This window comes from Eubalaena glacialis, chromosome 13, assembly GCF_028564815.1.
Source record: "Eubalaena glacialis isolate mEubGla1 chromosome 13, mEubGla1.1.hap2.+ XY, whole genome shotgun sequence".
NCBI classification, from domain to species: domain Eukaryota; kingdom Metazoa; phylum Chordata; class Mammalia; order Artiodactyla; family Balaenidae; genus Eubalaena; species Eubalaena glacialis.
In genome coordinates, this window is record NC_083728.1 from 88,020,368 (window position 1) to 88,262,830 (window position 242,463).

The window sequence follows — 242,463 nt, forward strand, 5'->3', positions numbered from 1 at the left end:
TGAGGGTGGGCGCAGCTTCCCACCTACCCAGAGGGTGGGCCTTCTGGAGGCCACGCCTCCACCCACAGAGGCAAGACTGGATCTGCAGGGCCCTCTGTCCTCACACTGTACAAGGAGGACACCGGGGCTCCGACACGCCCTGCCCCACGTCCAGGACTCTGAGGTGGCGGGTCCAGGACTTGAACTCCAGTCTTGCTGAGCCCACAGGGTCTTCTGCTCCTTCTGGACGCTTCCTCCTGGCTGCACCACAGAATCTCTGGGCCTCACCCTGTGAGTGCAGAGCTCTGGGGGTGAGCCCGGAGGCTGTATTTAATAATGCTTCTCAGGGGGTTCCATCTGCAGCTGTGCGACCCTGGCTCATCCAGAGCCTTCCCTGGACAGAGGGATGAAGGTCAGAGCAGTCATGAGCCATCCTGGTGACAGTCCCTGGGACCCTCTCTGATGGAGGCCCTGCCCGCCTGTGACTGGTGGTGGGTGGGGTGAGAGATTGGGGGCTGGGAACTTTGGTGACCCCCCAGGGCTGGCTGGGATGGAGGCTCTGCTCACCCCCTCCCCAGCATGACGTTGGCATTGGTACTGGGTAGAAGGAGGGCAGGGGAAGACATGATTTCATTAGGAAGTGGCATTAGTTCTCTGGAGGTGGAAAAAAACAGACCAGCTTCCTTTCTCCTTTTCTTAGTTTTCCCCCAATTCTAATAGTTTTTTTCCATAATTTTCCCATAGCCAGCCAAGCAGCCTCCACCCTCCCTTTGCATCTATTTTTCTTACCTCTCCTCCCAGGCCCGAGAAGAGTGATTCTGCACTTTCATGGAACCCTCTTATCTGAGTCAGGCCTTGAACATCCATTTTCTCTTTTTCAGCTTTACAACATTCTGTGATGAATGTATTCCTATCTCCATTTTACCCAGGGGGAAAATGAGGCACAGAGTCTAAATATCATGGAGTCCTCTGGGCTGTGAAAGATGCTTGGGCTGAATTGGTAACAGCTGGAAAGGGGGGCAGAAGAGAGGAAAAGGGACCCACTGGCTTTTTGGCAGTGCCTTCAGAGGGTACCTGCCCTGTGTGTGGGGAGACATCTGGGTTCTATTCCTGCCTCACTCCACTAGCTTGGGACCTGGAATGTCTCCTCCTTGCCTGGCCTCCGGAGGAGGGGGCTGGACCCCGCCAGGGGGCGCCACTGCCCATTCTCTTAGGCAGCACAGAACTTTTACAAAACAGGCTCTGGGTAACCTTTGCAAGCACCTACTGTCCAGGTGCCCTCAGGCCCCGCTGCTTCCACAGAAGTTCTCCCTAGATGCAAGTTGCACATTTCACATCATGTTCAGGCCCCTGGACCCAGTTGGAGCCCCATGAGGGTGGGATTTGTGAGGTGTGGTTTCTGCTCAGGGATGGCACGTGGTCTCTAGGTTTGTTCATCTTCCCTTCCCCAGTAGGCATGGGAGGGCCTGGGATTCAGCCTGGTGCTGTGGCTCTACTCACAGAGGAGGCTTGTGGGAGGAGGAGGGCCTGGAGTTTTGTGATTCAAAGATGGGCAGAGCCTAAATGCAGCCCTTTAGCTCAGGTAGACATGAGGGAGACATGAGGGAGAGGTCAGAAACTGTGTGATAGCAGCAGGGACAGGTGAGGGCTATGAGCCATGGACCACATGAGAGAGAGAACCACTGCCTTAGATCTTCCCCACTTTCTCCCAAGTTTCCAACCTCCCTTCCTCATTGGCCACGTCCATCACTGCCCCAGCCTCTTCCCCTTCCATGGCACCTCACTCTACTCTTGCTTTCCCCCCAAGATTAGTGATAAGGCAAAGATGTGCATTCTCACTATCTCCATTCGTTGTGCTGGAAGGTTCTAGCCCATGTAATAAGGCAAGAAACAGAAATAAAAATTTTCTAGCTGTATTTTCTTAGATTCTGTTTTTATCTGTTTGGCATCCATTTATGACAGGGCTAATTGTACTAACTCTGTTTTCTTACTTTCTGTATTCTTGATGCTCTGACATCTGGGAGACCAGGAGTTACTGCTCACGGACCAGGGAGTTACTGCTCCTTCCAGATCTAGCTAATTCTTAGAGATAGATAGCAAAGGGCTTTCTTGGGAACACGCCTTTCATATACAAGCTATCCACTCCTGGCCCCATACTCTAAACCACCTCCTTTATCTAACTCTCACACAGCAACCCAATATTTCCCCTGCCCTAAATCAACCCAGGGCCAGGTGCCAGACAACTAAGGAAAGCACCTATAGCCCAACACCCACCAGAATTATTCAAACTAGCCAATCTTAAACTGTTTTTTGTCCTGCCTTGTTTTTCCTGCAGAAAACATAATAAAGACTGTTTTCTTTATCCTCATTCTTTTTTTAAAAAAATATTTATTTGGTTGCAGTGGGTCTTAATTGCTGCAGGTGGGCTCCTTAGTTTGGGCATTCGAACTCTTAGTTGCGGCATGCATATGGGTGGGATCTAGTTCCCGGACCGGGGATTGAACCCGGGCCCCCTGCATTGGGAGCACAGAGTCTTAACCACTGCATCACCAGGGAAGTCCCTATCCTCAATCCTTTTTCTGCCTCCTGAATGACTCTGGTGCTTCCCCACCTATAAGGAGGTGGTGTATACCCTCCCCTTGGGAAATATAAGTAATAAAAATCTTCTTTCGGGACTTCCCTGGGGGTCCAGTGGTAAAGAATCCACCTTACAAAGCACGGGATGCAGGTTCGATCCTTGGTCAGGGAAATAAGATCCCACATGCCGTGGGGCAACTAAGCCCACACGCCACAACTACTAGCTCCTGCGCCTCAACTAGAGAGCCTGCGTGCCACAAACTACAGAGCCCACGCACTCTGGAGCCTGCGCGCCACAACTAGAGAGAGAAAACACGCATGCCACAACTAGAGAGAAGCCTGCGCGCCACAATGAAAGATCCCACATGCCTCAGTGAAGATCCCGTGTGCTGCAACTACGACCCGATGCAGCCAAAAATAAATAAAATAAATAAAATAAATAAATAAATAATAAATAAATCTTAAAAAAAAATCTTCTTTCAATGACCTCTCTGAGTTGTCAGTCAGTCACCTCTATAAATTAAAATCCTGCAGGTATAGTAATTGAGACAAAAGCCATCCAGATTGAAAAGGAAGAAGTAAAACTGTCTTTATTCACAGATGACTTGGTTATTTATGTAGAAGATCCAATGGAATCTACAAAAAAACTACTAGAACCATTAGTGAGTTAAACAGGTTTACAAGATCAATATACGGAAATCAATTTTATTTATATATACTAACAACAAAGAATTGGAAATTGAGATGAAAACGATGCTATATACAATATTATCAACAATGCCAGATACTTAGGAATAAATATGATGGAAGATGTGCAAAATCTGAACAGTGAAAACTACAAAGTATCGCTGAGAGAAATTAAAGAAGACAAATAAATGGAGATTTCACACATAAGAGGACTAAATACTGTTATACGTCAATTCTCCCCAGATAATATGTAGATTTAACACAATCTCAGTCAAAATCCCAGTAGGTTTGGGGTTTTTTTGTAGAAATTGACAAGCCAATTCTAAAATTCCTGTAGAAAATGAACTACCTAGAACAGCCAAAAAAACTTTGCAATTGAAGAACAAATTTGGAGGATTTATACTACCTGACTTCAAGACTTATTATTACAAAGCTACTGTAATCAAGATGTATTGGCATCAAGGAAGACAAATAGATTACTGGAACAGAACAGAGGGTACATAAATAGACACACACATTTATGATCAATTAATTTCCAACAAAGATGCAAAGGCAATTCAGTGAAGAAATGATAGTCTTTTAAACAAATTGTACTGGAACAATTTGATACTTATATACAAAAAAAAAACCAACACAAAAAACAACAGAACTTACACTATATTCAAAAATGAACTAAAAATGAATTGTAGGCCTAAATATAAGTCCTAAAATTATATAACTGAAGAAAAAAACATAGGAGAGAATCTTTGTGACCTTGGGTTAGGCAAAGATTTCTTAGATTCAGCACCAAAAGCATGACCCATAAAAGAAAATATTGAAAAATTGGAGTTCATCAAAATTAACAACTTCTGTTCTTCAAAAGAAACTGTCAAGGAGGTGAAAGACAAGATACAGATAGGGAGAAAATATTTGCAAATCATGTAACTAACAACGGACTTGTATCCAGAATATATAACGAACTCTCAAAGATTAATAAGAAAACAAAATTCCAATTAAAAACATGAGCTAGGGCTTCCCTGGTGGCGCAGGGTTAAGAATCCGCCTGCCAATGCAGGGGACATGGGTTCGAGCCCTGGTCCGGGAAGATCCCACGTGCCACGGAGCAACTAAGCTTGTGTGCCACAACTACTGAGCCTGAGCTCTAGAGCCCGTGAGCCACAATTTCTGAGCCTGTGTGCCACAACTACTGAAGCCCACGTGCCTAGAGCCTGTGCTCTGCAACAAGAGAAGCCACCGCAATGAGAAGCCTGCACACCGTAACGAAGAGTAGCCCCGCTCGCCGCAACTAGAGAAAGCCCGCACGCAGCAATGAAGATGCAACACAGCCAAAAATAAAAATAAATAAATTTATTTAAAAAAAAACATGAGCTAAAGATGTGAATAGATACTTCATCAAAGAAGATACATAGGTAACAAATAAGCACATGAAAAGATGTGTAACATCATAAGTCATTAGGGAAATGCAAATGAAAACCACAATGAGATACCACCATACATCTATTAAATGGCTAAAATTAATAGACCAACCATACGAACTGTTGGCAAGGACGTGGAGCAACCAGAGCTCTCATCCACAGCAGGTGGGAATGTGAAATGGTACAACTACTTTGGCCATTCCTTAAAAAGTTGAACATACATCTACCATTTGACATAGTCATACCATTCACAGGTATCACAGTGTTGACCAGCAGCATCAACCTGGGACTTGTGGGAAATGCCAATTCTCAGGCCCCAGCCTGACCTGCTGAAGTTTGAGAACCACTGCCCTGGGGCAAGGACTGATGCTGGGAACCTGCTTTGTGTGTTACATTTACTTTTCACAGCAATCCTGTGAGATAAAGGAATTTGATTCCCATCTGACGGAGGAAGACACTGAGGCTCAGAGAGGTGACCTCACTTACTCTGGTTCCCTCTGGTCTGGATCTGGACCACACTCGGGTCTGTCTGCCTCGTGAGCTTGGCGCTTACCCAAAATTGCCCCGATTGCCCCTCCCCCACCAACCACCCCCGTTAACCTCCCTCACTTCCCCTTCCTTCCACAGCCCATCCTGGGGGGTCATTCATTGTGCTTCATTCAGCTGGCCACTTCTCAGGGTCTGGGGAAACAAAGGCAGGAGGGATGTGAGTGTGGCCCCTGAGGTGAGGCAGGACACACGAGGCAAAGAAAGAGCACAGGGAAGGGGGAGGGACGAAGGGCAAGGTCTTGGTCTCTGCTCTTTCCCATGGGCTGTCCACGGGCCTCTGCTGACATCAGCACTCTGTTTACTTCCTCTTGTTTTGCAGGCAGGGAGGGGCCCAGAGAAGGCTTCTCCTGCCCTGGTTGGGTGCAGGTGTGCAGTGAGCCCTCCAGGAACTAGAGTCCAGCTGGGAAGGGAAGACTCTCAGCTTGCTTCACTATGTGAAGCAAGTAGAGGGAGACCCAGGCCCCACAAAGTTGAAACAGGCAGGGATGACATCTCCCACTTCCTGTGTGTCGGGTGCTTTGCACTCATGTTGGCTATGTTCCCTTATTTGCTGTATTCTTTTTTTTTTTATTTTTATAAATTTATTTATTTATTTATATTTATTTTTGGCTGTGTTGGGTCTTCGTTTCTGTGCGAGGGCTTTCTCTAGTTGCGGCAAGCGGGGGCCACTCTTCATCGCGGTGCGCGGGCCTCTCACTGTCGCGGCCTCTCCCGTTGCGGAGCACAGGCTCCAGACGCGCAGGCTCAGTAGTTGTGGCTCACGGGCCCAGCTGCTCCGCGGCATGTGGGGTCCTCCCAGACCAGGGCCCGAACCCGTGTCCCCTGCATTGGCAGGCAGATTCTTAACCACTGCGCCACAAGGGAAGCCCGAGAAGTTTGCAGCCATCGTTTGTTCAAATATTGTTTTCCGCATTGATCTCTATCGCCTCTTCTTCCAGAATTCCGATGACACATATGTTAGACCTTCTTATTTTGTCCCCTGGGTTTCTAAGGCTCTGTTCATTTTTTTTTTTTTTTTAATTATTTATTTATTTATTTATGGCTGTGTTGGGTCTTCATTTCTGTGCGAGGGCTTTCTCTAGTTGCGGCAAGTGGGGGCCACTCTTCATCGTGGTGCGCGGGCCTCTCACCATCGTGGCCTCTCATTGCGGAGCACAGGCTCCAGACGCGCAGGCTCAGTAATTGTGGCTCACGGGCCCAGCTGCTCCGCGGCATGTGGGATCCTCCCAGACCAGGGCCCGAACCCGTGTCCCCTGCACTGGCAGGCAGATTCTCAACCACTGCGCCACCAGGAAAGCCCTCTGTTCATTTTTATAAATCTTATTTTTCCTGGCTGTTCAAGTTGGATAGTTTCTTTTGATCTGTTTTTAAGTTTACTGACTCTTTCCTCTGTCATCTCAATTCTGCTACTGAACTCTTCCAATTAGCTTTTTGTTTCAGCAAGATCATGTTTGTCAGCTTTAAAGTTTTCATTTGGCTCTTTCTTATGGGTTATATTTTCTGCTAAGATGTTTGTCTTTCCATCCATTTCAAGACTGTTCACCTTTATTTCGTGGAGCAAGGTTGTCATCGCTGTGTTAAAGTCTTTGTCTAACAATTCCAACATTTGTGTCATCTCGAGGTGTGCGTCTTTTGCCTTGTGGGTTGTTGAGATTTTCCTGTTTCTTTCTATCTCAAGTAATTTTGGATTACATCCTGGACATTTTAACTATTGCTCTATGAGATGCTGGGTCCTGTTACAATCTTTGGAGAGTGTTGATTTCTCTGTTTTGGCAGCAAGTTGAGCTGACTAACTTCAGCCCAAAGTCCCAACATGCCTTCTGTAGGCTGTGATTCCAAAGCCATTTCCATTTTCAAAAACTTGGCTGTGGAGTTTGTATCTGTCCTGTGTGTGCATCGCACACCCCCCTTCCTCTCCTTCTCCCCCTGCCCCTCCACTGCTCATGGGCCACCCTGGGACTAAGTGGGGATCTACAGCACAGTTTAGTTCTCGAAGCCTTTAGTATGTTTTTAGGATCAGTTCCATGTATGTGTATCTTGGACATGGGCTCCATATGCAGCTGATGGAATTCCTCTTTCAAGCTTCCTCCTCTTAAATATAGAAAGCCGAGGTTTTAGCTTCCTCATCACTTCTTGCATGCCCTTCCTGTAACTGCATCTGCCTTTAGCAGAAGCAGTGAGAGGGAGGGGAGAGAGAAAAGCAAGGGCGGTGCCTCCCAGGCTCTTTCAACAACAAGGGCTCTCTTTCCTAGTTTCTGTGGTCAGGGAGAAGGATTTTTTTCTCTCTCATAGTTTCTGTCAGTGTGAGCATGGCTGCCTCTGCAGCTGGGTTGCCACTACTGCCGTGAGAGTGCATCTTTGGGTCTTACCTCAGGGCAGAGCTGGGTTGGATTACAAAATAAAACCAAGGTTCTCCTCCTTGTCTCTCTGTAGTAGTCCTCTGATCGGAGAAGGAGGGTTTTTGTTGGAGCTTTTTCTTCCTGTGCATGCTATGCAGTTCTGTGATTCAGGATGCTCTGAGTCTGAGCTGAGAGATATGGGAGGAAATCAAACCAAACCAAACCATAAACTCACTGCCATACCTTTCCATGAGTTTTGTTTTCTCTCTCCAATCTGTCTGCTATTCCTTACTTTTCAGGGTCCTCCAATTGTTGCTTCATGTATTCGTCCAGGGTTTTAGTTGTAATCAGTGTGGGAGATATAGGGTGGAGTGTATTTACTCATCTTAACTAGACCTGGGACTCCTACCTTGATATTTTCTTTTTTTTTTTTTAACATCTTTATTGGAGTATAATTGCTTTACTACCTTGATATTTTCAATCCCACAAATTAGACATCGTTGTTACTGTCTTATAAGCTCAGTATTACTCTTTTTTTTTGAATTTTATTTTATATTTTTAAAATTTAATTTATTTTTTTTTATACAGGTATTTTTTTTATATTGCCACCACTCCCCCCACCCCCACACACCGTTTTCCCCCCTTGGTGTCCGTACATTTGTTCTCTACATCTGTGCATCTATTTCTGCCTTGCAAACCAGTTCATCTGTACCATTTTTCTAGATTCCACATATATGCATTAATATACGATATTTGTTTTTCCCTTTCTGACTTACTTCACTCTGTATGACAGTCTCTAGGTCCATCCTCGTCTGTACAAATGACCCAATTTCGTTCCTTTTTATGGCTGAGTAATGTTCCATTGTATATGTGTACCACATCTTCTTTATCCATTCTTCTGTCGATGGGCATTTAGGTTGTTGCCATGTCCTGGCTATTGTAAATAGTGCTGCAATGAACATTGGGGTGCATGTGTCTTTTTGAATTATGGTTTTGTCTGGGTATATGCCCAGTAGTGGGATTGCTGGGTCATATGGTAATTCTATTTTTAGTTTTTTAAGGAACCTCCATACTGTTCTCCATAGTGGCTGTATCTATTTACATTCCCACCAACAGTGCAAGAGGATTCCCTTTTCTCCACACCCTCTCCAGCATTTGTTGTTTGTAGATTTTCTGATGATGCCCATTCTAACTGGTGTGAGGTGATACCTCATGGTAGTTTTGATTTGCATTCCTCTAATGATTAGTGATGTTGAGCAGCTCTTCTTGTGCCTCTTGGCCATCAATGGAACAGGATAGAAAGCCCAGAGATAAACCCACACACCTATGGTCAATTAATCTATGACAAAGGAGGCAAGGATATACAAAGGAGAAAAGACAGTCTCTTCAATAAGTGGTGCTGGGAAAACTGGACAGCTGCATGTAAAAGAATGAAATTAGAACACTCCCTAACACCATACACAAAAATAAACTAAAAATGGATTAAAGACATAAAAATGTAAGACTGGACACTATAAAACTCTTAGAGGAAAACATAGGAAGAACACTCTTTGACATAAATCACAGCAAGATCTTTTTTGACCCACCTCCTAGAGTAATGGAAATAAAAACAAAAATAAACAAATGGGACCAAATGAAACTTAAAAGTTTTTGCACAGCAAAGGAAACTATAAACAAGATGAAAAGACAACCCTCAGAATGGGAGAAAATATTTGCAAATGAATCACCAGAAAAAGGATTAATCTCCAAAATATATAAACAGCTCATGCAGCTCAATATTAAAAAAACAAACAACCCAATCAAAAAATGGGCAGAAGACCTAAATAGACAGTTCTCCAAAGCTCTGTATTACTTCTGATTTACCTACATCCTTGCTTCTTCTGTCTCACCATTCCCTTTTGCACCTCAGACCTTACTTCTTTCTGTTATTTTTATTTTGTCTGGAAACGTGTTTATTTTGCTAGTGTTCTTGAAAATAATTTGTCTGTGTAAATAATTCTAGGTTGACTTATTTTTCTTAACAGTTGAGAGATAACACTGCACTGTCTTTTGGGTTCCAGTGAGGAGGTAGCTGGCTCCTTCTGTCGATACTGATTTTTCATTTTGCCTGCTATTAACATCTCCTCTTTGTCATTGGTGTTTTACAGTTAGACTAGAATGTTTATAGTTGTGGACTTCTTTTTATGTATTATGCTTGCTTGGTGAATTTATTGGGCTTCCTGAAAATTCATTGTCTTGTCAAATAGTGCTTATTTCCTATTTTCTCTAATCTCTCTTTCTGAAGTCGTATTATTAGACACAGCAGAATTAAAAAAAAAATTTTATTGGAGTATAGTTGATTTACAATGTTGTGTTAGTTTCAGGCATACAGGAAAGTGAATCAGTTATACATATACATATATCCACTCTTCTTTAGATTCTTTTCCCATATAGGCCATTACAGAGTATTGACTAGTGTTCCCTGTGCTATACAGTAGTTAGACACATCAGACTTTTTTACTCTTTTATGTTTGACTTTTTTTTCCTTCATATTTTCCCTCCCTGTGCATCCATGCTGCATTCTGACAGTGTCTTAGGACCTATCTTAAGCCAACCCACAAATTTTATCTCCAGCTGCATTTAATTTGCTGTTTAATGTACCCATTTACTCTTTTATTTCAATTTTTATATTTTACATTTGTAGAGTTTCTATTTGTGTTTTTTTCCCCCAAATCTGCCTGGTCAGTTTTACATTCTCTTGTTTCATCATACTTCCAATATCTTCTTTTATTTCTTTAAACCTATTGATTTATGAACGATGCCATCTAATACTAATATCAGCAGTCTTTGAAGACCTAACTTTGCAGTTGTTTCTGTAGTTCTTTTGCTCATGATCACTTGTTTTGTTGTGTTTGATGGTTTTTAAATTGATATTTCATCTTACTTGGAACTTAATCTGTGGGAATTCTTTGAGACCTAGATGTAAGTGCCTTCCTCCAGAGGGGATCTGTGTTTACATCTGCTGGGTGCAGGTATACTACCTATCGAGGGTCACTTTAAATGAAAATTTCAGCTTTGTATTTTTTAAGGCTCACAGGCATTGTGAATTCTGGCCTAAACCCTTGAGAGTGTGGGTGAAGGTTAGGGACGCTCTGGAAGATATTTTTCATGCTTTTCTCTAAAGCTATGGCTAAAGAATCAATCTCCACTACCTCCCCCTTCATGGCAGTTCTTTTTCTTCTGGCTCACTGTCAGAGGGTCAGTGATTTAGGGGTCCTGGCTTTATGCAGAGGTCTCATCTGATCTCCATCCTGCTCTGGCCCAGGCTTTGTCTCTTGTCACCAGAGATTTGGAGGCTGGCTAAAGCCCAGGCTTTACCTTTGGGCCCCCGGGGACTGGATGATTGATGCAAGGTATCTTCCAGGATACATTCATTTGCAACTTGCCTCTTATTCTTGTGATATTGTGATTGATAAGAAATATATATATTTGGTCATTTGGATGACCAAAACATATTTCTCATATATATGTGGTTTTCCTCCACAGTTCCTGACTCACAGCTCCCAAAACCCTTGGAAATTCCTGAGCCATAAGAGCAATAGGAGCATTTTTTTTTAATAATATTTGGTCTCCTATCCTCCGTTCTTGAAATTGTTTCAGAGCCATAAAGGTGAGATGGGCATCTTGTTATTCATAACAAGCCTCTTTTCACCACAGCTGGGTTTATATTAATGAGGTGACTTTTAGAAAGCACCTCAGGATGGGGGCTGGTTGCCAGGGGAACGAATCATGACCTCACCCCCTGATTTCTGTGGCCAGCAAAGGGGTTGGAGTTTGAATTAATCACCAATAACCAAAATTTACTCAATCATACCTATGTAATGAATGCTCCATAAAACCCCAAAAGGATGGGGTTTGTAGGGCTTCTGGGTTGGTGAACATGTGGAGGTGGATGGGAGAGTGCTCCAAGAGAGCATGGGAGATACCTGCCCTTTCCCCTACCTTGCCCTAGCATCTTCTCTATCTGGCCATTCCTGAGTTATATATCCTTTTGTAATAAACTGGTGATCTAGGAAGCAAAATGTTTCTCTGAGTTCTGTGAGCCGATCTAGCAAATTAATCAAACCTGAGGATGTTGGCGCCTCTGATCTATAGCTGATGGGTCAGGAGCCCCGGTGACAACCTGAACTTGTGATTGGCGTCTGAAGTGGTGGTATGGTGGGAGGAGTAGTCTTGCAGGACTGAGTCCTTACCCTGTGGAATCTGACCCTGTCTCGAAGTAGATAGTGTCAGAATTGAGTTATTCTCAGCTGGTGTCTGAGCATTGCTTGGTGTGTGGGGAAAACCCTCACACCACACTCATTGGAATTGGGGTCAGAACCGTTTTTAACTTTACACCATGATTTTGAGAGGTTTATCCAGTGTTGATAGATGAACTGGAGTTCATTCATTTTAAATGCTGTTAAATATTTCAATGTGAATATTTACCATGATCCACTTATTCATTCTCCTATTGATGGACATTTACGTTATTCTCAGTCTTTGACTATTGTAAATAATGCTGTAATAAACATTTTTTTCCATGTTTCTTTGGGTACATGTGCAAGAGTTTCTCTAGTGTATATACCTAAAAGTGGAATTTCTGGGTCACAGAGTATGTGCACTTCGAAATTTTGGAGATTATATTTAATTGTTCTCCAAGCAGTACCAAGACATGCTCCCACCACTGTTCACTTTGCCTCCAACATTTAAATTTTTACCAATCTGATGTGTGTGAAAATGACTATTTTCATTGGCATGTCCTTGATTGCTAGAGAGAAGAGCATGTCTCATGTTTCGCCCATTTTGGTTTTCTCTTCTGTGAACTGCCTCTTTGTATTTATCTTGTGAATATTGGAAACCAAGGGTAATCATTAGTTAGATCCATTACACCTGTAACCTGCGCTCACTGATCAAGCTCACTTTAACTGTTGCTGCAGAAGGTTTGCATGTCTTGCAAGCTTCATGCAGCCTAAATAATAAAGATATTTGCCCAAGTTGTTTTTTTGGTAACTTGGAGTCAGCTGTGTCCAGTTCGAGCTTGAGCCAGATGAGACTAAGACTACTGACCCTCCAACTGGGCATGCGTGAGTGTCCACTTAGGGACCTTTAGATGCCAGAGGGCCCAAAACTCCACCATCAGAGCATGGTAACACCATCATTTTCTGAACATGTGTCCCATGAAGAAGCCACAGCTTAGTTGCACCTGTGCAGAAGGACAATTGCCTCACTTTTTCTTTTCTCCGATCACCTTATCACCTTTCCCCGTGCCCTCCATGCCTCAGCTTTATCCCATCAATATCCTGTGCCCCTCCCCTTCCGGGAGACAGATTTGAGATCCATTCTCCCCTCTTCTGGCTTGGCCGCCTCGTGAATATAGTTTTTCTCTGCTGCAAACGTCAGCGTCTCAGTGTTTGGCCTGTTCCCTGCCCAGCGAATGAACCAGGTTTGGTAACATAGTTTCCTATTTCTAAATTGGTTTGCCATTCATTAGATATTTGAAATTCGAATTCTTTGTCAATCATATATGTTACAAATGTCCTCTTTCTGTCAGTGGCTTATTTCCCTTTACTTTTTTTTTTTGTTTGTTTTTGTTTTTTTTTTGTTTTTTTGCTGGCTGCTTGGAGTTTATTTTCTACTTGGTGCAAGGCACAGGTTAGGGGGTGCCGGGAAGGCTCTCATGTGGCTTGGATAGTAAAGAGTGGAGTTCTCTCAACTTCCTTTTTGGTGTTTTGCTGTTTTGATATTAAAAACCCAACTGCTTCTGTTGGCTGCAGCCTGCTCACTCTCAGGGAGGGGAAGGAGGGGGTGCTCTGATGAGCCTAGCGCCTTGGGAGGAAGCCCGGCAGCTGGTGGTGGCCACTCAGGACGGGGGCCTGTAGTTGGTTTGGCCAGGCTGGCCGCCAGGCTGCTGCTTCCCCACGGCTTTCCGGGCCAGGTCACAGGTGATCATGCCGGTGGAGGCCTGGGCTGGTTTGCTCTGGGGACTCCAACACTGTGGCCATGAATGGGAGAGTGGACTTCCCGAAAAAGAAGCTAGCCCACCAGCGTCCCGGGTCAGCTCTGGGGAGACCGGGGTGGCGGGGGATGCCTTCCCCAGGGTACTCGGCACTTCCGCAGGAGCTGTGACTGGAAGTGGAGCCCAGGCGGCGCCAGTAGTAGTCGTGGGTGGCCACGAGCGAGCCGCTCGTGGAGGGGATGGCTGCCATGCTCTTGCTTGTGGGCTGGTGGAAACCTCGGCGGCGACCCCTCGCGGGCCTCGGCGCTCGATCACTGACGGCGGGGACCGGGGCGCTAGGCCACTGAGCCCATCTGCGCAGGAGACCGCAGCCGACGGCTCCACGACCCAGACGCGCGGGACGCGCACGCGCGGACGCGCCCCCTTCTCCCTTTACTTTTTTTTTTTTTTTTCAGTTCAACCTGGTATTTATTTGCTTTGTCAAAACATTGTGCTCAAAACAAGGTACATTGATGATTTTCTGATCATCAAAACATTATATTCTATCTTCCCCCCCACACACACACACTGTATTTTATTTTTACAAGAGATAAATAGACTGACACCAAGCATTGTACATGGATGACCACAACAAAAGCAACAGTGATTGCAATTACCAAACATGAAACACACTCATACTATGTCATAATATTGACATTCAGTCCAGTAATCCTCCACTGTAACAGCTCCTTTACTTTGCAGTGAAAATTGATTTGTATATTCTTTGCCTCTGAGTCCTTGTGGGATTTTTTCTTTTTTTAAATTCAAACAGAAAGTCACAAAAATTATACTCATCCTCATCAGTTCACTCAGTCCCATGTAATTAATTTTTTTTTTTCATCTTGATCTTTTGTTAGCACTTTTATGAGCTCATCAGTTTTTCATTAGAGTTCTGAAAATGCTTATTCATTCAGTTCAGCAGTACAGTCAGGTACCAGAAACCTGTACTTGTCAGAGTCTTTTCCATGAATTTCCTGAAGATGAAACCCTTTTATAGGAACATATTTACAAAAGAATCAGAGTACACCCAGAACTGTCTGTAAATGACAAAAGACTTAAAAATGACCACGGTTAAAGATTTGATGAAAGTTCATAATAATGCAGTTGACAAGAAAATTAGTTATTTCTGAGATATACATTTTAAAGTAATAACTAGGATTATGACTTATAACATTATACCAGAACATATAAGATTTTTAGAAATTTCATGTAATGTCTGAAACATTTATATTAACATATTTCCATACAAATAACCCAATGAAAGTTTAGTATTAGTTGTTTTGTTTGTTTGTTTATACTGCAGGTTCTTATTAGTCATCAATTTTATACACATCAATGTATAAATGTCAATCCCAATCGCCCAATTCAGCACACCACCATCCCCACCCCACCGCAGTTTTCCCCCCTTGGTGTCCATATGTCTGTTCTCTACATCTGTGCCTCAACTTCTGCCCTGCAAACCGGCTCATCTGTACCATTTTTCTAGGATCCACATACATGCGTTAATATACGATATTTGTTTTTCTCTTTCTGACTTACTTCACTCTGTACGACAGTCTCTAGATCCACCCACGTCTCAACAAATGACTCAATTTCGTTCCTTTTTATGGCTGAGTAATATTCCATTGTATATATGTACCACAACTTCTTTATCCATTTGTCTGTCGATGGGCATTTAGGTTGCTTCCATGACCTGGCTATTGTAAATAGTGCTGCAATGAACATTCGGGTGCATGTGTCTTTTTGAATTATGGTTTTCTCTGGGTATATGCCCAGTAGTGGGATGGCTGGGTCATATGGTAATTCTATTTTTAGTTTTTTAAGGAACCTCCATATTGTTCTCCATAGTGGCTGTATCAATTTACATTCCTACCAACAGTGCAAGAGGGTTCCCTTTTCTCCACACCCTCTCCAGCATTTGTTGTTTGTAGATTTTCTGATGATGCCCATTCTAACTGGTGTGAGGTGATACCTCATTGTAGTTTTGATTTGCATTTCTCTAATAATTAGTGATGCTGAGCATCTTTTCATGTGCTTCGTGGCCGTCTGTATGTCTTCTTTGGAGAAATGTCTATTTAGGTCTTCTGCCCATTTTTGGATTGGGGTGTTTGTTTCTTTAATATTGAGCTGAATGAGCTGTTTATATATTTTGGAGATTAATCCTTTGTCCGTTGATTCGTTTGCAAATATTTTCTCCCATTCTGAGGGTTGTCTTTTCGTCTTGTTTATGGTTTCCTTTGCTGTGCAAAAGTTTGAAGTTTCATTAGGTCCCATTTGTTTATTTTTGTTTTTATTTCCATTACTCTAGGAGGTGGATCAAAAAAGATCTTGCTGTGATTTATGTCAAAGAGTGTTCTTCCTATGTTTTCCTCTAAGAGTTTTATAGTGTCCAGTCTTACATTTAGGTCTCTAATCCATTTTGAGTTTATTTTTGTGTATGGTGTTAGGGAGTATTCTAATTTCATTCTTTTACATGTAGCTGTCCAGTTTTCCCAGCACCACTTATTGAAGAGACTGTCTTTTCTCCATTGTATATCTTTGCCTCCTTTGTCATAGATTAGTTGACCATAGGTGCGTGGGTTTATCTCTGGGCTTTCTATCTTGTTCCATTGATCTATGTTTCTGTTTTTGTGCCAGTACCATATTGTCTTGATTACTGTAGCTTTGTAGTATAGTCTGAAGTCAGGGAGCCTGATTCCTCCAGCTCCGTTTTTGTCCCTCAAGACTGCTTTGGCTATTCGGGGTCTTTTGTGTCTCCATACAAATTTTAAGATAATTTGTTCTAGCTCCGTAAAAAATGCCATTGGTAATTTGATAGGGATTGCATTGAATCTGTAGATTGCTTTGGGTAGTATAGTCATTTTCACAATGTTGATTCTTCCAATCCAAGAACATGGTATATCTCTCCATCTGTTGGTATCATCTTTAATTTCTTTCATCAGTGTCTTATAGTTTTCTGCATACAGGTCTTTTGTCTCCCTAGGTAGGTTTATTCCTAGGTATTTTATTCTTTTTGTTGCAATGGTAAATGGGAGTGTTTCCATAATTTCTCTTTCAGATTTTTCATCATTAGTGTATAGGAATGCAAGAGATTTCTGTGCATTAATTTTGTATCCTGCAACTTTACCAAATTCATTGATTAGCTCTAGCAGTTTTCTGGTGGCAGTTTTAGGATTCTCTATGTATAGTATCATGTCATCTGCAAACAGTGACAGTTTTACTTCTTCTTTTCCAATTTGGATTCCTTTTATTTCTTTTTCTTCTCTGATTGCCATGGCTAGGACTTCCAGAACTATGTTGAATAATAGTGGTGAGAGAGCGGGCTTCCCTGGTGGTGCAGTGGTTGAGAATCTGCCTGCCAATGCAGAGGACACGGGTTCGAGCCCTAGTCTGGGAGGATCCCACATGCCGTGGAGCAACTGGGCCCGTGGGCCACAACTACTGAGCCTGCGCGTCTGGAGCCTGTGCTCCGCAACAAGAGAGGCTGTGACAGTGAGAGGCCCGCGCACCGCGATGAAGAGTGGCCCCCGCTCGCCGCAACTAGAGAAAGCCCTTGCACAGAAATGAAGACCCAACACAGCCAAAAATAAATAAATAAATTAATTAAAAAAAAAAAAAAAATAGTGGTGAGAGTGGACATCCTTGTCTCGTTCCTGATCTTACAGGAAATGCTTTCAGTTTTTCACCGTTGAGAATGACGTTTGCTGTGGGTTTGTCATATATGGCCTTTATTATGTTGAGGTAGGTTCCCTCTATGCCCACTTTCTGGAGAGTTTTTATCATAAATGGGTGTTGAATTTTGTCAAAAGCTTTTTCTGCATCTATTGAGATGATCATATGGTTTTTATTCTTCAATTTGTTAATATGGTGTATCCCATTGATTGATATGCGTATATTGAAGAATCCTTACATCCCTGGGATAAATCCCACTTGATCGTGGTGTATGATCCTTTTAATGTGTTGTTGGATTCTGTTTGCTAGTATTTTGTTGAGGATTTTTGCATCTATATTCATCAGTGATATTGGTCTGTAATTCTCTTTTTTTGTAGTGTCTTTGTCTGGTTTTGGTATCAGGGTGATGGTGGCCTCATAGAATGAGTTTGGGAGTGTTCCTTCCTCTGCAATTTTTTGGAAGAGTTTGAGAAGGATGGGTGTTAGCTCTTCTCTAAATGTTTGATAGAATTCACCTGTGAAGCCATCTGGTCCTGGACTTTTGTTTGTTGGAAGATTTTTAATCACAGTTTCAATTTCATTACTTGTGATTGGTCTGTTCATATTTTCTGCTTCTTCCTGGTTCAGTCTTGGAAGGTTATACCTTTCTAAGAATTTGTCCATTTCTTCCAGGTTGTCCATTTTATCGGCATAAAGTTGCTTGTAGTAGTCTCTTAGGATGCTTTGTATTTCTGCGGTGTCTGTTGTAACTTCTCCTTTTTCATTTCTGATTTTATTGATTTGAGTCCTCTCCCTCTTTTTCTTGATGAGTCTGGCTAATGGCTTATCAATTTTGTTTATCTTCTCAAAGAACCAGCTTTTAGTTTTATTGATCTTTGCTATTGTTTTCTTTGTTTCTATTTCATTTATTTCTGCTCTGATCTTTATGATTTCTTTCCTTCTGCTAACTTTGGGTTTTGTTTGTTCTTCTTTCTCTAGTTCCTTTAGGTGTCAGGTTAGATTGTTTACTTGAGATTTTTCTTGTTTCTTTAGGTAGGCTTGTATAGCTATAAACTTCCCTCTTAGAACTGCTTTTGCTGCATCCCATAGGTTTTGGGTCGTCGTGTTTTCATTGTCATTTGTCTCTAGGTATTTTTTGGTTTCCTCTTTGATTTCTTCAGTGATCTCTTGGTTATTTAGTAACGTATTGTTTAGCCTCCATGTGTTTGTGTTTTTTATATTTTTTCCCCTGTAATTCATTTCTAATCTCATAGCGTTGTGGTCAGAAAAGATGCTTGATATGATTTCAATTTTCTTAAATTTACTGAGGCTTGATTTGTGACCCAAGATGTGATCTATCCTGGAGAGTGTTCCGTGCGCACTTGAGAAGAACGTGTAATCTGCTGTTTTTGGATGGAATGTCCTATAAATATCAATTAAATCTATCTGGTCTATTGTGTCATTTAAAGCTTCTGTTTCCTTATTTATTTTCATTTTGGATGATCTGTCCATTGGTGTAAGTGAGGTGTTAAAGTCCCCCACTATTATTGTGTTACTGTCAATTTCCTCTTTTATAGCTGTTAGCAGTTGCCTTATGTATTGAGGTGCTCCTATGTTGGGTGCATATATATTTATAATTGTTATATCTTCTTCTTGGATTGATCCCTTGATCATTATGTAGTGTCCTTCCTTGTCTCTTGTAACATTCTTTATTTTAAAGTCTATTTTATCTGATATGAGTATAGCTACTCCAGCTTTCTTTTGATTTCCATTTGCATGGAATATCTTTTTCCATCCCCTCACTTTCAGTCTGCATGTGTCCGTAGATCTGAAGTGGGTCTCTTGTAGACAGCATATATATGGGTCTTGTTTTTGTATCCATTCAGCAAGCCTGTGTCTTTTGGCTGGAGCATTTAATCCATTCACGTTTAAGGTAATTATTGATATGTATGTTCCTATGACCACTTTCTTAATTGTTTTGGGTTTGTTTTTGTAGGTCCTTTTCTTCTCTTGTGTTTCCCACTTAGAGAAGTTCCTTTAACATTTGTTGTAGAGCTGGTTTGGTGGTGCTGAATTCTCTTAGCTTTTGCTTGTCTGTAAAGCTTTTGATTTCTCCATGAAATCTAAATGAGATTCTTGCTGGGTAGAGTAATCTTGGTTGTAGGTTCTTCCCTTTCATCACTTTAAGTATATCATGCCACTCCCTTCTGGCTTGTAGAGTTTCTGCTGAGAAATCAGCTGTTAACCTTATGGGAGTTCCCTTGTATGTTATTTGTCGTTTTTCCCTTGCTGCTTTCAATAATTTTTCTTTGTCTTTAATTTTTGCCACTTTGATTACTATGTGTCTCGGCGTGCTTCTCCTTGGGTTTATCCTGTATGGGACTCTCTGCGCTTCCTGGACTTGGGTGGCTGTTTCCTTTCCCATGTTAGGGAAGTTTTCGACTATAATCTCTTCAAATATTTTCTCTGGTCCTTTCTCTCTCTCTTCTCCTTCTGGGACCCCTATAATGCGAATGTTTTTGCGTTTAATGTTGTCGCAGAGGTCTCTTAAGCTGTCTTCATTTCTTTTCATTCTTTTTTCTTTAGTCTGTTCTGCAGCAGTGAATTCCACCATTCTGTCTTCCAGGTCACTTATCCGTTCTTCTGCCTCAGTTATTCTGCTATTGATTCCTTCTAGTGTAGTTTTCATTTCAGTTATTGTATTGTTCATCTCTGTTTGTTTGTTCTTTAATTCTTCTAGGTCTTTGTTAATCATTTCTTGCATCTTCTCAATCTTTGCCTCCATTCTTATTCCAAGGTCCTGGATCATCTTCACTATCATTATTCTGAATTCTTTTTCTGGAAGGTTGCCTATCTCCACTTCATTTAGTTGTTTTTCTGGGGTTTTTTCTTGTTCCTTCATCTGGTATATAGCCCTCTGCCTTTTCATCTTGTCTATCTTTCTGTAAATGTGGTTTCTGTTCCACAGGCTGCAGGACTGTAGTTTTTCTTGCTTCTGCTGTCTGCCCTCTGGTGGTTGAGGCTATCTAAGAGGCTTGATGGGAGGCTCTGGAGGTGGGTAGAGCTGACTGTTGCTGTGGCGGTCAGAGCTCCGTAAAACTTTAATCCACTTGACTGTTGATGGGTGGGGCTGGGTTCCCTCCCTGTTGGTTGTTTTGCCTGAGGCAACCCAACACTGGAGCCTACCCGGGCTCTTTGGTGGGGCTAATGGCAGACTCTGGGAGGGCTCACGCCAAGGAGTACTTCCCAGAACCTCCGCTGCCAGTGTCCTTGTCCCCACGGTGAAACAGAGCCAGCCCCCGCCTCTGCAGGAGACCCCCCAACACCAGCAGGTATGTCTGGTTCAGTCTCCCCCAGGGTCCCTGCTCCTTCCCCTGGGTCCCGATGCACACACTATTTTGTGTGCGCCCTCCAAGAGTGGGGTCTCTGTTTCCCCCAGTCCTGTCGAAGTCCTGCAATCAATTCCCACTAGTCTTCAAAGTGTGATTCTCTATGAATTCCTCCTCCCATTGCCGGACCCCCAGGTTGGGAAGCCTGACGTGGGGCTCAGAACGTTCACTCCAGTGGGTGGACTTCTGTGGTATAAGTGCTCGCCAGTCTGTGAGTCACCCACCCGGCAGTTATGGGATTTGATTTTACTCTGATTGCGCCCCTCCTACCGTCTCACTGTGGCTTCTCCTCTGTCCTTGGACGTGGGGTATCCTCCTTGGTGAAGTCCAGTGTCTTCCTGTCGATGATTGTCCAGCAGCCAGTTGTGATTCTGGTGCTCTCGCAAGAGGGAGTGAGAGCACGTCCTTCTACTCCGCCATCTTGGTTAATCTCTCCCTTTACTTTTGAACTATAGAAATTTAAATCTGATCTCAGATTCATCAAACTCTTTGTGTCTTTTTAAGAAATCCTGTCCTACTCTTAAGGTCATAAAGACAGCCTCCTGTATTTTGTGTTAAAAACTAAAAGTTGGCTTTTCATATTTGTTTTTCATCCAGTTAGAACTGGTTTTTGTGTAAGGTGTAAAGTTGGAATTTAACTTTTTCCAGATGGATAGCCACTTGTCCTTGCCATCCTTCCCCACTGAATTATAATGCCATCTCTCTAATATATAAAGTTTCCTTTCCTAGGCTCTCTTCTCATTGCTCTATTTGTGCCAAAGCCACATTTTCTTAATTTCAATAACTTTTTACTTAGTATCAATATGTGAGACCTGGTATGTGAAACCCTCATCTAATTTTGGTTCTTCAAAATCTCATTTAGTCTCAGAATCTCATTGCATTTTAGAATCTGCTTGCTGATTTCCATGACAAAACCTGTTGGGATTTTTATTGGAATGGTATGCATTCATGGACTAATTTGAGGAGAGTTGGCATATTTATGATATTAAGTCTCTATCCATGACCATGATGTAAAGTTAAATAAATTTCAATAGTTATATAAATTTTTCAAGAAGGTCTTACATATCTTTTGTTAGATTTATTCATTTTATTCCTATTAGCATATTGCTTGTTTTGTTAGATAATTGTACTTTAATTAATTCAGGTCTATTGCGGTATGATTTACATACAGTAGAATTTATCTTTTTAGGTATTACAGTTCAACGAGCTTTTAAAAGGTATAAGGTTCTGTAGCCACCGTCACAATCAAGACACAATATTCCACTACGCCCAGTTCCTTCATGTCCCTTTATAGTCAATCCTCTCCTCCCATTTCTAGCCTTTGGCAATCACTGCTCTGAATTCTGTCCCTATACTTTTGCTTTTTCCAGAACGTCATATAAATGGAATCATACAGTATGTAGCCTTAGTTTGGCTTCTTTCACTTAGCAAAATACTTTCGAGGTTTGTCCACATCATTATGTGTATTGGTAGTTGATTCCTTTTTACTGTTGAGTCGTATTCATTGTATGGATGTACCATGACTTGTTGACCCACGCACCAGTTGATCAGTTGATGGACAATTTCTTCCCTCCGTTTTGGATGATTATGAACAAAGTTGCTATGAACACTGGCGTACAGATTTGCATGAGAACATGTTTTCATTTCCTGGGGTAAATACCTAGCAGTGGGATTGTTGGGTCATATGGTAATATGTATTTACATTTATAAGAAATTATCAAAATGTTTTTCAAACTGGTTATGCCATTTTTCATCCCCATCAGCGAAGTGTGAGAGTTTTACTTCCTCTGCATCCTCACTTCTTGGTATTGTAGTGGTATCTCACTGTGGTTTTATTCTGCATTTTCCTAATGAATAATAATTTTGAACTTCGTTTCATGTGATTATTTGTCATCTGTGTCTCTTCTTTGATGAAATATCTGTTCAAATCTTTTTCCAATTTTTAAAACTTGGGATTTTTGTTACTGAGTATTGAGAAGTCTTTACATGTTGTGTTGCAAGTTCTTTATCAGATGTGTGTTTTCAAGTGTTTTCTCCAGTCAGTAGGTGATTTTTTTATTTTCTTAATAATATCTTTTGAAAAGCAGAAGTTGTTAATTTTGATAAAGTCCTGTTTGTCAATATTTTTCTTTTATGGATCATGGTTTTGGTGTTGAATCTAAGAAATCTTTGCTTAATTCAAGGTCACAAAGATTTTCTATTTTTCCCTCTAAAAGTTTAATAGTCTAAGTTTTTACATTGTCTATAATCTATCTTAAGTTTTAAAAATATATAATGGAAACTATGGGTCAAGGTTCGTTTTTTATTTTTTTTGCACATGGATACCCAATTGTTTTAGCACCACTTGTTAAAAAGATTATTTTTAACTTATTTAATTACCTTGGCTCCTTTGTGGAAAATCAACTGAACATACAGTCCCTTGGTATCTGTGAAGGGGACTGGTTCCAGGACCCTCTGTGAATACAAAAATCCCAGGATACTCAAGTCCCTTATATAAAATGGCATAGTATTTGCATATAAGCTACACAACCTTCTCATACAATTTAATTTTTAATTATTTATCTTTTATTGAAATATAACTGACATACAATATTAGTTTCAGGTGTACTGCATAATGGTTTGACATTTGCATACATTATGAAATGATCACCATATGTCTAGTAACCATTTATCTCCATGCAAAATTATTACAATATTATTGACATATTCCTTATGCTGTATATTACATGCCCATGACTTATTTATTTTATAAGTGGAGGTTTGTACCTCTTAATCCCCTTCACCTATTTTGCCCCCACTCCAACCTTCTCTTCTCTGGTAACCACCAATTTGTTTTTTGTTTTTGTTTTTTTTTAAATTTTATTTATTTATTTATTTATTTATGGCTGTGTTGGGTCTTCGTTTCTGTGCGAGGGCTTTCTCTAGTTGCGGCAAGTGGGGGCCACTCTTCATCGCGGTGCACGGGCCTCTCACTATTGCAGCCTCTCTTGTTGCGGAGCACAGGCTCCAGATGCGCAGGCTCAGCAATTGTGGCTCACGGGCCTAGTCGCTCCGCGGCATGTGGGATCTTCCCAGACCAGGGCTCGAACCCATGTCCCCTGCATTGGCAGGCAGATTCTCAACCACTGCACCACCAGGGAAGCCCCCACCAATTTGTTTTTTGTATCAATGAGTCTTTCATTTTGTTGTTTTTTAGATTCCACATATAAGTGAGTTCGTATGATATTAGTCTTTCTCTGTCTGACATATTTCACTTAGCATAATACCCTCTTCATACACCCGTATTGCCAAAAATGGCAAGATTTCATTTTGTTATGGCAGAGTAACATCCATTGTTTAAATATACCACATCTTCTTTATTCATTCATCTATTGATGGGCACTTAGGTTGCTTCCATATCTTGGCTACTGTAAATAATGCTGCAGAGAATATGGGGTTGCAGATATCGTTTCCAATTAGTGTTTTTGTTTTCCTCAGATAAATACCCAGAAGTGAAATTGCTGTGTCATATCCAGTTCTATTTTTAATATTTTGAGGAACCTCCACACTGTTTCTCACAGTGGCTGCACCAATTTACATTCTCACCAACAGTGCACGAGTGTTCCCTTTTCTCCATGTCCTCCTCAACACTTTTTTTTTTTTTTTTGTCTTCTTGATGACAGCCATTCTGGCAGATGTGACATGTTATTTCATTGTGGTTTTGATTTGCATTTCCCTGATTATTAGTGATGGTAAGCATTTTTTCATGTGTCTGGAGGCCATCTGTAGGTCTTTTTTGGAAAAATGTTTATTCAGGTCTCCTGCCGATTAAAAAATTTTTTTAATTGGGTTGTTTGATTTTTGATGTTGAGTTGCATGAGTTCTTTGTGTATTTGGATATTAACCCCTTATCAGATGTATCATTTGCAATTATTTTCTCCCCATTCAGTAGGATATCTTTTTGTTTTATTGATAGTTTCCTTCACTGTGAAAGTTTCCTTCCTTTGAGTTTTGAACTAAAAGCTTTTTAGTTCAATGTAGTCCCATTTGTTTGTTTTCGCTTTTGTTTCCTTTGCCTGAGGAGACAGATCCAAAAAAAAAAAAAAATATATTGCTAAGACTGATGTCAAAGAGTCTAATGTCTATGTTTTCTTCTAGAAGTTTTATGGTTTCAGGTCTTTCATTTAAGTCTCGAATCCACTTTGTGTTTATTTTTGTATATGGTGTGAGAAAGTAGTCCAGTTTGATTCTTTAGCATGTTGCTGACCAGTTTTCCCATTACCATTTATTGAAAAGGCTGTCTTTTCCCCATTATAGTCTTGCCTCCTTTGTTATAGATTTACTGCCCATATAAGCGTGGGTTCATTTTGTGATCTCTGTTCTCTTCCATTGATCTAGGTATCTGTTTTTGTGCCAGTACCATACTGTTTTGGTTACTGTAGCTTTGTATTACAGTTTGAAATCAGGAAGTGTGATACCTCCAGGTTTGTTCTTACTCAAAATTGCTTTGGCTATTCGAGGGGTGTTGTGTTTCCATACAAATTTTAAAGTTATTTGTTCTAGTTCTGTGAAAAGTGTCCTGGGTATTTTAATAGGGATTGCACTGAATCTGTAGATTGCCTTGGGTAGTATGGTCATTTTAACAATATTAATTCTTCCATTCTGTGAGCACAGTATGTCTTTATATTTGTTTGTGTCATCTTAAATTTCTTTCATCAGTGTCTTAGAGCTTTCAGAGTACAAGTCTTTTACCTCTTTAGTTAAATTTATTCCTAAGTACTTTATTCTTTTTAATGCAATTGTAAATGGGATTGTTTTAATGTATTTTTCTGTTAGTTCATTTTTAGTATGTAGAAATGCTATATTTCTTTATATTAATTTGGTATACTACACTTCACTGAATTCATTTATTCTAGTAGGTTTTTTTGCTATCATCTTTGGGATTTTCTATATATAGTTTCATATCATCTGAAAACAGTGACAGTTTTACTATTTTCTTTCCAATTTGGATTTTTTGTTTTTCTCTACTGGCTCCTGTGGCCAGGATTTCCAATATATTGGGTTGGCCAAAAAGTCTGCTCGGGTTTTTGTAACATCTAATGGAAAAATCTGAACGAACTTTTTGGCCAACCCAATACTATGTTGAAAAAAAGTGGTAAGAGTGGGCATACTTGTCGTTTCTGATCTTAGAGGAAATGCTTTTAGCTTTTCACCACTAAGTGAAAAAATTGGCTGTGGGTTTGTCATATATGGCTTTTATTATGCTGAGGTATATTCCCTCTGTAACTCACTCTGGAGACTTTTTATCATAAATGAATGTTGAATTTTGTCAAAAGATTTTCCTGCATCTATTGAGGTAAGCATATGATTTTTATTCTTCAATTTGTTAATGTGGTATAACACATTGATTTGCTGGTATTGAATCATCCTTACATCCCTGGAATAAATCCCACTTGATTTTTGTGTATGATCCTTTTAATGTATCATTGTGTTTGGTTTGCTAATATTTTGAGGACTTTGCATTTATGTTCATCAGGGATATTGCTCTGGAATTTTCTTTTTTGTGGTTCATTTGTCTGGTTTTGGTATCAGGGTGATGCTGGGCTTCTAGAATGAGTTCAGAAGCATTTCTTCCTCTTCAGTTTTTGGGAATAATTTGAGAAAGATAGGTTTAACTCTTCCTAAATGTTTGGCAGAATCCACTTATGAAGCCATCTAGTCCTGGACTTGTGTTTGTTGGGAGGGTTTTTTTGCTTTTATTACTTATTCAATTTCACTACTGGTAATCTATTCATGTTTTCTATTTCTTCCTGATTTACTTTCTAGGAATTTATCCATTTCCTCTAGGTAGTCCATTTTATTGACATAAGTTGTTCATAGTAATCTCTTTTTGATCCTTTTTACTTTGTGGTGTCAGTTGTAACTTCTCTTTTATTTATGATTTTATTTATTTGGGCCCTCTTTTTTCCTTAATGAGACTGGCTAATGGCTTATCAATTTTTTATCTTTTCAAAAAACTAGCTCTTTTTGGTTCTTTTTTATTTTTTTAAAGTCTCAATTTCATTTACTTCTGCTCTGATCTTTATTTCTTTTATTCTACTAACTTTGAGTTTTGATGTTCTTCTTTTTTTAGTTCCTTTAGGTGTAAGGTTAAATTGTTTATTTGAGCTTTTTCTTGTTTTCTGAGGTAGGCTTGTATTGCTATGAACTTCCCTCTTAGAAGTGCTTTTGCTGTGTCCTGCGTATTTTGGATTGCTCTGTTTCCATTTTTATTTGTCTCCAGGTATTTTGTGATTACTCTTTGATATCATCAGTGACCTACTGTTTCGTAGCCTATTGTTTACCCTCCATGTGTTTGTTTTCTGTAGTTTTTTTTCTTATAGTTGATTTCTAGTTTCATACCCTTGTGTTCAGAAAAGATGCTTGATATGATTTCAATCTTCTTAAATTTATTGAGACTTCTTTTGTGGCCTGTATATCCTGGAGAATGTTCCATGTGCACTTTAAAAAAATGTGTATTCTGCTGCTTCGGATGAAATGTTCTGTATGTATTAATTCCATCTAAAATCTACTGTGTTCTTTAAGGCCAGTGTTGCCTTCTTGATTTTCTGTTTGGATGATACGTCCATTGATGTAAGTGTAATGTTAAAGTCCCCTACTATTTTTATGTTACTGTCTCCCTTTATGTTTGTTTATATAGAATTTTTTTTGTTTTTTTATTTTTATTTTTTAAATTTTTGGCGGCACCATGCAGCATGTGGGATCTTAGTTCCCCCACCAGGTATCGAACCTGTGCCCCCTGCAGTGGAAGCGTGGAGTCTTAACCACTGGACCACCAGGGAAGTACCATATGTTTGTTTATATTTTTATTAAAATTTTAAAATTGAAGTTGATTTATAAAGTTATATTAGTTTCAGTCATATAACAGTGATTCAGTATTTTTATAGATTATACTGCATTTAAGGTTATTACAAAATAATGGATATACTTCCCTGTGCTGTATAATATCCTTTTTGCTCATTTATTTTATACATAGTAGTTTATATCTTTTAATCCCTTAGCCCTATCTTGCACTCCCCTTCCCCCTCCCCACTGGTAACCACTAGTTTGTTCTCTATATCTGTGAGTCTATTTCTGTTTTGTTATATTTATTCGTTTTATTTTTTTAGATTCCTCATATAAATGCTAACATACAGTATTTGTCTTTCTCTGTCTGACTTATTTCACTAAGCATAATACCCTCTATTTCCATCCACGTTGTTGCAAATTGCAGAATTTCATTCCTTTTTATGGATGAGTAATATTCTGTGGTATATATATACCACATCTTTATTCATTCATCAGTTGATGGACACTTAAGTTGCTTCCATATCTTGGCTATTGTAAATAATGCTGCTATCAACATTGGGATGCATGTATCTCTTCAAACTAGTATTTTCATTTTCTATGGATATATACCCAGGAGTGGAATTGCTGGATCATATGACAGTTCTATTTTTGTTTTTTGAGGAATTTCCATACTGTTTTCCATAGTGGCTGCACCAATTTACATTCCCACTAGCAGTGTAGGAGGGTTTTCTTTTCTCCACGTCCTCTCCAACGTTTGTTATATGTAGACTTTTTGATGATAGCCGTTTTGACAGGTGTGAGGTGATATCTCATTGTGGTTTTTATTGCATTTCTCTGATTAGCTATGTTGAGCATCTTTTCATGTTCCTATGGGCCAGTGTATGTCTTCTTTGGAAATATGTCTGTTCAGGTCTTCTGCCCATTATTTAACAAACAACCTTCTGGCCAGGTTGCTTGTTTTTTTGATACTGAGTTGTATGAGCTGTTGATATATTTTAGATATTAACCCCTTATCAGTCATGCCATTTGCAAATATTTTCTCCCATTCAGTAAGCTGTCTTTTTTTGTTGATGGTGGTTTCCTTTAGTGTGCAAAAGCTTTTAAATTTAATTAGTCCCATTTGTTTATTTTTGTTTTTATTTCCTTTGCCTCAGGAGACTGATCCAAAAAATATTGCTAAAATTTATGTCAGAAAGTGTCCTACCTATGTTTTCTTCTAGGAGTTTTATAGTTTCAGGTCTTACATATAGGTCTTTAGTCCATTTTGAGTTTATTTTTGTAAATGGTATGATAAATTGTTCTAGTTTTATTGTTTTGCGTGCAGCTGTCCAGTTTTTCCAGTACAACTTATTGAACAGACTGTCTTTTCTCCATTGTATATTCTTGCCTCCTTTGTCATAGATTAGTTGACCATAACTGCATGGGTTTACTTATGGGCTCTCTATTCTGTTCCATTGATCAATGTTTATGTTTTGGGGCCAGTACCATGCTGTTTTGACTACTTTAGCTTTGAAGTATAGTCTGAAGTCAGAGGGTGTGATACATCCAGCTTTCTTCTTTTTCTTCAAGATTGCTTTAGCAATTTGGGGTCTTTTGTGGTTCCATATAAATTTTAGGATTCTTTTTTCTAGTTCTGTGGAAAATGTCATGGGTATTTTGATAGGGATTGCATTAAATCTGTAGATTGCCTTGCTAGTATGGACATATTAACAATATTCTTCCAGTATATGAACATGGGATATCTTCCCATTTCTTTGTATCACCCTCTATATCCTTTATCAGTGTTTTATAGTTTTCAGAGTATAGGTCTTTCACCTCCTTGGTTAATTTTATTCCACCTATTCTTTTTGATGTGATTTTAAACAGACTTGTTTTCTTGCTTTCTCTTTCTGATAGTTCATTATCAGTGTATAGGAAAGCAACAGATTTCTGAATATTAATATTGTGTTCCACAACCTTATTGAATTTATTTATTAGTTCTAATAGTTTTTTGGAGACTTTAGGATTTTCTATATATAGTATCATGTCATATGCAAATAAGTGACAGTTTTATTTTTCCCCTTGCAATTTGGATGCCTTTAAAAAAATTTTTATTAAAGTATAGTTGAATTGCAGTGTTGTGTTAATTACTGCTGTATAGCAAAGTGACTCAGTTATACATATATATACATTCTTTTTCATGTTTTTTCCATTATGTTTTATCAGAGGATAGTGAATATAGTTCCCTGTGCTATACAGTAGGACCTTGTTTACCCATTCTATATATACCAGTTTGCATCTGCTAATTCCACTGCCAATCCAACCCTTTCCTACCCCTTGGCAACCACCAGTCTATTCTCTATGTCCCTGATTCTATTTCTGTTTCATAAATAGGTTCATTTGTGTCATATTTTAGATTCCACATATAAGTGATATCATATGGTATTTGTCTTTCTCTTTTTGACTTACTTCACTTAGTATGATAATCTCTAGTTGTAGATGCCTTTTCTTTTTCTTGTCTGATTACTATGGCTAGGATTTCCAACATTATGTTAAATATAAGTGGCAAATGTGGGCATCCTCCTCTTTTCTTAATTTTGAAAGAAAAGCTTTCAGCTTTTTACCACTGAGTAGGATGTTAGCTGTCGTTTTCTCATAAATGGCCTTTATTATGTTGAGATATGTTCCCTCTATACCAACTTTGAGAGATTTTATATGAATGGATGTTGAATTTTGTCAAAATGTTTTTCTTCATCTATTGAGATGATCATGTAATTTTTATCCTTCCCTTTTAAAAAAAAATAATGTAATGTATCACACTGATTTTTTTGTAGGTATTGAGCCACCCTTGCATCCCTGGCATAAATCCCACTTGATCATGGTGTATCCTTTTTATATATTGTTGAATTTGGTTTGCTATTTTGTTGAGGATTTTTGCACCTATATCAATCAGAGATATTGTCCTGTAATTTTCTTTTGTAGTGTCTTTTTCTGATTTTGGTATCAGGGAAATAGTGGCCTCATAGAATGAATTTGGGAGTGTTCCCTCCTCTTCAATTTTTGGGAATAGTTTGAGAAGGATAAGAATTAGCTCTTCTTTATATGTCTGGTAGAATTTCCCTGTGAAGCCGTCTGGTCCTGGACTTTTGTTTGATGGGATTTTTTTTTTTTTAATTACAAACTCAATTTCACTACAAACTCAGTTTCATTACTAGTGATTGTTCTGTTCAGATTGTCTATTTCTTCCTGATTCAGTCTTGGGAGGTTGTATGTTTCTAGAAATTTGTCCATTTCTTCTAGGTTGTCCAATTTGTGGGCATATAACTGTTCATAGTATTCACTTATGATTTTTTTTGTATCTCTGTGATATTGGTTGTTATTTCTCCTCTTTCATTTCTTATTTTGTTTATTAGGTCCTCTCTTTTTCTTGATGAGCCTGAGTAAAGGCTTATCAATTTTGTTTGTCTTTCAAAAAAAAACAGCTCTTGGTTTCATCTTTTCTTTTTTTCTTTTGGTCTCTATTTCCTCTCTGGTCTTTATTTCCTTCTTTCTGCTGACTTTGGGCTATGTTTGTTCTTATAATTCCTTTAGATGGTAAGTTAGGTTGTTTGAGAGTTTGCTTGTTTCTTGAGGTAGGCCTGCAGAGCTATAAACTTCCCTTTTAGAACTGCTTTTGCTGCAACCCATAGATTATGGAAAGTTGTGTTTCCCTTTTCATTTGTCTGGAGGTATTTTCTGATTTCCCCTTTGATTTCTTCATCAACCCATTTTTTTGTTTTGTTTTTTTTGTGGCATGTTGTTTAGTCTCCATGTGTTTGTGCTCTTCCCATTTTTCTTCCTGTAGTTGTTTTCTAGTTTCATACCTTTGTGGTTGGAAAAAATGCTTGATGTAATTTCTATCCTCTTAAATTTGTTGACACTTTTTTGTGGCCTAGAGTGTGATTTACCCTGGAGAATGTTTCATGTGCACTTGAAAAGAATGTGTATTCTGCTGTTTGGGGATGGAATGTCCTATAGATATCTATGAAGTCTAACTGGTGTAAGGTGTCATTTAAGACCATTGTTTCCTTATTGATTTTTCTGTGTGGACACAGTGTCCATTGATGTGAGGTGTTAAAGTCTCCTACTATTATTGTATTTTCAATTTCTCCCCTTATGTTTATTAATATTTGCATTATATAATTAGGTGCTCTTGTATTATGTGGATATATGTTAATGAGTGTTATATTCTCTTGTATTGATCCCTTTATCACTATATAATACCCTTCTTTGTCTTTTGTTATAGACTTTGTTTTAAAATTTATTTTGTCTGAGGTGAGTATTGCTACCCTACTTTCATGTCATTTCCATTTGCTTGAAATATACTTTTTCCATTCCCTCACTCTCAGTCTGTGTGTTTTCAGCTCTGAAGTGTGTCTCTTGTAAAGAGCATATAGATGAGTCTTCTTTAATCTAATCAGCCACTCTGTCTTTTGATTGGAGCATTTAGTCCATTGATATTTAAAGTGATTTTTGATATGTATGTACTTATTGCCATTTGTTACTTGTTTTCTGGTTGTTTTTGTAGTTCTTCTCTGTTATTCTTTTCGTTTCTTCCCCCTTTGGTTTGGTTTTCTTTAGCGGTGTGGTTGTGTTACTTTCTCTCTAGTTTTATATATCTATTGTAGATTTTTGACTTGTGGTTACTGCAGGGTTCATATATGTTGACCTATAACTATATTTACTTGTTTTAAACTGGTAGTCATTTAAGTTCAAATGAATTCTAAAAGATCTACATTTTAAAAATCCCCCCCCACATTTTGTTTTTGGTGTCATATTTTATATCTTCATGTTTAACCCTTTACTGTTTATTGTACTTATAGTTGATTTTACAATGTTTTTTCCTTTAATCTTTGTACTAGCTTATGTAAGTGATTGATCCTCAGTCTTTACTGTATATTTGCCTTTACTAGCTAGATTTTTCCATTTCTATAGACACTTCTTGTTATAGCCTTTTCTTTTCCACTTAGAGAAGATCCTTTAACATTTCTTCTAGGGTAGGTTTACTATCAATGAACTCTTTTAGTTTTTTGCTGTCTGAGATGTTTTTTAAAATCTCTCCTTCAATTCTAAATGATAATTTTTCTGTATAGAGTATCCTAGTTAGCAGGTTTTTTCCTTTCAGCACTTTAAATGTATCATGCTACTTCCTTCTAGCCTGCAAAATGTCTGCAGAAAAATTAGCGGAGAGCCTTATAGGGATTCCTTGTATTTTAGTCTTTGTTTTTCCTCTTGCTGCCTTTAGAGTTCTCTCTTTAATTTTGCCATTTTAATTATGATATATCTTGGTATGGGTCTGTTTAGGTTCATCTTGTTTGGGACCATTTGTTCTTCCTGTACCTTGTTCTCTATTTCCTTCTTCAAGTTTGGGAAGTTTTCAGCCATAATTTCATCAAATATATTTTTGACCTCTTTCTCTCTTCTCCTTCTGGGACCCCTATAATGTGAATGTTGGTACACTTGTTGTTGTCCCATAGGTCCTTTAACTGTTCTCATTTTTAAATTTTGTTTTCCTTTTTGCTGTTCTGATTGGGTGGTTTCCATTATTCTATCTTCCAGGTCACGTATGCGTTCTTCTGTATCACCTAATATGTGTTAATTCCTTCTCGTGTGTTTTTCATTTCAATTATTCCTCAATTCTGACTGGTTCTTTTTTATATTTTCTAGTCCCTTGTTAAAATTCTCACTGTTTTCATCTATTCTTTTCCCTAATTCAGTTAGCATTCGTATTAATAATGCTTTGAACTCTTTATCTGGTAAATTGTTTCATTAGTTGTCTTTTCAGGGTTTCTCTCTCTCTCTTTTTTATTTGAAACAAATTCCTCTGTCTTATTTTGCTTAACTTTCTCTGTCTCTATGAACTTGCTTGAAACAGTTATCTATTGCAATCTTGAAGGAGTGTCCTTGTGTTGGAATATTCCTATACAGTCTGCATGTACCCAGTGGCTTTGGTGGGAGAGCTGCATCTGACATGAGCACGAGTCACATTTTCACCAGGGTGTGCTTGCAACTATCACCTTGGTAGAAAGTGGGGCTGAAGATAGAGGGGCTAGAGCCTGATCCAGATGTGAGCCAGGGCTTCTTTTTTGCTCATTGTCTAACACCACCCTATTAGGGGCAGGAGCGTGCCCCAAGTTGATGGAGCAGAAGCCCTGAGGGTTGGTACGAGCTGGCCCTGTTCCCTCTAAGTGTGTGCTCTCTCTCCTCCCAGCACTAGCACCCTTGCCCAGAGTGTGGCAGTACTGGAGCAAGAGGGCCTGGAGCAGGTGCTCAGAATGGATCTGGGCATGAGCTGTGGCAACCCTGGCCCCAGTCATAGTCCCAGTCTGATTCTGATGTGCTGCCTCTGTAAGCCCCAGTAATGGCTGCCCTTGACCCGTGTCAGATGCTGTCCTGGTTCTGGGTTGGCTCTGCCTCTCACAACTGAGCACTCCCCTCGGCCACTGCAGCCTTCACTCTAGTGTGGAGCTGCACCATGTTGCAAACAGGACTGGTGCAGACATTCACCTCAGGCTGGAGCCCACTCTGGGGTGGCCATGGGAGACTGGCTAGAGTCCCATGTATTGATAGTCTCAATGTGCTTTCTCTGCCTTGTTTAGGGAGCAAGCAAGTGTGTATGCATTCTTCACAAGAGGAGTCTAAGTTTCTTACAGCCCTCCTGTAGTCACACTGATTTTCTAAGTAGCTAAGAAGACTTGTTTTCCCAGTGTTGGTCCCCAGGGCTGGGGTGCCCAATATGTGGCTTGAACCATTCACTCCCCTGCGTGGATCCCCCTCCTCTTTTGTGTCCCCTCCCAGGGACACAGGTCCTGACCTGATAGCTTCTCTTCCCTTCCTACCCAATTCTGTGTGGATGTTTCTTACAGCTTTGGTTATATAAGGGTCTTTCTGCCTGTCTCCAGTTAGTTTTTGGTGAGAATTTCTCCCCATGTAGATGTAGTTTTGACGTGTTTGTGGAAGGTGAGTTCCGCATCCTACTCCACCATCTTGATCTTAGTCTTCCCTTTTATGTTTACTAATGTTTGCTTTATGTATTTAGATGCTTCTGTGTTGGGTGCATATGTATGTACAACTGTTACATATTCTTGTTGGATTGATCCCTTTATCATGATGTAATATTATCTCTTGTTACAGTTTTTGTTTTAAAGTTTATTTTGCCTGATACAAGTATTGCTACCCTAGCTTTCTTTTTGTTTCCATTTGCATGGAATACCTTTTTCCATCCCCTTACTTTCAATCTGTTTGTGTCTTTAGATCTGAAGCGCGTCTCTTGTAGGTGACATATATATGGGTCTTGGCTTTTATCCATTCAGCCACTCTTGATTAGAGCATTTAGTACATTGACATTTAAAGTAAATGTTGATAGGTATGCACTTATTGCCATTTTGTTAATTGTTTTCTGGTTATTTTTGTAGTTCTTTTTTGTTCCTTTCTTCTTTTGCTCTCTTCCTTTGTGATTTTATGACTCTCTTTAGTGTTTATGTTTGGATTCCTTTATCTTTTTGTGTGTGTTATCTATTATTGATTTTTGGTTTGTGGTTACCTTGAGGTTCATATATAACAACATATGTATGTATGATTTATTTTAATTTGATCTCTTAAGTTTGAGTGTATTCTAACAATCCTGCATTTTTTACTCCCCCCCTCAATGTTTAATATTGTCGACATCATATCTTACACTTTTTGTATATCCCTTAACTACTTATTGTGGCTATAAATGATTTTACTACTTCTGTTTTTAACCTTCCTTCTAGCTTTGTAAGTGGTTTACCTACTTCCTTTACTGTATGTTTGCCTTTACCAGTAAGATATTATAATTTTCATCTTTCTAATTGTGATTTTTTTTCTTTTTTTTTTCTTTTTTTTTTGCTTAGAGAAGTCCCTTTTAACATTGGTAAAGTTGGTTTCATGGCTCTGAACTCTTTTATCAATAGCTTTTGCTTGTCTGTAAGACTCTTATCTCTCCTTCAAATCTGAATGATAACCTTGCTGGGTAGAGTATTCTTGGTTGTAGAATTTTTCCTTTCATCCTTTTGAATGTATCATGCCACTCCCTTCTGGCCTGCAAAGTTTCTGCTGAAAAGTCAGCTGATAGCCTTATGAGAGTTCCCTTGTATGTAACTAGCTGCTTTTCTCTTGCCATTCTTTTTTTTTTTTAAATAAATTTATTTATTTTACTTACTTATTTTTGGCTGCTTGGGTCTTCATTCCTGCATGCGGGCTTCCTCTAGTTGCGGCGAGCGGGGGCTACTCTTCATTGCGGTGTGCGGGCTTCTCATTGCGGTGGCTTCTCTTGTTGCAGAGCACGGGCTCTAGGTGCATGGGCTTCAGCAGTTGTGGCTTGCGGGCTCTAGAGCGCAGGCTCAGTAGTTGTGGTGCACAGGCTTAGTTGCTCCGCGGCATGTGGGATCTTCCCAGACCAGGGCTCGGACCCATGTCCCCTGCACTGGCAGGCGGATTCTTAACCACTGCGCCACCAGGGAAGCCCTATCTCTTGCCATTCTTAAGATCCTCTCTTTAATTTTTGCCATTTTCATCATAATGTGTCTCGGTGTGGACCTCTTTGGTCTTGTTTGGGACTCTGTGCTTCCTGGGCCTGGATGTCTGTTTCCTTTACCAGATTATGAAAGTTTTCAGCTATCATGTCTTCAAATAAGTTCTCTGCCCTGATCTCTCTCTCTCTTCTCCTGGGACCCCCTATAATGGGAATGTTAGTGTACTTGACATTGTCCTAGATGTCTCTTAAACTGTCTTCATTTAAAATGTTTTTTTCTGGGGATTCCCTGGCAGTCCAGTGTTAGGATTCCACACTTCCACTGCAGGGGGGCATGGGTTCCATCCCTGGTCAGAGAACTAAGATCCTGCAAGCCTCACAGTGAGAGAGAGAGAAAGAAAGAGAGAGAGAGAGAGAGAGAGGAAAAGAAAGAGAGGAAAAGGAAGAGAGGAAAAGGAAGAAAGGAAAAGGAAGAGAGGAAAAGAAAAGTTTTTTCTTCCTTTTCTTTTTTGTTCATCTTGGGTGATTTCCACTACTCTGTCTTCTAGATTGCTGACTCATTCCTCTGTATCATAAAATCTATTGATTCCTTCTAGTGTATTCTTTATTTCAGTTATTGTATTCTTCAGCTCTGTTTGGTTCTTTTTTTTTAATGTATTTTATTTTTTTTTTGGCTGCATTGGGTCTTCATTGTTGCATGTGGGCTTTCTCTAGTTGCGGCGAATGGGGGCTACTCTTCCTTGTGATGCGTGGGGTTTTCATTGTGGTGGCTTCTCTTGTTGCGGAGCAGGGGCTCTAGGCGCTCGGGCTTCAGTAGTTGTGGCTTGCAGCCTCAGTCGTTGTGGCTCGCGGGCTCTAGAGCGCAGGCTCAGTAGTTGTGGCGCACGGGCTTAGTTGCTCCGCAGCATGTGAGATCTTCCCACACCAGGGATCGAACCTGTGTCCCCCACATTGGCAGGCAGATTCTTAACCGCTGTGCCACCAGGGAAGCCCTGTTTGGTTCTTTATATTTTCTAACTCTTGTTGAAATTCTCATGGTGTTCATCCATTCTTCTCCCAAGTTCAGTAAACATCTTTATGATCATTACCATGAATGCTTTCAGGTAGATTGCTTATCTCCACTTCATTTAGTTCTTTTTCTGAGGTTAAGTCTTGTTCCTTCATTTGTAACACTTTATCTCCTCATTTTGCCCAATTCTCTGTGTTTATTTCTGTGTATTAGGTAGGTCAGTTACCATTCCCAATCTTGGAGAAGTGGCCCTATGTAGGAGATGTTCTATGGGGCCCAGCAGCATGCTCCCCTCTGGTCACCAGAGCTGTATGCTCTAGGGGTGCCTCCTATGTGTGCTGCATGGGCACTCCCACTACAGCAGGACTGACTACTATGGGTGTGCCGGTAGGTGGGGTTGGCCCCTGGCCCAGTTGGCTACAAGGCCATGCCCTGTGTGGTGGCTGTGGGCCCACTGGAGGGTGGGGTAGACTTCCAAGCTGGTTGGCTGTGCAGCCTGGGGTGGGGCATGAGGCTGCTGCTGGCCTATTCCCATCGGCGGGCAGGGCCTTGTCCCCAGTGCTGCTAGGCTAGAGAGAGGGCTCCAAAATGGTGCTTGCCAGTGCAGGTGTTATCATGGTAGAATGAGCTCCAAAAATGGCTGTTGCCAGCGTCTCTGTCCCCAGGGGGAGTCCCAGTTGCCTTCTGCCTCTCTAGGCTGCTCTCCAATATCAGCAAGTGAGACCGACCCAGGTTCCTCTCAAGCTACTGCCTCTCTGCTGGGATGCAGAGTGTGTGAGGTTTTGCATTTGCCCTCTAATAGTGGAGCCTGTTTCCTCTAGCCCTCTTGCCCTCCTGAACATAAGCCCCACTGGTTTTCAAAGCCAGATGTTCTGGGGTCTTGTCTTCCCAGTGCAGGACCTCTGGGATTGGGAAGCTTGATGTGGGGCTTGGACCTCTTACTCCTTGGAGAGAATCTCTAGGATTGTGATATTCCTCCCGTTTGTGGGTTGCCAACCTGGGGGAGTGGGTCCTGACTATACTGCGTTTCTGCCCCTCCTATCCATCTCATTGTGGTTCCTTCTTTGTCTTTAGTTGTGGGAAATCTTTTCTGCTAGTCTTCGGGTCATTCTCATAGATAGTGGCTCGGTAGGTACTTTTAATGTTGGTGTATTTGTGGGAAGAGGTGAGTTCAGCGTTTTCCTTCTCCACTGTCTTGGCCACCTCCCCCCATATACATTTTTTTTTAACATCTTTATTGGAGTATAATTGCTTTACAATGGTATGTTAGTTTCTGCTTTATAACAAAGTGAATCAGCTATACATATACATATATCCCCGTATATCTTCCCTCTTGTATCTCCCTCCCTCCCACCCTCCCTATCCCACCCCTCTAGGTGGTCACAAAGCACTGAGCTGATCTCCCTGTGCTATGCAGCTGCTTCCCACTAGCTATCGGTTTTACATTTGGTAGTGTATATATGTCCATGCCACTCTCTCACTTTGTCCCAGCTTACCCTTCCCCCTCCCCGTGTCCTCAAGTCCATTCTCTAGTAGGTCTGTATCTTTATTCCCGTCCTGCCCCTAGGTTCCTCATGACCTTTTTTTTTTTTTTTTTTTTCAGATTCCATATATATGTGTTAGCATACGTTATTTGTTTTTCTCTTTCTGACTTACTTCACTCTGTATGACAGACTCTAGGTCCATCCACCTCACTACAAATAACTCAATTTTGTTTCTTTTTATGGCTGAGTAATATTCCATTGTATATATGTGCCACATCTTTATCCATTCATCTGTTGACGGACACTTAGGTTGCTTCCATGTCCTGGCCATTGTAAATAGAGCTGCAATGAACATTGTGGTACATGACTCTTTTTGAATTATGGTTTTCTCAGGGTATATGCCCAGTAGTGGGCTTGCTGGGTCGTATGGTAGTTCTATTTTTAGTTTTTTAAGGAACAACATTAAATGCACCAACATTCTAATTTTAGGGGGTCCCAGAAGAAGAAGAGAAAAAGAAAGGGACTGAGAAAATATTTGAAGAGATTATAGTCGAAAACTTCCCTAATATGGGAAAGGAAATTGTTAATCAAGTTCAGGAAGTGCAGAGAGTCCCATACAGAAAAATCCAAGGAGAAACACACCAAGACACATATTAATCAAGCTATCAAAAATTAAATACAAAGAAAAAATATTAAAAGCAGCAAGGGAAAAATAACAAATAACATACAAGGGAATCCCCATAAGGTTAACAGCTGATCTTTCAGCAGAAACTCTGCAAGCCAGAAGGGAGTGGCAGGACATATTTAAAGTGATGAAAGGGAAAAACCTACAACCAAGATTACTCTACCCAGCAAGGATCTCATTCAGATTCAATGGAGAAATTAAAACCTTTACAGACAAGCAAAAGCTAAGAGAATTCAGCACCACCAAACCAGCTTTACAACAAATGCTAAAGGAACTTCTCTAGGCAGGAAACACAAGAGAAGGAAAAGACCTACAATAACAAACCCTCCTGTATACTTTAAATCATCTCTAGATTACTTATAATACCTCATACAATGTAAATGCTATATAAATTGTTGCCAGCATGTAGCTAATTCAACTTTTGCTTTTTGGAATTTTCTGAAAATTTTTTTCCAAGTATCTTTCATCCACGGTTAGTTGAACCTGCAGATGCAGAGGGCCAACTGTATATATATGTGTGTGTGTGTGTGTGTGTGTGTGTGTGTGTATACACACACATGTGTGGGGCTCTATTTCCAGACTCTATTCTTTTCCATTGATCTACATCTATTCTTCACCCCTATACCTCACTGGCTTGATTACTTTAGCTTTATATAAGTTCTGAATTCAATAGTATGAGTCTCCAACTTTGTTCTTTTTCAAAATTGTTTTGGCTTTTCCAAGTACTTTTGTTTTTCCATATAAGTTTTTCCATATAAGTTTAAAAACTGCTGGGCAGTTTCTACAATGCAGCCTGCTGGCATATCAATTAAGAATGCTTTGATTCTTTTGATCCATTTGGTAGAATTAATCTCTCAACAATGAGCCTTCTGATCTATAAACATGGTATATCTCTCCATTTACTTAGAACTTTGATTTCTCTTTTCAATGTTTTGCATATAGCTCCTGTCCCTTTCTAAGGTGCTGCCTGGGCTCTAAGGAGGCACTGACATGCCTGCACCTCGTTTGTTCTCAGGCATCTCAACTTAAGCTTTTATTGGCCCCTTGTCACCCCTTCCTTGGAACATGCTGCTGTCAATCTTCCATCTCAGTGAATGGCATCTCCCCCTACTTAGCTGTTCAAGCTGGATAACTGGGCTTCACCACTGAGACCATCCTGATCCCATCTCCCCACAGCCAGAAACAACTCTGCCTCCAAAACACATTTTGAATCCATCCGCTTCTTTCCATCTACATTTTACCATCCTTGACTCAGACATCCCATCTCCCGCCTGGATTATGCAGTAGCTCCCTAATTGTTCTTACTTCTACTCTTACTCCCTTCCTCTCATGCAAGTGTTCTCTACCCAGAACCAGACTGATGTTTTTATAATGTAAATCTGATCATCTTACTGCTCTGCTTAAAACCCAACAAGGGTGACTACTACCCTTACAATAAAACCCAAATCCCTTTTTATGGGCTTTGCCTACTGCTCTCACTCAACTTGTTTCATGACCTTCCTTGGGCCTTGCCAACACCAAGCTCTTTTTAACGTTGGGGGCTTTGTACATATCTTTTCCTGCCTGGAATGGTCTCCCCACAATCTTTGCCTAGAGAACTCCCACTCATGTTCGGGTTTTATTTTAAATGTCATCTTGCAAATCAAAACCATGATGAGATACCACCTTACGCCTGTCCAAATGACTGTCACCAAAAAGACAACAAATAACAAGTGTTGTTAAAGATGTGGGGAAAAGGGAACACTTGTGCACTGTTGGTAGAAATGTAAATTGGTGCAGCCACTGTGGAAACATTATGGAGGGTCCTCAAAAAATTAAAAATATAACTGCCATATGATATAGGAATTTTTTACTTCTCGGTATTTACCCAAAGAAAATAAAAACATTAATTTGAAAAAATATACCCACCCCAATGTTCACTGCAGCATTATTTACAGTAGCCAAGATCTGGAAGCAACCTAAATGCTCATCAATAGATGAATGGATAAGGAAGATATGATATATATATATATATACAATGGAATATTACTCAGCCATTTCAAAAAAAATGAAAATTTTCTATTTGTGACAAAATGGGTGGATCTAGATGGTATTATGCTAAATGAAATAAGTCAGAAAAAGTCAAATACTGTATGATCCCCTTTATATGGGGAATCTTAAAAAAAAAAAAAGAAAACAGATTCATAGACAGAGAACAAATGGGTGATTACCAGAAGGGGATGGTGGGGGCAAAATAGGTGACGGGGATTAAGAGGTACAAACCTACAGTTATAAAATAAGTCATGGGATGTAATACACAGCATAAGGAATAGGGTCAATAATATTGTAATAACTTTGGAGACAGATGGTTACTAGACTTAATCATGGTGATCATTTCATAATGTATGCAAATGTCAAATCACTATGCAGTACACCTGGAATTACCATAATATTGTTCCTCAACTGTATTTCAATTTTTGTCCCTTAAAATTTACCACCTTAACCATTCTTATGTGTATTTTGCCACAATAAAAAAAAATTGGGGAAAAAAAGGTCATCTCAGAGAGGCCTACTACTCCTCAGAGCACGCTGATCTTTTTCTTTTAAAGTCTGTAATGTCTGTTTATTTATTTTTATCCAAATAGCTTTCTGACCCACTTCGTGGATGCTGAAATGAAGCTGTTTGAGGGCCCAGTTATGGAAATTCCAGGTGTCACTGCTCCCCCACCCCCACCAGGGTTTGAGTGGAACCTGAGGTCGAGAGCTCCCGCCCATGGCTGGGCCAACAGACCTAGCATCCTGTGCTTTTTTGTGTCCCCGTGTTGGGAAGGGAGGCAAGAGGCTCTCCTGGCTCCTCAACTCTGGCCCCTTCCAGCCCCCAGCTCATCCTGCCCAGCCTTTCCTTCTGCGTCCTGCTGGCGGAGCCCTCAGACACCCCTGGGACCGATTTCTTCTCCCTAGGTCCCAGCCGCCTCCGTTCACTGTTAAGGTCAGCCCCAGCTGGTGGGCGCCCCGACTGGAGGCGAGGCCGTGACGTTGCCCCACCTCTGCAGCCAACCCAGCAAGGGTGTGAGGCTCCCCGGACGCACAGGCGGCCCGAGGTCACACACCCGGCGGGTGGTCGTGATGCCCAGGGCCCCGCACTCCGTGTGGGCGCGCATCACGACTGGGCAGTGGCAGCCGAGAGTCCTAAGCCTAGAAAAGCCGACCGTCGCAGGCTACCGTGGGAGCGGGCGCTGGTCTGCGGAGGCCGGGCGGGGGCGCAGATGGGGAGCTTCAGGCCATGGGGACAGGCGACGGGACCCGGGTGGGGCGGAGGGCTCCGGCGGGCTGCGAATGGGGACTGTGTCAGGGTCGGGCCAGGGGGCGAGCCCGAGGGTGGGTGCGGGCTGGACTGCAGAAGGAGGGCTCCGGGGCCGCAGAGGGGCAGAAGACTGGGGTGGGCGCGTTCTCAGGGACCCCCTGCTGGACCCGCAATGGGGTGGGGAGGGGGAGGAGCAGCTGACCGGGGCTGGGGGGTAGTCACGGGGAGGGAGGGTCCTGAGGGTGGTCTGGGAGCGTCGAGCTCGGGTCCGGGCTCCGGGGTGGGCTCCCGGGCCAGCTGCGGTGGGACCCTTTAGAGGGGGTGGGGGGCGGGTTGGTGGCGCCACGCCTCCCCTCCTCCCCACTAAACATCTCTGCCTCCCAGCTGCGTGACCTTGGGCTCTGTTAAATGGGCTTCTAACACCCCGAAGTGGTAGGTGTTTTCAAAGTAAGTAAATAAGATACTTCGTGCCAAGCTGCTTAGTACTTGGTCCTGGTTTACAATCTCCACACTCCCCTCAGGCCTTACCTCCCCTTATGTGAGGAGCAAAGAGAGCCTCTTAGAGACTAAGTAAACCACTCGGGGTCCCACAGCCGGGGAGTGGCCCCTGGGATTCCAAGCCAGGTCAGCTCAGAGCACAAGCCTTTTGCGGGATTCTGGCTGAGGGCATGTCCTGGATGCCTGGTGGAGGTGCTGGGGCTGGTTCAGTCCTGTCCCCTTGGGCCAGTTCTCTCCCTCTTGGGCCTCGGTTTCCCCATGTGTTGAATGAAGGAACAGCAGAGCATGATCTCCACGACTGGGTTCTGAGGGGGGGGCCTGGATGCTGCTCTTGGGGGCCGTGTGCAGCCACACCTCCAGGTGCAGGGCCACAACTCGGCTCTCTCAGCTGGTCCCTTCACTGCTGCTGGTTCTGGCACTTGGGACTGGGCAGTGGGGGGCAGGCCAGCTGCGGAGACTTCCTGGGTCCCGAGGATTTTGGTTTCATGTAGTGCAGGACCAGGCTGAGCTGTGGCCTCCTGAGCTTGTGGAAGGCGGGCTCAGGCTGGGGTGGGGTGGGGGAGGATGGAGTGGGGCCTCTCCCCTGACTCTCTGATGGGCAAGTGGCCAGGCTGAGGGCCTGGGAGCCCTAGAGCCGCCCCCCCTGTCCCATGAATAGTCTCTTCCTAGGGAAATGAGGCTTCCTCCAAGGCCTCCCCTGAGCCCTGTTGCCCACACACCCCTGTGCTTGGTCTTGACGTGGTCCCAAGGCTGCCTGACCTTGAGCTACCCCCTTCCTTACATCTCTCTACCTTCCTTGGGGACTTCTGCAGCAGTCCCACCTCTCTCCCTTGAACCCCCAGCCCTGCAGGGACCACTGAGCTGCCCAGGCCAGTGCTGAGGGCTCCTCAGAAGATGACGATGACCACGGGCTGAAGAAGGCAGGCCTGATGACCCTTAGCCACCCCCTCGCCTTGTCTGGTTCATCCTCTCCCCTGCGTGGTGTAGAGCTGGTGGCTTGATGGGGATGGGTTCTGGGAGCACCATGTCTGAACAGTGCCTGCAATAGTAAGCTGGGTTTCTGGAAGATTCTGTGGTTGAACATAGCCTCTGGGCAAGCCCTCCCTGAGCCAGGCAGAAGGAATGGTTCCTGGGATAGCAGGTGGTACTGCCTGGGGCTTTCCACATGCAGGACCAAGGAAGGGGCTGAGCGACAGCTGTCTCCCCTGACACCCCCCACCCCCCAGTATTCACCCTGGTTGGGTGCTGCCTTAGCCTGGTTCCAGGCCCAGGCCTCCCCCTGTCACCGGAATCCATCACGTTCTGTGGAGCCTTGCAGCTTACAGAGCTCTCTCACCATGTTGTCTCATGTGGCAAAGGTGCGATGAAGCCCAGGCTGCTGGGCCTGTTTGCAGAAGGAGGGCTGCTCCCGGATGGGAAGATGAGTGGGCGGGGGAGCGTGGGCTCAGTCCCTGTGTCTGAGCGGGCCTCTGCCTCCCCCTGACTGGCCAGCGGGGAGTAGTCCTGGTGCCCTAGTAACAGGAGAGGAGCCGGAGGAAGCCACTGTGGGCAGATCTGAGGTGGGTCCCCTGCCTCTGAATGTCCACTCTGCGGAGGGAGGGCATCAGGGCCCCACCCCCAGGCCATCTCAGGGAGCCCCTGTCCCAGGGACTTTTCTGGGTTGAAGCTCCAGAAGCCCTTGCTGCTGTCCTAGGACACAGTGGGATTTGAATATGGGCCATCCTGTCTGGGGGCCACCAGACCCCCAATCCTGTCTTCCCGCCTGGCATCCCTCAGCAAGTTCTGCAGGGCCAGGAACCCCCCTGTCCCCTGTCAGGCAGAGGAGAGATCCCTACGCTGAGGCCCCCTCCCCCTCCGGGTCTAACCTGGCCCCTGCCTCCCAGGGGGTTGAAACCCCTCTAACCTCTTAACCCCCCACCCCAAAGAAGAAAAGGCCCAGCCAAAGCCCAGGTTAGAGAAACCATTCTTGTTGGTTTAGTTATCAACCTCATCTGCGAGGGTTGGGGACTTGAAAACAGGAAATGACCTGGGATGGGGTTTTGTCACTTCACATATATACACGTGCGCCCACACGTGCACACGTGCTGACCACATCCACAGCAAGTGGGCCCTGGAGGGGTATGTGTGGAGACACTTACTGGAAGCCTGAGAACAAAACAAGCTGTGCAAAGACAGTGGGCCACCAGGACACACACCCAACAGAAGGGGGTCCCAGGGGCCCAGGAGAGGAGAAAGGCAGAGTGGACTTGGGGTCCCTCTCATCGAACTCCTAACGCCCCTCCATGGCTCTGCGCCCCAGACAGTCCGGGAGCGGGATGAGGTCGGTGCCGGCGTGGAGAGGCCCCTTTTCTGCTTGAGCGTAGAGTCGGTTCTCAACAGAGATGAAGCTGCTGCGAGCGGAGGCCGGCAGGGGTGCCCAGGGGACAGGGCTCTGGCTGGGGAGCGGCGCCCACCCGGGCAGGGGCTGGGGTGGGAGGACCCGGTGCAGAGTTGCCGGGCTGAAGTAGCTGGTGTTGATGGTGGCGTAGGGGATGTGGAGAGAGGTCAGGGAGGCTTGGCCGGCTGCCTGCAGGGGAGACGGGGAAGGAGGCTCAAGTGAGGCTCCACCTCGTGGCCCCCCACCTCCAGCCCCTCCATTCCCCTCTCCAAAGCCATCCCCCGATCCTCACACTTGCTCTCCTCTGTGTCTGGGGGCTGCTGTGTCTGGGTGGCTGAAGCTTCATGACAGACCTGGGAGAGAGTTAGGAGGGTCAGAGGCAAAGCATCTGGCTGGCCCAGTGCCGTGGGGATTTGGATCAGCAGGGGCTGGGTCTCACCAGTGCCTTTGCCGACGCAGGAGGTAGAGGAGGTAGACGCAGCCAAAGAGAAGGACCCCTGAGACCCCCAAGATCCCAGCCAGGTCAGCTCGCAGCATGGTGGCTGGAGTAGGAGCAGGGAGCCCTGTGCACAGAGAGAGACATACCGGTTAGGTGCCTGGCACCCCCGAGTCCCTCCCTGTCCTCCCGGGGCCCCCTCTCCTCGTCAGCCCCACCTTGGTCTGGGCTGAGGGAGAGGTTCCCACAGGCCTCCTGGGAGCCCTCGGGGAAGGAAGTAAACTTGCAGCAGAAGGTGGTGCTGGGACTGGAGCTTCTCCCCTCGGACCCTTCCAAGGTGAGGGAGATGCTGGCTCTGGTTTCCCAGTGGGCCCGGCAGGCAGGGTTCCAGTGTTGGGTGCCGAATTTTGGGTGCAACACAGCCAGCGTGGTCCCTCCGGCACCGTCGGGGCCCCCGTAGCTCACAGTCACCAGGGAGATAGAGCCAGATCCCAGGAATCCACAGCGGACGGTGAAGGATGGGGACCCAGTGGCCTCCATCTGAACCTGCACCCACACCTCAGGAGTCCCTGTGGGATACAGGCACAGGAGCTAGGACCCGGGCCTGGGTCTCTGCCCCGTCCCCATGGCCTCTGCATCTCTCTGGCCCCCACTCACCAGCAGTGATGCAGAGAGTCAGCAGCGCCAAGAGCAGGCCCAGGGCCCGGGGCCTGTCCATGGCTCCCCTCTGGCCCAGGCTCTGGGGGCTGCCGTGGTGGGGACAGCACCTGTGTTTCCGGTCTCATCGCAGGAAGTTTTTACGTGTGAGCGGGCCCTAGAAGCGCTGCTTGGTGCTCTCCGCAAACCTGCCCCACTTCCTTCTCTGTCTTCCTCAGGGTGGTGAATCCAGGGTTGAGGACCCCCTCCCTCAGGAGACTTAAAGTGACAGTGACAAGGTTTTCCCTGTCCCCAGGCTGTGCTTTAGTGTGAGCAGGCCGGTGGCTCTGGTTCCCTTCCCAGCCCTGCCTGTGGGTACCAACCCTGGGCAGGCTCTGGGGAAGGGCGGGAGGGGGAAGGGAAGAGACGCCACAGGGGGACCTGAGATGTCCTTTCCATGGGAGGGAGGGCCCCCCCGGTTTCTCCTTAGGAAGAAGGCTCTGACACCCCCCCCTCACCCTCAGCTAAGGGGTAGGGAAGTGGTGGAACTTGGGAAGAGGAAGACCTGTAAGCAGGAGAACCAGTAGGGGAGCAGGCACAGCTTGACCGGTGGCTTGCCTACGGAACTCTGCCCCATCTGCAGCCTTCCTCCCCACAGCTGAGGGCAACTGGTTTCCAGCCGCGAAGGCCAAAGGCGCATAGTCACCTGTGACTCTTCATGCATCTCCAGCCCATCAGGAAATTCTGAAGGCTTCCCATCCTGACCACCTGAACTCTTCTTACCACTCCCACCTCTCGGGACACAAGCCGTCTTTCCCCACAAAGTGTTGCTGTAAATTGCTTTCCTGTGTATGTTCGTTTACAGAATGAAAATTGACCAGCATGCTGCTGTAAACAGTGACAAGTGATCAGAAGGCTTTGTGTCCTGTCTTATCCTGTGCTGAGCTTGCATCTGGAGTGAGAGTAGCTTGGTGAGCTCAAGCTTAGAGCCACGGGTCTGTGTTGAGGACTCCTGTCCAGGGTGTGGTGAGAACTGAGAGGTGGCCCCACCTCAGGGCTGTGGTCCCCTGAGGCCTGCCCTGCACACATGCCCCTGACTCAGCATCTCTTCTAATTCTGTGGTGTTAGCCAGTCAGCCTCTTAAGTAAACTCTACCACCCCATCCACACCTGAGAGGCTGGATAAGCAGGGCCTCCAGGCCAGTCACTTCACTGTTCCCAGCCCAGGGAGCATTCATTCTCTCAACCCTTTGAACTTCTCTCAGGCTCGGTGTGCCAATCTCCAAACCTGACTCTGACCCACTCTCACCACTTCCTCCACTACTGTTCCTGACACAGGGGAGGCCTGTGCAAAACTCACCCACTTCAAGGAGGCCCAGCCCAGCGTGGGTGCCGAGCAGCTGGGCACATGGGGCTGCCGACCTCAGTCTCCCTAGCCTGGAAGACCCTTATCTTCTCCCCAGTTTGCAAGGGCCAGATCAAATCCCACCCACTCCAGGAAGCTGAACTGAGTGAGCTTTTCCTTCTTGGACAACCATTGCACAGATAGCGGGCCCTAGGTGGTGGCTCTTTTATTAACCTCCACACGGTCCAAGTACACATAGAGGAGCTCAATACTGGGTGATCAATGGATGAATGAAAAGCCATGGCATGAAGTTAACTACTCACAAAATTTTCCATTTTTTTCAGTCTTGTAAGCCACGTTGTCCCCAGTAAGTTCTCATTGTATAAGATTCAAAAAACACAGAGTAGAAAACATTACTGTTCTTCACCAGCCTGCCCATTCCCTTTTCCCTCCCCATTTTAATTTTCAATAAGGCTAAAATTATCAATCTTTTATTGTTTCTGGATTTTGTGTATTGCTTAGGAGGGCCAAATTATAAAAATAACTTAATAGTTTTCTTTTTATGCTTAACTCTTATGAGGGTTTATTTTTAGCCCATGAATAATTTTAATTTGAAGGTGGTGTTATTTTACAATTTAGGTGGACAGCCAGATGCCTTCAAACCACTTGTTGAATAGTCACTTGCCATCTTTTTAATTTATTATTATTATTGATGTATAGTTGAGTTACTAGTTTCAGGTGTACAACACAGTGATTCAAATTTTTAAGTAGATTATACTCCACTTAAAATTATAAAATATTGCCTGTATTCCCTGTGCTGTACAATCCTTGTAGGTTTATTCTTTTTTTAAACTGAGGTATAATTAAGGTACAAAATTATACAAGTTTCAGATGTACAACACAGTGATTCACAATTTTACAGGTTATATTCCATTTATAATTATTATAAAATATTGGCTATATTCCCTGTATTACACACTAGATTGTTGTAGCTTATTTATTTTATACATGGTAGTTTGTACCTCTTAATCCCCCACCCCTATCTTGCCCCTTCACACTTCCCTCTCCCACTTGGAACCACTAGTTTGTTCTCTATATCTGTGAGTGCTTCTTTTCTATTATATTCACTAGTTGTATTTTTTAGACTCCACATATAAGTAATAACATAGAGTATTTGTCTTTCTCTTTGTTTGTTTATTTTTGGCTGTGTTGGGTCTTCGTTGCTGCGCACGGGCTTTCTCTAGTTGCGGCGAGCGGGGGCTACTCTTCGTTGGGGTTTGCGGGTTTCTCATTGCGGTGGCTTCCCTTGTTGGGAGCACGGGCTCTAGGCGGGTGGGCTTCAGTAGTTGTGGCGTGTGGGCTCAGTAGTTGTGGCTCGCAGGGTCCAAAGTGCAGGCTCAGTAGTTGTGGCGCACGGGCTTAGTTGCTCCGCAGCATCTGGGATCTTCCCGGACCAGGGCTTGAACCCATGTCCCCTGCACTGGCAGGCGGATTCTTAACCACTGCACCAGCAGGGAAGTCCGTCTGACTTATTTCACTAAACATAATACCCTCTAGGTCCATCCACGCTGTTGCAAATGGCAAAATTTCATTCTTTTTTATGGCTGAGTAGTTTTCCATTGTATATATGTACACCACACTTCTTTATCCATTCATCTGTTGATGGACACTTAGGTTGCTTCCATATCTTGGCTATTGTAAATAATGCTGCTATGAACATTGAGGCGCTTGCATCTTTTCAAATTAGTGTTTCATTTTCTTTGGATATATGCCCAGGAGTGGAATTGCTGGATCATATGGTGGTTTTATTTTCAGTTTTTTGAGGAACCTCCACACTGTTTCCACCAATTGGCTGCACTAATTTACCTTCCCAACAACAGTGTACAATGGTTCCCTTTTCTCCACCTCCTCACCAACATTTGTTATTTGTGGTCTTCTTGATGCTAGCCATTCTGAAAAGTGTGAGGTGACAACTCATCATGGTTTTTATTTGAATTTCTCTGATGATTAGTGATGTTGAGCATCTCTTCATGTGCCTGTTGGCCAATATTTGTCTTCTTTGGAAAAATGTCTATTCAGGTCTTCTGCTCATTTTTTAATTGTTTTTTAAAAAATATTGAGTTGTGGGACTTCCCTAGTGGTCCAGTGGTTAAGCCTCCGTGCTCCCAACGCAGGGGGCCTGGGTTCGATCCCTGGTTAGGGAACTAGATCCCGGATGCCGCAACTGAAAGATCCTGCATGCCACAACGAAGATCTTGCACGTGGCAATGAAGATCCCGCGTGCTGCAACTGAGACCTGGCGCAGCCAAATAAATAAATATATTTTTAAAAAGTATTGAGTTATACAAGCTGTTTATAAATTTTGGATATTAACCCCTTATCAGTCATATCATTTGCAAATATTTTCTGCCATTCAGTAAGTTGTTTTTCTGTTTTGTCAATGGTATTTTTTGCGGTGCAAAAGCTTTTAAATTTAAGTAAGTCCCACTTGTTTATTTTTACTTTTATTTCCTTGGCCCTTGGCAAAAGACTTAAAAAATACATTGCTATGATTTATATCAAAGAGTGTTCTATGTTTCCTTCTAGGAGCTTTATGGTTTCCAGTCTTACGTTTAGATCTTTAATCCATTTTGAGTTTATTTTTGTATGGTGTGAGAAAGTGGTCTAATTTCATTCTTTTACATATAGCTGTCCAGTTTTCCCAGAACCACTTATTGAAGAGACTGTTTTTTCCCCACTGTATATTCTTGCCTCCTTTGTCATAGATTGACTGTAAATGCATGGGTCTATTTCTGAGCTCTCTCTTCTTTTCTATTGATCAATGTGTCTGTTTTTGTGCCAGTACCATACCGTTTTGATTACTGTAGCTTTGTAGTATAGTCTGAAGTCACAGAGCGTGATACGTCCAGCTTTGTTCTTCTTTCTCAAGATTGTTTTGGCTATTTGGGGTCTTTGTGTTTCCACACAGATTTTAGAATTATTTGTTCTAGTTCTGTGAAAAAAATGCCATTAGTATTTTGATTGGGATTGCACTGACCTTATAGATTGCCTTGGGTAGTATGATCATTTTAACAGTATTCTTCTAACCCATGAACACGGTATATCTTTCCATCTGTTTGTGTTGTCTTCAATTTCTTTCAGCAGTGTCTTAGTTTTCCAAGTACAGGTTTTTTATCTCCTTAGATAGATTTATTCCTAGGAATTTTATTCTTTTGATATGACTACAAATGGGATTATTTCCTTAATTTCTCTTTCTGATAGTTTGTTGTTAGTGTAGAGAAATGCAGCAGATTTCTGTATTTTAATTTTGTATCCTGCAACTTTACTGAATTTATTGACGAGTTCTAGTAGTTTTTTGGTGGCATCTGTAGGATTTTCTACATATAGAAAATCATTTATCATGCCATCTGCAAACGGTGACAATTTTACTTCTTCCTTTCCAATTTTGGTGTTTTTATTTATTTTTCTTTTCTGATTATTGTGGCAAGGACTTCCAATACTATTGTTGAATAAAAGTGGTGACAGTGGGCATCCTTGTCTTGTTTCTGATCTTAGAGGAAGTGCTTTCAGCTTTTCACTATTGACTATGATGTTATTTGTGGGCTTATCATATATGGCATTATATCAAAGTATATTCTTATACCCACTGTGGAGAGTTTTTATCATAAATGGATGTTGAATTTTTTCAAAAGCTTTTTCTGCATCTATTAAGATGATTATATGATTTTTATGCTTTAATTTGTTAATGTGGTGTAACACATTGATTTGTAGATACTGACCCATCCTTGCATCCCTGGGATAAACCCCATTTGATCATGGTGTATAATCCTTTTAATGTATTGTTGGATTTGATTTGCTAGTATTTTGTTGAGGATCTTTGCATCTATGTTCATCAGTGATATTGGCCTATAATTTTCTTTCTTTTTTTGTGATATCTTTGCTTTTGGTATCAGGGTGATGCTGGTGGCTTCATAGAATGAGTTCAGAAGCATTGCTTTCTCTGCAATTTTTTTGGAATAGTTTGAGAAGGATAGGTGTTAACTCTTCTCTAAATGTTTGGTAGAAGTAACCTGTGAAGTCACCTGGTCCTGGTCTTTTGTTTGTTGGGAGGTTTTAGAATTACTGATTCAATTTCATTAGTGATCATTGGTCTGTTCATATTTTCTATTTCTTCCTGGTTCAGTCTTGAGAGATTGTACATTTCTAGGAACTTGTCCATTTCTTTTAGGTTGTCCATTTTATTGGCATATAGCTGTCTAGTAACTTTTTATAATCCTTTGTACTTCTGTGGTGTTGGTTGTAACTTTTCCATTTTTGTTTCTGATTTTATTGATTTGAGCCCTCTTTTTTCCTTGATGAGTCAGGCTAAAGGTTTATCAATTTTATCTTTTCAAAGAACCAGGTTTTAACTTCACTGATCTTTTCTATTGATTTTAAAATCTCTATTTATTTCTGCTCTTTATGATTTCTTTCCTTCTACCAACTTTGGGTTTTGTTTATACTTCTTTTTGTAGTTTTAGTTGTTAGGTCAGGTTGTTTGATATTTGTTTCCTGAGGTAGGCTTACACCACTATAAACTTCCCGCTAAGAACTGCTTTTGCCATGTCCCATAGATTTTGGATTGTTGTGTTTTCATTTCCATTTGTCTCCAGGTACTTTTTAATTTTCTCTTTGATTTTTTTTCATTGACCTATTGGTTATTTAGTAGCATTTGTTTAGCCTCCATGTGTTTGTGCTTTTTGCAGGTTTTTTTTCCCCTGTAGTTGATTTCTAGTCTCATAGCATTGTGGTTGGAAAAAATACTTGATATGACTTCAATTTTCAAAAATTTGCTGAGACTTGTCTTGTGGCCTAGCATGTGATCTAACCAGGTGAATGTTCCATGTGCACTTGAAAAGAATGTGTATTCTCCTGCTTTTGGATGGAATGTAATATATATATAAAGTCCATTTGGTCCAGTGATTCCTTGATTTTCTCTCTAGATGATCTGTCCATTGATATAAGTGGAGTGTTAAAGTCCCATACTATTACTGTTACTGTCAATTTTCCCCTTTCTGTCTGTTAATATTTGCTTTATGTATTTAGGTGTTCTATGTTGTGTGCATATATATTTTTATTCATTGTTCTTGGATTGATCCCTTGATCATTATGTAATGTTCTTGTCTCTTGTTCAGCCTCTGTTGTAAAGCCTGTTTTGTCTGATACAAGTATTGCTACCCCAGCTTTCTTCTGATTTTCATTTGCATGGAATACTTTTTTCCATTCCCTCACTTTGTGTGTCTTTAGATCTGAAGTGAGTCTCTTATAGGCAGCATATATACGGGTATTATTTTTTTATCCATTCAGCCACTGTATGTCTTTTGATTAGAGCATTTAGTCCATTTACATTTAAAGTAATTACTGATAGGTATGCACTTATTGCCACTTTCTTAATCGTTTTCTGGTTGTTTTTGTAGTTCTTTTGTCCCTTTCTTCTTCTTTCGTCCTATTCCTTTGTGAATTGATGACTATCTTTAGTGTTACATTTGAATTCCTTTCTATTTTTTCTGTATCTATTATAGATTTTTGGTTTGTTATTACCATGAGGTTTACATATAGCAATTATATATGTGTGATTATTTTAAGTTGCTGATCTCTTGATTTCAAATGCATTTTAATATCTTTTTGTTGTGTACCCTTTACTTATTGTGAGCATAGATGATTGTACTACTTTTGCCTTTTAACCTTCCTAATAGCTTGTATGTGGTTAACTTACTACCTTTCCTGTGTATTTGCCTTTACCAACGAGCTTTTTCTTTTTGTAATTTTCATGTCTCTAGTAGTGGCCTTTATTTTATTTTATTTTATTTTTTGCTTAGTCAAGTCCCTTTAACATTTCTTGTAATGCTGGTTTGGTGGTGCTGAACTCTTTCAGCTTTTGCTTGTCTATAAAACTTTTGATCTCTCCATCAAATCTGAATGAAAACCTTGCCGGGTAGAGTATTCTTAGTTGTAGGTTATTCCCTTTCATCACCATATCATGCCACTCCCTTCTGGCCTGCAAAGTTTCTGCTGAAAAGTCAGCTGATAGCCTTATGGGAGTTCCCTTGTATGTACCTTGTTCCTTTTCCCTTACTGCTTTTAACATTCTCTTATTTTTGCCATTTTAATTACAATGTGTCTGGTGTAATCCTCTTTGGGTTGATCCTGTTTGGGACTCTGTGCTTCCTGGACCTGAATGTCTGTTTTCTTTCCCAGATTATGCAAGTTTTCCACCATTATCTCTTCAAATATGTTTCCTGCCCCTTTCTCTCTCTCTTCTCCTTCTGTTCTGGGACCTCTATACAGTGAGTGTTAGTGTGCTCCAGTTGTACTGTCCCCACTTCTTTTTATTCTTCTGCAGCAATTGCCACTACTGTCTTCCAGCTCACTGATCCATTCCTCTGTATCACTTTAATCTACTGTTCTTTCTGGTGTATTTTTCATTTCAGTTATTAAATTCTTCATCTCTATTGCATTCCTCTTTGTATATGCTTTCTTAAAAACTTCGAACTCCTCACTCTGTTCATCCATTCTTCTCTGAATTTCTTTGATCATCTTTACAATTGTTACCTTCAACTTTTTATTGAATAAATTGCCTATCACCTCCACTTCACTTAGTTCTTCTTCTGGGGCTTTATCTTTTTCCTTCATTTAAAACATGTTCCTCTGTCACCTCATTCTGCCTGATTTGCTGTTTTTATTTCTATGTAACTGCTAGATTGGTTACATTTCCTGACCTTGGAAAAGTGGCGCTTTGTAGGAGACGTCCTATACATCCCAGCAGTGCACTCCCCTCTGGTCACCAGGGCTATATGCTCTAGGGGTGCCCCTTATGTGGGCTGTTGTGGCTAGCTAATTACTATGGGCAGTCTGGTAGGCAGAGCTGGCCCCCAGTCCAGTTGGCTTCTAGACCCTGCCTTGTGCAGAGCCCACCAACTAGTTGGGGCCAGGTCACAAGGCAGCTGCTTGCAGAACCCCAGGGGGCCCCAGGAATCCTGATGTTGGTGTCAGCTGGCTAGCTGGGTGGTGCTAGATCCTGGGTTCTCTGGCTAAGAGGCCCAAGGTGTCCCAGAGCTGAAGTTGACCTGCTTGTGGGCAGGGCCAGGGCCTGGGGGATGCTAGGGCTGGTGCCTACCTGCCTGCTGATGGGTGGCCTAGGTCCTGCCATGGCATGCTGTGGTCTGTGGCTAATATCTACCTGCTGGTGGGTGGGGCTAGTGCCTGCTCACTGGTGTGAGGTTGGTCCTCAGCCTAGTGCCAGCTCACTAGTACGTGGACCCAGGGCCTAGGGTGTCTTGGAACTGGTACTTGCCAACTGGTGGGTGGAGCTGGGTCCTGGGTTTAGTGTGTGAGGTGAAGTCAGGTCCCATGCCCTCCAGTGGACACTGGCTGTGAGCTCAGAAGGTCTTAAGGCAGCCTGCCTGCTGGTGGGTGGGGCTGCCCTGGACCCCAATCCGGCCCACCAGTGGGCAGACACCAACCCCAGGACCACCACAGCCCTGCAGTTTGCTATGTCAGGACCCAGCCAACATACCAGCAGCAGACGGGTACCAGCCCCAGGACCCCCCGAGCCCTGGCTAGTTGCTTGGCCTGAGACATCCCCGAACTGGTGCCTACGGGCTGTTGGGTGTGAGGAGCAGTGGTGGGGCTAGGTCCCAAGGCTAACGAACTGGAGGGAGGATTCCAAAATGGTACTTACCAGCACCAGCGTCCTTGTGGCAGAACAAGCTCCCCAAAATGGCTGCTGCCAGCGTCTATGTCCCCAGGGTGAACTCCAGTTGCATTGCCTCCTGCCTCTCCAGGAGACTCTCCAAGATCGCAGGTGGCTCTGACTCAGGCTCCTTTCAAATTACTGCTTCTGCCCCGAGTCCCTGACCATGTGGATTTTGGGTGTGTCCCTTAAGAGTGGAGTCTCTCTTTTCCACAGCCCTCTGGCTCTCCCCAAAGTAAGCCCCGCCAGCCTTCCAAGCCGTTCTGGGGGGCTCATTTTCCCAATGGCTGGGGAGCCTGATGTGGGCCTCCGAGCCCTTGCTCCTTGGGGACAACCTCTGCAACTGTAATTACTTTCGTGTTTGGGGGTTGCCTGCTCCGGCGGTATGGGTCTTGACTATACCCCAACTCTGCCCCTCTTACCCATCTTGTGGTTCCTTTTAAATATCTTTAGTTGTAGAAGATCTTTTCTGGTAGATTCCAGTCTTTTTCACCAACAATTGTTCTGTAAATAGTTGTAATTTTGGTGTGCCCATGAGAGCATCTTCCTACTCCATCTTGGTCAAATTCCCTCAGTCCCTTGGTGTCTTAATCATAAATTCTCACAAATGGGTCTACTTCTGGATTCTCCTTCCTAATCTATCCATTGATTTATTTGATTATTCCGGTGTCACTATCACATGGTCCTAAGTAGAATGCTTTTACATTTTGATATTGAAGGTACTCATCCTTTCTCAGAATTTTCTTGGCTATTCCTGAACAGTATCCAGAATTTTGAGCTCTGGAGACACAAAAGGTCATTAAATCTAACTACATGAGCCCTGTATTCATCATTGTTGGCCTCTTTCCTCTTTTGCCTGGAGGTACAGGTTAGACAACACAGGTCTGGTTAATGGCCACCTCCTGCTCTAACATTTCTTGGTGAAATCCCTGCAGCCACAGCCCAAGTCCTGCTGCAGAGAAAATGGCCCTTGTGGTCAGTCTCTAGAATTAGGCCCTTGAGGGTTTGAACTGGTGCCAGAATTTCACAGCTCTTCAAGATTAGGTAAAGCAGGAATAGCCCAACAGGGGACCACACTCTGCTTGAGTGTAACAGGATTTCAGCATAGGTGCAGCACTCTGCTCATGACTGGCTCAAGCCCTCTCTCATTGAATCCTGGTGACCATTCTTTTATATGAGACATTCCTCATTTGAGTTTGTAGCATGAGACTCATTTATTTTTACATCTATTTTAAATGTGTGTAATAGGCCACTTAAGTTCCTGCATCAAAACAATATAAATAAGATAATATCTGAGTATACACTACATGCTAAATTTGTAACTATGAAGCTAATATATGTGAATCACTCACAACAATCACCTTAAGAGAAAACACTCTGTCCAGCATCACAAGGCTAGTAGTACACAGTGAACAAAAATTGTAGCTCCAGAACCCACACTATTAACAACCATGCTGAGCTGCTTCTCCCAATGGAAAATTTAAATTGAATTACAAGGTTTTTGTCACAAAAGCAGCAGCCCCTGCCACATCAGCAGAGAACCTGTGCCGAGTTCCCAGCTCGGGATGCCTCCCCCTCCTGATGTGAGCGGCTACAGCACCAACACAAGATGCTTTACTTTTCAGCTTCTACTGCACACTCAGCCCCATCACTGGGTCTAATCTGCTGAATTAAATATATTTTCCTTCAGGTTTCCCCAGGATTCTGGGCTCCTGTTCTCTAGTTTCCTGAGGTTCATAGGTTCATCTTTGGTGAGTTTGCTGGTTTTCTATTTCTCTGTTTCTTCCTGACCACACTCTTCAGTGCCTATTTCTCAGCCATCCCAACTCAACACACAGGGTTTTCAGTGAATCTGTGCTAAAGAGTAACGTTCTGTGGACCCTTTCCAGGATCGCAATGTTCCACCCTATCCCCTGGGAAGGAACTATAGAGCTCAAGACTTCAAAATGTTTTCATGTGAAAATACCTCACCCCCGCAACCTCTCATGTCATCCAAGCACAAATTCTTCTTTCATCCTGTAACCCCCAGAGTCAGTGTTGACTGGAGTTCAAAGGACAAAGTGAAGGCTTTAAGTGTCACTTAGCTGAAGACTTTTCTCAGCAATCTGGAAAAACCCTGTTCACTTTATAATTTAGGAGAGAACAACAACTCACCTTCTGGCAGAGCTCATGGTCACAAGGGAAGAAAAAGTCTTACTGAAAAATATTTTAAATGATTTAAAAGCAATGATTCAACAGTAAGATTAACAGGCCATGCACAGCAATGCCAGTTCCCTGAAAAGCATTCCTTGCTGTCACTTATCAACATGGGGAAAGTTCAGCCCGTGCCGAGGCCTCCACCTCTCCTGCCGGAACTGGCCTCAGCTATGGTTCCATCCTGGCCTGGGCCTGACCAGGTGGAGTTGCTGCTCATGAAGCCCACAGCCCTGCCTCTGCCAGCACAGGGCTTACTGGCACAAAACCCTTCAGAGCTGTAGTTGTCAAGATGGGGCATTTGCACCGCACGTGGTACAAAATATCCACTGGCGTCATGCAGGAAAAATTAATATTTCTAATTTTAAAAGATAACAGTAATAAAAAGTTAACTTCATTGTATTTTTAAGTGACACTGGTACCCTCACTGGGATCCTCATGCCATGGTTCACCTCTAACAAGATCAGTATCCTAAGGTCATAGAGGCAAATTCAAGATTATGACCAACTGCAACTTACGTGCTACAGGATGTAGTGGTTTTGTGGTCCCAAACAGTATGTACCCCCTTTAAGAATGCTGTTATTTGAACTTGGAAATCATTTTCTGACCTGCTGACAAGCCTTCCAAATGAAGAATCTCAGTGGGTTTTGACTCATTTATTTAAAAAGTAATAAATGCAGCCAAAGAAGCACCTATTCCACTTGGATTTACATATGTTTGAGACATGCTCTTTTCAGTTATGACGGTCAGTTTATTTTGATAGTTTTTAATGAACTTTCAACTAGAACTTTAGAAAATGTTAAGCCATGATTTTAAAATTGTTTCTCGAAATAGGCAGAGAAGGACGTGAGCTCACCTCTTCTTACGAAAACACCAAAATCACAACTAACTGCGAAACAACCACTGACAAAACAATGCTGGAACCTACCAAAAAAGATATCCTACATCCAAAGACAAAGAAGAAGCCACAACAAGACGGTAGGAGGGGTGCAATCGCGATAAAAATATTTCTCACTTTGCTCAGTACAACGTTTCTTTTAGAGCAGAAAAGTGTTTTTTGTACTGTTAACCAATAAAATATTTAAAAACATTTATTTCACGATAAATTCATCCATTACATCTTAATGTGTATAATAAATAAGTGGTAAATTTTTATTTAATATATAAATAATTTTTAAACTGATAAATATGTCCAAACTTCTGGCATCTTATGACTCTAAGGTTCTGTTTCAGTTACTAGTGCTACGTAACAAACCATGCAAAACTAGTGGTGTAAACACCATTGTTTGTTTTATCATGCTCATGGATTCTATGGGTCAGGAATCTGGAAAAGCTACAGGAAAGATGGCTTGTCTCTGCTCTCTGATGCCTGGGACCTCAGCTGGAAGACTCAAAGGCTGGGTGTTGGAATCATCTGATTCACATCTGAACCACGTCTTGTGGCTGATGCTCAGCATAGGCTGGGACCTCAGCTAGGTCTGCTGGAGGGACACCTACATGTGGCCTTTCCATGTGGCTGCTTAGGCTTTCTCACAGCATGGCGCCTGGGTGCCAAGAGTGAACATCTCAAGAAACAGGACGTGGAAGCTGCCAGTTTCTTCAAGGTCTGGGCTTGGAAACTGGCCTAGCATCACTCCACCATATTCTGTTAATCTAGCACTCACAGAGCCCATATTCAAGGGGAAAGGACTTAGACCCAAACTCTCAAATAATTAAGAGTGGCAAAGAATTTGGGGAACACGTTATAAAACTTGCACAGATTCTAAGGTTGGGGCTCAATCTACCACGCTGGTCTGTCAGCTGCATAAAGATCTCCACATTTACAGAGCTTCCAACATTCTCTTTTGATCTTGTGAAGTACCAGCTTGGCAGGCATTTAAATAACTTGGGACTCCTCTTCTCCCTCCTGGATCCCTAGTGACCTCTGCCTCTGTATCTTTACCTTAGTTTTCCCACTCTGCTCCCAGATCCCACAGAAAAGCTCTGCTCTCTGGAACTGTTCCACTGGATACAGGCTAAAGATCCCCAGGGCACTGGTAGGCTGCCTTTCTAAAATGAGACTCACAAACCCAACTTCTAGCTTTTATTTGGCAGGGAGGGAGGGGGAAGGAGGAAGAAATGAGCTTGTTTGGCTGAGTGACTAATCACAGGAGATCATGGATCCTCCTGCAGAAACCCCTAGACTAGCTGGATGACTGTGTCCAGCCTGGGACACCACACAGTGAGAACTTGAAATTACAGCAGATGCCCAAGACAGGGAAGAACTCGAAGTCGTATTTAAAAGGAGAGGCTGAAGAGTTCCTTAAACCACAGAAGGAAACAGTGAAAGTAGAAAGAGACGACAGTGTTTTCATGTATTTGATTGCTTGTCAGAGGGAAAGGAGAGAACAGAGGTGCTGTGCTGTTCCAGGAAGCAGAACAAGAACAAGTCAGAGTTTCAAGGAGTCCAGCATCCAGAGGCTATTTTGTGGCAGTCTGGGTGAGAGACGATAGCAAGCACTGAGAGAAGAGAGAGATCAGAGACATTCTGGAGAATAACCTGCCAGGACTTGGTGAGGAACTAGCTAGGGAAGGAAAGGATGAAGGAGATGGTGGTGTTGAGGATTTGGGGCTGGTCATTCAGAATAACTTCTAAGAAGTTTCTTCCCAACTCTCAGATACTGAGATTCTATAAAAGTTCAAACTATGACAGGTGTCTCTGGGATGAGGGCATGAAATTATCCCTGGAAAGAACCCTTGAGTGAAGGCTGCCAAGATATGTGGACTGGCCTGGTCTCAGTGGAGGTGAGACGGGTAGGTCCACCCTTCAGCCGATCAGGATGCTACTCTTACCTTCCCTCTTCAGCCTAAACTGTCTCCACTAGATAAACTACTCAAAGGCAGCCAGTCTCCCACTTACTAAGCAATACATATCCCTAAGAGCCAGTGTACAAAGCACCTAGCAGGTGTGTGTGTGGGGGGGTGGGGGTGGGGTGTGTGTGTGTGTGTGTGTGTGTGTGCAGGGGTGCAATGAACCTGTACATGGGACCACAGGGCTAGGCAGAGCTGCGTTAAGACTCCAGGAAAGAACCTGACCTCCATCAGTTTAACAATCTCTCAAGCCACAACCTGGAATTGACTCAAACATGTTTATTGAGCTAAATCAGCAAGGCACAAAAGAGGCTAGGAAAGACATTCCCAAAATACAGAAAACCTAATGGGCTCCTTCCATTCAACACAGGCAGTGCCCCTCTCCAATACTGAGGCGAAGCTCCCACCCCTCCAAACAGCAGAAAATAGGCACTCTGCTCAAACAGAGGGACAGAGCCATGGTGCACCAGGAAGGACAGGGGGCTTATGACTGCTCTATCCTAGCAGCACCAGAGAAAGGTCAGTCAGAGAAAGGTCAGGTTAGAAAGGCACAGCCCACCTCTCCTTCCCCTCAGAGACCAGGGGTGGGGAAGTAATGATTCCTTTCGCTCCGTTTCCCATTGGCCTTTTCCAAGTGGTCATGTCGTAGAGGTGGGGAGTGGAGATGGGGAGTGGAGATGGGGAGGGACATAGGGTCATGTCAGAAATCCTACAATGAGAAAGATGAAAGTAAGATACAGAGACCTAACAACAAACCAAAGGGCAAAGAGATGACTGCAAGGTCCTCCAGAGGACAACTCTCATTCTCTTCCTGTACCACCCCTCCCCCAGGATACTTCTAAAGCCCCAAGGCAGCTGAGACAGCAGGTCAGGGGCTGTGGCCTTTCTTTCCACCTACTTGACAGGCACATGTGCTACCTGCCAGCATCTCCCAAGGATGCACAACTCCTTTTAACCTGCCTTCCAGTCTGTTTTGGGGACGCTCACCTCAGTGTTCAGCTCTGTAGAATCTAAGAGGTCCAGCCCGTGCTCACTGGGGGAAGAGTGCTAGAGAGAATGGGATCAAAAATCAGAAGGGTCCCTCCCCACTCCCATCACCTGCAAACAACAACAAAAGGTCCCTTTCCAGTCTCTTGCGACAAGCTTGAAGGCTGGAGTAGGTCCCTGAAGCAGCCAGGGAGGGAAGAGGAGCAAAGTCAGCGTGGGCAGCAGCATCAGAGTCATGAGAGAAGTGCTTCCTCTCCTGGCCTGCCAACTGAGACCCTTAAATTTGTTCAGCTTTGGAACGAGAGAATGGGGTTTTTCCTGAGGGGACTTTAGGAAAGACTAATAGAGGCCTTGCTGTCTAGTCTCTGGGTTGAACATGTTATCTGGTTTTCCCTTTGAGCACAAGACCTCCACTTCCCTCTTCTACCGTGTCCTTTCTCCACCTTCAAAGAGCAGAGAAGGGAGCAGAACAGCAGCAGACACACAATCCTTTTCTGTTTATAAGGCGCCTTCACTTCGTATTTTGTGTAAAAGGTCCATTTTAAAGATGAGGGGGTTGAGAGGGGTTAAGGAGCTAACTTGATAAAGTGGTAAAACGGAAGACTTCTAGGTCTCCTCACTCGAATTCCATGCTTTTCCTACTGAACTGGCAGCATATCCTCCTGAGGAAGCAGGCAGGCAAGGGTAGAAAATGGAGTGACTGGAGGAAGAGGGGCGGGGGCAGCCCTGTAAGGAGAGAGGAAGGAAGGAGGGCTCTGCCTGTGTGCATGTGTTATGAAGAGACTTGCTGAACGGGCTGCAAGGTTGGACTGGGTGACCTTCCATCTCTATCTAGCTCTAGGACTCCCTTTAATTCTTAGGAGATTAAGAGGAAAAATACCTATAAGGGGATTGAGAGTGTGGGAGTGCTATTCCAGTCCTTTTTGGTATTTAAAATTTTTTCCCCCTATTTCCTTAAAGTCCAAGCGAAGTCAACAGCAACTTACAAACCCTTCCTCCTTTACTCTATGATTCTTTCAAAACGTCTTGGGCAGCTTCCAAGGACAAGGCATCATCAGGACAGAGGAGAATCACTATAGTTTCTCTCCCTCACATCTGCTTCCAGTTCTAGAGGGAGAAGGGACTGTTGGATCCACTCACCTTGTCTGTACCTTGCCACTCTTCACTTGAGTCATTCTGAATTTCTAATTCTTCTTCATCCTCTTCCATCAGACTGAGCCTGGAAACAGTGGCAAAGAGTAGAGGTTTTCAAGGACCCCTGAGAGTTTCTCAGAGGCACCCCAGGGGAAGAGGGTGGGCAGTAAGCAGACCAGGGCTCCAGAGTCCCACTCCAGCTTCAATCAAAGCAGCTCTACTTATACCTGTTTTACATACTAGGGTTCCACGTTACACTGGAAGGAAGTGTTCTGTGGTTAAAACAAGTCCACAAAGCACCAGCATAGAAGCAATGAGAAGGAAAGAATCCCCTCACAATGGGCGACAACTGAAGTGAAGACAGAAGATGATGAGAAAAGCTCACCGGGTCAGCCGGTTGCCCAGACCAGGACGCAAAGAGTTGAGTGGAGTCTGGAAATGCTGTGGACTCGAGGACCTTAACCTCTGGGCACCTAAAAGGGACTGGCTGTTGGGAATGAAGGTGGATCAGTGACAAGGGTTAAAAATAAAGGTAAAAAGAGGAGGTAAAGTGGCCAGCATGAAAGCCAGTAAAAAGCTCAGAGTGGAGGGAAAAAGAGAAAATGTACAGCTAAAGAAAGGGGAAAGGACCGGAGAAGAACCCGAGAATGAAGGGGTGCTGTGGGAGGGAACAACACAACAGAAATGACGAGACACCAAACCGGGACATCACAGCCGGGCTCTCCTGGGGCCGCACCCTTGGGTAAATGCCAATTCTGAGCCGCCGCCTTCTTCCATCTCTTCCAATCCCCCCAGGGGCTGCCTACTTTTCACAGCCGTTGAGGTGAGGGTGGGTGTGGGTGGGATACTGTTCAGCTGTAGGCTTTCCTCCTGTGATGCAGAGATGTCCTCTCTGTGCCGCCTGGAGGGGCCTGCAAAGCAGCAGAGGCACATGTTAACTGTAGACCAGGTACCACCACAGACACTTTTAGTTTTTCAAGACCAGCTCAGGATTTGGTAAGGAAAAGTTATAAAAGAAGGGAACGGAAAAGCTAGATGGTCTCATTATGACACGACTAAAAACGAGTACAGCCCTATGTACTATAAAAAGTAGGGTTTACAGAATTGTACCAAGGACTTGTCCAAGAAAATCTCACTACACAGCTTAGAAAACAAGAAGGAAAGAGACATACATTCCACAGATAAACAGTAACATACAAACACGAATGTGAGAGAGGGTTGGAGTCCCTAAGATTGAGAGGTCTCAGTTAATCAATGAAGACATCTGAGATCCTATTCATTCAAGATTTCTGTAGTGAGAAAAAGCTTAGAATGGCCTGAAATGAGGGAGGAAACATGAGGGTTAAGGAGAAACAGAAAAATGGGAGACTGGATTTTTTAGAAGCCAGAAAAAAATGAGATAACTGCAATGTCAGCACAGTTCTAATATGAAGGGTAAATGGAAGACCTGGGGCTCAAAATATTAAGGACTCTCTCCTGCAGAGCTCCAGGAAGGCAGAGGAGGAGAAAGAACCCCAAAATGTCTTAGAAAACCTAGGTAATGCTATTTTTAAAACATAAGTCAAATCCATATTAATATCTGTCAACTGTAAATGTTCATACCCCCATTATCCTCCCTCCCCACAGCCTTGTTTGTACACTGAACTGGCAACCGGAGAGTGAGCTGCTTCTGGTTTAAGCAGAGGGCTACTGAAACAGGGAAGAGCCACGTCCGTGAGCTTGTGTTCCCAGAGAATAAACCTTGGGCCCCCACGTTGACTCCTAATCTCTCCAACCTATTATCACTGGCGTAATGTCCACGGATTCAGCCCTGGGACCTCTCCCTATCTCCATCTTCACTGGCTTCCTTAGCCATTCAGGTTCATGACTTTAAGTACCAACTCCCACATCCATCTCAAGCTTCTGCCTGCCCCCCTCACTCCAGATTCCTGTCTGTCCAACATCTCCACCTGCAGTAACATGGCTCATACCAAAGCCCTGGTCTCATTTCTCACTCACAGCCTTCCCCATCTCAGTTGCTATCAACTCCATCCCTCCAATTATTAGGCCAAAATCCTTGGAGTCATCCTCAACTCCTTTCTTTCTTACATCTTACATTCTTTCTTATTATGAGGTCCTATCAGAATCTGGCCGCTTCTCACCACGTCCGCCGCTCCCCTGGCTCACGCACTCTCATCTCCTGTCTGGGCCCCCACAGCAGCCTCCTCACCAGTTCCTTGGCTTCAACCCCTGCCTCTCCTTCGGTCAGTTCTCAACACAGCAGCCAGAAGGAACCCCTTAAAATTTAAGGCAAATCCTGTCACTCCTGTGCTCAAATCCTCCAATGTTTACCCATCTCACTCTGAGTAAAAGCTGGAGTCTTTATTCTGGCTCGTATGCTCTGGACTCCTACGACCTCTTTGGTCTCATATCCTACACAGTCTCCATTCAGCAATACCGGCCTTCTCTGCTGTTCCTTGAACGTGCCAGAGACATTCCCACCATGGCCTCTGGACCGGCTGCACCCTCTAGTCTGCTATTCTGATATACACAAGGCACCCCCTCTCTCACTTCCTTCAGTTTTCTCCCCTGCATTCATGTTCTCTCCAAGGCCTTCCCCTGATCACTCTTTGTAAGACTGCAATCCCCGCCTCACCAGTATTTCCCCATCCTCTTCCACAGCATGCATCACTATCTATCTGACACTGTTCGAAAGAAAGTTCACTGCAGTGTTCCCAGCACAATTGAGCACAAGGTGCTCAGTACGTGTCTGCTGAATGAATGGAACCGATCTTTTCAGTTTTCTCCTACCTTTACGAACTGTTTTAGGCAAACCAATCTATACATCTATGTGCTTTGGCAAACTCTTACCTTTCTATGTTCTGCTTGTGCTCTTCTGCTAGCCCATGATACTCACTCCTCCTCTGTTCAACTTATATAAATTTTACCCATTTTTCAAGATCCAGCTTAAATCCCATCTTCTTGATAAAGCCTTCATAGATCAACTAAACTTAAAATGATACCTTCCTTCCCTGAATTCTATAGCATTCATCTGTCAAATCCCTGGGAATTTATTACTTACTGGTGACTTCATAACTCAGATTTTCTATAAATGTATTTTCTTTCTTTTCTATTAGATGGTAAGCTGCTTGAGAATCCTTCATGGCCTCTAAAACACCTAACACAGTATCTTGTATATAGTACGTCCTTAGGTGGCATACAAAAGACATTAAAAGGAATTCATACCCTACCTCACAACACACACAAAAATTAACTCAAAATGGATCACAGACCTAAATGTATTAGCTGTAACTAGAAAACTCTTAGAAGAAAACACAGGAATAAATCTTTGTGACTTTAGGCAACAGCTTCTTAAGACATCAAAAGCACAAACAACAAAAAAAAATAGATAAGTTAAATTTCACCAAAATTAAGAACTTCTGTATTTCAAAGGACACCATCAAGAAAATTAAAAGACAACCCACAGAATGGAAGAAAATTTTTCTGTACCATACATCTGATAAGAGACTTTCGTCTAGAATATGTAAAGAACTCAACAAGAAAAGGACAACCCAATTTTTCAATGAGCAAAGGATTTGAACAGACATTTCTCTGAAGAAGATATACAAATAGCCAATTAAGCATGTGAAAAGACGCTCAACAGCATTAGTCCTCAGGGAAATAAATGCAAATTTAAACTACAATGAATGAGATACCAATTCACAGCCACTAGGAGATGGATAAAATAAAAAAGACAGTAACAAGTGTTGGCATGAATGTAGAGAAACTGGGGCCCTTGTACATTGCTGTTGGGATTGTAAAATGATGTAGGCACTTTGGAAAACAATTTGGTAGTTCCTCATAAAGTTACACATAGAGTTACTGTATGATCCAGCAATTTCACTTCTTAGGTATATCTCAAGAGAAGTGAAAACCTACATCCACACAAAAACCTACACATGAATGTTCACAGCAGCATTATGCCTAACAGTCAGGAAGTGGAAACAACCTAAATGTCAATTAACTGATGAATGGATAAATAAAATATGGCATATCCACAAATGGAATGTTATTTGGTCATGAAAAGTTATGAGGTACTGATAAATACTAAGCATGGATGAACCTCGAAAACATGATGCTTAGTAAAAGAAGACACACAAGGCCACATACCATATGATTCCATTTATACAAAATGTCTAAGAATAGGCAAACCCAGAGACAGGAAGTAGACTAGTTATACTGCCTAGGCTGAGGGAATGGGGAGAATGGCGAATGATTACTAATATTTTAAAATGTACACTAAAAAGCACAAACTAACACCTCAAACTTATGATTTCTAGGATATTACCACTTAAGATGAGACTATATTAAAAAAAAAAAGATCAGTTTAAAGAAAAAAACAGGTAAATTATAAGATAGGTAGTGATCTGAAGATTAAAAAATCATGAAGGTTATACAAAAATCTTTAAAAATTGGAAAATAACAAGATGTCACAGAGAGGCATCCTAAATGTACAGATTTCTTAGTTCAATCTCTGGTTTTATGATTAGTTTCTATTTAATTTTTCACAGAAGTTCGCTGTTTTTAGTTGGCTAGATAAACCTTGAAGAAAATGAGTACCCTTAATGACAGTAGGTGATCAATGAAATACTTATTTGACCAAACGCAAGAGTTTGAAGGAGGCAAAAGCCAATATGCTGCTTATCTAGGTAGTGGCGATCAAGGAAGTAGCACTGAGCACCCTGATACCTGCATTCACAGCACTTTACCTTCAATGCGCCTCTTCTTGGAGCGGGGGTAGCCCTGAGGGTTGGCCTCTGCTGTACTCTCTACAGGGCTGAGGGACTGGCAGTAGGTGGTGACTGGACCCCAGGGACGGCCAGGTGCCTGGGAGACACGTTGCAGACTCTTTTCCAGGTAGGACAGTCTAAGAAAGGGGTGGGATGGAGAGGCTGAAGTGGTCACAGGCCCTCACCACACCCTTCTTCTCTAACCCCCATCTTTATCCACCCACGCCCTAACTTACAGCAGCTGCTTGTCCTGATGGAAGAGTCGGGGGGAGAACTCTGAAAGGAGCTCCAGGAATGCCAGATTTGGGGGCTGACTGGAGGAGCCAGCTGGAGGAAGCTCAGACAAGGAGAACCTGATGCCTTCCCTTGGTTGAGCAAAATCATTTTAGGAAAATAGTCCCTTCCCACTTCCCTCCCAGGGCTGAGGCATCCTGTCCAAGTGCTTCTTCCCCTGGACCCAGCCTGTCTCCAAAGGATACCCGCTCACCAACTCTACTGCGACTCCTCGGCATGCTTACCCTCCCCCTCTGAGACCTCACTCCCAGCCCCTGTACCCAGCCTCTGGCTCAGCCCTCTTAGGAAGATTCAAGTACCTTGCTTTCCAACCAATACTTCCTTACTTGTGTAGCATGACCACAAGGTCACGGTTCTGTAGCTGCTGGGGTCCAAAGCTCAAGGCAAACCTCCTGGCCAGGTCCCTCATCTCGATGAAGGCTGGAAGCTCATTCAGGCCCTGGGGCCCCTGTTCCTGCAGCAGTTCTGTGTATAACTGTGTCCAGGAGACATGGCACATTTGGGAAAGGGAGGAACAAGATAGAAACAAGGAAGTATAGCATTCCCTTCTCTGCCCAGAAATCCAAAAGGGCTTGGGACACCATCTGCTATTTTTACTCTTTCTTTCCTCCTAGGACACTGACCCTATTCCTGACCCCCTTGCAAGAGAGAGGCTTCACCCTGCTCTGTAACAATAAAAATGTCTGTAGTAACTGAAGGATTTGAGAGAGAACAGACTAGAAAAAGAATGAGGAATTCCCTATCACTTTACTGTTGGTGCTCCCATGTCCTAACTGACATGGAGTTTCTATGGGGTTGGGATGGAAACTGCCCAGTTAAAAAAATACTTTTTATGGCTCTACTAACTGTGAAGGTGACTGTCATGTGGAATAAAAGCCAAAGTAAATCAGAAACTTCCTGCTCTGAAGGCTCTCACGTTCTAGACGGCTGTGGGTGGGCTGCAGGGAGGGCACGTCAGGTCTGAGGCACTGCAGGCGGAAGGGCGTACCTGCTTGAGGCTCAGCAGCAGGATTCGGGAACAGTGACTTCGGTCGATCTGCCTTGCTCTAGTTAACGTTTCCTTGATAATGTCACCATAGTCACTGTAGAACTGATGGAAAGGAAGTGGAGAAGATACTGTTTGACCACAGAAAAAAACTATTTGTTTTGTTTCTTTCTTCACAGCCCTAACCGTATCTCCTTCCAAAACAGTCTTAGGTAGGGAAATGTGAGCCTAAGCATAAAACAACTCATACTAGACCACACCTCTAACCAACAGGTACAAAGCCCCAAAGAAATCAGTTTAGGCAAATAAGGGAAGAAACTCTGCCCTGAGCCCATTTCTTGGAGAAGAAGGGTAGTAAGCGTGCCAGAACCAAGTGTCATCCAGCACCGAAGCCTTTGCTATTTGTCTCTCCCGACTAGAACAGAAGCTCCAGGAAGGAGGAACCACTGACTATTTTGTTCACTGAGGTGTCCTTAGTGCCTGGGATAGTACGTACTCAATGAACAGAAATCAACACAATGGTGGGTTGAGGAAATGAGGTATATATCTAGGTATCTCGTGAGGATTGAACCCTCTTCCATTCTTATTTCCCTTAATTACCCCATTCCATAGACTCAATTCACATTAAAAAAAAAAGTCTGGACAAGAAGAATAAGATACTTTCCCTCCAATGAATTTCTTCCTCCTAACAGTTTTTTCTCCATTAACTATTTACTACTAAGTCTCTTTTCTTTGTCCCTTTATTCTAAACTATTGGCCTTCCCCCCTGCTTCTCCTTTTAAGCCTGATACCATCATCTCCCCAACCCTCCTTTCTGTAGTGCTACAGCATCTGCAGCCACGGCCGTGCTCAGCTTGGCGCCCTGCTGTACCTTGTTGTAGTGTTTGAAAACATCCGAGGCTGCGTCCATCTCCAGCACCCCATAGAGCAACAGCTTGCAGAACCCAGCCAGGAGGCGGCGCCGCTGGTGCAGCTGCTCTATCTGTGAATGATCCTCCTGAGAATGACCTGGTTCACATCAAGTGGAGAATGGAAACATCAGAATCACAGATTCAGACCTCCTGCCCTATATGCCTGAGCCCCAGGTATAGAGCCCCTGTACCACTGCCCAGTTCTCCAGGCTGGATGAAGACGTGGTCCATGAGGAAGCTGGCCAGCTCAGACTGGAGAGTGGCTTCAGGAATAAAGACAAGGGGCTTAAGGAACTCTCGTCCCCCGACAATCATCTGAGGGCTGAAGATGAGCAGCAGATCACTTAACAATACAAAAGCCTGTCAGGGAAAAAAATGAACGCTTAAAAAGGACAGAATACTGACCAAGACAGAAATTACATTGCTAATTTCCCCTCAGAACGGGGTTTCCTCAGACCACAGGGTTGGGGTGGGGGGAATGACTCGCGTCCTGACATACGCTCACTGGAGTAAACGCTCACCTGCTCCTGAATCTCAGGATCCACATCCGAGAGGCAGTTCTGGCAGAGTTCACAGAAGGTCACCATCCTGCCCTTCAAACTCAACAGCTGCTTCTGTGGAGACAATGGCTTCAGCGGGGAGAAATGAAGGAAGACACGGGCTCCTTCATTCCCGTTCCCCCTACTCAGACCCATATTCACCTGGGAAGCATCTGATCCAGAAACGTGGGTTAGTGTCCAGAGAATGGAAAAATAGACAAGAGTCAAGGCTGGTAGGATCACCTGTAACAACCAAATGTTACAAAATGAGGGTCAGGAGTAAGAGGCAGGTGGGGAGAGAGAGACAGACAAGCACATACACACAAAGGAGGAATAAAAGAAAAAAGCAGACAAGAAGAGAGAAAATGAGATTAGGAGAGACCCAATTCCTTTTCTGGTAGAAAAAAACTGATTCTGGAAGTCTTCAGAGGATTCTATCCTGAGTAGGAATGCCACCTCTCCCTAATTTATTTAAAGTCTCCTAGACCCCCTCAATATTATCCTTGACTCCCCAGAAACCAGAGAGAATGGCTGTTTTCAGGTGCTGGAAAGTACATTCACCTTCCAAGATTGGGATGGAAGGAACGACACACATGATCAAGATCTCTCTCTCTCATCCGCTCCACAGCCCTGGGACTCAAACTGCGTGTGAGGTGGCCACCTAGGACATGGCCCTTAAAACTCCTCTCCTGCCTCCACGTCTCCAACTTGTCTACTTGCCTGGTGAGGAACCTCTCCTGTGTCCACAGCCTTCCGGAGGAGTCGGTAGCACGGCTCATAGAGCTCCCAGCGGGTTAGGTCATGGGCACTTTGGGGGGCGGGGAGAGAAAAACGTTACACTGGAAGAGAATGAGAGAAATCAACCCCACAGACAGCGGTAGAAACGGAAGAGGGAGCAGGAGGGGACCTGCTCACTTGTAGAAGGCAGAGAGGCGCTTCAGAGTGGCTGCCAGACTGTACACCTCATCCTCATCTAGGAAGGACGACTGAGGAAGAAAGAAGGTCCACAATGGGATTTTCCCAAGAACTCACAGATCCACACCCCCATCTCGGGGCCTCTCCCACACAAGTCTGGGGTGTCCCGTCATGCAGCCCCACTCCCAACCTGCAGCTGCTCTTCAAGCTCCTGCTGGAAGCGGTCAGTTAGCAGATCCACAAGCTGGCTGCGGGCAAAGTCCACCCGGCTGAAGAACGTGAACTCCGGATTACAGAGCAGATAGAGGGCATGAGCACCAGCCTCAAGCACCGCTGGTTCCGCGTGCTTCACCACCACCTCTTGGAGCTGCTGCAGGAGCAGCTCCAGGTGCTGAGAGAGAAAAAGGTGGGAGAAGACCGTGCTGTGGGGGGGGCGGGGAGGATAACTCCTCCGGAGGGGACTAGAGGTGGGGAGAAAAGAAACAAGGTCGAAAGCTTTACACTTCAAGGATAAAATGCCTCAGAAAGGGAGGGCTTATTGGTTTTTCTAGAATCCAGGTTCTTGAGAAAAACCGGATACTAGCAGTAGAACCTTTGGCCCTAGGACGAAAGTAGCAAAGTATAGGGAACGTGTCCTCCTCTCTCACTTTCTCCAAGCGCCTGGTGCAGTAGATGTTGAGGTCAAAGTAGTTGAGAAGCTGCAGCAGGGGAGCAACCTTCTCCGCATCAGCTGAGAACTGTGGTGATTGAGAGGGAAGCCTACATATTACCTGCTATACTGCTAATCTGGAGGCCACTTCCTTCCACCCGCTCATTCCCAGAGGCTGAGCAGTGGGGCATCTCTACCTTGGCCAGGAGCTGGGGGAGCAGGGGGATGAGGTGCTCAGTCAGCTTCACCTTGTCGTCGGCTTGGATCTTACGTTCTTTGGGGGTTAAGCCCTGGAATTACAATCATTTGGGGGTGGGGGTAAAAGTGTGTGTACATGTATTCCTCTGCCCAACAATCTTATCTTCCCAGGAAGGAAAACTCAGCAGCTCCCTTCAGACTTCTTTCTCTGGAAATGGAATTCTTTGGGGGGCAGAGGAAGGAGCACCCAAACCTAAGACTTGAGGATTAGGACGGACAATACCTGCCTGGATTTAATATTGCTAACCAACCTACCCTGCCCCTCGTGCCATACCTTCCTCCCCGTGACCCGCCCCACAGGCGGGTGACCCTCGGAAGCTTGCCGGACACTGGACACAAGGATTTCTATCAGTGTGCTCTCCTGTACGTCGCCCAGGTCTAAGGTGGCAGGAGGATGGAAAACACAGAATCACAGGGTGGCCACCCTCCATCTCCAAGGACCCCACCGCCCCACCGCCCATGACACCTATGCCTTTCACAAGTCAGGAGAGAAATCTCTCCTGGTTTCCTACTAGGAGATGAGAGGTCCCCTGCCCTGGCTACCAGGTGGCACACACTCTGGTCCTTCTCCAGCAGCAGGCTTGTCAGACTCTCCCAGTCCTTCAGCTGAGGCCCCGCACAGTCCCACAGGCTGTCTACTAAGTATGCAGCGTGGTAATGGAGCTGTGGAAGAAGACAGATGTTAAGTTACTGAAGCCACATGTTAAAACTCTAGGAATTGGCTACTAACGAACCATTTCTCTCCTTCCTGCAGTGCCAGCTCCCATCCTTCTCTACCTGAAGGTCTTACGCATGAGAGCCCAACAGCTCCTTTCCATACGTCACCTCACTCTCCACAAAAAAGGACAGCAGAAGGTGGAAGAAAGTCCTCTGGGAGCGCGGACTTTGGCGTCGCTCTCTCTCACCCACCGTTCTTGTCTCACATTCAGGGTAGAAGAGCCTGGTAGAGGGGACACAGGGAAAGGGCATAGCACGGAAGGAAGTAAGCAGTGCAACAGTTACCATGGAAGGAAGAAACAGTCCAAGGAGAGGATTAAAGGAAAAAGAGGCGCAGAGCTAAGGAAAGCCCCAAGGCGTTGAGAAGAGAAGGAGACACCAAGGGAGACTTCATAGGTATGGGAAGTCCTTAGAAAAAGCAGCAGCAGATGATGGAGAGAAAACAACACATGATGGTGTTGAAGGAACAAGCGAAAAGAGGCCCACTCACTTCCAGTACAGAAACTCCCCTACAGCAGAGGCCAGGGCTCTGTTAGAGGCGTACACAACAGGGTAGATGCTCTCACAGTCTGCCTCTGTCAGCACCCCTTCCATGTTCCTGCCAGGAGAAAAGCAGAAGAAGCAGGTGGACATGGATGTCGTCCTCTAGCACAACTAAGGCTAGAAACAAAAGGGGAAAACCAACAAGGATTAACTCACAAAGAACTTTCAAATGGAAGAGTGGAAAACAGAGGGATATAAAGAGTTAGAGAAGATAGGAAATTTGCCCCCTGGAGATCCTGCAACTCGGGAGTGACCTCTGTCTTTCAACCTGTATATAAACAAGAGTCAACCTACAATCCGTGGAGGGATAGGACTCTGGAAGGGCCTGTCTGATGCTGAAAAGGTAAGTCTGAGATGCTTGCCTCTCCACTTCCCAGGACTCACTTAAGGATAAGTGTTAGTAACCTGACGGCCTCCACTGCCACGTCATACTCTCGGTCCATGACCATGGAAACCAACCGGTCCTGTAAGAAGGAGAACATTGCTCAATAGCTCATTGTATCCATCCCAAAACACGGTTTTCTTAGAATCTGAGGGATTCCTAAAGAGAGGGTGTAGAAGCAGACACTGGGATATCTATGGATATATAAAAGTAACAGACATGGATAAATGAGGTGGGGAAATGGGAACCACAGACAGAGCCAAGCACAGGAGCACTGTCCCGATTTTACCTTAAAGCGGCTGGTAAAGAGCTCCAGGCGTGCAGTCCAGTCTTGGTTGCCGTACAGCCCCTTTAGAGCCTTCAAGCACTTCAGACGGACTTCTCGATGCTACTGAGGAGAAGGGAAATGTGGCTGACTCCTCCTCTACTCACCCCCACTGGGCCTCCATACTTCCCTCTCAGATTACTCATTCTGGGCCTGGGTGTCCTCTGTATCGAGGACTGAAATGTCTCAGAGACAATGAACAGCTGTCTTCTCACTTAAAATCCAAAAGGATCACAGCAGAATTTAGCAATCATGATTAAAAGGATCTTTTGGCTACCACCCTAGCACTTGCATTACCACCCTGTCGTCAATAACTTTCTCGCCTTTCTATAGGGAAAGTCTTTCTCCACTCGACTGTGGTTTTGAAGCATTTAATCGTCGAGATATATCTTTCTCTCTCCTAACTTATACTACCCTCCCAAATAATGGGGGAGTTTCGAGGTTCAGTGTCTTGATGAGTTGATCACTGACCACTAGTGAAACACCTAAGTGGCAGTACCAGGAAAAGCTGAAGCATCCTAGGGCAGGGAAGAGGACTGACTCAACTCTCACCTTATCATGCAGGGTCCAGCCAATATATTTTAAATAGCTGTCAGTGAGAAAAGAGGTACTGTAGCTTTGCATCCAAGACCCAATCTCCTCAATGCAGATAGCACGGATCTCAGGAAGGACATCCCTAGGCACAGAGAGAAACTGACCCTTACTACCTTCTCTCCAAACTCACTTTCCATCCCAGCAGATATCTCTTTGTCACAGGAGAATCTATCTTCTTGACTAAACACTAGGTACTAGGCCTTTCATTTCCTCCTCCCAATGTGAGTATTTTAAAAAGTGAACACTTTCTTTCTGTAACCAACCTATAAAATAGTTGAACTTATCCTCCATGCCCCTTTTAAAAACTGATTTTGGAATTTAATTTAGCTGTTGCCCAAACGGCGTGCGTGTGTGTGTCTGAGGTACAGTTGATGTACAATATTATATAAGTTTCAGGTACAACATAGTGATTCACAATTTTTAAAGGTTATATTTATAGTTATTATAAAATATAAGCTATATTCCCTGTTGTACAATATATCCACGTGTCTGTTTTGCTTCCACTTCAAGAAAAGATTACATCAGCTAAAGGGTTCTGGAAAGGCAGAGGTTGAAATGTAGGTAAGAGTGAGATACAAATACTGAGGAAGAAGTTCTTTACAGTATAAAACTCCCCTGCCTTTAGCACAGTGTAAGGCACAGTGAAGTGGGCTAGGAAAAGGCTTGCCGAGCTGTACACCCTCAGAAAGGCCCTGCCTTTTGGCTCTCTGCTCTTGTCCTCTCAAGGCTCAAGCCCCAGGAAGATGGGGGAGGGGAGGTCTCAGGCAAAGCTGGAGCAGAAGAATACTCAGCAATGCCTTACCCTCTTATCGTCTCTCCCAGAAGAGTTTACACGATCCTTTGTAGGCGGGGATAAACTAAACCTAATTTGGAACATTTGTTGTTAGAGTTTTTGCCCCTGCTGCACTAGCTGTGGGACCAACCAGATAACTCAGGGTTAGGAGACCTTGTCACACTTCTACAGACTCCATAACTGAGGACCAGCTGCTTCAATGAGAGGAGCCCAGTAACTCACCTGTACCGATGTACAAAGACACCCCTGAAGAGGGCATTCATCATTCCCTCAATCTCTTCTTGATGCTCTTGGAGCTGGAGGACAGGGAGTAACAGGTCAATCTCTCATGTCCCCCAATAATATAAGGCCACTAAAATATAAGAAAAGCATGACATCCACCTACTTCCTATTAATAAGAGGACACAGTCTGAACCTCTGGTATCCTTTGTTCCCTTTTAAACCTTCTAATTTTTTTTTTTTAATTTTCAGGACATTTGGCTTTATTTCCCACATGTTCATAATACTTCTATCTCCCCAAATCATTTTTTCCCCCACATGATAAATATACATCTATAGTAAGGTATGAAAGTTACAGGCCTCTAACTTTCTCTTTCTATGGATTAGATACCTTGGAAAAGAATATCACCTACTCATCCACTTGTGACAGTGGATAGGCCGGTGAAATCAGGCAGTCAATAGATACATCTAAAATACAAAGTTGATGAGAAGGGTGGAGTTTGCAAACGAAAGTAATTAAACTCATCAGTCAAAAGCAGCGAAAAAGAAAATGTAGCCAATAAGTTATCAGAATACAAAAAGGTTAAACCTTCTAATTCTGGAAGAAGCCGTATAGTCAACTAATGCCTCAGAGATTTGTGTTTGGAAAAAATAATATCCCTTCTGTGTCTCATTATTTTGACTATCTTTGGCTATTCAGAGGCCCTAGCTGGTAGTTATACATGTTTTTGACTAACAACAATTGGGAAAAAATTTTTAATAAATGCAGTTTGTTTGACAAAAGAAGCAGAACTAACAAAAAAAGAGAAGAGATTATATCAGTGGTTCTCAACTGGTGGCTCCCAGGGGACATTCAGCAATGTCTGTAGACATTTTTGGTTGTCATAACCTGGGAAGGTACTACTGCCATCTAGTGGATAGAGGCCAGAGATGCTGCTAAATATCCTGTAATGCCAGGACAGCTCCCTAAATGCCATTGTTGAGAAACCCTAGATTAGATGAATAACAGATAACAAGGAAGCAGAATTACAAGGGAACATTCTTTAAGACAACTGCCCCAACTCTTCAATAAATCAATATATTGGGGGAAAATGGGGGGTGGGCAGAGGTTCTGTATAAGAGACTTAAGAAACACAACAACCAAATGTAATGCATAGTCCTTAATTAAATCCTGGTTGGAATTAACCAGATATAAAAGGTACTTTGGGGACAAATGGAAAATTTTAAATATGAATTGTGATTACAAAGTATTAGGGAATCATTGTTAATATTTTTGGATATGAAAATGGTATTGGGATTATGTAGTAACATTTTTTTTAGATGACATACTTAAGTCTTTAGGTTGAAATACCAGTATGTCCATAATTTAGTACAAAATAGTAAAAAAAAAAAAAAAAAAAATAGATGAGGCAAATATAGTGAAATATTAGTTAAATCTAGATTTAAATCTAGTTAAATCTAGATTTAAATTAAATAATCTAGTTAAATCTACATTATTTGTATGCAGTGTTCATTCTACCAGTGTTATCTATTTTTCTGAACGTTTGAAAATTTTCTCATTTAAAGGAAAAGGAAAGAGAGGGAGGGAGGGGCTTCCCTGGTGGCGCAGTGGCTGAGAATCTGCCTGCCAATGCAGGGGACACGGGTTCGAGCCCTGGTCTGGGAAGATCCCACATGCCGTGGAGCAACTAGGCCCGTGAGCCACAACTACTGAGCCTGCACATCTGGAACCTGTGCTCCGCAACAAGAGAGGCCACGATAGTGAGAGGCCCGCGCACCGCGATGAAGAGTGGCTCCTGCTTGCCGCATAGAGAAAGCCCTCGCACAGAAACAAAGACCCAACACAGCCAAAAATAAAAATAAATAAATTTTTTTTAAAAATTAAAAAAAAAGAGGGAGGGAAGGAGGAAAAGTGGGTCATCAGTACCAAATTCTATGTAAGTTGAAAAGGGAAACTGAAAAAAGGTCATTGGCTATAGGGATTAAGAAGTCACTGGTTTGGAGGAAATAACTTGAAAGAAAAAAATGGGGATAGAAGCTAGGTAGTGAAAGGATTCAGTTGGATATTAAGGAAGTAAGGAAATACTAAAAGGAAAGATAGAAATGGAGTAGCTTATAGAGGAGAATGAAAGAAGATTCAAGGGCTTATATACATTTATAAGTGGAGAGAGGAAAACAGTGGGGAGAGAGAGATTAAAGACAGAAAGCCGAACGATAACTGATGAAGCAAGAGCGCAGAGAAGTCCAAATAATAGGAGTCACCCTAATGTATATAATTTAAGGTTTGAGACACACCCAGTACACATGAGGTTTAAAACATACTGACAGTGAAAATAGCAAAAAAGAATCAGGAAAGTATAGATTTTTCTCTAATGATTTAGCATGGAAGATATCCTTGGTGAGAGCTAGAAAACAGTCAACTGGCATAGTTAGACATGATGAGTCCTACCAACCTCATGGTGGGGGAGGTCTCAGATACTTAGGGGGAATGAGGGGAAAATTAGTGTTAGTCTCATGACAGACACAGCTGTTTGAAGGTTTAATCAGTGTAAAAGATTTTGCTGGGGTTTATGTCCTCCAGTGGTCTTCTTCAAGTTTAACAGGAAACAAAGCAAGTACCTACTATGTGCCCAGCTAGGCAATTTATTCATCTCATTTAATCTTCACAAAAAGAATTACCCCCTTTTTAAAGGAAAGGAAACTGAAGCTTAGAGATTACATAAGGCCATGGAGCTAGTAGCTAACTGGAACAGAATTTAAACCCAGGAGAGATTGAAAGGCCTGTGTCCTATCCATTCCTTGAAAACTCGGCCTCCCGCATCAGTGGTTGGCCTTCAATACTCCTGTGGTAACCTGCATACTGCACACGTGACAAGAAAGTCAATGCTTAACCCCCTGCACAAGATGCAGGCACAACATTTAAACACCTGTGATAATGAATGCAGACAATGGAAACTGAGCAAAAGTGGAATTATAGAGAACTCTAAAATTTACTCTAAACTAGAAATGCTCTATTGAGCCCACATCCCAGAAACAAAGTGAGTATGCAATAACCTCTGACCGGAGGGGTCTATTAAACTATTGCCAGACTCCATCATTCATGATCTGAAAGCTTGCCTGGGGGACTGTGCCTTAGCAGAGAGAAGCTTGGGGACTGATAAGGTGGGCTGCAGCAGCTGTGATGGAAGCCAGGAGAGGAGGGAAGAGGCAGGGAACACGTCTCACCTCTTTGCGTTTCTCCAACAGGCTCTCCAGCCGCTCAGGTGATCTCTGTCCTGGCCCCTTGTTTCGTTCAGCCTCGTACTGACGTTGATTGTTGTCCTTGTGCAGACTCAGTTGGAGGGCAACTCTTACCAGGGAGGTCATCAGCTTCATGGCTTTGAGTCAGTAAAAACAAGATAAAGAGATCATTACTTAAGTCAGAGGGAGGGAGGGTAGGTTCAAAAAAGAAGGAAAAAAGAGGGCAGTGAAAAAGAAAAGCTAGAGCAGGGTGACCCTAAAATCCTAAGACTCACTGTTCTGGAGTGGATTTTTTCTCTCCCTAACTCTTTTGGGCTTCCTTTAATCCTTAGCATATTCCCAGTGGTGAGCTATAAGAAACACATTAAGTTTGGAAACTATCACTGTAATCCACTCCTTTTTACAATTCCACTAATGAGAAACTGGATGGAGGTTTGGGATAAAAGAAGCATGACCCTGAAGTAAAGAGCTAGAATGCAGGTAGGAAAGAAGATCCAGGATTGGAGAACAGAGGAAAGTTCTACCAACCCCCAAGAGAACATATACAGAATAAAAGTGACTGCCTACCAGCCAGGGTGCTAGTGTGACGGAAGGCACGGACTTGGGAGTCTGAGAGGCCAGTGAGCAGAGAGATGAGGTTGTCCATAGGGAAGCCATCATAGAGAAGGCTATACTGGCACCGATAGACCAACGTCCTCACAAATTCACAGAAGCTGCCCTGGAACTTCTTCCAGGATGGGCCTGGAGCTGTCAGAGGATAGTCTCCTGAGTCCTATAAGAGAGTTTATGAAAAGGATGGAAAAGTTATTACCAGGTCTATGAAGTCACAGGGACTGGATGTCAAAACCCAACAGTATAGTAAAAATGTATCTCTTATACCTCATTCTCAACTCTACAGGCATATTCAGATAACGTGTATAGGTCCCCTTTGCTCCCAAGAGATTAAACTCCTCTTTCTAAAAGCTATCTTATTTCCCAGAATCCGAAAGAAGAGGATAATGGGCCTTGTATTTTGAAAAAAGAGTGGCAAGAGGATCCTGGACTGTCTTCCTCCACCTCATTAAACTGTTCTGTTAGGTGCTGGATGATCTCCGAGTTGGACATCTTCTTGAACATCTCAGCGGTCACAGTGCCTGAGGAATGGAGGAGATGAGGTACTTAGAAGGCAAATAACAGGACACCATGACCATTTAACATATACATTTGAAGATGAGCTAGGAAATATACTGAAAAGAGCTTAGGTGGGGAATCAGAAGACCTGAATCCTAGTCATAAATCTGCTACCATCTAACTGAGTACCTGCTATAAGGCAACCTCTCTAGAAAACCCAAGGGAATCAAACAGTGGAAAACTATGGTTAAAAAAAATATTCCAAACAATCAAAAAACAAAGAAAACTATGCCAGATTCTTATAATACAACCTGCGGTCTTATAAGACTAAAGTTAGGTCATGGCCTCTGGGGACCTGGGGCCCCACAACTTCAGTGGAGAAATATGAGATGAAGTGACTGAGAAATAAGGAATAAGAAAATAAAAGATTATTTCATTTAGAGAAAGGAAGAGTAAAAGTCTGATGGTCCATTTCCAAATTTGTAAACATCATACCATCACATTAGCATGATTATTTATTTTTCTCCAAAGGGTCTTGTCTCCAAACCAATACATTTCCTTACTGGATCACTTCCCTATTTACCAATCAACAATGTAGTTGATACTAGTTAAATAAGTGAAATTTTTCTTATGCTTTTCCCTCTCCATTTATTTAGGAAATGCCTAATCCTACACATCTAAAAGGAGAAAAAGTTTTACAATATAGGAGCAAGGCCTGGGGATTAGAAAAGGGTAGGAGTTTCCTCACCTTTACATCCACATGACCGGATGAAAAAGTTAATGAGCTCCAGGAATCCTGCATCCTGGTCTTGCTTGTAGCTATCCAGCCACTCATCTACCAAGGACTAGGAAAACAATGTGGATGATTTCTATTTCTGGCAATATGACAGACTAGAAATTCTGTATAAGCTTTCTAACTGAAGCATCTAAACTTCTGATTAAAATATTAAAACATCTTTTAAAATGTATTGCTAAACCAGAATGAAAGGTAAAATTCCATAAAAGCCAAAAATGAAGTGAAGGTAGCAATTCTGACAGATAAGCAAGCTGACTTTTGCTCTGAGGGGTCTCTTAACTACAGACAGAAAGTTAGGAAACTAACTTTGTCCAGATGGCTGCATGGAATGTAGAGCATAGGAGATACAGAGCCTAAAGGGCTTCCAAAAAGAGTAGTCCAAAAGGAGGCTCCTGCAAAGAGTCACACCCTCATGAAAGCAAGAATGAGAAATAAACCTATAGGTAAGATGGGGACAGCAAGAAAACTAGCTTGTTATGACCTTAGTGTGGGGTAGAGGGAAAAACGAATTGTCCCTTGAGAATTCAAAACCATAAGTCAGTTCCCATATCTGGATTTGCAGTCCAGATCCACATTACCTCTACAATCAAAATAACCTCAATCAGATAATTTAATTAAAAGTGATTCTGGAGTGTCCTCACTCAACCACCAGAAGCAAACGTAGGCTTCCTCTCTTAACAACCCATCTTCAACCCAGGCCCCAAAGAATTCCAACACATAGAAACCAGTAACAAAAATAAAAATAGAAAAACTCCGTATGTTTGAAAATTTTTAATTTTTCTAAAAACTATAAAAATCCACACTATACATTAATACGGGTGAATCTCAAACAACTGAAACAATTTAAGTCACAGAAAACTAAAGAACGACTCATTCACTTAAATTAAGGAAAACACATTCATTGGTGATAAAATTATAATGAAAGACAAGGGAATGGTTAACAGAAAATTCATTCTAGTAGTTATCTCTGGGTGGTGAGGGAACTGGGGGAGTAAGGTGGAGGGAAGATACACAAGGGTCTCTACAGCACCATTAAGGTTTCATTTCTTGAGCTGGGGCTAGAGGCCTGGGTGATCACTGAAAAAAAATTTTTAAGTGCATATATGCCTTACATGTTTTTAGATGATAATAGAATTACAAGAAAATTATTGAAAAAGAAATGTAAGAAGAGAAAAAATATGTGGGGAGGGAAAAAAAATTAGGTATAACTGTAAAAGTGGAGCTAAAAAGTGACAAGGGTGAACAAGTTGCCACCCAAATCCAAGCTTCTTCTCTACATTATCCAATGCCTCTCCTTGTCTCCTCCATCGATCAATCAAGGCAAAATCTATCCTGTTCTGTGATACTATTAGGAAAGGAACATTCCCTCTCATGTAAGATCCCCCTTATATCAATCACTTCAAGGATTCACTCTGTGGTCTTATCTGCCTTTCCTGATACAGGTTACGTTCACTAAAATGTCTACATTAAATCAAGTTTGTAGGCACTTGTACTTATCTTTCCACCCAACAAGGGGTGAGAAGGTATCAAGAAACAAAGGTGAGACACTCTGTTTTACCTGCATGTCACTTTTGGCAGCTTTCACAGCATCAAAGAGATCACTGGCTGGTGGCTCTGACTCTTTCTGACCATGAGCACGTACCACTCGGGACCCCTTCTTTGGACGTTTTGCCACCTAGTAAGTGAAAAGAGATCATGAATATCTTTAAAAAGTCAAAGTGACATTAACACTTGGTCTCATCACACAGGTAGGCTTAAGCTGCCAATTCCACAACAGAGTTTGAGTTATTGACTCAGATTAGAAATAGCTGATTTTTATATTGTAAACTTTATTATTTCTAGTCTCTTGTCCTTTTAAAAGTCCCTAAGCTCCATTCCTGTTCCTCTATACCCTAATACCCTCTTCTCTTATTCTTTGCTCTTCAAAATCTGCCTTCTTCCTACTTCTGTCCCTTAACACTTTTTAAGCCTTGTCCTTTCATCAAGCATATCAGCTGACCTCTTCTAGGTTTTCTTTTGCTGCTTCCCAGACCAGGTTCAAAAACAAAACAAAACTGACTCACTGGGGTTGTTTTGAGTGGTCGTTTTGCTGCTCTCTTCTTTACATTTCGTCTCAAGTTGTCTTCGAAGTCACTGCCTTCACCAGCTGACAAAGATTCACTATCCCTATGAGGGAGTGTGGTTCTGCTTAGATACAACACCCTAGTCCCTATATATAAAAGGGTAAATAAATTATAATTTCTTTTTGTCTCTAACTTTACACCCCTCTCCATGAGGAAAATATATTCAGATTTTAAGGGGAGATGAGCTTACTGTTGCCAGGAAGTAGGCACAATGTCTTAAGGGAAAACTTTCACTTGAATAAAGCACTGGAGATGAAGAATGAAGAACTGAGGTAGGTGAAGGACAACCCTTTCTTAATATCCTCTCTGACTAAGAGAATCAAAAGATATTCACATAAAAAAAAAAGATATTCATGTAAGCAGTGAGGGGATCACTGCTGAGTAGAGAAAAATGGCTCAGGAAGTCATGTATTACTAATACACAAACCAGAGATTAATATGTGCCTGGTGTTAAATTTTACCCCTTGAAAACAAATTCACGTCTTGTTGATTATGGTTAAATTTACAAAATAGATATAACCTGGTGCCAAACAGCAGCACGGACAAATAGAAATGATTCAGAAGAGACCAATTAAAATTACCATGGGATATTCTTATAACTGAAGTATAACCTTCAAAAATTGTGAATCATTATGTGGTACACCTGAAACTTATATAATATTGTATATCAACTATACCACAATAAAAAAATTACCAGGGGATAAATCAGACCTTGATTAATTTTTTCCTGGAAAGATTTTTTTAAAACCCAAGACATACTCATATAATCTTCACAGAATAAGCTCATAAATAAGGACCTGTTTATAAAACCCCAAACAAAAGAACTACAGGACACCAACTAAAAAGTATACACTAGTTTTCAGGCACCAAATAAAGAACTCTTTTCCCTTTCCCCCATCTGTGGGCCCCCACCGGAGGCTGTCCGTGAACATACAAAAGTGTTCAAGAAAGGTTCAGACAAGTTGGATGATGGATTCAGAACAGGACGGATTATTCCTGACGCCTCCAACACGTAGGACAGCCGAAATCCAGCCTGTTCTGAACCAGTATAGTATCTCCTGGCTTTTCATACGTCACACACGTGTTGCCACTTTACCCGTCTGTTAAATGAAAACGGGAAAAACTGCGGACAAGGCAACGATGTCCCACCAACCCCACTCACCCCTCCGAAGTCTGGTCCGAGTCCCTGTCATCGCAGGGCACCGCGACAGACGAACTAGAAGACGCAGACAGGCTCCTCGGCCCAGTCCCCAGCGCTCTGCGCAGCGGGGAGGACACGCTGCTCGGGGAGGAGGAGCTATGCAGCTGGGAGGAGGACGACCGCAGGGTGGGCATGGTGGTCCAGCTGCGGGAGAGAGCGAGAGAAGGGGGAAGGCTTCCTGCCCCACCGCGTCTCCATCCGCAGCCCCGACGACCCCCCCTTGTTTCCAAGGGAACTGCTTTGGAACTCGGGGAGTGGGGGGCCCACAAAAAATAAGACGGAGAACACACTGTAGATCAACTACACGTCAAATTAAAAAAGAAAAAGAAAAGCACAGCTTTTATGGTTTCTCCTGGGATAAACCATAATAGAAAAGAGTATTTTTAAAAACGTATGTGTGTGTATAACTGAGTCACTCTGCTGTACAGCAGAGACTAGCACAACATTGTAAATCATCTATTACTTCAACTGAAAAAAAAAAAAAAAGACGGACACAGTCCCGACCTAAGGCATCAGGGCGATAAAGACACCACGGCCCCAACGCCGACCTCCGGTTTGGAGTCACTCCCCAAGCACCGAGGAAGGCACACACCAGGGCAGCTTAAAACACACCCCTGTCCCCAGGATTCGGAGTCAACTGCCCGTGAAAGGAAACCAGCTCACAGGGTGCAAACGAGAAACAAGAACCCCCCCCAACCCCCCTCACAGAAGCACCTAGACTTCCATTTCTACAAGGCTAGAACGGGACTCCTCAAGGACCCGACTGCGACGCGCTTAACGATTTGGGGCTAGAGGCGCCATCAGAACCAGGCCGGAAACACTGAAGGAGTCACGGAAAGCTCGCATTCTCCATTTTTCCAGAAGAGGTGATCTCTACTCAACGCTGGGCTACGCTATTTGGGCGGAGGAGCCGTCTAACCGCTCAGGAGAGCGACTATCAGCCTTTGGGTCTGGGATTCCCGGCCTCTATGGAGGAGGGTATGGAGTAGGGAGAGTCCTCTCTCAGGGCCAGAGTGCGGGGAAGGGCGACCGCCTGGGTCAAAGAGGAGCCTCACTGTCTGAACCCGGAACAGCGACTTCTGGCCGAGCAGCGTTGAGGAAAAGTCACCACCGCGGGTCCCTCGGGTCTCTGTGGTCACCCTCCCCCGCCACAGCCCAACAGTCCGGCACGGGCGCCCGCCGTTTCCCTTCTGGTGGCAGAAGAATCCAGAAAAACGCGGGAAGGCGCGAGCCGTGCGGTGCGCAGGCGCAAGCCCAACGGCTCGTCTCAGGGAGGGCAAATTGTCGCGAGGCTTGGGCGTGTGCGAGCTCGTGCTCAACACGTTCCAGTCACGGCGCTCCGGCAGCCTCGTGCGGCCACGAGCTCTTCAGCGTGCCGCCGTGTCACGTGGGCTCCGGCGCGCTGGCCACCTGCTTTAACTCGGCTCCTCCCGGCCCCGCCCCAGCCCCGCCCCTCTGCCCCCAAGTTCCCCCTCCATTGGCCGGGCTTCACACTGCACTAGTAAGAGCTCCCTTAATCTGGCTTCTCAACTGCCACAGGCTGGGTTCCACCCAGGCCCCGCCTTGCGAACCAAATAGCCGCGCCTCCGAGGAAGGCCACGCCCTTCCCCCAGCCTCCTTAGTCCTGCCGAGTCCCGCCCCGCTGCCGAGCTTCCCCAGTACATTGGCTTAATTTCTCCCTTGACCCCGCCCCTGAGGCCGGCTCCTTACCATCATTGGCCGGACCCCGCCCCGGGCCCCGCCTCCTGTCCGGCTCCCGCTCCCATTGTCTCGGCAGATGCCGCCTAGTCCAGCAATCGTGCTCCGTGTTCAGTTTTCGGAGGTCGCGCTCTTTCTCTGGCCGGCGGGGCGATCCCGCTTCAGAGAACCGGCTTCCTGAGTTCGGGCGGCTCTTCTTTCCTCCTTAGGACCCACTTTGCCGTCCCAAAGTGGCAGCAGCTATGTACGCGCTGCGATCTCTTCTGCTTCTCCTGTTGCCTCTGTGTCCCGGTCCTGGTCCTGGACCCGGTATCGAGGCAAAGGTCACCCGGAGTTGCACTGAGACCCGGCAGATCCTGGGGGCCCGGGGATATAGCTTAAGCCTACTCCCTCCCGCCCTGATCTCAGGTGAGGAGAAAGAGGAAGACTAGAGAATTGGGGGCGAGGGAGGGGGCGGGGGCCGGTCCCCCCATCTCACAATAACTCTTCCCTTTCAGAGTGGCCGTTATAATAATCTTTTCGTCTCATAGTAATAATGTCTCTTCTCCTCCGGAACTTCTTTACCAGGATCACAATAACACTCCTGTTCACATAATAGCTCTCTACTCCACCCCCACCCCAGGAATCCCTTTCTAGTAATTAGCACCCCTCTCTGTGTTTCTTTATTCACAGCCCAATTTGTTCCCCTCGCTATTTCCATGAGCCCCTTCTATGACAATACTTTCTTTCTTACCAGGTAATCCCACCCCTCCAAACCCCATTCTTCCCATTGAAGCCATCCTGTAAGTCCTTAGAGGCCTGGGGTGTGCGATGTTAGGCAGGCTACCTAGGACCCTCTGATCACTAAATCGGCCCATCCTTATTTGATCCTATGGCTAGTGGCAGTGGACTTGGGATGGGTGAGGGGACAATAAGAAGGGGGTAGAGCCAGGTGGGAATGAGGTGGCAGACAATAGAAAAGAAACCAGACAGTTCAAAGAGAAAGGATGGCCCCCAGAGATCAGCAGGAGAAGGAAGGAATTTCACGACACGACTTCCCACCATTCCTTCGTGTCTCCTCTGTCCAGGTGAGCACCTCCGCATCTGTCCCCAGGAGTACACTTGCTGTTCCAGTGAGATAGAGCAGAAGCTGACCTGGGAGACTGAGGCCACCTTCCGAGGCCTGGTGGAAGAGAGCGGCTCCTTCTTGGTTCACACACTGGCTGCCCGGCACAGAAGATTTGATGGTGAGGACCTGGCGTCCCCAAACCTGGCCTCACACCTCCTCTCTGTGCTCATGACCCGAGCAAGCATCCCGTCCCCGCTCCTGACTCTATCCCTAAGGCACTCCGGCCCTGGCTTAGCCCCCGCATCCCCACCCTAGGCTCTCTCAAGGTCCTGCCCTCCACCCCCAGCCCCAATTTGCCCAGACCTCTAAGAGTTGCTTAATTTCTGACTCACTTTTCTTTTCTCTCCCCATGCCCATCTCTTCCTGCCTCTGCCCTTTCACTTTTCCGTCCTTCTCTGGCCTCACCCCACCTCACACCCCTTTCTCTGCACTTGCCACAGAGGTTTTTCGGGAGATGCTCTCATCAGCCGAGCACTCCCTGTCCCTGCTTTTCCACCGCTCCTTCGGCCGCCTGTATGCCCAGCACACCCCCTTGTTCAGTGGCCTGTTCTCTCGGCTACGGGACTACTATGAGAGGTCCGGTGAGGGGTTAGATGATGCCTTGGTGGATTTCTGGGCTCAGCTCCTGGAGAAAATGTTCCCCCTGCTGCACCCACAGTACATCTTCTCCCCTGACTACCTGTTCTGCCTCACGCGCCTGGCCTCTTCTGCTGATGACTCTCTGAAGCCTTTTGGGGACTCACCCCGCCGCCTCCGCCTGCAGGTGAGGGGCCCCAAGGCCTGAGCTTCAGCCACCTTTGACCTAGTGACCTCTGAAGTATGTACTACTCACCTCCAGCCCAATGACCCCCTTTCCATGCCCCAGTCACCCCTGACCTGGTGATCCCTCTATGCTGCATGGCAGCCATGTCTGACCTGGTGACCCCTATCTTGAGCCCGTCATCTCTGCCTGACCCAGTGCTCCTTGGTCTCCTTTAATTGGATGGCCCCCCTTTCTGTGTCCTAGTTTACACAAGTTGCTGACCCACTCACCTGCTCTTGCCTCCCCCCACCCCACCTTTCTGCCAACTCCTCCCTAATCCCAATACCTTGGCTTCCTCTGGTTCAACTAACTGTGAATTAGACACTTAATATTTAAGAAGGATTTTCATTTATAGTCTCTCATTTAATTACCATCATAACTCTAGGAGGTAGATATTAGCATTCCTATTTTACAGATGAGGAAACTGAACTTCCCAGAGGTTAAGGTCTCACAGCCAATAAGTGGTAGAGCTATGTTTCACACCCAGGTCTCCTGGCTTCGGGTTCAGTGTTTGTTCTGATACAAGCCCCTCTCTCTCCAAGCCCTGTAAAATGTAATCCCTCCACCTCTTCCCAAGCCCAGTTCCCCTTGGTCCTTCTAGACTGTGATTCCTTTGATCCTCTTGAACCTGCCTCCCGAGACCACCTGACACTCCTAACCACCCCAAGATAACCCTACAAATCTCACCCCCCTGCTCATCCCCTTGGTGCAGTCTCTTGGTCCCAGTGTTGACTGACCCTCAACAGTCCTGTGGTTTTTCTCACCTTCTTTCCCCTCCCCCAGATAACCCGGGCCCTGGTGGCTGCCCGGGCGTTTATCCAGGGCCTGGAGACCGGAAGAGATGTGGTCAGCGAAACGCTTAAGGTTAGAGGGAGCCTGAGTATGGGCAGGGCCCAGGGAGGGAGACAAGAAGTAGGAGAGGTCCCATGAAGAAGAGTCCGGTGCCAGCTGGCAGGAGAGGCCTGGGGCCTTCCCATATCAGCCTTGAAGCCCTGGCATCCCAGGGTAAATCAGGAAGGCTGGAGTCTCCCTTGTGTCATGACCCATGATCTCCTCCCACCTCTGACCCTCTGATGACTCTTACCCCCTGCCAGCCTCTAGGGGCCTGCTCATCTCCATAGCATCTCTGAGATTGGAGTACTGGCCCTCCTGGTTTTCTCCAGGACCACTCAGTGGCTCCCGCTTCCCTGCTACTGGAGGCCAGATTCCTGGCTTGGCCTTCAAGGCCCTCTCTCGACCGCTCATTCTCTCCCTGACCTCCCAGCCTTACTTCCTGCATCCTCATTCTCCTCTCTCCCCAACCACGATGGGCTCACTCTTGTCCTTGAACCTTTTCTCAGATCCCTCACTGCCCCATCTCTCCCAAGAAGCAGCATCTGCAACCTGGCCCCTAGGAGCCTCCCTCCTCTGATCTGTGGCAGTCCTGGGGTCACTCCTGCTGCCACACGGGGTCATCAGTCCTAAATGTTCAGAGCCTGGGAAGGGTGGGGTGGGGTATTTGATTTCTCTCTGTGCCCAGCACCGGGCTTGGCTGAGGGCAGCCAAGTGTGGATGACACAGGCCTGCTCTCTGCTCCCAGATGCCGCTGTCCGAAGGCTGCAAGCGGGCTGTGATGCGTCTGACAGGCTGCCCCCTTTGTCGGGGGGTCCCCTCGCTGCCACCCTGCCGGGGCTTCTGCCTCAACGTGGCCCACGGCTGTATCGGCAGCCAGGGACTGGATCCTGACTGGGGGGCCTATCTGGGTGAGGGGATTCACGAAAGCCTGGGAGGGCTGTCTGTGTGGGGGTGGGCAGGGTGGACCAGGGAGGGAGTGTTAAGCGGTACTGAGGGGAGAGGATGAGGAGCGGCTCTTCTCATGTCAGTTTCCCCCATCTAAGACCTGCTGCTTCCCTCCAAGGCCGGGGTCAGGATTTGCGGGAACATCCTACTTCATTGAGTATCTCCCTGGATGTCCCCTCATTTCACCCTTTCTCTTTCTTTCCCTCTTTCAAGATGGTCTCCTGTTCCTGGCCGAGAAGATCCAGGGCCCCTTTTCCTTTGAGCTAGCAGCACAGTCCATCGGGGTGAAGATCGCGGAGGGTTTGATGCATCTGCAGGAAAACAGCGTGGGGCTGTCAGCCCAGGTACAGGGGGCCACGAGAAGAGTGGGAGTTGGCGGGAGGACCGGAGAGAGAAGGGTGGAGGGGGAGGCCCCGGGCTGGGGGTACAGTGCGGGGTGTCAGGGAGACACTGTAGGGCCTCTGGATAAACTGGGGTGTCGGGGGCGATTGGAGTATTGGAGTGTGGTTTTTACCGCGGGACGACTGTCTGTGGGGTCTCTTCCCGGTGCCGCAGGTGTTCCAGGAATGCGGGAGCCCCCAGCCGGCGCCGGCCCGCGCCCGCCGTGCCCCAGCCCCCCGGGAGGAGGTGGGCCGGCTCTGGTCGGCGGCGGCGGCGGAGGAGGAGCGGCCCACGACGGCTGCAGGCGCCAGCCTGCCCCGGCTGGTGAGTGGCGGGCGGCAGGCGGGGGCGCAGGTGCGGCGGGGGGCGGGGGGCGCGCGCACCAGCTCCTCCCGGGCTCTCTTTGCGTCCAGGTGTGGGAGCTCCGCGAGCGGCTGGGCCGGGTGAGGGGCTTCTGGGCCGGGCTGCCCCTGACAGTGTGCGGGGACCCCCGCGTAGCTGCGGACCTCTCCCAGGAGGCGGCGCCCTGCTGGACCGGAGCTGGGCGGGGCCGGTGAGAGCCGGGCGGCGGCGGCGGCGGCGGCGGGCGGGCGAGGCGGACTCCGTGGGCGGGGCGGGGCGGGAGCCTCCGGGGCTGCTCTGCTCGCAGGTACCTGTCGCCCGTGGTCGGGGGTCCCCAGGCCGGGCAGATCGACAACCCAGAGCTGGATGCGGAAGCCTCGAGCCCCGACCTCCAGACGCGGAGGCGGCGGCTGCAGCTCCGGGCGGCCACGACCAGGATGAAGGCGGCCGCCCTGGGACGCGACCTGGAGCTGGAGGACTGGGGTGAGGCCCCGGGCCGCCGCGAGGGCCTCGCTCCGCCCGGCTTTCCGCGATTGGACCCGGGCCAACCCGCAGCCCGGCCCCCTCCTTTCTGTAGTCCCTCCCCTGGCGTCTCTCGGTTACTATCCATTCATTGACTCACACGTTTTACACGCACGTATTGAGCGCTTTACTCAAAGGTAGGGGGTAGAGCACCAATGACAGGGTCTCTATCCTTGAGTCCATGGTTCCCTGGGGGAGACACCAAAACACTCTTACAGAACGGTGGGAAGCTCCTAAGAGTGGGCAATGGGTTGGGGGAGACTGAGGAGGGCGAGCAATCCCGGGAGGTGGGGAAGTGGGGTGCGGGCGCCATGGGGCTGGCTCCCCAAAGTAGAATTTGACAGGGAAGCAAGGCACTGACATCCATTTTTTTTCTCTCTCCCACTGTCTGTCTCTTTCTTTGTCTCTCCTCCCCCCCTTCCCGTCTGCTCGCTGCTTCTGCGTACGTCTGTTTTCTCTGTCTTTTCCTGTTTATCCTCTCTCTCCATCTGTCTCTTTTTTGTCTGTCTCGTTGTCTCTTCCTGTCTCTCGTTGCCTTCTCTCATTCTCATGTGTCTGATCTCTCTCCTCACCTTCCTGTCATTCGCTTTCTCCCTCTTCTCACCCTGCCTGCTCCTCCACCCCTCCCCTTTCACTGTTTTTATCTCGAGTTCTCTTTCCCGCTGCCTGTGGCTCTTTCTCTCTCGTGTCTCCCGATACCTCTCTTTGCCATCCCTGTCTGTTTCCGATCCTCCCCCTCCCTGCAGAGGACGCTAGCGGCTCTGGAGAGGGACAGCACTATGCGGATGACTGGATGGCTGGGGCAGCAGCTGTGGCCCCCCCGGCCCGGCCTCCTCGCCCTCCTCGAAGGGATGGTGCTGGGGGCAAAGGAGGAGGTGTCATTATCCGCCACAGCCAAGACAAGAGCAGGACTGGAGGGACGTCTGTCAGTTTTCACACCCAACCCCTCCTCATTCTCTTCCTCTCAGCCCTGGCCCTGCTTGGACCTCGATAACTGGGGAGGGGTGCCCTGGCATCAGAAGGGTTCGTGGCCCGTCCCCTCCTCCCCCCTCTGCTGGGTCTGGGGAGGAGTCGAAGGGGGCTGCAGAGAGGGTAGAGAAGGGACTTTTTTGGGTGAATTGCTGGGGCCCCAAATCCAGGAGATTTCCAATGGTGGGTTGGGGTGGGGGTGGGTGTTCACAATATTTATTTTTTCATTTGGTGTCTGGGGAGGAGGGGCCGGGGGTATTTATTTAGGAAGGAGGTGTGGTCTCTCTAACCCAGCCTCTATGGTTAGGCTGGTGGTGAGCCCCAACAGAGAAAAAGGGAGGAGTTTTAGAGTTGGGGGGAGGTTGAAGGAAGTTGAAGGTGGGGATGGGTGGGGGCACCCGGTCTCAGAAACAGACAAAGCTGGGTGCTTGTGGGGTGCAGGACAGGGGACTAGGATGTCAGGATCTATGGGTCTGGGTTCTATCGAGTTTTTTCAGTATCACTTTCTTAAACTAGAAAAAAGAAGAAAAAAAAAAGCATATCTCATGGCCTCTGCCATCCGCCACATCCTTCACAAGCTTCCCCATTTCATGTTTCAGTGTTCGACTCAATGTTTATTCTATAAATAAATGGCTAATTTATTGGACCCTATGTGTGACTTTCTGTACCTTTAGCCCAGAGCCTCTGTGACCAGCAGTTCATTTCTGCCTGCTTATCTTGGAACCTGTCCCCTGGGATTGAGTTTGGGCAAGCTGTCCACCCTCTGGGTCTGAGCACCTTCATCTGCAAAATGGGGAGAATTGCGGGGAGGGGACTGCAAAACTCTTCTGGACCCAAGCCACCGTTAATATTACCACACCACTGACCCTGCCTTCAGGGTCGGGGCCCCAGTTCTCTGTGTCAGCCTCTGGCTACCTTGTCATGTCCTCGACAATGTCTGCTTTCAACTCTTGTCTGTTATTCTCCTTTCTTCTTTCCTTCTTTCCTTTGGTCGCCTGAATGAGTCTTTTGTTCTGCAGAAAGCTGAAAGAAAAAGCATAATTGATTCCTAAGTGCCAAAGGAGGGTAGAACTGGTGTCTTCCAATGGCAGGCTGGGTGCCCTGAAGGAGAGGGAAAGGTGCAGGGAGGGAGAGACCCGGAGACACGATCAAAGCCGAATCAGCTGCAGAGACTGGCGGGACAAAGGGAGGGAGGGGGAGGAGCCTGGGCACTGAGAAAGTTTATGGGGAAAGTTGAGCCGAGCGAGGAACCGGGCGGTGGCTGGAGCAGGCGGGAGGGCCAGACCCCGATTTCCCTGCTGCTCCTCAGGTGGCCTGGTGAGTGGGCATGTGAAGCTGAGGCCTCAGCCAGTGGAGGGACTCTATAGAGTTTATGGGAGGAGACTTGGGGGGTTTCATAGAGAGAACCCCAGAGGGAGCCGACCCAGGGCTGGCAACTGACTGAGCAGTCACCAAAGCTGGAGGGAACTGCGGGCTGGAATCGGGGGTAATGGGAGGAGACCGGGATGGATGGAAGGAATAGAAGAAATCTGGACACAGGAGGGAGTCCGGTGCGGGGCTGGATCCTGGAGGCTGGGTTGGGGGAGGAAATTGGGGGATGATGCCAGAGGGGGCGGGTCTCTAGGTGGCAAGTGTGGGTTCTCTGCCTGGGGTCGCTCCGGGCTCGTCCTGGAAGGGGGCCGTCGGGGCTTGGTGGAGGGGCTGCGGGTTGGAATTGAAGGGGCAGGTTTGGACTCCCAGTAGATTGGGAAGCTGGGGCCTGGGAAGGAATTCTGAAGCTTGGCATTCGGGTTTTGTCTCTGTGTCGCGGAGTCTCTCTCCAGCCCCACCCTCTCAATCCCCTCTGGGTGCACTGCTGGGGTTGGAAAGTGGGAATGGGGGTGTGCGGGATCTGGGGTCTGGGCTTCCTAAACAACCCTACACCCCCCAGGCCCTCTCACACACTGGGCTCTGCCTGGCGCCGAGAGGGAAAGCATACCTGAGCTTAGATGAGCTGGTCGACTCTTATTCTTTACAAAGTTGCTCCTGTGGTTTCACCTCCCTGGGTTCCTAAGCTGGTGTCCTGTCTGGCCCTCATTCCCTCCTTATGGCTTCTCCTCTCAGCCTCAGAATGGGGCTCTTCAGCCCAACTTGTCACAGACAGAGGGGCAGAGGAGGTGGTCAGGGGCCTGGTGATGTCCGTTTCACTGGTCTGAGCGGACTGGTCTGATCCTTTTCCCCTTCCCTTCCAAATCCCTGGGGCTCAGTGAGGAACTGTCAGTGGGGGTTGGAGGGAGCTGCAGGCTGACAGCAGAGAAGCAGTCGTGGGGCACCTAGAAGATCTGGGTGTAGAGAGGGCTCCCCCCTCTGCTGCCCCCCTGCCCGGAATGAGGTCTCAGCTGCAGCAGCAGCAGGGGAGAAGGCTCTACCCCCTCCTTAGACTCTCCTCCTTCCCCCTCGTTTCCCTTCTAGACGCTGACAGAGGCAAAAATCTGCTAACTCAGGGGGCAGACTCAACCAGGGCTGCGAGCAGACCTGGGGAATGAACCCCCGAACTCGAACCGGCGCCTTCCGCGGCTGCACGGCTGTCTCAAGCTGTCTCTGCCTCTGTGCCTGGCCCTTGCCCTGTCCCTCTCTAGTGTCACCCTTCCCTGTGCCACATGGGCCCTCTGTCTCCTACCAGGACCATGCGCCTCTGGGGGTCTCGGAGCCTGGGAGTGGCTCTGGGAGTCTTCATGACCATCGGATTTGCCCTCCAGCTCTGGGGGGGTCCCTTCCAGAGGAGGTGAGTTCCCATCTTGTCCCAACGCCCCACAGATGCCCCCCCCACTTGCTCCTCCCCATCCCACCTGGGGCTGTGACTCTTGGGGACTCAGAGGACGCTCCACGCCCTCGTCCTTGCTCCACAAGACACCCATCCACCTGCTGGTGAGGGACAGGACACTTCCCCTCCCGTCTCTCCCCAGGCTACCTGGCCTGCAGCTCCGACAGTCCTGGGCCTCAACCCCAAGACCAGCTGTTCCATCCTGCCTGCCACGGCAGCGACTTGTGTTCCTGAAGACGCATAAATCCGGGAGCAGCTCTGTGCTGAGTCTACTTCACCGCTACGGGGACCGACACGGGCTGCGCTTCGCCCTCCCCGCCCGCTACCAGTTCGGCTACCCAAAGCTTTTCCAGGCCTCTCGGGTCAAAGGCTACCGCCCTCAGGGTGGAGGCACCCAGCCCCCCTTCCACATCCTCTGTCATCACATGAGGTTCAACCTGAAAGAGGTGAGGAGTGTCGAGGGGGTGGGCAGGACTGGTGAGAGATGGGCTCATGCCTGTAGCCAAGACCACCAGGGGAGGAGACCCCAGGCCTGGAGGCTCCCCAGGCATCCCCTCACCCAAGAGTTGGGCATGGGGGCCACAAAGGTGAGTCCTGCTGCCCCCTCCTCAGCTGTTCCTCCCTCAGAATTTTCTGGCAGCCGAAGTTCTGCCCTCTCCCATCTAGAGTTTACTGCAGTCTCTCTCCTTGACCAATTTATCCTGCTGGCATCAGTGTCCCGCCAACTCTGACCCCACCCCAACCCTCCCTCCAGGTGCCCTGGCCCTTCCTGACCCCTTCCACTGGCACTACCAGGGCCCTGCGCAGTCACTGCCTTCTGACCTGTCTGCATCTCACTCCCCTCACCACATCTGCCAGATTTTGAGGAATAGCTACATGCCAAGCCCCAGTCCCAGCCCCACCCCCAACCCCCGGAGCCTCAGTTCTAAAGGAGGAGATGAGTGCACGTACTCACAGGTCATCCGTACACACACACACACACACGAGCCTCTTGGAGGAAGAAAATCAATGGGCAAATGAACACATACAGGGAAAGAGCGAACTTTCACTGAATACTTCTTGGGTGCTGGGTAGTCATCTTACCATCATCTTGCCAGGAAGGCATTATAAGTGTCTCCACTACACAGATGAGGAGGCTGAATCTCAGAGAGGCTGACAGGCCTCTGTTAACGGAAAGCGACAGAGCTAGCATTTGAACCCAGGCCCAGCTGCTCCAAAGTCAAAGCGCCTTCTGTGGACTGTGTGCGTGTGTATGTGAGTTTGTATTTGGAACTGTGGGGAGAATATTCATCAAAAGAGGTGGGGCTTTGTGGAGAGGTGGGTTTTATAGGAAAGGGTGGACATGACTTTGTAGTAAGGAAAATATCAGGTGTTCTTAGAGCAGAACATCTTAAAGACATGGTGTCAGTGGTGTGTGTGCGTGCATAGGTGGTAGAACTTCAGTGGTGGCTGCAAAGGTAGTCCTGTTGGAGCTGGAGCTGGAGAAAGCAGCTGAGCAGCATAAATGTGATCTAATGGGAAGCGAGGGGGCACTGCTGGGAGTGAGGCGAGGGCAGCGATCACTGAGGCAGGTTCCTCTGGAGTTTAGGATGATCGTCACCACCCCTCACTACCTCCCATGTTCCCCACACTTCCACATCCTTCAAGGTAAGTGTTAACCCAGATTTACTGATGGAGGCTCTGAGAAGGCTCTGAGAAGTTCGATAACCTGCCCAAAGTTACGCGGTTGGTAAATGGCTGAATTGGGATTTTATTCCAGGTCCATCTGATGCCACAGACCGTTCTCTGCACTGTTCCCCTATGCCTTCAAAGAGGCATACAGCTCACAGGCTCGCCCTGCAGGCATGCCCACATCGGCAGAGCAGACTGGAAGACTCGTCAGGGAGTCAGGTTCAATGACAGAGGTCACGTTCAGAGGCGGAAACCCTTCAAGGAGCCCCAGAGCTGGGTGCTGGCATGGATCTGCCTGCAGGACCACGCCAGGGTGTGGCTCAGCCCAATTCCCACCTTCCTTCTTGCCAAGAAGTGGGATCACACATCCCAGGCCTCAGAGCAGCACCCTACCGAGTGGCCATGGCTCCCCAGTGCCCATTCCAGGGGTGTCTCTTGCTCTGCAAGATGCCAAGGAGCCCCAGGAGTGCCCTGTCCTTCGGCCATCCTGGGCTTGGCCTGCCCACCTGATGCCTATACCTGAGACAGCGTTACGACTGCTCTGTCTCCTCCCTATTTGCTGCCAGTGATCCTCCTGAGGAGGCCTGAGGCCAGCTCCTTTCTTGGAGTTGTGACAAAGAGTCCCAGGGTAGGCACTTAGGTTTTTGTTGGAGAAGTGAACACAAAGCTTGATTCCTAGAAGTGTTACTGACCAAGGCAGACAGAAAGGCCCAAGGAAGTTAATGTTCTCCAGGAGCTTCCCATGTTCCAGGTTCCTTCCTATCCTTATCTCATGTAACCTCCATAATCACTTGGGAAGGAAGGTATGATGGATCCCCGTTTTGCAGATAAGCAAATTGAGTCTCAGAGATGTTAAGTACCTTACCCAAGATCTATGTAGCTGGTGAAGGAAGCTGGGGGTTCCCAGCAGAGCTGTCAGAAGGAGGTTGGAGGAGGCTGGGGGATCAGTGGGCACTGGGTTTGCTCTTAGTTTCTTCCTGGCCTAGTTCTCTCTTCCTATGTCTGTTTCCTCTTCTCTGCAGGTACTTCAGGTCATGCCTTCTGACAGCTTCTTCTTTTCCATTGTCCGAGACCCAGCGGCTCTGGCCCGCTCTGCCTTCTCCTACTATAAATCCACGTCATCGGCTTTCCGCAAATCACCATCCTTGGCTGCCTTCCTGGACAATCCCCGAGCCTTCTACCAGCCCGGGGCCCGTGGGGACCACTATGCACGCAACTTGCTATGGTTTGACTTTGGCCTCCCTTTTCCCCCAGAGATGAGGACCAAGAGAGGGAATCCTCATCCCCCCAGAGATCCCAACCCGCCACAGCTGCCTTCTGGTGTTGGCCCGCGAGCTCACACCTTGGATCCCAATGCTCTTTTCCATCCCGTTCCCACTGTTGCTGATGGTCACAGCCAGACGTCCAGCTCTGCCTCTTTAGATTTGGGGTCTTCATCCTTCATCCAGTGGAATCTGGCCTGGCTGGACTCTGTCTTTGACCTGGTCTTGGTGGCCGAGTACTTTGACGAGTCATTGGTCCTGCTGGCCGATGCCCTGTGCTGGGGTCTAGATGATGTGGTGGGCTTCATGCACAACGCTCAGGCTGGAGGTGGGCAGGGCGGAAGTGCTGTCGGCGATTGGGGACTGACTGCTGAGGACAGGCAGCTGTCTGCACGGGCCCGAGCCTGGAACAACCTGGACTGGGCTCTCTATGTTCACTTCAACCGCAGCCTGTGGGCCCGGATAAAGCAATACGGCCAGAGCCGGCTGGACAGTGCTGTGGCGGCGCTCCGGGCTCGCCGAGAGGCCCTGGCTAAACACTGTCTGGTGGGGGGAGAGGCTTTAGACCCCAAGTACATCACTGACCGGCGGTTCCGCCCTTTCCAGTTTGGGTCAGGTAAGGTTTTGGGTTACGTGCTTCGGAGTGGCCTGAGCCTCCAAGACCAGGAGGAGTGTGGGCGCCTGGCTACCCCTGAGCTACAGTACAAGGACAAGCTAGATGCCAAGCAGTTCCCCCCAGCAGTCTCTGTGCCCCTCAAGACTTCAAGGCTACCCTCCCCCTAGGCATCAGACCACTAAGTCTTAGGCTGAAAAGCAGCTGAGCCACAGGGGCACAGTGATGAGTGTGAGGCAGCCAGATGCCCTTTCTGCTTCCCCCAGAGACCATGTCTGCTCCCCAAAGGACCAGTGGAACTTTGCACGGATGTGGGCCCCACGTCCTCCAGCCTGTGACGAGGAATCCTAGTCCTAGAAGCATCCTCCCCCCATCTTGCCCCTTTCCCTTTCCAGCACCTCGCCACCCGCCCCCCAGGTCCAAACAGCACTCTCAAAGCCCCCCTGGAGGAGCAAACCATGGAGTACGGCAGAGATTGTTTGGGACACAAGGGATCGGAATAATGCGTCCACCTCTCTATGAAATATTTGTTACTGGGCTATACTCATTTCACTATGAAACGTTTGTTGAATGAATAAATAATTTGAAACTTTGACCTGCTCTATATAGGGCGGAAGGGAAGGGGACGAAGCATCTTCCTGGGAGAAACGGGGTTGGAGGGGGTTCTTTTCATAGTTCTTCTCTAAAAAAGGGGTCTGTCTGCAGTCTCACCTAAACCCTTCGTGCAGCAGCCTAACCACAGGCACACGCCGCTCCTCTTGTCCAAAATCCGGTCGCCCACAAATTGCGGCGCCTCCGGGGCCACGCCCCTTCCCTTCCGCTTCCGGTGTCTCTCCAGTCATTCGGCCCAGCACCCCGGTTCCGGCCCCACGGGGTCTCGGTTCCGGGCTCGTTGCCCCGGTTCCCGGCCCCGGCTGGTCTGTCGGGCCGGTCCGGCCGCGCGCAGCACCGGTCGGGGCTCGGGGCTCCCCGGGCCCACCCCAGCGGCCCCCTCGCCCTCCGCCGGCCACGGCCCACCTCGCTCCCCGGCCCGCGCCGCCCTCGCCGCCCATGGAGTCCCAGTGCGACTACTCGATGTACTTCCCGGCCGTGCCGCTGCCGCCACGCGCGGAGCTGGCGGGGGACCCGGGCCGGTACCGGGCGCTGCCCCGGCGCAACCACCTCTACCTGGGGGAGACTGTCCGCTTCCTGCTGGTGCTGCGCTGCCGGGGCGGCGTGGGGTCCGGCGCCGGAGGCGGCCCGGGCTTGGGCTCCCGAGGGGCCTGGGCAGAACTGGCGACCGCGCTGGCCGCCCTGGCCTCGGTCAGCGCCGGAGGGGCGCCCGTGGGCGGTGGCTCCGGCGACCAGGATCCCGAACCCCCGGGGGGCGGGGACCCTGGTGGTGGGGGGTTGTTTCGAGGCTGCAGCCCCCTCCTCACCCACGGTCCGGGCCCTGCTACCTCAGGGGGAGCGACCACGGTGAGGAGCTCGGGGCGACACGGCACAGGGCGGAGGGGCGGTCTGCTGGGCTCCAAAGACCGGAGGGGAGAGGGACGCTGGAGGGAAGCGGGAGGCCGATGACGGGTGAGGAGAGGGGAGGGCGAGAACCACGTACCGCAGATCTTAAAGGGAACGTTGGCGCTGCGGGCGGCCTTGACTCTTCTGACCTCTTCACCCTTTCCACAACCCAGCTGCCTGTGGAGGAACCAATTGTGTCCACAGATGAGGTCATCTTCCCACTCACCGTTTCACTGGATAGACTGCCCCCAGGGACACCTAAGGCCAAGGTAAGGCTGGCACGGGGTGGAGCTGTTGTCCTAATTCAGACGCCCTTTCTGAGGCTGGCCGTGTGTCTCTCCTCTCGACTGTGGTCCTGTGTCCCCTGTGCTCAGATTGTAGTGACCGTGTGGAAGCGGGAGGTTGAGGCACCAGAGGTCAGAGATCAAGGCTACCTGCGCTTGCTGCAGACCCGATCTCCTGGGGAGACCTTCCGGGGCGAGCAGAGCGCTTTCAAGGCCCAAGGTGGGGAGGAGAATGCAGAGAGGAAATGCTGGAGTCTGGAATTTGGGGGACAGTGGAGGGGTGATACTGGCAAGTGCCCAAGCTGGAGAGAAGAGCAAGATTAGAACTGTGGGTTGGAATGAGGCTCACCCAGCCCGTCATCTCTTGCCTCCGCCCCCTCCTGCAGTGAGCACCCTGCTGACTCTGCTGCCCCCTCCGGTTCTGAAATGCCGCCAGTTCACTGTGGCTGGAAAACACTTGACGGTGCTCAAGGGTGAGCAGATTGGCGGCTCAGGTCTTGGGGAGCAGCAAGGGCACTGACTGGGTGTCAGTTACTCTGGTGGGGATAGATCCATTTTAGGGGGGATAAAGGTGGGGTCCAGGGGGTCCAGATACTCTGAGCTGAGCTGGTTCCCTCCGACAGTGCTGAACGGCTCCTCCCAGGAGGAAATTTCCATCTGGGATATCCGCATTCTCCCAAACTTCAATGCCAGTTATCTGCCTGTCATGCCCGATGGCTCTGTGCTGCTGGTAGACAATGTCTGGTGAGGTCCTGGGGAGGGGCAGGGCCGCACAGTGGTGGGGATGGGGGCAGGGCCGAGAGCTCTGGTGTGGAAAGATCCAGCTCTGGTCCCTTTCTTCTGAACTAGTCACCAATCTGGGGAAGTCTCCATGGGCTCCTTCTGCCGACTCCCTGGTACCTCTGGCTGCTTCCCCTGCCTGCTTAGTGCTCTGGAGGAACACAACTTCCTGTTCCAGCTCAGAGGGGGTGAGCAGCCCCCTCCAGGGGCCAAGGAGGTGAGCATAAGGGACTGGTGTGTTCAGGAGAAAGGGTGAGAAAATGCAGTGGGAGGAAGAGGCCAGGGGATTGACTAAGGGGAGAGGGAACCTCTGATACATGTGATGTTTCCCTTTGTCCCTCTGGCAGGGCCTAGAAGTTCCCCTGATCGCTGTGGTTCAGTGGTCCACGCCGAAGCTGCCCTTTACCCAGAGCATCTATACCCACTACCGGTGAGTTTGTGGGACACCCCTCCCGGCCCCCCCTGGGCACCATCCTGTTTATCTTTGTTTCGAGACACACACATCCTGCTTCCCTCTCTCTCTCACTGCTTCTAGCCTGCCCAGCATCCGCCTGGACCGCCCGTGCTTTGTGATGACTGCTTCTTGTGAGTCGCCTGTTCGGACCTACGAGCGTTTCACTGTCACCTATACGCTGCTCAACAATCTCCAAGACTTCCTTGCTGTGAGGCTCGTGTGGACCCCAGAGCACGCCCAGGCTGGTAGGTGGCTGCCAAGCCTAACCTTGTCCCGAAGGAGGGGAGGGGAAGGGAAGCAGTCACAGAGATGGGTGACTGTGGCCGGCTGCTTCGGCTCTGAACCGGGGTGGTCTCCATGGTGTCACAGTGGAGAGTTTAGAGAGGCCGCGGGGCAGAGTGATTTTAAGGGCCTTGACACTGGAGCTGGGCTCCCTGGTATGTTTGACTTGTCCCTCTCCCACTTCTTAGCTGTGTGACCTCTGGTAGGTTACTTAACCTCTCTGAGCCTCAGATTTCTCATCTCTCAAACGGAGATAATAATACCTCGTGGGGCTGTTACAGCGACTTAGTGAGTTGATATTATGTGAAGTGGTTAGAATAGATCTCAATACACAGTATTAGCTATCGTCATTTATAAAATTCAGCAAACAATAGCGTATACTCAGTTTACTCCACAGAGTGGCTCTGAGGATCGAACAAGACTGGGCTCGTGAACGCCCTCTGCAAACTGAGGAACACCATACAGATGTGTTTCCCAGCCCCCGTTTCTGCCCCCCAGGAAAGCAGCTGTGTGAGGAGGAGCGCCGGGCCATGCAGGCAGCCCTGGACTCCATCGTCTGCTATACACCCCTCAACAACCTCGGCTTTTCCCGGAAGGGCAGCGCGCTCACCTTCAGTGTGGCCTTCCAGGCTCTGAGGACGGGGCTCTTCGAGGTGGGCTGGTGGGGGCCAGGCTGTGTGCTGGGTGAGGCAGAGCGTCAGGTGGAAGGAGTCAGGGCCGCTGGCTTCTGTGGCTGAAGCATAATGGGTGGTGCTACAAAGCCGCGCGGAGGGAAGGTGGAATTTAGATCCGACTTCGGCCTGTCAAGTGGGGAAGATGACCTGAAAGGAGGTCGGGGGCCTGGAAGCCGAGCTGGGTGGCTGATCCATGTCTCCCTACCCCAGCTGAGCCAGCACATGAAACTGAAGCTGCAGTTCACCGCCAGCGTGTCCCACCCTCCGCCCGAGGCCCGGCCTCTCTCTCGCAAGAGCAGCCCCAGCAGCCCTGCCGTCCGGGACTTGGTCGAGAGGCACCAGGCGAGCCTGGGCCGCTCTCAGTCCTTCTCCCACCAACAGCCCTCCCGCAGCCACCTCATGAGGTACGGAACCACAGGAGGGGTGCCAGTTGACTTGGTACAGGCCGGAGTTGGAGAGGGAGCAGGAAGGGGCCCTGGGTCCAACCAGAGCTCATAGCCTCTGCCTTCCCCCAGGTCGGGCAGCGTGATGGAGCGCAGGGCCATCACGCCCCCCGTGGCCTCCCCTGTCGGTCGCCCCCTCTACCTGCCCCCGGACAAGGCTGTGCTCTCTCTGGACAAGATCGCCAAGCGCGAGTGCAAGGTCCTGGTGGTGGAGCCCGTCAAGTAGCACCGTCCGGCTCTCCTCCCTCTCACACTCCTGGAAATCAACAGCCCCCGGAGCAGTGCTCCCTCCAGGCTGTGCCTCCCCTGGGATGCCTCCCACCGAGGGTGAGGAGGCCCTGCAGGGCCGCCTGTCTGTGTCTGCTGATGAGGGACGAGGGAAGAAGCTGTGAAACGGACAGGGATGGCTGTGGTGTGAAGCCAACAGTATTTCCCGGACCTCCTGGGGGGGCTGGCCCCACCCCTCGGCCAAGGCAAGGGCTCCAGGAGCTCCCTTGCCCCCTGCCTTGCACCCTGGTTCTAAGTTTACAAAGTGTTTTCCTCGTTCCTTTAAGTTGTCTTCCCTGCCTCTGACATTCCCTCCCTCCCTCCCACCCGCAGGGCTGAGATCAGAGGGTGGTGATGGTAAAGGGACCCGACAATGACATGACCCTCCTGTCTCAGGTCAGGGGAGAGAGCTCGGTGGCCTCCCCTCGCCCTCATGTTTACTTTTGCAGTCTGAAGCACTTTATGTGGGGTTTTTTGGTTTTGGGGGTTTTTTTTTTTTTGGTTTGTCTGTTCCTGTAACTTATTCTCCAACTACTGCTTCCAACTGAAATAAGACTATTAAATGCCTGTTCAGGAGGGAGAAGAATGACTGCTCTTTGTGTGTTGGTGGCAGGAGCAGAGACCCAGGGGCTCAGAAAGATTCCCTTCAGCATGTACACCAAGTAGCTCCCCTCAGCTCCCTTCACCCCTTTTGTTTTCTTCTGAGTCCCAGTTTTAGATGTCTAGAGGTGGCCTTGCTCCACTCCTCTGGGCTGAGGCCCTAGAAGCTGGAAGACACATGGGGTGTGACCCTCCTCCCCCAATACACACGACACATCCCTGGGCCTGGGAACATCAGACTCACGTTTATTAGGAGGGAAGGTGAGGAGAGGGAGGTCCCCTCGCCCTCACTCTCCTTAACATAGTACAGAGTCCCCAAGCCTCTGCCCTTCCCGGTAGGGGTGGGGAAGTGGGTGAGCAGACAGCCTTAGTTCTAATGGCAATCAAGAGAGAGGCGGGGGGAGGTTTGCGTCTTCCTCATCACAGAGGCTCACGGCCCCATCCACCTCTGCCCCTCGCCCTCTGGCAGGCTCACACGTCAAGGGGCTCCCGGCCTCGGTTCTGCCTCTTCACCACAAACACCCTCTGTCCCGACACGGTCACCAGCAGCGTGTGTTCTCCAAAGACCACTGGAGGGGAGACACACCTTCCCCCGCCCCGGGAGAGGGAAGGGAGCAGAGAGTTAGTGGGGTGCGAAGGCCTCCCTGGGGGTCACACACAAACTGGCTGGGCTCCAAAGCCAAAGAAATTTGACAGTTCCAAGCTCAGAGATTTGAAGATGGGAGGTCTCCATTAAATCCCCTTCCTTCTCTTGCTTTCTCATAATTCTGATGCAGGGGTGAATACCAAGGGGAACAGAGTGGCCAGAACCAGGGACCCCAGGGAGGTGGTGGGCGGCTGGTAGGAGACAGGTGCTTTTCCCTGAGAAGAGAAGCCTCGGGGAGCAGCTCCCCCCAACACCGTCACCAGGGCCAGGGGCTCACCCGACAGGCGCTTGAAGGGTACGTTCATGCTGTGGTGCAGCCGGAAACCGCAGGCCGTGCTGACCAGCTCAGAGATGGCGCTGGCTGCCTGCTCGTCATTCTCTAGATCCCCAGATGACTGCATGGAGACAGAGGAGGGAGGATGGCAGGAATTAGGGAACAGAATTGGGAGAAAATTCCAAGGACACTTTGGCTCTAGCACTTGTAACCTGCCTCCACTTTCCAATACCCGAAGGTCACCCCCGGTTTTGGAAAGACCCACCTAAAAACTGCCCTGTGACGTTGTTGCCCCTCTTGATGCCATCCTGTTTGTCATCCTTAAAATACCGGGCTTCCTCCCGGGTAGCAGTGACTCTCATCCATTTCTTTACTGATGCTGTTTTCCTAATCCCTGAATCTTGATTTCTCTCCCTGTTCCCACTTATTTGATAAAACCACATTCTCAAACATCAGTGCCCACCCACCACAGACTTGTTCCAGGTGCCATCTTTTCCTCAGTCTTCCCGTTTGTTGCCCTGTCTGCAGAATCTGAAACATAAACATCCCCTTTGTCCCTGAACCCCTTCCTACTACCTAGCCCTTGGGTAATGATGTCACAGTGGCCTGGGCTTCCTCTTTTCTCGTGATGATCTCAACTTCCTCTTCCTACCTCCTCAATATGGGCCTCCCACTGAGTCAAATTCAGCACCCTTTGCTCTCTTGGACTTTCTGTACCTCAGTTACCTCATCTGTAAACTGGGGACAACAATACCTATCTTATGGGCTTGTTGTGAGGCTTACGAGAGCATATTAGCAAGATGCTTAGAATAACTCCTAGCGTTATATATTTAATTGCTATTATTCTATATCAAACTCAGTGTTTAAAGTTGAGCCACCAAAATTCCCCTTACCTCTCCCCCTCCCCAATCAACTTCTTTTCTTAAGTCCCTGTTTGTTAAGGCACCATCATGCTAGGCTTGAGTTCAAAGTCTTACAGCATGGAAAAGTTATCTCCTCTATTACCTATCTCTAGTCATTACGAAGACATATTGATTCTTCCTTTAAAAATCTCTTCTCTCCTTGCTCCTTCTCATTGCCACCAGCTGTTTCATACCTAGATTTCGGCAACAGCATCCCTGCTTCTGAATCCCGCCCCTTCCGGCTCATCTTTACACCTAATAGAACAATTCCGCTCAATCACTTCATCAGCTCATGTTTCTGTTCAAAAACCCTTCAAAGCTCCTATCACCCCCCAAGATTAATCCACAGGTGTTAACCCAGCCTTGAAAGTCCTCCACAATCAGATCTTTCCTTACCATATCCTCTTCTTCACTCAAACATTTCCAAATCTTTTCAACATAAACCCACCAGCAATTCAGACAGGCTGATGTCACACTCCTGCAAATATGTCCACCTCCCAGCCCTGAATATGCTCTTTCTTTTCTGCCTGTTCACAACCATCCATCTTTTAAGGCCAGCTGAATTCTTGCCTCTTCCAAGAAAGTTTCCTTGCCAAAACACAAGTTATAACACGAAGGGCTGAATCCTTCACTCTCTGGACTCCTTCAGTTACCTTTACCACGTGCAATACTTTGAACTTTTAACCTTAAGCCTTGTCTCTCTAGCTAGATTGAAAACTTCTAGAGAGCTGACACTATATTGTACTGCAAAACAAAATACCAAGCCTCTTCAATAAATACCAAATAAAGACATACTCAAGAATAACTCAGGTAATGTCAGTTATCAACAAACCTGTAACTAGTCTGACTTTGGTAAAGTCAGTAAACCTCTTTTACCTCAAAACAGTTACAGGACTAAGATTCCAGAGGTAGATTAATTGATTTAATTCCTGAATTTAATTCCTATATGCCAGGCATGGCACCAGGTAAAGATCAAGAACAGAGACAAATCAGGCTAAACTGGGCAACGTTAGAAGGCATCATCGGGCAATGTGTATTGGAGGACCCCCCCCCCCTTTTCCAGAACGCACCGCCAGCACTGCGCCTTCACTCAGCACCAGGTAGCCGAGCTGGTCTGGGATTCGCTCCAGCCCCTGGGTCAGTGCAGAAGTCTAGTGGGTAAAGATGCAATCAGTGAGCAGCAGGCTAAGAGGACAGCCCTTGGCAAACCCAAGTCTCTCTCTTGACTATGGCCCCCCAGGCCTCTTTCCCCAGCCAGGGCCCTTCCAGACCCTCTTCCCTCTACATGGCCTTCAACACTGATCTTCCTGAGCCTCCGTCAGTCCTCACTCTCTGCCCCTGGGCTCCACCGGCCTTCCACACCCCACCTTTGCTACCCCACGGACAACTCCCCTCAGCCCGGTCTCCAGTTCCACCTGTGGCCCGCCGTTCCCCCTCAGATTACTCCCCAGCCTCTACACACCCTCCCACCGACCCCTGCTCAGCCCTCTACGTCGCCACCCCTCCATCTCCATTCCCTCTCGGTCCCGGGGCGGATAGGAGGTGTGGGCGGAGTGCAGGCTCAGGACTGGGCGACCAAAGAGATGGGGGGGCAGGGACACCGAACCCCCGGCGCGTAGTCCCGCGCATGCGTCCTCACTCACCATCGCAGCCTTAGGTGCTGGGGGGCGCTCACTGCCAGACGTAGCTTCCGGCTCCAGTCCCAGGTGACGTGATTCCACCCGGCGGTCTCCTCCTCCTGCCTTGCACCGCCCGACTTGAGTCCCGCCCCCAGAATGCGGATTGGAGAGTGGCTACGTCATCAGACTTACTCTGCCAGTGTGGAGCGCCGCTTCCCGGAGACGCACGCGGATTGGCCGCAGACCCTCTTTAACATTCATCTCCTCTTCCCTCAGCCCCAAAGCGCCTAGATGGGGGGGCATGTCGGCGGAGGGGCGGGCCGGGGGGGCGGGGCCGGAGGGAGGAGGGTGGGCTAAGGGTTTGCGCCTGCGCACACAGGCGGCCCGGGTTCCACCTAGGGCTAGACCGCCCGCAGTGGGACAGTGAGAGAATAGAGGAAAAAAACGTAAAATGCAGATGAAGAGCTATTCAAATGCTACTCTTGTGCCTACTGCGGGCAGCTCTCTAAGACAGGAATTTGTTCCCAAAATGGTTTTTTGTCCCGGGATTCTGTAAGAAACGGTGTGATGGTGCATTGATCCTCGCTAGCCAAGGCAGCTGCAATACTGAATATTCTCTGCCAGGAATAATTAGAAAATGACCTTGGAGTCATTTTTAAATATATGAGTGTCATAGAAATTTTGTTTTAATTTAAATAGTTTTTAGGCCTGCTGCAATATTAATGTGCGTGAGGGAAAATGATAAGTAGTAATAAAACAGTAAATACTTGATGAGGATGTGGAGAAATTGGAGCCCTCATACATTGCTGGCAAGAATGTAAAATGGTGCAGTTGCTGTGGGAAACAGATTGACGGTTCCTCTAAAAGTTAAATATAGAGTTACTATATTTATAAATGAAAATTAGATGTAGAAAAGTTAAATATGACCTAAAAATTCCACTCCTAAATACATACCTAAGAGGATTGAAAACATACATTCACACAAAACTTGTACACAAATGTTTTTAACAGCATTATTGATAATAGCCCCGAAATGGAAACAACCTAAATATCCATAAACTGAAGACTGGATAAATGAAATGTGGCATGTTCATACAGTGGAATATTATCCAGCCATAGAAAGGAATCAAGTACTGATCTATGCTACAACATGGATAAACATTGAAAACATTATGCTAAGTGAAAGAAATCAGACACACAAGGCCACATATTGTCTGGTTGTATTTATGTGAGATGTCTACACTGGGCAAATCCATAGAGACAGAAAGCAGATTAGTGGTTGCCAGGAGCTGAGTGGAGGGGGAAATGGGGAGTGACTCTAATGGGTGTGAAGATTCTTTTTGGGTGATGAAAATGTTCTGGAATTATAGAGTGATGATGGTTGCACAACCTTGTGAATGTAATGAAAACCACTGAATTGTAAAGCTTAAAAGGGTGAATTTTACAGTATGTGAATCATATTTCAACAACATAAAACAAAGTGTTGTTGCTTGAGGAGAAAACTAATTAGAGAAGATGGATGCCTTTTTTAAAGATGAGGTATGATTATAATATAAAATTTAAATTGGAGGAGGATGTAGAGAAAGTTCTGTAGAGATGCTTGATTTGCAAAGCCTTCCCTGGCCTTAGATATTGATGACAGTTTGTGGTGTCAATTTTTTTTTTTTTGCACATACTGGTTCTGAGCGTTTTCATCTGTACACTGGCCTAACCCACTCATTAACCACCCTGTAATAGTATTCCCAGATACTATACAGATGAGGAAGTGGAAACAAAAGAGATTGAGCCTTGCTCACGGCACACAGCTGGCAAGTGGCAGAGCCAGATTCCAGTCTAAGTCTGCTGAGGCTGAGGCTGAGGCTTTTTCCATTGCTCCATTGGCCAACTACTTTTTTTTTTTTTTTAAGCTACATTTAATTTTACCTCAGAAATTCCCTGTTCTCATTTTACTTAACACAGAGGAAACTTTTACAGGACACTGCTCATCAGCCATCATTAGAATTGTTTCATTTTCACAAACAGCTTGAATCATACTACTCATGCAGGGAGCAAAGTTTTTCATTCTTTCATTCAACCGGTGTTATTGAGCACCTTCTATGTACCAGACACTCTTCTTGGAATTGAAGATACAGCAGTGAATAAAAATAAGACATATTTTTTTAATTGTTTTCAAGTTGTGAGGAAGAGGGTGAGTCAGATAATAAATAAATATATTATGTGGTGAGAAGTGTTATGAAGCAAAATGAAGCAAAGTTTCCACTCACCAGACCCAGACCTAGTGAATTCTGTAAAACAGACCTTATTAAAATCATTCCTTTCTTTCCTTAGCCTCCCCACAGTTCAGTTACTTTTCTACAATCACCTCTTTTTGTTCTATCTGGTATAAAAGCACGTAGATCTGGCCATTTCTTTGGGTCTTCATTTTCTTGTGAGGGCTCCCACGTCACGTAAAACTTGTATTAAGTAAGTCTGTATGCTTTTCACCTGCTACTCTGTCTTAGGTCAAGTCAATTCGCAGACCCAGCTGAAAACCCTAAGAGGGTAGAGGTAAAAAAATTTGCCTCCCCTACACTGTGAAGGTACTTCTAAGGTAGGATGAGTATTTAATTTTGAACAAAGCACGTTAGCCTCCATAATGTGGATGGGCTTCAACCAACCGGTTGAAGATCTTAAGGGAAAAGACTGAGGTCTCCGGAAAAGAAGGAATTCTCATCAGGACTTTAATAACATAGAAACCCTCCTGAGTTCCGGCCTGTTGCCCTGTGGATTTCACGCTCAAAACTGCAATATCAGCTCTTGCCTGAATTTCCAGTCTGCTGACCTACCCCACAGATTTGAGACTTGCCAGTCCCCAAATTTTGTGAGCTAATTCCTTAAAATAAATATTCTCTCTCTCCCTCCACCCCCCTTCGCCTTATTCTCTGGAGAACCCTGACTAATACAGTGGTTAACTTATGGCTGGTTTCTGTGGGTTTGGCATCTTTGCTGCCTCGGTTATCATTCTTTTTCTTTCCGATTCTGATTTTTTGGGGGTGGTTGTTGTTTGCTTTGAAACTAGACGTCCTTGCCTCTTATTTTCCCTTATTTTCCTAGTACCAATTCTTACCCTATCAAACGGCCATCAACAAACTTCCCAACCCCAAGTCTGCCTTTCTTGATTCTCTTCACCTTGACCCACCCCTTCAACCAGCACTTTTCAAAGACTACAGTGCAATTAAATTTTTAAAAATTAATTTTTAAAAAGACTATAGGGTAAGAGTCAGAGTCATGTGCTTTGACCCCATAACTGCTCAGCTTGTAAGTGAGCGAGGCAGGCAAACAAAGCGTCACAGTGACGTGTAGTAACTGCTACACTAGAGATGAGCCCCTTAGGTCCCGTGGGACAAGCTGTGTGCGTTGGGAGGGGTCGAGTTGGGGGTAAATTTTAAAATGTGTGGTTTCCAGTCAGGAGGCTCTGCTAGGCTGAGAGACGGGGTGTTGGGATCATTTGGAAACGGCTTAGACAGAAAGGAGGAGGCCAGCTCTGCCACTGGGATGGACGAAAACATGTTATTTCACGCCTCATGATTTGTTCCCTCCTTTTCAAAAGAAGGAAGGGCAAAGAGCAAAGTTAGAGACCACGAGGCCAAAACAAAAAGTCTCTAAAAACCAGAAGGAAATCCTGGGAGCAGCTGGAATAATATAGAAAAAAAATTATTCAATTTGTAGGTTAGCAACGTGCTAGGTACTGAGGTAGACACTGGAATTTCAAGGTGGACCAGGTCCTCATCTTCAAGGAACTCATTGTCTAAAACAAGCTCAGTGAGCACTCACCAGCGTATTCTTTTTTTTTCTTTCTTTTCATTTTATGTGTATTTACATACTCAAAAAATTAAATTGTGGCTATTACAAATGCTATGTGTCATCCAGTTTGTGCTGTTTATAGTCATCAGTTTTCTCCCATGTCAGTGTCACATTTCCCAGTCTCTAAGGCTACTTAGCATTCCAGGATTCAGGTATCATAACTGATCTAATCGTCTCTAGTGTTCATTATCTTCATCAGAATATTCTTAATATTCTTCCTCCAGGTATACAGATACTTGCACAGCGAACTCCCTCAGGGTCTCCACCCAGTTTTCACTTTATCCGAGAAGCTGATCCTGTCCCCTTGATAGAAAACAGCACACCCACCACCACCCTGACCTTCTACGTCCTCTCACCCGACTTTATTAAACTTTATTCAAAAGCAGAAACTAACACACCATTGTAAAGCAATTAAACTCCAATAAAGATGTTAAAAAAAAAACTTTATTCAAGCATAATATACGTACAGGAACAGTTCACATATCATAAATGTACAGCACAGTACCTTTTCACAAACTGAACGCACACGCACCAGCATCCAGATCAAAAAACAGCATTACAGCCCCCGAAGCACCCTTCTTGTCCAGTCTCAACCTTTCTCCCATGGAGAAAGCGATTTCTAACAGCATCGAGTAGTTTTGCCTGTTTCTGTACTTGACATAAATGGAATCACACAGAATGTACTCTTGTGTGATTGACTCCTCTCATTTAGCATCAAGGTTGTGTGATTCATTCACGTTGCCATGTGGAGGTTTCGTTCGTTCATTCTCATTGCTCTATAGTGTTTCATTGTGTGCATGTGACACAATTTATTTATCCATCCAACCATTGATAGGCATTTGGGTAGTTTCCAATTGTGAGTTATTAGGACTAAAGCTTCCATGAATGCTCCAGTTCATGTCTTTGGGTGAACATACGTACACATTTCTGTTGGGTAAATACCTTGGGGTGAAATTGCTGGGTCACAAGACCTACTTTATTTTTTTAAGATTTTTTAAATTATTGAATCTTTTATGTATTAATAACAGTGTGTATGTATGCACACACACACACAGAATGAGAGAGAGAGAGAGAGAGAGACACTTAGATCTTAAGAAATAGAATATTACTGCCATAGTCCATTCAAGCGGCTATAAAAGAATAGACTTGGTGGTTTACAAACAACAAACATTTATTTCTCACAGTTCTAGAGGCTGGGAAGTCCAAGATCAAGGCGCTAGCAGATTTGGTGTCTGGTGAATGCCCACTTCCTGTTTCACAGATGACATCTGTGCTGTGTCCTCACATGGTGGAAGATGTGAGAGGTCTCTGGGGTCTATTTTCTTTTCTTTTCTTTTCTTTTTTAATAGACCTTTATTGGAGTATAATTGCGTCACAATACTGTGTTAGTTTCTGTTGTACAACAAAGTGAATCAGCCATATGCATACATATATCCCCATATCCCCTCCCTCTTGAGCCTCCCTCTCACCCTCCCTATCCCACCCCCGTAGGTTGTCGCAAAGCACCGAGCTGATCTCCCTGTGCTATGCTGCTGCTTCCCACTAGCTGACTATTTTACATTTGGTAGTGTATATATGTCCATGCTACTCTCACTTTGCCCCAGCTTCCCCCTCCCCGCCGTGTCCTCAAGACCATTCTCTATGTGTACGTCTTTATTCCTGCCCTGCCATTAGGTTCATCAGTACCATTTTTTTTTTAATTCTGTATATATGCATTAGCATATGGTATTGGTTTTTCTCTTTCTGACTTACTTCACTCTGTATGACTCCAGGTCCATCCACCTCACTACAAATAACTCAATTTCGTTTCCTTTTATGGCTGAGTAATATTCCATTGTATATATGTGCCACATCTTCTTTTTCCATTCATCTGTCGATGGATACTTAGGTTGCTTCCATATCCTGGCTATTGTAAATAGTGCTGCAATGAACACTGTGGTACATGTCTCTTTTTGAATTATGGTTTTCTCAGGGTATATGCCCAGTAGTGGGATTGCTGGGTCGTATGGTAGTTCTATTTTTAGTTTTTTTAAGGAACCTCCATACTGTTCTACATAGCAGTTGTATCAATTTACATTCCCACCAACTGTGCAAGAGGGTTCCCTTATCACCACACCCTTTCCAGCATTTATTGTTTCTAGATTTTTTGATAATGCCCATTCTGACTGGTGTGAGGTGACACCTCATTGTAGTTTTGATTTGCATTTCTCTAATAATTAGTGATGTTGAGCAGTTTTTCATGTGCCTCTTGGCTATCTGTATGTCTTCTTTGGTGAAATGTCTATTTAGGTCTTCCACCCAGTTTTTAATTGGACTGTTTGTTTTTTTGATTTTGAGCTCCATGAGCTGTTTGTATATTTTGGAGATTAATCCTTTGTCCATTGTTTCATTTGTAAATATTTTCTCCCATTCTGAGGGTTGTCTTTTCGTCTTGTTTATGGTTTCCTTTGCTGTGCAAAAGCTTTTAAGTTTCATTAGGTCCCATTTGTTTATTTTTGTTTTTATTTTCATTACTCTAGGAGGTGGGTCAAAAAAGATCTTGCTGTGGTTTATGTCAAAGAGTGTTTTTCCTATGTTTTCCTCTAAGAGTTTTATAGTGTCTGGTCTTACATTTAGGTCTTTAATCCATTTTGAGTTTATTTTTGTGTATGGTGTTAGGTAGTGTTCTAATTTCATTCTTTTACATATAGCTGTCCAGTTTTCCCAGCACCACTTATTGAAGAGGCTGTCTTTTCTCCATTGTGTGTTCTTGCCTCCTTTGTCATAAATTAGGTGACCATATGTGTGTGGGTTTACCTCTGGGCTTTCTATCCTGTACCACTGATCTATATTCTGTTTTTGTGCCAGTTCCATACTGTCTTGATTACTGTAGCTTTGTAGTATAGTTTAAGTAGGGGAGCTGGATTCCTCTAGCTCCATTTTTCTTTCTCAAGATTGCTTTGGCTATTTGGGGTCTTTTGTGTTTCCGTATGAATTGTAAAAATTTTTATTCTAATTCTGTGAAGAATGCCATTGGTAGTTTCATAGGAATTTCATTGAATCTGTAGATTTCTTTGGGTAGTAGAGTCATTTTCACAATATTGATTCTTGCAATCCAAGAACATGGTATATTTCTCCATCTGTTTATGTCATCTTTGATTTCTTTCATCAGTGTTTTATAGTTTTCTGAGTACAAGTCTTTCTCTCAGGTCCATTTTCAAGGGTGTTCAAGCCATTCATGAGGGCTCCACCCTCATGACCTAAGCACTTCCCAAAGTCCCCACCTCCAAATGCCATCAAATTAAGGATTAATATGAATTTGGCAGGTTGGGGATGCGGAGAGACACAAACATTCAGTCTATAGCAACTATCAACTCTTTGAAACCCTTGTGTGTCTCCCTATCCCATCCCCCTCTCTACCCCAGAAGTAACCATTATTTCAAATTTTGTTTGTCACTTCCTTGATCTTCTTTATCATTTTGAGATAGATTTCTAAGTTTTGTTTTTCATGTTTCTGCCAAAGAAGTGGTAAAACCTACATGCTTTTATACCAGGTTGAGCAAAGAGGTGATTGTGGAAAAGTAACTAAACTGTGGAAAGACAGGAATTATTTTAATAAGGTCTGTTTCACAGAATTTTCCAAGTCTTAACTTCCCATCCTTGATGATAAGAATGTTACTTTCCTTCTGGTCGGAGGTGGACACATCTTCCATATGAAGGTCTTATCTCCTGCTTTCAGGAAGAAAAAGGGGAGAGTCAGAGCATCCTTCTTGCACCTACTGGTAAAAATACCTTTAGCGCAAAGTAATTTTTATGTCAAAGAGGCATATTTTGGGGCAACATATTCTGGTTTCCTTCAATAGCAACATCTAGACTGGTGTTTGACCAGACAACTGGGCACACAACCTAGACAAATTGGCACATAAAATGAACCATCAGAGCCACAAAACCCCAAGAGGGCGGGTGCCCATTTGCTGTGATGGTTTTCATGGCAGCATTCATACCTGGGCCTGTAAAAGGGTTCTTGGACTCCATTGCTATGTATGTGTGTTGCAGGGCGGTCCCCACACTATCTACCCAGAGATAGCATCAGATTACACAGTTTAAGGGCTCAGTCTACAAGACTGCCCCCTCCCCCACTACAGAGACCAGTCAAAGCCCAGGTTAACACCTGTGTTTTTGATCAACTGGCTCTAGATTGGAGGTTCCAACAATCCCTCCTCGGGTTTGATTAATTTGCAGGAGTTGCTCACAAAACTCTGAGAAAGATTTTGCTTGCTAGATCACTGGTTTATCATAAAAGGATGGAACTCAGGAACAGCCAGATGGAAGAGAGGCACAGGGCAAGGTATGGGGAAAGGGCAGTGGAGCTTCCATCCTCTCTCCGAGTGCACAATTCTTCCTGAATCTCCAACCCAGAAGTTCTCAAAATCCTGTCCTTTTGAGTTTTTATGGAGACTTCCTTACAATCATGACTGATTAAATCATTGACCATTGGTGTAGGAGGTGGGGATGGTGAGACTGAAAGTTCCAACCCACTAATCCCTTGGTCGGCTCCAATGACAACCGGTCCAGAACCTCAGAGTCACCTCATCAACATAACGAAAGACACCTTTGTTGCTCTCCTCACTTAGGAAACTCGAAGGATTTTAAGAGCTCTGTGCCAGAAATGGGACAAAGACCAAATATATATTTCTTATCATAAATCACAGTATCACAGGCTGCACTCCTGGGTAATCCTTCCCACTTTCCCTTTTTTACCCCTGCCCCTACTCAGGAGTATTATGGGATAACTGAGCAAAAGGGAAGGAATGTGTTTTGTAAGAACATATCTTGGAGGAAGCTTGGGGAGCCAGAAGGGTAGGAGGCATTTGGGGTCTGGGACCTCGCAGCCTGCAAGTGCCATGTAATGTTGCAGAGTCCACTTCCTTGGTTCTCTGTGGCCAAGAGGGGACCAAGCCTATCTGACCTATGCAGGCTCTCTTAAAGCCCAAGCCATCTCCATTTCTCAAATTTAGTAGTATGTGAAAACCAAAGAGAAGCAAAAGCAGGGTTCCAAAATTGTGGCATGATTGAAATAGATACATTTAACAAATGAATGCTTTTAACAGGGAGACATTACAAACCTTTATAATTTTGATAGTCATGCAATAATTACAGGGTTTACAAAGTTAATCCCTGAGGCAGAATGCTGTAATGAGACACCGGTTAAACTGTAGGCTGAAAGTCTCCTTCCTTTATAGTGGGCATGTCTCTGGCTGAATATATGACCAACCCCCTTTAGAGGACTGTTCAAAACCTACATTTGAGGCTCTTCGTGAATGAGGTCCAAGAAAAGAATCCCTCTCGCTCTGGCTAGGCTCCAGATACAGCTTTAACATGCCTCAATTTCTAGTTATTCTTATGACCCTAAGGAAGGGGTCCGAGACAGAATTAATAATGTGGTCATGAGTCACATCCTCAGCTCTGGCCTCATACTTTTTTTCCACACTCAACTGAATTTATAGTTCCTTCTAGGACTATAAGTTTCCCAGGACTGGAAAGGTTCATTCATTTATTAAGTTAGCTTAAATCATCTAAGATCCTACAGCAGTCTGCTTTTCCTGTATTTGGAAATACTAAAATTTAGGAAAGTGTACTAAGTTCAAAGTTCATAATGCTTTGAAGTATTTTTATGCTCTGAATGTTTACATTTTCTTGTCAGTTTCTTGCCATGTGGTAACTATACAACCTGCCTAAAGACGAATATTTTTCTACTGGTATTTCAATTTGTGACCTAAATGTTTAGGCATTCAGAATGAGAAAACTATCCAGATTTGAGAAATGAGGCTTTATTTATAGAGGTTTTTAGTAACTTATAAAACTAACAGCGTTTGACAAAGTTTGCCAAGCTTTATAGTCAGAGATCAAGGGCTGTCCACAGCAGGGAAGAACAGTTTAGAAAAATTATGAGCTATCCTATTTTTAGGTAGGTTATGAATGTTATCTGTCTGAGTGAATTCTTATGCCTTGGTCAGAGGTAATAGCTATACAAAGGAGTTGCTTACCTTGGCTTTCAAGTCTGACTCTAAAACTGCAAATTTTGACATAGTTTAGTTTATTAGCAGCCTTCTTAGAAGGTTCCAATGTATAATTATTTAGCTAAAATCACTAGCTTTGGGAATTGTTTAATTGATAATGCTGTTCATTGTGATTTTTACCTGTAAGCAGCCTACTTTAAATTATTTGTTATAGCCAAGAGAAATGTCTCTAAAAACAGTTTTATCATTTTTAGTGTACATCTATCCATTGTCTGCCCCTATGCTCTATTTTTCCTCCTGGTTACTTATGGCTAGAATGGGCATTCCTGTGTAACTGGTCCAGTTGATTGCATATGTAATGGATGATCTACCTAACTATGTTGTCTTAGAATTTTTGCCCTCGAGGAGAAAGTATGGGTCACTTTCTTTGGCAACAGGGCTTGTAAGGTGAGAGGTTTGGTGGCCTTGTTCTAGGTCCTTTGGTGGAAGCCAGCCTCTGCAGGTAGAGAATGCAGAGCTTGGAGATGGACATCATTTGAGGTTATGTTGTGGAGAGATTTCATGGTGGGAGTTTGGTAAATGAAAGGTCACACGGAAGATTTAACTGAGATGGTGAAATGGCATATCTACAGACTCGTGTTTTCCTACCTATGAAGTGAAGTATTGAAGTGGGTCTGTTTTTTGAATTCTGGATTGCAGCCCTTCAGCGGTTCAGGATCAGCATTAATCACTGACACCTCCCCCCAGAGCCCCAGCCCCGCCCCACACAGAAACTATCCATGCGTCTTATGAAATTTTTTCTTGGTACTTTTGTTTCAGTAATATATAGGTGCACTGGTGTCACCAGTGTTCGGGGCCCTGTGGATTTGGTAGAAGCAGCATGCATCCTCGCTGCTATGGTTCTACTCAGTCTAATTGTTTGAAAAGTCAATAATGCATCGCTTTAGAACCTACTTGGTGGACCAGGGAAATGAGACGGTAGAACACTGCCATCAGTTGCTGTAGTAAGTGACCTCCTTTTCATCCTGTTCCACCTATCTATGTAGTCCTGTGTAAAGAAAATGTTTACGTCCGCTTCAGTGACTCGGTGAAAAGCTACTAAATTGGGTCCTTATCTCAGGCATATTTTTAAATTGGCTTGTGCTGTGGTGCTTCTGATTAATTCTAAAATGGAGCTTGTAGTTCTTAAACCTGTTGTGTGCTAGAAATACCTGAGACTAGCTCTGCTCCCACCCTGAACAATACTAAAATTGAAAACTGGGAAATGTGTCTCAGGACACTTTTTTCAAAAGTTCCCCGAGATGCTTCTGACACAGCCTGTCATCACCAGTTGGTGGAAAGTTTAACAACTTTGGACCTACATCTAGCTTTAGTTGTCCTAAAACTTCATGTCATTTTGTATTATCTTTTAACTTGTTCCACTTCTGTTTCAGGCTATACTCTTCAGTGAGGGGAGAGGGTCGTGTATTTCATCACCAGCAGAAACTTCCACATACTTGAGCACAGCAATGTGACGACTGCTCTGTCTTATCACTGTCTGTAGTCTTTAGACAAGGTTTTGTTGCTGTTGTTTGTTGTTGGTGGTAAAGTTAAAATATATAGGCAGTAATGATGCAAAAAAGTTAATATGCAATGTCTAGTAAAATCTTACTAATTTATATGTGGACATGGCATATATGAATTAAATGTATGAAAAGAAGAAGAAGATGATAAGTGCTATGGGAAAAAAAAAAAAGCAAAAGTAGATCGGGGCAAATGGGATCCAGAGTGTGCTGCAGTATTAAATAGGGTGGTCATGGTGGGTCTCTCTGAGGAGACATTGAGAAGAGTCGAGTGAAGACCGGAAGGAGGTGAGGAAGTCAGCCTGGAGGAAACCCGGGACAGAGTATCCGCGGCAGAGGTAACATAATGCCAAGGCTCGGTGTGTGCACGGATGTGTGTGCCTGATGTACTGGAGAATCGTCAGAGAGGCCAGTGTGGTTGGAACTTTCTGTGCTCAGGGAGGTAATGGGCCTGATCTCATAGGGGCATATGTAGGAATTTGATTTTTTCCTCTGAATTAGTGGTTGTCAACTTTTTAAAAATTATCATGCCCCTTAGGAAACTTTCTAGACAATTTTATTTTCCTAATGGCTATCCTTTCATAAACTCTTAATACCACAGATATAACATATATTTGTTTATGTACTGTGGCCCTTTGGAGGGCCACTAACCATTGTACAATAATATCCAAGATTCTTTTCACTCCCTGCCCCCCGCCCCAAACCACTTTTATCCCCTTGGAGATGATAGTGCTCCTGTTGAGAATATATGTTCTGAGTGAAATTTTATATAGTTGGTCCTGCCTGTCACAATTGGGGGACATCCTGGGGTGGTGGGTGATGGCCCTGAATCACTCTGAGAGGCTGCTCAGGACCCTGGCAGGAGCGAAGGAAACTTTACTTTCTCACAACCCATAATTCAGACCCACTTTTTTTTCGTACATTAAAAAAAATTCGAACGTGGACATGAATTTACCTCTTGCCTCTTTGGTAGGAAAACCCCTCCCACAAATCCCATGCCCATTGTTCTCATTTTTTGTTTCCTTGTGCTTTATTTCACTTCCCCCCATGACCAAGTGAGTAATTGTGATCCTCGGTGGGGGACCCATTTCACCTCCTCCCCTTCACACCCACCACATGGGCACCAGTGCACTTGCACAGAATTCCTAATGCTATTGATCATGCTTTCCTGCCCCAGAGTGGGTAAGGGCAGTAGGGAAAGAGAGGGAGCAGGGTAGAGAGGAGGGAGAAAAACAAAGGAAGAGAGAAGTAAAGGGCGAGTAGGTCAGGGTTGGGAAGTGTTTGGGATGAGAAGATGCTAATTATTCCCACACAGCTGGTACCCTGCAACCCCCTCTCGCCTGATAGGGAGACCGCTCAGTGATCCTGTAAGCCCTCTCCCAAGACCACAATGAAAACAAAGCTAGGAAACTCTGAATTCAGTTATAAGTCTGAACTCTCTAGTCAGGTTAAAAAAAATACTTCATGATCTGGCTGTAATCTTCCATTCTGGCTGCATCTTCTGCCTCTGCCTTCCTGGGATTATCCATTTTTCTCTCTCTGCAGGTGGCACTTCTGTCTGGGATGCTCTTCCCTCCCTCCTCTGCCTATCTGTGAACTATTTCATTCTTTAAAGCCCTCTTCAAACCACCACTTCCTCTGGGAAGACTCTCCTGTGCCCAGAATTAATCGCAGGGTCCTCTGTGCTATTCTAGAAATTACAGCATCATACTGCAGCTACTAGTCTGTAAGCTGGGTTCCCACTTTAGCGTTGAGCTCTTCAAAGCATTCTAGCAGCGTGCCTGACCCAGCCATTGATCTATGTTCGCAGAAGGAATAAATGAAAAGAGGTGGGTAGTTAGAACACTCCCTCACGTCATACACAAAAATAAACTCAAAATGGCTTAAAGACTTAAATATAAGACAGGACACCATAAAACTCGTAGAAGAGAATGTAGGCAAAGCATTCTCTGACATAAATAGCAGCAATACTTTTTGGATCCGTCGCCTAGAGTAATGGAAATAGAAGCAAAAATAAACAAATGGGACCTAATTAAACTTAAATGCTTTTGCACAGCAAAGGAAACCATAAACAAAATGAAAAGACAACCTATAGAATGCGAGAAAATATTTGCAAACAACGTGACTGACAAGGGCTTAATTTTCAAACAGCACATATGGCTCAATATCAAAAAAACTCCAAAAAACCTGATTAAAAAATGGGCAGAACTGAATAGACATTTTCAGAGAGGAAATGCAGATGGCCAACAGGCACATGAAAAAATGCTAAACATTAATAATCATCAGGGAAATGCAAATCAAAACCACAGTGAGATACCAACTCACACCTGTCAGAATGGCCATCATCAAAAGGAACACAAATAACAAATACTGATGAGGATGTAGAGAAAAGGGAACCCTCGTACACTGTTGGTGGCAATGTAAATTGGTGCAGCCACTGTGAAGAACAGTATGGAGGTTCCTTTAAAAAATAAAAATAGAACTACTGTATGATCCAGCAATCCCACTCCTGGGCATATATCTGGAGAAAACCATAGTTTGAAAATATACACGTACCCTAATATTCATAGCTGCACTATTTACAGTAGCCAAGACATGGAAGTAACCTAAACGTCCATCAACAGATGAATGGATAAAGAAGATGTGATACATATATACAATGAAATATTACTCAGCCATAAAAAAGTATGAAATAATGCCATTTGCAGCAATATGGATGGACCTAGAGATTATCATACTAAGTGAAATAAGTCAGACAGAGAAAGACAAATACCATGCACTATCGCTTATATGTGGATTCTAAAAAAATGATACAAATGAACTTATCTACAGAAATAGAGTCACAGATGTAGAAAACAAACTTAAGGTTACCAGGAGGGAAAGCGGGGGAGGGATAAATTGGGATATTGGGATTGACATATACACACTACCATATATAAAATAGGTAACTAATAAGAACCTACTGTATAGCACAGGGAACTCTACTCAATACTCTGTAATGACCTATATGGAAAAAGAATCTAAAAAAGAGTGGATATATGTATATGTATAACTGATTCATTTTGCTGTACAGCAGAAACTAACACAACATTGTAAATCTATACTCCAATAAAAACTATACTCCAATAAAAATTTAAAAAAACAATGCAACAATAAAATTCTTATACATGTGAAAAAAAATAAATTTGTTCATATTATAAAGACTTAGAAATTAGGAGAAAAGGCACCAACAGTCCCAAGACCTCAACTACAATCACTATTATTATTTTTTAATTAATTAATTTTTTATTTATTTATTTTTGGCTGTGTTGGGTCTCTGTTGCTGCATGTGGGCTTTCTCTAATTGTGGCGAGCAGGTGCTACTCTCCGTTGTGGTGCGCAGGCTTCTCATTGTGGTGCCTTCTCTTGTGGTGGAGCACGGGCTCTAGGTGCGCGGGCTTCAGTAGTTGTGGCACACAGGCTCAGTAGTTGTGGCACATGGGCTTAGTTGCTCCGCAGCACGTGGGATCTTCCCGGACCAGGGCTCGAACCCGTGTCCCCTGCATTGGCAGGCGGATTCTTAACCACTGCACCACCAGGGAAGCCCCACTATTGTTATTTTGATGTAGTTTATTTCTCATATTAAAATGTATTTCTAAACATGGAAAAAAAAAAAAGAAAAGATACGTACACCCCAACGTTCATAGCAGCACTATTCACAATAGCCAAGACGTGGAAGCAACCTAAGTGTCCATCAACAGATGAAAAGATAAAGAAGATATATATACATTTACGTATGTATATATACATACATAAATGCAATACTACTCAGCCATAAAAGAAATGAAATAATGCCATTTGCAGCAACACGGATGGACCTAGAGATTATCATACTAAGTGAAATAAGTCAGAGAAAGACAAATATTATATGACACCACTCATATGTGGACTCAAAGAAATAGTACAAATGAACTTATTTACAAAACAGAAACAGACTCACAGACATAGAAAACAAACTATGGTTACCAAAGGGGAAGGGGGTGGGGAGGGATAAACTGGGAGTATGGGATTAACAGAGGCACACTACCATATATAAAATAAACAACAAGGATTTACTGTATAGCACAGGGAGCTATATTCAATATCTTGTAATAAACTATAATGGAAAAGAATTGAAAAAAAAGAGTATAGATATATACATATATATGTGTAACAATCACTTTGCTCTATACTGGAAACTAACACAATATTGTAAATCAACTATACTTCAATTTTTATAAATAAATAAATAAGAAAAGAGATTGGTGAGGAGGGAGAAAGAGGAAAGGAGAAAGAGCAGAAAAGGAAGAAAACCTAACTAGTAATCAAAGGACGCAGGAAGTAGAAGAATAAGAGGAGGAGAAAAAGAACAATCATGCCTCATCCAGAATTTGTAATGTGCATTTTATGTCTTCAGAGCTTTTGCAGGTTATATTTACCAACTCAACCACTTTGTAATGTAAATAAGGTAGATATGATTAATTTCATTACAGAAGAAACAAGTTAAGCAAGTTATGCAAGATATACAGTAAGTAGCTAGATATTAACAGTGGGTATGACCTGAATCCAGGATTTTTGAGGGGAGTGGTGGAGGTGTATTATGTATTTCTTTGCAGAGATACGGAAAAAAAAGATTGTGAAAGGAGAAGACCACCCCCACCCATCCACCCCTCCCCAAAAAAGGAAGAAGTAAAATATTCAGGAATTAGGAAGGGATGGGGTGGGTTTCATTTCTGTTTTTCTCTTAAGTCAATAGTCACATTTAGCTCCTCAACCATACAACTCTAGAGGATGGATTTGAGGTTATTTGTTTTGGAGAAATGAAGGCAGAGGAGGTAAGGGGGGAAGGAAACAAGTTGTCTTGGGGTTAAGGAAAATAGTGACATCTAATTCTTTTGTCATTAGGACTAGATGCAGCTTAGGACAGTGCAGACTGGAGCCCAAAAGGTGCAAAAATGGGAAGGAAAAGAAAGCATGATGGGTTTTGTGTAGGGTCCCTAGATGAAACTGCATCCCTAGGGCAAAGAGATGGAGGAGGTTTGTTGATGAAGGCAGTTAACATTTTAAAATCTAGTTTAAAAACCAAACAATACAAAAGAATTGTAGCAACATTAGGAAACATGCATAAGCAAAAAGGTGAAAATAAAAGTTACCCACAATCAGGGCTTCCCTGGTGGCGCAGTGGTTAAGAATCCGCCTGCCAATGCGGGGGACACTGGTTCGAGCCCTGGTCTGGGAAGATCCCACATGCCACGGAGCAACTAAGCCCGTGCACCACAATTACTGATCCTGCGCTCTACAGCCTGCGAGCCACAACGACTGAGCCCACGTGCCACAACTACTGAAGCCCGTGCGCCTAGAGCCCGTGCTCCGCAACAAGAGAAGCCACCGCAATGAGAAGCCACCACAATGAGAAGCCCACGCACTGCAACGAAGAGTAGCCCCGGCTCGCTGCAACTAGAGAAAGCCCATGCGCAACAACAAAGACACAACACAGCCAAAAAAAAAAAAAGACTAACGGAAAAGAATAGAAAACTATCACAGGACTTGTGACTTATCTCCCATTTAGAAAAGAAAAACAGACACAATATCTACAGCGATTATTTTAAATAAAAGTATATCCCAAGCAGCCAGCATCAAGTACAAGTCTTGAAGGTATCTGAAGAGTAGGAAGGTAAAATAGAAAAGCTAGCCAGTTGTCCAGTGATCATGATCTCTGTGAACTCAACTGTAAAGTTGGCATTAGACTAATTGTAGCACTTGCTTATCATGCTTTTGAGAAAAGTCCAGCTAACTTATCCCTCTCCCCCTTTCCCCTTAAGTAACCATAAGTTTGTTTTCTATGCCTGTGAGTCTATTTCTGTTTTGTAAATAAGTTCATTTGTATTTTTTTGATTCCACATATAAGTGATATCATACAGTATTTGTCTTTCTCTGTCTGACACTTCATTTAGTATGATAATCTCTGGGTCCACCCATGTTACTGCAAATGGCATCATATCATTCTTTTTTATGGCTGAGTAATATTCCATCACATATATATACCACACCCTCTTTATCCATTCGTCTGTGGATGGACACTCATGATGGCTGCTTTACAAATCCTCATCAGATAATTCCAACATCTGAGTAATCTTGGTGTTGGCACCGGGTGATTGTCTTTTCTCATTCAAGTTGTGATTGTCCGGGTTCTTGGTATGATGAGTGATTTTCTCTTGTATACTGGACATTTTAGGTATTATATTGTGAGACCCCAGGTCTATTTAGCAGGCAGTCACCCTGTTTAGGTGTAGCATGTAGGTCCAGGTGGGGGGGGATGCTCAGCTCCCTTTGGGTCCTGCTGATGCCACCCTGGAGTAAGTGGAGCACCAATTCCCATGGCCTTGTTGCCTCCAGATGAAGGGGGAAGTTCAGGTCCACACTTTGCACTACTGACATTAGGGTGGGGGAGTGCAGCGCCAACCAGCATTTCCTCACTCCATTTTTTCCTGCTGTTTTGCTGCCGGGTGGGAACAGAAGCTCAGATCCCTCCTGGAGTCAATTTTATTTTGATTAGTGTATATGTTACTTTGAATTCTTTATACCCTACAAAGAACCCAGTAGATATCTTTTTTTTTTTTTTTTTTTTTTAAAGATTTTTTTGATGTGGACCTTTTTTTTTTTTTTAATTTTATTTATTTATTTATTTATTTATTTATGGCTGTGTTGGGTCTTCATTTCTGTGCGAGGGCTTTCTGTAGTTGCGGCAAGTGGGGGGTCACTCTTCATCGCGGTGCGCGGGCCTCTCACTATCGCGGCCTCTCTTGTTGCGGAGCACAGGCTCCAGACGCGCAGGCTCAGTAGTTGTGGCTCACGGGCCTAGTCGCTCCGCGGCATGTGGGATCTTCCCAGACCAGGGCTCGAACCCGTGTCCCCTGCATTGGCAGGCAGATTCTTAACCACTGCGCCACCAGGGAAGCCCCCAGTAGATATCTTGCAAATGGAAATATTCTTTAAGAATATTCAGCAGATGGAATAAATAGTGGAATGAATATCACTTTAGAGCAAATCAGCTAAAGATTTATTTCAGAATTCAGGTTCTCTTCCTCATCGCTACAGTATTCTTTAGAATTCTCTTTACTCTGCTACAGTTAATAATTCTTTATGTTAACTTTCCCTGTTCCAATTAATGTGTGATTTCTTTCTCCTGATTGGACACAGACTGATACACTAGTAGTTCCTAATGAATCCCTTTTTTGACATTTCTCTTTTTTGCAATAATAAAAATAGCCCTGGAATTTCAGTGGCTGTTTGACACAAAAGTTTATTTTGAACTCACCTGAAGTCCAGCCAGTGTCTGGGAGCAGCCTTCCACACTGCTGTCCTCCAAGCTGCTACTCGAGAACCCAGGTCCCTTTCATTCTATGTCTCCACTGTCCCCTAGGGCTTCCCCAGAGGTCACTACTGGTCCTCTGCACCCAGCCCACTGATGAGCTGAGAGAGACAGAGACAGAGAGACAGAGACAGAGACAGAGAGAGAGAACAAAGGATTGCATGAGATGTTTGATGTCCAGGCATGGAAATGGTATGCATCTTCACTGCCCAAGTTCCAATGACCACAACCTATTCACGGTCCAAACAGGGAATTTGGGAAACACTGTCTTCAGGAAAAGAAAATGCAACTAGCTAGCCCCCGCTTCCCATCTTTCTAATGTATTTACATTAATTTTAGACATAGTAATCTGTGTCTAATATATTTTATAATTATATATTTTTATAATTGTATATTTTTCTCTTCATAGTCAAAACTAATACTGTGATTTCGTTTCTTGTATAATGATTCGAATTTCCTTGTTTCTCTCTTTCTTCCTTCCTCCCTCTTTCCTTCCTTTCTTCCTTCTTTTCTTTCTTTCTTTTCTTTCTTCCTTTTCTTTCTTTCTTTCTTTCTTTCTCTCTCTTTCTTTTTCTTTTCTTTCTTTCTACTTTTCATCAATAAATATTTATTAAGCACCTGTGATGTTCAGGCAGTGTTCTAGGTTCTAGGAAAATAGCAGTGACCAACAAGAAAAAAAGATTCCTGTTTTGTGGTGCATAAACTCTGGTGAAAAGACTCAGAAACAAGTAACAAAATAAATATACATACGACTCCGAAGAATGAAAAATTTTGTGAGAAAAAGTAACGTGAAAGTTCAAGATGATGATGAGGAGGAAGATGCTTCTGAGGCAGTTTCATTTGGGCTGAGTCCAGAACAATAAGAAGCCAGCTCTGTGACGATCTTGGTGATCATCTCTGTCTCATGCAACCCTCTGCCTCTTTTTCAACTACACCTCTGCAGCTGAACATGCGTGGAGAAAAAGTTCAACCACACTGAATGTTCTCACTTTAAAACCTCAAGGGGGCCTAATGCTGCACAATAATCATGGTGGTTCTCAGAATGTGATCCCCAGACCAGCAGCATCAGTATCACCTGGGAGCTTGTTAGACATACAACTTCTCAGGCCCCACCCCAGACCTACTGAATCAGAAATCCTGGGGAGGAGCTCAGTCTGTGTTTCAACAAGCCCTCCAGATGACTCATGCACACTGAAGGTTGAGAGCCACTGCACTCATCCCACCGTACTTCTCTCTCCTGAAACCTTCCTCATCCTCACACTCAGCTGATGACTTAACCTATTTTCTTGGACAAAACGAAGCAAAAACTTCCCATGCTCCCACCTACAATTGGTCCTTCCACTTCAGCCCTAAACCTCATCCCCTCTTGCCTATTCAAGAACATCACTCGACCAATTTTCCCCTCTCCCTCCTAAATCATCTTCCTTCTCGATAGCCTTATTTCCATCACATTCCCATTAGCATATAGACATGTTACTTTTTACTTTATTTTCACATGCTTAAGCATTTTCAAGTGAATTACAGACATCATGATGTTCCACCCCCAAATATTTCAGTATAAACCTTTACAAAAAACAGAATATCTTTAAACATAACCAAAAGTAGATTCTTTGCATCTAATACCCAGTTCATAATCAAATTTGCTCAATTGTCCTTCACAAGTTTATACAATTGTTTTTTCAAAGCCAAATCCATTCCAGGATCTGGTGTTTTGTCCCTTGATTTTTTTTTTAAATGCAGGCCAGTCCTTTCTTTTCTTGACCCTGATGTATAGAAAAGCCAGGGCCATTTTGTCCTGTCAAATGTTCCACCTTTGGATATTTCTGGTTGCTTCCTTATGGTGGCATTTAGTTCGTCCTCTATTTCTTGTATTTCCCATAAACTGGAATTTAGAGTTAAAGGCTTGATAGATTTAACTTAAGCATTTGCGTTAAGTGATATTAAATTCTGTTTGCAGCACATCGGAGGATGCAAAGTATCTGATTGTTTACCATTAGTGATGATAAGAGTGACCCCTGGGTAAGAGGAAAAATGCCTGATCCTTCCACAGTACAGTTATGTTTTCCTCTTGGGGCCAGAAAGGAACCTAGTATTATTTTGGCACTGGAAAAATTCCAGAAATCCTCATTCCCATTCTCCTAATTATTTTAACACAACTTATAATTATTGCATGTGTATATATATATATATATATATATATTAATGAGTGCACATAATTTAAATTTTTATTATAAAATATAACAAAACATAGAGCAAATGCATAAAACAATTTAACAAATTGTTATAAAATGATCACCCATATAACGTCCACCCAAAATAAGAATGAGAACATGACCCTCAGTCCAGAAGCCCTCTGGTACCGTGTCTCTCCACGGTTATAACTCTCTCTCTCTCTCCCATTATTCTAGGTGTACCCATGATTCTAACTTTTATAATATTTATGCCCTCATTTTTCTTTATCATTTTGCCAACTTATTAGGCATTCCTAAAAAATCCATGTGAGTTTTGCCTGATTTTCAGCTTCATGTAAATGAAAACATACTCTATGAATTCCACTGTGTCTGCCTTCTCTATTCAGTATTATATATTTAAGATTCATCCACATTCTCTCATGTAATTGTAGCTCATCCATTTCCATTGTCATATGGTCTTTCGTTGTATGATTGTATCACACTATATTTTTACATTCTACTGTGGATAAGACTGCTATAAAAATTGCTACCATAGGGGGAATTCCCTGGCAGTCTAGAGGTGAGGACTCCGCTTCCACTGCAGGGGGCAGGGGTTCCATCCCTGGTTGGGGAACTAAGATCCCATGAAGTACAGATGGTTTACAATGCTGTGTTAATTTCTGCTGTACAGCAAAGTGACTCAGTTATACATATATATACATTCTTTTTCTTTTCTTTTTTTTTTTTAATTTTTGGCCATGGTATTCTATTTATTTATTTATTTTTGGCTGTGTTGGGTCTTCGTTTCTGTGCGAGGGCTTTCTCTAGTTGCGGCAAGTGGGGGCCACTGTTCATCGCGGTGCGCGGGCCTCTCACTATTGTGGCCTCTCTTGTTGCGGAGCACAGGCTCCAGACGCGCAGGCTCAGTAGTTGTGGCTCACGGGCCCAGCTGCTCCGCGGCATGTGGGATCTTCCCAGACCAGGGCTCGAACCCGTGTCCCCTGCATTGGCAGGCAGATTCTCAACCACTGCGCCACCAGGGAAGCCCCTACATTCTTTTTCATATTCTTTTCCATTATGGTTTATCACAGGATACTGAATATAGTCCCCTGTGCTATATGGTAGGATCTTGTTGTTTATCCATCCTATATATAACAGGTTTGCATGTAACTTTTGAGTCCATATGAGCGTGTGTTTCTGTAGGGTGTCATCTGGCAGTGGTTTTGCTGATCAGAGAGTAGGTGTGTCTTTGACTTACTGGATTCTGCCGATTTTTAAAACGTGGTTTTACCTGTTTACTCTTTTACCAGCAGTTTCTTGTTGTTCCACATTCTTGCCAGCATTTGATATCATCATTTTTAAATATTTGGCAAAAATTATGGGTGTGTACTAGTGGCTCACGCGGTTTTAATTTGAATTTCTCTGATTATTTACAAGAGAACACTAATTTTTTAAGCCTTGGTTATTTGGAACCTGATTGACCTGGCACTGCTGGCTGAGTTCATCCTTTCCCCATAGCTCTGCTGTGCATCTTTGTCGTAAATCAGGTGTCCATATGTCCATCTGCTTGGGGGCTCTCTATTCTGTTTAGTGAATTTGTCTCTACTAGCACCAATACCACCCACCCAGTCTTCATTACTATCATTTTGTAATAATTCTGGATTTCTGGTGGACAAGACCTACATTTTTTAGGTCCTTGACCCATGTTCACTCCACTTTTCTTTAAAAGGGCTTTGGCAGTTTTTGATCTTTTGTGCTTCCATATGAATCTTTTAATCAATCTGTGGAATTACAAAAAAAGAAATTCCTTTTGGGATTTTAATTGTGATTATATTGAATTTGTAGTTCATTTTGGTTTCAAATTAGATACTATGAACATGATATACCCTTCCATTAATAATATTTTTGTTATTGATTTCTAATGTAATTGCCCTGTGACCAGAGAACACATTTCATATAATTTAAATCTTTTGAGATTTGATGAGACTCACTTTTTGGCCCAGTATACAATCAATTTTGTAAATGTTCCACATGTATATTCTGCAACTGATAGCTTTATTGTCTAAATAGGATGGTTTTTATTTGGTTCCCGGCCAGGGATCAAACCTACGCCCCCTGCAGTAGAAGCTCAGAGTCTTAACCACTGGACTGCCAGGGAAGTCCCATAAATAGGATGGTTTTTAAATCATGCTGTTCAAATCTCTTACATCATCACTTACTTACATATAACATAATCTTTTGTCTACTTATTTTACCAATTACTGAGAGACATGTATACAAATCTCCCAGAACAACTGTGAATTTATTTCTCTGAGTATGTGCATATTTTGAAGTTCACTTTATTTATTTAATGCCATATTGCTACTTAGAATTATATCAATATAATTATAGCAATATAATAAATGACATATCCCTGGCAAACTGAACTTATTATCATTATGAAGAAACCTTTCTTATTTCTAGAAATGATATTTGCCTTAAGGTCTATACCAACTTTCTTTGTTACTGTTTGCATGGTTTATCTTTTTATACTAGGTTTGTCTGAATCAGGATTCAAATAAGATACACACAATTGCAATTGGTTGAGTTGTTTCCATTTCTTTTAATAATTATGGTGCTATTCAGTTACCTATTGCATATTAGGTGAGTTGTAATAGTTTGTGCTTTTTAATGAATTGGTTTATCCCATCTAAGATGTCAAATTAATGTGCATGGAGCTGTTTGTAGTATTTCCTTATTATACTTTTGATGCTTGCAGAGTCTGTAGTGATAGCCTCTATTTCCTTCCTGGCATTGGTAATTTTTGTCTTCTCTTATTTTTCATTTGATTTTTCTATATTTTCAATCAACTGTGATTAGATATGGAATTTTCAAGAAATTCTTTGGCTTTGTTGGGATCTTTGAAACAATAGATAGATGCCCCTCATTAGGTCTTTAATTATTTCTGGGGAATTCTCAGCTACTATCTCTACAAATGTTTTTTTCTCACTATTTTCTCTAAGTTCAATCAGGTCCCATTTGTTTGTTTTTGCTTTTATTTCATTTACTTTAGGAGATGGATCCAAAAAAACATTGCTGCAATTTATGTCAAAGAGTGTTTTGCCTATGTTTTCCTCTAGGAGTTTTATAAATGAAAAGACAACCCACTAAATGGGGGAAAATATTTGCAAATGAAATGATTAATATGGGATTAATATCCAACATATTAGCTCATAGAGCTCAACATAAAAAAACACCAAAAAACCCAAACAACCTGATTAAAAAATGGGCAGAACTGAATAGACATTTTTCCAGAGAGGAGATGCAGATGGCCAACAGGCACACGAAAAAATGCTAAACATTACTAATCATCAGGGAAATGCAAATCAAAACCACAATGAGATACCAACTCATACCTGTCAGAATGGCTATCATCAAAAGGAACACAAATAACAAATATTGGTGAGGATGTAGAGAAAAGGGAACCCTCGTACACTGTTGGAAAGTAAACTGGTGCAGCCACTGTGGAAAACAGTATGGAGGTTTCTCAAAAACAAACAAACAAACTAAAAATAGAACTACCCTATGACCCAGCAATTCCAATCCTGCATATATATCTGAAAAAAAACTCAAAACACTAATTTAAAAAGATACATGCACCCCTGTGTTCATAGCAGCATTCTTTACAATTGCCAAGATATGGAAGCAGCGTAAGTGTCCATCAACAGATGAATGGATAAAGAAGATGTGGCACATATATACAATGGAATATTACTCAGCCATAAAAAAGAAACGAAATTGAGTTATTTGTAGTGAGGTGGATGGACCTAGAATCTGTCATACAGAGTGAAGTAAGTCAGAAAGAGAAAAACAAATACCGTATGCTAACACATATATATGGAATCTAAAAAAAAAAAAGGTCATGAAGAACCTAGGGGCAGGACAGGAATAAAGACACAGACCTACTAGAGAATGGGCTTGAGGACACGGGGAGTGGGGAGGGTAAGCTGGGACAAAGTGAGAGAGTGGCATGGACATATATACACTACCAAACGTAAAATAGATAGCTAGTGGGAAGCAACCGCCTAGCACAGGGAGATCAGCTCTGTGCTTTGTGACCACCTAGAGGGGTGGGATAGGATGGGTGGGAGGGAGGGAGATGCAAGAGGGAAGAGATATGGGAACATATGTATATGTATAGCTGATTCACTTTGTTATAAAGCAGAAACTAACACACCATTGTAAAGCAATTATACTCCAAAAAAGATTAAAAAAAAAAAAAAAAAAAGAGTCATGTACCACAATGTTCATTGCAGCTCTATTTACAATAACCAGGACATGGAAGCAACCTAAGTGTCCATCAACAGATGAATGGATAAAGAAGATGTGGCACATATATACAATGGAATATTACTCAGCCATAAAAAGAAATGAAATTGAGTTATTTGTAGTGAGGTGGATGGACCTAGAGTCTGTCATACAGAGTGAAGTAAGTCAGAAAGAGAAAAACAAATACCGTATGCTAACACATATATATGGAATCTAAAAAAAAAAAAAAGGTCATGAAGAACCTAGGGGCAGGATGGGAATAAAGACACAGACCTACTAGAGAATGGACTTGAGGACACGGGGAGGGGGAAGGGTAAGCTGGGACAAAGTGAGAGAGTGGCATGGACATATATACACTACCAAACGTAAAATAGATAGCTAGTGGGAAGCAGCAGCATAGCACAGGGAGATCAGCTTGGTGCTTTGTGACCACCTAGAGGGGTGGGATAGGGAGGGTGGGAAGGAGGGAGACACAAGAGGGAAGAGATATGCGGATATATATATACGTAGAGCTGATTCACTTTGTTATAAAGCAGAAACTAACACACCATTGTAAAGCAATTATACTCCAATAAAGATGTTAAAAAAATAAATAAATAAAATAAATAGAGTTTGCATGTGAACCGCCCCCGCCAAAAGTGGCTGGCGAAAAAGCCACATTTCCCAGACTTTCTTGCAACTAGGGATTGCCATGTGACATACTTCAAGCCAATGACATTTCTGAGTTGGGCTTCAGGAAGTTCTTTAACAGGCAGAGAGACTTGGCTGGTGAATGTCTTTTGCCCTTTTCTCTTTCTTTTCCTGACCTCCTAAGATGCAGCTCTGGTGCTGGGAGGGAGCAGACATCTTGTGACCATAGGAAACAGAGCAAATGCTAAGTTTGGTTGAAAGTTACAGGGAGCCAGGGTTCCTACTGGGATCACAGGTCTGCTGTGCCCCCTCCCCCAGGCTGCCTTCTTCCAGACTTCTCCTTATGTGAGACACACAATTTTTCTCTAATTTGTTTAAGCTCCTGGGTTATGTTTATTTGTTTCTGTACTTCAGAGCTGAATCCATGTCATATTTCACACAATTGTGGATTTTTCAGCTTATTCTAATTCAAACCATTTTTCTTTCACATGATTGAAATCTGTATTATTACATGCATACCAAAAAAAAAATTGACACAAAAGAGCCAACATCAGGGCATCACTTGTAAAATCACTGACATTTAAAAATAAAGAAAGAATCCTTTGGGCATTTAAGCAAAAAAGGTTTAAATCACCTATAAGAGAAAATTTTAGATTGACTTAGATTAATAAACAACAACATTGACCACTAGAAGACAGTGGAACAATGCTTGCAAAGCCCACAAACTATAAAAAAACAAACCAAAAACACCCAAGAATTTTACACTCACATCTTCAAGGAATTCATGGAAAAGACTCTGACAAGTACAGGTTTCTGGTAACTGACTGTACTGCTGAACTGAATGAATAAGCATTTTCAGAACTCTAATGGAAAACTGATGAACTCATAAAAGTACTAACAAAAGATCAAGATGAAAAAAAAATTAATTACATGGGACTGAGTGAACTGATCAGGATGATTGTAATTTTTGTGACTTTCTGTTTGAATTAAAAAAAAAAAATCCCACAAGGACTCAGAGGCAAAAAGTATATAAATCAATTTTCACTGCAAAGTAAAGGAGCTGTTACAGTGGAGGATTACTGGACTGAATGTCAATATTATGACATAGTATGAGTGTGTTTCGTGTTTGGTAATTGCAGTCATTGTTGCTTTTGTTGTGGTCATCCATTTACAATGCTTGGTGTCAGTCTATTTATCTCTTGTAAAAATAAAATACAGTGTGTGTGTGTGAAAAAAAAAATTGTTGAATTCCACCCATGAACTACGCTGAACATTTCCCTGGACTCCCCTGGTCTAGGCATTATGCTATTTGTATTCATTAAAACTGATTACGGTTTTCTTCATATTTATCACCAGTTTGACTTCCATAGCTGAGGCTTACTCTGCTATCAGCAGGATTCCTTGTCTCCTTTGGAAGTTTTCAAAGTGAAAATCCAAGAACACAAATGAATTCTGGCAGCCAGAAGTCCTTAATTTAGTGTGTGGGTTCCAGTGAGATGAGAGGAATTGTATTTTAGGATAAAACAATTAGATAACCCTGAATTAAACTTGTGGTGTACTCATCACATTATTTTCTTGGATTCACGTGCAATGTAAATGTACTTGACGTGATCCAATTATGTCTTAAGTTCCTGATTGCCAAAGCTAATTGAATAATAAAAGTGTAATGTACCAGTCATATTTACAAAAGTTGTATAGAGCCAATGACCCTGGAAAGGGCATCTTACCTCTAATTGTGCATTATGGGCCATGTGGCCCCTACAAATCATAAAGAATAATCATTAAAATGCTAAAACTCAATTATGAGTTCAACAAAAGGTAGGGACTCTCCATTACATTTTATTAATATTGAAGGAGGATGAAGAGCATGAATGGGCACAGACTATAGCATCTTTTTTTTCTGGTCTGTTGTGTGGTTCCAACCTCAGGACACTTACTGTGATCACAAATGCCTGTAATCCCTTGCACATCTGAACAATTTCATTAAAGAGAAAGGAGTCCTGAAAAAAAAAAAAAAATTTTACACTCAGCTGAAGTATTACACAGCTGTGAAGGCAACAGACCAACATTTCAAATATGTGATAACCCAGGAAATACAGCTGACTTTCTAAAAGAACAACAAAAGTCAAACTTCAGTCAAATAAGAGATTACTGATATGATTCAGCAATTCTACTCCTGGGTATTTATCTGAAGGAAAGGAAAACACTAACTCAAAAAGATCTCACCTCCAGGGCTTCCCTGGTGGCGCAGTGGTTGAGAATCTGCCTGCCAATGCAGGGGACACGGGTTCGAGCCCTGGTCTGGGAAGATCCCACATGCCGCGGAACAACTAAGCCCGTGAGCCACAACTACTGAGCCTGCGCGTCTGGAGCCTGTGCTCCGCAACAAGAGAGGCCGCGATAGTGAGAGGCCCGTGCACCGCGATGAAGAGTGGCCCCCGCTCGCCGCAACTAGAGAGCCGCAACTAGAGAAAGCCCTCGCACAGAAACGAAGACCCAACACACCCAAAAATAAATAAATTAATTAATTAAAAAAAAAAAAGATCTCACCTCCATGTTCATACAGTACTATTTACAATAGCCAAGATATGGAAACAACCTAAGTGTCCATCAATGGATGAATAAAGAAAACGTGGTGTATGTACATAATGGAATATTATTAATCCATAAAACAGAAGGAAATCTTGCTATTTGCAACAACCTGGATGGACTTTGACAGCATTATGCTAAGTGAAGTAAGTCAGACAGAGGAAGACAAGTATCGTATGGTCTCACATATATGCGGAACCCCACTCTCCATCCTTGTGCGAGAGAGTTCTTTTCCCTTAATAAGGTACAACCTGTCACAGTCACACCCACACCTTCACATCTTGGGTCTTAAATGATGCCTGTGTCAGCTTCAGGTTCTTCCAGATATCTTTTATAAGAACAAAAGACACTTTAAAAAATTTATTCACAGTTTTTGCCTTTCAACTCAAAAGGCAAAAATGCATATAGTTTTTTGAAACTTGTAAAGCAAAAGCTCCCAATTCTCAACTGCTCAGACATAGAGTCCTGTGGACTGCCATTCTTCTGGCTTTCTCTGGCTTCTATTCATTTATTCAAAAATACTGACTGAGAACCTACTATGTGCCAGGCTCTGTGCAATGTGCAGGGGATGCCACAGAGAGCAAGAGCAAGCACAGTCTCTGCTCTCATGTAGAGTCGGGAGAGAGGATTCAATCAAATAAACATACCCTCCCAGACTTCAGACAACACTGCAAAGCTACAGTATTCAAAACAGACATATGGATCAACGCAACAGACTAGAGAGCACAGAAATAAACCCACACACCTGCAGTCAATGAATCTTCAACAAAGGAGGCAAGAATACATAATGGAGAAAAGATAGTCTCTTCAGCAAGTGGTGTGTGTTGGGGAAGCTGGACGGCCGCACGGAAATCAATGAAGTGAGAACACATCCTCACACCATACACAAAAATAAACTCAAAATGGGGGGGCTTCCCTGGTGGCGCAGTGGCTGAGAATCTGCCTGCCAATGCAGGGGACACGGGTTCGAGCCCTGGTCTGGGAAGATCCCACATGCCGCGGAGCAACTGGGCCCGTGAGCCACAACTACTGAGCCTGCGCGTCTGGAGCCTGTGCTCCGCAACAAGAGAGGCCGCGATAGTGAGAGGCCCGCGCACCGCGATGAAGAGTGGCCCCCGCTTGCCACAACTAGAGAAAGCCCTCGCACAGAAACGAAGACCCAACACAGCCATAAATAAAAATAAATAAATTAAAAAAAAAAAAAACTCAAATGGCTTAAAGACTTAAATGATACCATATAAACTTACATGATACCATAAAACTCCTAGAAGAGAACACAGGCAAAACATTCTCTGATATAAATCATAGCAATGTTTTCTTACGTCAGTTTCCCAAGGCAATAGAAATAAAAGCAAAAATAAACAAATGAGACCTAATCAAACTTAGAAGCTTTTGCTTTTTTGCACAGCAAAGGAAACCATAAACAGAATGAAAAGACAACTTACAGAATGGAAGAAAATATTTGTAAACAACGCAACTGACAAGGGCTTAATTTCCGAAATATACAAACAGCTCATATAACTCAATAACAAAAAAAACAAACAACCCAATCAAAAAATGGGCAGAAGACCTAAACAGACATTTCTCCAAAGAAGACATACAGATGGCCAAGAAGCACATGAAAAGATGCTCAACATCACTAATTATTAGAGAAATGCAAATCAAAACTACAATGAGGTATCACCTCACACCGATCAGAATGACCATCATCACAAAGTCTACAATAATAAATGCTGAAGAGGGTGTGGAAAAAAGGAAACCCTCCTACACTGTTGGTAGGAATGTAAACTGGTGCAGCCACTGTGGAAAACAGTATGCAGGTTCCTCAAAGAACAAAAAGTAGAGTTACCATATGCTCAGCAATCCCATTCCTGGGCATATATCCGGAGAAAACTATAATTCGAAAAGATACATGCACCCCAATGTTCATAGCAGCACTATTTACAATAGTCAAGACATGGAAGCAATGTAAATGTCCATCAACAGGGGACTTCCCTGGTGGTCCAGTGGTAAAGAATCCACCTTCCAATGCAGGGGACAAGGGTTTGATCCCTGGGGGAGGAACTAAGATCCCACATGCCGTGGAGCAACTAAGCCAGGGCGCCACAACTATTGAGCTCGTGCGCCTCAACAAGAGAGCCCACGTGCTGCAAACTACAGAGCCCATGCTCTCTGGAGCCCGCGAGCCACAACTAGAGAAAGAACACCCGGCATGCCACAACTAGAGAGAAGCCCGCAGGCCGCAATGAAGACCCGACGCAGACAAAAAAAAAAAAAAAAAAAAAAAAAGTCAAGAAAGTAAATAAATTTTTTTAAAAAAAGTGTCCTCTTCACCTTTTAAAATAATAAATAAGTAAATAAAATAAATGTCCCTTGGCAGATGAATGGATGAAGAAGACACGGTGTATATATACAGTGGAATATTACTCAGCCCCAGGAGGGTGATTCCTTTGGACCACGTCACCCAGGTGCCTTTGCCCTCTGGTTTCCTATTGGGACCTGCCAATGGGAGACACCTGCTGATCAAGGGGAGGAGATCCCCTCCTTGCTGATTCACCTTGGGCTGCTGTTTTCCTCCACCAAAGGCCTTCTCCCTACAACTAGGGCTACTTCTTCCAGTTTCTGGTAATTGTTCCCTCTCTTTGCTCCTTCAGGCAAATGGGCAACAAGGACTTCACTCTTGCTAGCCCAAGATGCCCCACCTCCCTTGTCGGCGTCCCATAATCCTCCCCATTCCTTCAGAAATGGTTCCTTTGTTAAACTCTCCTCCATTCCCTCAATTTGAGAACGTCATCTGTCTCCTGCCCTGACTGATACAGATAGAAACTAATCTCCCAGAATTTACTAAAGTTACTTAATTATTTAATTTAAAAAGAGAAATGGCCTGATTGCACGGGCCCATGTGTACCAAAGAAATAAGAGAAACATGTAGATGCATTATAATGAAAGATAAGAACATCAAAGACAAAGAAAATCCTAAGAACTTTCCAAGTAAGAGCAAGTCGTGTACAAAGGAACAAGATTCAGATTGTTATTACAACGGTGACAATGAAGTAAAGTGTTGTAGAAAAGAATCTTGAACCGGGCGCCCCCCAAGGGGTCCCTGGAGGTCCGTCTGCAGAGGACGCCAGCCCAGCCGGAGAGAAGAGCATCCTGGGAGACGCTGTGGGGGTCGCGGGAGGAGGACAGAGTTGTGACCCAACCCACGTCCAAGACCCCCAACCCCTTCGTGCTGGGTCCCTCAGCCCCGCCCCCGCCCACTGCAGCTGGCCCAGCAGCCCGGACAGCAGCTGGACCCGAGCTCAACCCTCCCCAGACCGTCCTCAGGACCCTCCCTCCCCCGTGACTATCCCCTCCCCACCCCACTGCGATCCAGCAGCGGGTCGCGAGAACGCGCTCACCCCGTCCTTCTGCCCCTCGGCGACCCCAGAGCCCTCCTTCCCCAGTCCAGCCAGACGCACCCTCGGGCTCGCCCCCTGGCCCGACCCTGACACAGATCCCAGTCCCCAGCCCGCCGGAGCCCTCTTCTCCACCCCGGGGGGTCCCGCCGCCTGTCCCTGTGGCCTGAAGCTCCCCGCCCGCCACAGCCCAGCACCCACTCCCAACCCTCCGGGTAGCCCACCGCCCATCCGGCCTCTCTCGGCTTCCGACATTTTGACACAACCGCCCTGTACTGACCCCCAGACCCCGGGTGGAGGCTCCAGGCAGCTGCTCCTCCAGGGACCGGCTGGGAAGAGCCCAGGGAGCAGATGGGCCCTGGGCACCGCGACCGCCCGGCCCAAATGAAATTGCTCAGATTGGCAAATAATATATCCGATAAATAGTTAATATCCAAAATATGCAAAGAACGCATACAACTCAACATCCATAAAACAAATAACCCAATTAAAAAATGGGAAGAAGACCTGAATAGACATTTTTCCGAAGAAGACATAGAGAAGGCCAACAGACACATGAAAAGACGCTCAACATCGCTAACCATCAGGGAAATGCAAATTGAAACCATAATGAACTACCGCCTCACACCTGTCAGAATGGCTGTCATCAAGAAGACAACAAATAACAAGTGTTGGAGGACGTAGAGAAAAGGAAACCCACCGTGCCCTGTTGTTGGGAATGTAAATTGGTGCAGCCACTATGGAAAACAGTATGGAGATTCCTCAAAAAATTAAAAATAGAACTGCCATATGATACAGCAACTTCACTTCTGGGTATTCATCTGAAGAAAACAAAAACACTAATATGAAAAGGTATATGCACCCCTATGTTCATGCAGCATTATTTACAATACCCAAGATATGGAAGCAACCTAAGTGCCCATCAGTAGATGAATAAAGAAGATGTGGTATATATAAACAATGGAATATTACTCAGGCATAAAAAAAATGAAATCTTGCCATTTGTGGCAACGTGGGTGCATGTAGAGCGTATTATGCTAAGTGAAATAAGCCAGAGAGAAACTAACACCATATGAACTCACTTATATGTGGAATATAAAAAATAAAACAAACAAAACAAATGAAAACAGACTCACAGAAACAGAGAAGAAATGGGTGGTTATCAGAGCGGAGAAGGTTGGGGATGAGGGCAAAAGAGGTACAGGGGATTAAGAAGTACAAATCTACAGTTATAAAGTAAGTCATGGGGATGTAATACACAGCATAAGGAATATGTTCAATAATATTGTGAGAATTTTGTATGAAGACAGATGGTTACTAGACTTATCATGGCGATCATTGCATAATGTATGCAAATGTCAAAACACTATGTGGTACATCTGAAACCAATGTAATATTGTATATCATCTATATTTCTATAAAAATAAATAAAAAGTACAGGAGGATTGTGTAGGTTATATGCAAATACCTATGTCATTTTATATAAGAGATTTGAGCATCATAGAAATTTGGTATTCACATCCTCGAATAAAAAAGATCATCTACAGACTAGAGAAAATACTTGCAAACACACATCTGATAAAGAACTTGTAACCACAATATGTTAAGATCTCTCGATACTCAATAACAAAAATTCCAACTTTTAAAAATTGGAGGGGCTTGCCTGGTGGTGCAGTGGTTAAGAATCCTCCTGCCAATTCAGGGGACACAGGTTTGAGCCCTGGTCCGGGAAGATCCCACATGCTGTGGAGCAACTAAGCCCGTGTGCCACAACTACTGAGCCTGCGCTCTACAGCCCATGAGCCACAACTACTGAGCCCACGAGCCACAACTACTGAGCCCGTGAGCCAAAGCTACTGAGCCCGCGAGCCACAGCTACTGAAGCCCGCGCACCTAGAGCCGGTGCTCCGCAATGAAGATTAACCCTTGCTCACTGCAACTAGAGAAAGGCTGCGCACAGCAGCGAAGACCCAACGCAGCCAAAAATAAATAAATAATTTATTTTAAAAAATTGTACAAAAGATTTGAACAGATATTTTATCAAAGAAGAGATACAGATGACAAATAATGACATGAAATGAAGTTCAAAATTATTAGTCATTAGGAAAATGCAGATTAAAACCACAATGAGATACCACTACAATACCAAGAATTGGTGAGGATGCAGAGCAACTAAAACTCTCACACTTCACTGATGGGGATGAAAAATAGTATGACCACTTTGAAAAACATTTTGACAATTTCTAATACATGTAAATACATATGTACCATATGACCCAATAATACCACTGCTAGGTATTTACCCCAGAGAAATGAAAACATGTTCTCACACAAATTTGTACACTAATGTTCATAGCAACTTTATTCATAATTATCCAAAACGGAGGGAAAAATTGTCCCTCAGCTGACCAACTGGTGAGTGGGTCAACAAGTCACGGTACATCTATACAATGAATACTACCCAGCAGTAAAAAGGAATCAGCTACCAATACACATAAAGATGTGGACAAATCTCAAAAGTACTTTGCTAAGTGAAAGAAGCCAAACTCAAAAGGCTACATACTGTACAATTCCATTTACATGACAATCTGGAAAAGGCAAAAGTATAGGGACAGAATTCAGAGCGGTCATTGCCAAAAGTTGGAAATGGGAGGACAGTATTGACTACAAAATGGCATGATGGAACGCAGGGTACTGGAATATTCTTTGTCTTGACTGTAATGGTGGATACACAGCCCTATACCCTTTAAAACTCATTGAGCTGTAATACCTAAAAAGGATAAATTTTACTTTATGTAAATTATATCACAATAGACCTGCATTAATAAAAAGATATAATTATCTAAAACAAACAATACGCTATTAGGAATAACGTGAATAAATCTAATAAAAGAAATGTAAGACCTTTTTGAAAAAATATAAAACTACTGAAATTATTTTGTTTTATACCATGGTCATGAATAGACTCAATATCATAAATTAAATATGTCAATTCTCCTCAAATTAGACCATAAAGACATACCAAACCAATAAAAATCCCAAAAGGTTTTATCATGGAAATTGGCAAGCAAATTGTAAAATGCAAGTGGAAGAGCAAAACACCTAGACTAAATGAGATTTTGAAGAACCAAAATTAGATGAGGGTCTCGCATACCAGGTCTCACATATTGATACTAATTAAAAAGTTACTGAAATTAAGACACTGGCTTTGGCACCAATAGAGCAATGAGAAGAGAGCCTGGAAATACATCCTTGTGCACGTGGAACCTTTATGTATTAGAGAGATGGCATTACAATCCTACGGGGAAGGATAGCCAGGACAATTGGCCATCCATCTGGAAAAAATTAAATTCCAACTTCACACCTTACACAAAAACCAATTCCACTGGATATGACTTAAAACTTAAATATGAAAAGCAAACTTTTAGTCTTAAACAGAAATACAGGAAGCTGTCTTTATGACCTTAGGAGTAGGACAGGATTTCTTAAATAAGACACACAGAGTTAGATAAATCTGAAAAGATTAGATTTAAATTTCTATAGTTCAAAAGCACAATAAAGTGAAATAACTAGCCTCATACAGAGAGATGATGTTTGCAACATATATAATCAGCAGAGAATTAGAATTCAAAATATCTAATGAACGACAAATCAATTTAAAAGTAGAAAAATACATTACCGAACCTGGTTCATTCGCCCAATGCACAGCAGGCCAAACCATGGGACACCAAAGTTTGCAGAGAAAAGGTTTATTCACAAGGCGGCCAAGCGAGGAAACAGGAAATCTGCCTCCCGGAAGGGGTGGGGCTCAGGATATTGATGGGATAAAGATGAGGTTTGGGGAGCTTGGGGAAATGTGATTGGAGGTAAGAAAAGGGTGAGGGAATTGTCCTGCTGCACAGGTGCAACTAAGCTACAGAACGTTCAAGAAGTCACCTCCTTAACCCAGTGGCAGTGGAAAGGAGGTTGTTATAAATAACAATATACTCATTTCACCTTTATGGCTCTGAAGCAATTTCAAGAACGGAGGATAAGAGACCAAATATTATAACAAAAGATGCTCCTATTGCTCTTATGGCTCAGGAATTTCCAAGGGTTTTGGGAGCTGTGAGTCAGGAACTGTGGAGGAAAACCACATATATATGAGAAATATGTTTTGGTCATCCAAGTCACCAAATATATATTTCTTATCAATCACAATATCGCAAGAATAAGAGGCAAGTTGCAAATGAATGTATCCTGGAAGATACCTTGCATCAATCATCCAATCCCCAGGGGCCCAAAGGTAAAGCCTGGGCTTTAACCAGCCTCCAAATTTCTGGTGACAAGAGACAAAGCCCGGGCCAGAGCAGGATGGAGATCAGACGAGATCTTTGCATAAAGCCAGGACCCCTAAATCACTGACCCTCAGAAAGTGAGCCAGAAGAAAAAGAACTGCCATGAAGGGAGAGGTAGTGGAGACTGATTCTTCAGCCATAGCCTTAGAGAAAAGCATGAAAAATATCTTCCCTCACAGCATCCCTAACCCTCACTCACACTCTCGAGGGTGTAGGCCAAAATTTACAATGCCTGTGAGGCTTGAAAAATATAAGCCAAAAATGTCATTTAAAGTGACCCTCATGCGTAGTATACCTGTACCCAGCAGATGTAAAAACAGATCCCCTCTGGAGGAAGGCCCTTACACCTAGGCCTCAAAGAATTCCCACAGATTAAGTTCCAAGTAAGATGAAATATCAATTAAAAAACCATCAAACAGGACTCCCCTGGTGGCGCAGTGGTTGGGAATGCGGGGGACACGGGTTTGAGCCCTGGTCCGGGAAGATCCCACATGCCGCGGAGCAACTAAGCCTGTGCGCCACCACTACTGAGGCTGCACTCTAGAGCCCACGAACCACAACTACTGAGCCCATGTGCCACAACTACTGAAGCCCATGCGCCTAGAGCCTGTGCTCTGCAACAAGAGAAGCCACTGCAGTGAGAAGCCCATGCACCGCAATGAAGAGTAGCCCCGGCTCGCCACAACTAGAGAAAGCCCGTATGCAGCAACAAAGACCCAACACAGCGAAAAATAAATAAATAAAATAAATAAATTTATTTTTTAAAAAACCATCAAACACAACAAAACAACTGATCATGAGCAAAAGAACTACAGAAACAATTAACTGCAGAGTTAGACCTTCAAAGATTGCTGATATTAGAAGTATCTGACACTGCTCATAAATCAACATGTGTAAAGAAATAAAAGAAGATATTGGAAGTGTGATGAAACAAGAGAATGTAAAACTGACCAGGCAGATTTGGGGGAAAAACACAAATAGAAACTCTACAAATGTAAAATATAAAAATTGAAATAAAAGAGTAAATGGGTACATTAAACAGCAAATTAAATACAGCTGGAGATAAAATTTGTGGGTTGGCTTAAGATAGGTCCAAAGACATTGTCAGAATGCAGCATGGATGTACAGAGAGGGAAAATATGAAGGAAAAAAAAGTCAAATATAAAAGACAGAGTTAAAAAATGTCTGACGTGTCTAATAATACAACTTCAGAAAGAGAGACTAGAGAAACTGGGAAATAAGCAGTATTTGATAAGAAAATGAATTTTCCAGTGTTGATTCAGGAAGCCCAATAAATTCCAAGCATAGTAAATAAAAAAGTCCACAACCAGAAACATTCTAGTCTAACTGTAAAATACCAAAGACAAAGAGATGTTAATAGTAGGCAAAATTTTAAAAAACAAGTATCTACAGAAGAGCCACAAATAGACAGCTAGGGACTTCCCTGGTGGTCCACTGGTAAAGAATCTGCCTTCCAATGCAGGGGACATGGGTTTGATCCCTGGGCGGGGAACTAAGATCCCACATGCCACAGGGCAACTAAGCCCCTGCACCACAACTACTGAGCTCCCGCGCCTCAACTAGAGAGCCTGCATGCTGCAAACTACAGAGCCCACGTGCCCTGGAGCCTGTGCGCCACAACTAGAGAGAGAAAACCCACACACCACAACTAGAGAGCAGCCCATGTCCGGCAACAAAGAGCCCACGTGCTGCAACGAAAGATCCCACGTTCCGCAACTAAGACCCAATGCAGCCAAAAATAAATAAAATAAATAAATAAAATAATAAATCTTTTAAAAAATATATACAGCTAACTTCTCACTGGAACCCAAAAGATAGTGCAATGTTATCTTTGAAGTGTTGAGAACAAAACTATGTCAACCTAGAATCATGTAGCCAGATAAATTATTTTCAATAATTCTAGCAAAATAAAGACATTTCCAGACAAAATAAAAGTAACAGAAAGAAGTAAGGTCTGAGGTACAAAAGGGAATGGTGAGAAGAAAGAAGCAAGCATGCAGATAAATCAAAAGTAATACTGAGCTTATAAAACAGTAACAATGATGCCTAATTTGTGGGATTGAAAATATCAAGGTAGGAGTCCCAGGTCTGGTTAAAATGAGTAAACACACTCCACACTATCTATCCCCCACTGATTACAACTAAAACCCTGGACGAATACATGAAGCAACAATTGGAAGACCCTGAAAAGTAAGGAATAGCAGACAGATTGGAGAGAGAAATCAAAACTCATGGAAGGGTATGGCAGAGAGTTTATGGTTTGGTTTGGTTTGGTTTCCTCCCATATCTCTCAGCTCAGACTCAGAGCATCCTGAATCCCAGAACTGCATAGCAGGCACAGGAAGAAAAAGCTCCAACAAAAACCCTCTTTTTCTGATCAGAGACCTAGGACAGAGAGAGTAGGAGGAGAATCCTGGTTTTATTTGTAATCCCACCCAACCCTGCCCTGAGGCCAGACCCTGTCCCAAAGATGCACTCTCATGGCAGTAGTGGCAACCCAGAAGCAGCGGCAGCAGCCATGCCCACCCTGACAGAGCAACTAGGAGAGAGAAAAAATCCTTCTCTCTGACCGCAGAAACCATATTTCACTACTACGTATGCTCTCGAGGCTACTGTGCTATTGTATCCTCACGGTGGGAAGGCTGTACAATAACACATGCTGTACATTTCCTCCTGACTCATATTCAGTGATTTCACGTTGGTAGTTGTATTATCTGCTCAGGCTGCCAGAGCAAAATAGCACAGAGTGGCTAAAAAACAGAAATTTATTTCTCACAGTTCTGGAGGGTGGGAAGCCCAAGATCCAGGTGCTGACAAGGTAGGTTTCACCCTGAGGCCTCTTCCCCTTGGCTTGTAGGTGGCCGCCTTCTTGCCCTGTGTTCACAATGGCCTCTGGGTGCAGACTCGTGGAGGAGGCAGAGGGGGCACTCTGGGGTCACTTCTCATGAGGACATTACTCCTATTGGGCCAGGGCCCCCTCCTCATGACCTCATTCAACCTTAAGCATTTCCTTAGGGGCGCATCTCCAAATACAGCCACACTGTGGGTTAGGGCTTCAACATATGGATTTGGGGTGAGGGGGCACACAAACCGTCAGTCCATACAATAGTTAACTTGACACATGGAAATTGGAAAAGCCTACAAATCAGGACTCCTTTTCTGGAGATGGTTTGGTGAACACTTACCAGCACACTGCTCTGAGGGGAAGTACAGAAAATGATCTCCTGGTCCCATTCTTCTGAGTATCCTTCACTTCTCCCAGCCTGGGAGCTCCGCAAGGTCGGGGGTCAGCCTTTGATCCCCAGTTCTCAGCCCTCTACTCTCATCTCCTAGAAGCCCAATCAGCATTTGTCAGACTGACCAGGAGCTGAAATGCATGCTGGTGGCATGAAAAGGAGGCTGACAATAGAGGAAGCCTCGGTCCCACAAAGATGAAATTTGTGAATATGACAGAAGCAGGAACTACAGACACAGGCTCTGGAGTCGACTGTGGGGCAGATGACTTCCCTTCCCTGAGCTTCGGGTTTCTCATCTGTAAAGTGGGGGTAATAACAGTACCTCCCTTGGAGGGTCCCAGTGAGGACAGGATGAGGTAACACTGAGGACCCTGCATCACACAGATACCCATCCTTTAAAGATCTCTCCTTCTTCCATAAACATTCAGTCAGCACTGACTGCCCCACTCACTGTGCCACGTGACAAGGACCCAAAGCCCCCTGAGCCAGTGTCCCAGTCAGTCCTCAAGCTTCTCTCTGTGTAGCAGGAAGACAACACAGAAAAGGGAAGCGTTGGTTGTTAATGGGGCCAGAGATCTGTTGACCTTCCTCACTGCGTGGGGAAGTGGTAGGGAGCACAGGCTCTGGGCTCAGACCCAACGCTGCAGCGGACATTTACATGTGATGTGACCTCAGTTAAATCTCATAATCTCACTTGGGACCTGAGTTTCTTCCTGCATAAAAATGAGGATCAAAATAAACCCTGCCTACCTCCTGGGGTTGTTGGGAGAGTTAAGAGCTATTTTAAAACATAAGCTGGATTTGGTAAATTGGTGCAGCCACTATGGAAAACAGTATGGAGGTTCCTCAAAAAACTAAAACTAACTACCATGTGATCCAGCAATTCCACTCATGGGTACATATCCATGAAAATGAAAACACTAACTTGAAAAGATACATGCACCCCAATGTTCATAGCAGCAATATTCATAATAGCCAAGACATGGAAGCAACCCAAGTGTCTATCAACAGATGAACAGATAAAGAAGATGTGGGGTGTGTGTGTGTGTGTGTGTATAATGGAATATTACTCAGCCATATAAAGAATGAAATTCTGCCGTTTGCAACAGTGTGGATAGACCTAGGGAGTATTACACTCAATGAAATGTCAGACAGAGAAAGACAAATACTCTGTGTTATCACTTATATGTGGAATCTTAAAAAAGACACAAACAAATGTATATGATAAAACATAATTAAGACATTCTGCCCTGCCATGCCCTGCTCTCAAGAGACACAAGTCATCTCCCCCAGCAAATGGGCCCGGCCTGCAGAGGAGGGCGGCATGCGGCTCCACTTTGCCCGGCTTTCAGAGCACGCCACCACTCCGACCAAGGGGTCTGAGCGCGCCGCGGGCTATGACCTGTACAGTGCCTATGATTACACAGTACCACCTATGGAGAAAGCCCCTGTGAAAACAGACATTCAGATAGCTCTTCCTTCTGGGTGCTATGGGAGAGTAGCTCCTCGTTCTGGCTTGGCTGCAAAACACTTCATAGATGTAGGAGCTGGTGTCACAGATGAAGATTATAGAGGAAATGTTGGTGTTGTACTGTTTAATTTTGGCAAAGAAAAGTTTGAAGTCAAAAAGGGTGATCGAATTGCCCAGCTCATTTGTGAACGGATATTTTACCCAGAAATAGAGGAAGTTCAAGTTTTAGATGACACTGAAAGGGGTTCAGGAGGTTTTGGTTCCACTGGAAATAATTAAGATTTATGCCAAGAACAGAAAATGAGAAAATGTGCTTTTTCCTTGAAAATAAAGACTTTGCTTTAAAAAAAAAAAACATAATTAAGGGATTAAGAGATATAAACTAGGTATAAAATAGATAAGCAACAAAGATATATATATGGCCTGGATTTGTTTTAATCAAGTATGGTGAGACACACAGACACAAAATTGGCTGTTATGAAGGAAGCAGTTTATATTCACAAAACCATAAAAACAAGATGCCCAGCACTCCATGCAGGGCCATTCAGGGAGGCACCAGGGTCAGTCAGGAGGCAGAGGGATGGAGGGGGAAACGTGGGCAGGAGCCTTTGTTGTAGTTTCTGTGAGAGAGACAAGGCAAGGGAGAGCAGGCAGGTTTAGGATCAGCTGGTATGAATGATGTCTGCGGGCTCTGGGGATTAGGGGCTGTCCCTAGTTGCCTGGTACCTGGCCCTGGGATGAATACGGCAGAAGAACATGGGCCTCCTGGAGCATGAGAGCCACATGGAGGAGGTGGTGGGGAGTGTGGGCTCTGGACTGGTTGGTTTGCATATGACAGGCGAGCTCCTGGGCACGTCCATTGCTCTTCTAAGAACTGGCAGCCCTGGGAGGGACAGTCTCTCCCTGGTCAGTGAGGCCCCGGATGTCAGAGCATCAAGAATACAGCAAATAAGGAAACATAGCCAATACGAGTGCAAAGCACCCGACACACAGGAAGGAGGAGATGTCATCCCTGCCTGTTTCAACTTTGTGGGGCCTGGGTCTCCCTCTACTTGCTTCACATAGTGAAGCAAGCTGAGAGTCTTCCCTTCCCAGCTGGACTCTAGTTCCTGGAGGGCTCACTGCACGCCTGCACCCAACCAGGGCAGGAGAAGCCTTCTCTGGGCCCCTCCCTGCCTGCAAAACAAGAGGAAGTAAACAGAGTGCTGATGTCAGCAGAGGCCCGTGGACAGCCCATGGGAAAGAGCAGAGACCAAGACCTTGCCCTTCGTCCCTCCCCCTTCCCTGTGCTCTTTCTTTGCCTCGTGTGTCCTGCCTCACCTCAGGGGCCACACTCACATCCCTCCTGCCTTTGTTTCCCCAGACCCTGAGAAGTGGCCAGCTGAATGAAGCACAATGAATGACCCCCCAGGATGGGCTGTGGAAGGAAGGGGAAGTGAGGGAGGTTAACGGGGGTGGTTGGTGGGGGAGGGGCAATCGGGGCAATTTTGGGTAAGCGCCAAGCTCACGAGGCAGACAGACCCGAGTGTGGTCCAGATCCAGACCAGAGGGAACCAGAGTAAGTGAGGTCACCTCTCTGAGCCTCAGTGTCTTCCTCCGTCAGATGGGAATCAAATTCCTTCATCTCACAGGATTGCTGTGAAAAGTAAATGTAACACACAAAGCAGGTTCCCAGCATCAGTCCTTGCCCCAGGGCAGTGGTTCTCAAACTTCAGCAGGTCAGGCTGGGGCCTGAGAATTGGCATTTCCCACAAGTCCCAGGTTGATGCTGCTGGTCAACACTGTGATACCTGTGAATGGTATGACTATGTCAAATGGTAGATGTATGTTCAACTTTTTAAGGAATGGCCAAAGTAGTTGTACCATTTCACATTCCCACCTGCTGTGGATGAGAGCTCTGGTTGCTCCACGTCCTTGCCAACAGTTAGTATGGTTGGTCTATTAATTTTAGCCATTTAATAGATGTATGGTGGTATCTCATTGTGGTTTTCATTTGCATTTCCCTAATGACTTATGATGTTACACATCTTTTCATGTGCTTATTTGTTACCTATGTATCTTCTTTGATGAAGTATCTATTCACATCTTTAGCTCATGTTTTTTTTTAAAATAAATTTATTTATTTTTATTTTAGGCTGTGTTGCGTCTTCATTGCTGTGCGCGGGCTTTCTCTAGTTGCGGCGAGCGGGGCTACTCTTCGTTACGGTGTGCAGGCTTCTCATTGCGGTGGCTTCTCTTGTTGCAGAGCACAGGCTCTAGGCACGTGGGCTTCAGTAGTTGTGGCACACAGGCTCAGAAATTGTGGCTCACGGGCTCTAGAGCTCAGGCTCAGTAGTTGTGGCACACAAGCTTAGTTGCTCCGTGGCACGTGGGATCTTCCCGGACCAGGGCTCGAACCCATGTCCCCTGCATTGGCAGGCGGATTCTTAACCCTGCGCCACCAGGGAAGCCCTAGCTCATGTTTTTAATTGGAATTTTGTTTTCTTATTAATCTTTGAGAGTTCGTTATATATTCTGGATACAAGTCCGTTGTTAGTTACATGATTTGCAAATATTTTCTCCCTATCTATATCTTGTCTTTCACTTCCTTGACAGTTTCTTTTGAAGAACAGAAGCTGTTAATTTTGATGAACTCCAATTTTTCAATATTTTCTTTTATGGGTCATGCTTTTGGTGCTGAATCTAAGAAATCTTTGCCTAACCCAAGGTCACAAAGATTCTCTCCTATGTTTTTTTCTTCAGTTATATAATTTTAGGACTTATATTTAGGCCTACAATTCATTTTGAGCTCATTTTTGAATATAGTGTAAGTTCTGTTTTTTTTTTTTTTTTTAATTTTATTTTATTTATTTTGGTTGCGCTGGGTCTTATTTGCGGCTTGCAGGCTCCTTAGTTGCAGCACGTGTGCTCCTTAGTTGTGGCCGGTGGGGTCCTTAGTTGTGGCATGCATGTGGGATCTAGTTCCCTGACCAGGGATCGAACCCACATCCCCTGCATTGGAAGGCGGATTCTTCACCACTGTGCCCCCAGGGAAGCCCCAGTTCTGTTAGTTTTTGTGTTGGGTTTTTTTTGTATAGAAATATCAAATTGTTCCAGTACAATTTGTTTAAAAGACTATCATTTCTTCACTGAATTGCCTTTGCATCTTTGTTGGAAATTAATTGATCATAAACGTGTGGGTCTATTTATGTACCCTCTGTTCTGTTCCAGTAATCTATTTGTCTTCCTTGATGCCAATACATCTTGATTACAGTAGCTTTGTAATAATAAGTCTTGAAGTCAGGTAGCATAAATCCTCCAAATTTGTTCTTCAACTGCAAAGTTTTTTTGGCTGTTCTAGGTAGTTAGTTTTCTATAGGAATTTTAGACTTGTCTTGTCAATTTCTACCAAAAAAACCCCAAACCTACTGGGATTTTGACTGAGATTGTGTTAAATCTACATATTATCCGGGGAGAATTGACGTATAACAGTATTTAGTCCTCTTATGTGTGAAATCTCCATTTATTTGTCTTCTTTAATTTCTCTCAGCGATACTTTGTACTTTTCACTGTTCAGATTTTGCACATCTTCCATCATATTTATTCCTAAATATCTGGCATTGTTGATAATATTGTATATAGCATCGTTTTCATCTCAATTTCCAATTCTTTGTTGTTAGTATATATAAATAAAATTGATTTCCATATATTGATCTTGTAAACCTGCTTAACTCACTAATAGTTCTGGTAGTTTTTTTGTAGATTCCATTGGATCTTCTACATAAATAACCAAGTCATCTGTGAATAAAGACAGTTTTACTTCTTCCTTTTCAATCTGGATGGCTTTTGTCTCAATTACTATACCTGCAGGATTTTAATTTATAGAGGTGACTGACTGACAACTCAGAGAGGTCATTGAAAGAAGATTTCTTTTTAAGATTTATTTTATTTATTTTTGGCTGTGTCGGGTCTTAGTTGCAGCACGCGGGATCTTCATTGAGGCATGCGGGATCTTTCATTGCAGCGCGCGGGCTTCTCTCTAGTTGTGGCATGCTGGTTTTCTCTCTCTAGTTGTGGCGCGCAGGCTCCAGGGCGTGTGCGCTCTGTAGTTTGCAGCACGCAGGCTCTCTAGTTGAGGCGCAGGAGCTAGTAGTTGTGGTGCGTGGGCTTAGTTGCCCCGTGGCATGTGGGATCTTATTTCCCTGACCAGGGATCGAACCGGTATCCCCTGCTTTGTAAGGTGGATTCTTTACCACTGGATCCCCAGGGAAGTCCTGAAAGAAGATTTTTATTACTTATATTTCCCAAGGGGAGGGTGTACACCACCCCTTATAGGTAGGGAAGCACCAGAGTCATTCAGGAGGCAGAAACAAGAATGAGGATAGGGACTTCCCTGGTGATGCAGTGGTTAAGACTCTGTGCTCCCAATGCAGGGGGCCCGGGTTCAATCCCCGGTCCAGGAACTAGATCCCACCCATATGCATGCCGCAACTAAGAGTTCGAATGCCCAAACTAAGGAGCCCACCTGCAGCAATTAAGACCCACTGCAACCAAATAAATAAATATTTTTTTTAAAAAAGAATGAGGATAAAGAAAACAGTTTTTATTATGTTTTCTGCAGGAAAAACAAGGCAGGACAAAAAACAGTTTAAGATTGGCTAGTTTGAATAATTCTGGTGGGTGTTGGGCTATAGGTGCTTTCCTTAGTTGTCTGGCACCTGGCCCTGGGTTGATTTAGGGCAGGGGAAATATTGGGTTGCTGTGTGAGAGTTAGATAAAGGAGGTGGTTTAGAGTACGGGGCCAGGAGTGGATAGTTTGTATATGAAAGGCGTGTTCCCAAGAAAGCCCTTTGCTATCTATCTCTAAGAATTAGCTAGATCTGGAAGGAGCAGTAACTCCCTGGTCCGTGAGCAGTAACTCCTGGTCTCCCAGATGTCAGAGCATCAAGAATACAGAAAGTAAGAAAACAGAGTTAGTACAATTAGCCCTGTCATAAATGGATGCCAAACAGATAAAAACAGAATCTAAGAAAATACAGCTAGAAAATTTTTATTTCTGTTTCTTGCCTTATTACATGGGCTAGAACCTTCCAGCACAACGAATGGAGATAGTGAGAATGCACATCTTTGCCTTATCACTAATCTTGGGGGGAAAGCAAGAGTAAGGTGAGGTGCCATGGAAGGGGAAGAGGCTGGGGCAGTGATGGACGTGGCCAATGAGGAAGGGAGGATGGAAACTTGGGAGAAAGTGGGGAAGATCTAAGGCAGTGGTTCTCTCTCTCATGTGGTCCATGGCTCATAGCCCTCACCTGTCCCTGCTGCTATCACACAGTTTCTGACCTCTCCCTCATGTCTCCCTCATGTCTACCTGGGCTAAAGGGCTGCATTTAGGCTCTGCCCATCTTTGAATCACAAAACTCCAGGCCCTCCTCCTCCCACAAGCCTCCTCTGTGAGTAGAGCCACAGCACCAGGCTGAATCCCAGGCCCTCCCATGCCTACTGGGGAAGGGAAGATGAACAAACCTAGAGACCACGTGCCATCCCTGAGCAGAAACCACACCTCACAAATCCCACCCTCATGGGGCTCCAACTGGGTCCAGGGGCCTGAACATGATGTGAAATGTGCAACTTGCATCTAGGGAGAACTTCTGTGGAAGCAGCAGGGCCTGAGGGCACCTGGACAGTAGGTGTTTGCAAAGGTTACCCAGAGCCTGTTTTGTAAAAGTTCTGTGCTGCCTAAGAGAATGGGCAGTGGCGCCCCCTGGCGGGGTCCAGCCCCCTCCTCCGGAGGCCAGGCAAGGAGGAGACATTCCAGGTCCCAAGCTAGTGGGGTGAGGCAGGAATAGAACCCAGATGTCTCCCCACACACAGGGCAGGTACCCTCTGAAGGCACTGCCAAAAAGCCAGTGGGTCCCTTTTCCTCTCTTCTGCCCCCCTTTCCAGCTGTTACCAATTCAGCCCAAGCATCTTTCACAGCCCAGAGGACTCCATGATATTAAGACTCTGTGCCTCATTTTCCCCCTGGGTAAAATGGAGATAGGAATACATTCATCACAGAATGTTGTAAAGCTGAAAAAGAGAAAATGGATGTTCAAGGCCTGACTCAGATAAGAGGGTTCCATGAAAGTGCAGAATCACTCTTCTCGGGCCTGGGAGGAGAGGTAAGAAAAATAGATGCAAAGGGAGGGTGGAGGCTGCTTGGCTGGCTATGGGAACATTATGGAAAAAAACTATTAGAATTGGGGGAAAACTAAGAAAAGGAGAAAGGAAGCTGGTCTGTTTTTTTCCACCTCCAGAGAACTAATGCCACTTCCTAATGAAATCATGTCTTCCCCTGCCCTCCTTCTACCCAGTACCAATGCCAACGTCATGCTGGGGAGGGGGTGAGCAGAGTCTCCATCCCAGCCAGCCCTGGGGGGTCACCAAAGTTCCCAGCCCCCAATCTCTCACCCCGCCCACCACCAGTCACAGGCGGGCAGGGCCTCCATCAGAGAGGGTCCCAGGGACTGTCACCAGGATGGCTCATGACTGCTCTGACCTTCATCCCCTCTGTCCAGGGAAGGCTCTGGATGAGCCAGGGTCGCACAGCTGCAGATGGAACCCCCTGAGAAGCGTTATTAAATACAGCCTCCGGGCTCACCCCCAGAGCTCTGCACTCACAGGGTGAGGCCCAGAGATTCTGTGGTGCCGCCAGGAGGAAGCGTCCAGAAGGAGCAGAAGACCCTGTGGGCTCAGCAAGACTGGAGTTCAAGTCCTGGACCCGCCACCTCAGAGTCCTGGACGTGGGGCAGGGCGTGTCGGAGCCCCGGTGTCCTCCTTGTACAGTGTGAGGACAGAGGGCCCTGCAGATCCAGTCTTGCCTCTGTGGGTGGAGGCGTGGCCTCCAGAAGGCCCACCCTCTGGGTAGGTGGGAACCTGCGCCCACCCTCACCTCCTCACCTCAGGGAGGGTGTGAGACTGCACACAGGGAGCAGAGCAGGGCGGGAGGGGCCTGGTGGGCCTTGGTTCTACCTGGGGACTGAAGGGGGGCACTGCAGTGTCCCCTACCTGGAGAGAGAGAGACCACTAGCATGCTGGGTGCCCCTGGTGCCTGGGCTGGGGGCTGAGGCTTGACCACCAGCAGCTCCCTCCTCCTCCTGCTCTCTAAGGGGCTGTAGCTGGGCAGGGACTCAGGGCCGTGGACCTCTCCCTGAAGGAGCCTGAACTGGTCCTGCTGTCGCCCCTTTCCCTGGGAGGAGAGAGACACTCACAGAAGCAGAGAAAAGGAGAGAGAGACACACAGAGACACAGAGACTGACTCCTAAGGAGATGCCAAGGGGGTGGCAGAGGCAGGGAGCTGAGGGAGAGAGGAGAGGCCCCAGCTGGCCCAGGTCAGGACCAGCCCCTCAGTGTGCAGAGGGGGGCAGGGAGCCCTAGATCATGGTTCCCTTTGCACTGACCACAGAGAGGCCATTTTGCAATATAGGAAAAGAAGCCGGATTGATAAAGGAAGTGCCAGTCACGGCAGGGGTGGGCGGGTTTGGGGAAGGCCCCTACCCTCCTCAGTCCTCTGAAGGAGCCTGGTCGTCGCTCTCCTGGTGCTGAGATTCCCCGCAGGCAGCCCCTCCACAGGCCTCCCCTCTGGCCTTGAAGGCTCTGCTTGTCTTCTCATCCCGGGAGGAGGGCAAGGCCATGGGTCTGCCCCTGCTGCTGCCCCTGCTGCTGTCCCTGGCATCTCTGCAGGCAGGTGAGAGGCCGGGACTGTCCTGCTCTGCCCAGGGCCGCAGGGACCACCCCCCCCGGGGAGGGGCTATGGCTGGGTGTCTGTAGAAGTGTCCCCTGGGGTAGCCGGCCAGGCCTCCCACCCCCAACAAACAAAGAGCTGGTCCCACAGTGCCGGGTCCCCCCAACCCCTCACCCTCCTCCCCGCCCCAAGCCTGGAGAGGGGCTCACCCAGGCCAGAGGGCCAGTCCTACCACCTGTCACACATCCCCTTGTAGGTGAGTGTGGCTGACGGTCTGGGGTCACCTTCAAAGTCTCTCCCTCTCCCTCCCTCCTCTAGGTCACTGTGCAGAACCCATTCCAAACACTGACTTTGGGATGAACCAACCAAAGAAACTCTCAGCCCCCAAGGGTGGCTCCATCCACATCCCCTTCTCCTTCTATTACTCCTGGGAATCAGCCAAGGTTCCCAACGTGAGAATATCCTGGAGATGGAAACACTTCCATGGGGAGTTCATCTACAACACAACCCCGCTGTTCATCCACAAGGATTTCAAGGACCGGCTCCTCCTGAACTGGACAAAGGGTGGGAAGAGCGGCTCCCTCCAGATCTCGAAACTGCGGTGGGAGGATGAGTCTAGGTACTTCTGCCAGGTGGAGGTGGACACACTGAGAAAAGGCAAGCAGACATGGCAGTCCATCGAGGGAACCACACTCACCGTCATCCCCAGTGAGTCCAGCTGTCCTGCCTGAGGCTCTTGGAGGCCACTGGGGTCTTGTCTCCCAGGCCTGGCCCAGGCCCCCTCTTCCTCTCTTCTCTCAAACTCCTCTCCCTGCCCCCTCTACTCCTCCCCAGGCCTCTATCAACCCCTTTTCACCTTAATCTTCCCAGCCCTGGGCTGCCTCCCTTGCCCATCCTCCTCTCTGCCCTCCAGATCCAGCCCCCTCCCTCATCCTCAGGTCTCCGCCCTCTGGGCTCCCAGCTATTCTCCTTTCTTGCTCCAAGCTGGGGCTGCACCCTCCCCTGCCCTCACCCCATGTCCTCCAGGTGACTTGACATCTTTGGGATGCGGCTGCCTCCCCTTTGTCATGTGTCCATGTGTGGAGGCTCAGCTACCCCATGTCTGTCTCCCCACGGCCATGAGCTCAGCCCACACACACAGTAGGTGTGTGGTGGCCACCAATGGTGGCCTGAGGCGTCCCGTGTCCCCATCACCTGTTTCCCATCTCCCCCTTCCTTCTGCTGCTCTGCTCCCCAGAACACGGCCCTCAACGCTCCCACCCCCACCCCATCTCTTTCCCATCTCCTCTTCCCCCTCTTCCATCCTCTTTACCTCCTTGCCTCCCCCCACCTCTACCTGTGTGGTTCTCGTCACACTGTCCCCGTTGTCCACCCTGATCTCGCTCCTCTGTCCTGGTCATGACGAGGCAGCAGCAGCGGTAACGGCAGCTCCCGCTGACTGTGCCCTGCGTCCCGGCTGGACACCTTGGCAGCATCACCCCAGCTAAACCCCAGCTAACCTTCCCCACGACCCCGGTAACAGTCGGCCCTGCTGCCATCCTCCTGTTACAGGAAGGGAGACCGAGGCTCGCACAGCAAACACCTGCCCAAAGTCACTCCTGGTGCAGGTGGGGTTTGACCCCAGTTTAACCCCAGAGCCTCCCTTGTTAACCATGAGTTGCTCGGCCTCACCTACTGACCTCATCATCTTGGTGTCTTGACCTCTTTTTAACCTAATAATGGAAACGTTGCATTAACAGATCTCCGTCTGTCACTCAGTGGGGCATTGGAACTTGCACCTCAGTGTAACTATCTCCAGAGCAGGGGGGAGGGGGTTCTCTCTGACAGGCAATGGCAATAAGGGTGTTGTTGTCTGTAATTTTTTAGAAAACTAATAATTGACTAAGACAGTCATAATCACTTGTGCTGGCAGTTGTAAACAGTGTCCATGATGGATTACTGCTGTTGGCCGGAAAGACACTCTCCTTGTCTCCCCTCTTGGAAAACCACCGCCCCTTCTTGACCACTATGCTCGTTTAAGAGCAAACAGATAGTGACTCACAATCCGAATTAAGCAAGACAGCCTTGGATTAATATTTCCTGCACCTCCTCCATATTCCCTTAAATCAGGGGTCCGCAGCCCGTTAGGAACCGGGCCGCACAGCAGGAGGTGAGCAGCGGTTGAGTGAGCGAAGCTTCATCTGCCGCTCCCCATCGCTCCCCATCGCTCCCCATCGCTCCCCATTGCTCCCCATCGTTCTCATTACCGACAGAACCATCCCTCCCCGCTTCCGAGGAAAAACTGTCTTCCACAAAATCGGTCCCTGGTGCCAAAAAGGTTGGGGACCGCTGCCTTAAATGACCTTTTCTGACAGATTTTTGGTCTCCTTAGATCCCTCTTCTTCTTTTTCTAATTCCCTAATTTCCTCTCTATTCTTTATTTTTATTATTAACGTACAACATTATCTTTTGAATGTTTACTTTTTATACTTTTCATTGTAAAAGTAAAGCATAAATTCTGGCCAAGATAGAGAGTTATATGCACATGTTTACCTCCACTCCCTCCCCAAATCTACTAAAATGACAGCAAAGGGAATTTTTAGACAAAAACCAAGAAGGACAAAAAAATTGCAAGCTAGGACAAAACCAAAATTTGGGACGCTGGAACAGTCAGCTCTACCCACCACCAGAGCCTCCCATCAAGCCTCTTAGATAGCCTCAACCACCAGAGGGCAGACAGCAGAAGCAAGAAGAACTACAATCCTGCAGCCTGTGGAACAAAAACCACATTCACAGAAAGACAGACAAGATGAAAAGGCAGAGGGCTATATACCAGATGAAGGAACAAGATAAAACCTCAGAAAAACAACTAAATGAAGTGGAGATAGGCAACCTTCCAGAAAAAGAATTCAGAATAATGATAGTGAAGATGATCCAGGACCTTGGAATAAGAATGGAGGCAAAGATCGAGAAGATGCAAGAAATGATGAACAAAGACCTAGAAGAATTAAAGAACAAACAAACAGAGATGAACAATACAATAACTGAAATGAAAACTACCCTAGAAGGAATCAATAGCAGAATAACTGAGGCAGAAGAACGGATAAGTGACCTGGAAGACAGAATGGTGGAATTCACTGCTGCGGAACAGACTAAAGAAAAAAGAATGAAAAGAAATGAAGACAGCCTAAGAGACCTCTGGGACAACATTAAACGCAACAACATTCGCATTATAGCGGTCCCAGAAGGAGAAGAGAGAGAGAAAGGACCAGAGAAAATATTTGAAGAGATTATAGTCGAAAACTTCCCTAACATGGGAAAGGAAATAGCCACTCAAGTCCAGGAAGCGCAGAGAGTCCCATACAGGATAAACCCAAGGAGAAACACGCTGAGACACATAGTAATCAAAGCGGCAAAAATTAAAGACAAAGAAAAATTATTGAAAGCAGCAAGGGAAAAACAACAAATAACATACAAGGGAACTCCCATAAGGTTAACAGCTGATTTCTCAGCAGAAACTCAACAAGCCAGAAGGGAGTAGCATGATATACTTAAAGTGATGAAAGGGAAGAAACCTACAACCAAGATTACTCTACCCAGCAAGGATCTCATTTAGATTTGATGGAGAAATCAAAAGCTTTACAGACAAGCAAAAGCTAGGAGAATTCAGCACCACCAAACCAGCTCTACAACAAATGCTAAAGGAACTTCTCTAAGTGGGAAACACAAGAGAAGAAAAGGACCTACAAAAACAAACCCAAAACAATTAAGAAAATGGTCATAGGAACATACATATCGATCATTACCTTAAACGTGAATGGATTAAATGCTCCAACCAAAAGACACAGGCTTGCTGAATGGATACAAAAACAAGACTCATATATATGCTGTCTACAAGAGACCCACTTCAGACCTAGGGACACATACAGACTGAAAGTGAGGGGATGGAAAAAGATATTCCATGCAAATGGAAATCAAAAGAAAGCTGGAGTAGCTATACTCATATCAGATAAAATAGACTTTAAAATAAAGAATGTTACAAGAGACAAGGAAGGACACTACATAATGATCAAGGGATCAATCCAAGAAAAAGATATAACAATTATAAATATATATGCACCCAACATAGGAGCACCTCAATACATAAGGCAACTGCTAACAGCTATAAAAGAGGAAATTGACAGTAACACAATAATAGTGGGGGACTTTAACACCTCACTTACACCAATGGACAGATCATCCAAAATGAAAATAAATAAGGAAACAGAAGCTTTAAATGACACAATAGACCAGATAGATTTAATTGATATTTATAGGACATTCCATCCAAAAACAGCAGATTACACGTTCTTCTCAAGTGCGCACGGAACATTCTCCAGGATAGATCACATCTTGGGTCACAAATCAAGCCTCAGTAAATTTAAGAAAATTGAAATCATATCAAGCATCTTTTCTGACCACAACGCTATGAGATTAGAAATGAATTACAGGGGAAAAAACGTAAAAAACACAAACACATGGAGGCTAAACAATACGTTACTAAATAACCAAGAGATCACTGAAGAAATCAAAGAGGAAATCAAAAAATACCTAGAGACAAATGACAATGAAAACACGACGATCCAAAACCTATGGGATGCAGCAAAAGCAGTTCTAAGAGGGACGTTTATAGCTATACAAGCCTACCTAAAGAAACAAGAAAAATCTCAAATAAACAATCTAACCTTACACCTAAAGGAACTAGAGAAAGAAGAACAAACAAAACCCAAAGTTAGCAGAAGGTAAGAAATCATAAAGATCAGAGCAGAAATAAATGAAATAGAAACAAAGAAAACAATAGCAAAGATCAATAAAACTAAAAGCTGGTTCTTTGAGAAGATAAACAAAATTGATAAGCCATTAGCCAGACTCATCAAGAAAAAGAGGGAGAGGACTCAAATCAATAAAATTAGAAATGAAAAAGGAGAAGTTACAACAGACACCGCAGAAATACAAAGCATCCTAAGAGACTACTACAAGCAACTCTATGCCAATAAAATGGACAACCTGGAAGAAATGGACAAGTTCTTAGAAAGGTATAACCTTCCAAGACTGAACCAGGAAGAAATAGAAAATATGAACAGACCAATCACAAGTAATGAAATTGAAACTGTGATTAAAAATCTTCCAACAAACAAAAGTCCAGGACCAGATGGCTTCATAGGTGAATTCTATCAAACATTTAGAGAAGAGCTAACACCCATCCTTCTCAAACTCTTCCAAAAAATTGCAGAGGAAGGAACACTCCCAAACTCATTCTATGAGGCTACCATCACCCTGATACCAAAACCAGACAAAGATACTACAAAAAAAGAAAATTGCAGACCAATATCACTGATGAATATAGATGCAAAAATCCTCAACAAAATACTAGCAAACAGAATCCAACAACACATTAAAAGGATCATACACCACGATCAAGTGGGATTTATCCCAGGGATGGAAGGATTCTTCAATATACGCAAATCAATCAATGTGATACACCATATTAACAAATTGAAGAATAAAAACCATATGATCATCTCAATAGATGCAGAAAAAGCTTTTGACAAAATTCAACACCCATTTATGATAAAAACTCTCCAGAAAGTGGGCATAGAGGGAACCTACCTCAACATAATAAAGGCCATATATGACAAACCCACAGCAAACATCATTCTCAACGGTGAAAAACTGAAAGCATTTCCTCTAAGATCAGGAATGAGGCAAGGATGTCCACTCTCACCACTATTATTCAACATAGTTCTGGAAGTCCTAGCCACGGCAATCAGAGAAGAAAAAGAAATAAAAGGAATACAAATTGGAAAAGAAGAAGTAAAACTGTCACTGTTTGCAGATGACATGATACTATACATAGAGAATCCTAAAAATGCCACCAGAAAACTACTAGAGCTAATCAAGGAATTTGGTAAAGTTGCAGGATACAAAATTAATGCACAGAAATCTCTTGCATTCCTATACACTAATGATGAAAAATCTGAAAGAGAAATTATGGAAACACTCCCATTTACCATTGCAACAAAAAGAATAAAATACCTAGGAATAAACCTACCTAGGGAGACAAAAGACCTGCATGCAGAAAACTATAAGACACTGATGAAAGAAATTAAAGATGATACCAACAGATGGAGAGATATACCATGTTCTTGGATTGGAAGAATCAATATTGTGAAAATGACTATACTACCCAAAGCAATCTACAGATTCAATGCAATTCCTATCAAATTACCAATGGCATTTTTTACGGAACTAGAACAAATCATCTTAAAATTTGTATGGAGACACAAAAGACCCCGAATAGCCAAAGCAGTCTTGAGGGACAAAAACAGAGCTGGAGGAATCAGACTCCCTGACTTCAGACTATACTACAAAGCTACAGTAATCAAGACAATATGGTACTGGCACAAAAACAGAAACATAGATCAATGGAACAAGATAGAAAGCCCAGAGATAAACCCACGCACCTATGGTCACCTAATCTATGACAAAGGAGGCAAAGATATACAACGGAGAAAAGACAGTCTCTTCAATAAGTGGTGCTGGGAAAACTGGACAGCTACATGTAAAAGAATGAAATTAGAATACTCCCTAACACCATACACAAAAATAAACTCAAACTGGATTCAAGACCTAAATGTAAGACCAGACACTATAAAACTCTTAGAGGAAAACATAGGAAGAACACCCTTTGACATAAATCACAGCATGATCTTTTTTGATCCACCTCCTAGAGTAATGGAAATAAAAACAAAAATAAACAAATGGGACCTAATGAAACTTCAAAGCTTTTGCACAGCAAAGGAAACCATAAACAAGACGAAAAGACAACCCTCAGAATGGGAGAAAATATTTGCAAACGAATCAACGGACAAAGGATTAATCTCCAAAATATATAAATAGCTCATTCAGCTCAATATTAAAGAAACAAACAACCCAATCCAAAAATGGGCAGAAGACCTAAATAGACATTTCTCCAAAGAAGACATACAGACGGCCAAGAAGCACATGAAAAGATGCTCAACATCACTAATTATTAGAGAAATGCAAATCAAAACTACAATGAGGTATCACCTCACACCAATTAGAATGGGCATCATCAGAAAATCTACAAACAACAAATGCTGGAGAGGGTGTGGAGAAAAGGGAACCCTCTTGCACTGTTGGTGGGAATGTAAATTGATACAGCCACTATGGAGAACAATATGGAGGTTCCTTAAAAAACTAAAAATCGAATTACCATATGACCCAGCAATCCCACTACTGGGCATATACCCAGAGAAAACCATAATTCAAAAAGACACATGCACCCCAATGTTCATTGCAGCACTATTTACAATAGCCAGGTCATGGAAGCAACCTAAATGCCCATCGACAGACGAATGGATAAAGAAGTTGTGGTACATATATACAATGGAATATTACTCAGCCATAAAAAGGAACGAAATTGAGTCATTTGTTGAGATGTGGATGGATCTAGAGACTGTCATACATAGTGAAGTAAGTCAGAAAGAAAAACAAATATCATATATTAACGCACGTATGAGGAACCTAGAAAAATGGTACAGATGAACCAGTTTGCAGGGCAGAAGTTGAGACACAGATGTAGAGAACAAACGTATGGACACCAAGGGGGGAAAACCGCGGTAGGGTGGGGATGGTGGTGTGCTGAATTGGGCGAGTGGGATTGACATGTATACGCTGATGTGTATAAAATTGATGACTGATTAAAAAAAAAAAAGTCTTCTCTAAATAAGAAAGCAAAAAAAAAAAAAAAAAAGCAGCAGCAGCAAGAATCTATAGGAAAGAAAAAAAAACCCACAATTGGGGCCTTCCCTGGCGGCACAGGGGTTAAGAATCCCCTTGCCAATGCAGGGAACAGGGGTTCGAGCCTGGTCCGGGAAGATCCCATATGCCGCAGAGCAACTAAGCCCGTGTGCCACAACTACTGAGCCTGTGCTCTACAGTCTGCATTCCACAACTAAAAAAAAAATAATAAAAATTTAAAAAAAATAAAAAAATTTGGGACGCTGGAAACAGATAGATGAATGTAACTGGCTCAGGAGATCAGAGTGGTTAAACACTAAGCCACCAGCGGGGACACCAAGAAGGAAGGTGATTTACACTGGAAAAAGGGTCAGGAATGGCAACCCCTAATATCCCTGAAGGTGGGTATGGAAGCAATCCAGATTATGATTGAGATTAGCATAAGGTTTTTTGTTTTTTGGCTGTATTGGGTCTTTGTTGCTGCGCGCAGGCTTTCTCTAGTTGCGGTGAGCAGGCTTCTCATTGCGGTGGCTTCTCTTGTTGCGGAGCGCGGGCTGTAAGCGCACAGGCTTCAGTAGTTGCGGTGTGTGGGCTCAGTGGTTGTGGCGCACGGGCTTAGTTGCTCCGTGACATGTGGGTTCTTCCTGGACCAGGGATCGAACCCATGTCCCCTGCATTGGCAGGCGGATTCTTAACCACTACGCCACCAGGGAAGTCCCTAGCATAAGGTTTATGTTACTATTTTACAAAATGAATTAGAATTGCATTATTTTCCATATTTCTATGTTCTGGAACCTTCTGTCTGGGAATTATCTACTCCTTAAATTTTCACAAGAATTTATCCATTAAAGCTTCTAAGCTTGAAATCTCTATGAAAGGTAGTTCTTTAATACTGTTCTCAATTTCTTCTTTGTCTATCCATTAAAGTTTACTATTTCTTAAATTAATTCTTTTAAATTTTTGTCTCAGAAAATCATCCACTTCACAAAGGTTTTTAGATTCTCAACCTATAATTGAGCACACATGCACTCATGATTTCAACAGACTCTTTGTCACTATTAGGTTTGCAAGAGTCTTGTCTGTTTTCTTATTTGTTTTTCCCTAAATAACCACTTCCTGAATTTTTTAATCCTTCTGCTGTTCTGTTTCCTTAAGAATGTATCCTATCTAGGTTTTCATTACTTTCTATGAAAACTGTGAGTTTCCTTAGAAACTCCTCTCTGTTTTGGGTACTCTTTTCTTGGATACTGAACGTTTCATTCATTTAAAAAATATCTTCACATTTAAAATAATGAAAGTTTTTAATACTGTGAATTCAACTTTGAATGTAGCTTTAGTTTTGTAGGGTTTTTCACATGCGTTCCTATCACTTTTATTTTATCTGACATGTTAGTATAATTAAGTAATTTTTCTTTGATTAAGTTAATTTTTAAATTATAAAATCTTAGTTGAGGGATGGTATTTACACTTTTATTATTAATTTCTAATAAGAGTGGACAGTGAATTTGGTCCACACTAACCCGAAGACTTTATTGGAATTTAGGTTTTTTTCCTTTGGGCTGGGTATTAAGTAATCTTTTAATGGTCTATTAAAAGAGGTGCAATCTGTTTGTAGGACTTAATAAGTTAACCTTAGAAACGCATTCCAATATACATTAGGTGCAGACAAATACTGTTTGATTCGACTTATAGGAGGTACTTAGAACAGTCATATTCACAGAGTCAGAAAGCAGATTGGTGGATGCCAGGCTGGGGGAAAGGTGATGGGGAGTTAGTATTTAAAGGGGACAGAGTCTCAGTTTAGAAAGGTGAAAAATTCGGGAGATGGATGGTGGTGAGAGTTGTACAACAGTGTGAATGTACTTAGCGCCACTGAACTGTAGAGTTAAATATGATTAAAATAGTAACTTTCATGTTATGCGTCTTTTACTACAATAAAAAAAATTTTTTTTAATCCTGTGATTTAGTTCACCTATGGGTGGGTGATAAAATGAGGTTCTGAGATCACGGCACTAATCAGTGGTAGGGTCAGGATTTACACAGAGTGATGAGGATTCAGAGCTTCCAGCATCTGCCCTTGTTACTCCCCTCCCTGTGGGAGAGCTTCAGAGACTTGCTCCCCACCCTCCCACATTCCCCAAACTAGGGAACAAGATGTGACAGCTTCACCCAGATACCTCCAGCCCTTCAGTGAATAATTTGCATATTTCTCATGTCTTCCCAGCTGCTAAGCCAACCACCCTGGGCTCCACTACCCCTAGCATCAGGGTCCCAGATGGCAAAAAGAGTTCAGAGTTGTGGTCCCTAAGTATGAAAACTACAGTTGGGTTGTCATTGGCCAGCGCTATGCTCAAAATCGCGATTTTGGGATGGATCATGTACCTCAGGTGGAAGAGAAGCAAAGGTAAGTGGTCTGGGACCTCCAACCTCTCCCCAGGATTCCCAGCTAGGTGTTTCTCAGAACCCTCCTGCATCAGAATGATCCAGGTGTCCATTAAAAATGCAGATCCCACATAAGACCATAAAAATGAAAACAAAACAAACAAACAAAAGAAAAAAACAAACAAAATGCAGATCCCTGATGGGCCTGAGGTCTGGGCTTGGGAATCTGCATTTTTAATGATCTGCTCAGGTGGTATTTGTGTGTCATCAAGTTTGGGAACCACCACTCCAGACCAATCCCTCTTCATAAACCTGATCACTTTCCAGTTCTGGATGCTTGACTTAATCATTTCTCAGTCCTCGCTTTTGGTTCATGGGAGGGATGCTCTGCCCTGGGAAAAGGAAAGTGAGGGCAGAAGGAACAGGAAGTTGGCTCCTATTTCCCAGGGCCTGGCTTGTAAATGGAGATACAAAAGTAAATAAAGCCCAGGCCCTGCTTTCAAGGAAATGGGGGATAAGAGGATATGGGGAGGACAGTTGCCTCAAGGGCTAACTGACCCACTTAGGAAGAGCTAGCTTGGGAGGGGAAGGAGGGGTAATCAAGGAGGACTTCCCAGAGGAAGTGACTCCTGCAAAAAGTCTCCAAAAATAAGAAAGAATTAGCCAGGCAAGTGGTGAGGGTGCTGTAGAGGTCACTGTCCTTCCAGGGGAAGGAAACCATTCTGGGAACTCTAAGTAGCTCAGGGCTGTGGAGGAGGCAGGAGATGACAGAAGATGACCTTGGAAATCACACCCCAGAGCCTCTGATCCCAGAGGCAAAGTGAAGCAGCAAAGTGGCAACCTTAGCTTGGCCTTGTAGATACACAGTCTGCGGTAGAGGGGCCGGAGGTGGGCCAGCCTGGGGTCACTCTAATGCTGTGGCAGCGTGGATGGAGGGAGAGGGCCAGATCCTGGAAAAGTTTAAGAGGGGAAACCAGTAGGACTTGATGATTGGATTGATAGAAGGATGAGGGAGCAGGGCTTAGTCCCATGTTTCCAACTTGGGTGAGTGAGGCCATGGTGAGCCCAAGTAAAATAGGGGCATAGGAGGTCAAGGACCATGACTGGGAGAGAAGGATGATTCTTGAGTTTGGAATAGTTTATATTTGTGTGGCATGTGAGTAGAGATGCCCATCAGAAATTTGGATGTATGCATTCACAGCTGAAAGAGACCACAGGGTTAGAGGCATTAATTATTTATGCCACAACACCCACCAAAATTGATTTGAAATAATTTTTTAAAAATGTGCAATGAGAGATGAGCCCTGTGAAACAGTAAAGCTCAGAGGTTGAAAAGCATAGAATCTGGCATGCCTGCAGCCAAATCTGCTTCACACCCTGGCTGGGTAAACTCTGGCACTATGATATGACTGCTCTGAGCCTCAACTTACTCATAGGTAAAATGGGAATAAAAATAGTACTTCCCTGGGGTTGTCATGACAAACAAAAGGCATTTAGAATAGATCCTGGTGCAGAATAAGCACTATATGAGGATGAGGACTTATAATTAATAAGTTACAATAATTAAAATGATGTAATTCTGGCATATGATAAACAGATGGAATAAAAGTGAAAAGTCAAATACAAGCAGGATGAAAACAGTTCCAAATATATGAGGGAATTTAGCAGGTTAAAAGGAAGCATTTCTAATCTAGGGGGAAGGATGAATAGTTCAATACATGGTCCTGGAACAATGGAGTAGCAGCTGAGAAAGAATAATGTTATCTCCCTACCTCATAATTTGCACCAAAATTGAAGATATAAATGAGGAAAAAATAACCCTAGTACTAGTAGAAAGCATGTGAAACTATTTTACAACCATGGATTGAAGATGACCAGCCTAAGTATGAAAAAGTCATGAATAAAAATATTTATAAATTCAATTACATACAAATTGTTTTTTAATTCTGCAGAGCAAAAACCACAGTGGTTGTGTCCTGGGAGTGAGGATGAGGGTCAGAGACAAAGAGAAAATGTGACGTAGTCACCAAGGAAATGCAAGATGGTATTTGAGGACCAACTCAGATGAGAAGACATAAATCTGTACAAGCATCACTGCACATGATTATGTTTTCCCCCAGCAGTATTCAAGCATGAAGGTTTAGAAACATTTAGGAATTACTGGTTAGAAGTTGTGTTCAGCTGCTAGCACCAAAGTCCAGAAGGAACAGTAAGTTCAATAACACAGAGTTTACTTTTTTCCCCTCATATAAAAGGATGTGGAGCCAGAGAGCAGAAGCTACCACCTATAAGCACTCAGGCTTCTACCTTTCTGCTCACTGTCCTGGATCCTGGCTTCTATCCTAAAGGTTACCTCATGGTTCAAGATGGCTGCTAGGACTCCAGCCATTATTTCTGAATCCAATCAGGGATAAAGGAGGAAAGGACAAAAAGACAATTCCCCAGTTGTCTGTCCTCCTTTTAAAGAGCATCTGTGAAGTCCTACCCACAACTTCCCTTTATATCTCACTGGCTATATTTAGTCATAGGTCCCACATCTATCTGTAGGGGGGCATGCTGCCACTCCAAATAAAATCAAGGTTCTGTAACTGAATAAGAAGAAGCAAATGGATATTGGGATAAACAAATAGCATTCCCTGCCTTAGGACACATCCAGGACTGAAGATGTGTCAGCAAGTGTGGCAGAAGGACAGGGGAACACAGGAGGTCAAGGAGCCAGTGAGAGGGCAGAGATGGAGAGTAGAGGGCTCAGCAGGGAGCCTGGATAACCTGAAAGAAAGTGGGTCATCAAGAGACAAGAGTTCAGTGAGGTTAAGCACAGGTACAGAGGGATGATGACAAAAGAGAGTTGGAAGGAAAGACAGTAGTAGCATAAAAATGATACTAGCATTTACTAGGTCAGAGGTCTCAGCTCGAGTGATTTAAAAAAAAAAAAGGCCCAGGGTGTGGCTGAGTGGAGCAGAGGTCACTGGAGCTGGGGGAAGTGGGCAAGTCCAATGTGTTCAGAAGGTGAAGGGGCGCAGGAAGAGCTGCTCTCCTGATGGGTGTTGAGGACAAGGCAGGACAGGTGTGGGCAGCCTCAGGGTGCCTGCTGGGTGCAGGCTCAGGTCCCAGGCCCTTCCCAGGTGGGTTTCAGCCGAGCTGCTTCGCTGCTCTGGTCTCTCCAAGGATGAGCTCAGGGTGGGACGGGGCAGAGAAGGCAGGCAGGAGACAGGCCTCCATGGATGACACATTGACACACTGTTGGTCCCCCTACAGGTCTGCAGACTAAAGCCAGAACCCCAGCCAGGTGAGCGCTTCTCCTCCAAGGGGGGAGGCGGGGTGCTGTTTTGTGAAGCAGGAAGTTTCCTTCTGAGAACAGCACTAGGGAGCCTTTCACAGCCCCTCCCCGCCTGGACTCTCCATCCACACCCTCCCAAGTCCCCTAACAGGCCAGGCTCTTCACTTCCGGAGGCTCCAGCTCTTTGAAAAATCGAGAACAGTGGACCAGCACTTTCTCTGATTCTTTCCCGGAACATCTCCCTCTGTCTTTCTCTGGCTCCCCCTTTCCTCCTTCATCCCCAGTTCTCAGCCTTTTCCTCTGTTCATCCTGGTTTCTCTCCACCTCATCCTTCCTGAACACACCTACCACCTCCACGTTCTGTCCTCTTTCTTGCTCCTCATCCAATCTGTCCTTTTCCCCTGTGACGCGCGACCTCCAGCTGCTCCGCCCTCTGCCTTTTCTCAGAGCAACTTCCCTCCCGGCTCCCAGCCTGGCTCCCTCTCCTCGGGCCCCAGCTCCTCTTCCTTTCCTGAGCTCTTACCCTCCTCATGGCCCACCTCTTTCCTTTCTCCATCTTTCCTTCCACTTCCAGGCTTTTCCTTCTCGCAGCCTCTCCCTCCTTTCTCTCCCTCCTGACTCTTGACAGCTGCCCTCCTCGGACCCCTCCCCATGGCGATGGCATCTCTTCTAGGGACCAAGGCCTGAGCACCGCCCAGGGGACCTGAGATTAGCTTCCTGGTTCTCATGCTCCAGTTTTAACTGAGGCGCTGCGGCAGAGAGGACAGGAGCTCCCCCTCCTGCTTCTCCTCCCTGTGCCCCTGCAGTAAAGCCGCTTCTCCAGAACAATCCACCTCAGTCAGCACTCAGGGACAGGGCTACACCGCAAATGACCCCTCAACCCCGTCCAGGCGGCCTCCTTCTGAGAGCCTCAAACCTCTGCCTTCATCTTCCGAGTGCATCCAGGCAGGTCACAGAGACCCCACCAAGAGAACCAGCCCGATGCAGGTGGTAACTCTTTTCTGCCCAGCCTCTGACACATCGCCCCCCTCCTGTTCCCACACAGGGGATCCTTCCAAAACCCGGAGGAGAAATACGAGAACATTGGGAATAAAGGTAGGTCCTGCTGTCATCATCCCCGCTCTCCACCTGGGCCTTCCTTCCTCCCCACACACCCCCTCCCCACACACGTGCCCTCAGCATCCTCCTCTCTCCCCCGCCTCACCCACCCTCCCCCAGACCCTGTTCCTGACCTAAAGATGACCTCACTACTGGAGCCCCCTGCCCACTTCTCTACCCTTGCTGCCAGGCCACCTAACCCTGGCACATCTTGATTTTTTCTAGGACAACATGCAGGCCCCAAGCCTGTATGTTGTCCAAGCTGGACACCAAGGTAAGCAGCTCAGATTAGGTCCTGAAAGAATTAAAGGGAAGTTTAGAGAAGGTGAGGTGGAAGAACAGAGGGACTGTGGTTTCGGCAGGGCATCAGCTGTGGGATTGCAGCTCTGAGATGGGACAGCTCCCCCTCTGCTGCCTAACCCCCCCCCCCTTTCCATTCTCCCCCAGGATGACGACATCTTCTATGCCTCCCTCGCCCTCTCCAGCTTGACCTCACCAGCAGCGCCTCCCCACCCGCCTCCCCAAGAGGGCCCCCAGGAAGAGACCCTATACTCTGTCTTAAAGGCCTAAGGAGTGGGACTGAGTGAGGACCTGCTTAGAGTCAGCTGCACACAGGGATCTCAGTTCCTCATAATCACCCTGGACAGACACAGACGACTCACAAGCCAGCAGGTGTTGAAGGCCACCAAGGACCTGAGAGACACATAGCCCAATGCGCCAGTTCCCTCTTCAACTTCCTAGCCCTTGACCACAAAAATAAAAGTCCCTGTACAATTTGCCTGAATGCATCTAAGGAGAAAGCTGACATCACCTTCAACTTCTGTCCTTCTTGCCATAAATGAACCATAATAGATAGCTCACACCCAGATCCCTCCCCTAGTCCTTTTGTTCAGTGACTGCCTCAGGCCAGGGACCAGTAAATCCCCAAACACTGGTAGTCAGTCTGGAACCCAAGGTCTGTCTCCTCATTTAACCATTCTACTTCCCTTATGATAATAATTAGCATGCATTGTTAGTGCTTTGCCTCATTTCAGCATCATCAAGCACCCTATATGGCACTGGAGGTACCATCTGAGGCAGGATAACAAGACCCAGAATGGTTACGGTGATTTTCCCAAGGCCATGTAGCTAATAGGAGGCTGAGGCAAGATTTGAACCCAGACCTGCCCTTCTCAATGTCCTTCTCCCAGGACTCTGGTGTCATCACCTTCCCAGTTCCCTATACTGACAGGCCTCCCACCAGAAAGCACCATGAGCCACAGTGACACAGAGGAGGAGGGAGAGAAGCCAAAAGAAAGCGTGTGGTTAGAGATGAACCAAATAAACTAATAACCTCATTTATTAATATATCAGCTGCACAACTCTGACCTTAGCCAACCAACCTCACAGCCAATGAACAACCCCAACATTTATCAGCTTCTCGGGGATCCTCTGAGAGGCTCTGCCTCCTGCTCCCACAGAAGGGATGAGAGAGCAGGAAGGAGGTGTGAGCCCGCAGCTATTCCTCACAGGAGGCCACGGCGAGCTCCCCTGCATCGTCTCTGTGCTGTGGCTCCTCCCTCTGCTCCGGCTCTTCTCCAACATCCGCCATGAGTTGGTCCAGGTCCAGGTACAGGTCACTGGAGGCTCCATCATCAGAGGGGACACTTCCAGCCTCCTGAGGCCGTGGCTCCTGGGGTGCAGGCCCTTCTTTCCCCACCATGGGACAGGCCCCGGGAGGAGCTGGTGGGGTCAGGACCTCTGGCACTATTCTAGCTTCTTTGTCCTCAGATGAGTCACTTACTGGGGCCTTGCTTTGGGGAGCTTTAAATTTTTTCTTAGGGCCTAAATGAAAAAGTGACAAAACTGAGAGTCTTTAAGTTTTACATGTCAAATTCCTAAATTTCTAATTCCCAAACAATCTCTGGAAAAGATGACTTTTTCAATAGACAGAAAATGGGCTTTGGAGTCAGAAAGACCTGGATTTAAGCCACAGAACAGCCACAGGCTAGACACTGGTCTTAAGGAAATTTTAAAACCTTTGAGCCTCAGTCTCCTTACCTTTAAAATGGCAAATATCCAATCATAGAGATAATGAAAGAAGTAAAGGGAAATAAAGGGAACAATCATAGAACTATGTATCTAGCCAGCCCACAGAAATGTCAATAAATGTTAGTTCCCGCCTCCTCACCATTCTCCTGTCCCTGGAACAAATAAAATCACTAACCATTATGTTTCTATAATACGTGCTGCATTCATATAAAATGCTCAATTAAGACCACAAAAGGCAGAAAAAGAGTGTAAGACAAAAACAGCAACAAAGAACAAGGGCAAGAAAACCAGTAAGGAATGTTGTACGTATTAATCTAACTATACTCATAATCACTTTGAACGCCAATCACGTTGGTCTAAGTGAACCAATTAAAAGCTAAAGATTGTCAAAGTGGATCAAAAAAACATTGCCCACCTATATGTCGTCTACAAGAAACCCACTTTAAAGATAAAGACACATATATGGGACTTCCCTGGTGGCACAATGGTTAAGAATCCGCCTGCAGGGGCTTCCCTGGTGGCGCAGTGGTTGAGAATCTGCCTGCCAATGCAGGGGACACGGGTTCGAGCCCTGGTCTGGGAAGATCCCACATGCCGCGGAGCAACTAAGTCCGTGAGCCACAACTACTGAGCCTGCGCGTCTGGAGCCTGTGCTCCACAACAAGAGAGGCCGCGACAGTGAGTGGCCCCCGCTCGCCGCAACTAGAGAAAGCCCTCACACAGAAACGAAGACCCAACACAGCCAAAAATAAATAAATAAATAAATTAATTAATTTTAAAAAAAATCATGACTGCAGTTTAAACACAAGCGCCAAAATCCATGTTGCTTTAAAAAAAAAAAGAATCCGCCTGCCAGTGCAGGGGACACGTGTTCAAACCCTGGTCCGGGAAGATCCCACATGCCATGGAGCAGCTAAGCCCGTGCGCCACAACTACTGAGCCTTTGCTCTAGAGCCCGTGAGCCACAACTACTGAGCCTGTGTGCCACAACTACTGAAGCCCATGTGCTCTAGCTCCTTGTGAGTCAGTTTTCACATAATTGTCTAGAAATTTGTCTATTTTGTTTAAATAGTGAAATGTATTGTCACAGACATAACTTCTCATATCTGCACAAGCTCTAGTTATGTCTCCTTTTTCGTTTCTGGTATCGACCCACTCATGCTTTCTCTCTTACTTAATAAATCTTGTTAAAAGTTCATTAATTGTCTGAGTCTTTTCTTTTTTTTAATATTTATTTATTTATTTGGTTGCATTGGGTCTTAGTTGCAGGATCTTTATCACGGCATGTGGGATCTTTCGTTGTGGAGCGCAGGCTCTGCATTGCTGCACATGGGCTCCTCTCTAGTTGTGGCGCTCGGGTTCTAGAGAGCTCAGGCTTAGTTGCCCCGTGGCATGTGGGATCTTAGTTCCCCTACCAGGGATCGAACCAGTGTCCCCTGCACTGGAAGGTGGATTCTTAACCACTGGACCACCAGGGAAGTCTCCTGAGTGTTTTCAAAGAGTCAAATTTTGGCTTTTTCTATGCTTTCTACTTTGTTTGTTTTCTATGAAATTACTCATTTTATCTTTATTATTGACTTCTTTCCACTTTTTTGCATTATTTTGCTCTTCTTTTTCTAACTTTTTGAAATAGATATATAGCTCAGTCCATTTCAGCCTTTTTTTCTTTTCAAATAGAAGCATTAAGGCTATAAAACTTCCTACATCCTGCTTTAATTGCATTCCCCAAGTAACTATGTGGTCAGAATGTTATCTCATATCCATTTTTATTTCTTCTTTGATCCATACATTTTTAGAACTGTGTTTCTTGATTTCCCCAAATGACTTTTTCTTGTTTATCTTTCTGTTATTGTTTTCTGCAGGGGAAGTAGAGTTATTTGAAAGCAAGAAGGCCATTCTTGTAAGAAGGCAGAGGTGATACCATTATTATTTTTTTTTCTTTTATTTGAAGACATAAACTTCTGCTTCATGAAGAACAGCTGCTACCTTCAAATAAATATGGTGGTGACTCAGACAACAGGCTGATGAGTGACAGCCTGATACAGGTAGGACAGAACTGCTGGGTCCTACCTTGGTGACTGGAAATCTCCTTCCCCTTAGAAAGTGAAGGAAACACAAACCACTGATAGATTCTTCTTTCACTACCCACAGGTCCTCTATTTCAAGATGTCCTGGCCTGACAGTAACATCCCTCAGCCCCTGGGACCCTACTCTGCCTCTAAATCTGCCTCCAAGTTCTCAGAATCTCCCTCGCTCTTGGACTTTCTCCTCCAGGAGCTCTCAGACCTGACCCATCTTCTGTACTAGCCTCCAACCCTGGGCGATGGGGAGGGATTTTTGAGCCTCCACGAGCCCCCAGACCTTCACCTACCACCTAAGGGGTCCTGCTTATTAGGCCAACTGTGCCCTGGGAGGCTACCTGGAAGCATCCTTGTGACCACAGACCACCAAGAGGGCAGATCCATGACCCACAGTGGAGATCTGCTTTGGGTCCTGCCCTGAAGCCCAGGGTCCCTGGGGATATCCAGGATCTGGAAATGGCACATACCTGCTATCCTTCCCCCTGCTCTGGTGCAAGTGCAGCTGATCTACTCTAACAAAGTAGTTGGTTTTTTGGAGAATATGAAGAAAGCAAAGGACCACAGTAGATTTCATGGGGTATTTCCATGGAATTTGAAAACAAGTTAATTAGAAAACACCAAAACTGACATACAAGAGGAGAGAAAGAAAGAACAGAGCATGCAAGAGCTGTTGTTAAACGTCCAAGGTCTAACATACTGGTAACTGGAATTTCAGAAGAAAAGAGTGAAAAAGAATGCAGAAGAAATATTTGAAGAGACAACGTCTAAAGTTTTCCAAAATCAATTTAAAAAAATCAACCCACAGATCCAAGAAGCTCAGAAAACTCCAAGAACACACACACACACACACACACACCCCTAAACACGTCATATTTAAACCAATGAAAACCAAAGAGAAAAATTCAAGGCAACCAGAGGAAAAATATGGCATCTCATACAAAGAGGAACAAAGATAAGAATTACAACAGGCTTCAGGTCATAAGTTAGAAGAAAATAAAATGACATCTCTGAAGTACTGAAAGAAAAACTACCAATCCAGAATACTATACCCAGTAAAACTAACTTTCAAAAATGGTGACAAGGGACTTCCCTGGTGGCGCAGTGGTTAAGAATCCATCTGCCAATGCAGGGGACACAGGTTCGAGCCCTGGTCCGGGAAGATCCCACATGCCACCAAGCAACTAAGCCCATGTGCCACAACTACTGAGCCTGCGCTCTAGAACCACAAGCCACAGCTACTGAAGCCCGCATGCCTAGAGCCTGTGTTCCGCAACAAAGAGAAGCCACCGCAATGAGAAGCCCACGCACCACAACGAAGAGTAGCCCCTGCTCGCCGCAACTAGAGAAAGCCTGTGCTCAGCAACAAAGACCCAACACAGCCAATAAATAAATAAATTTATTTATTTAAAAAATGGTGACAAAATGACTTTTTCTGACAAACCAATGTTGGTGAGGATGTGGAGTAACTGGAGTTCTCAAACATTGCTGATGGGAATGCAAAATGGTACAGCCACTCTGGAAACAGTTTGACAGTTTCTTATAAAATTAATATACACCAAATATCCTTCAAATACAACAACCCCAGTATAAACAAACTGGTACATCCTTACAATGGAATACTACTCAGCAATAAAAAGGAACAAATTACTTTTACATTTAACAACATGGATGAATCTTAAATACATTAAGCTAAGTGAGAGAAGCCAAACTCAGAAGGCTACATACTCTATGATCTATTTTTATATGACATTCTGGAAAAGATAAAGCTATTTTAAAAGGAAACATCAATGATTGCCAGAGGGAGGTGACTACAAAGGATCATGAGGGAAGATTTTAGGGTCATGAAAACATTTTGTATCTTGATTGCATTTGTGGTTATGCAATTACATGTCCATCAAAATGTATAGTTATAACACTAAAAAGTAAATTTCACTGTATGTAAATTATACCTCAGTAAGTCCAAAATTTTTAAATGACAAAAATACTTTTAATATTTTTAAATGCATTGATAGGACTTCCCTGGTGGCGCAGTGGTTAAGAATCCGCCTGCCAATGAAGGGGACGTGGTTTCAAGCCCTGGTCCAGGAAGATCCCACATGCTGCAGAGCAACTAAGCCCGCGAGCCACAATGACTGAGCCCTTGTGCCACAACTACTGAAGCCCCCACGCCTAGAGCCGGTGCTCCACAACAAGACAAGCCACCGCAATGAGAAGCCCATGCACTGCAACGAAGAGTAGCCCTCACTCGCCACAACTAGAGAAAGCCCACGCGAAGCAATGAAGACCCAACGCAGACAAAAATTAATTAATTAATTTTAAAAAAACATTCTGGGCTTGCCTGGTGGCACAGTGGTTAAGAATCCACCTGCCAATGCAGGGGATACAGGTTCAAGCCCTGGTCCGGGAAGATCCCACATGCTGCGGAGCAACTAAGCCCGTGCGCCACAACTACTGAGCCTGTGCTCTAGAGCCCGCGAGCCACAACTACTGAGCCCACGTGCCACAACTACCGAAGCCCGCACGCCTAGAGCCCGTGCTCTGCAACAACAGAAGCCACCATAATGAGAAGCCCGCGCACCACAACAAAGAGTAGCCCCCGCTCGCCACAACTAGAGAAAGCCCGCGTGCAGCAATGAAGACCCAATGCAGCCAAAAATAAATAAATAAATAAATTTATTTTAAAAAAAACACATTCTATCTACTTTAAATAAATAAATAAATGCATTGATAATCTGTCAAATTTTAAAGGAATTATCAGAGGGCAAAATCTAAATGAAACTGGGAACTCAGAGAGTAATACACTAAAGACTGCTTTCCCCTTGAGGGCGTTTGCCAAGCTCAAGAAACTTGAGATTTGGTGTTCAGGAAGCCAAGAGCAGGATACAAACCCCAAAGTCTTTGACAATGTGGTGAGTCTAATAGGAAATTGCCCGCTTGGCATAAAGTCAGGGTCTCAAAGTTCTACACCCTCATATTGTGTGACCTGGAGACCACCACCCCACACTCAAGCAGAGGATTTCAAAGAATTTGACTGTCTTGGACCTTGGTCCAGAACAGACAGAGAAAACTCTTTCTGGAGAATTTATACCCACAAGCCAGCCCTTAGGTAGATGTGCAGTCCAAATTCACAGAACCAATGGCCTGAAAAATCTCAACCTGTGTTAATTTAACACACTCTAGGACGTTATTAGCCTAGATTTTTGGCAGAAGCAAAAATTTTCTTTGGAGAAGCCCACTATCAGGTGGGATTCTTCTATGCCTATTTGGTAACCTCTGAATTCAGTACCAAATTAATAGAAAATTCAATATCAGATTAATGAGCAAGGGATCTTATTTGGGTCACATTTAAATTAACCATAAGGTGTTGCTATTAATAGGGGTAACTAACCCAGAGCCAAACATGCTTATGATTTAGATCCATTAACTGTTCCTTACAGTCTCTGTGGCCTTCAAACCAGCTTTCCCATTTGTTACTTTTTGGCCATCTTTCCAATTTCTTCTTTTAGTTTTTTGCTCTTGTTAGCAGCTTTGACTTGAATTTGTCATTCCAATATCTAATATTAAATTAACTGCTTTAAAAATTATTTTTCCCCAGCTTTATTGAGGTAAAACTGACTAATAAAAATTGTATATATTTAGGTTGTACAGCGTGATTTTTTAAGGTGTACAACATGATGGTTTAATATATGTATACATCGTGAAATGATTACCATGATCAAGCTAATTAACACATTCATCACCTCACATTGTTACCTTTTTCTTGTGTATGTGGCAAGAACACCTAAGATCTACTCACTTAGCAAATTTCAGGTATACAATACAGTGTTGAGTATAATCACCATGCTGTACATTAGATCCCCAGAACTTATAACTGAAAGTTTGTACCCTTTGATCAACATCTCATTTCCCCCACTCCCCAGCCCTTGGCAACCATTTTATCCTCTGGTTCTATGAGTTCAACTTTTTAGATTCCACATACAAGTGAGATCATACAGTATTTGCCTTTCTGTGTCTGGCTTATTTCCCTTAGAAAATGTCCTCCAGGTTCACCCATGCTGCCAAAAAATGGCAGGATTTTCTTTTTTAAGGCTGAAAAATATTCCTCTGTGTGTGTGTATACATATGTGTATCTCACATTTTCTTTATCCATTCATCCATTAATGAGCACTTTTGTTTCCATATCTTGGCTATTGTGGATAATGCTACAGTGAACATGGGAGTACAGATATCTCTTTAACATACTGAGTTCATTTCATTTGGATACCCAGAAGTGGGATTGGGATCATATGGTAATGGTAATTACCATGGTAATTTTATTTTTAATTTTTTGAGGAAACTCCATACTGTTTTCTATAATGGTTATACCAATTTACATTCCCACTAACAGTCAGTACACACAGGTTCCCTTTTCTCCTCAATCTCGCCATCACCTGTTATCTCTTATCTTTTTGATAATAGCCATCCTAAACAGGTGTGAAGTGGTATCTCATTGTGGTTCGGATTTGCATTTCCCTGATGATTAGTTATGCTGAGCACATTTTCATATACCTGTTGGCCATTTGTATGTCTTCTTCGGAAAAATGTCTATTCATGTCCTTTGACAATATTTAAATTGGGTTGCTTCTTTGCAATTCAGTTGTATGAATTCCTTATATATTTTAGACATTAACCAATTATACAGTTTGCAAATATTTTCTCCCATTCTGTAGGTTACCTTTTCATTTTGTTTCCTTTGCTATGAAGAAGCTTTTTAGTTTGAGGTAGTCTCACTCGTTTTTGCATTTGCTGCCTTTGCTTTTAGTGTCATATCCAAAAAAATCACAACCAAGGCCAATGCCAAAGAGCTTTTTCCCTATGTTTTCCTCTAGGAGTCTATTGCTTCAGGTCTTACATTTAAGTCTTCAATCTGTTCTAAGTTAATTTTTGTGTATGGCATAAGTGTCTAATTTCATTCTTTTGCATGTGGTAACTAGTTTTCCCAACACTACGTGGTAATTCACAGAATTGAATACTACGCATGTGAAAATGAATGAATTACAGCTACCCACGATAAATGGGTAAATCACCCCTCTTCTGGAGGTGAGCCTGGGTGCAGATGCAGAGTTTTCTGGTAAGGTGGCTTGAAGCAGAGATAGCAGGGACAATGGTCTTTGCTTTCTCTGTGAAGTAAGTGCTGCCCCCTTCCGGAAGTGAAGAGGGAATGATGTGATGTGATTGACAAGTGCTTTGGGCGATGGGAGAAGGCATAAAAGATTGCATTTAAGAATGTATATAACAAAACACGGGAATTCCCTGGCGGTCCAGTGGTTAGGACTTGGCAATTTCACTGTCGGGGCCTGGGTTTGATCCCTGGTCGGAGAAATAAGATCCCACAAGACACGTAGCACAGCCGAAGGGGGGAAAAGAAAAGGAATGTATACAACAAAACAGAAACAGACTCACAGATATAGAGAACAAAGTAGTGGTTATCAGTGAGGGAAGGGAAGGGGGAAGGGGCAAAATAGGGGTATGGGATTAAGAGATCCAAACTGCTATGTATAAAATAAATAAGCAACAAGGATGTATTGTACAGCACAGAGAAATACAGCCACTTGTAATAACTTTAAATGGAGTACAATCTATAAAAATATTGAATCACTATGTTGTATACCTGAAACCAATATAATATTATAAATCAACTATACTTCAATTTAAAAAATCAAAAAATAAAAATAGAACCTAGGATAACCACCCCACCCCCCAAAAAAGAAGGGGAACTTTTAGCATCAGCAATTCGTGCACTAACCCATTGTGGTACGCTGCAACAGAAAAAATGGCAACAAATTCTTTGCAGCTCCTTCTATCAAGATGGAGAGGCTATTTCCTCATCCCTGAATCTGGGCTGGTCTGCTTTGGTCAACAGAATGTGATGTAAGTGATATTGTGCAATTTCTGAGCCTAGACCTCAAGTGGCCTTGCAGCTTCTGCTCTCAAGGGGCACAGTGGGGAGAGGACATTTCCAGAAATAATGACCAACACCAGGTATCACCTAATGCTAAGTGAACAATATAGAGAAGGCATAGTTAGAGTTTAAAATAAGGTTGGCACATTGAGGGGAGGTTTTCTGTAGGAGATGAGAGAGCTGAGCCTGGGTGTTTGAGATGGTGGAGAAAAGCGAGAGGATGGGGAGTTGGGGGGGAGTGGGCTCAAAGGCCTGCAGGAGAGGAGGATGTGGGTCTCTGAAAGGCGGTAGGCAGTCAGCCAAACTGGAGCGGAGAGCTGTTCTTGGAGAGAACTGGCCAAGAAAGCCTGGGTTATTCTGCAGCCAATGTCTGCCAGTGACTTGTGAGTAGAGAAAGCTGATCATATAGGTCCAGTTTTCCTAAGAGTTTTCACAAAAAAGAAGTTTGAAAGAAACAATCACTCTGGGCCCAACCTCCTAATATCTTAAGCACTTTTTCCCTCTGCTGTCAGCCCTCTCCCCACGCTGTTGTCCTCACTCCCTGTCTCTAAGGGATCATTTCCATCAGTGTTTGTATCCATTCACAACTCATCTTGTAAACAGCTGAAAACACAGTCAGAACAGCTTAGGCACCAAAGGAGTTGATTAGCCCAGGTGACTGATGAGTTAGCAGCGGATCTGGCTTCCCGTGCTCACACCTGTCATCTGGTCTGTTTCTCTTCACTGCCCACTTCTGCCCCCTACCCTTCAGCTTCATTCTCTCATTCTCAGTCCCTCTTTGGTGGCCCCAGCAGCTGCGGGCTCTTCCAACAAGGGGGCAAGATGACCCATCCTCCCATGTCAGTCTTGCAGGAAAGAACGAGACTTTTTCCCTTAGCTCCAGCAAAACCCCTAAGATTACTAAGGTGACCCGTCCATCCTGGAGACAATCAGTGTGGCCAAAGGGATGTGTTGCTCTGGGTGACCAGCCCTGAGTCAAGGGCAGGATACCCATGTTCTAAAAAGTAAGTCGAGACTGGAACTTTTATCTGTTTAACTTGAGAGTGTACAGCTCTAAATAACCCGTGCCCTCCTCTCTCATCCTCCGTGCAGCCCTGAAGCCAGTGGATCTACACACCACGTATCAGTTGGGTTCTCTGATGGCTGTGGACACTGCTCGGGGCATAGTGCGGCACTGGCACGCACAGCTGGCCCCTGCGCTCCCTCCACACACCAGTGGCCTCATTACAATTGGTGGCCCATGAATTGGGGGTGGCCTGGCTGGGGGCCCCCACACCGTGGTGGTGCCTAGGCACCCACTTCACCACCTTCCCTCCATCCATCTTTGTGCAACGACTGGCAGGGATCCGGGCCGCCGTGGCTGCACTGCTGGCCTGGGAGCCCCGCACTCTGGTGGTCATCAAACTGGCCAACACCGGCTACAAGTCCACGTACAGCAGCAACTGGTTCTCCCTCCAGGTGAACCGGCTCCTCTGAGCTGCCTTTGCTGACCATGTGGCCTTCGTGGACCCTGGGAAGTGACCTCCAGCCTGGCCCTGCATGACAGCATCCACCCGGAGAGGCTCATCGTCCACAACAAGGTGGACTTCCTCCTCTCCTTCCTCTCCCCAACCTGAGTGCTTCTGTCCATCCTGGGGCTGTGTGAACAGAGGGCCCAGGCACGGGGACCCAGTTGTGAAGAGGACCACAGCCACAGTAGAACTTCTGGGATAAGGGCAGGTGCCATCAAGCTCTCTCACCTGGAAGACCGCAATGGCTTTCGATCTAGTCCAGCCCATTCTACTGTTGCCCCACTCCAACCCCTTCTCCACTCAGAACAAGAGTGAGTATTTTAAAACATAAATGAGACCAGGTCAACGGCCTGGTCTTTTGTATCAGTATAAAGCCAAAGCCTTCTATCTCAGGACAAATCCAAACCCCTCACTATGGTTACCAAGGCCCTGCAAGATGGCACTGCCTAACTCTGTAGGCTCATTTTTTGCCACTCTTCCCCAGCATTCTGCAACCCAACCCCAAGGTCTTCTTGCTGCTCAAGTAGGTCAAGCCTGCCTCGGGGCCTTTATACCTGCTGTTCCAGCGCCTGGAATGCCCCTCTCCCAGACCTCCATGTGGCCAGCTTTTTCTCATTCAGTTCTCTCATCAAACATCACCTAGGAGGCTTTTCCTGACCACTCTCCCACCCCAGTACTCTATACCCTTCTCACCCTGCTTTTTCTGCATATCAGTAACCAGAACCCGTAATTATTTGATTTACTACTATTATTATTTACCTGTCTCCTTGAGTTTGTCTGGCTTGCTCACTGCTGTATCCCCGTGACCTCGAGCCGTGCTTGAGACATTGCAGGTGTGTTAAGCAGCATTCATTGAACGAATTAATAACTTAAAGTCAGATGACTAGAATGATACCTGTCTGCCCTGCACCTTCTCTCAGCAAGCTGCCTCCTCTGAGAAACAGGCGATGTATCGCCAAAGTGTCCCCTTGTTGCACTTGCTGGATTTTATCTGCATGATTATCACTATGAATGCTTCACATTTACATTTAGGGCAGTATGGTTTTTTTTCTTTTTTCTTTTTTATTGGAGAATAGTTGAAGAGCAGTATGATTTTCAATGCAGTTTCTACTTTTATTCTGGAAGACTCTCCCAAGAACATTCTCCCATTTTACTAATGAAGCCCAAGAGGTGGCACACAGCTGAGCCAGTCCTCGGTCCTAGTGATACTGGTGACAGCTGTGGCAAAAGTACTGTCCTCGCTGGAAAACTGGCCTCCTGGAAGGGCTGGAAGTGACAACCCATGACTCCTCTCTGACACGTCCTCTCGTGTCCTGGACGTCAGTTCCTTGTCTGGGGGTGGGGGGCTGGGGTCCCTGAAAGGAATCCAGTCAAGACTGGGGTTTATCGGTGCACCGTGGGCTCCCTGTCTCCGATCACGAGATCTGGCCGGCTGTTCCCCAGACTCTCTGTCTCTGGCGCCGAGGCTTCCCTAATCACCCTAAAGGGGGCTCCGTGACCAGGCACGACCACGTCGGCAGTGCCTAGGACCCTCTTCCGGCTGTGCTCCTGGGACACCGGGTCTTCGCTCAGCGCCTGCCACGAGTCCTCGTCCCCATCACGTTCAAACACATCGCCCACTACCATGACGGTACCCAGGGCCGTGCCAGCCACCACCACGCTCACGTCCCGCTGGCCACCATGGCCGGGCGTGGCCCACACCTCGAGTCCCGGCCTCAACCGCAGAGGCTGCTCCTCAGCCAGCCCGTGGGGGAGGTAGCGGCCCCCGGGGAGGCAAAAGTCGTGCGAGACCAGCAGGGCCGCGCCGGGAAACAGCCCCAGGTTCCCGATGTGGTCCGAGTGTCCGTGGGTCCCCACCACCAGAGTCACATCTCCCGGGGCCACGCCCTGCCCCGCCAGGGCCCCCAGGAGCGCCTCTCGAGCCCAGGGCCCCGCGGTGTCCACGAGGATGGGGCCACGGGCCGCCTCCTCCAGGGCGGTCTTCGCCTCGTAGCCCTCGGGCGGGGGCTCTCGGTGGCCGGACGCCGGGCCCCAGGCCTGGGGCAGAACAAGGGTCACGGAGCCGTCGGCGCGCACGGCGTCGCCGACCCCCTCGGGCTCCGCGTAGCCCTGCAGCAGAACCACCACAGAAAAGGCGTCGCCGGGCACCCGCAGAGGAGGCTCCCCGCGCAGCGGCTCGGTGCGCACTAGACCGCTCATGGCCGGAGAGGGACGGGCTGGGGAAAGGAAGTGGGGCCTTCGGCGACTGTCCGCTCCCTTCGGCTTTCCACACTCGCCCAGCCTCCGCGGAGTGAATCTCAGTTCCTTGCCACCCCTCTCACACCCTTAAGTTGGCATCGCCCAACTGAACTTCGGCGAGAATGCACCCGTCCCTCAGCGTCTTCGGCCACCACCCCGCTCGCGTGTGAGGGCCTCAACCGCCACCTTCCGGAGATAACCTTGTTATTTTCTTCATTCTAACCGGAGCCGCTCTCTACCTTGGACCTAGTTTTAGCGCCTCTTAGGTCTTGCCTCACTCTGAGGAAAGAAGAGACACCGGAAAAGCGCGTGGGAGTTTGTCCTCTGCGAGCTCCCGTAACCCAAGTATGGCGGCCCAGGCGTCGCCGCGCACGTAACTTAATTACGGCGCGTTTTCAGGCATGCGCGGACCGCGGCTGCGCAGTCCCAATCCTGAAACCCGTCTCAGCCTGCTGATCCGTGCCACCCTCCTTGGGCTGCAAAACTACAAAGCACCGTTAGCTTTTAACAGGACGGCGACCAACGGCCCTATTCACTGGGCGCTGTCGTACCGGCCAGCTAAGATGTGTGCACGGCAGTTGTTTGAAATTTGGGGCCCAGCTGATATTTTTTAAAAAGTTTACTAGCGTTATAGAAAATTTGGCACCTTTGATATTACGTGGTGGCCCCGCAGTGAAATTAATATGAAGTAGACCAAGTGTCTACCCCACCTAACTTATCAATATTACCCCGTCCCCATCCAGTGTCCCCTTCCCGTTCGCAGATTGTTGGCATGTAGCCTCCTAGACGCCAGCAGCGTGTATAGGTCGTAGAGAATGTCCATTCTGCTTCTTTGTTATAAGAGTCTAAAAACAGACCCTCGAGGGGCAAAGTGACTTTGCCAAGATCCACTGCTAATAAGCCATGTTGACCTCTGGGTCCGGTGGGGAGTAGCGGACATATTTAAATATCTCAATACTGTCACCACACACACCTGACAAGGGGATAAATGGCAGGTAGAGGACTCATCTGTCGGCGCCAGCCTTCCACCTACTGCTCCCACCTTTCTCCCCATAGCTATGCCATGCTGCACCACCAGGATCCTGCCTGAGACTACACGGGAGAGAAGAGCTACAAGCTCTAGGGTGGGGTCACTCACACATACACACACTCTGAAAGCTGTGGGGCAGGGAGCGCTCAGACTTCAGAGGGTTCGTCTCCAAGACCCCTGTCCCTCCTGGGGGCTCAGAGGCAAAGGTCAGAGTTCCTCTGGGTCATGCTTGGGGTGGCCTGGTGTGTCAGTCACCTCCTCCTCCTCCTCCTCTTCCGTCTTCTCTTGCCCATCTGTGAGCTTCTCCTTTCCAGTCCAAGTTTCCTGTAGACATGCTAGGTTGGGTGATAGAAAACAATTTAGATATTGGTCCTGGGGAGAGGGAAGGTTGTGGCCTGGCAAGAAAGGGGCCAGCCCCCAGGCTTACCAGTTTCAGTAGCTCGGAGCACATGACCTTCACAGAGAAAATGCTGTAGGGGCTGCTCCTGATGGTGGAAATACCAGTCTCCCACGACGTCTTCAAACTCCTCCAGCATCGTCTCACACTGGTCAGGTGGAAAGGTCAGAAGGGTATCTGCTCTGCTGGCCTCTGCAGACCCTCCTCTCTGCTCTTCACTCCCTGTCTCCCCACCCCACTTCGGAAAGGCAGGGAACCAGGAGGTTAAACTTGGCTCATTAGATGTATGATCCTCATTCATTCAACAGACATTTACCAGCACCTACTCTGCCAAGTAAGTTATTATACTCCGAGTCTCAGTTCCTTGCCTGTAAAATGGGAAGTGGTAATAGTACCTACCACATCAGGTTGTTGTGAGGGTAAAATGAGGCAGCAGCTGGAAAGTATGTGGCCCCAAATCGGGCACACAGTAGGTGCTCAGTAAGTGGCAGTATATATCATTAGTCTCCATTATTACTTCTTGATATGCTCCTGGGCCCACTTCAGTCAATGGCAGAGTCCCTGCTCTGCTCAAAGATGGACCTCCTTAGGATCTAGCTCCCCTCTCAGGTTCCCTTCTCACCTCCCTGGGCAGTGCAGTATCCTATCCTACCTGCTTCTTGAGGAACGTGACCTCCACGCTGGGCTCATCCCACAGCTCCAAAGGGATCCCCAGATCCACCTTCACCCCCTTCTGCACCAGGCCTTTCAGCGTTGCCATGGTCTGACTCTGCCCCTGAGAGATGGGAATTTGAGATCAGCCCAGGCCACTGCCCTGCCTCCTCCCCTTTTTGCCATATCAGCTTTGTCAACTACTGGAGACCCCGGTGAGTTCCACAGAGATGAGATGAGGGAGTCTACGATGGGGAGGGGACACTCCAGAGCTGGGGGGAGCTGGGCAGACACCGTGAGGACCTCGGGGTACAGGTTGTAGTTTCTGAGAGATGGGATCCTGCCCTGGAGAAGAGTCTGACCTTGGCATATCTCAGTGAGCCCTCACGCTCGGCATGAACACTGTAGTCCAGGATCCGCTCACATAAATTCTCCAAGGCCTCTTCCAGCCTTGTCTCTCTGTGGGAAGAGGGGACACAAAGACTCCCTGGATGCTGTGGGCGCTCCCAGGGCCCCTTCAGGGATTGGAAGGTGGAAGAACACCAAGAAGAACTCACGAAACACTGTAAGGGATGTGTCTCTTCCTCTTGCCTGTGTCCAGCACCTGCCCCAGCTCCAGCACCTCTCGAGATCGGCCAGTGCGACTCAGCTCTTCCTGTAGCTCCAGGCTCAGCAGTTTACATACTAGATGTCCAAGGGGACGTGAAAGACAAACAAACATACCAGCAACTCATTCGGCAGATAAGCAAAGGCAGCAGAGCACAATGGTTATGGGTGCAGGCTCTGGAGCCAGCCTGGCAAGGCTGGAATCCTGACTCAGCCACTTAGTAGCTGGGTGACAATCCTGCTGTGCCTTGGTTTCTTTACCTCTAAAATGAAGATAATAATAGTACCTCCCTCACAGGGGTGTGGTGAGGATTAAATCAATCAATCTATGTAAAGCCCCAAGAATAGTGCCTGGCACGTGGTGAACACTGCCTAAGTGTTTGCTGTTTTCTGCAGTTATTTATTGAGCTCCTTCTGGATGCACAATAGCAATACAGAGAGCAATAAGACCCATGATCTATCCACAGGACATTGCCAATGTCTCTGGGGATAGATAAAAAGATGATGACAATATTGTGTAATGGACTCTACCAAGAGACTTAATCTCACTAGGAAATGCAAAATTCATTCAATGGTCATTCATGGACTTCCTACTAGCCTACGATTTCCTCAAGGATGAGCATTGTGTCTCTTCCACCACTGTCTTCCCAGCACCAGTGGGTCCCAAGAAAAGGACAGGCCTATACAGAAGTGCCAAGCAAACTAAACACAGGGGCAAGGAGCCAAAGTGTCCCAAATGTGCCTATGGCACTATGCTAAGGATACACAGGGAGACACAGGTACTCTCCTTCCCTCCAGTGCAGTGGGAGGTGACAGATAAGGAAGGAGGCTTCCAAAGGAGGTGACATTTAAACTGGGTCTTGAAGAACCAAATACAGAAGGGCAAGGATCATTCCAGGAAAAGGAAAAAAACAATGTGCAAAGGCAGAGAGGTGTGAGAGGATGAGGCAGCCTCAGTGACCGCTGAGAAGTTCAATATGGCTGAAGCATGGGCACTCTGGGGATGGGAGGTGGGGTATGGAAATGTAAGAAAGATGGAGGCCAGACCACAAACACTTGGATGCTATGCCAAAAACGTTGGCTGTAGTCTAGTCACAGCAGGAGGCCTGAAGAGGTTTTAAAGCAAGGACGTACACAATTGAGTCTGTGTTTAGAAAAACTGACAGGTGTAGGGGGTTAAGAGTAGGGACACAAATGAAAGGAGAGGAGAGATGAGGACCAAGTCAGGAGGAACATTGCTACTGAAATGCAGCATGGACTGAGGCGAAGGGGAAAAGAATCCAGGAAGAAATTAAAGCCAGGGAGGCAACAAACCAGGGAACCAGGGCACTCTGAAGTGCCCCCTCCCAGCTGGGCCCCATAGGTGATACAGCCACAGAAGATGCTGCTCACTGTAAAACCCATACAGTGCACACCCTCTGCAAAACCTCACAATTATGGGGAACCTCTCCCAGTTGTGTGGCCTCCTCTTTCTTTTATGAGCTTCAAAGGCTGACATACTCACTCCCAAACCCCCTCAGGAGGGCGTGGGGCCTATAATTTGGGAGCGTCTCCGCCGGGGTGGAGCAGAGGATGTCCACAGGTAATGAGCCTGACACCTCACTCCTGCAGGCTCTTCAGATTTAGGGCTGGTGGCATGGAGGAGACACACACACTCACACACACGATGCTCAGTAAAGTGGTCGGTCCTGGGCCGATAGTCTCTGCACTACAATTCCCACAAACCATTGGGGGGCCCAAACCAGCAAGAAAAAGCGGGCTCCCTCTGGATGTCTCATGGGAATTGTAGTGCCATAGTTTTGGGGTAGCGCTATGTGTTCCCTCCGTTGACCCCATTCGAATTCCACCAGGCTCCATCAGAACCTCCCTCAGGTCCTGAAGGAGATCAGGTGACCCACCCATCACGGTCCATTTGGTCTGGCCCAGACTGGAGGTGGGGCAGAGGGATGCGAATAGGGGCTACTCCCTTTAGATACCTTCGCATTTGCTGGGCAAGCGTTCTGTGTTATCGTCCTCCTCCTTCGGCGTCCCAGACACAGTCAAAATGAAAAGCAACATTCCCAACCGCACGGGTCCCATGATCAAGTGCCGTCCACAGCCAACCACCTCCTGCCTTCAAACCAACTTCGGGCAGGCAGCGGGCCCTTTAAATCCCAAGGCTGTCGGCTGCAACTTTAATCCAGCCTGGCATGGGAAGCGCAAGCGCAGTGCCGGCTCGAAGAGGGCGGGGCTTCGCTGCGGGGCGGGCTTCCCCGCCTGGTTTTGTGGCGCCTCCCAAAGGTCCTGGCTGCCGGATAGTGAAGGAATAAACTGAAGTAATTACAGCAAGAGGGTGTGCTCCTTACACGTAGGCACAGAGACAGCATTTTTATATAATTTCAGGCCGTGAGCCTAGGGGGCTTATTCCGGCTCGTGGAAGGGGCAGTGACCTGCTCTCGGTCTCTGCCAGGACCTGTTCCTGGAGGGGGCGGGGCCAACATGGCGCCGAGCGCCGGTTGAGCGGCGCTTTGGCGGCGGTGAGAGGCTTTTCCTGCGCTGGGCGCTCGACTGGCGGGGGCGGGTCTGAGTGGTACCCGGGACTAGACCCTTTGAAGGGCCCGTGTGGGGTCCCGGAGGAGGACGGTTGGTTGTGTGTCCGTGCGCGTGGGGACTGTGCGTGTGCATTGGAGGGATGTTGGGGGGATGAGGTGGGCTCTCTACGCCTTCTTTCTCGCTGTACCCATTACCTGGGGATCTTAGACCTGCTTCCCTGCTGGGGAAACTGCGACACGGATCTAGGTCAAGTTAATCTTCTGGGAAGCCTTCCTGCCGACTCCACTGATCTGAGGTTTCCTGAGGCCGTGACGTGTTATTTGAGCCTTTACTGGCAGAGGGTACCGCGGGGTATTGAAGGATTAGTAGGAGTTCGCCAGGGAACTGGGACATGACCGCCTCCTGTATACCCGGCTCCAGGCACAGAGTATGTTGAATAAATGTGTTCTCTGCAGATAAGGCTTATAAAAGCGGGGGAGGAGACCTGGGATGGTTTGAGAAGAACTAACTTGTATTTCGCCCCCATCTTCCCACCCCTCCATCAGGCCCACACCCCCCCTCCACGTACACCTCGCAGTCAGTCCAAAACACTTCTGACATTAGTCTTCCTAATGCCAGCTTGAAGCGAGCCACTTTCCTTTCGGACACAAAGTAGATTCCAAGCTTGGGCCTATATCTTGTTCATTTGAGAACAGTGGTACTGAGGGTTTAGTGAGCACCTAATTCCTAAGCCTTACAGTTCATTCATTTATTCAACAGATATTTATTGAGTATCTAGTGTGTCTCAGGCACCAGTCCGGGGTCTCAGAATACATCAGTGAACGTAACAAAGATCTCTGTCCACACAGTGCGGGAAGGGGAGATGTGGTGGTGATAAACAATAAGAATACAATATGTGTCAACAGATGTTAAATTCCCTGGGAATTTTTTTTAAAAAGCAGAGTGGGGGTGGGGTGCAGTATTAAACAGGGTGATGGGAATAGGCAGCCAGGGAACATCTGGGGAAGAGCATTCCAGGCAGAGGGAATAGAGCAAAGGTTTGAACAGCAAGGAGGACAGTGGGGCTGCATCAACGTGGAAGAAGGAAGGAAAGGAAGTCAGAGATGTGATGGGGAGAGAGTAAATCACGAAGGAGCTTGTAGACCATAATAAGGATTTCGAATTTACTCTGTGGCACATTGGGAGCCAGTACAGGGTTTTGAGCAGAGAAATGACCCAATGTGGTTTATTTTTTGACAGAATCACTCTGGTTGCTATGTTGGGAATAGATGTAGGGAGCAAGGATGGAAGCAGGAAGACCTTATCAGGAGGCTATTGAAGTTCCCCAGGGGCTAGATGCTGGGGAGCTGGCCACACAGTGGGAGTGGCGGATCAGGTTGGATCACCTGGTGAATTTGCTGTGAGGGCTCACATAATGAATGAGCGCCTGGATGAATGGCGTTGCTATGAAGATGAGAAAAGCCGAGGCTGGAGCTGGTGGGGTGGGGGTCATCAGGAGTTCAGTTTAGAAGCAATTCTAAGTAGCCAGTTTGATATACGAGTCTGGAGTTAGGAAGAAAGCTCTGGGCTGGGGATATAAATTTGCCATCATCAGCCTATAAGCGATACTGAAAGCTGTGAGAATGGTCACCAAGGGAATAAGTATAGCTCATAGCTGTACAAGGACCAAGCCCAGGGCACTGCAACATCAAGCAGACGAGGAGAAGAGGAAGAACCAGCAGAGGAAACGTAGAGAAAGTGGCCAGTGAAGGAGGAGGAAAACCAAGAGAAGGTGGGGTAGCAGTGGTGTCAAGACAGTGTCTCCACAAAGTAGTAGGCAACTATGCCCTGTGCTGCTGAGAGGTCGAGGAAGATGGGGAAGGAGATGGGACTTTGGATTTGACAACGTAGAGTCACAATGACCTTGATGAGTGGCTTCAGGCACCTGATGGAGTCAAAAGCCTGACTAGAGTAGGTTCAAGAGGAATTAGAGATAAGACAGCTCTTTCAGGGAGTTTTGTTGCAAAGAGGAGCCAAAAAAACCCCAGAGTATCGCTAGTAGAGAAAGTGGGATGAAGAAAAGATGTTTTTTTTTTTAAATTATTTATTTATTTATTTATTTATTTTTGGCTGCGTTGGGTCTCCATTGCGGTGCGCGGGCTTCTCATTGTGGTGGCTTCTCTTGTTGCGGAGCACGGGCTCTAGGCGTGCGGGCTTCAGTACTTGTGGCACACGGGCTCAGTAGTTGTGGCACGCGTGCTCAGTAGTTGTGGCTCGCGGGCTCTAGAGCGCAGGCTCAGTAGTTGAGACGCATGGGCTTAGTTGCTCTGCGGCCTGTGGGATCTTCCCGGACCAGGGCTCGAACCCGTGTCCCCTGCGTTGGCAGGCAGATTCTTAACAGTGCCACCAGGGAAGTCCAAGATTTTTAAAAAATTTTTAATTGCGAAATACGCATAACATAAAACATACCATCTTAACCATTTTTAAGTGTACACGTTAGGGGCATTAAGTACATTCACACCCATCACCACCATCCATCTCCAGAATGCTTTTCATGTTGTAAAACAGAAACTGTACCTATTAAACAGTAACTCCCCCTTCTCCCCTTCCCAGCTTCTGGCACCCACCACTCTGCTTTCTGTCTCTATGAATTTGACTACTCGAAGAACCTCATATAATTGGAACCATACAGTATTTATCCTTTTGTGACTGGCTTATTTCACTTAGCACAATGTTCTCAAGGTTTATTTGTGTTGTGGCGTGTGTCAGAATTTCCTTCCTTTTTAAGGCTGAAAAATATTTCATGGTATGGGTGGACCATTGTTTTGTTTTTTGAAGATGGGAGAAATAACTGCATTTTGTAGGGCTAATGGGAGTGATCTGGTAGGTCGAGGAATTGGCGGGGAATGCTGGAGGGATGCTTGAGTTGGGGAGGGGCATGACCAGAATCTCTACAGTGACAGGGAAGGCAGAGCATGTGGGCACCGGTGCTGCTCAGTGGGTGGACCTGGTGGTGGGAGCCTGGGGAGGTCTCTTCTGATGGCCAAAAATCAGGGAGGAGAAGAGGTGTCAGATGAGACAGAGGGAACCTGGGTGCACTGAAATGTAGGACCATCAGGCAGCATTAAGGGCCCGTTTGAAGTTCGTGGCCATGAAAAAAGTGCACATTGGTCAGGATGGTTGTGCATTTTCTCATCACGTTCAGTTGTAAGGGCACACAGGCTCAGACGGAGAGTTGTTTTTAACCAATGTTGTATTTTTGTCAAGTGTGAATAATGATGCATGACGGAGCAAGACACATGAAAGCAGGCACATTAACAACCTTAGGGAAAAAAGATGCTTTCCACATTTTACAGAGAAGAAACCCAAAGCTGGGAGAATTTAAGTAGCTTGCCCAGGTAACATAGCTAGGTAGTGCTGGGCCTGGGATTTAAACTGAGAGCTGAGATCATTCCACTATACCTCACTTGTACTGTGCCTGGCATAGAATCAGCTCGATAAATTGTGTCGAATTGGGTCCAAGTGCTACCTCCTCCTGTTCAGCCCGTGCTGCTCACGTGGGGATGGGCAAAGGGCGCCCCCCGAGGCCCTTCCCTCCTCACTTCTCCACTGTCCTCCCTTTGTTGTGGCCCCTCCTGAACGGACAGCCCCTCTTCTTGGGATGTCACTCTCACGTTTCCTCTCACCCCCCTGCCAGGGTCTCCATCTCTCCGCCCTGGGGCATCTTCCTTCGGGGGAGGGGAGGAGGGGCTCCAGAATGGCTGAGGAGAAGAAGCTGAAGCTGAGCAACACAGTGCTGCCCTCGGAGTCCATGAAGGTGGTGGCCGAGTCCATGGGCATCGCTCAGATTCAGGAGGAGACCTGCCAGCTGCTGACAGATGAGGTCAGCTACCGCATCAAGGAGATTGCACAGGTACCCTGGGCTCACTGCACTGTATGGAGGATGCTGCCCAGGCCGCCTTCCTCCCCAGGGTCTCGGGCTGACGTCTGTCCTCCCACCCCTAGGATGCCTTGAAGTTCATGCACATGGGGAAGCGGCAGAAGCTCACCACCAGTGACATTGACTACGCACTGAAGCTAAAGAACGTCGAGGTGATGGGAATGCACAGGACTGAGGGGGCAGGGTACTGAGACCTCCCAGATGGTACATTTGCCTCAGCCAGACCTGCCTGCTTGGGCTCCCTTCTCATCCCAGCGTCTCTCTCCGTCCTGTTGTAGCCACTGTATGGCTTCCACGCTCAGGAGTTCATTCCTTTCCGTTTCGCCTCTGGTGGCGGCCGGGAGCTTTACTTCTACGAGGAGAAGGAGGTTGATCTGAGCGACATCATCAATACCCCTCTGCCCCGGGTGCCCCTGGATGTCTGCCTCAAAGGTTGGGGAAGGGGAGGGGAGAGCAGGGGATGGGGAGGAGGGGAAGGGGGGAAGGAGCAATGCGTATGGGCGTGAGGAAGCACACGGTGAAGGAGCCCTCAGTGTGAGATCCCTGCTGAGGAACAGGAAGGAAAGCACGCATCCCTTAGTGTGGAGGGACTTCCTGATGTCTGCGCTCAGCAGTTCACCTTGACACCTTCCTTCCTTGCAGCTCACTGGCTGAGCATTGAAGGCTGCCAGCCAGCTATTCCAGAGAACCCACCCCCAGGTAACCTCCGTGCCCAGCGTCCAGCACCCACCCCTCTCCCTCCTCCTCCCTTTACATCCCCTGCCTTGACTGCTTTCCCACCAGCTCCCAAAGAGCAGCAGAAGGCTGAGGCCACGGAGCCCCTGAAGTCAGCGAAGCCGGGCCAGGAGGAAGACGGCCCCTTGAAAGGCAAAGGTCAGGGGGCCGCTCCAGCTGACGGCAAAGGTCAGTACTACTGGGCCAGGCCTCTTGCCCCAAGGCCAGATGGTCATTTGTGAAGTGGGTGAGGTCAGGGCAGAGGGCGAGACCTCAGGCCAGGAGCCCCAGAGAGGACCAAGAAGCCCAAGGGAAGCCGGGTCTCCCTGGCTGGGGGAGGTGAGGGTTGAGGTTTGTCTGGTGCTGAGGCCTCCTCTGGAGCTTTCTTTTCTAAACCTGTCTTCCCACTTCACACAGGGAAAGAGAAGAAGGCGCCACCCCTGCTGGAGGGGGCCCCTCTGCGGCTGAAGCCCCGAAGCATCCACGAGCTGTCTGTGGAGCAACAGCTGTACTACAAGGAGATCACAGAAGCCTGTGTGGGCTCGTGTGAGGCCAAGCGAGCGGTGAGGCCCCGCCCCCTGTCCTGGCTTTACCCCTCGGAGGCCCCCCGCCCCGCCCCCCCCAGTGTCGGCCCCTCTTCACTCGCTCCCCTCCCCCCACAGGAGGCTCTGCAGAGCATCGCCACGGATCCGGGGCTCTACCAGATGCTGCCGCGCTTCAGCACCTTCATCTCAGAGGGGGTGAGAGGACGCGGGAGCGGGGGACCTAGGACGAGGTTCCGGGGTGAGGAGGAGGGAGAGGAAGCTCACCGGAAGGGTCCCGCTGCCCCATCGCTTCTCTCCCCCCAACCAGGTGCGCGTGAACGTGGTGCAGAACAACCTGGCCCTGCTCATCTACCTGATGCGCATGGTGAAGGCGCTGATGGACAACCCTACTCTGTATCTAGAGAAATACGTGAGTGGACCTGCCCGCCCACCTCTCATCCCAGGCTCTGGGGACCCTGCCGCCACCCACAGGAGACCACTTGTCAGAATCAGCTGACTCGAGGCTTCTCTCTTAGGTGCACGAGTTGATCCCTGCTGTGATGACCTGCATCGTGAGCAGACAGCTGTGCCTGCGGCCAGACGTGGACAATCACTGGGCACTCCGGGACTTTGCCGCCCGCCTGGTGGCCCAGATCTGCAAGCACTTCAGCACGACCACGAACAACATCCAGTCCCGCATCACCAAGACCTTCACCAAGGTGAGCCGCTGCCCATCACTACCCGGGGTTGTCACCGGAACAATGAGAGCTTCACTCAAACCAGTGTGGTCGCAGGAAGTGATGCTGAAAACCAGGGGCAAGAGGGCGGGAGGTGGGGACTGGGACTTGAGCTGCATCTGTAGTGCCTTTTTTTTTTTTTTCCTAATTGTGTGATTCCATTTACTTAAAGTTCAAAAACCAGAAAAACTAATCTCTGGTGGTAGAGGTCAGAATATCGGCTACTTTGGGGAGGAGAGGGTGGCTGGGAAGGAGCTGTCATAATGGTTTACAAGGAAAATGTGTGTATGAGAGACTTTGGTCCTTAGTAGTTAGCTTTTCACACCCCTTTGTTTGGGTTTATTTTCCATCCCCTTACAGAGCTGGGTGGACGAGAAGACCCCGTGGACAACGCGCTACGGGTCCATCGCAGGCCTGGCAGAGCTGGGACACGACGTTAGGCCCCAGCGCGGGGAGCCCCGGGGGAGGGGGGGGAATCGTGAGGTCAGAGTGGGCAACGGCCCCCTGACCCGGGAGACCCTGTGGTGACCCCAGGGCCCCGGCTTCTCCCCTTCTCTTCCAACAGGTGATTAAGACTCTGATTCTGCCACGGCTACAGCAGGAGGGGGAGCGGATCCGTGGGGTCCTGGATGGCCCAGTGCTGAGCAACATCGACCGCATCGGGGCTGACCACGTGCAGAGCCTCCTCCTGGTGACGAAGCCCCACCCCCGCCCTCCCCCACTTCTTCCCGCGGATCCCTCTCTCCTCCCGCCACCACACACACACAAGGACAATGTTTAGCAAACATACAGCATCTTCCATTCATTTACCCCATCTTCGCCTCTTACGTTCAGGGCACACCTCAGAGTCCCATGGTGTTTCACAGCTGGAAAAACTGAGGCACTAAGGGGTTAAGTAAGAAATAAGAGTCTTAACTCTCAGCCTGTGACTTCAAGCCTGCACTGCCCCTGATGCTTCTGCATCACTCTGACCCATTCTGTGCAAGGCACATGCCCTGTGGACCGGCTGGCCCTTAGATATCACCAGCGTAATTACTCAGCAAGTTCTCCACTCCTACCAGCTGGTACCCAAGTTCTCTATGAAGAAAAACCACAGCATTCCTTACACACTGATAACCCAGCACAGCCTGGCTTCCAGCAGTAACACACTGAAATAATGGGTGACCTCCTTTCTCACCCCTTCCCCCATCACGATTCTCAGTCACTGCCCTCCCTCTACCTGGCTGCTTTTCTCTCTGCAGAAACACTGTGCCCCTGTTCTGGCAAAGCTGCGCCCACCGCCTGACAATCAGGATGCCTATCGGGCAGAATTTGGGTCCCTCGGGCCCCTCCTCTGCTCCCACGTTGTCAAGGCCCGGGCCCAGGCTGCTCTGCAGGCTCAGCAGGTCAACAGGACCACTCTGACCATCACTCAGGTCAGTACAGGGTCCGGGAAGGACAGGTGAGCAAGTGGTACGGTGAAATCAAGAAAAACACGGCGGTGGTTCCCATCCGGGCGGGATGCACAGACAGACACCACGTACTCGGGCACACACACTGACTTTTGTAAAACGCAGGGCCCCCTGAGTCAGCCGTCTTTGGGGGTGTCTAGGCCCCCCTTTGTGATGATGCCCCAAACCCAGTGAGACCCACTGAGGAGCAAGAGGAGCCCTTCTTTCCATAGTTGGTAGTTTTCGTAGATGGTGACATTTTCTTCCTGCTGCTTCTTCCTACAGCCCCGGCCCACGCTGACCCTCTCACAGGCCCCCCAGCCTGGCCCTCGGACCCCTGGCTTGCTGAAGGTCCCTGGCTCCATCGCGCTGCCTGTCCAGACACTGGTGTCTGCTCGAGCTGCTGCCCCGCCTCAGCCTTCCCCTCCCCCAACCAAGTTCATCGTCATGTCATCATCCTCCAGCGCCTCATCCACCCAACAGGTATGTGCAGCCGTGTGGGACCAGGGATGGTGGGGACTGTGTCACCACGTCACTGATTATTTGGTTGGAGCAAGGGAAGTACCCCCAGCCTTGGGTGTGGGGAGAGTGCAAGGCAAGCGGCACTGCCTTTCTTCCCGCCCAGGTCCTGTCCCTCAGCACCTCGGCCCCTGGCTCAGGCTCTACCACTACCTCTCCTGTCACCACCACCGTCCCCAGCGTGCAGCCCATCGTCAAGCTGGTCTCCACCGCCACAAGCGCGCCCCCCAGCACTGCCCCCTCTGGTCCCGGCAGTGTCCAGAAGTACATCGTGGTCTCTCTTCCCCCCACAGGGGAGGGCAAAGGAGGCCCCACCTCCCATCCTTCTCCAGCCCCTCCCCCGACCTCAGCCCCCTCCCCGCTTGGGGTCAGTGCCCTATGTGGGGGGAAACCGGAAACTGGGGAGAGCCCCCCTCCCGCTCCAGGGACTCCGAAGGCTAATGGCTCACAGCCCCCCGGATCTGGCTCTCCTCCGCCTGCGCCTTGATGCTGTCACACGTCTGCTGACCTTCTCTCCCCTGTATTCTCTCTCTCTCCCCCTCTCTCTCACACACACACACACACGCACACACGCACACACGCACACACGCTGGGTGGAAGGAAATAGTAGTCAGCTTCCCCCACGTGACTTTCTCTTTCAGTATTGTACAGTCAGTTCCTCAGAATAAAAGCTTGATTTTTAAATTGTGATCCACCTCAGTCCTTCCTGGGTCAGATCGCACGGATGGGCGGTCGAACCCGTGGAGCCCCCCTACTCTCTAGGAGTCAGGACTCTTCCAGCCAGAGCCACAGCCACAGGCCAGGATGCTGGGAGAGGAAACATCGTCCTTCTCCTGATGCACAGATCAACTCCTTTGCCACCTGTGTCGTCGTTTGGGAGCCTCAGATCCGAATGACGTAGGCGTCGCTGTGGCTTAGGTGTCGCACCCACTTGTGGGGATTGGCGTTGCCGCATGGTCTGAACGCCAGCCTGAGGAAGCGAACCTGGAGGCCAGAGCATGTATGCCGGGGAAGTTCAAACGAGAGGCTGGCGGGGCCCAGCCCCAGAGGAGGAGCCGAGGTGGAGGGGCCTTGGCCGGGAGGCCCGGGGAGGCCCGGAACGTCCATCTGTAAGGGGCAGAGGCAGGAGGAGGGTGCTGAAGGCCTCAACAGGAAGGAGGGCAGGGGAGCCAAGGGGCCAGGAAGCTGACTGCACTGACCGACCGCATTAGGAGGCTATGGGTCAGGGCTGAAAGTGGAGGTGGGAGGAGAGGGCCTTCGAGACTCAGCGGCTGATACCTGGAAAAGGCCTGAGAGCTGAGAGCCTCCCTGCACCCGAGGCAGGTCCCAGCGAAGGGCTCCCTCCCCCAGCTCTGCCTTCTGTTCTGGGCTGCTCAGCTCCTGAGACAGGCTGGAGTCGGGAGAGGAGAGGTGCTGGGGTTAGCCCCTGCCATCCCACAGCTCCCACTCTCCTCCCCCAGTGCCGTCCTGTTGTCCGGAGAAGCTGGTCAACCCACCCGCGGGCCCACGGTGCGCACACGCTCACCTGACCACCCCCCGTGGCAGGGGAAGGTGCAGCCTGACGTTGAGAGCCTGGCTGCAAGGAAAAAAGGAACAGAGTCACAGCCCCAGGAGGTCGTGACGTGTCCCCTCTTCATTAATGTCACGACTGGAGTTCTGCACAAGTGCCACCCCACCCCTTTCCCAAACTCTAGAGCCTCTAAACGATTCTGAGGCTGGTGGCCGCACCTGAAGGTGGAAACAGCAGGTACCTTGGCCTTGTGTCCTACCCTACGTAGCTGGACTAGGCTTGGCTACCCCCACTTACCTCTTTGGGGGCAGGTCACATCGTAACTTCAGATAAACCTGGAGCCTGGGTGGGAGAGTACAACACCGTTACTCAGGCCCTATCCTACCGGCATCTCACCATCCCTCACACAGGGCCCCCACGTGTGGCTGTGTGGATTTTGCCCCAAGGAGGAGAGAGAAGGGCTGAAATCCACCCAACTCCATGAGCCATTACATTCACGGAGCTGGGTCCACTTGCGGGGGAGGGTGCCTTTACTAACTCGGAGCCAATATCACCACCACCACCGCTCCTTCACAGCCAGTCCGACAGGTAAACAGATACGTGTATACATGTGTGCACACACACACACGTACATGCGTACACATGTTGGCTTGGGCTCCAGAGAAGTTCTAGAACAGGGAAACGGTCTCACCTGCCTGAGCCTCGGTCCCAATGCACGGAGGGAAAGAGCCGGAAGGGGAGCGGGGAGGGGAGGTCATCTGAGAGTTGATACCTCATCACGGTCAGCTGAGACCAGAGAGGAACGGAGGTGAGTTTGGTCTCCTCACACCTGAACTGCCTCCCTTCCCCTCGGTAGGTGGAATGTGCTAGGCCAGCCCGATCCTGACCTCACCCTGAGGTGGCTGCAGGCGGAGGACTCGATGAGATTCAAACTCATCCAGATGCACCGAGCTGTGAAATGAGACCTCATCCACCCGAATTCCTGGCCCATAACCTGCAAAGAGAGAAAGACCCCTCTCCTAACCCATATTTTGGGAGGGGGTGGGGATCTGTCTCTAACTTCCCTCCATGAAACCTTTGACAGTGACCTCGACCTAGGAGAGAAAGACCCACTTTCTCCTCACCTCTCAGTTCTGACTTCCCCACACAAAACTCTTCCGTCAAGCCGATGCGCATCTCTGTCGGAGGAAAGAACAGAAGAAGAAGCTGCCAAATACCCCATACATGCCACCAAGGAGCCTGTCCCAAACCCCACCCTGGTCCAGCCTGCAGGCTGCTCACCAGAGCCGCTGGGCAAAAAGCTCTTGAGTCGGAGCTCTCCCTGCACATCCACCTTCAGCAGCGAGCCCTGAAAGTGACAGGAGGTCAATGCCCAGACGTGACCTCCCCAACACACTTCCCAAAGGCCGCCTGTCCTCAGCCGCAGGGCTGGGGGCCCAAACTTACGTTAGAGGCTATCAGGACGGACAATCTCTCGACCACATCCAGAAACACTTCATTCTTTTGGCTCTAAGGAAAGAGGGATTTGGGGACTGATCGGCCTGTGTTCGAACGTGGACAGGCAGAAAGGACAGGACAGTGGAGGCTGGAGCCCTGGGGTGGGGACACGGGTAAGGAAAGGGATCATCCATGTCTAGGGAGGTGGAAAGATATGCTGGGATCTTGGACTCTGGGGGCTGCGAGAAAAATCAGAGGATCTGAACCCATCAATCCCTCCCTCACCTGGTCAGAGCGGCTGGACAGCACCGGGCGGCTGGCTGCACTGCTGGGGGCCACTTTGCTCTGTTGTGTCTCAGCCCCAAACTGGAAATCATCCAAAGCAATCAATCCTCACGTATGACACTTCCCACTAACCCTCCTCAATCCTGGCCTCATCTGTCCCTGGACTGACCAAGCCAACGCTGCTGAGGTCAAAGAGGCTGAAGGGTTTGCTGACCACGGCCTCCGTCTGGATGAAGTTCCTCAGCATCTCCGTGGATGTGGTCTGTACATAGCCATAGTCCTATGGGCAAAGGAAGGGCAGTCTTTGGATGGTCGGGGGGGAAGGGGTGAAAATGAATGGACTCAGCCTCCCAACCATGGGATGCATCTTCAGGGAACGGGGTACAGGGAGGGACATCCTTGGGCCTCACCAGCACTTCATCCAGAAGTTCGTAGACCAGAGCCACGTTGCGGGAGATGGTCCCCTCACCCAGGGAGCCACAGTAATCACCCAGGAGCGTGGCTAGCCTGCAGAACAGGACAGAGTGTGCATACCCTCCTCCTCTCTGACCCCCACGCCCGGGTGCCCAGTCCCGCTCTCCTCACCGGGAGAGCAGCTCTAGGAGGCTGAAGGGAGAAATGTTTTCTGAAGTCGTGGCCACCAAATAGAGACCGCTGTGTCTGATGTGAATAAAATGACGGTCATCGTGGTGCTGAGGCAGAGGCAAGGGGAAAAAGCATTAGCAAGAAAGAGTTGTGGTGATTACTGGCCCATGAGACCTGGGCTGGTATCCTGATTCCTCTACTTACTAGCAGCGTGACTTGTGCCACATACGAAACCTCCCCAGGGCCCAGCTTCCTAATGTGTAAATGTAGTTAATAATAGTATCTACTCCAGAGTGACTGAGGATTGAGACGTGCGGGGAGCTGTGCCTGGTGCATTGTGAGCGCTCAATAAACTTCCATTAATATTATTTAGAGGAATGTACCCCCCAACTGGAAGCTCTCAAGGAAACAGCCCTGGGAGGAGGCGCCCCCCACCCAGACCCACCAAGCGCATCCCCTCCACCCCACCCCCGCCAGTGGTTACCATGACAACCGGAGACTCGTCTCCAGGCAGTCCCGTCAGCTTCCGGTAGAAGAGCTCGGCCACATCCCGGCCGCCGCTGTCTCCGCGGACTGACCGGGTGGAAGGACAGCTAAGGAGCTGGCAACACTGGCTGGCTCGGGGGCACTAGTCCCATCCAGCCCCTCCCCCCCTCCCCGCTGGCCAAGGATACAGTCCTTGTAGATGAGCGGGTCCCCCTTGGAGGACAGAATGAAGAACTGGGAAATCATGGCCGTTCTGGAGAGTAGACCAGGAGACAGCGAAAGTTGGGCCTGCCACGCCCTGCGGCCCCGGAACAAAAGGACGCGAGTGGGCTGGCCCTTTAAGAGCGATTCTCCTTCGACCGCGGGAAACCCGGCGCCCGCCCAAGCCTCGCCCAGCCTTTCCCTCCTGACCCCCGCGCCGCTCCCCCATCACTCAGCCCAGGTTCGCCCGCTGATTGGTCGTGGCAGGGGCCCGTGGCGAGTGGGAGGGGCGGAGAGCATCTTCTCCGATTGGCCCGCACTCAGCGGCGCTGGTCACGTGGGGAGCGACGTTTCGCGCCAATTTCGGCTGGTCGGCCGCAGTCCGCCGCGCGGACGTTTTTAGCTGTCCGGGGAGTGAGAGCTCAGAGCCCGCCAACTGCTGCCGCACAGCCCTCGGCAGCAATGGCACTTAAGGACTACGCGCTCGAGAAAGGTGAGGGTCTGCAAGTGTGGGAGGGGCGTCCTGCGCGGGAAGTTTCCTGGTCAACACCTGTTTGGGTGAGCTGGGGTCCCGGGGGGTCGGGTTCGGCGCGCGAGGCCCGAGGCAGGGTCGGGAGGTGGCGGGTTAGAGGCACACGGTGCCTGGGATGCGCACGGGGCGCCGAGGTCGGGGGAACGCTGGTAACCGCGTACGGGAAAGAAGTAGGGGTCGTGGTGGGTGGGCGGGCACCCCGGCTCTAAGAAGGAAGGGTCGCGCCAAGGGGAGTCCAGGACCTCAGGGGACCCTGTCAAAGGTTCAGGGTCGGCCACCCCCATTCCCACTTCCCTCCGCGCTCTTAGGCGCTCGGAGCGCCCGAGACGCGCCGAAGCCCGGGGGGCGGGCAGGCCGGCCGCTGCGCTCGGGGATTGGCCGCGTTAGGCCCACCTCCAAGCGGAAGTGAAGGCGGGCGGAAGTTGCGCGACGCCGCTGGAAGGAGTGTCGTGTGTAAACAGTGTCCTTCCGCGCGGTGGCCTCGGAGAGAGCTGCTGAGGGTGGGGGCCTGCCTGGAATTGGGGTGCTTCTCAGAGGCAGAGGGAGGAAGTGGTGGGGTGGGACGGTGTGGCCCTTGACGAGCCGGCCAATCGCCGGACGGGCTCCCGCCCTGGGCGGAGGAATCCCGGGCTGTGAGGCGGCGGCATCTGGGCCCATGTGCTTCTTTGTTTACTAAGAGCGGAAGCCGTGGCGGGAGAGGGGGTGGGGCGGAGGACGGGCCTGGTGGCGGAGATCCCAGTGAGAGCAGCGGTTTAGGGGATCGAAAGAAAAGGAGAATAAAACGCGTAGAAGAAACGCTGAGAACCTTGAGACCTGAGTGTGTTGCCGGCTGTGGGAGGCCCTTAGGAAACGGTACTGAGATTTCTAACTAAGGCAGAGAGTGGAATTCCCCTGCGGGGAGGGTATTGGTTAATACTCTAAACTGCCCGGGGCCACTTTTTCTTCCCTAGGCCAAAACAGGCTTGTGAAAAAGAGTTCTGCCCTGTTTGGGGAGAATTAGGTAGGCTTATTTGAATGTTGTTTCGATTGATGAGTTCATCGATCTCATTTTAAATGGAGGTGAGTTTCTTAGATTTCTCTCAGACGGGTTTTGCAGTAAGGTATCTGAAGAAAGGTTGATTCTGACGGTTTTATGCTTTCTTTATAGAAAAGGTGAAGAAGTTCCTACAAGAGTTTTACCAGGATGATGAATTTGGCAAGAAGCAGTTCAAGTATGGGAACCAGTTGGTAAGTCTAAGGTTGGGTAGAGGGAATGGGGCGGTGACTTCAGCTATAAGAGCTGTTAGCAAATGCATTTTTCTGTAAGTGACAAGTTTAGCACCATACCTGATACCTGTGTATCACTAGATTCACAATAATTAAGGTATTTTCAGGAGTTAGGGGGGCTGAGTAGTGAGTCTTGTTCTGTCTCACACTGCTGTTTCTCCCACGTGGGGCCTGGGACCTGTGTGCTGAGCTTGTGGTGACAGATTTTTGCTTGTCAACACTGGTAAGGTAAATTTGGCCCCGTGGCTGTCTCCTCCCCACCCCAGGTTCGATTGGCTCATCGGGAGCAAGTGGCAGTGTACGTAGACCTAGATGATGTAGCTGAGGATGACCCTGAGCTGGTGGATTCAATTTGTGAGAACACCAAGCGCTATGCCAGGCTCTTCGCTGATGCTGTACAAGAGCTGCTGCCTCAGTACAAGGAGAGGGAGGTGAGAAAAATGCAGGGCATTGGACCTTAGGTTTTTTCCGAGAAGGTTCTTGGGGGTAAAAGCTGGCTTTCCAAGCTGGCAGAAAGGGGGCGGTGATTTCTGCCTGGCCCCCTTTATGCGCTCTCCTTCACCATTCTGATTTTTTCCTATTTTCCTTTCTTTTCCTTTAGGTGGTAAATAAAGATGTCCTGGACGTTTACATTGAGCACCGGTTGATGATGGAGCAGCGGAGCCGGGACCCTGGGGCAGCCCGGAGCCCCCAGAACCAGTATCCTCCTGAACTCATGCGCAGATTGTGAGTGGTCTCGGTGGGGAAGGGTGTGGGGTTTGATCCCCAGAGCCTTGCTAACGACGATTTTTTCCCTCAGTGAGCTGTATTTTCAAGGCCCCAGTAGTAACAAGCCTCGCGTGATCCGGGAAGTACGGGCTGACTCTGTGGGGAAATTGGTAACAGTGCGTGGAATTGTCACTCGCGTCTCTGAAGTCAAACCCAGGATGGTGGTGGCCACTTACACTTGTGACCAGTGTGGGGCAGAGACCTATCAGCCGGTATGTATGGAGCAATGAACAGTGGTTTTTGTAAGATTAATTTTGTTTGCTGATGTTCACTTGTTATTTTCTCTGATTATTGTAAAACATGCTGGTGTGTTCACCTTTCATCTTCTTTCTACCGTGGAGTCGTCTTTCTATACATTCTGTGTTTTTTGTGTTTGTTGATATCCACCAGGAATAACTTAAGACATTCTCGAAAGTTCCATGGTTTTTGCGACAAAGAGGAATGTGATTCAAGTAACTGACTCTAAGGGGCTCCTTTCCTTATGATTTCCTTTGGTGCGTCCTTTTTTGCATCCTAGATCCAGTCTCCCACTTTCATGCCTCTGATCATGTGCCCGAGCCAGGAGTGCCAGACCAACCGCTCAGGAGGGCGGCTGTATCTACAGACACGTGGCTCCAAGTTCATCAAATTCCAGGAGATGAAGATGCAAGAACATGTGAGTTTGGGGTGTGTGGTCCAGGACCCAGGGAAGGTGGAGCTTGGGAGTCCAATGGAGTAGAAGGAAGAAAGTAGAACAAGGGAGAGAGGAGCTGAGGCAGAGAAGTCATCAAGAGCAGTAGGGAGGTTTAACTGGAACTTGCTGATTGAGTTGGGAAGAGGTAAAGAAGAGCTCAGCTTCCCTCCTGTTGGCTTCTGTGAGGCTGAGTAGGCCAGGAAGCGGAAGAGCAGTGTGCCTGGGGAGGGGAGGTTAGTCCTTGGAGGCCTCACATACCCTTCTCCCCCAGAGCGACCAAGTGCCCGTGGGAAATATCCCTCGCAGCATCACGGTGCTGGTAGAAGGAGAGAACACAAGGATTGCCCAGCCCGGGGACCACGTCAGCGTCACCGGTATCTTCTTGCCAGTCCTGCGCGCTGGGTTCCGACAGATGGTCCAGGTGAGAAAGGGAGTTTAAAATGAGGAGGTGGTTTTCCCTGTTTCTCCTCATCCCCTAATTCTTATCCAGCCCCACAAAGAAAAGTGTCAATAGCAGAACACCAAGCAAAGCAGAACGAAAGGTTTTGTCAGGAACTCCTGAGGGAATCACGTGGATGGGCAAGTTAAAGAACTTCATTCATACCCTGGCATCTTCCTGCCCAAGGGTTTACTCTCGGAAACTTACCTGGAAGCCCATCGGATTGTGAAGATGAGTAAGAGTGAGGATGACGAGTCGGGGGCAGGAGAACTGAGCAGGGAGGAACTGAGGCAGATTGCAGGTGAGGGGTCAGGGGAAGGACTGGGAATGCGAGTTTCATCCTAGCACCTTTTATCCCCCAGAAAACACTCTTTTCCCTTTCCCACAGAGGAGGATTTCTATGAAAAGCTGGCAGCCTCCATCGCCCCAGAGATCTACGGGCACGAAGACGTGAAGAAGGCGCTGCTGCTCCTGCTGGTGGGAGGGGTGGACCAGTCTCCTCGAGGCATGAAGATCAGGGGTGAGTGCAGCGTTCAGGAAGAAAGGATGGGTGACCAGGGCCAGTGTCCCATAGGTCACAGAATAAAAGAGCAGGCGTCTTGGCTTCATGGGCACAGGGTGGGATTGAAAGAAATGGTGCTGGGCATGATGGGGGCAGATCTCGAAAGCACTTTTCTCTGTGTTTGGACAACTTGCATTGAAGGAATAGTCATTCAGGGGCTTCCTCCCCTTCCTCCAGGCAACATCAACATCTGCCTGATGGGGGATCCTGGTGTGGCCAAGTCTCAGCTCCTGTCTTACATTGACCGCCTGGCCCCCCGCAGTGAGTAGTCAGACCCTGGGAGAGGCAAACTGAGGACAAGAGTAGGACCACCACGCTTCCGTGTGTGTCCTCTTCTGGGAGCGTTGGGGAATGGAGATTGGGTCAGCGCCACCACCCACAGCCCTGCAGCTGCCTCGGGAAGGCCTGGCTGGGTCAGAGCAGTTCAGTACAGGCCTTGCCTCACTAGCCCTGTTTCTTCTGTCCTTTGCCCCGTTGTTGCTCCCTTGTTCTCTTCGCTTTTCCTAAACACGTCTATTTTCTTTCTCCCTGGCCCTTTTGTTCAGGCCAGTACACGACAGGCCGCGGCTCCTCCGGAGTGGGGCTCACAGCAGCTGTGCTGAGAGACTCCATGAGTGGAGAGCTGACCTTGGAGGGTGGCGCGCTCGTGCTGGCTGACCAGGGTGTGTGCTGCATTGATGAGTTTGACAAGATGGCGGAGGCTGACCGCACGGCCATCCACGAGGTCATGGAGCAGCAAACCATCTCCATCGCCAAGGCAGGCATTCTCACAACGCTCAATGCCCGCTGCTCCATCCTGGCTGCCGCCAACCCTGCCTACGGGCGCTACAACCCTCGCCGCAGCCTGGAGCAGAACATACAGCTTCCTGCTGCGCTGCTCTCCCGATTTGACCTCCTCTGGCTGATCCAGGACCGGCCCGACAGAGACAATGACCTGAGGTGAATGCAGCTCATCACTCAAGGAGACACCCCTTAGTAACAATCTCTGGAGAGGGAGGAGAAATTGGAAAACTCTTCATCGTCTGCTCATGGAAACTCCAGAACCTTTCCCTCATACAGCAGGGGCTGGTCGACAGTTGTTAAGAGTGGGTCAGGGTTGAAATGTTGATGGTCCTTTAGTGGGAAAGTTTGTCCCTGCCAGGCTTTGAGGTGGAGAGCTGACGGGCCAAGATGTAGAGTTCGGGTGTGACGTGTAGCACCAAGAGACAGGGTTCCTACTTGCCTCCCCTCTTCCCAGGTTGGCCCAGCACATCACCTATGTGCACCAGCACAGCCGGCAGCCCCCCGCCCAGTTTGAACCTTTGGACATGAAGCTTATGAGGTAGGAGAGCTGGGCGAGGACTGGTGTCCTTGCCCCGGTGCCATGGGTGGCAATGTCTTGGCCTGGGTGTGCGTCTCTTGAAAAGCTTTCACTCCTCCTCCACCATATGTCCTGGGTCTGAGAACAGTGAGTCTAGGTCCCCCCAGCCTGGCCATGGGAGACCATGACGCAGAACCTGCCTTTCATGCTGCCTCCACCACCTGCCCATCTCAGGGTTGAGACAGGTTCAGATTTTTGGCAAAGCTGCATCCTGCTGCACGGATACTTGATAGCACTATTCTCTCGATGGAGTCTGTCCAGGGGCTCCCAGGGGTTCCTCAAGTTTTTCTTCCTTTTAACTAGTCTCTTGAAGTTAACAAAACCATCATATGGATTTGTCATATTCATGCAAAGGCCATTTTCTTAAAAATTTGGGAGTAACTTGAAATGCAGCATTTGGAGAAATCCATCAGTGATATTTAAGCAAGCAAATACTCATCTGCTGATTTTGTTTTTCCTACTTAAAAGTACCCCCTCCCCCCGCCAAAGTCTCCTTAAATGGAAAACTCTTAATGCAGAAAAAACATACTCTTTGCCCCCCCCCTCCCCTGCTTTCCCACAGACGTTACATAGCTACGTGCCGGGAGAAGCAGCCCACGGTGCCGGAGTCTCTGGCCGACTACATCACAGCAGCATACGTGGAGATGAGGCGAGAGGCTTGGGCCAGTAAGGACGCCACCTATACTTCCGCCCGGACTCTGCTGGCTATCCTGCGACTGTCCACTGCTCTGGTGAGTGCCAGCCTGTCCTGCTGGAGGGTGGTCCGCTTGGGCTCTCCTGGGCAGCCTGCCTTGACGTGGCCCCTCTCTCGCTGCCCCCCCTCCGCTCAGGCCCTGCCGGGGCTAAAGTGCTGACAGTGCAGATAGTGGTCCTGTCCGTGCTACCGCACTGTGGGTACTTGCTGCCCCAGCAGGGCGCGCCCAGCGTCCGTGGAGGGAAGGGCCTTCTCCCTGCTGCTCCGACCTCACCGAGGGGGTGGGTGGGTTAACTGCACTCCCTGTGTCCTCGATCCTGTGCTAGGAACCTTCATTTCTGTCCTCACATCTTGGACCTTAGTCCTGGGGGCTCCAAAGTGCTGTTCGTGCAGGTAGTGTGATTACCTGACCTACTGCTGAGCTAGCACTTCCCGAGCCCCAGGGACACTACCTCTCTGCCAGTTGCTTTCTTGGCTGAGCTCCCCAAGCTCCATCTGTCGTGGTGGGGAGCCCAGTGGAGTTCAGAAGGGTCTGGTCTCCCTCACAGGACAGCTGAACACCGGGACTGGCCAGTGTTGAGAGGCGGAGACTTGGGCAATTGCTGGACGCTGCCCTGGGCATTGCACTTGTCTCGGTCTGACAGTGCCGGCCCCACACTGCGGATGCTTGGCGGGAGGGGAGGGGCCTCTACTCCTTTGTGAGTAGGAACACATGGGTTGCCCAACCTTAGAGCTGGGGGGGGGGGTCCCTGATTTTGTTCCACCCCCCTCCTCCCGTTCCCATCTCTCCCTACCTTCCCCTTAGGCACGTCTGCGAATGGTGGACACTGTGGAGAAGGAGGATGTGAATGAAGCCATACGGCTAATGGAGATGTCCAAGGACTCGCTTCTGGGTGACAAGGGGCAAACAGCCAGGTGAGTGGCTTAGTGAAGGATGTCAGGAGTCACCTTGACCTTCTTGAGCAGAAAATTTATCCTGTGGCTTCTGCGTCCCTGTGTCTGTGATGTTGGCCTCAGAATTCTAACCCTGACCACTGCTGTGCTGTTGGTACTGGGTGTTCTTGTTGTACCCCGACCTTACACACCCATGCTTGCACACCCATGCTTGTTTCCTCCAGGACCCAGAGACCAGCAGATGTGGTATTTGCCACTGTCCGTGAGTTGGTCTCAGAGGGCCGAAGTGTCCGGTTTTCCGAGGCGGAGCAGCGCTGCGTATCTCGCGGCTTCACACCTGCTCAGTTCCAGGCGGCCCTAGATGAGTATGAGGAGCTAAACGTGTGGCAGGTCAACACTGCCCGGACACGGATCACTTTTGTGTGATTCCAGTCGCTTGAGACGCTGGTATCTACTCTGCATATCATCCTAATCCCCCTTCCTTTAAAGATCTGGAGATGCCCTTGAGGGGAAAGGAGGATCCCCTCTTTTTCCCAGGCTGCACTTGTATTACTCATTCTTTTTGCTAATAAAGTGTTTGTAGATTTGCTGCCTTCTGTTAAAACAGGGTATTTTGAGTTTTCTAGATTGCTAGCTTTTCCCTTTACGCTCGTCTTGTTCCAGCCACTCAGTCTACTCAGGGGAGTTCCTGCTCTGCCTGCCGGGCACTGATGCAGAGACTGCACTGGGTCTCCACTCCCGCCCCCACTCCAGTTTACAGTCGCAAAGTACGGACGCGAGTACCTCTGCCTTCTGGGGTTCAGGCACGTACCTCCCTGTGGTAAACACTCAGTGCTGCAGTAACTGAGAAACGCCTCCCCCTCGGCCAGCCACTGAGCCCATAGGATCAAGGCTTTAAGATCCAAGAGTGTGGCACCTAACAGAGAGGACAGAGCCACTAGAAGGGGTGCGGAGGGGCTGCTCCCCTTTTATTAGCAACAGGTTTCTCTAAACGGAGTGTAGCGCCCTCCTCTCAACAGCTGTCCGACCCCTGTGCTGCATCCTTTCAAGTATCCTCTCTCTCAGAAGAAGAGCCCCCGCATCCGCCTGCCAATGCCTTGTCGGTCATAGAGGACGTTGAACTTGTTCACGAACTGGTTCATGGTGTTGCATGTCTTGGTGATGGTGCCAAGGTAGGCCATGAGCCCCACGTCATTGCATTGCTGCGAGGGAACAGAAAGAGCCAGTTCCCCGGGGCTCTGGGTCCCCCGCCGCATGCCCAGGGAACAGCCAGGTCCCAGGTCCTGCGTGCAGAAATGACGGCGCGAGCCCCACCTCCCTGTCCTGGGCTTTACACTCACATCGTAAAAGTCCGTCTTGAACTTGTCTGTGCTGAGCACTGGGAGGCAATGACACAGAGCATAGGCCTCGCGCAGGATCTCATGGTTAAAGGGGACCTCTCCTAAAGGCACAACAGAGGCTGCGTTAGCGTGGATGCTGTCACTTCCCCAGGAGAGAGAGGAAAAGGGGTTCAAGTGCCAGGGAGACACCTGTCCTACCTGCTTCGGAGGCCTTGACGTACTCCAAGATGAGCTTGACGCGGCTGTGCAGCATCTTGATGGCGCTGTGCTGTGCGATCAGGTGTTCGGCCACTGCAGGGGGGCAGGGACAGGCCAAAGTGAAGAAGGAGTGGGGCCACACCTTCCACCCCCCCACTTACGAAGCCCCTGCAGCCTCCCTTACCAGTGGAGTTCTCTCCACTGCCTGTTGCTGTCATTCGCGCCACGTGGTCCACACCAATGCGTTCAGCTTCCTCTGTGGCCAGAGTGTAAGTCAGCTCAGCAAACAGCATTGTGGCCTACAGGGCACACAGAGTCAAAAGGAGGAAACGCCAGGAGCAGAATCTGAGGGTTGAAGGGCAGGGCATTACCTACCTCTCCATTGATTATATCTATGACAGACTCAAAAACGCTGACGGGAAGCTGTAAAGAAGAGATGGGAGAACAGCTCTTACATCAAACACACCTGAACCTATATATTAAGTGCCAAAAACTTGGCCCTTGGCCCTTTCACATTACATTTTCTCATCTAATCTTCCCAAGGACCTAGTGAAGTAGGAATTACCCCATTTTACACAACGGGGAAAATGCACTTTAGAGGTTAAATGACTAACCCAAAGTCTCACAGTTGGTAAACTGCAAAAGAGAGATTCAATTCAATAAAGATGTCATACAGTTTAAGATAGCAGGGTATGAGAATGAAAGATGGCCATAGCGATGGACAAGCAGGACAAAGTGGGCACGGGGTCAGTTTTACTCACATCTGTGTGCTTGGTCATAGGGTTCAACTTAAGAAACAGAGGGCTCTCAATTATCTCGCACACCTGGAAGAGGGGGAGGATGCACACGAGTGTCAGGGCCCATCTTCCCCTCACCCTCTAGTCTCTGCCCCAGCATGCACAAGTGTGTGTATACCTGCTTATGGACGTGGATGTCAGAGGGGTCAGGCGGCCCCCCTGTGGTGTACCAACCGAGGAACTCCAGCTCCTTGAATACCTGTTTAACTGCAGAGGAAGGGGCCAGAGTATTTCTTTAAACCATCCTTCCTTAATTTGAAGCTCCTGGTGTATTTTTACTAGCTTCTCCTCTCCCCATGCTGGCTCAATTTAGAATAATCTCAGTCTTCTCTCACTCCTTACCTTCTTTGCAGGGAATAACTGAATGTGTCCTTTTTCTAAGGTCTCTTCATCTACTCTCTCTTCACTTTTCCTCCGTTCTCGTCCTATTCTGTTTTTTTTTCCCAACCCTTTCCATCTTCCCCACTCTGCTTTTTTTTCCCACTCCCACTCCTCTCCCCCACGTCTATTCCCCTCTCACACTGCTCCTCCTTGGTGTAATAATATTCCTTGTCAATGATAATCTTCTCTTCCACGGTGTGGGACAGCAGCTCAAAGGAGTTCATCACCTCGATATTTCGGCCCTCCTGCTTCCCGATCAGAGCCCCAATCACTGGATGAGAGAAGGACACATAAGAGGTGAGGGTAAGGAAACCCCAAACTTCCCTAATCATTATAGCTTGAGGGTCTGAGGTCAGTGTGAACCAAATATTAGGGAAACGGTGATCTGCGGAGGAGGAATTGGCTTCAGTAAAGCAAGGGGAAAGACCACCATTTGGGGGAGGTGACCAAGGAGAGGAGGCTGGAGAATTACGCCGAACACTCACCCTGCATAGGCCGCCCCTCCTGCGAGCGCATGCGAATCCAATGATCTGAGATGTTGAGAATGACGAGGGGATGAAGAGCGACTGAAACGCTGCCAGTCACTCCGGAGGCCATCACGCTGGGCACGACTAAGGAAAGAGGAAGAGGGGGTGAGAGTCCTCCCGGGAGACGGGAGTGAGAGACGGCAGAGTCGGGCCATACATCCCTCCCGCAAGTTAACCCAGGGAGCTCGCTTTTGACCCGCCCCCCGACTTCTCCCGGGAGTCCAGGACGGCCTTGATGTGCCCCCAAATAAGTCTCCAGAAGCCGCTCCCGCGCGGCCCATTACCTGCTGCATCCACCTCCATCCCGCTGCTCCCTCCGGTCCCGTTCGCCGCAGGCGCCGCCGCCGCCGCCGCCGCCATTTCCCCCGCGCCCGCCAGCGTCGGCCCCGCCCCCTCCCTCCCTCCCTCCCTCCCGGCTTCCGTAGGCAGATGCGCATGCGCAGTGTCGCCGTAGCGCGCGCACGCCCCGAACCTGGGCTGCACCGGCTGTATTTGCCTAGCCTCGGTGGGTGGCGCGGGCGGCCCTGGGGTGGGGAGAGCCGGCAGGTTTTCGTAGCCCCTCTAGCTTTCAGCTGACCTTGAACAAATTACCTAACCACACCCTGATCGTCCTCGTCAGTAAAAGTGGGATTAGACTACCTAGTTCCTAAGGCTGTTGCAGAATGAATGAAACGTCCCGTTGCTGCCCTCAGAATAAAACCCAAACCTCTAACCACGGCCTGCAAAGCCCTGCAAGATCCGGCCCCTGCCTGCCAGCCGGCCCTGGCCTCTGCTTTTCTGCTTCTCGGTCCCCATGCTTCAGCCACACCAGCCCTCACGTCTGTTCCTTTCACACGCCTCACTCACCCCCACTTAAGGGCCTTCTGTCGCCTTCATCACTGTAACCCCTGTGACCAAAACTGTACCTGACACATGGGCACCTAAATGATTGAGTGAATGCTTTGGCGGTGGAGCCTGGTATTGAGAGGCTCCATCCACACGTCCTATCTTTCCTCCTTCTGTATTACCTAGGGCACTAGGAACACCCCCTAGTGTTTTCTAACCTCTTCCAACCTCCCTCTACCGTCCATCTCCATCATTCTTTCCAAACTCACCTCTGGCAAACCTGGCCTACTCCAGCCCTCTCCCCAACCCTGCGCCCAAGCAAGCTGTGTACACTGCGGTTACTCCATCTTGTCGCCCCTACAATTTCGCTGGCTCTTTTAGTGTGCGTCTGCACTGAACCCAAAGTGTTAGCTCTTAGAGAACAGGTAGAGACCTGTATCTTGACCCTATGGAGCCTACTCGTGCCCAGAACCAGCAGGTCCCAGGAGATGTTTTCTGGTGATAATGGTGCCTTCTGTGAATTAAGCAATCTTTCCTAAATGGAGCCTGAGTGAAGGGAAGTTAAAGGGCAAGCAGCCCTCAAAGGAAGGGGCCTGAGAAATCCTGCAGGGAGAGACGTCTTCTGGCCAAAGGGAAGTTAAGAGTTTCTCTCGTTTTAATCCCCAGCAAGTGAAAAACCTCCCCGTCAACTGAGAGGGTTATGGGAAAACCTCACTTCTCTATATATGCCTCACTTCTCTTAGGAAAAGTGAGGTCAGAAACATGTATATCTTAAATAATAGGCAGCTTCTGAGGACTGTAATGCTTCTCAGCTAGATTGAAGACTCAAAAAAAAAAAATTCTGGTGTTGAAGTTGCTAGTTTGCATTGCTGTTTCAATCATTAGAGAATTCCTTTGTCTTTTTGTTGTTTCAAATGCTTTTGAAACATTGTTCAGATAACTATACAACACATAAAACAGTGGTTACTGTGAAATTTAAAGATGACTTGGAAATTGAATCAGTTGTTTATACATGCTTTGGAAGTAAGCTCAACTGAGCATTTCTTTAAAGTGCATTGTATTTTTAAAAACTACCATCAGGGACTTCCCTGGTGGCGCAGTGGTTAAGAATCCACCTGCGAATGCAGGGGACACGGGTTTGATCCCTGATCCAGGAAGATCCCACATGCCGCGGAGCAACTAAGCCCCTGCACCACAACTACTGAGCCGGTGCGCCTCGAGAGCCCGTGCTCTGCAACAAGCGAAGCCACCGCAATGAGAAGCCTGCGCACCACGGCGAAGAGTAGCCCCAACTAGAGAAAGCCCGCGTGCAGCAACGAAGACCCAACACAGCCAAAAATATAAATTAAAAAAAAAAAAAAAAAAAAACTACCATCAAAACCTCAGGTTGAAATGATGGTGTTAAAGCAGCTATCCCACTGTTCTTTTTCTCCCTTCCAACAAAACTAAACATACTGTTATCACTTTGTTGTTTTGTTAACTTTTCCTTCCGCAGAGTGGAGGTGACTGGGCTGGTGGGGAAGAGAGCAGAGGATCTGCTCAGAGAGCCTGCAAAGGAGGCACACGTGTGAAAGCTGCTAAGAGAGTACAACTTTATTTTTTAATTTTTTTCTTTTTTGGCCGCGCTAAGCAGCTTGTGGGATCTCAGTTCCCCGACTAGGGATTGAACCCGGGCCCCCGGCAGTGAAAGCGCAGAGTCCTAACCACTGGACCACCAGGGAATTCCCGAGAGTACATCTTAAAAGTTCTCATCACAAGAAAAAGTAACTATGGATGGTGGTGGATGTCACATCCCAGTAACTATGGCGTCTCCTTTTCTCCAATCATCCCCTATTTCCAGACCTTTTGTTCAGAAGGGTCAGGTGTGAGTGATGAGGCATTTTTACAAAATTTACAAAGACCCATTACTCTGGCCACCGTGGCACATGTATTTGTTTCCCATCGTTGCTGAAATAAATTACCACAGACTTCGTGGCTTAAAACATCAGACATTTATTGTCTTACAGTTCTGGGGGTCAGAGGTCTGAAATAGTTTCCACTGATCTGAAACCAAAGTGTCTGCAGGGCCACATTCCTTCTAGGGGAGAATCCCTTTTGATGTCTTTTCCAGCTTCTAGAACTGCATTCCTTACATTTCTTAGTTCATGGCTTCTTCCTTGTCTTCAAATCCAGTATTTTAGCAGCGTCTTCAAATCTCTCTCTTCGTCCTTCTATTCCCATTATCGTATTGCCGTCTGTTGTAAAATCTGTCTCTACCTCACACTTGGGATTACATTTAGTGCCCACTGGGATAATCCAGGATAATCTCCCCATCTGAAGATCCTTAACTTAATCATATCTGCAAAATCCCCTTCACAGGTTCCAAGGATTAGGACCCAGAGATCTTGGGGCCACTGCCCAGCCTGCCACAGCAAGTTTGAGCCACTATAGGGGGGCTGGAGACAGCAGTGTCCTCAGTCACATGATCTAGAACCACATCAACCCAACAAGAGAATCCTGATGGCTGGGCCAGAATTAAGCTGGAATTCTCTAGGCTCCCTTTTGGCTGGGCTGTACTCAAGAGAGTCTACCAGCCAGGCTGGCCTAGGGTAGCTATTAGGGGAAAGAAAAGAAATGCCATACCAACAAGTGGTCAGGGCAGACTCTTTGATTTTCAAAATAAGTCTAGAAAGCCCCCCATCTCTTTCATCCTGATCATTACCCAAGAGATGGCCAACCAAGAAGGGACAGCCACATTCAGTGAGCAGGCTGCCTTACTACAGTGTGTGGACCAGAAGGAAGTGCGGGAAGTAGAGCTGACTTGAAAGAGGTCATTCCAGTGCTTGGTACCCAGATGCTGTGGGTGGTAGGGAGTGTGGAATGTCCATCCAACACCTTGACTATTGGCCCCCGGTGACTCGCTTTTGTAACAGAAGGTGCATCAATATCAGACTGTAGAGGATCTGCAAAGCCTAAAACGTGACACAGTTTCAAGGGCTATAATGATGTGGCCTGAGTCAGCCGACTGGACTGGAACAGGGACATCAGCATCCAGAGAGCCCATAGCAGGTGTTAAAGGTTCGATGGAGTCAATTTACCAGGAACAGGAGGGAGCTTCTGGGCGGTGCAGGCTTGATCAACAGCCAGGGAGTCTTATCAGAGACCAGGTCCCCACTCTGGGCATCCACATGAATGACCCATCTGTCAGGTAGGACCAAGGTGTGATTCCATAGTTTACCACCCCAAGGGTGTGTCTTTAATTCTCCATATCTGTCATCTTCCAAGTGAACCAAGCAGCCAGGCCATTGGCTAGCAGCCCAAGTCAGTAAAATGTAACAAGGTTCATCAAGGGGAGTGCTGGCCAGACTCAGGATGAGAATGGCCTTGACTTCTGCCCATGGCGACATCCACTTTCGGTTTTACGTATCTGGCCATGAAGCTGGATGGCAGTGGCCACCCAACGCACCCATCAGGTTTCACCTTGGCTAAGTCATCAGTGAACCAAGGCCAGGCATTTAGGGGAACCTGTGACACTTGAGGGCCCCAGATTCAGGACCTTGTTTCAGGTGGTTTCTCCCAAGGCAGTAGCTGCCACTTTTTCATGTAAAATCCCTCAAGGGCCAGGCTGACTGCGCTTTTAAATATACCATTTCTATTTGACTAGCGAGGCCTTTTAGGCTCTTCCCATCTTGTTAACTGTCAGGTTCGACTTGACTCATCCCAAAATGGGGTATCAGGCTGGAGAGCTACAAAGCCTCCTGGGTCTGGAGTTCTTCAGTGGCAGAGGTACCTTGTGGCTGTGTCAGCAGGTGGCGCTGTTGCAGTGAGAGGGGCCTCTCTGAGAGCACAGCCAACAATCCCGTTTTTAAGAAAAGCTGTGATTTCCCTTTCTTGCTTCACAGTCTTTATTGTTTCTGTTGGACCATCGGAGGTAGAAGGAAGGAGGGTTGGGGAGTGATCTCCATGTTCCACTGTCACCCTCTACATACAGCAGTCCCTGAATGGGAAAATCCCCTCTAACACTTAAGGGACTGGAAAAGTGCAAGCATATAAGCCATCAATTCCTGCTACGTATACAGGTGCAGAAGCATCAGTTGAATTCAGACACCTCTTCCCCTGCAGGAACAAGGACCAAGAAATCTAACACATTTGCCAGGGGCAACAATAACCACCAGCAGGAGACCCCACTAATCCTCCAGCTGAGGCTGCAGGGCAGCGGGGAAAGCTAGCCTGCAGGGCACGGTGGAGGCGGCAGAGGGGAAACCGAACCCTCAGCCTTCTCCTTCTTGGGCCTCGCACCCCAGAGTCAGCACCCACGATTCACTGCTGTCCCTTCCCTTGCATGGAGGGTTGGTACCTCCTGGCCTCCTGTAAATGCCCCAGCCCAGGGGGCCCCTTTCTTTCTGCACCCATGCATATTGCTGCATTTCACCCTGCAGTCCTTAGGACCTTGCCCACCCCTGTGCCGAGCACCCTGACCTTACTACCAGGAGCCAGGTACTGCGGCTGGGTTGTGAGCCCAGCCCAGCAGATACTCAGGCCACTGGCTTAGGCAGCACTGGCATAAGCCAGTGGCCTGAAAGGTGACCTGTCCGGACACCCCTGCCTTGCACAGAGGAGTGATGACTCACAAGGCCACCATGACTGCCCCCTCCAAACCCACAATGATGAAAACAAGTGGCCTTGTTATTGGGCTGGGGCTGCACAGGCCCCCTGGGTCACTTGTGGCAGCCCCCCATGTGGCGGGAAGAGAGGACGAGCTGGCCAGCTTCAGGTCATAGAATCCTATGGTGCCGGCCTCGAGTACATTCCTGGAACACACAACGGGCTAGTCAGCTGTGGGCAGGCCACATCTCCTGGGCACTTCCTCCCCCCCACCCCGGAACCCCACACCCACCACACACACACACACACACACACACACACACAACCACTGAGCTCTTTATCCAGGAAGATAAGCCAAGAGAGGATACGCATTCACCCTTCATTCAGGCCTGGAGGTGGCCAGAAGAGTTTAATCTAGAAATAAAGCAGCATTAATTTTCTAATTGATTAAGGCTCTGTGGGGGTAACTAAGATAAATTTGCCCACATGTCTCTCCCCTGGGAGTTACAATCCAGAAAAAGAGAGTGACTAGTATTCAAATGTTGCAGGAACTAGTAGACTCTGAGTGGATCCCAATGCAGTGAAGGTCAAAAAATTATCATCTCTTCTAGTCCTCTGGGTACCTCATTCTGGGCGTTTAATCCATTGCCAAGTGCTCTTGGTTTTACCTCTATGAAATCTCCCATACCAACCTCCTTCTCCCTGTTTCCGACGACGCCACCCTAAAACCACGCAGCCTGCTGGCCCTCCAAGTGCCGAGGAGTCTCTGCTCACCTGTAACTCGTCCCAGGCACCCAGGCTGGGCAGCTGGTCGGAAGCCCCTTTTTCCTCAACCCTGACCCCTCCACTCTTACCCTGCCTCCTGCTTACCAGGAAATAAAGGCTCTTTGGTACGACTTACGTCGACTTCCTGATCTCTAACAATCCTAGCGGGTATATACATCTCTCTCCATCTCCTCACCTGTAGTTTCAGAGGATGAATCTTACCTGGAGTTTCATCGGAACATCTTGCGGGAGCCAGTCACGACTCTAGGGCTACAGGCAGGCCTTACTGGAACAAGCAGTGGCCGTGGAGATAAACGGAAGGGCCGCAGTCAAGTGTGGCGGCCACTGGGAGATGACCTGCCAGGCGCAGGTGCAGGACGCCCGCCCTCCACCCACAGGAAGCAGACAGACTCTGGGCTCCAGCCCAGCCATAGCCATTCATAGCATGTGCCATCCAGGGAATCTGGCTACTTATCCAAAATTGAAAACTTCATTTGCAAAAAACCCATATGAATTTTTGCCACAGCTGAAAATAACTGACAAGTGAGCTGACCTCCCAACAGAGGCCTTCCTGTCCTGTGGCCACCAATGGGACCCACTCCTGGATGTAAAAGCGCATTATCTCCCTTCCTCTGGCCTCAGAGAAGCCTTCAGTACGGACAAGAAAGGGTGGCTGAGCCGCCTAACTAATCCTGGGGTCCTGTGCGCATGCGCATGAGTAAGCAGCGTGGGCTCGTAGAGAGGAGAATGGAATCGACCCACAGAGGAGGAAGCTGGGTCAGATCGCTTAGGGAGTGCCTGCTTCCCTTAAAGTTCCTTGAGTTCCCAACTCTGAGACGGATCCTGCCTTCGGATTCTGCGTGCTGTCCGGGGCCCTTCATCACCCTCCTTCCCCTACTTTGCACGAGTTAGTCTGGAGAAGCTAAATTACACGCTCGATGAAGCACCGGATTGCAGCGCTAACACCTCCCTGAGGCCAGGAACTTCCAGTTACTGAGCAGGAAACGCTTACAGCTGGATGCCCCAGAGCCGCTGTTGCTCTGGGCTGTGCGGTGTAAAGTGGTGATCCAACGGGATTAGCACAGCAGTTCTGACCAAAAGACAGGATTAAGGGGCCTCTCTTCTTCCAGGGATGTGAAGAATGCCATCCCCGTACAGAATCTTAGGGCACTTGATGTAAAGGTGAAAGAGAACTATAGGATCATGCACCCGTTTCCAATAACCACTAAAAACTAACTAGAGTACCCCTCTAATTCAGTTTGGGGTCCAGGTGGATCCCCTAAGAATGCTCACACGCACACAGCTGGAATAGAAGGACATCCAGACGTCCTGTCTGTCCCTCTCCAGAGCTTCAAGCCTGCTCCCTCCCACTGTCCCGGATGCCGGAGTACTTAGACCCTGTTTTTTGTTTTGTTTTGTTTTTTTTAAAGAAGCAGCATTTTATTTTTATTTATTTATTTTTAATTTAAATTTTTTTTTTCTTTTTGGCCAAGCCACCGGGGCATGCAGGATCTTAGTTCCCAGAGGGATCGAACCTCTGCCCCCTGCAATGGAAGCGTGGAGTCCTAACCACTGGACCACCAAGTAATTCCCTAGACACCTGTCTTGAGTCCTCTTGGGTCCTATACTGAGATGTTGGACAGGAGGAGCCAGGTGATGGGAAGAAACTGGCCTGGTGATGGTGGTTCCTGAGCACAAGGGTGGAGTGGAAGTCCTTGCTCCCAGGCTGGCCTTGGGGCTGGCACAGGGTCTGACCCTCAGGGCAGCAGCTTTTGCAGGCCAGCTCCTTCCAGTGTGTCACTGGTGAAGGCAGCTCGCAGACAAATAGGCTAAAACCTTTTTTCTACATCCTGGGAGCCAGGTTGCCCTGGAGCAGAAAAGATGGGGCAGCTTCCTTGTCAACTGTCCCTCAGGGATGGGACTGCAGCTTGAGCTCAGTCAGCTGAGGAACTTGGTTGAATCTCTCTCAAAGGAGACAAACTACACGAGCAACAACGCTATTCCCAAAGCCACGTTTGGAGTGTGGTCATGGAATCTGGTACTCGGCTCCAGCTGCTACTTCCAGAGCCAAGGTGCCCTTCCCCAGCCTCACCAGTTCTCTGAAGGAAGGCAGCCATCCTAACTAATCTCAGGGAGAGACCTTTTCACCCTAACCCAGTGGTTCTCAGCTGGGGGCGATTCTGTCCTTCAGAGGTTTGGTTTCATAGTTCTATGTTTCATGAGTCCTTATCATATGGGCAATTATACTGTAATTATTCTGTAAAATAAATATTTACATAAAAATACTGAATTACTATAATGTACACCTGAAACTCATATAACATTGTAACTCAACTTTACTTCAATTTTTTTTTAAGTGTGAAAAATAATATTTACACAAAAAATGATGTTATGTCTGGGATTTGCTTCAAAATAATCAGGAGGAGGATGAGTGGGACTGCAGATGAAACAAGATTGGTACCTATTGATAACTGATCGACATCATAATTCTCTGCAAAAAAACTGTATATAAACTGAAATTTAATTAAATTTTTCTATGAACATAAGGCTTTAAGTATTTAAAAAAATTTCTCCTGGATTGGGTTATCATGATAAGTAGGACTTCACAATTGATCAAAATAGAAATGTACAACAGGGACTTCCCTGGTGGTCCAGTGGTTAAGAATCCACCTTGCAATGCAGACGACTTGGGTTCTATCCCTGGTTGGGAAACTAAGATCCCACATGCCACAGAGCAACTAAGCCCTTGTGCCCTAGAGCCCGAGTGCCACAACTACTGAGCCCCCTTGCTCTGGAGCCTATGCACCTGCTGCAACTAATGACCCTGCGTGTCACAACTAGAGAGAAGCCCGTGCACCGCAACAAAAGATCCTGTATGCCGCAACTAAGACCCGATGCAGCCAAAACTTAAATAAATATTAAAAAAAAAAGAAATGTATAACAAATCTGATCTATGAGTAACAAAAAGTTATTTTTATTAGAATTTATCTCAGTGAGATACAGGGAACTGCCTTGTTTTTCTCAATAGATGGGCATTACTTATTACTGGAATGAAATATTATGTCTATTACTACTTTTGGGTTTTTTTGTTTTTTTTAATAGATCTTTATTGGGGTATAGCTGCTTCACAATAATGTGTTAGTTTCTGTTCTACACCAAAGTGAATCAGCCATATGCATACATATGTCCCCATATCCCCTCCCTCTTGAGCCTCCCTCCCATCCTCCCTATCCCACCCCTCTAGGTCATCGCAAAGCACGGAGCTGATCGCCCTGCTAATTTTGTTTTTTAATTTAATTAATTAATTAATTAATTTAGGCCATGCCCCGCACAGCTTGTGGGATCTTAGTTCCCCAACCAGGGATGGAACCTGGGCCCCGGCAGTGAAACCGCTGAGTCCTAACCACTGGACTGCCAGGGAATTCCCTACTTAAGTGAGATGAGTGGTGAAAGGAATATAGTCATAGCAATGTCAATTTTACCTGCCAAAATCATATTGTGATCTATCACCAGTGATGGCCTTGTCCTCCTCTCATTTTTTTTGGAGGGAAATAATAGGAAATCACTTGAATCGCAAAGGATTTATTCACCTACTCGATGTTGGCAGCAAGATTCCCAATGAATCCTTTTGTTTGGTACCCCAGAAGTTTTGGGGTACCAAGAAAAAGAATAAAATACCTAGGAATAAACCTACCTAAGGAGGCAAAAGACTTGTATTCAGAAAACTATAAAACACTGATGAAAGAAATCAAAGATGACATAAACGGATGGAGAAATACACCATGTTCTTGGATTGGAAGAATCAATATTGTGAAAATGACTATACTACCCAAAGCAATCTACAGATTCAATGCAATCCCTATCAAACTACCAATGGCATTCTTCACAGAATTAGAACAAAATATTTAACAATTTGTATAGAAACACAAAAGACCCCAAATAGCCAAAGCAATCCTGAGAAAGAAAAACAGAGCTGGGGGAATCAGGCTCCCTGACTTCAAACTATACTACAAAGCTACAGTAATCAAGACAGTATGGTGCTGGCACAAAAACAGAAATATAGACCAATGGTACAAGATAGAAAGCCCACAGGTAAACCCACGCACATATGGTCACCTAATTTATGACAAAGGAGGCAAGAACATACAATGGAGAAAAGACAGCCTCTTCAATAAGTGGTGCTGGGAAAACTGGACAGCTATATGTAAAATAATGAAATTAGGACACTACCTAACACCATACACAAAAAATAAACTCCAAATGGATTAAAGACCTAAATGTAAGGCCAGACACTATAAAACTCTTAGAGGAAAACATAGGAAAAATGCTCTTTGACATAAACCACAGCAAGATCTTTTTTGACCCACCTCCTAGAGTAATGAAAATAAAAACAAAAATAAACAAATGGGACCTAATGAAACTTAAAAGCTTTTGCACAGCAAAGGAAACCATAAACAAGATGAAAAGACAGCCCTCAGAATGGGAGAAAATATTTGCCAATGAAGCAAAGGACAAAGGATTAATCTCCAAAATATACAGACAGCTCATGGAGCTCAATATCAAAAAAACAAACAACCCAATTAAAAAATGGGTGGAAGACCTAAATAGACATTTCACCAAAGAAGACATACAGATGGCCAAGAGGCACATGAAAAGATGCTCAACATCACTAGTTATTAGAGAAATGCAAATCAAAACTACAGTGAGGTATCACCTCACACCAGTCAGAATGGCCATCATCAAAAATCTACAAACAATATATGCTGGAGAGGGTGTGGAGAAAAGGGAACCCTTTTGCACTGTTGGTGGGAATGTAAATTGATACAGCCACTATGGAGAACAGTATGGAGGTTCCTTAAAAAACTAAAAATAGAACTACCATATGAACCAGCAATCCCACTACTGGGCATATACCCTGAGAAAACCATAATCCAAAAGCACACATGTACCCCAATGTTCATTGCAGCACTATTTACAATAGCCAGGACATGGAAGCAACCTAAATGTCCAAGTACAAATGAATGGATAAAGAAGATGTGGTACATATATACAATGGAATATTACTCAACCATAAAAAGGAATGAAATTGAGTCATTTGCTGAGACATGGATAGATCTAGAGACTGTCATACAGAGTGAAGTAAGTCAGAAAGAGAAAAACAAATATCGTATATTAACGCATATATATGGAATCTAGAAAAATGGTACAGATGAACCTATGTGTAGGGCAGGAATACAGACGCAGACGTAGAGAACAGATGTGTGGACACAGTGGGGGAAGGAGAGGGTGGGACAAATTGGGAGATTAGGATTGACATATATACACTACCATGTGTAAAATAGCTAGTGGGAACCTGCTGTATAGCACAGGGGGCTCAGCTTGGTGCTCTGTGACCACCTAGATGGGTGGGATGGGTGGGGGGTAGGAGGGAGGGCCAAGAGGGGAGGGATGTAGGTATACATATAGCTGATTCACTTCATTGTACAGCAGAAACTAACACAACATTGTAAAGCAATTTTACTCCAATAATAAAAAAAAATATTGGCCGCAAGATTCCCAAAGAATCCTTTTGTTTGGTACCCCAGAAGTTTTGACCCTGAGGGCAATGCACCATTGCAAGATTTGGGGGAGAGAAGCCTGACTATCTTCTGCCAGGTTGGGAAGGTGACCGAGAAAGAGGGTGCCCTGGCCACTGGGATGCTTTCCAGGAGAGCAGTTTTAAACGTGAACAGATAGAAAATAAGGATCTGGGGCAAACATGGCACTGGAAGCTGTGGGGACTGTGCAGGGCCGAGGTCTGCAGTCTGTGCATCGTCTGTGTCGCCGTGGCACACTGGCCCGGCTCTGCTGTCGGGTCGTAAATTCACAGACAAACATGAATGGGTAACAACAGAAAACGGTGTGGGAACCGAGGGAATCAGCAATTTTGCACAGAAAGCTTTGGGAGATGTTGTTTACTGTAGTCTGCCTGAAGTTGGGACAAAATTGAACAAACGAGGAATTTGGTGCTTTGGAAAGTGCAAAAGCTGCTAGTGAACTCCACTCTCCTCTATCAGGAGATGTAACAGAAATGAATGAAGCTCTAGCAGAAAATCCAGGACTTGTCAACAAATCTTGTTATGAAGATGGTTGGCTGATCAAGATGACATTCAGTAACCCTTCAGAACTAGATGACCTAATGAGTGAAGAAGCATATGAGAAATACATAAGATCTATTGAGGAGTGAAAATGGAACCCCTAAATAAACTAGTTTGAAACAACTTAAAAAAAAAAAGAAAGAAGGATCTGGGAATGGATTTTTTCAGAACTGGCTGTGTCCTCACACTCTTTGGGAAGATTTGTGTGTTCTCCACCCTCCCCCTTCCCTATGCCCCCTCCCCCAGGTCCTCATATCCTTGTCTGAAAACGGCTACAGTCTGACATGAGACCCAAATACGGCCACCAGTACCCTTCCTTCTATGGACCTCTGATAAGGCTTATTATTTTTAAAATGAAATTAATATTTTTACTGCTTCATCAAGGACATTCTTAAATGAAACTGGATTTTTAAAAAAACTATGAATGCATGGCAATGAAGAATATAATAGTTCAGTTTTGTGCCATTACCTGAATTTATGCTAAGGCATTAGCAGTTTCACCCACCATTACTTTTGTAGTATCACTGCAAAGTCAACACAGTGAAAAAGACAAAAAAATCTTATCTTATGAAAACAGTTTTGACCTCCCAGACCACCTGGTCACAGGGACCCGCACAGGTCCACAGAACATACTTTGAAAACTTCTCAAAATTAGATACTTCAAAGATACGATAATGTTACAAATAATATCATACCAGAAGATTCGAGATTTTAGATGAAACAGATAAATTCATAGAAGAAATTAACTTACCAAATCTGATTCAAGAGGAAGTAGAGATATGAAAAATTCCAAGCCAAATTCTAGGCTTCTGTGGAAGTCTCTTCTGAGATACAGAACAAGATAGATACAATTTTGTTCTAATCTGTTTGCAAAGCCACAGCTGCAGTTTACTTTAGGACAAATGGACTGTTTCATGACTTTAATATTTATTTATTTATTTGGCTGCGCTGGGTCTTAGTTGTGGCATGTGGGATCTAGTTCCCTGACCAGGGATGGAACCCGGGCCCCCTGCATTGGGAGGGCAGAGCCTTAGCCACCGGACCACCAGGGAAGTCCCATGGCATCACTTCTTAATGGTCATTTCGTTGGCCCCAGGAGACAGGAGGGGGCAGGGCGGGGACGGGTGGGGGCCCCGGGCTCCAGCCAGGTCAGGAACTTCCTACTCAGAGCCGATCAAGCCTCAGCGGCTGTGCTTACCAAGGCTTACGTTTTTTACTCTATTTTTTTTCCCTTTCTTTTAGCTTAAAGCTATATGGAAGTTTAAATGTTTTCTTCCCCACCTTGATGGACTGCCTTGGGTATCCCCTCCGTGACTCATGGCACTTCTAAGTCCACAGACTCAAGAAAAGCATTAATAGCAGGGCTTTTGAGAACTTGCTGGGAATTAAACCAGGCGGCTGCAAACTGACTTCTAGGCGGCAGAGTAATAGAGTTGATCGTATTGACGGTGCTGGGAATCTAAGAGCTGTTTCCTGAAGGCTGTCACTAGGTGAACGTTTACAAAACATACAATCCCACTTCGAGGAGCACCACTCTGCCCCACCCTTCCCTCCTCCCCTTGCCACTGCCTCCTGCTTCATCTCTGTTCTTGTCCTGGAGAGAGGAGTGGAAGAATAAGGTACTGAGAAGAGGAAAAGAAAAAAATGCCTTTGTGAGGGGGGAACTGAGACTACTGAACGGCTTGGCTATTCCGAGTATGTGCTCAGATTCTCACTGGGGTCTGGAAGGACTGGAGATGGGTCACACACCCGCACCTCTCAGGCCACCCTCAAGTTTTTGTTACCTGCAAGTTGTTCTCATACCTCGGGAGCTTTGCCCTGGCTGCTGCCTGTGCAGATAACACTCTCTCTTCCCCTCACCAGCCTGCATCACTGCTGGAAAGTCTTCTCAGCTCTGGACAGGGTCCTGCTCTTCATCACCTTTTCTTAGCACTTACCGTATTTTCTTGGAATTGATTAGATTACTGTCCTTAGAGTGAAGTCCCAGGAGAGTAAGGTCTGTTACATTGCAGAGCTGAATGGGTGCGCTATAAATATTGGAGGCAGTAAAAATTGAGATCAACTGCGAGGCAGGGCCATAAGGGAAATCAGGAGATCACAAGAGTTCATTTTGTATATCATCTGAAAGACTTGATTCTCTCACTACCAGGATTCCTCCTGTGAGGGCATAAAAGTGAGTGAACCTGAGTGAACCACGAAGCGTCGCTCCTCATTCCCTCAAGCATTTCACGTGTTTCACACCTTCTTCACAGTGATGGGGCTTCACCAGTTTTCTACGATCTGAATGGATCTACATTGGTAACTTCCCCGTCTTTTCTGCTCGCTTGCCTTGTACAGGTTTTGTCCTCATGTGAACTCTCTAATGGGCCGGAATGTTTTCTTCAGATTTTAGTAATTTAAAGGAGGCATTTTTACATGAAACAAACACAAAACTTGGTTTGTTTGGAAGTATAAACTTGGTTTATTTGGAAACTTCAAGTAAGGGTGAATGTTCTATATTGAATCCTTCCAGCGTCCTCCTGTTTGCTGCGTGTCGGCTTGGGACTCCGATCCCTCGGACACGGTGAGTAATGCTCGGCTCTCGGCGGCTCCGCGGGAGACCACGTGGGAGCGCAGCCAGGACCCACTCAGCCCCCTGCGCCCCGCCTTCCGCGCCCCGGCCGAGCATGCGCCCTGACGACCAGGTGAGCGGCGCCCCACCCGGCCTGGCCAGCAGGGGGCGCGGCTGGCGGTGCGGCAGGCCTGGAGTGTCGCGTCGGTGCTGGGGCCCTGCGCCCAATCAGCAAACCACCGAGAGGCGAAGACCTTCCATTTTCCTAGAGGGAACAAGTGGATGTGGGGGGACCGGGGGAGGTGGGGGTGGTGGTGAAAGGACAGACCCGGAAGCGAAACGGAGGGAACTTCCGTTCTTTGTTCTGTCCCCGGTGTGTGGGTCTGTGACAGGGTCCGACGGGGCCTGGTCGATGTCCGGCCCCCCAAATCTCCCGTCCCTGCCCCCAGGGTGAGTCCGGCCGCCCCCGGGGCTCGCGGTGGGACGGAGGCAGTGGTCGCCGGGGAAGGGGTGGTGTCCGTGCCGCTGCGGCCCGCGGGGTCCCCAGGCCCGCCCCGGGCAGGGTGCCGGGAGGCTCTGGTCCTGACTCCGCTTCCCCAGGGACCCCGCCCCCCAGCGGGCCCTGCGTCGCGGGAGGAAAGGGGCTGCGGTTATGGTTCTGTGACAGCGCCCAACTCGAGTACTTCGAAGTTCTGGTACGGCTGGATAGGCGTTCCTCTCTTTAAAACAGCTGATGACAACGACCCTAACTTGGTCGTTCCCCGAGACGCTTTCATTTGATGTTAACACAGTTAGTTATCCGCGCCCGCAGCAGGAGAGAGGGTCGATTTTTCACTGGGCTGGGTCTGAGGACGAGAGAATGAGGAGTTCAACGAAGTGTGCGTAGTTAAAACTATTCAGATTACAGAATAATCCCCTTGGCGCCCAGTAAATCGAGTCTTTTTCGTAGAGTGGTACAACTGTGTCCCATTTCCAGTTGTAATAGATGCCTGATTTGATTCGCTTTTCAAGTGGGACTGAACACGGGCCGGTGTTTCCATTCTGAAGGGCATGTGTAAACTCCAGGAGAGGATAAGCAGGATGCTGAACCTGAAGTCTGTGGGATAATTAGAGGAACTGAAGGTATTTATCCCCAAGAAGAGAAGTTTGTGGAGTGGGCATCATTTGGTTTCAGGTGTTTGGTGGAGAATTGTGTGGAAGGAGAAGATTCTATCATTGAAGCTCCATAGGGCACTAAGCCTCTGAGAGGTGAAGGTCCAAGGGGCAGGTTTTTAGTTTACCATCCGAAGACCTCTCTAATGGCTAAGCTGTGCAGCAATGGGGCAGACTCCCTGCTGAAGCAGCTGAGAGTGTCTAGCAAGTTAGCTGCCAGAACCTTAGGAACTTGAGAAGGTGTTTGTTGCCCTGGGTGGGTGGTTGACCTGGAGAACCTTGACTTCTGTTTCAGCTCTAAGGGTGCAACACAAATACCAGTTGTGGTCTTAATCAGTATTTATTAGCATATGTCCCCTCTCTTTTCCTCTTATCTCTAAATATCTAGATTAGAAGTGAAGTTTACATAAACATTTAAAATGCCTTTTTTTTTTCCTTAGTCCTACAGCATTGGCATCAACTAAAGTCAGAATTCCCAAGAACTTGAACAGAGGCTGCCAAGTTCCCAATAATTGCTACTCTGGCCTTTTAGAGACCAACTCCAGAGAAGGAAGGAAAGAATCCAGGAGGTAAAGCTTTCCATGACTTGTTCTCACTGCCAGGTCATCTTTCCCAGTCCCCAGGAGCACTCCAGAGAGTGGGGTTGGCAGTGGAGCAGGGGAAGGGCCCTGCCAGGACCTGAAGCTCTGGGGGCACAATGGAGGTTTTTCTTTCTATGAGAAACATTGTTTACTGATCCAGACACCGGGGACTTGTTCTCAACAATATCCGTTTGAGCTCCAGCTTTGGTTAACCCAGCTGGGAGGAGGGAGTGTTGCTTTCTTCTCCGGAGTCAGAGCCTCTGACTTTCCCTTCCTTTCTAAAGGAGAGTTTAGACTGAGAGCGGATTTGTTGGGGGTGCCTGCTTATAACCAATCCTGGAGATTGTAAAGTTCGTTGACAGAAGAAGATGGCTGGCTCTGAGAAAGAGTTGAAGGGCCCCAGCCAAGAGGGTGATGGTGGCAAGAGGGTGTGTCACCTTGATTGTCAGTGGGTCTGGCTTATGCCTGATTCATTGCTTTTCACTGTGTGATGGCACTGGTGATGGGCCTTCTACATCCCCTTGCTGCCCAAAGACTAGAGTTCTCTGAACTCTGAGTGACTCTCAGGGCCCCTCCCCTTTCTATGCCTTAATGTGAATGCAATAGTCTGTAATGATGAAGCAAATACCGTTTGCATTGCTGATTTTCTTACTCCTTTCAGTAGTGCTTTGCATTGTTCATTGGCACTCAACAAATGTTTGTTACAAGAGCAAATGAACAAAGAGGGAGGCAGACAAAATCCAGGGGTTTTCCCTGTTCTTGCCTCAGTGTAAGGATGCTCTGGCGGCTGCCGCACCTATTTTCCATCTGTTGATTCTTGCCACAGCGTTCAGTTGTGAAAAACAAACTTGTACTTGAGATCCAAACCTTAGTCTAGGTACTAACGTTACATCTTATTCCCTGGAGCCACAGAGCACAGCAACCGGGGAGTGGGGACCTTAGGAGGGACAAAAATGGAGTAATAAATAATCTTATGCTTTTTAAAAAGCATTGATTCTTGCTTCAGGGACTTACATTCTGATCCAAGGAAATCTCTTATGAGAGAAGGGAGATAAAAAAGAAGGTTGGCTGCTACCTTCTCGGGGAGAGGAAACACAGCAACTGGGGCTAGTCTCTCAGAACCTGGCGAATATATACACCCACCCCTGTGACGAGACGACACACGGACCACAAAAAGGGACTGAATCCTTCAATAACATCCCACCTTTGACTGAGACTGGAAGCAGAAAACTTTTTTTTTTTTTTTTTTTTGGCCACACCGCACAGCTTGTGGGGTATCAGTTCCCTGACCAAGGATTGAACCCAGGCCACAGCAGTGAAAGCGTCAAATCCTAACCACTAGATTGCCAGGGAGTTCCTGAATTTATCTTAATTTAATAGATCTGAGCTATTTGCCCTGGTTCTGTGAGACAGGTATTGTTTCCTCAGGGTTTTTAAATTAAGACAGAACTTATGGAAACTCCCCACGGTCTCTGTTATTTGGGTGCTTTTTCATGGCCCTTCTTCCTCTAAGGATAGCATCTACATTTAATATAACAGCTAGAAACCTACCACAGTATGTTTTTTTTTCTTCTACTAATTCTAACATTTATGAGGTTTTTTAAAAAAAATCTGTATAGGGCTTCCCTGGTGGCGCAGTGGTTAAGAACCCGCCTGCCAATGCAGGGGACACGGGTTCGAGCCCTGGCCCGGGAAGATCCCACATGCTGTGGAGCAACTAAGCCCGTGCGCCACAACTACTGAGCCTGCGCTCTAGGATCTGCGAGCCACAACTACTGAGCCCGCACACCACAACTACTGAAGCCCGTGCGCCTACAGCCCATGCTCCGCAATAAGAGAAGCCACCGCAATGAGAAGCCCACACACCGCAATGAAGAGTAGCCCCTGCGCACCTCAACTAGAGAAAAGCCCGCGTGCAGCAACAAAGACCCAGTGCAGCCAAAAATAAAATAAAAAATCTGTATACATTAGCTTTATCCATTTTTCCAACTATTCTTAAAAGTTGATATGATACTTACATTTTGCAGTCTGTGTGTAACACTCTTTTTCACTTTAATATTTTTCATTTGAGTAGTTGCTTCATATTTCATTCTGCTAATGGCATCATTTGGCACCCATGTTCCCCATTTTTTGTTGTTAGAAATATCACTCAGTGTTAGGGGGGAGCCTAAAGTGGGATGTGGTCCAGGAACTTCGGCCTTTGACCTAAAAGACTAATCCCAGTTGCTGCATTTCCTCTTTGCTGTTCTGGTACTGACTGAAATGCTAGTTCCCCTCTGTCTGTATTCAAGAGGGTTTTTAAAAATTATCTTTGAACCTTGAACTTTTCCTTCTACAGTGCTTCCTCATTCTCATTCAAAACCTGCTTCCTGCTGACTCTGCAAATAGGAGACCAGAGATCCGAGCTTCAAGCCCGACCCATGGAAACTCAGGCTGATCGAGTATCTCAGGAACCTCAGGCCCTGCTTGAGAGTGGTAAGGAATCAGGGTTCCCTCGTCTTTTTATTCAGCCATTCAGCAATCACCTGTTGAAATCCCTCATTCACCAAGTGCTGGGCTAAATTCTGGAATCCAGACTGGATAGGACATAGTCCTTGCCTTTCACTAGCTCCCCGCCTAGCGGGGAAAGGCGGAATGAAGCCATTAGTTAAGTATAGCTTGGAACTTCCCTGGTGGCGCAGTGGATAAGACTCCATGCTCCCAATGCAGGGGGCCTGGGTCGATCCTTGGTCAGGGAACTAGAGTCTGCATGCCACAGCTAAGAAGTCCGCATGCCGCAACTAAACATCCCGCATGCCGCAACAAAGACCTGGCGGAGCCAAAATAAATAAATGTTTTTTTTAAAAAAAGAATTACAGGAAAATATATATGATCAAGCACAGAAACAGGAAACATTTGTAGTGTGTAGATTTGATCTGGGGATAGAGAAAAAAGAGAAGAGTTGTGGGCATTGTGTCTTCAGTCAGGGCTGGGATGAAGCCCGTTTTCCTCTGGTCAAGAATTTTGTCCAGGGGCTTCCCTGGTGGCGCAGTGGTTGAGAATCTGCCTGCCAATGCAGGGGACACGGGTTCGAGCCCTGGTCTGGGAAGATCCCACATGCCGCGGAGCAACTAGGCCCGTGAGCCACAACTACTGAGCCTGTGCGACTGGAGCCCGTGCTCCGCAACGAGAGGCCGCGATGGTGAGAGGCCTGCGCACCGCAATGAAGAGTGGCCCCCGCTCGCCACAATTAGAGAAAGCCCTCGCACAGAAACGAAGACCCAACACAGCCAAAAATAAATAAATTAATTAATTAATTTAAAAAAAAAAACATGCTCTTTCTGAGATTAAAAAAAAAAAAGAATTTTGTCCAGGAGTTTGAGATGTGGAGAATGACGGAAGGGACGTGAACAGGATAGCTTGTGTTCTGGCCAGGCTTGGGAGGATGGACGAGAATACACTAATCACTAACAGTAGTTCTGGGCAGATGTCATGGAGAGTAGAGTGACTGGAAAGAAAGAAAGGGACCTGGGGCAGACCAGAGAGCCTGGGTCACCAGGGCTTTGGGCGTCTTTCCTCAGGCCGGAAGGCCCGCGCTGAGCGTGCCGGCCGTAAGTGTAAGCGCCTTCCGTAGCTGCAGAGGGAGTGCACTTAGAAGTGTAACGGGGGGGGTCCTTGGTTGTCCCAGGACCTGTGAGTTTTCTGTAGGTCGAGAGGCTTGAGTGCAGATCGACTGACTCATGGACCCTTTAACTGTCCTCAGCTCTTCCTTCCTCAAAAGTTCCTGCATTTTCCGACAAGGACAGTCTGGGGGATGAGATGTTGGCAGCTGCACTGCTAAAGGCCAAGGCCCAGGTAAGCTGTGCTTTTCTTTATCCTCCTTTCCCTTCCCATTTTGCAGAAGTTTTTTGTGTAGCAGCATCCCATTCAGTGCTCTAAACTATGATTCCCTCTGTCAGGACTGTGGGCGTTTCCTGCTAAACAGTGGAACTTCACTTTATCTCAGACTCTCTTCTCTCTTCCTCCACCCTGACCTCCTCTCCCACTTCCCAACATGCGTTATTCAGCCCCATCCCGAATTAGCTTTTGGCTCTGTCAGTCCCATCCCTCAGCCTGAAATTGCACGGGAGAACATGTTGTTTCAGGAGTTGGTGACCTTTGAGGACGTGGCTGTGTATTTCATCCGGAAGGAGTGGAAGCGTTTGGAGCCCGCTCAGAGGGACCTCTATAGGGATGTGATGCTGGAGAATTACGGGAACGTGTTCTCCCTGGGTAAGGAGCGATGCTTCCTCAGTAAAACTCCCTTGGCATTTCTCTGCTTCCTTGTTTGCTAGTAATAGTTGAGTCACTGAAAATCATTAGCTAAGGACTGACTTAGTCTCAGAAAATTCTAACAATAGTAGCAACTCCCATTTGTACAGTAATTTGCAGTTCATAAAGAGTGTTCATAGATACTCTCTCATTTAATCCTCACCGTGATGCAGCTGTTGAGGTAGCCAGAATTAGCCTCATTTTATAGGTGAGGAAAGAGAGGTCAGAGGTCTTAAATGCTTTGCACACAGTCATATTGCTAGTGACGGGCAGGACTCGAGCCCTGGCCTTTTAATTCTATACTTCTTTTTAAATCGGGCACTTTTTCCCATGTTATTCTTAGGACTTAACATTAACATATAACCCAGAGATTTTCCCAAAAGATTACATATTGGGGTCCCTAAACATGTGAGGTACTGCTCAGTGCCCAAGTGAACATTCTGGAACTCTGTCTAGCTCCTCCCCTTCTCTGTCGGACTTCCGTTAGGGATCTGTTGATTTGTGGATGGACCTAGTGTAACTGCTGCTCTTGTAGAAATTTCAACTTGTGTTAGGGAGCAGTTAGCTTCTTAACCTGTTGTCTGTGGACTCTTCATTCCTTTACCCTCACCTGCTTTCAGTGAGGACATTCTCCTGGGCAAGGCCAGGGGGTCTTCCTGACTCCCATTTGAGAACTCCCCATGCATTTCCTCTCTGTCCCCTGCAGATCCTGGGTCTGGGATTGAGCTCTGGGGCCATTTGGTATGAACAGGATAAACCTTGTCCCATGTCTTTCCCTGTGAGCAGGATTCCCATTTCTGAATTTTGACATGATCTCTGGGCTGGAGTGAGAGGAAGAGCCGAGGGTCCTGGGTTTGAAGGGCACTGAGCAGAGAGGTCCTGAGAGGTACCTGTTCAGGTGAGGGAGATACAGCTCTTTCTGTCCCTAACACTCACTGCCCTGCCTTTACTCTTAAAATGTTGACAGACTAAAAATGCTAACAGTCTGGACCCTTTACCCTTGTCCTCTGTGCCTGAAGTTCCCTTAGAAACCCCAGAGCAGTGAAAATAGTGAAGGCAAACCTGGAAACTGTTGACATAGCCTCACATCGTAGTACAGTTTTCTAGGTCTGGGGCCCAGAGATGGACTGACCTTTGTCTCAGGCCCGTTTCCATGGACTTCGCATATAGGTGCCACGACTACAGACCCGAGTGTCCTTTTCTCCTGGGGCTACAGGGCTTCACCCGTGTCGCTTTGTATTCATCACCTTCCCACTTTTCTCCACACCATCTGTGGTTAGTTTCTCGTACCTGCTCCCCACTTCATCCTCTAACTGTTCTGCAGTCACCATCTCCCAGGTTATCTTCAGTCTCTGACCTCTAGGACTTTGTCACTTCATTAAACCGTATGTCCTGTCTCTTCTGTTTTTGGTTCCCTGCCTCTGCCTGATCCAACGTTCTCTACACTTCCACCTTTTTTCTCGATTTTCCTTCCTGCCTTTCTCCTTCCCTGTTTCCTTGGCCCAGTTCTCTTATTCTGCCTTAGCTACGTACAGCCTGGGTAGGCCTCTTTGCACACAGATAAGAGGCATGTGCTTTTAGCCTGTGAACATTATGTGATTATACTGTCTCTGGTTTTGATTCTTTTCCCCACAAAGAACAAGTGACATTTGTGTTTTTTGTATTGTGCCAGATGGTGAGACCAGAACTGAACATGGTCCAGAAATTTCTGAAGATACAGGATCACACGGGGTGCTATTGGGAAGATTCCAAAAGGATATTTCTCAGGGTCTTAAGTTTGAAGAAGCCTATGAACAAGTCAGTCTGAAGAGGCAGCTGGGGAGCTCCTCTGGAGAGAGACTGAATAGGAAGATGCAGGATTTTGGTCAAGTGACAGTTGAGGAAAAGCGAACCCCCATGGGAGGGAGAAGTGAGAAATACAGCGATCTGGGGAACAGCTTCACTGTGAGTTCCAACCTTATTTCCCAGCAGAGACTTCCTGTGGGAGACAGACCCCATAAGTGTGATGAATGTAGCAAGAGCTTTAATCGAACTTCAGACCTTATTCAGCATCAGAGAATCCACACCGGGGAGAAACCCTATGAATGTAGTGAGTGTGGGAAGGCCTTCAGCCAGAGCTCACATCTTATTCAGCATCAGAGGATCCACACTGGGGAGAAACCTTACGAATGTAACGACTGTGGGAAGACCTTCAGTTGCAGCTCTGCTCTCATTCTCCACCGGAGGATCCACACTGGAGAGAAACCCTATGAATGTAATGAGTGTGGGAAAACCTTTAGCTGGAGCTCCACCCTCACTCACCACCAGAGAATCCACACTGGAGAGAAACCCTATGCTTGTAACGAGTGTGGGAAGGCCTTCAGCAGGAGCTCCACCCTTATTCATCACCAGAGAATCCACACTGGAGAGAAGCCCTATGAATGTAACGAGTGTGGGAAGGCCTTCAGCCAGAGCTCACACCTCTATCAGCACCAGAGGATCCACACTGGAGAGAAGCCCTATGAATGTATGGAATGTGGAGGGAAGTTTACCTATAGCTCAGGCCTTATTCAGCATCAAAGAATCCACACAGGGGAGAATCCCTATGAATGTAGTGAGTGTGGGAAAGCCTTTAGGTACAGCTCAGCTCTTGTTCGCCACCAGAGAATTCACACTGGAGAGAAGCCTTTGAATGTAATGGGAGTGAGCAAAAGTTCTCTCCGAGTTACTGCTGAATTAAATAGCAGAGAGTCTACGTGAAAGAGAGCCACACACCTGTTTTCCTCACTTCCTCTGAGTTTCAAGAGCTCCTGCCTTACTATATAAGTATGAACAATTTGGGACGTGTCCCTTCCGACTCCATCCTTTCGCCTTAGAGAATGGGGCATATTGGGCAAATCATCCTGGCACAGTGGTTAGCAACCTAGTCAGTTTTCCCAGGAATGACACCAGCCTTGAAAAATTAGGGTGCAAGCAGCAGATTAAGTGCTGGGAGTAGAGGGAAGCTCTGGGACCAGTCTCCTTCCATTTGGGAAGGGAGTTTGCACTAGACCATTTTTCTCACACCATTTCCAAGGTGGGGATGGAAGCACAACAGGAATAAAATTCCAAGGATTCCTCTAATTGGAGTCAGCATAGCACAGAAGAAAGTGGAAAGAATGTTCTGGGTCGTGTTTTTGCTAGAAAGGGGAAATGGAGGCTGTATTTCAAAGCCACTGCTTCTAATCCAGCTTTAAATTTTGATAAGGAATGTGCTATTTTGTTTCATGACTTCATTAATTATGGGAATCTGGTGCTGAGGGATTTGTTATTTTGTTGGGCATGGGGGAAGACCCCAAGAGAGGTTTTCTGTAGTGACTGTATATCCTTCAGGGCTCTTGGAGCAGCAAGACCAAGTTTCCAAGAGCAGTCTGACGATTTGGGTGGAGAACTCACTCTTCCCTTTTGTGACAGTGAGTCTAACATGAGGGAAAGGATCAAAAGCATTTAGCACTGGCCTCTGTCTCGTTCCCTCCCCTCTCCCTCTTCCTCCTGCCACTCCTGTGATGGAAAGTGATTTAATCTAAACCCCTAGCAACTAAGGACACTTTTAGGATCTCGCTCAGCCAGCTTGCCCTGCCCTCTGATACCGATGACCTCTGACATCTGGCCCCAGCAGCCCGACCTCTCCCGACCCCACCTCTGACTTCAACAGCCAAGTGTGAATGCAGAGAGCACAGCCCAGAGGAGGAAGCTCGGGCCTGAGCCTGGCATCAGGGCTCCTTGCTGGCTTAGAATGGAGCTCCCCGAGTTTTCCCAGTGGAAGGGATGACCTTTCATTATATTTTCCAAATCCTCATCCTGTCGCATAAATGAAATGCACTATTAAACAGAATAGTTTTTCAGAAGGACAGATGGAGTGTGTTTTTGTGCAGGGGCCAAATTTATTTCAGTTTAAACTAGAAACATTAGTGACTGTAAATGGAATCTTTAAAAATTAATCTTTAAAACTTTTTACAGACAGCCATTTCTCTTCTAGTCTCAAATCTGTGACCTCTCTCCCTTGACTCTGTCCTTTCCTCTGCACACTGCCACAGACTATCTCATTTACACAGCCGCTTACACATTCGTACCCACCTTTAGGATTTCATGTGCTGCGTGGCATTCTGTGTTGCACGATACTTAACACCAGCAACCAAAACTAGAAAGGTGTTTCTGAGTATGGGGTTCTTGACAAGAGCATACTTGGATGTTGGGTAACAGTAGGCATATTGAGGGAATTCCCTGGTGGCCCAGTGGTTGGGACTCAGTGCTCTCATTGCCAGGGCCCCGGGTTCCATCCCTGGTCGGGGAACTAAGATCCCGCAAGCAGCGTGACTTGGCCAAAAATCGCCCCCCCAAAAAAACCCAATAGGCATATTGAGATTTCTTGGTTTGGCTCTTGGTGGGAGGCTACAGTCATGGAGAAGGCTGAGATGAAAGTCTGATGGAAAAGATGAGGAAATGTCTGGAACTCTGACCTCTGAAAAATTTTGGATCATATATTGTGACTGACTAATATGTTTTTAATTTCTTAAAACTACCGTGAAACTCATCATTTTTGGCTCTTCTTTGACACCCACCACAGACTTGAGATTGACCGAGTGTAGACCATGAACTATCATAGCGGGGTCACGAGGCTGCTTGTTAGTAATGCAGGTGTCTGAGCCCCAAGTCAGACCTATAAAGTATAATTCCTGAGGGTAGAGCCTAAACATTTACACTGAGAAGGAAGAAACAGTAAGGAAATGGAGGACATTTCTAAGAGAGAAACCTGAGCTAGGCCTTGTAAGACCCGTGTGTAAAGGAGAGGAGGTTCCAGGCAGGACAGTTCGGGGTGGGCCTGAGCCTGGCTGCTCATGTGCAGGTTCAACTGCGAAGCTCTGGGAACGACCCCTGAACAGGTAGAACTGCTGGGTGATGGACACGTCACTGCATGGCAGGGCTCAGCCTTCTGACCACCCCCGACCCCTACCCCTACCCCTGGAAGACTTTGTGACACTCCTCAGAGCATCTCGGGGGGGGGGGGCCTGAGACTGAGCAGGGCCATTATGTGAAAAATATGTTTTTAAAAAAATATCTTTGAGGGCTTCCCTGGTGGCGCAGTGGTTAAGAATCCGCCTGCCAATGCAGGGGACACGGGTTCAAGCCCTGGTCCGGGAAGATCCCACATGCCGTGGAGCAACTAAGCCCATGAGCCACAACTACTGAGCCTGTGCTCTAGAGCCTGCAAGGCACAACTACTGAGCCCATGTGCCACAACTACTGAAGCCCGCGTGCCTAGAGCCCGTGCTCCACAGCAAGAGAAGCCACCGCAATGAGAAGCCCACGCACCACAACACAGAGTAGCCCCTGCTTGCGACAACTAGAGAAAGCCCGTGTGCAGCAACGGAGACCCAATGCAGCCAAAAATAAATAAATAAATAAATAAATAAATTTATAAAAATATCTTTGAAACAGCTACAACATCTGATTCACCTGATTCTCCTGATTGTTCATTCCTTTTTCTCCTAATGATTCCTCTTTTCTCAGTCCCTAATTGAGCATTCCTTAATGTTCAGTCACCGTATCGGTGGTCTCTTCCTATGCCATTATCCTTGGAACCCATTTATTCCCATGGCTTCGACTGTTAACCTCTATTCAATTAAAGTGAATCTGCACATGGGGTACTGATCACTCTTAAGCTCCAGTCTCGGCTCTCTAGCAGACTGCGGGGCATTTACACTTGGGCCTCTTAAAAGTTTCAAATTATTTGCTTCAAACCAAATATGTTTTTTCCTCCATATACTGCCCCAAATTTCCTGTAAACCTCTCAGGGTCTAAACTTCTGAGTTTTCTTTAATTATGCTCATCCTCCTACATCTGACCAGTGTCAAGTCCTGGGCAGGTTCAGTAAGCAGGATGTGGAAAGACGGATTGTTGTCAGAGTGGAAGGTTTCAGAGTTGAGTCACGGAGGCGGTGGGGTTTCCAGTGAAGGTAATAATAGCGGACACGTGGCATACACTCTTCCTGGTCCTTTCCCAAGTGGTGTTCATATATTAAATCATTTAATCCTCACAACAGCCTGTGTGTGAGGCAGGTGTTAGTATTAACCCCGTCTTACAGAAGAGAAAACAACAACTTGCCTAGGGCATGGCCTGGACGCCTTGGATGTGAGGTCAGGAGGCTGGTGGAAAGAGCAAACCTCATCCAGGCAATTGCCTTGTCCTGTCAGTTACAATTCTACCTTCTCCTTCCTAGTTCCTCCTCTTTGTTTCCTTTGTTGCGAACCCTAGAGTTCGGGTCTTTATGACTTTTCCTCTGGATCACATAAGTAGTCTCCTAATGGATTAATACCTTTATTTTCCTCCAGTTAACCTCCCCTAAGCTCTACACCCATCTTGTCACTCCTTTACCAAAAAGCTGCAATGTCTTCTCCCTCCTGAAAGGCTGAAACTCAAACTCCTTAGCCATACAGTCCGGGCTTTCCTTGAGCTGGTGTCTACGTATCTGTACAGCCTTCTCCTTTACCGCTCTTCACACATCTGAAAACCAGATGTTTGAGGAAACAGAGATGGGTAGTAGAGCGGTAAAAGATTTTATTCAGAACTATTGTAATAGGGGAAAAGAGGCCTCAGTGTAGAACTGGGCTCAGTTCTGAATACAGCATGGCCACATGGGAATTTATAGCTAAGGAGTAGGGCGGCGGTCAGTGGATAGAAAACTTCTAAGGGGAAGCTTTAGGGGTGAGAGGGGTTTTGGCTAAACTGACTTAGCAGGATTCTTGCTGAAGAAAGGCCAGGGTGGTCAGACATCACCCTGGGGTGATGGTGCAGGATGAGGTATCTGACTAGATTCTGAGGGGGATCAGACGTGAAGGATGGAGAGCTCTTGCTAAACTGACTTAGCAGGGTTCTTGCTAGAACTGGACTTTACAAGGAAGTGCACAGAGGGGCCTAAGAAAAGGTTCGGGAGCCTGAGTAAGGTTTGCTCAAGCAAAGAATCTTTGTCACATCATATAGCAAGATGATAACAAGGCCCCAAACACACCCTACATCCTGCCCGTGAGGTAGTTCACGCACGGTGTGCCCACGTCCTGCTCCAGCTCCTTACCTCCAGCCAGTGAAAATCAGAGTCCAAGAGGGCCTGTTTCAAGGCAGTCTTTAACCTCCACTCAGTGCAGACACTAAACAATAGTATCCTGGGCGGACGGCTCTCGGGTCTCTGTGGTGGTCTCTTTAGGGATGGGAGGCTTGTTGTTGCCCCAGGAAAAAGCAGGTGATTCCACTGTTGAGCTTCCTGACTGCTGGAAATTAAGTTGCGCTGCATGCCGCCTCCTTGTAAGCTTCTGCCTTCCACGGTTAGCTTTGCCTTCTCACCTGTGGAGTGATTCCGAAGGATATTATCAGTCTTAGCAAAAGTAATTTCATTCCTGATGCCCCCGCCCACCACAAGTCACGCCTGTCCGAGCTCCAACTGAAATAATTCTGAGAGAGGATGTTAAGTTTCCAAGCAGAGGAAAACCCTGGTTTTACCTGAACACTGCAGCTGACAGGAATGTGAGCCACGGGGTCGTGGTGGAGAAGAACATCTTAACAAACTGTTCCTTTTTAATTAAAAGATTGTTTTTAAAAGCTCCCCAAAGACATTTCCTTTTTTTTTTCATTTTCATAAATTGTTTATAGAGCTTAAGGTTTTTTCCACTTCAAAATATAAAAAGAAAGCCCAGTCAGGTACATTATTATTATTATTATTATTATTTTTAATTTATTTAATTAATTAATTTATTTATTTTTGGCTGTGTTGGGTCTTCGTTTCTGTGCGAGGGCTTTCTCTAGTTGCGGCGAGCGGGGGCCACTCTTCATCGCGGTGCGCGGGCCTCTCACTATCGCGGCCTCTCCTGTTGCAGAGCACAGGCTCCAGACCTGCAGGCTCAGTAGTTGTGGCTCACGGGCCTAGCTGCTCCGCGGCATGTGGGATCTTCCCGGACCAGGGCTCGAACCCGTGTCCCCTGCATTGGCAGGTGGATTCTCAACCACTGCGCCACCAGGGAAGCCCATTTTTTTTTTTTTTTAATTTTTATTTACTTTTTTACAACCTTGTCTTTATTTATTTTTTAACATCTTTATTGGAGTGTAATTGCTTTACAATGGTGTGCTAATTTCTGCCTTACAACAAAGTGAATCAGCTACACATACACACACATCCCCAGGTACATTATTTAAAATATATCAATAATGAAGAACTGAAGATTTTTTAAATGAGTCCAAATTCCCATGGACCATTTTCTGCATATGCAGATAAACATGGTCGCCAGAGTGGTTTCTCAGGAATGACAGAGGAGTCTTAGTACCTTCCTCCACAGCACAGTTTCCCTCGTGTATCCCCTCCTCTGGTTGCTGAGAGCATCAACTTCCCAGTCAGCCAAGCCCCAAACCCGGGCCTTGTTCTGGCTGCGCTGCTGCCCTCCATCTCCTCACCCTTCACGTCTCTCCCTATCCTGCCTGGCCCATTGCTGGGACTTCTGCATCGGCCTAGGCCGTCTCTGACTTGTTCCCAGACTTTGGCACCAGCCTTACAGTAGGTCTCTTCGCTCCCAAAGTCCCCTCCAACCATTTGTCCTGCTATGAGTGAGTCATCGCTCCTAAATGCTAACTGGCTGACAGAACGTCCAAGCCTTCCAGGGGCCCCTTCTCAGCCCCCAGGTTGAAGTCCAAATTCTTCATCACGACACAGGGCTTTTCACTTCCTGGCCCTGCCTACTTCCCTGTCCCCCCTCCTAGCACCCCTCTCACCCCAGCACCCACCCTCCTGCCCTCCCGTACACACTATACTGGAGCGATGCGCAACTACAGTGACGGCGACGCAGACGCTATTTAATGCCCCGGTGCCTTTGCACATGCTAATGCCCTTCCCTGCCTCGTCCACCTAACAAACTCCTATTCATCTTTGAAAACCTCCTCGTATGTAAGCTTCACCTTGTCCATGGGGTCTTTCCAGGGTGTGAGGGACGGCACCTTCCACCCCCACCGAGTACATCATTTCCTTGAGCTGCCTCTGCATCTTGTACACATGTTCATTATTTTGTTCATCTCCCCACTCCTCCATCTTTTACTTGTTTGCTCATACCTCTGACTCCCTCACTATGGTGGGGGGTTTTCCTACGTTTTCACACTTTTCTACCATAAATAAGTATGGCGTTCATAATCAGAAAAAAATATACCAAGAAAAAGAGAAAAGTAGTAAGAAGGAACAGCCATGGAGCACTTCTAATGTGTCAGGCATTGTTCTAAGCATTTTATCTGGTAACTCATTTAATCCTTGTAGCCATCCTGCGAGGTAGGTACTATTTTTGCCCCCATTTTTATTCCCTTTTCTTCAGGAAAGAAGAAAGGAAGGAGAGGAGGGAGAGGAGTTCTCCAGGCACAATAAATGGTGCAGTGAGACTCAGAGGCTTTGGAGCCCAAAGCCCGGGCTTGCCCTCCCTCATCACAGTCTCCCCAGACCTCCTGTCACTGATCCTTGAAGCCCTTCGCCAGCGAGTGCCATGGGGGGCACAGAGGCGAACCACCCATTGTTCTGCACTAAGGAGGCGCCAGCCTAATGGGAGCCAGAGCAAGACCCCAGGAGAGGCTGGTAACCATCATGACAGCTGCCCTCTACTGACCGCTCACCTACACGCCAGCATGGACCGTCTTCAGTACAGTCAGTATTATCATCACACAGTCATACGTGCTGTTAGTCCTATTAACATCCCTCTTTTTACAGATGAGAAAACCAAGACACACAGTGCAGTGGAGCAGGGGTTCAAACCCAGGCAGTCTGGCTCCAGAGCTTGGGCTCTTAATTACACCACGGTACTCTCTCTTTACAAACGAAACGGGGGAATCAAAAGAAGCTAGCTTGTGTTCCCCATGGGGAGGGGTGAGGCACATGGTGGTCACCAAAGGCTTCACTGAGGAAACGGCATTAAAGCTGAGT

General features: G+C 46.4%; 17 protein-coding genes and 1 pseudogene across 29 annotated transcripts; 8 read left to right on the plus strand and 10 right to left on the minus strand.

Moving 5' to 3' along the window:
- Positions 1 to 13,165: 13,165 nt before the first annotated feature.
- Positions 13,166 to 13,885, minus strand: LOC133103727 (pancreatic progenitor cell differentiation and proliferation factor-like; annotated as a pseudogene).
- A 28,204-nt stretch (positions 13,886 to 42,089) lies between these two features.
- LOC133104249 (uncharacterized) lies at positions 42,090 to 44,527 on the minus strand. Its single transcript, XM_061209882.1, has 4 exons — positions 44,238 to 44,527; positions 42,606 to 42,713; positions 42,322 to 42,533; positions 42,090 to 42,265 (listed from the first exon to the last, which is right to left on the minus strand). Exons 1-4 carry the CDS (start codon positions 44,525 to 44,527, stop codon positions 42,090 to 42,092), a joined length of 786 nt encoding a protein of 261 aa, XP_061065865.1.
- A 643-nt stretch (positions 44,528 to 45,170) lies between these two features.
- On the minus strand, positions 45,171 to 46,432 carry PVRIG (PVR related immunoglobulin domain containing). The gene is made up of 5 exons (XM_061209595.1): positions 46,372 to 46,432; positions 45,933 to 46,283; positions 45,718 to 45,841; positions 45,571 to 45,631; positions 45,171 to 45,467 (listed from the first exon to the last, which is right to left on the minus strand). The coding sequence occupies exons 1-5, from the start codon at positions 46,430 to 46,432 to the stop codon at positions 45,171 to 45,173; spliced, it is 894 nt and encodes a 297-aa protein (XP_061065578.1).
- Positions 46,433 to 61,420: 14,988 nt separating this feature from the next.
- Positions 61,421 to 84,087, minus strand: STAG3 (STAG3 cohesin complex component). The gene is made up of 32 exons (XM_061209883.1): positions 83,915 to 84,087; positions 82,693 to 82,795; positions 82,188 to 82,304; positions 80,582 to 80,678; positions 79,780 to 79,856; positions 79,291 to 79,495; positions 78,709 to 78,860; positions 75,487 to 75,560; positions 74,430 to 74,553; positions 73,842 to 73,940; positions 73,555 to 73,634; positions 73,118 to 73,225; positions 72,736 to 72,850; positions 72,468 to 72,573; positions 72,185 to 72,288; positions 71,850 to 71,942; positions 71,651 to 71,740; positions 71,194 to 71,394; positions 71,004 to 71,074; positions 70,809 to 70,896; positions 70,251 to 70,331; positions 70,071 to 70,163; positions 69,741 to 69,909; positions 69,510 to 69,646; positions 68,642 to 68,743; positions 67,980 to 68,128; positions 67,596 to 67,724; positions 67,339 to 67,496; positions 63,327 to 63,501; positions 62,976 to 63,077; positions 62,597 to 62,675; positions 61,421 to 61,516 (listed from the first exon to the last, which is right to left on the minus strand). The coding sequence occupies exons 1-32, from the start codon at positions 84,085 to 84,087 to the stop codon at positions 61,421 to 61,423; spliced, it is 3,747 nt and encodes a 1,248-aa protein (XP_061065866.1).
- A 1,659-nt stretch (positions 84,088 to 85,746) lies between these two features.
- On the plus strand, positions 85,747 to 91,742 carry GPC2 (glypican 2). The gene is made up of 10 exons (XM_061210342.1): positions 85,747 to 86,059; positions 86,719 to 86,877; positions 87,200 to 87,522; positions 88,345 to 88,425; positions 89,141 to 89,303; positions 89,554 to 89,684; positions 89,896 to 90,045; positions 90,135 to 90,274; positions 90,371 to 90,546; positions 91,332 to 91,742. Exons 1-10 carry the CDS (start codon positions 85,894 to 85,896, stop codon positions 91,577 to 91,579), a joined length of 1,737 nt encoding a protein of 578 aa, XP_061066325.1. The 5' UTR covers positions 85,747 to 85,893; the 3' UTR covers positions 91,580 to 91,742.
- On the minus strand, positions 90,722 to 102,257 carry LOC133104504 (uncharacterized). 2 transcript variants are annotated; one of them, XR_009703596.1, is made up of 5 exons: positions 101,811 to 102,257; positions 98,615 to 99,577; positions 92,470 to 92,577; positions 92,223 to 92,337; positions 91,354 to 91,442 (listed from the first exon to the last, which is right to left on the minus strand). XR_009703596.1 is itself a non-coding variant. In XM_061210345.1 (4 exons), the coding sequence occupies exons 2-4, from the start codon at positions 98,953 to 98,955 to the stop codon at positions 90,753 to 90,755; spliced, it is 471 nt and encodes a 156-aa protein (XP_061066328.1). In that variant the 5' UTR covers positions 98,956 to 99,577; positions 101,811 to 102,257; the 3' UTR covers positions 90,722 to 90,752. The 2 variants fall into 2 exon arrangements, 1 of the variants encoding a protein (XP_061066328.1); XM_061210345.1 differs by lacking the exons at positions 91,354 to 91,442; positions 92,223 to 92,337 and adding an exon at positions 90,722 to 90,774.
- On the plus strand, positions 92,788 to 98,487 carry GAL3ST4 (galactose-3-O-sulfotransferase 4). 2 transcript variants are annotated; one of them, XM_061210344.1, is made up of 4 exons: positions 92,788 to 92,871; positions 94,217 to 94,318; positions 94,500 to 94,803; positions 97,051 to 98,487. In XM_061210344.1, the coding sequence occupies exons 2-4, from the start codon at positions 94,221 to 94,223 to the stop codon at positions 98,071 to 98,073; spliced, it is 1,425 nt and encodes a 474-aa protein (XP_061066327.1). In that variant the 5' UTR covers positions 92,788 to 92,871; positions 94,217 to 94,220; the 3' UTR covers positions 98,074 to 98,487. The 2 variants fall into 2 exon arrangements, with proteins under 2 accessions (XP_061066327.1, XP_061066326.1); XM_061210343.1 differs by lacking the exon at positions 92,788 to 92,871 and having other exon boundaries at positions 94,132 to 94,318.
- TRAPPC14 (trafficking protein particle complex subunit 14) lies at positions 98,730 to 103,158 on the plus strand. The gene is made up of 11 exons (XM_061210341.1): positions 98,730 to 99,361; positions 99,574 to 99,669; positions 99,775 to 99,904; positions 100,071 to 100,157; positions 100,308 to 100,428; positions 100,534 to 100,681; positions 100,812 to 100,894; positions 101,000 to 101,163; positions 101,699 to 101,853; positions 102,085 to 102,278; positions 102,390 to 103,158. The coding sequence occupies exons 1-11, from the start codon at positions 98,954 to 98,956 to the stop codon at positions 102,541 to 102,543; spliced, it is 1,740 nt and encodes a 579-aa protein (XP_061066324.1). The 5' UTR covers positions 98,730 to 98,953; the 3' UTR covers positions 102,544 to 103,158.
- A 250-nt stretch (positions 103,159 to 103,408) lies between these two features.
- On the minus strand, positions 103,409 to 106,759 carry LAMTOR4 (late endosomal/lysosomal adaptor, MAPK and MTOR activator 4). The gene is made up of 4 exons (XM_061208616.1): positions 106,650 to 106,759; positions 106,077 to 106,157; positions 104,108 to 104,225; positions 103,409 to 103,753 (listed from the first exon to the last, which is right to left on the minus strand). Exons 1-4 carry the CDS (start codon positions 106,650 to 106,652, stop codon positions 103,656 to 103,658), a joined length of 300 nt encoding a protein of 99 aa, XP_061064599.1. The 5' UTR covers positions 106,653 to 106,759; the 3' UTR covers positions 103,409 to 103,655.
- A 4,167-nt stretch (positions 106,760 to 110,926) lies between these two features.
- Positions 110,927 to 184,221, minus strand: MBLAC1 (metallo-beta-lactamase domain containing 1). Of its 5 annotated transcripts, none has more exons than XM_061208670.1 (4): positions 182,148 to 184,221; positions 134,466 to 134,528; positions 125,366 to 125,520; positions 110,927 to 111,819 (listed from the first exon to the last, which is right to left on the minus strand). In XM_061208670.1, exon 1 carries the CDS (start codon positions 183,585 to 183,587, stop codon positions 182,772 to 182,774), a length of 816 nt encoding a protein of 271 aa, XP_061064653.1. In that variant the 5' UTR covers positions 183,588 to 184,221; the 3' UTR covers positions 110,927 to 111,819; positions 125,366 to 125,520; positions 134,466 to 134,528; positions 182,148 to 182,771. The 5 variants fall into 5 exon arrangements, with proteins under 5 accessions (XP_061064653.1, XP_061064652.1, XP_061064654.1 ...); XM_061208669.1 differs by lacking the exon at positions 110,927 to 111,819 and adding an exon at positions 114,011 to 114,176; XM_061208671.1 differs by lacking the exon at positions 110,927 to 111,819 and adding an exon at positions 114,011 to 114,179.
- On the plus strand, positions 147,365 to 147,880 carry LOC133103726 (deoxyuridine 5'-triphosphate nucleotidohydrolase, mitochondrial-like). Its single transcript, XM_061209242.1, has one exon. The coding sequence runs from the start codon at positions 147,365 to 147,367 to the stop codon at positions 147,857 to 147,859; it is 495 nt and encodes a 164-aa protein (XP_061065225.1). The 3' UTR covers positions 147,860 to 147,880.
- On the plus strand, positions 155,120 to 170,584 carry LOC133103287 (paired immunoglobulin-like type 2 receptor alpha). 2 transcript variants are annotated; one of them, XM_061208674.1, is made up of 6 exons: positions 155,120 to 155,285; positions 155,601 to 156,002; positions 165,289 to 165,468; positions 168,705 to 168,735; positions 169,772 to 169,821; positions 170,272 to 170,359. In XM_061208674.1, the coding sequence occupies exons 1-6, from the start codon at positions 155,231 to 155,233 to the stop codon at positions 170,274 to 170,276; spliced, it is 723 nt and encodes a 240-aa protein (XP_061064657.1). In that variant the 5' UTR covers positions 155,120 to 155,230; the 3' UTR covers positions 170,277 to 170,359. The 2 variants fall into 2 exon arrangements, with proteins under 2 accessions (XP_061064657.1, XP_061064658.1); XM_061208675.1 differs by lacking the exons at positions 165,289 to 165,468; positions 168,705 to 168,735 and having other exon boundaries at positions 155,601 to 155,990; positions 170,272 to 170,584.
- Positions 184,222 to 184,230: 9 nt separating the features above from the next.
- CNPY4 (canopy FGF signaling regulator 4) lies at positions 184,231 to 188,498 on the minus strand. Its single transcript, XM_061208676.1, has 6 exons — positions 188,287 to 188,498; positions 186,262 to 186,388; positions 186,067 to 186,163; positions 185,706 to 185,828; positions 185,084 to 185,201; positions 184,231 to 184,991 (listed from the first exon to the last, which is right to left on the minus strand). The coding sequence occupies exons 1-6, from the start codon at positions 188,387 to 188,389 to the stop codon at positions 184,864 to 184,866; spliced, it is 696 nt and encodes a 231-aa protein (XP_061064659.1). The 5' UTR covers positions 188,390 to 188,498; the 3' UTR covers positions 184,231 to 184,863.
- A 280-nt stretch (positions 188,499 to 188,778) lies between these two features.
- On the plus strand, positions 188,779 to 197,375 carry TAF6 (TATA-box binding protein associated factor 6). 4 transcript variants are annotated; one of them, XM_061207802.1, is made up of 15 exons: positions 188,779 to 188,826; positions 192,519 to 192,734; positions 192,827 to 192,913; positions 193,040 to 193,193; positions 193,404 to 193,460; positions 193,545 to 193,664; positions 193,893 to 194,038; positions 194,138 to 194,215; positions 194,328 to 194,429; positions 194,536 to 194,718; positions 195,097 to 195,171; positions 195,302 to 195,427; positions 195,978 to 196,151; positions 196,452 to 196,649; positions 196,792 to 197,375. In XM_061207802.1, the coding sequence occupies exons 2-15, from the start codon at positions 192,579 to 192,581 to the stop codon at positions 197,170 to 197,172; spliced, it is 2,037 nt and encodes a 678-aa protein (XP_061063785.1). In that variant the 5' UTR covers positions 188,779 to 188,826; positions 192,519 to 192,578; the 3' UTR covers positions 197,173 to 197,375. The 4 variants fall into 4 exon arrangements, with proteins under 4 accessions (XP_061063785.1, XP_061063786.1, XP_061063783.1 ...); XM_061207803.1 differs by lacking the exon at positions 188,779 to 188,826 and adding an exon at positions 188,836 to 188,932; XM_061207800.1 differs by lacking the exon at positions 188,779 to 188,826 and adding an exon at positions 188,945 to 189,269.
- On the minus strand, positions 197,341 to 201,388 carry AP4M1 (adaptor related protein complex 4 subunit mu 1). Its single transcript, XM_061207804.1, has 15 exons — positions 201,177 to 201,388; positions 200,987 to 201,075; positions 200,503 to 200,609; positions 200,328 to 200,424; positions 200,087 to 200,197; positions 199,918 to 199,998; positions 199,642 to 199,704; positions 199,477 to 199,543; positions 199,320 to 199,373; positions 199,083 to 199,189; positions 198,887 to 198,981; positions 198,493 to 198,537; positions 198,211 to 198,261; positions 197,964 to 198,075; positions 197,341 to 197,792 (listed from the first exon to the last, which is right to left on the minus strand). The coding sequence occupies exons 1-15, from the start codon at positions 201,232 to 201,234 to the stop codon at positions 197,568 to 197,570; spliced, it is 1,362 nt and encodes a 453-aa protein (XP_061063787.1). The 5' UTR covers positions 201,235 to 201,388; the 3' UTR covers positions 197,341 to 197,567.
- Positions 201,389 to 201,533: 145 nt separating this feature from the next.
- Positions 201,534 to 208,981, plus strand: MCM7 (minichromosome maintenance complex component 7). The gene is made up of 15 exons (XM_061209326.1): positions 201,534 to 201,682; positions 202,869 to 202,948; positions 203,254 to 203,418; positions 203,589 to 203,713; positions 203,787 to 203,967; positions 204,273 to 204,410; positions 204,700 to 204,849; positions 205,054 to 205,168; positions 205,256 to 205,387; positions 205,607 to 205,690; positions 205,975 to 206,368; positions 206,667 to 206,750; positions 207,352 to 207,520; positions 208,289 to 208,398; positions 208,602 to 208,981. The coding sequence occupies exons 1-15, from the start codon at positions 201,652 to 201,654 to the stop codon at positions 208,801 to 208,803; spliced, it is 2,160 nt and encodes a 719-aa protein (XP_061065309.1). The 5' UTR covers positions 201,534 to 201,651; the 3' UTR covers positions 208,804 to 208,981.
- Positions 208,982 to 209,322: 341 nt separating this feature from the next.
- COPS6 (COP9 signalosome subunit 6) lies at positions 209,323 to 212,001 on the minus strand. 2 transcript variants are annotated; one of them, XM_061208530.1, is made up of 10 exons: positions 211,905 to 212,001; positions 211,579 to 211,704; positions 211,233 to 211,364; positions 210,831 to 210,919; positions 210,677 to 210,739; positions 210,291 to 210,338; positions 210,100 to 210,214; positions 209,916 to 210,008; positions 209,718 to 209,818; positions 209,323 to 209,579 (listed from the first exon to the last, which is right to left on the minus strand). In XM_061208530.1, the coding sequence occupies exons 1-10, from the start codon at positions 211,978 to 211,980 to the stop codon at positions 209,439 to 209,441; spliced, it is 984 nt and encodes a 327-aa protein (XP_061064513.1). In that variant the 5' UTR covers positions 211,981 to 212,001; the 3' UTR covers positions 209,323 to 209,438. The 2 variants fall into 2 exon arrangements, with proteins under 2 accessions (XP_061064513.1, XP_061064512.1); XM_061208529.1 differs by having other exon boundaries at positions 209,718 to 209,836.
- Positions 212,002 to 226,836: 14,835 nt separating this feature from the next.
- On the plus strand, positions 226,837 to 236,424 carry ZNF3 (zinc finger protein 3). Of its 2 annotated transcripts, XM_061209343.1 has the most exons (7): positions 226,850 to 226,932; positions 227,083 to 227,177; positions 228,075 to 228,203; positions 230,554 to 230,690; positions 231,958 to 232,049; positions 232,340 to 232,466; positions 234,178 to 236,424. In XM_061209343.1, the coding sequence occupies exons 4-7, from the start codon at positions 230,636 to 230,638 to the stop codon at positions 235,242 to 235,244; spliced, it is 1,341 nt and encodes a 446-aa protein (XP_061065326.1). In that variant the 5' UTR covers positions 226,850 to 226,932; positions 227,083 to 227,177; positions 228,075 to 228,203; positions 230,554 to 230,635; the 3' UTR covers positions 235,245 to 236,424. The 2 variants fall into 2 exon arrangements, with proteins under 2 accessions (XP_061065325.1, XP_061065326.1); XM_061209342.1 differs by lacking the exon at positions 227,083 to 227,177 and having other exon boundaries at positions 226,837 to 226,932.
- Positions 236,425 to 242,463: the final 6,039 nt, after the last annotated feature.

What these genes read in the sequence shown, in the direction of transcription:
- MCM7 (XM_061209326.1), top strand. Translation starts at nt 201,652, where the DNA reads ATGGCACTTAAGGACTACGCGCTCGAGAAAG. An exon ending in AGATGAAGATGCAAGAACAT is followed by an intron (nt 204,411 to 204,699) that starts GTGAGTTTGGGG and finishes CTTCTCCCCCAG; the next exon opens with AGCGACCAAGTGCCCGTGGG. An exon ending in TCGAGGCATGAAGATCAGGG is followed by an intron (nt 205,388 to 205,606) that starts GTGAGTGCAGCG and finishes CCCTTCCTCCAG; the next exon opens with GCAACATCAACATCTGCCTG.
- LOC133103287 (XM_061208674.1), top strand. Translation starts at nt 155,231, where the DNA reads ATGGGTCTGCCCCTGCTGCTGCCCCTGCTGCTGTCCCTGGCATCTCTG. An exon ending in CATCCCCAGTGAGTCCAGCT is followed by an intron (nt 156,003 to 165,288) that starts GTCCTGCCTGAG and finishes ATGTCTTCCCAG; the next exon opens with CTGCTAAGCCAACCACCCTG. An exon ending in AAAGCCAGAACCCCAGCCAG is followed by an intron (nt 168,736 to 169,771) that starts GTGAGCGCTTCT and finishes GTTCCCACACAG; the next exon opens with GGGATCCTTCCAAAACCCGG.
- STAG3 (XM_061209883.1), bottom strand. Translation starts at nt 84,087, where the DNA reads ATGCCCACCCTGCGGTCGTCCTCCTCCCAGCTGCATAGCTCCTCCTCC. An exon ending in CCGGTCATGTGGATGTAAAG is followed by an intron (nt 79,857 to 80,581) that starts GTGAGGAAACTC and finishes TCCATTCCTCAG; the next exon opens with GCACTGTGACCGCTGAGATG. An exon ending in AGTGGCAAGGTACAGACAAG is followed by an intron (nt 61,517 to 62,596) that starts GTGAGTGGATCC and finishes CATTCTCTCTAG; the next exon opens with CACTCTTCCCCCAGTGAGCA.
- LOC133103726 (XM_061209242.1), top strand. Translation starts at nt 147,365, where the DNA reads ATGCCCTGCTCTCAAGAGACACAAGTCATCTCCCCCAGCAAATGGGCC.
- LOC133104504 (XM_061210345.1), bottom strand. Translation starts at nt 98,955, where the DNA reads ATGGGCGGCGAGGGCGGCGCGGGCCGGGGAGCGAGGTGGGCCGTGGCC. An exon ending in CTGCTGCACGAAGGGTTTAG is followed by an intron (nt 92,578 to 98,614) that starts GTGAGACTGCAG and finishes TTTTTCTTTCAG; the next exon opens with CTTTCTGCAGAACAAAAGAC. An exon ending in ATTGTCGAGGACATGACAAG is followed by an intron (nt 90,775 to 92,469) that starts GTAGCCAGAGGC and finishes TGTCTCCCCCAG; the next exon opens with GGAACCATGGACTCAAGGAT.
- LAMTOR4 (XM_061208616.1), bottom strand. An exon ending in GTGAAGGCGCAGTGCTGGCG is followed by an intron (nt 104,226 to 106,076) that starts GTGCGTTCTGGA and finishes GTCTCCATGCAG; the next exon opens with TCATCTGGGGATCTAGAGAA. An exon ending in ACCCTTCAAGCGCCTGTCGG is followed by an intron (nt 103,754 to 104,107) that starts GTGAGCCCCTGG and finishes TCTCCCCTCCAG; the next exon opens with TGGTCTTTGGAGAACACACG.
- MBLAC1 (XM_061208670.1), bottom strand. Translation starts at nt 183,587, where the DNA reads ATGAGCGGTCTAGTGCGCACCGAGCCGCTGCGCGGGGAGCCTCCTCTG.
- GAL3ST4 (XM_061210343.1), top strand. Translation starts at nt 94,194, where the DNA reads ATGGGCCCTCTGTCTCCTACCAGGACCATGCGCCTCTGGGGGTCTCGG. An exon ending in GGGGGTCCCTTCCAGAGGAG is followed by an intron (nt 94,319 to 94,499) that starts GTGAGTTCCCAT and finishes GTCTCTCCCCAG; the next exon opens with GCTACCTGGCCTGCAGCTCC. An exon ending in TGAGGTTCAACCTGAAAGAG is followed by an intron (nt 94,804 to 97,050) that starts GTGAGGAGTGTC and finishes TCTTCTCTGCAG; the next exon opens with GTACTTCAGGTCATGCCTTC.
- ZNF3 (XM_061209342.1), top strand. Translation starts at nt 226,895, where the DNA reads ATGTCCGGCCCCCCAAATCTCCCGTCCCTGCCCCCAGG. An exon ending in TCAGGCCCTGCTTGAGAGTG is followed by an intron (nt 230,691 to 231,957) that starts GTAAGGAATCAG and finishes AACTGTCCTCAG; the next exon opens with CTCTTCCTTCCTCAAAAGTT. An exon ending in TGCTAAAGGCCAAGGCCCAG is followed by an intron (nt 232,050 to 232,339) that starts GTAAGCTGTGCT and finishes ATGTTGTTTCAG; the next exon opens with GAGTTGGTGACCTTTGAGGA.
- CNPY4 (XM_061208676.1), bottom strand. Translation starts at nt 188,389, where the DNA reads ATGGGACCCGTGCGGTTGGGAATGTTGCTTTTCATTTTGACTGTGTCT. An exon ending in CTTGCCCAGCAAATGCGAAG is followed by an intron (nt 186,389 to 188,286) that starts GTATCTAAAGGG and finishes TTGGACATCTAG; the next exon opens with TATGTAAACTGCTGAGCCTG. An exon ending in TCACGTTCCTCAAGAAGCAG is followed by an intron (nt 185,202 to 185,705) that starts GTAGGATAGGAT and finishes CCACCTGACCAG; the next exon opens with TGTGAGACGATGCTGGAGGA.
- AP4M1 (XM_061207804.1), bottom strand. Translation starts at nt 201,234, where the DNA reads ATGATTTCCCAGTTCTTCATTCTGTCCTCCAAGGGGGACCCGCTCATC. An exon ending in AACTTCTGGATGAAGTGCTG is followed by an intron (nt 200,198 to 200,327) that starts GTGAGGCCCAAG and finishes CTTTGCCCATAG; the next exon opens with GACTATGGCTATGTACAGAC. An exon ending in ACCTCAGCAGCGTTGGCTTG is followed by an intron (nt 199,999 to 200,086) that starts GTCAGTCCAGGG and finishes GATGATTTCCAG; the next exon opens with TTTGGGGCTGAGACACAACA.
- GPC2 (XM_061210342.1), top strand. Translation starts at nt 85,894, where the DNA reads ATGTACGCGCTGCGATCTCTTCTGCTTCTCCTGTTGCCTCTGTGTCCC. An exon ending in TGACTGGGGGGCCTATCTGG is followed by an intron (nt 89,304 to 89,553) that starts GTGAGGGGATTC and finishes CCCTCTTTCAAG; the next exon opens with ATGGTCTCCTGTTCCTGGCC. An exon ending in ACCGGAGCTGGGCGGGGCCG is followed by an intron (nt 90,275 to 90,370) that starts GTGAGAGCCGGG and finishes CTCTGCTCGCAG; the next exon opens with GTACCTGTCGCCCGTGGTCG.
- PVRIG (XM_061209595.1), bottom strand. Translation starts at nt 46,432, where the DNA reads ATGGACAGGCCCCGGGCCCTGGGCCTGCTCTTGGCGCTGCTGACTCTC. An exon ending in CTGCGTCGGCAAAGGCACTG is followed by an intron (nt 45,632 to 45,717) that starts GTGAGACCCAGC and finishes ACTCTCTCCCAG; the next exon opens with GTCTGTCATGAAGCTTCAGC. An exon ending in AGACACAGAGGAGAGCAAGT is followed by an intron (nt 45,468 to 45,570) that starts GTGAGGATCGGG and finishes TCTCCCCTGCAG; the next exon opens with GCAGCCGGCCAAGCCTCCCT.
- TAF6 (XM_061207800.1), top strand. Translation starts at nt 189,234, where the DNA reads ATGACCGCCTCCTGTATACCCGGCTCCAGGCACAGA. An exon ending in CGTGTGAGGCCAAGCGAGCG is followed by an intron (nt 194,039 to 194,137) that starts GTGAGGCCCCGC and finishes CTCCCCCCACAG; the next exon opens with GAGGCTCTGCAGAGCATCGC. An exon ending in CCACTCTGACCATCACTCAG is followed by an intron (nt 196,152 to 196,451) that starts GTCAGTACAGGG and finishes TTCTTCCTACAG; the next exon opens with CCCCGGCCCACGCTGACCCT.
- LOC133104249 (XM_061209882.1), bottom strand. Translation starts at nt 44,527, where the DNA reads ATGGCCTGGGGGTGGGGCCCTGATGCCCTCCCTCCGCAGAGTGGACAT. An exon ending in TTGCCACATGAGACAACATG is followed by an intron (nt 42,714 to 44,237) that starts GTGAGAGAGCTC and finishes CCCCCTCTAAAG; the next exon opens with GGTCCCACCGCAGCTGGCCC. An exon ending in GTGACTACCCCCCAGCCCCG is followed by an intron (nt 42,534 to 42,605) that starts GTCAGCTGCTCC and finishes CGCCCACCCCAG; the next exon opens with TCTTCTGCCCCTCTGCGGCC.
- COPS6 (XM_061208529.1), bottom strand. Translation starts at nt 211,980, where the DNA reads ATGGCGGCGGCGGCGGCGGCGGCGCCTGCGGCGAACGGGACCGGAGGG. An exon ending in GGAGGGGCGGCCTATGCAGG is followed by an intron (nt 211,365 to 211,578) that starts GTGAGTGTTCGG and finishes TCTCTCATCCAG; the next exon opens with TGATTGGGGCTCTGATCGGG. An exon ending in TTACACCAAGGAGGAGCAGT is followed by an intron (nt 210,920 to 211,232) that starts GTGAGAGGGGAA and finishes CTTCCTCTGCAG; the next exon opens with TTAAACAGGTATTCAAGGAG.
- TRAPPC14 (XM_061210341.1), top strand. Translation starts at nt 98,954, where the DNA reads ATGGAGTCCCAGTGCGACTACTCGATGTACTTCCCGGCCGTGCCGCTG. An exon ending in CCTCAGGGGGAGCGACCACG is followed by an intron (nt 99,362 to 99,573) that starts GTGAGGAGCTCG and finishes TCCACAACCCAG; the next exon opens with CTGCCTGTGGAGGAACCAAT. An exon ending in CCCCTCCAGGGGCCAAGGAG is followed by an intron (nt 100,682 to 100,811) that starts GTGAGCATAAGG and finishes TCCCTCTGGCAG; the next exon opens with GGCCTAGAAGTTCCCCTGAT.